Genomic DNA, 288,358 nt, shown 5'->3' on the forward strand with positions numbered 1-288,358 from the left:
TGTCTTTAAAGATTGATAACATTCCTACATTTTCTGACAAAGATATCCTCTATTATATTCAGACATTGTTAACCTTGTTATAATTTTGGGTAAATTTATACTAATTTATAAAATATATGGAAAATAGAATAGAAAGGCCAAAAAACTTGATTTGGATATATCTAAAGTCTTGTTCTTTAAATGTACCAAATGTATAGAGTTATGAACATATACCACTGAATGTGTACATTTCTCCAACTTTCACATTTCTCTATCAAAAACCCACAGAGCATTTTTAAACATTCCAGCACTGAAAGTTTCAATCAACATTGTCCAAACTTTATATTTCAATGTGTCATTTACCAATCTATCATCAAACTAGAATGAAGTCAATCATGGTGTACTTATGGAAGAAAATATATATAATTATTGTTTTCTCCAAGAAAACTGTTTTTTTTTTTAATTGTAAACACCTCATTTTGAAAAAGGGAAGTTACCGTGGACTCGCAGAATTATTCTCACACGAGACCGCTGCAAGTTCAGACAGCCTGAGTGTCTCAGGATCCTCTGTGTTCATTTAGTGATCATTAGAGGAGTTTTAACTTTAAAACAACGAAGATTCACTTTTAAAATTGTTCTCCAATGTTGTTTAGTCTTTAATTTAATAAAATATGGTAAGAAAAACACGTGCACACATACCTTAATGCACCAAATGGCGTCACTGACAATTTAACTTTCGTTTTTCAGCCCTTCAAAATAAAAGCATTAAAAGTAGAACCATCCAATAGTATCTGTCTGCAGTCTGAGAAATCATGAAGAAAACATGCTCAACTCCTTTTCAACGTCAAACTACATTTTTATTTTAATTGCCACAAGGACGTTTCGAGCAGATGCTCTTCTTCAGCGTGTAAACAGGCAATGTTGTCAAATATACACAGGTGGGACGAATTTATACTTGTCTACATTAGAACATGTTTATTTATGAAACAAAAGCGTAAAGAAAGAGTCCTGCAGCCAGTCTCTGCAGACGGGTGGATGGAGCTGAGAGTAAATTAAAAAAAAAAAAGATATTTATTTTGATACACAAAATTTCATCAAAAATACAAAAATTACTCAATCTTAGAGTGTAATAAACCCAAATAACTTCAGTAAGATGACATAATTCTCTATAAAGCGTCTGCTAAGTGAATTGTAGTTAGTGGTGGTAGTAACATGGGTAGTAACCAATAATGTAAATTAAGAACTAACAACACCTGGGGGCAGTGTTGCCAGATCTCGCAAGAGAAACAAGCAACCAGCTCTATGGAAACAAGCCCAAAACAAGCGACCTGGCTCCTCAAATAAATAAAATGAAGCCCAACAGGTGACCTAACTTACCACATAGTGTAAAAGAGAGGTCACTTGATAGCAGTATATATATATACATATATATTTATTTGTTTGTTTGTCTTGTCTCATTTTGATTTGAAACGGTGAAATCGATGTCAGTAAGCCTCATGGATTTTTTTTGCTTTTCAGTGCCAGCATCATCAGCATGCTGTATTATGGTCGGATCCAGTCTCTTTCTCTCTCTTTATTATATTTTTTTCCATTTAGCCAAAACATTTAGGCTAATGACTTACCGTATTTTCCGCACTATAAGGCGCACTTAAAAGCCTTTAATTTTCTCAAAAAACGACAGTGCGCCTTATAATCCGGAGCGCCTTATATATGGATCAATTGGTTAATTGGTTGATCCATACTGGTTGTACACGGCGCTCAGCGACACTGACTCGGATAATGACGAGAGGGAGCCGGGCATGTTGGATGCCGTACTCGCCCAACTGTTCAATTCGGACACTGAAGAAGAAGAATTCGAGGGATTCGTGGATGGGGAATGAACTGAAAAAGTGAGCTTTACGTGTTATACGTAACTGAACAATGTTGAGTTATGCACTAACGCAGGGGTGCCCAACCTTTTTTGAACCAAGATCTACTTTTAAAGTTACCAGTCTGCCGAGATCTACCAGTCCACATAGTGAGCCATAGCCTTTACCAACAGCCTACAAACGCATTTAATACTCACACAACAAACAGAAAATAATAAATGAGAGTTCTGTAAAAAATAATGCAGACTACAGACTACAGCAGGCTGCTGTGAGATGATTTTGCTTTTGTTAAATTAGCTGCAGACACGGTGAGAGTGAACGGAGTAAAGTCCAACCGACTGTTTGACCGGGTCACGTGTGTTCCCACCTCGGTCGTACGGATCACGGATCAACTGTGTGCTGTAGCACTAAAAGTAAAAAGTAAAAAGGTTCGCGTGGTGGCTGGCGCTCCAGTGCAAGTGTGTGTGTGTGTGTGTGTGTGTGTGTGTGTGTGTGTGTGTGTGTGCGTGTGCGTTTGCGCTGTTTGTTGGTGTGTCTCGTCCCCCGCGATGCTCACAGTCATGACAGCAGAGAGGAGCAGAGAAAAGTAGCTGCAGCTTCATCAAATGCGCTTAATACTCGTAGCATAGTTTCTATATATGACTTTTTGGTAAAACATTTACCCCCCCCCCCCCCCCCCCCGGTTTTACCTGCACGTCATTGCGCATGCCTGCACTCTCTCTCTTGCGCGCTCTCTCTCTCTCTCTATCTCCGCCGCTCGCTCTCTCATGCACGCAGCAATTTCATGAATAAATGAAAAATTAAATACACACAGGTCGAAGTATACTTGGGCTCCCAACACAGGTATCGTGTGTGGGAAACAGTGCAATGAGATGAAATTGAATATTGAACATCTCGCGATGGACTGAGAATCAGTCAGCGATCTACCTGTCGATCACGATCGACTGTTTGGGCACCCCTGCACTAACGTTTGAATTAGCGGTATCAGACTGTGTTTCTTTTACGTGTTTACAACTGAACAAGGCTGGGAGATATTGTGAATATGCACATTAACGTTTGAACAACGTTGAGTTATTGTAATGCACTACGTATAAAACTACGTTTTGAGAGTTAAGAGAAACGTCAAAGAAATAATTTATTATTTGGGGAAATCGTCTTATGTACTTTTGTTTTTGTAGTTTTATACGTTACGTTTTATACGTATTTATATTTATATATTCACAATATCTCCCAGCCTTGTTCAGTTGTAAACACGTTCTATTCTATGCGCCTTATAATCCAGTGCGCCCTATATATGCAAACAGTTCTAAAATAGGCCATTCATTGAAGGTGCGCCTTATAATCCGGTGCGCCTTATAGTGCGGAAAATACGGTAAATTGGATTTGTTGGTGTAGCCGGTCTGGCTTGACACTGTGTGTGCTACGAAAGGTTCTCTGTTGTGCTGTGTGGATGAGATGAAGACCAAGGACTCTGTTACCAGCTGGAGCAGGTTTATTTTCACACCTGTGTAAAATAAAATACATTCAGTACACACCTCTCCTCAGCGGGGTCTTGGGCCGTCTGACACAATGCATGGGTGTGCTGTGGCATCCATTTTTAAATAAGAACAAAAACAAAATAAAAAGCTTCTGACGCTTCAGCGTGGCCACAGAGCCCGGGCATCCACGACTACTGATTTGCCTATTTTCTCTGGTCATCTGCTAAATGCAACATGTGCTACAAAGAAATCTCTGTCATTCATGGGAACAGGAAAAGACACATCTGTCATAGACAACAAAATCTTAACAACTTGTCTCTGCTTAAGAAAGCCTCTTCTACCACCCTTCATTTACTTTTGGCCTCTGGAACTGTCAATCTGCTGTGAATAAAACTGAATTCATCCAAGCACTTGCAAAAATGTCAGACATTCAGGCACTTGCCCCTTGTCCAGGCACTGAAACCTGGATCCGCCCAGAAAATACAATCACACCAGCTGCTCTTTCTGTTGACACAGTGTTCTCACACACACCCCGCTCTGTTGGATGTGGAGGTGGTACAGGTATCCTCATTTCTAATACCTGGAAATTCAATGAACTCTTCCCACTGAGCAACAACTCCTCATTTGAATATCACACAATCCTGGTTACTGCTCCTATTAAAATGTACATTGCTATCATTTACCGCCCACCAGGGTGTAATCTGAATGATTTTGTTGTAGAACTGGACATGCTACTCTCAGAAATCCCTGATATGGAACACCACTGATTGTAATGGGAGACATAAATATACACACTGATAAAGCCCAGGCAACAGACTTCCTTGCTCTCCTATCCTCACGCAGGTTCCAACTCCTCCTACCCACAAAGCTGGCAACACTCTTGATTTAATTCTGAATCGGAACTGCTCGACAGCAAACCTGACTGTCACCCCTCTGCATCTATTAGACCACTTCTTTATTCAATTCACAAACTCCTTGCCGGAACTCCCTCAGGCACACCCACAAATGGTGTCATACCACCAAAACATGCGATCGCTCAGGCCAGCTCAGCTGTCTAACGAGGTAATGGCTGCCATGCCTGCCTAAAAGGTCTTTACCGCACTCTCTACAGACGAGGCTACAGACATACTCTGCTCCACACTAGCCTCATCTCTGAACAAGCTCTGCCCTCTGGTGTCCAAACCCACTGGCAAAACCCACCCTAGCCCATGGCTCACGGAAGTCATCAAGTCAGCAAAGAGCACGGCTGAGGTCAGCAGAGAGAAAATGGCAAAAATCCAAACAGTCCGCTGACCTCAATGACTATAAGCAAAGACTTGTCTCATTTTCCTCCAGCCTGAAAATGGCCAAGACAACATATTATCAGAACAAGATATGCAATGCCACAGATACAAGAAAAATGTTTTCTGCTTTTAACTCACTGCTTCAACCACCTCCTCCTCCACCCTCCGATCTGTTCACACCAGACATGTTTGCCTCGAATTTTGCTGAAAAGGTTGCAACCATCAGTAACCAGTTTTCTGAGCCTGACCAACTTAGCCCAAAGGCACCAACCAAAAGTTCCTCACTCGACTCATTCTCCTCTCTGACTGAGGATGAAGTCTCTAAGCTTGTGCTAGACTCTCGACCCACCACCTGTCCTCTGAACCCAATACCATCAAGCCTCCTGCAGACCATCTCCGCTTAATGCTGCACTTAAGCATATCATCAACTCCTCTCTGTCAACGGGTGTGTTCCCCACCGCATTCAAGCAAGCTCGGGTCACCCCTCTGCTCAAAAAACCCACACTTAAACCCAGCCCAGGTTGAAAACTACAGATCGTTTTCTCTTCTGCCCTTTCTGTCAAAAATACTTGAGCGCACAGTCTTTAAGCAAGTCTCTGAGTTCCTGTCCAGAAATGATCTGTTTGACCCAAATCAGGCTTTAAGCGGGGCCACTCTACTGAAACTGCACTACTGTCAGTAACAGAATCGTTACAAGCTGCCAGAGCTGCGGGTCAGTCCTCAGTTCTATTACTGCTAGACCTGTCTGCTGCCTTTGACACAGTCAACCATCAAATTCTCCTATCCACGCTCTCTGAACTTGGCATCTCAGGATCTGCCCTCTGCTGGTTCCTGTCCTACCTCTCTGGGCGATCCTTTAGAGTGTCGTGGGAGGGAGAAGTGTCCAAAGCGCACAGCTTATCCACAGGGGTACCTCAAGGGTCAGTGCTTGGTCCCCTTCTCTTCTCCATATATACAAGCTCACTTGGTTCAATAATCTGCTCTCATGGCTTCTCATACCACTGCTATGCTGATGATACCCAGCTCTTCCTATCATTCCCACCAGATGATGATACAGTCTCTGCAAGAATCTCATCATGCCTTGCTGATATCTCTAAATGGATGAATGAACGGCACCTTCAACTCAATCTTTCAAAGACTGAGCTCCTTGTCATCCCAGCCAGTCCCTCTATGCAACCACAGATCAATATCCAGCTTGGAACAACCAAACTCATGCCCGCAAAGTCTGCCCGGAACCTGGGTGTCATGATTGATGACCAGCTAACTTTAAGGTTCAAGTAACCTCGATTGCCCGGTCACGTCGATTTGCCCTGTACAACATCAGGAAGATCAGACCTTACCGGTCAGAACACGCTACACAGTTCCTGGTACAGGCTCTTGTGATATCACGCATCGACTATTGCAACTCTCTACTGGCAGGTCTTCCTACATGCACTATCAAACCTCTGCAAATGATACAAAATGCAGCAGCACGACTGGTCTTCAACCTTCCTAAAAGAGCACGTCACTCCGCTGTTCATCGCTTTACACTGGCTCCCAGTTACTGCTCGCATCAAATTTAAAACTCTGCTGCTCGCTTACAAAACAGTGACAAAAACGGCTCCTCCTTACTTTAACTCTCTCATCCAGGTCTACACTCCCTCCCGCCCACTACGCTTTGCCAATGTCTGATCCAACCTTCACAACAGGGTCCTAAGTCTCTGACTAGACTCTTCTCCTCTGTTGCCCCCTGGTGGTAGAATGAACTTCCAAACTCCATTCGATCTGCAGAGTCCCTCTGCACCTTTAAGAAAAAGCTAAAGACCCAGCTCTTTCATAAATACCTACTAACTTAATGATGATGGTCTCGATATCATTGATGATAATTATGTTTGTGACGATTGTTTTTGTTTGATAACGATGACTTATAAGATGGTTTCTATACTGATTAGAGCTCTCAAGAACGGCCATCAATGTTGTGCTTTGCCTCTGTGCAATGCCTGTCAGCACCTGTGTGTCCAATCGGACTCAAAGCTGATCGTTTGCTCTGACTGACATTGTTCCCTTTTTTTCTAGATCCTTGCTTGTGTTGTACTTACTCTCTGATGTACGTCGCTTTGGATAAAAGCATCTGCTAAGTGAATTGTAGAATTGTAGAATTGTAGATCAGTGGAGAGGGGTCGACCGTTGTCCCACATATTCTTGAAAAGGTCTCAAAAAGAGAGCAGCAGAAACCAAAAAGTTTTGGGCCTGTCTAGAACATATGTAACAAAGTGGCAGGAGCCTGTTTACAACAATCACATGTTGGGTCAAGATCTGTTTTAAACTTAGCTAGTTTATCTTTAGACCAATGCAAACGATGTACAACTTTAAACTGAATTACAGCGTGCCGAAGACATATCGAGGAGGAATAAATCCTTTGTATGACTTGATGCCAAACTGCCCCTGCAATTACCTCACCCAGGTCCGCCTCCCACTTATTCTTAAGGCTCTCCAGACCAGTAACATTGTGTGAGTTGAGCAATGTATAAATCTTGCTTATAATATGTTTGGTGTCCAATTTAGCAGGGAAACCGGCGGGCATTGAGGGAAGTAATAAGAGTTAGATGACACAAAATTCCTGAGTTGCAAATAGCTGTAAAAATGTGACTTGTGAATCTTAAACTTATTTGATAACTGATCAAAAGATGCAAACGTGTTATAAATATAGAGGTCATCTAATGTGCTCATTCCCAGATTTGACCATGTATCAAAAGCCTCATCCATTACAGATGGAGCAAACATATGATCTTTAGATAATGGAGCAGCACGTGACATATCATGAAGGTTAAAGGAACGTCTAAATTGGTTCCAAATTTTAACTGAATGAATAACATTAGGATTTGACGTAAAGACTGGCATTGGTTGCTTAAATGGGAGTTTAGAACAGAGTGAAGCCATCAAAGAGGAAGATCCAATGGATGATGCCTCCAAAACCGTCCAGCTGGGGTTAGTGACCTCACTCCTCGTCCAAGAGATAGATAGATAGATACTGTATTGATCCCGAGGGAAATTCAAAGCATCCAGTAGCAGGTTACAGACGTACATGACATGAAACATTTGTTACAAATTAAACCGCAAAACCGAACCCCACCCCCATACATATATATTAATTCAAAAAAAGATTTAAAGAATACCTCTAGATGAAACAAACTTAAACTGTGCAATTAAAAACAGATTCATACAAGAAATGTACATAACCTGTGCAGGGATAAAATATATATGTGCAATTTAAACAAGAACCTATAAACAGTTGAGGGAAAAATCTGTAATTAGACCTGAATATAAAATAATAAAAAGTGTTGACCTTCTGAAGTTGTGTTGTTTATATATGTACAGCAATGTTTAAAAAAGCAGATAGTGCCAAGTTATCAAAAACAGACATTAAATAACGGGCAGTGCAAACATTAAATTAAAGGTGCTATTTAAGTAATTGAGGTGATCATTAAAGTGTCCAACTAGAGGCTGACTCTTGGGACAGCTGTGCAGATGGGAAATGGAAAAAGGAAGATTTTAGTCCAAGTGTGTGCTTTCCCCTGTCCATAACCGTGAGGTGTTGTACAGACGTATGGCCAGGGGGACAAAAGAGTTCTTAAGACTGTCTGTGGAACAGGATTGTGACAGCAGTCTGCCACTGAACTCACTCCTCTGCCTGCTGAAGGTGCTGTGCAGAGGGTGGTGGCTCTGACAAATCTCTGATATTGGCTGACCAGTAATAGTGCATGAAATTAGGAAGTGCCATTCCACCTTGAGTGCCTCTGCAATATATTCTTATTTATCCTAGGCTATTTTTTGCATTTCTGAAGTCTAATGTCTGACCTGGCTTCACTTGAAAAGTGTTTTTTTTATCACAAAAGTTTAGAACTAGTGTTTTAATTAAACCTCTGATTGAGCTTCAACTTTGTGAGTGCATTAAAAAAAGACCTTAGCTTCAGTCAACATGGACATAAATAATCTTCAACAGTGCAGCTGCTGCAGCCAGAGCTTGCTCCCTGATGACGTCATGTTAGTAGTAAAACCTCAAAGTCTTTATGAATGAAGACACCTCTCGCCGGGTGCGGTGGCGCGCGCCTGTAAACCAAGTTACCGGGAGGCTGAGGCTGGAGGATCGTTTGAGCTCAGGAGCTCTGAGCTGCAGCGGACTATGTCGATCGGTTGTCCACACTAAGTTCGGTATCGATATGGTGCTCCTGGGGGAGCCCGGGACCACCAGGTCGTCCAAAGAGGGGTGCACCGGCCCAGGTCGGAAACGGAGCAGGTCAAAGCCCCCGTGCCGCTCAGTAGTGGGATCGCGCCTGTGAATAGACGTTGGAGTGCAGCCTGAGTAATACAGCGAGACCCAGTCTTTTGACACTCTGCATACTGACAAACAAACACACGATCAACAACAACAGTGTCTACATGTTACAACAGCGTCAGCAGCACTGCTTCTGCTGCTTCTTGTTTCCATCTAAACCTGCACAAAGCTGCTGTGTTTGTTTGTCCTACAGCGCCTCCACCTGGTGGAGAGGAGCAATGACCATCAGTCAATCACACAGAACACATCCTCTAAAATAACAGAGTTTTTCATTTGATGAAAGAAGTTCATGGAGAGGTTAAAATCCACCATGAATGACCATCACACACAAGAACTGTATACTTCTAAAGTAGAAGGAAACTCTTGCCCTTCATCCACTCCACAAATGGAGGTCGGTGCTCTGAGAATGACTTGAGAAATACAAAAAATAATTCAGTGGATACCTTCTTCAAGACAGGAAACAAGTTGTCTACTTCTGTTTTTTTTATCTGGAGGTTTGAAAAAAATAAGACATTATGAGTAAACAAACTGAGAATTATTCTTGACTTGTCAGAAAAAAGTTGTGGACCATCCAAAGCAAATGATATCTATATCACATTCACATCCAAAAACCTTTGGTTTGGTGAACTGGTGGTCTGATTCTTAGAACTAGAGGCAGCTCTGTCACATTTTGCCAAAGTTAGAGACCACAAAACATAACTGAGTCCTCTCCCACCCTGAAACATTGTTCATGAGGCTGACAGCAGAGGGGAAGAAACTGTTCTTGTGGTGTGAGGTTTTGGTCTTGATGGACTGCAGCCTCTGCAGGGGAAAATGCAAGCGATGTGATGTAGTTCACTTTCATGTGTTGAAAGTAGCTCTCAGATGAAGAAAGGTTGGTATAACGTCAGAGTCAGATCGTTGCGGTTTCAAAGTGACTTTCTTTGTGACTTTATATGTGCGGGTAGGCTCTGTGAAGATAAACCGAGTTAACCAGATGTTTTAAGAGCAACCAAACCAAAATGTGACCAGGATGCTAACATCATGTAGGAATACGTAAAGGATTTGTTAAAGTACACCGTTCAGGTGGCGCATGCTCTAAGGCAGGACATGTTTGTTTAGTGAGATCGAATCCAGCTCGGCACGATCATGCATAAATTTTATTTTATTTTATTTTCTCGCAAGTGGTATAGTGCCCATTATACAATCATAAGTGGCCGTGGACATTTACATCTGAAAAGCAAGGCAATAGAAATGTTCAGGTAGCTTTTCTAAGATCAACCCAGCAGTCTCCTGTCATGTGAATCAACCAGTGACTCAATGTTTGTTTTGAAATAGATCGTCACTGTTTCAAAGTATTTATTTGTCAAAATGGGTAGTGGTGTAGAGGTCTGTTATGTTGTGGTCAGTAAGACCATAGCCTTGAGAAAAAACCTTTATAGGCCTATGTGCGGGTATTTGAAGATTAACCGAGGTAACCAGTTGATGTAGAAGCAGCCAAACTAAAATGTGACCAGGAGTCTGACATCATAAACGAATATGTAATGGATTTGGTAAAGTGTCACTGTTCAGGTGGCGCATGCTGTAAGGCAGGACACAGGGTGTTCATTTTGTTTTAGTGAGGTCGAATCCAGCCCGATGCGATCGTGAACGTGGATTATATTTTCTTTATTTTGTATTTTTCTTAGGTGACTGGGATGTAGTGCTCACTCATACAATCATATTTACCGCAGTAGATATGAGTTGCGACTTGGAATCAATTAAATTATAACCTTAATCATTCTGGCATTCAGAGGGTCTAACCTGGATATGAGGAAGGACTTCAGGTCCCACCAGGGCCACACAGAATGACATGTGAGCCCACATGGAGTCCTGGGTGATGTGGGTTCACTCCGAGCGCTTCAGTTTCCTAAAACAGAAACAAGTCATTTGAAAAATAATCACAATAAAAAATGACAATACATTTGAAGAAAGAACCATCTCTGTTTTAATACATTTCTTCAGATTATTTCTAATATGTATTTGTGTCTCACATTTTATTTCTGTTCTGACTCTGTCCATGGTTCTGGTGTCTGCTCTCTATCACTTGCATTGTTTCTGTTTTTTATCATCACTTTATAAAGTAAACGCTGGGAAATGTCATGATATTTTATGGTCCAAACCACAAATGAATTAAAGATAATAACAAAACAGGAATGTTCATGAATTTCATTGAAGGGGACAAACAAACAAACAAAAAGGCAAACAGACATGAAGACAACACCTCACACTTTGTCCATCGTGGCTTGTTGATCAGTGTACATAAAAACAAACAATTCAGGTGGAAGCCTTTAAAAAAAGTAAGTATTGCACTATGGTAATAAGTAGATGGAAATTTGGTATTTAATCTGAACTGAACTGTATTTTAGTCCTTTGGTGGACTTTTCTAGTCCCAGTAACCCTTTAACCTTAATCACATGCTTTTCATGAACTTTTGAATCCAAGTGTCAGATTCTTAAATGTCAGTTTTATGGCTGTGTACTGCTGCTGACCTCTAGTGGTCAAAGACAGAACTGTCTGAGAGTCTCAACTTCTTTCTTCTTGTTTCTTCGGGGTCCTCCTCAGGTGTGGGAGGATTTCGGGGAGGCTATAGAGAAGGACTTTCAGATCACCTCAAGGAAGTTCTGGCAAACTGTTCTCCGGCTCAGGGAGGGAAAGCAGGGCTTGCCTTGGGCTGTTATCAACAGGGATAGAGAACTGCTGACCCGGACTTGGGACATCGTGGGGTGGTGGAAGGAATACTTTGAGGAACTCCTGAACCCAACCAACACATCCTCTGAAGGGGAGGCAGAGTCTGAAGATCTGGGGTGAACCTTACCACTAACCTTAGCAGAGGTCACTGAGAAAGCTCCTCAGTGGCACCAGATGTGGATGAGAGTCGCCCTAAGATGCTAAAGGTTCTGGACATTGTTAGGCTGTCTTGGCTGATGCGTCTCTTCAATGTCACGTTGAGGTCTGGGACAATGCCTGTGGGGTGGCAGATCCCATTTATAGAAAGGGGGACCGAGGTTGTGCTCTATTTATCGGGGAATCGCACTTCTCAGCCTCCTGGGGAAAGCCTTGAAGCAGACTTATGACCGTGTTGCTCGGGGGGTCGTGTGGGACTGGATCACAAGTTGTAGCCGGGGGGAGGACGGTTCTCAACATATCCTCTCTTCTTTTTGCAGACGATGTGGTTGTGTTTGCTTTTTCATGCTGGGACCTCCAGAAGGCATTGGGCTGGGACTTCCAGAAGGCATTGGTGCAGTTTGAAGCGGCTGGGATGAGGTTCAGCACCTCAGGGTCTAAGGATGTGGTTCTCTGTTGGAAAAAGTGGATCGCTTCCTCCAGGTGGGGAGTGATTATTTGCCCCCAAGTGAAGGAGTTTAAGTGTGTCAGTGTTGTTCAAGAGTGAGGGTAAGATGGACCGTGAGATTGACAGACGGATTGACTCAGCGTATATGGGGGCGTTGTACCGAACTGATGTAGTGAAGAGGGAACTGAGACTCAAGGGAGAGCTCTCGATTTACCGATCTTCATTCCAACCCTCTGTGGTCACGCCATAGACTGTAAAAAGATGCATTATGGGTAGTCACTGAAAAAGTGGCTGCTACTCCTTCACATCTAAAGGAGACAGTTGAGGTGGTTCGGGCGTCTGATTGGGTCTCCTGGACGCCTCCCTGTGGAGGTTTTTACGGGCATGCCCGACCGGGAGAACCCCCTGGGGTAGACCCAGAGTTCACTGGAAGGATATCCTTTCAGTTCTGGGAACGCCTCAGTCCTGGGAACAGCTGGAAAATGTTGAAGGGGAGAAGGAAGTCTGGGTTTTTTTATTTTATTTTAGTTGTTTTTTTAATTTGGTAATATTTTAGCATTATTTAGGTGGAGGCTTCAAATAAGCTCATTGAGTTTTCTGCCTCTTCCTGCACTAAATGTTGTCTATTCTGTTATTTGTTTTTTTCCCTTACTGTGCAAATAAATAAAATAATAAATAATAAAAATGTACTTCGCCTGTTGCCACAGCGACCCGACCTTGATAAGGAATAAAATGTAGATAGATGGATTGGTGATTTTTTTTATATGTGTGCTGATATAAAAACAAAACATTTGACAAAATATTTAATGGAGAAACCGCCATTAGGATCATTTAGATATGGTGTCATCATGAAGGCTGTCCAGCAGAGGGCGCTCCTGATCCACAGTGAACAATACTGTACTTTCTTTTTTTTCCTCCCTCTATAACCCTTATTAATCTGTGTTGCTCAATTCAATTTAAGTCTTACTTTTTTATATATTTAATCTCTAAAGTGTTTTCTGTTTTTATGTAGGACACAAAGGAGAGAAAGGTTTGATGAAAGATGAGATTGATGATTTGATAGAGTTCAGTATTCAGAGTTCTTCCTCCAGGTGATATATTCAAGTATGAAACACAGAGCTTTACTTCAGAAACAGAACTGAGCCTTTGACCTTTGACCTCAGAGTTCTTACTGTCCTTTAACTTACAAATATTTGAACTCTTAGGTCAGAGTGTTGAAGTTAAAATAACACACTCAAACAGTTCTGTTTTTGGCCACCAGAGGACAGCAGAGCACAGATATTCAATAGTTTGATGTTATTGTTCAAGAATCAGACACTGATTAAGTCAAATCTTTTTATTTATTCCTTTTTACAATAGTAACAAGAAATGCAAGAGAAACTTGATGGTGAGAGAGCCGATGGAACGCTGTTGAAAGTGTTTGTGTCCAATCATCGTCTCAGAAAAACAAAACGAGACTAGATAAGAAAATAGATATAAATATCAATATAAACACATATATACATATAAACAGATATTAACAAAGTGTGTCAGGATCCAGCAGCTGGACCAGAACAGGATCCTGAACCGTCTCATCCTGAGGAGAAAAGAGATTTAGTTTAAATCAAACATTTAGTAAATCTGTAAAAACAGGACAGAGTTGATCAGTCAGTCAGAGAACATTTGATCAAAGCTCTGCTGGCTCACCTTCGACTCTTTGGAGTCATCTGACATCAGACTCTGCTGAGATGACTGTCCTGAATTCATACCCTCCTGTACAGAAAACATTAATAAGAGAGACTTTAATAAATCATTGAACATAAAACAGATTGAAAGTAAAGAGAGTTTAAAACATACCTGGTAGTAGAGTACTGCTGCTATGACTTCTGGAATAAGACATTAGAAATAAAAATCAAATAAATGATGAGACAGACCATAATATCTTTAAAATAAACATGATCATGTTTCATTGTCACAGTGGAGACCTTACCTGAGATTAGAAGTCTTATTATCCACCATGCGAGATAACAAACTAAAAGTACAGAGAATAAAGACAACACAACAACAACAACGAAGTTAATCAGTACAGTCCTGTGTAACAGTAGTCCTCCACACTGAGCGTCCTCTGTCTCAGTTCCTGCTCTCAGCAGCTCTCGACCCTTTGATTCACATCTGTAATGATAGAGGGACAGTTATTACAGGAACATCTGGAGAGTCCATGTGTGATGTGAAGCTTCACTCACTGTGTGTGATTCTGACAAGATGGAAACGTCCCGTTTGAAAATGTTCCATCAGAGCAGATCGAGCAGACGGTGTCTGTGGAGGAAGTTCCTGCAGGAAATACAGAACACATGAGACTATTTCACAGAGGTTGTTTTAGACATGAACACAGTCCCTCTATCACCGTCCACCATACGTGTTAATGACGGGGTAAGAATGGCGTCCCAGTCTGTGAGTTCACATTGAACTCAAACTGTCTGTGTGAGATGAAGTGAAATGTGTTTAACTAACCGTGTTCTGTGATGTATTCTCCTGGTTCACAGCGTCTGTGTTTCCTTGCTTCCACACAGTCGTCCTTTCTAGAGTCTGAGCAGTAAAATCCTTCCAGAGGTTCACAAACTGTGTCTGATACTATCGTACACGACGTCTTCATCTTCAGACCAGAACCTGTCGACACAAACACAGAGGTTATTTATGAACTACTGTACTTCTGCTCTACTGAAGAACAGTTTGGTGTAAGGAAATAACAAGTACTCAGATGATCATCTCTGTGTTTGAGGCTCAAACTCAAACTAACTGAAGGTTAGAAAGCTGGTTTTAGAGTGAAGACTGTTTAGTAACATGTTCTGATCTTTATTTAGTTTGATAATAATGTCAGAGATCTACCTTCATCACAGCTTTTACAGTTGTAGCAGACTGGACGAGAAGTCGGATGGTCCATAAAGGTTCCTTCAGGGCAGGGCTTACAGTCAGTACTTCTGGACTCTGTGCAGTCTGCATAAACTCGACCTCCTGTTTGAAACAACAACAAGACATGGAGTGGGCGAAAAAAGGAGGAACAGGAAGACGGTAAGTGGAACAGAGGACGATAATATATAATGAATATGTTTAAAGGTAATTGTAAAGGTAAATGTTCTTTAAATGTATATGTTGAAAACAATACAAATATTAAACAGCTTTTGCATGTTTTTAGTTAGTCACAGGTTATTTATTTAAAATAGGGACATTGAAACTAACCTGATAAACTTTAATTAAAGATTCTTTAACATTCATGAGGATCTTACCAGCTGGACACATAGGACAGCATCTATCATTTATCTGATACTGTTTTTGAGGACATGTCAGAGTTTGACCTGTGGAGACGTTCATCAGGAGACTCTGTGAAGAGAAAGAGAAATGTTCTCACTGAAGACAAAGTGTACATGAATACAGAGAGAAATCTAAAATCATCATCCAGTCCATGAAGAGAGAAGGGGGAAAGAGTTCAAATCTTCACATCTGAAGTTTGTCTGTTTGTGTGAAGAAGAATCATTCACAACAAATATTTACACAGATAGAAATGCTGAAGAGGAGAACTATAAAACCTGAATCAGTGCTCAGATAATTCAATAAGATCATTTACCAGAAACACTGCAGCTGATCCAGGTCTCATTCTCTCTGTAACAGAAGACCAGCACAGATTCCTCATCTGTTTGAACCAACGCAGATTTAAGACCAAGAGAAATGTAACTCCAAACCAGGACAGGTAACACACTCCCAGAGAAAAGTGTTTTCAGCTTCCTGCAGTCAGAGAGAGATCACCATCTTCATCATCATCATCATCATCATCTTCATGACAGATGCAGATTGTTCACCAGGTGTAAATAGTCTCAGACATAAATGGAAATTATGAACTGGATCTTACCATGTGGACACACAGCACAGCATCCACCAGGTGTCTCATACTCGTATGGACCACATGTCAGAGTTTGACCTGTGGAGACGTTCAGCAGGAGAATCTGTGATGAGAAATAGAAATGTTCTCACTGAAGACAAAGTGTACATGAATACTACCTGATGATGATAAATCTGTTTAATATTTCACAGAGTAAAAACAGTGTGAAGTCCAAACCATGAATACGATACTATCAGGATACTGGAGTCAAGATACGATATTATCAGGATGCTGGAGTCAAGATACGATATTATCAGGATACTGGAGTCAAGTGTAACAAGTGTATTAAAAAGCAACTGATTTTGCAAAAGGACCCTCTCCTTAATCAAAAAGGTCGAACTACAAAGTTATTTATCCCCATTGAATAAATGGGAATGGTTTAAATATGATGTTAGAAAAATTGGCATTCAATGAATACAGAGGGATACCTATTTACCTTTGAAGAATTTACAACAAATGGTCTAAAGTAACATGTCATATTCTCTGTGTGTACCTTTCTTGCCTTGTTTAAAAGTTGGTGAAGTTGATCTGTTTGATAGACGGTGAAACAGTCTTTAAACAGAAAAACAAGAGACCTTGAGAAAATTGTGTTTTTCTTTTTAATCTGTCATGTCCAGTTACTCCTACGCTCAAAGAAACACATTTTAAAGTTGCATGTACAATCGACCCAGTTTGTGATTTTTTTACACAAAAGGCTCCATTTTGAAGTAGATCCCTGTGCTTTTTGCTCCTCAGAGGTAGGAACCTTGGAACATTTACTTGTTGACTGCTCATACAGTAAAACATTTTGGGCTGATATCCACAGCTGGTTGTCTTTAAAGATTGATAACATTCCTACATTTTCTGACAAAGATATCCTCTATTATATTCAGACATTGTTAACCTTGTTATAATTTTGGGTAAATTTATACTAATTTATAAAATATATGGAAAATAGAATAGAAAGGCCAAAAAACTTGATTTGGATATATCTAAAGTCTTGCTCTTTAAATGTTTCTTGCCTTGCCTGAGCTATTTCTATGTTCACCTGATTTGTTTTCTTTTATCGATGTATGGAATTTATTTTCCGTTAATTAGTTAATGTAGATTTGGTAGTGAAATTTGAAAGTTCAATTTCAAAATAAAACACAATATACGGACTCGCGATCGTATTTATCGTCACTTTATCAACATTACGTCAAAACAGACACCGAATTAACAACAATACGTCCTCAGAAAGACAAAGCAGCATGTTGTTTACATGTTTTTCTCTTTAAATTTAGGGTCGGCTCACTTCACCATGTAAACTTGAGGAGCGGCTGGCTTGACCGCAGTGTTTCCTGGAAGATTACAAGACTCGTCAACAACAGTCAGGAAGTCACAAAGACTTCATGTTTAGAAATAACTTCAACATTTTCTCCCTATGAGTCTCCTTGTTGTAGTCCTTATATCTGCCCTGAAGTTTGAGGTTATTTTCATGTATTTCGATAAAGTCTAAAGTGTCAGACAGCCTGAGTGTCTCAGGATCCTCTGTGTTCATTTAGTGATCATTAGAGGATTTATAACATTTCACACAGAAGAGTTTTAACTTTAAAACAACGAAGATTCACTTTTACACTGTTCTCCAATGTTGTTTAGTCTTTAATTTAATAAAATATGGTAAGAAAAACACGGGCACACATACCTTAATGCACCAAATGGCGTCGCTGACAATTTCACTTTCGTTTTTCAGCCCTTCAAATTAAAAGCATTAAAAGTAGAACCATCCAATAGTATCTGTCTGCAGTCTGAGAAATCATGAAGAAAACATGCTCAACTCCTTTTCAACGTCAAACTACATTTTTATTTTAATTGCCACAAGGACGTTTCGAGCAGATGCTCTTCTTCAGCGTGTAAACAGGCAATGTTGTCAAATATACACAGGTGGGACGAATTTATACTTGTCTACATTAGAACATGTTTATTTATGAAACACATGACTCCAGCCATATCAAAGCTGTCGTATCCTCCAAAGCGTAAAGAAAGAGTCCTGCAGCCAGTCTCTGCAGACGGGTGGATGGAGCTGAGAGTAAATTAAAAAAAAAAAAGATATTTATTTTGATACACAAAATTTCATCAAAAATACAAAAATTACTAAATCTTAGAGTGTAATAAACCCAAATAACTTCAGTAAGATGACATAATTCTCTATAAAGCGCCAGATCTCGCAAGAGAAACAAGCAACCAGCTCTATGGAAACAAGCCCAAAACAAGCGACCTGGCTCCTCAAATAAATAAAATGAAGCCCAACAGGTGACCTAACTTACCACATAGTGTAAAAGAGAGGTCACTTGATAGCAGTATATATATATATATATATATACATATATATTTATTTGTTTGTCTTGTCTCATTTTGATTTGAAACGGTGAAATCGATGTCCGTAAGCCTCATGGATTTTGGTGAAGTTTTTTTTGCTTTTCAGTGCCAGCATCATCAGCATGCTGTATTATGGTCGGATCCAGTCTCTTTCTCTCTCTTTATTATATTTTTTTCCATTTAGCCAAAACATTTAGGCTAATGAGTTAAGTTGGATTTGTTGGTGTAGCCGGTCTGGCTTGACACTGTGTGTGCTACGAAAGGTTCTCTGTTGTGCTGTGTGGATGAGATGAAGACCAAGGACTCTGTTACCAGCTGGAGCAGGTTTATTTTCACACCTGTGTAAAATAAAATACATTCAGTACACACCTCTCCTCAGCGGGGTCTTGGGCCGTCTGACACAATGCATGGGTGTGCTGTGGCATCCATTTTTAAATAAGAACAAAAACAAAATAAAAAGCTTCTGACGCTTCAGCGTGGCCACAGAGCCCGGGCATCCACGACTACAGATTTGCCTATTTTCTCTGGTCATCTGCTAAACGCAACATGTGCTACAAAGAAATCTCTGTCATTCATGGGAACAGGAAAAGACACATCTGTCATAGACAACGAAATCTTAACAACTTGTCTCTGCTTAAGAAAGCCTCTTCTACCACCCTTCATTTACTTTTGGCCTCTGGAACTGTCAGTCTGCTGTGAATAAAACTGAATTCATCCAAGCACTTGCAAAAATGTCAGACATTCAGGCACTTGCCTTTACTGAAACCTGGATCCGCCCAGAAAATACAATCACACCAGCTGCTCTTTCTGTTGACACAGTGTTCTCACACACACCCCGCTCTGTTGGACGTGGAGGTGGAACAGGTATCCTCATTTCTAATACTTGGAAATTCAATAAACTCTTCCCACTGAGCAACAACTCCTCATTTGAATATCACACAATCCTGGTTACTGCTCCTATTAAAATGCACATTGCTATCATTTACCGCCCACCAGGGTGTAATCTGAATGATTTTGTTGTAGAACTGGACATGCTACTCTCAGAAATCCCTGATATGGAACACCACTGATTATAATGGGAGACATAAATATACACACTGATAAAGCCCAGGCAACAGACTTCCTTGCTCTCCTATCCTCACGCAGGTTCCAACTCCTCCTACCCACAAAGCTGGCAACACTCTTGATTTAATTCTGAATCGGAACTGCTCGACAGCAAACCTGACTGTCACCCCTCTGCATCTATTAGACCACTTCTTTATTCAATTCACAATCTCCTTGCCGGAACTCCCTCAGGCACACCCACAAATGGTGTCATACCACCAAAACATGCGATCGCTCAGGCCAGCTCAGCTGTCTAACGAGGTAATGGCTGCCATGCCTGCCTAAAAGGTCTTTACCGCACTCTCTACAGACGAGGCTACAGACATACTCTGCTCCACACTAGCCTCATCTCTGAACAAGCTCTGCCCTCTGGTGTCCAAACCCACTGGCAAAACCCACCCTAGCCCATGGCTCACGGAAGTCATCAAGTCAGCAAAGAGCACGGCTGAGGTCAGCAGAGAGAAAATGGCAAAAATCCAAACAGTCCGCTGACCTCAATGACTATAAGCAAAGACTTGTATCATTTTCCTCCAGCCTGAAAATGGCCAAGACAACATATTATCAGAACAAGATATGCAATGCCACAGATACAAGAAAAATGTTTTCTGCTTTTAACTCACTGCTTCAACCACCTCCTCCTCCACCCTCCGATCTGTTCACACCAGACATGTTTGCCTCGAATTTTGCTGAAAAGGTTGCAACCATCAGTAACCAGTTTTCTGAGCCTGACCAACTTAGCCCAAAGGCACCAACCAAAAGTTCCTCACTCGACTCATTCTCCTCTCTGACTGAGGATGAAGTCTCTAAGCTTGTGCTAGACTCTCGACCCACCACCTGTCCTCTGAACCCAATACCATCAAGCCTCCTGCAGACCATCTCCGCTTAATGCTGCACTTAAGCATATCATCAACTCCTCTCTGTCAACGGGTGTGTTCCCCACCGCATTCAAGCAAGCTCGGGTCACCCCTCTGCTCAAAAAACCCACACTTAAACCCAGCCCAGGTTGAAAACTACAGATCGTTTTCTCTTCTGCCCTTTCTGTCAAAAATACTTGAGCGCACAGTCTTTAAGCAAGTCTCTGAGTTCCTGTCCAGAAATGATCTGTTTGACCCAAATCAGTCAGGCTTTAAGCGGGGCCACTCTACTGAAACTGCACTACTGTCAGTAACAGAATCGTTACAAGCTGCCAGAGCTGCGGGTCAGTCCTCAGTTCTATTACTGCTAGACCTGTCTGCTGCCTTTGACACAGTCAACCATCAAATTCTCCTATCCACGCTCTCTGAACTTGGCATCTCAGGATCTGCCCTCTGCTGGTTCCTGTCCTACCTCTCTGGGCGATCCTTTAGAGTGTCGTGGGAGGGAGAAGTGTCCAAAGCGCACAGCTTATCCACAGGGGTACCTCAAGGGTCAGTGCTTGGTCCCCTTCTCTTCTCCATATATACAAGCTCACTTGGTTCAATAATCTGCTCTCATGGCTTCTCATACCACTGCTATGCTGATGATACCCAGCTCTTCCTGTCATTCCCACCAGATGATGATACAGTCTCTGCAAGAATCTCATCATGCCTTGCTGATATCTCTAAATGGATGAATGAACGGCACCTTCAACTCAATCTTTCAAAGACTGAGCTCCTTGTCATCCCAGCCAGTCCCTCTATGCAACCACAGATCAATATCCAGCTTGGAACAACCAAACTCATGCCCGCAAAGTCTGCCCGGAACCTGGGTGTCATGATTGATGACCAGCTAACTTTAAGGTTCAAGTAACCTCGATTGCCCGGTCACGTCGATTTGCCCTGTACAACATCAGGAAGATCAGACCTTACCGGTCAGAACACGCTACACAGTTCCTGGTACAGGCTCTTGTGATATCACGCATCGACTATTGCAACTCTCTACTGGCAGGTCTTCCTACATGCACTATCAAACCTCTGCAAATGATACAAAATGCAGCAGCACGACTGGTCTTCAACCTTCCTAAAAGAGCACGTCACTCCGCTGTTCATCGCTTTACACTGGCTCCCAGTTACTGCTCGCATCAAATTTAAAACTCTGCTGCTCGCTTACAAAACAGTGACAAAAACGGCTCCTCCTTACTTTAACTCTCTCATCCAGGTCTACACTCCCTCCCGCCCACTACGCTTTGCCAATGTCTGATCCAACCTTCACAACAGGGTCCTAAGTCTCTGACTAGACTCTTCTCCTCTGTTGCCCCCTGGTGGTAGAATGAACTTCCAAACTCCATTCGATCTGCAGAGTCCCTCTGCACCTTTAAGAAAAAGCTAAAGACCCAGCTCTTTCATAAATACCTACTAACTTAATGATGATGGTCTCGATATCATTGATGATAATTATGTTTGTGACGATTGTTTTTGTTTGATAACGATGACTTATAAGATGGTTTCTATACTGATTAGAGCTCTCAAGAACGGCCATCAATGTTGTGCTTTGCCTCTGTGCAATGCCTGTCAGCACCTGTGTGTCCAATCGGACTCAAAGCTGATCGTTTGCTCTGACTGACATTGTTCCCTTTTTTTCTAGATCCTTGCTTGTGTTGTACTTACTCTCTGATGTACGTCGCTTTGGATAAAAGCATCTGCTAAGTGAATTGTAGAATTGTAGAATTGTAGATCAGTGGAGAGGGGTCGACCGTTGTCCCACATATTCTTGAAAAGGTCTCAAAAAGAGAGCAGCAGAAACCAAAAAGTTTTGGGCCTGTCTAGAACATATGTAACAAAGTGGCAGGAGCCTGTTTACAACAATCACATGTTGGGTCAAGATCTGTTTTAAACTTAGCTAGTTTATCTTTAGACCAATGCAAACGATGTACAACTTTAAACTGAATTACAGCGTGCCGAAGACATATCGAGGAGGAATAAATCCTTTGTATGACTTGATGCCAAACTGCCTCTGCAATTACCTCACCCAGGTCCGCCTCCCACTTATTCTTAAGGCTCTCCAGACCAGTAACATTGTGTGAGTTGAGCAATGTATAAATCTTGCTTATAATATGTTTGGTGTCCAATTTAGCAGGGAAACCGGCGGGCATTGAGGGAAGTAATAAGAGTTAGATGACACAAAATTCCTGAGTTGCAAATAGCTGTAAAAATGTGACTTGTGAATCTTAAACTTATTTGATAACTGATCAAAAGATGCAAACGTGTTATAAATATAGAGGTCATCTAATGTGCTCATTCCCAGATTTGACCATGTATCAAAAGCCTCATCCATTACAGATGGAGCAAACATATGATCTTTAGATAATGGAGCAGCACGTGACATATCATGAAGGTTAAAGGAACGTCTAAATTGGTTCCAAATTTTAACTGAATGAATAACATTAGGATTTGACGTAAAGACTGGCATTGGTTGCTTAAATGGGAGTTTAGAACAGAGTGAAGCCATCAAAGAGGAAGATCCAATGGATGATGCCTCCAAAACCGTCCAGCTGGGGTTAGTGACCTCACTCCTCGTCCAAGAGATAGATAGATAGATACTGTATTGATCCCGAGGGAAATTCAAAGCATCCAGTAGCAGGTTACAGACGTACATGACATGAAACATTTGTTACAAATTAAACCGCAAAACCGAACCCCACCCCCATACATATATATTAATTCAAAAAAAGATTTAAAGAATACCCCTAGATGAAACAAACTTAAACTGTGCAATTAAAAACAGATTCATACAAGAAATGTACATAACCTGTGCAGGGATAAAATATATATGTGCAATTTAAACAAGAACCTATAAACAGTTGAGGGAAAAATCTGTAATTAGACCTGAATATAAAATAATAAAAAGTGTTGACCTTCTGAAGTTGTGTTGTTTATATATGTACAGCAATGTTTAAAAAAGCAGATAGTGCCAAGTTATCAAAAACAGACATTAAATAACGGGCAGTGCAAACATTAAATTAAAGGTGCTATTTAAGTAATTGAGGTGATCATTAAAGTGTCCAACTAGAGGCTGACTCTTGGGACAGCTGTGCAGATGGGAAATGGAAAAAGGAAGATTTTAGTCCAAGTGTGTGCTTTCCCCTGTCCATAACCGTGAGGTGTTGTACAGACGTATGGCCAGGGGGACAAAAGAGTTCTTAAGACTGTCTGTGGAACAGGATTGTGACAGCAGTCTGCCACTGAACTCACTCCTCTGCCTGCTGAAGGTGCTGTGCAGAGGGTGGTGGCTCTGACAAATCTCTGATATTGGCTGACCAGTAATAGTGCATGAAATTAGGAAGTGCCATTCCACCTTGAGTGCCTCTGCAATATATTCTTATTTATCCTAGGCTATTTTTTGCATTTCTGAAGTCTAATGTCTGACCTGGCTTCACTTGAAAAGTGTTTTTTTTATCACAAAAGTTTAGAACTAGTGTTTTAATTAAACCTCTGATTGAGCTTCAACTTTGTGAGTGCATTAAAAAAAGACCTTAGCTTCAGTCAACATGGACATAAATAATCTTCAACAGTGCAGCTGCTGCAGCCAGAGCTTGCTCCCTGATGACGTCATGTTAGTAGTAAAACCTCAAAGTCTTTATGAATGAAGACACCTCTCGCCGGGTGCGGTGGCGCGCGCCTGTAAACCAAGTTACCGGGAGGCTGAGGCTGGAGGATCGTTTGAGCTCAGGAGCTCTGAGCTGCAGCGGACTATGTCGATCGGTTGTCCACACTAAGTTCGGTATCGATATGGTGCTCCTGGGGGAGCCCGGGACCACCAGGTCGTCCAAAGAGGGGTGCACCGGCCCAGGTCGGAAACGGAGCAGGTCAAAGCCCCCGTGCCGCTCAGTAGTGGGATCGCGCCTGTGAATAGACGTTGGAGTGCAGCCTGAGTAATACAGCGAGACCCAGTCTTTTGACACTCTGCATACTGACAAACAAACACACGATCAACAACAACAGTGTCTACATGTTACAACAGCGTCAGCAGCACTGCTTCTGCTGCTTCTTGTTTCCATCTAAACCTGCACAAAGCTGCTGTGTTTGTTTGTCCTACAGCGCCTCCACCTGGTGGAGAGGAGCAATGACCATCAGTCAATCACACAGAACACATCCTCTAAAATAACAGAGTTTTTCATTTGATGAAAGAAGTTCATGGAGAGGTTAAAATCCACCATGAATGACCATCACACACAAGAACTGTATACTTCTAAAGTAGAAGGAAACTCTTGCCCTTCATCCACTCCACAAATGGAGGTCGGTGCTCTGAGAATGACTTGAGAAATACAAAAAATAATTCAGTGGATACCTTCTTCAAGACAGGAAACAAGTTGTCTACTTCTGTTTTTTTTATCTGGAGGTTTGAAAAAAATAAGACATTATGAGTAAACAAACTGAGAATTATTCTTGACTTGTCAGAAAAAAGTTGTGGACCATCCAAAGCAAATGATATCTATATCACATTCACATCCAAAAACCTTTGGTTTGGTGAACTGGTGGTCTGATTCTTAGAACTAGAGGCAGCTCTGTCACATTTTGCCAAAGTTAGAGACCACAAAACATAACTGAGTCCTCTCCCACCCTGAAACATTGTTCATGAGGCTGACAGCAGAGGGGAAGAAACTGTTCTTGTGGTGTGAGGTTTTGGTCTTGATGGACTGCAGCCTCTGCAGGGGAAAATGCAAGCGATGTGATGTAGTTCACTTTCATGTGTTGAAAGTAGCTCTCAGATGAAGAAAGGTTGGTATAACGTCAGAGTCAGATCGTTGCGGTTTCAAAGTGACTTTCTTTGTGACTTTATATGTGCGGGTAGGCTCTGTGAAGATAAACCGAGTTAACCAGATGTTTTAAGAGCAACCAAACCAAAATGTGACCAGGATGCTAACATCATGTAGGAATACGTAAAGGATTTGTTAAAGTACACCGTTCAGGTGGCGCATGCTCTAAGGCAGGACATGTTTGTTTAGTGAGATCGAATCCAGCTCGGCACGATCATGCATAAATTTTATTTTATTTTATTTTCTCGCAAGTGGTATAGTGCCCATTATACAATCATAAGTGGCCGTGGACATTTACATCTGAAAAGCAAGGCAATAGAAATGTTCAGGTAGCTTTTCTAAGATCAACCCAGCAGTCTCCTGTCATGTGAATCAACCAGTGACTCAATGTTTGTTTTGAAATAGATCGTCACTGTTTCAAAGTATTTATTTGTCAAAATGGGTAGTGGTGTAGAGGTCTGTTATGTTGTGGTCAGTAAGACCATAGCCTTGAGAAAAAACCTTTATAGGCCTATGTGCGGGTATTTGAAGATTAACCGAGGTAACCAGTTGATGTAGAAGCAGCCAAACTAAAATGTGACCAGGAGTCTGACATCATAAACGAATATGTAATGGATTTGGTAAAGTGTCACTGTTCAGGTGGCGCATGCTGTAAGGCAGGACACAGGGTGTTCATTTTGTTTTAGTGAGGTCGAATCCAGCCCGATGCGATCGTGAACGTGGATTATATTTTCTTTATTTTGTATTTTTCTTAGGTGGCTGGGATGTAGTGCTCACTCATACAATCATATTTACCGCAGTAGATATGAGTTGCGACTTGGAATCAATTAAATTATAACCTTAATCATTCTGGCATTCAGAGGGTCTAACCTGGATATGAGGAAGGACTTCAGGTCCCACCAGGGCCACACAGAATGACATGTGAGCCCACATGGAGTCCTGGGTGATGTGGGTTCACTCCGAGCGCTTCAGTTTCCTAAAACAGAAACAAGTCATTTGAAAAATAATCACAATAAAAAATGACAATACATTTGAAGAAAGAACCATCTCTGTTTTAATACATTTCTTCAGATTATTTCTAATATGTATTTGTGTCTCACATTTTATTTCTGTTCTGACTCTGTCCATGGTTCTGGTGTCTGCTCTCTATCACTTGCATTGTTTCTGTTTTTTATCATCACTTTATAAAGTAAACGCTGGGAAATGTCATGATATTTTATGGTCCAAACCACAAATGAATTAAAGATAATAATAAAACAGGAATGTTCATGAATTTCATTGAAGGGGACAAACAAACAAACAAAAAGGCAAACAGACATGAAGACAACACCTCACACTTTGTCCATCATGACTTATTGATCAGTGTACATAAAAACAAACAATTCAGGTGGAAGCCTTTAAAAAAAGTAAGTATTGCACTATGGTAATAAGTAGATGGAAATTTGGTATTTAATCTGAACTGAACTGCATTTTAGTCCTTTGGTGGACTTTTCTAGTCCCAGTAACCCTTTAACCTTAATCACATGCTTTTCATGAACTTTTGAATCCAAGTGTCAGATTCTTAAATGTCAGTTTTATGGCTGTGTACTGCTGCTGACCTCTAGTGGTCAAAGACAGAACTGTCTGAGAGTCTCAACTTCTTTCTTCTTGTTTCTTCGGGGTCCTCCTCAGGTGTGGGAGGATTTCGGGGAGGCTATAGAGAAGGACTTTCAGATCACCTCAAGGAAGTTCTGGCAAACTGTTCTCCGGCTCAGGGAGGGAAAGCAGGGCTTGCCTTGGGCTGTTATCAACAGGGATAGAGAACTGCTGACCCGGACTTGGGACATCGTGGGGTGGTGGAAGGAATACTTTGAGGAACTCCTGAACCCAACCAACACATCCTCTGAAGGGGAGGCAGAGTCTGAAGATCTGGGGTGAACCTTACCACTAACCTTTGCAGAGGTCACTGAGAAAGCTCCTCAGTGGCACCAGATGTGGATGAGAGTCGCCCTAAGATGCTAAAGGTTCTGGACATTGTTAGGCTGTCTTGGCTGATGCGCCTCTTCAATGTCACGTTGAGGTCTGGGACAATGCCTGTGGGGTGGCAGATCCCATTTATAGAAAGGGGGACCGAGGTTGTGCTCTATTTATCGGGGAATCGCACTTCTCAGCCTCCTGGGGAAAGCCTTGAAGCAGACTTATGACCGTGTTGCTCGGGGGGTCGTGTAGGACTGGATCACAAGTTGTAGCCGGGGGGAGGACGGTTCTCAACATATCCTCTCTTCTTTTTGCAGACGATGTGGTTGTGTTTGCTTTTTCATGCTGGGACCTCCAGAAGGCATTGGGGCAGTTTGAAGCGGCTGGGATGAGGTTCAGCACATCAGGGTCTAAGGATGTGGTTCTCTGTTGGAAAAAGTGGATCGCTTCCTCCAGGTGGGGAGTGATTATTTGCCCCCAAGTGAAGGAGTTTAAGTGTGTCAGTGTTGTTCAAGAGTGAGGGTAAGATGGACCGTGAGATTGACAGACGGATTGACTCAGCGTATATGGGGGCGTTGTACCGAACTGTTGTAGTGAAGAGGGAACTGAGACTCAAGGGAGAGCTCTCGATTTACCGATCTTCATTCCAACCCTCTGTGGTCACGCCATAGACTGTAAAAAGATGCATTATGGGTAGTCACTGAAAAAGTGGCTGCTACTCCTTCACATCTAAAGGAGACAGTTGAGGTGGTTCGGGCGTCTGATTGGGTCTCCTGGACGCCTCCCTGTGGAGGTTTTTACGGGCATGCCCGACCGGGAGAACCCCCTGGGGTAGACCCAGAGTTCACTGGAGGGATATCCTTTCAGTCCTGGGAACGCCTCAGTCCTGGGAACAGCTGGAAAATGTTGAAGGGGAGAAGGAAGTCTGGGTTTTTTTATTTTATTTTAGTTGTTTTTTTAATTTGGTAATATTTTAGCATTATTTAGGTGGAGGCTTCAAATAAGCTCATTGAGTTTTCTGCCTCTTCCTGCACTAAATGTTGTCTATTCTGTTATTTGTTTTTTTCCCTTACTGTGCAAATAAATAAAATAATAAATAATAAAAATGTACTTCGCCTGTTGCCACAGCGACCCGACCTTGATAAGGAAGAAAATGTAGATAGATGGATTGGTGATTTTTTTTATATGTGTGCTGATATAAAAACAAAACATTTGACAAAATATTTAATGGAGAAACCGCCATTAGGATCATTTAGATATGGTGTCATCATGAAGGCTGTCCAGCAGAGGGCGCTCCTGATCCACAGTGAACAATACTGTACTTTCTTTTTTTTCCTCCCTCTATAACCCTTATTAATCTGTGTTGCTCAATTTAATTTAAGTCTTACTTTTTTATATATTTAATCTCTAAAGTGTTTTCTGTTTTTATGTAGGACACAAAGGAGAGAAAGGTTTGATGAAAGATGAGATTGATGATTTGACAGAGTTCAGTATTCAGAGTTCTTCCTCCAGGTGATATATTCAAGTATGAAACACAGAGCTTTACTTCAGAAACAGAACTGAGCCTTTGACCTTTGACCTCAGAGTTCTTACTGTCCTTTAACTTACAAATATTTGAACTCTTAGGTCAGAGTGTTGAAGTTAAAATAACAGACACTCAAACAGTTCTGTTTTTGGCCACCAGAGGACAGCAGAGCACAGATATTCAATAGTTTGATGTTATTGTTCAAGAATCAGACACTGATTAAGTCAAATCTTTTTATTTATTCCTTTTTACAATAGTAACAAGAAATGCAAGAGAAACTTGATGGTGAGAGAGCCGATGGAACGCTGTTGAAAGTGTTTGTGTCCAATCATCGTCTCAGAAAAACCAAACGAGACCAGATAAAAAAATAGATATAAATATCAATATAAACACATATATACATATAAACAGATATTAACAAAGTTTGTCAGGATCCAGCAGCTGGACCAGAACAGGATCCTGAACCGTCTCATCCTGAGGAGAAAAGAGATTTAGTTTAAATCAAACATTTAGTAAATCTGTAAAAACAGGACAGAGTTGATCAGTCAGTCAGAGAACATTTGATCAAAGCTCTGCTGGCTCACCTTCGACTCTTTGGAGTCATCTGACATCAGACTCTGCTGAGATGATTGTCCTGAATTCATACCCTCCTGTACAGAAAACATTAATAAGAGAGACTTTAATAAATCATTGAACATAAAACAGATTGAAAGTAAAGAGAGTTTAAAACATACCTGGTAGTAGAGTACTGCTGCTATGACTTCTGGAATAAGACATTAGAAATAAAAATCAAATAAATGATGAGACAGACCATAATATCTTTAAAATAAACATGATCATGTTTCATTGTCACAGTGGAGACCTTACCTGAGATTAGAAGTCTTATTATCCACCATGCGAGATAACAAACTAAAAGTACAGAGAATAAAGACAACACAACAACAACAACGAAGTTAATCAGTACAGTCCTGTGTAACAGTAGTCCTCCACACTGAGCGTCCTCTGTCTCAGTTCCTGCTCTCAGCAGCTCTCGACCCTTTGATTCACATCTGTAATGATAGAGGGACAGTTATTACAGGAACATCTGGAGAGTCCATGTGTGATGTGAAGCTTCACTCACTGTGTGTGATTCTGACAAGATGGAAACGTCCCGTTTGAAAATGTTCCATCAGAGCAGATCGAGCAGACGGTGTCTGTGGAGGAAGTTCCTGCAGGAAATACAGAACACATGAGACTATTTCACAGAGGTTGTTTTAGACATGAACACAGTCCCTCTACCACCGTCCACCATACGTGTTAATGACGGGGTAAGAATGGCGTCCCAGTCTGTGAGTTCACATTGAACTCAAACTGTCTGTGTGTGATGAAGTGAAATGTGTTTAACTAACCGTGTTCTCTGATGTATTCTCCTGGTTCACAGCGTCTGTGTTTCCTTGCTTCCACACAGTCGTCCTTTCTAGAGTCTGAGCAGTAAAATCCTTCCAGAGGTTCACAAACTGTGTCTGATACTATCGTACACGACGTCTTCATCTTCAGACCAGAACCTGTCGACACAAACACAGAGGTTATTTATGAACTACTGTACTTCTGCTCTACTGAAGAACAGTTTGGTGTAAGGAAATAACAAGTACTCAGATGATCATCTCTGTGTTTGAGGCTCAAACTCAAACTAACTGAAGGTTAGAAAGCTGGTTTTAGAGTGAAGACTGTTTAGTAACATGTTCTGATCTTTATTTAGTTTGATAATAATGTCAGAGATCTACCTTCATCACAGCTTTTACAGTTGTAGCAGACTGGACGAGAAGTCGGATGGTCCATAAAGGTTCCTTCAGGGCAGGGCTTACAGTCAGTACTTCTGGACTCTGTGCAGTCTGCATAAACTCGACCTCCTGTTTGAAACAACAACAAGACATGGAGTGGGCGAAAAAAGGAGGAACAGGAAGACGGTAAGTGGAACAGAGGACGATAATATATAATGAATATGTTTAAAGGTAATTGTAAAGGTAAATGTTCTTTAAATGTATATGTTGAAAACAATACAAATATTAAACAGCTTTTGCATGTTTTTAGTTAGTCACAGGTTATTTATTTAAAATAGGGACATTGAAACTAACCTGATAAACTTTAATTAAAGATTCTTTAACATTCATGAGGATCTTACCAGCTGGACACATAGGACAGCATCTATCATTTATCTGATACTGTTTTTGAGGACATGTCAGAGTATGACCTGTGGAGACGTTCATCAGGAGACTCTGTGAAGAGAAAGAGAAATGTTCTCACTGAAGACAAAGTGTACATGAATACAGAGAGAAATCTAAAATCATCATCCAGTCCATGAAGAGAGAAGGGGGAAAGAGTTCAAATCTTCACATCTGAAGTTTGTCTGTTTGTGTGAAGAAGAATCATTCACAACAAATATTTACACAGATAGAAATGCTGAAGAGGAGAACTATAAAACCTGAATCAGTGCTCAGATAATTCAATAAGATCATTTACCAGAAACACTGCAGCTGATCCAGGTCTCATTCTCTCTGTAACAGAAGACCAGCACAGATTCCTCATCTGTTTGAACCAACGCAGATTTAAGACCAAGAGAAATGTAACTCCAAACCAGGACAGGTAACACACTCCCAGAGAAAAGTGTTTTCAGCTTCCTGCAGTCAGAGAGAGATCACCATCTTCATCATCATCATCATCATCATCTTCATGACAGATGCAGATTGTTCACCAGGTGTAAATAGTCTCAGACATAAATGGAAATTATGAACTGGATCTTACCATGTGGACACACAGCACAGCATCCACCAGGTGTCTCATACTCGTATGGACCACATGTCAGAGTTTGACCTGTGGAGACGTTCATCAGGAGAATCTGTGAAGAGAAAGAGAAATGTTCTCACTGAAGACAAAGTGTACATGAATACTACCTGATGATGATAAATCTGTTTAATATTTCACAGAGTAAAAACAGTGTGAAGTCCAAACCATGAATACGATATTATCAGGATGCTGGAGTCAAGATACGATATTATCAGGATGCTGGAGTCAAGATACGATATTATCAGGATACTGGAGTCAAGTGTAACAAGTGTATTAAAAAGCAACTGATTTTGCAAAAGGACCCTCTCCTTAATCAAAAAGGTCGAACTACAAAGTTATTTATCCCCATTGAATAAATGGGAATGGTTTAAATATGATGTTAGAAAAATTGGCATTCAATGAATACAGAGGGATACCTATTTACCTTTGAAGAATTTACAACAAATGATCTAAAGTAACATGTCATATTCTCTGTGTGTACCTTTCTTGCCTTGTTTAAAAGTTGGTGAAGTTGATCTGTTTGATAGACGGTGAAACAGTCTTTAAACAGAAAAACAAGAGACCTTGAGAAAATTGTGTTTTTCTTTTTAATCTGTCATGTCCAGTTACTCCTACGCTCAAAGAAACACATTTTAAAGTTGCATGTAGAATCGACCCAGTTTGTGATTTTTTACACAAAAGGCTCCATTTTGAAGTAGATCCCTGTGCTTTTTGCTCCTCAGAGGTAGGAACCTTGGAACATTTACTTGTTGACTGCTCATACAGTAAAACATTTTGGGCTGATATCCACAGCTGGTTGTCTTTAAAGATTGATAACATTCCTACATTTTCTGACAAAGATATCCTCTATTATATTCAGACATTGTTAACCTTGTTATAATTTTGGGTAAATTTATACTAATTTATAAAATATATGGAAAATAGAATAGAAAGGCCAAAAAACTTGATTTGGATATATCTAAAGTCTTGCTCTTTAAATGTTTCTTGCCTTGCCTGAGCTATTTCTATGTTCACCTGATTTGTTTTCTTTTATCGATGTATGGAATTTATTTTCCGTTAATTAGTTAATGTAGATTTGGTAGTGAAATTTGAAAGTTCAATTTCAAAATAAAACACAATATACGGACTCGCGATCGTATTTATCGTCACTTTATCAACATTACGTCAAAACAGACACCGAATTAACAACAATACATCCTCAGAAAGACAAAGCAGCATGTTGTTTACATGTTTTTCTCTTTAAATTTAGGGTCGGCTCACTTCACCATGTAAACTTGAGGAGCGGCTGGCTTGACCGCAGTGTTTCCTGGAAGATTACAAGACTCGTCAACAACAGTCAGGAAGTCACAAAGACTTCATGTTTAGAAATAACTTCAACATTTTCTCCCTATGAGTCTCCTTGTTGTAGTCCTTATATCTGCCCTGAAGTTTGAGGTTATTTTCATGTATTAAGTCTAAAGTGTCAGACAGCCTGAGTGTCTCAGGATCCTCTGTGTTCATTTAGTGATCATTAGAGGATTTATAACATTTCACACAGAAGAGTTTTAACTTTAAAACAACGAAGATTCACTTTTACACTGTTCTCCAATGTTGTTTAGTCTTTAATTTAATAAAATATGGCAAGAAAAACACGGGCACACATACCTTAATGCACCAAATGGCGTCGCTGACAATTTCACTTTCGTTTTTCAGCCCTTCAAAATAAAAGCATTAAAAGTAGAACCATCCAATAGTATCTGTCTGCAGTCTGAGAAATCATGAAGAAAACATGCTCAACTCCTTTTCAACGTCAAACTACATTTTTATTTTAATTGCCACAAGGACGTTTCGAGCAGATGCTCTTCTTCAGCGTGTAAACAGGCAATGTTGTCAAATATACACAGGTGGGACGAATTTATACTTGTCTACATTAGAACATGTTTATTTATGAAACACATGACTCCAGCCATATCAAAGCTGTCGTATCCTCCAAAGCGTAAAGAAAGAGTCCTGCAGCCAGTCTCTGCAGACGGGTGGATGGAGCTGAGAGTAAATTAAAAAAAAAAAAGATATTTATTTTGATACACAAAATTTCATCAAAAATACAAAAATTACTAAATCTTAGAGTGTAATAAACCCAAATAACTTCAGTAAGATGACATAATTCTCTATAAAGCGCCAGATCTCGCAAGAGAAACAAGCAACCAGCTCTATGGAAACAAGCCCAAAACAAGCGACCTGGCTCCTCAAATAAATAAAATGAAGCCCAACAGGTGACCTAACTTACCACATAGTGTAAAAGAGAGGTCACTTGATAGCAGTATATATATATATATATATACATATATATTTATTTGTTTGTCTTGTCTCATTTTGATTTGAAACGGTGAAATCGATGTCCGTAAGCCTCATGGATTTTGGTGAAGTTTTTTTTGCTTTTCAGTGCCAGCATCATCAGCATGCTGTATTATGGTCGGATCCAGTCTCTTTCTCTCTCTTTATTATACTTTTTTCCATTCAGCCAAAACATTTAGGCTAATGAGTTAAGTTGGATTTGTTGGTGTAGCCGGTCTGGCTTGACACTGTGTGTGCTACGAAAGGTTCTCTGTTGTGCTGTGTGGATGAGATGAAGACCAAGGACTCTGTTACCAGCTGGAGCAGGTTTATTTTCACACCTGTGTAAAATAAAATACATTCAGTACACACCTCTCCTCAGCGGGGTCTTGGGCCGTCTGACACAATGCATGGGTGTGCTGTGGCATCCATTTTTAAATAACAACAAAAACAAAATAAAAAGCTCCTGACGCTTCAGCGTGGCCACAGAGCCCGGGCATCCACGACTACAGATTTGCCTATTTTCTCTGGTCATCTGCTAAACGCAACATGTGCTACAAAGAAATCTCTGTCATTCATGGGAACAGGAAAAGACACATCTGTCATAGACAACGAAATCTTAACAACTTGTCTCTGCTTAAGAAAGCCTCTTCTACCACCCTTCATTTACTTTTGGCCTCTGGAACTGTCAATCTGCTGTGAATAAAACTGAATTCATCCAAGCACTTGCAAAAATGTCAGACATTCAGGCACTTGCCCTTACTGAAACCTGGATCCGCCCAGAAAATACAGTCACACCAGCTGCTCTTTCTGTTGACACAGTGTTCTCACACACACCCCGCTCTGTTGGACGTGGAGGTGGTACAGGTATCCTCATTTCTAATACCTGGAAATTCCGATCTGTTCACACCAGACATGTTTGCCTCGAATTTTGCTGAAAAGGTTGCAACCATCAGTAACCAGTTTTCTGAGCCTGACCAACTCAGCCCAAAGGCACCAACCAAAAGTGCCTCACTCGACTCATTCTCCTCTTTGACTGAGGATGAAGTCTCTAAGCTTGTGCTAGACTCTCGACCCACCACCTGTCCTCTGAACCCAATACCATCAAGCCTCCTGCAGACCATCTCCGCTTAATGTTGCACTTAAGCATATCATCAACTCCTCTCTGTCAACGGGTGTGTTCCCCACCGCATTCAAGCAAGCTCGGGTCACCCCTCTGCTCAAAAAACCCACACTAAACCCAGCCCAGGTTGAAAACTACAGATTGTTTTCTCTTCTGCCCTTTCTGTCAAAAATACTTGAGCGCACAGTCTTTAAGCAAGTCTCTGAGTTCCTGTCCAGAAATGATCTGTTTGACCCAAATCAGTCAAGCTTTAAGCAGGGCCACTCTACTGAAACTGCACTACTGTCAGTCACAGAATCGAGCTGCGGGTCAGTCCTCAGTTCTATTACTGCTAGACCTGTCTGCTGCCTTTGACACAGTCAACCATCAAATTCTCCTATCCACGCTCTCTGAACTTGGCATCTCAGGATCTGCCCTCTGCTGGTTCCTGTCCTACCTCTCTGGGCGATCCTTTAGAGTGTCGTGGGAGGGAGAAGTGTCCAAAGCGCACAGCTTATCCACAGGGGTACCTCAAGGGTCAGTGCTTGGTCCCCTTCTCTTCTCCATATATACAAGCTCACTTGGTTCAATAATCTGCTCTCGTGGCTTCTCATACCACTGCTATGCTGATGATACCCAGCTCTTCCTGTCATTCCCACCAGATGATGATACAGTCTTTGCAAGAATCTCATCATGCCTTGCTGATATCTCTAAATGGATGAATGAACGGCACCTTCAACTCAATCTTTCAAAGACTGAGCTCCTTGTCATCCCAGCCAGTCCCTCTATGCAACCACAGATCAATATCCAGCTTGGAACAACCAAACTCATGCCGGCAAAGTCTGCCCGGAACCTGGGTGTCATGATTGATGACCAGCTAACTTTTAAGGTTCAAGTAACCTCGATTGCCCGGTCATGTCGATTTGCCCTGTACAACATCAGGAAGATCAGACCTTACCGGTCAGAACACGCTACACAGTTCCTGGTACAGGCTCTTGTGATATCACGCATCGACTATTGCAACTCTCTACTGGCAGGTCTTCCTACATGCACTATCAAACCTCTGCAAATGATACAAAATGCAGCAGCACGACTGGTCTTCAACCTTCCTAAAAGAGCACGTCACTCCGCTGTTCATCGCCTTACACTGGCTCCCAGTTACTGCTCGCATCAAATTTAAAACTCTGCTGCTCACTTACAAAACAGTGACAAAAACGGCTCCTCCTTACTTTAACTCTCTCATCCAGGTCTATACTCCCTCCCGCCCACTACGCTTTGCCAATGTCTGATCCAACCTTCACAACAGGGTCCTAAGTCTCTGACTAGACTCTTCTCCTCTGTTGCCCCCTGGTGGTAGAATGAACTTCCAAACTCCATTCGATCTGCAGAGTCCCTCTGCACTTTTCAGAAAAAGCTAAAGACCCAGCTCTTTCATAAATACCTACTAACTTAATGATGATGGTCTCGATATCATTGATGATAATTATGTTTGTGATGATTGTTTTTGTTTGATAACGATGACTTATAAGATGGTTTCTATACTGATTAGAGCTCTCAAGAACGGCCATCAATGTTGTGCTTTGCCTCTGTGCAATGCCTGTCAGCACCTGTGTGTCCAATCGGACTCAAAGCTGATCGTTTGCTCTGACTGACATTGTTCCCTTTTTTTCTAGATCCTTGCTTGTGTTGTACTTACTCTCTGATGTACGTCGCTTTGGATAAAAGCGTCTGCTAAGTGAATTGCAGAACTGTAGAATTGTAGATCAGTGGAGAGGGGTCGACCGTTGTCCCACATATTCTTGAAAAGGTCTCAAAAAGAGAGCAGCAGAAACCAAAAAGTTTTGGGCCTGTCTAGAACATATGTAACAAAGTGGCAGGAGCCTGTTTACAACAATCACATGTTGGGTCAAGATCTGTTTTAAACTTAGCTAGTTTACCTTTAGACCAATGCAAACGATGTACAACTTTAAACTGAATTACAGCGTGCCGAAGACATATCGAGGAGGAATAAATCCTTTGTATGACTTGATGCCAAACTGCCTCTGCAATTACCTCACCCAGGTCCGCCTCCCACTTATTCTTAAGGCTCTCCAAACCAGTAACATTGTGTGAGTTGAGCAATGTATAAATCTTGCTTATAATATGTTTGGTGTCCATTTTACATTTCAAAATTGAATTTAGCAGGGAAACCGGCGGGCATTGAGGGAAGTAATAAGAGTTAGATGACACAAAATTCCTGAGTTGCAAATAGCTGTAAAAATGTGACTTGTGAATCTTAAACTTATTTGATAACTGATCAAAAGATGCAAACGTGTTATAAATATAGAGGTCATCTAATGTGCTTATTCCCAGATTTGACCGTGTATCAAAAGCCTCATCCATTAGAGATGGAGCAAACATATGATCTTTAGATAATGGAGCAGCATGTGACATATCATGAAGGTTAAAGGAACGTCTAAATTGGTTCCAAATTTTAACTGAATGAATAACATTAGGATTTGACGTAAAGACTGGCATTGGTTGCTTAAATTGGAGTTTAGAACAGAGTGAAGCCATCAAAGAGGAAGATCCAATGGATGATGCCTCCAAAACCGTCCAGCTGGGGTTAGTGACCTCACTCCTCGTCCAAGAGATAGATAGATAGATACTGTATTGATCCCGAGGGAAATTCAAAGCATCCAGTAGCAGGTTACAGACGTACATGACATGAAACATTTGTTACAAATTAAACCGCAAAACCGAACCCCCCCCCATACATATATATTAATCCAAAAAAAGATTTAAAGAATACCTCTAGATGAAACAAACTTAAACTGTGCAATTAAAAACAGATTCATACAAGAAATGTACATAACCTGTGCAGGGATAAAATATATATGTGCAATTTAAACAAGAACCTATAAACAGTTGAGGGAAAAAAATCTGTATTTAGACCTGAATATAAAATAATAAAAAGTGTTGACCTTCTGAAGTTGTGTTGTTTATATATGTACAGCAATGTTTAAAAAAGCAGATAGTGCCAAGTTATCAAAAACAGATATTAAATAACGGGCAGTGCAAACATTAAATTAAAGGTGCTATTTAAGTAATTGAGGTGATCATTAAAGTGTCCAACTAGAGGCTGACTCTTGGGACAGCTGTGCAGATGGGAAATGGAAAAAGGAAGATTTTAGTCCAAGTGTGTGCTTTCCCCTGTCCATAACCGTGAGGTGTTGTACAGACGTATGGCCAGGGGGACAAAAGAGTTCTTAAGACTGTCTGTGGAACAGGATTGTGACAGCAGTCTGCCACTGAACTCATTCCTCTGCCTGCTGAAGGTGCTGTGCAGAGGGTGGTGGCTCTGACAAATCTCTGATATTGGCTGACCAGTAATAGTGCATGAAATTAGGAAGTGCCATTCCACCTTGAGTGCCTCTGCAATATATTCTTATTTATCCTAGGCTATTTTTTGCATTTCTGAAGTCTAACGTCTGACCTGGCTTCACTTGAAAAGTGTTTTTTTTATCAGAAAAGTTTAGAACTAGTGTTTTAATTAAACCTCTGATTGAGCTTCAACTTTGTGAGTGCATTAAAAAAAGACCTTAGGTTCAGTCAACATGGACATAAACAACCTTCAACAGTGCAGCTGCTGCAGCCAGAGCTTGCTCCCTGATGACGTCATGTTAATAGTAAAACCTCAAAGTCTTTATGAATGAACACACCTCTCGCCGGGTGCGGTGGCGCGCGCCTGTAAACCAAGTTACCGGGAGGCTGAGGCTGGAGGATCGTTTGAGCTCAGGAGCTCTGAGCTGCAGCGGACTATGTCGATCGGGTGTCCACACTAAGTTCGGTATCAATATGGTGTTCCTGGGGGAGCCCGGGACCACCAGGTCGTCTAAAGAGGGGTGCACCGGCCCAGGTCGGAAACGGAGCAGGTCAAAGCCCCCGTGCCGCTCAGTAGTGGGATCGCGCCTGTGAATAGACGTTGGAGTGCAGCCTGAGTAATACAGCGAGACCCAGTCTTTTGACACTCTGCATACTGACAAACAAACACACGATCAACAACAACAGTGTCTACATGTTACAACAGCGTCAGCAGCACTGCTTCTGCTGCTTCTTGTTTCCATCTAAACCTGAACAAAGCTGCTGTGTTTGTTTGTCCTACAGCGCCTCCACCTGGTGGAGAGGAGCAATGACCATCAGTCAATCACACAGAACACATCCTCGAAAATAACAGAGTTTTTCATTTGATGAAAGAAGTTCATGGAGAGGTTAAAATCCACCATGAATGACCATCACACACAAGAACTGTATACTTTTAAAGTAGAAGGAAACTCTTGCCCTTCAGCCACTCCACAAATGGAGGTCGATGCTTTCAGAGAAGAACTTGAGACATACAAAAAATAATTCAGTGGATACCTTCTTCAAGACAGGAACCAAGTTGTCTGCTTCTGTTTTAGTTCTCTGGAGGTGTGGACACAAAATAAGACATTATGAATAAATCAATAAACTAGAACCATTCTTGACTTGTCAAGAAAAAAGTTGTGGACCATCCAAAGCAAATGATACCTATATCACATTCACATCCAAAAACCTTTGGTTTGGTGAACTGGTCACTCTTAGAACTAGAGGCAGCTCTGTCACATTTTGCCAAAGTTAGAGACCACAAAACATAACTGAGTCTTCTCCCACCCTGAAAGCTCAGGTGTACAAGTTGCACTTATTCATATCAGTTCCCTACAGAATTCACATTGCTGTCTTTCTCAATCATTTCATGCATTATAATCTGTTGATTGTTCATCCTTCAGACGTTCCTGCTCTGTGCATGTTGAGATCTCACAGTGAAGACATCTGTTCTGTGATCATGTCTTTGAGATGAGCCCTGAATGTAGGATGGTGCTCTGTTGAACTCATCCTCTGGATCTCTGCGTCTTTTAGTTGCAGCTTCTCCAGCATGCAGCATGGTTTGTCCAGGAGCGTCTCTCTGTGGTCACTGTGGAGTACTGCAGGACAGCAACACAGGCAAAGGAAGGTAATGATATGTAGTAGTACAAAATGTTATTAAAGAGTTTAAAAATGAGGCATTTCTAAAGTCTAATGTCTGACCTGGCTAGATTTAAAACTGAAGTGTCTTTTTTATCACAAAAGTTTAGAACTAGTATTTTAATTAAACCTCTGATTGAGCTTCAACTTTGTGAGTGCATTAAAAAAAGACCTTAGGTTCAGTCAACATGGACATAAACAACCTTCAACAGTGCAGCTGCTGCAGCCAGAGCAAGACTGTATGGCTGCATCCTGGCGCTCTCTCGTCTGTGTGCTCTCGCCTGGGTGCCTGAAGCCAAGTCGACTCGACGAGGCAGCAGGTCGCCCAGAAACAGGAGGAGTCGAAGTCCTCCTCGCGGTGCTGATGTCAAAGTAAAACGGGTGCGTCAAAATAAAATGGCTGTGGTTCCGTTCTAAATTATTTCATAGATACATACACGTTATCAAGACTAAGCAGTTTCAGCTACTAGCTACTACAAGACCGGTTATTGTGTTTGTAAAAAGAAAAGGATAACTTCTCATCAAATACAGTTTTAGGCATCCAACAACAAAGGAGTCCAATAAGCTGTGCTTTCATTGTGCTTACAAAATGTGGTTATAGTTTAAACAGAAAACACAGTTACCAAAGGGTTTACATCTGCTGCTTTCTTGAGATATGTTTTTATAATGTATAATAATAATGATAGTAACAATTAAATGTACTATTTTTTTTGTATATTTTGTATTTTTGTATATTTATTTGTATACTTGGTTGGAAACATGCAGTTAAACTGCACTTGTACATACAGCTATTGAACCAGAGAGCACTGAGTATCACTTTATGTTCAATAAACAGACAAAAAGTAAACTTGAATGAGTCTCATTGAGTGACACACATGCTATGCTTGGGTTGTAATATAGCGGGATCCCCCAACCATCACCAATATTTATAATGCTTTCGGTCTTAAGTTTGGTCCTCATTCTCTTATCAACAGTGATCTCAAGTGAGTCTGGGGTAATGCCAATCACAGAGTCAGCTTTTTTAATCAGTTTATTCATCCTGTTTTTATCATCCACACAGATGCTGCCAACACAGCACAGCATATAAGAGGACACTAGCCAAGATTCCCTGATAAAAAATATAAAGAAGATTCTTGCTAATTTCAAAGTATCTCAGCTTCCTTAAGATGAAAAGTATTGACTGCCTTCTTGAAAACAGCATCAGTATTCTTTTTCCAGTTTAATTTACTGTCCAGGAAAACACCAAGGTATTTATAAAACTGGACAGTCTCGATCTGCTGACCCTTAATGATCACTGGGGAGACCTCGTCCTTTTTTCTTCTGAAATCTTTCATAAGTTCCTTTATTTTTCCAACATTCAATTTGAAAAAGTTTGCATCACACCAGCTGAAAAAAGAGTCAATTATTTTGATGTTTACTCATAAGGTCTTATTTTTGTTCAGACCACCAGAGAACTAAAACAGAAGTAGACAACTTGGTTCCTGACTTGAAGAAGGTATCCACTGAATTATTTTTTATTATTTATTATTTATTTAATTATTTATGTCTTAATTTCTTCTCTGAGCACTGACCTCCATTTGTGGAGTGGCTGAAGGGCAAGAGTTTCCTTCTACTTTAGAAGTATACAGTTCTTGTGTGTGATGGTCATTCATGGTGGATTTTAACCTCTCCATGAACTTCTTTCATCAAATGAAAAACTGTTATTTTAGAGGATGTGTTCTGTGTGATTGACTGATGGTCATTGCTCCTCTCCACCAGGTGGAGGCGCTGTAGGACAAACAAACACAGCAGCTTTGTTCAGGTTTAGATGGAAACAAGAAGCAGCAGAAGCAGTGCTGCTGACGCTGTTGTAACATGTAGACACTGTTGTTGTTGATCGTGTGTTTGTTTGTCAGTATGCAGAGTGTCAAAAGACTGGGTCTCGCTGTATTACTCAGGCTGCACTCCAACGTCTATTCACAGGCGCGATCCCACTACTGAGCGGCACGGGGGCTTTGACCTGCTCCGTTTCCGACCTGGGCCGGTGTACCCCTCTTTAGACGACCTGGTGGTCCCGGGCTCCCCCAGGAGCACCATATCGATACCGAACTTAGTGTGGACACCCGATCGACATAGTCCGCTGCAGCTCAGAGCTCCTGAGCTCAAACGATCCTCCAGCCTCAGCCTCCCGGTAACTTGGATTACAGGCGCGCGCCACCGCACCCGGCGAGAGGTGTCTTCATTCATAAAGACTTTGAGGTTTTACTACTAACATGACGTCATCAGGGAGCACTCTGGCTGCAGAAGCTGCACTGTTGAAGGTTGTTTATGTCCATGTTGACTGAACCTAAGGTCTTTTTTTAATGCACTCACAAAGTTGAAGCTCAATCAGAGGTTTAATTAAAACACTAGTTCTAAACTTTTGTGATAAAAAGACACTTTAGTTTTAAATATCGCCAGGTCAGACATTAGACTTCAGAAATGCCTCATTTTTTCAATTCAATTCAATTCAAAATGTTTATTGTCGTGTGGACAGTAGGAAACATGTTTCCCTGTACAATGAAATTATGTCTTTGCTGTCCACAATGAATGTCAACAATAAAATATTAAAATTAAACATAAAATGTTTGGATGCAAATAATAATAATAATAAAAACAATAATAATATATACAAATATACAAAATATACAAAACAAAAAATAAGGTAATTTTAAGGCAGTAGAGTGTGAATAGAAAATTTAAACTGTGCAGAAAATGAGTGTAATATGTGCAAATTGAGCATGATGTAGTTTGTGATTGTTACACTCCTGTCAGTTGTTTAGGAGTCGGACGGCAGTGGGAAAGAAAGAGTTCTTGAGTCTGGAGGTCCTGCATTTAACAGTTCTGTTCCTCCGGCCTGAGGGTAGGAGTATGAACAGTCCGTGCTGGGGGTGGGTGGGGTCTTTGAGGATGGAGGCAGCTCTCCTGTGGACTCTGCGGTGGTAGATGCTCTGCAGAGAGGGCAGTGGAGTCTTAGTGATCCTCTCAGCAGTCTTCACCACTCTCTGCAGGCGTCTGTGGTCCATAGCAGTGGTGCTGCCGTACCACACGGTGATACAGCTGGTCAAGATGCTCTCAATAATGCAGCTGTAGAAGTTGACAAGGATCTTGGGGGACATACCAAACTTCCTCAGCCTCCTCAGAAAGTACAGCCACTGTCGTGCCTTCTTGACGAGCTGTGTGGTGTTGAGTGTCCAAGTGAGGTCCTCACTGATGTGGACGCCCAGGTATTTAAAGCTGCTCACCCGCTCCACCTCAAGTTCCCGGATGAACAGTGGCCGATGAGGTCTCCTCTCCTTTCTCATGTCCACTACTGTCTCCTTCGTCTTGTCCGCGTTGAGGGTGAGGTTGTTGTCATCACACCATGACACCAGGCTGGCCACCTCCCTCCTGTAGGCCGCTTCGTCCCCGCCAGTGATACATCCTATCACTGCGGTGTCATTCGTGAACTTCAGGAGGATGTTGTCTTTGTGGGAGGCGACACAGTCGTGGGTGAACAGGGTGTAGAGGATGGGGCTGAGGACGCATCCCTGTGGAGTGCCAATGTTTGTAATAATGCTGGCTGAAGTCCTATTACCAATCCTGACAGACTGGGGCCTGCCAGTCAAGAAGTCTAGGAGCCAGTCACAGAGGGCGGGGTGCAGGCCAAGTGTAGACAGTTTGTGGGTGAGTTTGTGGGGGATGACCACGTTGAAAGCGGAGCTGTAGTCAACACAGAGTATCCTGGTGTAGGAGTCTTTGATTTCCAGGTGCGAGAGAGACTAGTGGAGTGCAGCAGCGATGGCATCTGAGGTGGATCTGTTGGGCCGGTAGGCATACTGCAGGGGGTCCAGATTGTCCGGTATGCTGCTCTGGATGTGGGCTACTACCACTCTCTCGAAACACTTTGTGATGATTGGAGTGAGTGCATCTGGCCTGTAGTCATTCAGGCAGGTGGGCGGGCTCTTCTTGGGAAGATGTATCGAGGAAATTACTAAGACTTGACTTCATACAATAAGACTCAGTTGACATCAGATGGCTTACGTTGATGAAAGTTTATACAGAAGAAGAATACTCATGAGGAGACATGATTCAACATCACACTTCTGTACTCATGTCTTGCTCAATCACATCTGCAGAACTTTTTGAAAGAAATTGCATATATCCCAAAAGACATTATCATTATCAGGGTCGTGTCACGTTGACCCACCTAGACTAATCTGTGACGTCAATAACACTGGAGCAGACAACAAGTCTACCAAACATCCTTGCAGATATCAGGAAAAACAGTTGACACTCTCTAAGCTGTCCTTGGTGTTCTAATCACAGCTGAACTCTGTCAGGTCTGATTGACATTAGAGAACAGTGAATAAACCTAATGACTTCTGTACATTATAATTTAAGTAACTACAGAAATTCCACCACAAGGGGGACAATGGTTGAGGTCTTGAAGCATGAGGGAACGATGCTCTGGCTGAAGGAAAGGTTGAAGATGGAGGTGAGAACATCAGCCAGCTCGTCAGCACATGCTCTGAGGGCCTGCCCAGGGATGTTGTCTGGTCCTGCTGCCTTGCAGAGGTTTATCTTTCTCAGGGCTCTGTGTACCTTTTAAATCTTTATTAACATTTTGTACTACTACATATCATAACCTCCCTTTGCCTGTGTGTTGCTGTCCTGCAGTACTCCACAGTGACCACAGAGAGACGCTCCTGGACAAACCATGCTGCATGCTGGAGAAGCTGCAACTAAAAGACGCAGAGATCCAGAGGATGAGTTCAACAGAGCACCATCCTACATTCAGGGCTCATCTCAAAGTCATGATCACAGAACAGATGTCTTCACTGTGAGATCTCAACATGCACAGAGCAGGAACGTCTGAAGGATGAACAATCAACAGATTATAATACATGAAATGATTGAGAAAGACAGCAATGTGAATTCTGTTGGGAACAGATATGAATAAGTGCAACTTGTTTTAGTACATATTTTCATGAATTCATTCATCTTTTTAATTTTGTGGCTATATCTCTAAATTGTGTCAACCATCTAAGAGTAATTCTTCTTTTAGGTTTGTGAAGCTGTAATACATATGTGTAAGAGACCTCATAGCAGCAGAGTTATATTTGGTTTGGAGCCAAGTGTCTGTTGTGAGCTGAAAAGGAAATGTGACTCTGAGACTGAAGAAATGTAAATGTCTGATATTTATGAGTCAAGATGATGTCTTCTTCTAGCCTTTTAGAGATGAACTGAAGCAGCCAGGAATTTGTGGGCTGTACCTTCTAGCAGAATATAAGCAACACTGTGAAGATGAAGACATTGCCACTCTGCCCATGATGGCCACTTTACTAATGTTTGTCAATGATTGTGAGATCTTGGTCAGCATGGGTCAGCAATGGTCTGCACTTTGTCAGCCATGTGCGTTGTGTTTCTGTGTTGTCTGGCTGAACCATGGCTGAATAAATCTAAGATGATCCACAGTCTGTTTCACGATTTCATCATTGTCCATTTAATACAGAAACAACCCCCACCTAACAACAAGTCAAGAATGATTCTCATTTTGTTTATTTACTGTCTTGTTTTTTTTGTTCAGACCTCCAGAGAACTAAAACAGAAGTAAACAACTTGGTTCCTGTCTTGAAGAAGGTATCCACTGAATTTTATTTGTTGTAGATGTGAAGTCCTTCTTTTGGATCACCGACCTCCATTTGTGGAGTGGCTGAAGGGCAAGAGTTTCTTTCTACTTTAGAAGTATACAGTTCTTGTGTGTGATGGTCATTCATGGTGGATTTTAACCTCTCCATGAACTTCTTTCATTATATGAAAGACTCTGTTATTTTAGAGGATGTGTTCTGTGTGATTGACTGATGGTCATTGCTCCTCTCCACCAGGTGGAGGCGCTGTAGGACAAACAAACACAGCAGCTTTGTGCAGGTTTAGATGGAAACAAGGAGCAGCAGAAGCAGTGCTGCTGACGCTGTTGTAACATGTAGACACTGTTGTTGTTGATCGTGTGTTTGTTTGTCAGTATGCAGAGTGTCAAAAGACTGGGTCTCGCTGTATTACTCAGGCTGCACTCCAACGTCTATTCACAGGCGCGATCCCACTACTGAGCGGCACGGGGACTTTGACCTGCTCCGTTTCCGACCTGGGCCGGTGTACCCCTCTTTAGACGACCTGGTGGTCCCGGGCTCCCCCAGGAGCACCATATCGATACCGAACTTAGTGTGGACACCCGATCGACATAGTCCGCTGCAGCTCAGAGCTCCTGAGCTCAAGCGATCCTCCAGCCTCAGCCTCCCGGTAACTTGGATTACAGGCGCGCGCCACCGCACCCGGCGAGAGGTGTTTTCATTCATAAAGACTTTGAGGTTTTACTACTAACATGACGTCATCAGGGAGCACGCTCTGGCTGCAGCAGCTGCACTGTTGAAGGTTGTTTATGTCCATGTTGACTGAACCTAAGGTCTTTTTTTAATGCACTCACAAAGTTGAAGCTCAATCAGAGGTTTAATTAAAACACTAGTTCTAAACTTTTGTGTTAAAAAAGACGCTTTAGTTTAAAATGTAGCCAGGTCAGACATTAGACTTCAGAAATGCCATTTTTAAAAAATCTGTCATAACATTTTGTACTACTGCATATCATTACCTCCCTTTGCCTGCAGCCGCCCCCAGCCCCATCACCATTGATGAATCCACCGTGTCTACTGTGGAGTCTTTCCGCTTCCTGGGGACCATCATCACTCAGGACGTCAAGTGGGAGCTGAACATCACCTCCCTCATTAAGAAAGGAAAGCAGAGAATGTACTTCCTGCGGCAGCTGAAGAAGTTCAACCTGCCAAAGACCATGATGGTTCACTTGTACTCTGCCATCATTGAGTCCATCCTCTTCCTCCTCCATCACAGTCTGGTACGCTGCAGCCACAGCAAAGGACAAGTGCAGGCTGCAGTGCATCATCCGTTCTGCTGAGAAGGTGATTGGCTGCAACCTGCCATCTCTCCACGACCTGTACACCTCCAGGACCCTGAGGCGTGCAGGTAAGATTGTGGCCGACCCCTCTCACCCCGCACATGGACTGTTCTAGACTCTCCTCTCTGGTAAGAGGCTGCGGTCCATCAAGACCAAAACCTCACACCACAAGAATAGTTTCTTCCCCTCTGCTGTCAGCCTGATGAACAATGTCCATGCCCCCCCCCCCCTCCTCCCACATAACCCAGACTCTCATCACCCCCACAGTCAGTAAAACTTCAAAGTAATGTGAATGCTGAACTGTTCTTTATGCGTTACATTAACGCCCACTCAACTTTAAAAATGTATCTTCCTTACATGCACTCTGTGAGTAGGTTGCATACACTAAGATTGTTTTCTCATAAACCACTGCACAGCTCCTACATTGTACTTATTGTACATTTTGTGTTGTAGCCGATATTAGCAGCCACATTTTACAACCTCTCTTCCTGCAGGACTCAGGACTGTGGATTAACATCTGGGTTACCTTTTACCAAGAAACAAAGGAACTGATCAATGATTTGAGTCTCCCTCTCAACCAAGCGTAAACAGAACACTCTGCTATCTACGAATTGACCCCAAAGACATGAACTATGACCGAAACCAGTCTCTGCAAAGTCGTAAAATTGACCATCTGTGGAAATGCTGCTGAAGAGCTGAATTAAACCACAGCGTTCAATTCTGCATCAAATGAACATTTATGTCTTTCTTCATCTAGATATTTGTAATTGTCACATTGAATGTATTATAATCATCTTTTTAAACTCAAAATCTGATTTGCAGAATAGGAATATATAGTTTTAATTATAAAAACCATTATAGTTATAATAGTTTTAATAGGAATTTGACGTGGAGCGCTATTGCCATCTAGTGTTAGAATGTCCATGAATACATAACCTTTATAATTATACATTTAGACGTGTTATAAAGCATACTCTTTGATATTAGCTATAGAAGGTGTTATTTAAAGACACCAATTTCTTTTCCTACTTTATTAACATGTCCTATTAAGAATGTTGACTGTATAACATGGTTTTGTTCACCTACAGGCTGGGATTAACTGAGTATGTTCCCAGATGGTGTGATTTTCAGCTCAACATGAATCTGATAGAAATGTTTGTCTAAATATATGACGTGAACCTACATCAATGTCGATCTGATAGAAATAATATCGAAATGAGTGTATGGTGACGTATATATGTTTAGATTCTTATTCTTAATCTTATTGAGTAAACTCGGTTTAGTTAAAACAATTGTCCTCCGGTCAGAATGGGAGTGACCCTTCTCCTGCAGGCCCACCTCCTTCACCCGCAGCTGATAAGAGTTCACACTGAGCTCAGATCTCCAGGTTTTTAGTTTTCAGTTTTTTAGTTTGTTGAAGTTTAGAGCTTCAGCTCTTGCTCGCTTCTCTTCGGACTTCAGTCCCAATCACTTCTTTTAAGTTTGTGCCGTAGAGACGACTCTCTGCTGAACTTTTATTTTCAACGCACATATTTTTGGAAACATCAATTCTTTCTGGCTCAAGCAAGGCTTTTGAACTTTCTTCTCCATAGTCTTTGCTCTTCAATTTTGAACGCCAATTCCTTAGTTTGGATTCTTTGAGATGGCCATCCGGTTTATCTGAATTGGAAATCGACGTATCAAAAGACTCTTTAATATTTTTCCTGTTGGATCCTCTTGGAGCTTCTGAGACGACGGCTGAACCGACGTACAGTTTCCATCCCAGCTGCACACTCCGACCCAGGTGTCAAGAGCATCTAATCTGGTTCGTGGACCTCTCTGGGCCCGAAAAGAACCGCTTGCCAGAGACTGAAACACGGGACCAGCCGGCGGAGTTCAATCGAACACAACTCAGAGTAAAACTGCTGGTTGCTGGTGTTGGAAGATTAAGTCTTAAGTTGTGTCTATTCAGAGCCCTCCTTTAAATCCAAATAGAATCCCAAAATTAATTTATCAACTTTTTCCCTTTGTTGATAATTTGGTGATTAAGTCATTCAAACAATACCGAGTCTTATCTCGTCACTAAATATATAATGTCACCATACCTTATAATTGCATTATCCCGATCATAATAATCATATTCTTTATCTGTTTCATCTATACATTATTGTTTACCCCTTTTTATATTAAATTTTACACATACAATTCAGGACTTTGTCTGTGTGTTTTCTTGTTTAACATTTCCAGAACTTGCTTCTTCCAAGATATGAAACTGACTGATTAATTAATTAACTTATACCATTAAAGTTATTTTCTTCCTTTAACAGGAAGTGGTGCCCCTTCTTAAATCCGAGGTTAAATAAAGATATAACATCTTAATAAATTAATTACGCTACAGTGTTTTTTTATCTTTATTCATTATATTTTATATTTTATGTTTTACATTTTTAAATTCTATTTTCTATATTGTAATATCTTCTTATACTGTATTATTTAAGTTGTTGCTAGTTCTGCGTTATTTCCTTGTTAATTGTTTAGCACCAATACACCAAGTCAAATTCCTTGTATGTGTAAATGCACTTGGCAATAAACCCCGATTCTGATTCCCATTCTGTGTGTTGCTGTCCTGCAGTACTCCACAGTGACCACAGAGAGACGCTCCTGGACAAATCATGCTGCATGCTGGAGAAGCTGCAACTAAAAGACGCAGAGATCCAGAGGATGAGTTCAACAGAGCACCATCCTACATTCAGGGCTCATCTCAAAGACATGATCACAGAACAGATGTCTTCACTGTGAGATCTCAACATGCACAGAGCAGGAACGTCTGAAGGATGAACAATCAACAGATTATAATGCATGAAATGATTGAGAAAGACAGCAATGTGAATTCTGTTTGGACCAGATATGAATAAGTGCAACTTGTACAGCTGAGCGTTCAGGGTGGGAGAGGACTCAGTTATGTTTTGTGGTCTCTAACATTGGCAAAATGTGACAGAGCTGCCTCTAGTTCTAAGAATCAGACCACCAGTTCAACAAACCAAAGGTTTTTGGATGTGAATGTGATATAGGTATCATTTGCTTTGGATGGTCAATAACTTTTTTCTTGACAAGTCAAGAATAATTCTCAGTTTGTTTATTTACTCATAATGTCTTATTTTTGTTCAGACCTCCAGAGAACTAAAACAGAAGTAGACAACATGGTTCCTGTCTTGAAGAAGGTATCCGCTGAATTTTATTTGTTGTAGATGTGAAGTCCTTCTTTTGGATCATCGACCTCCATTTGTGGAGTGGCTGAAGGGCAAGAGTTTCCTTCTACTTTAGAAGTATACAGTTCTTGTGTGTGATGGTCATTCATGGTGGATTTTAACCTCTCCATGAACTTCTTTCATCAAATGAAAAACTGTTATTTTAGAGGATGTGTTCTGTGTGATTGACTGATGGTCATTGCTCCTCTCCACCAGGTGGAGGCGCTGTAGGACAAACAAACACAGCAGCTTTGTGCAGGTTTAGATGGAAACAAGAAGCAGCAGAAGCAGTGCTGCTGACGCTGTTGTAACATGTAGACACTGTTGTTGTTGATCGTGTGTTTGTTTGTCAGTATGCAGAGTGTCAAAAGACTGGGTCTCGCTGTATTACTCAGGCTGCACTCCAACGTCTATTCACAGGCGCGATCCCACTACTGAGCGGCACGGGGGCTTTGACCTGCTCCGTTTCCGACCTGGGCCGGTGCACCCCTCTTTGGGCGACCTGGTGGTCCCGGGTTCCCCCAGGAGCACCATATCGATACCGAACTTAGTGTGGACACCCGATCGACATAGTCCGCTGCAGCTCAGAGCTCCTGAGCTCAAACGATCCTCCAGCCTCACCCTCCCGGTAACTTGGATTACAGGCGCGCGCCACCGCACCCGGCTAGAGGTGTTTTCATTCATAAAGACTTTGAGGTTTTACTACTAACATGACGTCATCAGGGAGCAAGCTCTGGCTGCAGCAGCTGCACTGTTGAAGGTTGTTTATGTCCATGTTGACTGAATTTAAGGTCTTTTTTTAATGCACTCACAAAGTTGAAGCTCAATCAGAGTTTTAATTAAAACACTAGTTCTAAACTTTTGTGATAAAAAAAGACACTTTAGTTTAAAATCTAGCCAGGTCAGACATTAGGTTTTTGGATGTGAATGTGATATAGGTATCATTTGCTTTGGATGGTCCACAACTTTTTTCTTGACAATTAGAATGATTCTCATTTAGGTTAGATTAGAAAACTTTATTGATCCCCAGCGGGGAAACTGATTTGTCACCAGGTCAGTTCATAAACACAACAAACAATATTGACAGTCCACAACAAGTAAATAAATAACAAACACACTGAAACCATTTGAATAATCATGTACAGCCACGAGTCAGAAACACAACTAAAAATGTTCATTAAAATATTGGACTGCTGCAGGAACAAAGGACCTTCTAAGACATTTAGTGGAACATTGTGGCATCACTAGTCGCTCACTGAAGGAGCTTCGGAGTCCGTTAAAAACACTGTGAAGGATTCCCTTCAAAGATCAAAACAGTTTTAAGTTTGGTCCTCATTCTCTTATCAACAGTGATCTCAAGTGAGTCTGGGGTAATGCCAATCACAGAGTCAGCTTTTTTAATCAGTTTATTCATCCTGTTTTTATCATCCACACAGATGCTGCCACCCCAACACAGCACAGCATACAAGAGGACACTAGCCAAGATTCCCTGATAAAAAACATGAAGAAGACTGTGCCTTCTTGAAAATAGCATCAGTATTTTTTTTCCAGTTTAATTTACTGTCCAGGAAGACACCAAGGTATTTCTAAAGATGGACAGTCTCAATCTGCTGACCCTTAATGATCACTGGGGAGACCTCGTCCTTTTTTTGAAAAGACGTTGAAATGAGTCACGCAGAGGGAGAGAGTTAGAGAACAGCTGAACCGACGCTGCTGATTGAGCTGTGTGTTTAGAACTCAAAAAGCACATATACATATCGTTTGATAGATTTAGTCTTGAATGTATAAGTACGATGGAGGACTAGGGCCACGTTACATTTTTTTTTTAAATTTCGAGATTAAAGTTGTAAATTTACGAGTTTAATCTTGAAAGTTAAAAAAATAAATATATTTTTTAACATGGCCCTCATCCTCCGTTGTACATAAGCACCTATCGTGTTTGTAATATATCACATGTACACTACATATATTTTTATTTCTGGAGCTTTATGTTGAAAATTAGAAGCTCAGGGGACTCGACTTCAGGCATCCAGACAAGAGCACACAGACGAGAGAGCACCAGGATGCAGCCATACAGTCTTGCTGATTCCAGACGGTCAAACTGAAAAGGAACGCTGGGATGCTGTTGCTATGACAACACAAAAAGTGAGCAAGAATAGCATCCTTCGAAACAGCACCGATATCCCTGTAGCTGAATCACAAACCAAAGGAGTTTCTGGTCTTATTTTGTTCAAATTATCAGATTCAAAAAGATGATTCCACCAGCCGAATCTCTCCTCAAACACGACAATCCAGTTTTGATCAGCAAAAGCACTGACAGAAAATCACCAAAGGTAAGTTTAGTAACGCCAGCCGAGTTTAACCAACGTTTTGTGGTAAAAGTTAGGCATGATGGCGAAAATTGTTTTGACCGTACAGATATTCTCGCTATAATGGCTGCTGTTTCTATGTTTTTTACCAACATCTTTCAATCCCCAAAGCTTTTTAAAGTTATTATCATGTATTTCAGATAGGCAAAGAAAGCTGATTCATTGTGTAACATGAAATACTTTTCACAACAGGGGCGCCCTTTAAAAGTGAGTCCACAGCAGGTGGGGGAACAGTCTACCCCTGTTCCACCACCTCCAAAATCAAAACCCACCTCTACTGACACCACCAAGCAGGAAGATGAGGAGATCCTAAACGCCATCGTTCCACCCAGGTACAGTTGCATCCATCTACAGTGTGTGTCATTCATTAAGTTCAATCCACTCAGTTTACCTAAACTTCTGTTATTGCAGGGAATGGACTGACGGAACCCAGCTGTGGGTGCAGCAAGTGTCCAGTGCACCTTGTACAAGAACAGATGTTATTCACCTAGAGGAGCTGCTGGACTCAAAGCTGCAACAAAGGCAAGCCAGACAGACAGGAATCTGCCCTGTCCGCAGGGAGCTCTACTCTCAGTACTTTGGTGAGAAGGAGGCTCTGATATTTGTGATCACTGAGGCTATTGTGTTGACAAGGATTGAGGATCAAAGAACAAGAATTTGAACCAGTTTTTTGTGCACACATGGCTTAAATTTAATTGCCATGAAGCATTTTGTATACCACTGAAAGCACATTTATCTCCGCAAATATGTTACTGTTGCATTTACTCATTTTCTGTTTCTTTAAGATGAGCTCATCAGACAGGTGACCATCGACTGTGCTGAGAGGGGCCGGCTGCTCTCGCGGGTAAGAGATGAAATTCAAATGACTATTGCTGCCTACCGGACTCTGAATGAAAACAGTGTGGCCTTTGGTATGAGGAAAGCCCTTCAGTCAGAGTCAAAGGTTGACATGGAGAAAAAAGTAAGGACATTCACTTTTTTGTTGTGTTTAGCAACAATAGATAACATACACATGTGGAATGTTTGCCAATATTGGCATCCATCGATAGTATCGAGAATATACAGTGTTTGCCACAGAAGCTGAAGGAACAACTATCGCATGCTATTTGGTTTAGTATCCAGCAGAGGGCAGCATTCCTCTAAAATAATGTTTGGGCTTAACGTCACTTATCCTGCATTTTAATAAACTTCAAACACCTAGATTACTGATCTTGACGATGAGAAACTGGAGCTAAAGAAGCAACTGAACAAACTCAAGTCTTCAATTCAGCCATTGAAAAACGAGAAACTGAAAGGCCACAGATTGAAGAAAAGAAGCACGTGGAAGAGATCCAGTTCTTCAAGAGAACCAACCTGCAGCTCAAGGTGACGTTTCAAGGCTTCATACCACATAAATATATCTTCCCCCTGCACTTGTTCCTGTAGTGGATGTGTTTATGATGTTAATACTCTTATTTTGTTTTCCTCTTTAGACCCAACTGGAATTGATCCTCACACCAAAGAAGTAACACCACCATCAATAACAGAGTGGCCATTTGACTGCACACAATGTGACATTTGTCTTGTTTCTAAATATCTATCAAAGTAAATTCCACACAGTGTAATCAGAAAGAGTTTAATTTATTCCAACAGCATGACATGACAAATACAGCTCAAGTACTATACACATCTCTTGAACATCAAGAGAGCATCACACGTGTTCATGATGAATGAAAAGTCATTCAAACACAGTTCTTGGTTGAAGGGGAGAATAAGTTGAGAAGGCAGTTTTTGTTCCGAGAGGGACACGCTCAGGATGAGGCATCAAGTGGCTACTTGATAAAACCTTTTATACACACCTGTTATAAATCCACCGTCTTTCAACTCCTTGATTCCATTAATATGTCCTTTTTTTGGGCTAATTTAAATAAAAGAATCATTCCATGTTGCCTTTACAGACTTCTCTCTAGTGCTTCGATCTTTTAGCCTTGTTGCCCTCTGTGGATGAAGCCGGGGCCTTTCTGTTCTTGTTTTTCACGTTGTGCGTTTCGTAATAGTTGTGCCTTTCTTTTCACGGTCCATCGCTCTTCTCTGTGAAGACAGATAAAGCAGAAACAGAAAAATGATTCCGGGATTCCTCTCCAGATTAGCTCGCTTCTGATGAAAGGCGCTAGTCCAAAACGAGTTATATAGGCCGTCTTGTCCTTTCCAGAAGTAAACGTGCTCGCGATTTGTGAGTCAGGGAACATCAAACGGAAGAGATCTCCTATCCCCTCATTGGAGTTGTAAGACTGGTGCCTTGACCACTGTGTTTGAAATCCACAAAACCTCCGATTTCAGTGTTGGTGTCGCACCAAATGCTGCTCTCAGGTCAGTGCTAGTAGCAGCACATACTAATCATTTATTTCTTTATATAAAACAAATGTTAGATAAAAGTCCAGTCTTGACACAAATTCTGAATTTGTTTTTTTTATTTCACATAACAAGCACTGTACTTATTCATTCTAGTGCTATTGTTGCCATTTACCAAAAGAGAGAATTCTCATTTAAGAGTCTGGCAGGGCATCATTCATGAAGTAAAGAACATCTTATATTTCATAACTGATGCAACATGAGTTACTTTTTTTAAATAATAATTTATCAGAATTGACTAAAACATGATTGTGTTACTGTGAAACAGAATAATTAGTATATTATGGCTTTGTTTATACACAGACAAAGAGATGTCTTACTCACCATTGTTTATGAAAATGTCTGATCAACACAGAGGTTCAGATCACAACACAGGCATTGTGTGTTGTGAAGTAAGGAATGGTTTGCATGGTCCAAATAAGACAGTACATGCTTTTTTTTTTTTTAAAGTAAAGCTCTACTGATAATTTAATGGATTCACAATCAAACATTTAAAGGTCACATTACGTAAAATACACTTTTCCATTTTATCTACAAACCCCCCCAATTACAGGAAAAGTTCTTCCTCTCTATCTTTTGCCTGCTCCGCTTTTCAGAAAATGTATGCTCAAACAGGCAGTTTGGACATTTTCCATTTGTGTCATCACAAAGGGAAGCAACCCCTCCCCCAGGTGGGTGACACTCCCACAGCTAGGTGTTTGTTCTGCCCTCTGAGTCTGCCTTCTCACCGCAAACAATTGGGCAGGAAAGCCCGAGCCACATCTCCTTTCTCTAGAGAGAGACGTGGTCAAACACAGCTCATTTACATATTTAAAGATACAGACACAGAAACAGTCTGTTCTGAGCAGGGCTGAAATAGAGGGGTTTATAGACATGATCAAAAACAGAATCAGAGTTGATTTATAACAAGACACTTCCCAGACATGTTATGGGAGCTCAGAGACTTATTTAAACTGGATAAAGATGAGAATAATATGTGTCCTTTAAACTAACGTGTCCTCCTGAGACATTATATGGAATACTGGTTACAACAATAGTGGAAGTGTTGAAGGTTGTTGCTTATAAAGTTGAACACCTGCACTACTATTTTTCTCTTTGCAGAAGTGCTGAGCTGAACTCATTTTCATTTTTTGTTTAGTGTATAAAAACCCAGCACAGTATTTTCATTCATGTATTCCTAGTTTGAGGTTTTCTAGATAAAAATATAAAATATTGTCATCAACATCCTTTCAACCTCATCATGGCAGGATTTTATCACAGTGTGCAGTTCCACTTGTTAAACAGAGATGTTGATGACCATCAATGACTTCAGTCCCTTCCTGTTAATGATTTGAAATGTGCTGGTATTGTGTATAGTGTGTTATTGACGTGACTTAATGGTGTCTCTAAAATCAATCAAATCATGATAATGGGTTCACATGTGCAGCTCCTACTATGGAAAGACTGAATACTTTCTGTAAAACCATGAGAAGCAACATTTTTCATTGGCTTAATACATACTATCCCAGTTATGGAGAAATAATATTTAAGATTTGAAGATGATGATGGTTTCTGTAGGGACTTGGAATGGGAACTGGAGGGTTCCCTCGCAGCATTAATAAAGTATATCTTCTTCTTCTATATCGCTTTTAAGAAGTTTCTGAAATAGTCTTAATCCTTCCTTACACATAGTTAGATTAGAAGTTTTCATCAACTCTATTCAGATTTTTCTCAACAGTAAGAATAACAGTAAAGGATGTCACTTGAGAATTACATAAAAATTTGGCTCCACAAAGCTAATAGGGCCAATAGCTATTAAATGGGTTACTGTATTGTAACTGCAGCCTCTGAATCCAGACTGGACGTAGAATAACGACCAATGTTGGGATGACAGGTTTGTCTGTTGTTTAGTCTGCTGTATCTCTTGACAGAGAGGGGGATACTTGACCCAACCGTAAGTAGTATCTGGTAGGTAGAGTTTTATTCATGCTTGCTGTGATGAATCCTCTCCGCATAGATCTGTTCAGTGAATGGTCTGTAAATGAAGCAGAACGAAACATATAGTTTTACAAATACATCAGAGACTAGAACACTTTACCACTCTGTGCCAGGTTCGTTTGTGTAGTTTTAAGAGAAGCCTTGTGTTTCAAAATGTGTTTTTTTAGGAGTTTTTCAGGAGATTGCAAATGTGAAAGCCCTATTTGACAAGTGTCCACAGTATTGAGAAATACATACCCCTCAAATGTTATTGCAACACTGTAGACCACGGCTACAAAAGCAGTCAGGACAAGACCAACAGGACTGGCACCACTGAAAAACAGACAGGGCGAGAAAAGAGTTAGGGTCAAGTTATTGTTGTGTGGGCAACTTCATTTTCATCGGATAAGTCAAACATTTACAATGAGGTACTAAAACAGAGTGTCTTAATCTTAATAAAAATGATTACATTGAAATAGTTAATAAAGTAATCACAATATCAGAAATATTTTAAGGAAAATAAATACAGTATGTCAGGAAAATAAATACTATTCTTGGAAGGGAGAATTGTTCATGCAGACCCACATAAACTAATTCTTCTCCTAAAAACGAGAGGTAAATTCAGAGGCCCTCCTCCATTTATTAAACAATGGTTTACCCCGCAGTTAATCACACAGAAAACTGGTTCACCTTTATCACCTTTGTGCCAAAAATGTAGCAGAGGAAGCAAAACAGTAACAGTGCACATCATGTCATCAAACTGGCATCTAAAGGGTTAAAATCCTGTAATTAATTAATTAAATAAATGGTATTGATCAGGACTGAAGTTGATTAAAACATTCAAACCAAAATAGTGGAGGGAAGATATTGCTATATAATATTTTCATGAATGTTTTTGACCACGAGTGTCTCAAAAGGGCCGTTAAAAAGAACGACACCGGAAGGGTTAGAATCTGAGAGCTGATCTTCTTATAAGAGATTAATTTTAAAAATATAAGAGAAGGAGAAGGGAAGGAGAGAGATGATGGTGACATACAGAGAGAAGAGGGGGTAGTGAAATGTTCTGACTCTATCCACTTTCCTATCCCTGTCCTATACATAAAGGCACAAAAAGCCCAAAAATAAATCTTTAAAAATAAGTAAACATACATATACACACACACTTACATGAGTGCTAGGCCCAGGTAGTTAGCCGTGCTACCCCAGTACATCGGGTTATCCGTGATGTTGAAGGGAAAGCCCGTCACCTTGTCATCCATTAGGATTCCAAAGTAATCACCTGCAAAACACAAACACGCACGCACACACACACACACAATCTGTTAAAGCTTTGAGGATATCTATATATCTGTCTCCCATCTGAGGGTCATTCTTCTTTCAGGTCTGTGTAGCTGTAATACAGATGTGTATTACACTATGTACTAATTGTTGTTGAATAAAACAAGGGTCTGGTGCCTACTAGTATTTTGATTTATTTCTTGTTGAAGTTATTATTCTTAAGAATAACGTCTTTCATTGAAATACCCTTTTTTGTTACTTGATGACTTATTATGTACGTAAGAAAATATTAAAATTGATACCTACCAAGGAATGTTCCAGTGAATCCCAGCGCCAGGAAGCTGCTCACCACCAGCACAGTGCCCAGCACTATGAGAGCTGCACCAGCGTAGAAAACTTCAGTCCTCTCCAACACGTCCCACCTGGCCTGGGATTTCATCACCACTGTCATACTGCAAAACAAACAAACACATTTAATCATAGAAACTACATGTCACTTTTCACAGTACATGCACCAGTGATTAAAAAAGTGTCACAGGGAATCTGTTGTTTTGCTATGGATGAAGTACAAAAGACTTAAAACAAAGCAATAGTCACTCTGATAGACAAACTGATCCCAACTTAAACACTCACAAACTACACCCCAAACTGGGAAGTTGTGACTTTGGCCAGTTGATGTAACTGGTTTGTCGGAAAAGATGACGAGATTTACTTTGAACATTGTACTCACATTTAACTCTACTTCTCTTTGCGTCTTTCTTGTCCTGCATTACATATGAACCAAACAGATCACCATAAATGAACACAGTATGTATCCTGGGCTTTTTAGACTTGTTGTTAACTGTTTTACACGCTCCGACTAGATGCTATTTTAAAAGTACGTCGACCTTCACATTTAGTTGAAATCACAAAACTTGTGAATACTGAACAAAAGTTCAGGTGTGCTCTTTCATAGTGATGCTGAAAAAAAAAAGGTCTTACAAGGGTCTGCTTTTAAATCAAGCAAACGTGCAATATTACAAAAAAAAATCTACACAATGAATGTGTCTATCTATCTCTACAGATCAAACATAGATCTAAATAAGATTTCGGCTAATAAATCTGTATCTGAATTTTTTTCTTCCTAATATCAATATCGGCCCCAGAAATCACATATCGGTCAGGCGCTAATTTCAAAATAACCATAACCCTAACCCTTATGGATATTCCATTTATGTTTTTTGTTAGCTATGCCCCAATTTCTTTTAAAGTTACTGGGCATAGTTTTTATGTTCAGGGTGCCTTTTCACCATTTTAATCCAAATTGGTAGATGTGATTGCATGTACTTCCACTAGGTATTATGGTAACAAAATACTTCAGTGAGAAGTCAGCCAAGAGGAATTAAGAGGAACCCCACCTATTATCCATGCAGGTCTCTTAAGTCCATTAAATGGATGTCATATTTTCTGTAGGTTAATTATTATTCTTCATTTTTTGTTAACATGCTACGGCAATGTCATTTTGTTTGCAGACATGGCAATAGAGTAAAGTAGCATGTCTTAGAGCACGACCGATTAATCAGCCAGCCGATAATATCGGCCGATATTAGCATATCAAGTGACAGTCAGTATAGCCTCATTTTAATTGCAGATATTTGCGATATTCCTATATTAATCACCAGTTTCATTTAAGTATCATTGTATTACACTATCAGTTCTCCTTCACCAGCATAGTGTGCTTTATGGATTACAACAGGCATTTTCTGTGTAAGTGTTTGATAACTGCATTTGAGGGTCCAATACAATAAATGTATCTATATTTATATATCCTTGCAGATTGAAGATAGTTTTAATAAAAATATCGGCAACCTTTTTTATTTTCTCTTCCTAATATCAATATTGGTGTTCACCCCAAAAATCCCATATCTGAGTCAGGCCCTACTTACTATTCGATGCTAAGTTGCTTTTACTGGTATCTGACAGTGCAAAGACTTTCTGGTAAATTCATAAACATGATAAAAGTAAGTGTTCAGGTTTAACACACACAGGCTTAATAATTCTTAAAATTCACACTATAAATAAGAGATGTTAAACAACATTGCATCCATTCTGCCACACCTGTTTTCCTCTTTAATGTTATCCAAAAGAATCCAAAACTGATTTGAGTGACCATTCAATTATCTTAGATTTTAATTTTTGGGCTTTTTGTGCCTTTAACTGAGAGCTAGGACAGTGGATAGAGTCGGAAATCAGGGAGAGAGAGTGGGGAATGACATGCGGGAAAAGGAGCCACAGGCCAGACTCGAACCCGGGCCGCCCGCTTGAGACTACAGCCTCCATACATGGGGCGCGCGCCCTAACCACTGCACCACCAGCGCCCCGTGACCATTCAATGATGTTTTGAGGGTTAAAACTGACTCTTATCCAGAAGTGAATAATCAATCAAATTGCTTGGAATGAGCTTAGTGGGGTTAGTATGCGTTTCACCTGTGGCTGCGATACACGTTGAGCAATATGATGACGAAACCCAGACAGTAACAAGCCAGGTAGGCGCTACCAAAGAGCCTGGAGAGTCTCCGTGTACGATGTTCCCATCTCGCCACCTGAATAATGACAAGAGAAAGAAAGCAGCAGACATGAGATCATGATGGTTCTCTTAAATATCCTACTGACTGTGTGTGTGTGTGTGTGTGTGTGTGTGTGTGTGTGTGTGTGTCAATCTACTGTAGATTAAGGTACTATTTCTCCTGTGTGATTCAAAATGCTTCTTACCACATTCCAGAAGAGAGGGTTGAAAAAGATGGCAAGCACAGCTATACAAAAGTTGGAATCACGAAGGTTTATACATTTCATGAGCTCTTGCATGAGCGTCAGGTCCATCTAAAACAAACAAAAAAAATACAGTTAGAGGAAAAAAAAACAACTCATGATAAATTAAAAACATAGTTACATGAATCTGATCTGAAATACAATATAAAAATGTGTTTATTAAAGCCAGGTGTCTAAATTTCCAATGTAGCTCTGTGGATTTTAGTTTGATGTTCAGTACATTTTTAATAATCTTAAAGTAACACACTTTTGTTTCATGTGTACAGTCTATGGTAAAATCCTTTAATGTAAAGTATTGAGATTATACATAATAGGCGTCACAAGTTAAAGAAAACAATTATTATGTGTAGGTAATGCTCTCTGATTTACACGAAGGAGACAAAAGATAATTTATGGGGGAGATGTCAAGGTATAGATTGACAGGCCAACCAATCAGAGAGCTAGAACAGGCAGCTCGGCTGTGACATGCTGAATGTGTACTATGAACAAGTTTGATTAAATACTTTTCGGATAATGTACTTATGTATTTCTACTGAAGCTGGTTCTGAAAAATACACGGTATCGACCTGCAGTCTTATTCGACACCCGGATGTGGGATGACTCTCATCAATGACGACATCATGGGTGTAGTATGGACGAAACCAAGTGCTGTGACAAACCGGGAGATTCACGAGCCGCTCTATTGATTCACACTGAACTTTTGAACCGAGAGGACTTCCGTATTCAACATGTTTCTACTTACCTTTGAGTAGTCGAGGTTGTTGAGTCCTCCGCAGCAGTCCAGTAGTACTGAGTGCTCTTCAGGGTTTTTGTTTCCTACAGCAGCGATGTCGCGGTCGTTCATTAACTCTCAGTTGAGTGTGTGTGTTGGGGATAACGACTATTGCACAATTTGAAGATAAAGTTCAATGTTTTCACTGATAGACGGGTGTTTTTGCTGTGTGCAAATACATGCTAAATCAACCTTTGACCTTCCGCAATGCATGCTGGGAAATGTAGTTGACAGTTGACGTGAACTGAAGGAAGAAGCGTTTCTAAGACCTCACAGTCCGCACAGTCCCTATTATTTATTAGAAATTAAATAAAACATTATTTTTTTTTCACCATATTTCAACATATTAATCGATAGGCTTTTTAATTGCATTTCTTGATTTTTTTTTGTTGTTGTGATGAACAATTTTTATTATTATTATTTTTTTTTTCAAAACATGACATGACAAAATAGGCATACAATGCCCACCAAACTTAAAACAAGCAGACAAGAAAATCCCAAAACAATCAAGAAACAAAACAAACAAAAAAAACAAAACAAACTGTCATCACCCTGCACCCGTCTGTCCTTGGGTGTTAATGTACAATAACAGTCCTTGATCTTTAGCGGACATAGCCTTAATAACTGCAGCCATAACATCAGTACCAGTGACAATAATAATAAGCCAACCACATTACTTATAAGTCAGCATTAGTAAAAAATAAAAGGATAGATAAAATAATTTATATCTTTATATTATATAAAAAAAACATAAAAAAGTACAATAAAAAAGGAGAGAATATAGAAATAGATAAATAAAACTTAAATTAAATACTTCTGCCCATATACATGACAGATGTACCCATTGCATGAACAGCTTAAGATATACATTAGAAAATATGCATAACCATACAAAAGTAGAATCTGCAGGCAAACCTTTCAGAGAGAAAAAAATAAAATAAAAAAAATAAACTGTACTGGTACTGGACGCAATTGTCCACAAACACTCCGAATTTGCATCTCTCCACTCACTGTATCACCCATTTCAGGGGCCTTCTAAGAAGGATTTGTATTTGCCCCACTTCCTAGAATACAGATCTAATTTACCAAGTCGTTTATAAGACATTTTTTCAAATGCTGCTACATTTCTTGATATTTCTTTTCGATTTTAGCAGCCTATATTAAATTAATTTACTTGTTGTGCTTTGTTCTGGGGTATCTTGAAAACTAAGGCATTTTTGGGGGGTTTGATCCTTTACTCCCTAACCATGATATATCTATATATAGGCTATCCAAAATAATAGGCCTGTATAACTAATGCATTAAATATTTAGGATTTGTTTTGCCACTCCATCTCCTTTAACTCGTTAATGTCTTGTGTCTTTTTTGGTCAAAACGTCTTAATAAATCCATCAGACAGCTCTATTAACACAAACACACACTTTCCCTATGGACACCGTATGAGCATTCATCAAATATGATAATTGTTCAAGCCTAGCTGGAGATAGTTTTGAGCTGAACAAGTAGAGGCCTATAGCTCTGTGTTAATTACATATGTGCATATCATTATGCATCTGAACAGTAATCAGGGGTATTTATAAGAATAAGTTCTTAATGCTTGTATATGGTAACTCTGCAGCCATTGTATACATCATTTGGTCACAGCCTGACAGAGATAAAAGGTTGCCATTGGTAACCAATTTTTTTTCAAATGTGAACCGTATGACCATTATTAAGCCATTTCTGATAACCTAGCAATACATTTGTGTATATTGGTATACGGAATATATATATATATATATATCTGTTTGACCTATAATAACCTCTAACAAAGACTTATATGGGCCTCATTACTTCATGCTTTACCTTCAAATAATGCATTAGCGTATGTTCTCAAAGGCTGCTGCTGGATTAAATTATTTTTTGTGTTTTAGTTTTTGAAGACTACATAGTAAATCACAGAAACATAGAACAAAGACTACTGCATTCAAAAAAAGTAAATGAAGTGTTGTTGACAGGCCCTGTGATAACTATTGGATCAAAGCTTTTTAGTTTAATATTACCCAAAGCTCTTGGTGAGAGAATTTAAGGGCCACAGAGGTTTGAGATCTCAATCTTTGATGGAGGTGGAAATGTAACCAGGTCAGCACAACCTGGAGGTTTAATGCTTATCTCTGTGTGTGTAGACTATTGGAGAAAAAAAAACAACTGTTTTCTTAATACAATATTTAAAAGCTGGGACTTTTTAGTTTAGTTTAGTGTAGATTCATGAAAATGTTTGATGCAATCACATTCTAGAAAAAGTGAATGAAAAAGTGAGGTTGAGAGGGAGAACAAGAGGAGATAAAATGAGCAGAAAAGGGGAACAGGTCAAGATGACACTGTTCAGCATACCCGACCTGATACAGGCAAGCAGGCGGAAAAACATCACGACCCACTGTAGGAAGGGAACAAAATTTACAAATATTTTTCTGTGTACTCCATACTGTAATGTTAATTTGGCGTTTTGGACGGAGAAGTAATTTATTTAAGATTAAACGTGTATTCCTTTTTAGTTTCACGGTAACAGCGTCATTCTAAATTATTTTCTCATGATTTTGTAGACAAGCTGGAGACACATATTAGTGTTATAAAAACATGATAAAGTGTATTTTACATAATATGGATTGCTGTCTTTGTCTGCCTATCCACCATTTTGGATTGTGATGAAACATCTCAACAATTCTTTGACATTTCACCCTGAAAATAAATTTAAAGCACAGAATAACCCAAGGATAAATTATAACAACTTTGCTGATCCAGTTGCACCAGCAGTCCATACATTTAATATCTCCTGTAAAACATCAACCTAAAGGATACAACCCTTTAATGAGACACTTATCACACCCACACAATATAATACTGACTTTTACTGAACTTTTTAAAATAAAATATATCAGAATGGGGACTTCAAAACTTTCACACAATGGGTCTCTTTGTTTAATTTTAACAGTATTCTTCTTTGTAGTTGTAAAACCTACAAGATTTATTGAATTATGTCAGAGTACTTGTAAATATAGATATGTGTATTATTTTCTTCGGAGCACTTTATCAGTTTTGGTGTACTATTGTTATAGTATGTCATTGTTATAGACTTCTGATGTGTTCAAGGGTTGAAATCTGGAAGTAAAAATTAATAATGGTATGGCATCATATCATTTTCTATTATTGCGTATGTCTATCATGGACTTTAGGATATGTGTACAGAGTTCAAAAATGGTCTAAGCCAACACCAGGAGTGATTTAAGGCAGACAGCCAGGACACCAGCTTGGAGCATATTTGCACTATGTAAAATAAATTAATAATTGTTGTGAATAAATTATAATCAGAGCTATAATGTCTCATCACATTATTTTTTATCTACAATACTCTAAGATCATGAAAAACAATAATTGGGCAGAAGTCCAACATCACTCTCTTTTAGCACTAGAGGGCGCTGCAGTATCAGGAACACATTTCTATGATTTTGGGGGCTTTTGCAGTGTGGTGTGCCCTGTTGCTTGTCCAAACTGCCCGTGCACTTTTTATCTTACGAGTATATACTGTTTTTTGTCTGAGACTCACCTGCTCAGTGCAGCTCAACCTTAAGTAGCCAGCAAGCCTTCAGCCAGGCTCTTTTGGTTTTTTACTTTTTGCCTTGTAGTGGTTTCTCTTTTTGCCTGCAATTTTCATTAAACACCATAACTTGTTTTTTAGTGCCTGTCAGCTGCTCCAGTGGTCCAAACTCTGTACCTTGCCATAACATCCTCTCTCTCTTTGAATTCAACTTGCTTACAGTCATGCAATAGGACATTAAGTGAAATTAGGCAAACAATTCCCATAGTCGAATCCTATAATAATTCTACTAACAAGTTTCCCCGTCTTAATAATATCCCTTTGTTTTGTTGCAGTACACCAGCCATAGTCAATGTTGTAGTTACTTAACTCTGCCTGATGTTGGCAGTGTAGATCCAGATGTGGACATAACAACTGGTCATCAACAGGTCAAATACAGAATGCACTCAATCACATGGAAGAACACACACTGATGGTTAATTTTTTATTTTGAACACTGGACATTATACAATATAAATCAGTAAAGGTTGACTTTACAGTTAACAAGTTTAAATAACATCAAAACCCTCAAAGAAATTATGTATAACATCAAAACCCTCAAAGAAATTATGTTGTATTGAAATAGAAAAAACATGAATTCGAGAACATAGAATCTAATCTTTTACATTTACTTTTAGCACAAGGAGACAGCACCTCTTAAAGGTCACATATTATAGTTTAAGTAATTCTCCAAGCTCCTAACCCCCACTTTCCACATAGTCCGTGCGCCTAATCCTTCAGCGCCATGGATTTTCCTCCATCGGATGACGCGTGCAACTGGATCAATTTCTGGAACGTGAGCGCAGCCATGAGCAGCTGTGCGTTTTCAGTAAAGTGCAGTTTGCTTGTCTACGGAAGGCCAAAACACACAGAAAAAGTGTGGACTAGGCCTCCAACACAAGTCGTCTGTGTTCGACCACGCCCCTCTAGAAGGGCTTGGAATGCTTTGGCTTTCTTGCACCATGCCCGATTGTTTGCGATGAAAAAGCAGATTAGGAGGGCAGAACAAACCCTTAACCTCGGAAGTGTCAGCTATCTGGGGGAGGGGTTACTGCCCCTTGTGATGTCATGAAGGGGAAATCTCCAGACGGCCTGATTGAGCACACATTTTCTGAAAAGTGGAGAAGGCAAAAGACGATGAGGATGGACTTTTCCCATGATTAGGTTTTTTTTAGACAGACTAGGGACACATATTAGTGTATTAGTGTAAACATGGTGTATTTTGCTTAATATGTGACCTTTAAGCCTCTCTTTCCCCCAAAACTGGGATGGAAAGATTAGTTTCAGAAATGGCCAATGTGTGGGAGAAGCGTGTTTTTCAATAACAGTGTAAACCAGAATTTCACCTCAGAGATGAATAAAGTATGAATAAAAAACATTTCTCAAGGGTTTAGTATTCTGAATTTTTGACGATTTTAAAAAGTAGAGCTGTACTTTACGTTTTATACAAATCAATTTAAGTTGTTGCAGTTTTAGTTTACATGTACAAATATTGTTAACCATTGAAATAAGCCTCTCAAAGTGAAGACAAATAATCTTGTTTGGTGTGGCAACATTTAAACATAGGCTATATACACATAAAAATAAGAGTATCAGGTGACCCCTATCTCAAACAGCCTTATTAAAAAAAAACAAAAAAAACTCCTAGTCCACTCATGTTGAACATGAGAACATTACACTCCCAGAATGTAGGCCTGTTCGTGGTACCTACAGTCTCTAAATGTACTATGGGAGGTAGAGAATTCAGCTAGCAGGCCCCTCTCCTCTACCAGTCAGGCTCCGGGAGGCTAACACCCTCTTTACTTTTAAGAATAGGCTTTATATTTTCATTTTTGATACAGCTTATAGTTAGGGCTGGGACAGGTATAGACCAGCTCCCAGTTAGTTGCTATAGGCTTAGACTACCGGGGGAACAAGTCATCTTCAGCCCAACACAACACAGAAGGCTGTTTATCACAAGCCTGCTTTGCTCCAGATTCCTGCCTTTGAAGTTTTTGTTTGCCGCTGTAACTTTGCTAAATGTCGCCTTTACTTGATTTTTGTGAAGTGAGATAAGCATTTGTTATGAATCGGCGCCACACAAATAAAGATTGATTGATTGAGTGGACTAGGAGACAAAACTGCAAACACGAACTTTCAGAATTTTCAATACTTTATAAAGAACTTTTAAATTAAATCTGAACACTGGATAAGATCTTAAATGTTATTCCATAGACTCGTTGCAGCAAAAAGTTATCTCTCTGTGTATATAAATCAACACACATTTCCATTATACTGCTTATATTTAATAGTTATATTATTATGAAGTTAGCGTAATAGTCAGTTATTATCTGTATCAATGTGTTCACAAGATGTCTATGCTTCAAAAATATTGCTCTTATATTCTGTGAAGTGAACATGGCATGTTCTTTATTGTCCATATGTGTACATGTGTGTGGGTGTGGAAGTATGTACATTATAAATAAAGTCATAGCAACAGAGGAAAGTTGGTTTAGAACATTAGTTACATCAAAAAAATGTTAGAAACACTGAAAATGTGGGATAAGATAATACCCAGACAAATCTACTCAGATTGATTTATAAAGAATGCAACTCGCTCTCTCTCTTTCACACGCACACATCAAGAGGCAACCTCCGGTCTTGAAAAATGAAGGTAATGTGGAAGTGAAAAATCCTGCAGTTTGTTAAGTGTCTGCTTGAGGCTGGCTCCAGGAACACCGGAAGTCACATACACACCACAGCCAAAAAACAGTTTTTACAGCATAAATAAACAACAGCCTGGTACAAATCACAAAATAGGTCTGATTAGTTATTGTCATCACTGGCACACACTGTACGGGGGTGAATTTTTTGTAAACGGCTCTATTTTGAAAACGATACGTGGTTATACTGACATGATTGACAAGTGGGTGTGATGTAACGGTTCGTCAAGAGGCTTAAAACCCGCCTCAGCTCCAGCTCTCAGCCTGTCGTTAGGTTGACTGAAAGTTAGGGTGAGACAGGATTTCCAGCATGGCGGCTGCTGCTGATGAGCCTTCAGAGCCCCCTGCCGCAGCAGATGGATGACGTCACTCAGGCTTCGTCCATTAATATTTACAGTCTATGGTACACATGCATAATTATACCCCCTCTCCCCAGCGCGCACACACACACACGCACAAGTCTACGAGTGGCAGCAGCCAGCAGTCCTCATTTCTTTGTCAACGTACTCCTGCAGTTGGAAATTTGGCTCATCAGGTTCCTTCATGGTTCTGTGCTTCAGTTCTCTGAGAAAGAAACAGAGACTCGGTAAAGTACGGTGGCTGGGAAGTGCAAAACAAACATATAAAGTGTGAAACAATTTTACAAAGCTTGAGACAAATCTACATTAGGATTTTTTTTTTTACTTGAATAATCTCGATTTATCTAATGGGACGGGGATTCTTACTGTGCTTATACTCACTTGGCCACTGCAGTGAAGGCCAGCTCCACATTCAGTCCAGACCGAGCACTAGTCTCCATGAATGGCACGCCAAACTCCTGCACAGCGAGACATTGAAAATCTGTTTTTAAGTGCATGTGTTTGTGATAGTTCAGTGAACATGAAAATCTGGTTTGCATTAAACAAAATGCTAAAAACAGCATGATCTTAATGAGTAATAGACCCTATATAATACTGAAGTCAACCCATGAAATTTTGTCACTCAAGGACCAAGTTACTTAAGGGGAAGAAACACATGTTGTAGTTTTGTGTTGTGGAATATATAAATTACATTCCCTGCTGCATAACAAGGTGATTAGTACATTTTGTGTTAGCTAACCAGCTAGCTAGCCTGCGAGGGAAACTGTCTGTTTCGCATAAGGCGCCAAGAGTAGGGAGACACCGTCATGGTAACAGCGAGCTCCACCAATCAGAGCTATCTCTGTAAAACTTCTTGGGTAGTGTAGTTCTTTTCTCCAATATCGAGAATAAACTTTGTTTTTTCTTAAAATGATGTGGATATCATACGAATATGTCTCCTACAGGAACACAAACCATCATGTCACACTCTGGTAGCTCGTGGTAAGTCTACCTTGGATGGTTATGACATTATGGCTAATAATCAAATCCATATGGAGATAAATTAATAGTTTGTTTTTTTTTAATTCTGGAACCACACTGTTGAGCCCTATAACTCTTACACTCTTCTCAGAGATATTCTAAACAAAACGGCCTGAAAATCAAGTTGGCCTCCGTCCTTATGCCATGAATATTTTATACACAAATCCTGTCCAACAAATAGTAGCTAAATTTGTGGATTTTAAGGATGGCTGCATGGTAAGATTAAAAATAGAAAAGTCCTTCGCACATCTATTTCACAGGACATGTACGTAGGAGAGTATCAAAAACGCAAAGGTAGTCTCCCGCTTACTGTCGAACTTTAAAGCAAACATTTATTGGCAACGTTTCGGTACTAGACCTTAATGATGTTTGTAAGACAGTATGCGGGGGATTTGCTGTACGGATGGTAAGTTTAACCACAAAATCATTGTTAGCTTGTGTGCCAAAATTCTTGTGCAAATGATTAAACTCACTTTTGCCAGTTTCTCTCCCTCCTCTCGCTTCACCACCCTATCATGTGTTGAGTCAGCCTAGAAAACATCAGACACAAAATATCAAGTCAGAAGCTGTGGCCTGTCCACACAGTACCTGTAGAGTGAGTATTCACTGAACTTTGTGGTCCATATTTGAAATCACTACTATACATTTACAGAATACATTTCGATATCTGCCATGTATTTTGTCTGATTACTGTCTGCTTTGACATTCTTTGTTATTTTTTGGTTTCTATGTTCATAACCAACTCTTGTACAAACTAAATATTAAATGATAGATGAATCAGAATTGTGTACAAATATTGAAAAGGGTTTGAAAAAGATGCCTTATTGACTGCTTTTTTGTTTAACTGGAGGCATGAAAAATTCATAATAACTAGAGCCTGTGTTTCTTGTTATATGTGCTGATATTTTGAGATTTATTCACCAGTCAAATAGCATTTTATTCGAGTTTCATTGTATCAAACTAGCAGTTCTCTTTCACCAGCAGAGTGTGCTGTTTGGATTACAACAAGCATTATTACTCTCCAGAGTGTCAAGCGGTATCATATGTGTCTATCTATATCTTTCTCTACAGATCAAACACAGATCAAAGAAAGATATCGGTCAATACATCAGTATGAGATTTGTTTTTCTCCCCGATATCGCTATCGGCCCCAAAGACCGCTATCGGCCCCAAAGATCCCATATCGGTCAGGCTCTAATAATAAGTGTCAAACAAAACACATACCATTTAATCTCCTTAAACACTTGCTAGAAGAGACTTGCCTTTTTAGCAACACGTGTTAAATTTAGAGCACTTCAATCTTGTTACTTTAAGCAATCATGCTTAAAATCTCATCTGATAAAATAATAAGTTACTACTCAGTAGACAATGTGTGTCACATGTAGCCTACACTAAGTATATTTCTCCTCTGGCTCCCACCACACCACCCTCCATGACTTTCATTCTCTCCCTCTGAGTCCATCTGTCCATCAGTCTCCTAGTGTTGGCAATAAGCTCTCACCTTGTTGCCCAGCAGCATGACGACAACATCCTGCTGAGTAAACTCGTGGATCTCTGTCAGCCATGCCTGGAGATGCCAATAAAACAGAAAGAAGGAGAGGTGAAGAAATATACAACCTTGGGAGGGAAAACAGAAAAGAAAGTACAGAGGAGATAGACATGATGAAGGGTTGACAGAGGAGATGGATAGTTCCACAGAGAACAAAAAAAAAGAGATTTAGACAAAAGATTAATTCAATGTTTACTGGCTTCAGTTCATGTTGTCCTCTCATCCTTTTATCCTCCTCTTGCATCTCTCCACCAATCTTTTCCCATTACAGCTCGGATGTCAGATTGCTTTTTGTTACCTGACCCAGTTATAAAGTACTCCGTGTCTCTGGGGTCTTTGATACTATGATACTCTATGCACTTGTTATTATTTGGACATCTTGTTGTCTGGTCTCTGTAGACAAACATGAAAACAGAAGCCGGTGTTTCAAACGGTCTTTACGAAAAATTTGTAGCAATGGTCAATGTAAGGCAATGTTACTAAGCAACTTTGAAATTGGCAAACACAAGATGATTAATGTAGTTTAAAAACATAAAGATATGGAGAGATGGGGTCCTACCAGTTCTTACAAGTATATCACAGGATGTTCTTTGATGTCAAATCATATCTTCTAATTTCTTCCTAAATTCTTAAAATGATTGCCAAACGTTGTGGCAACCTCAAAGCAACTCTTTAACTATACACATCTGAGCCAGTGAGGATGACCGACTAACAGAATGACACTGCAGTCCACTGGTTTAAGGTGCAGCTGCAGCGAAATCTGTGAAGCAGAAAGTGATCAATTATGACATGCTTGAAAACAAATGTTTATGGGTAGATGGCACACTTTATTTGTGCACAATGGGAACAATACAATATTCACCCTATTCAAAAATCAAACCCATTTACAATATTCTGCAAAGCCCATAGAAATTAATTGGAAATTCCTGTGTAGGGCAAAAAAAAGAACACTGAACTTAATAATGAAAATATTCAGCTCTCCTAATGGACATTTTTACTCATGAATATTCATTTTCTATCTCAGAGCATAATGGGAGAGTTGGGTGTGTTCTTTTATGACTTAAATAATTTAAAGGTCACATATTATCCTCTTTTTCAACCTGTTAAATAAGTCTCAGAGCTCTCAAAAACATGTCTGTGAAGATTCTTGCCAAAAATCCACTCTGATTCTGTATTTGATCATGCCTATAAACTCCTCTATTTCAGCCCTGCTCAGAACAGACTGTTTCTGTGTCTGTAGCTTTAAATGCAAATAAGCTGTGTCTGACCACGCCCCTCTAGAAGGGCTTGGGTGGCTCAGGCTTTCTTGTTCCATGCCCAATCATTTAAGGTGAGAAGGCAGACTCAAAGGGTGGAACAAACACCTAGCTGTGGGAGTGTCACCCACCTGGGGGATGGGGTTACTGCCCTTTGTGATGTCATGAAGGGAAAATCTCCGAACGGCCTGTTTGAGCACACATTTTCTGAAAAGTGGAGCAGACTAAAGATGGAGAGGATGGACTTTTCTCATAATTTGAGGGATTGTAGACATATTAGTGCTAGAAAAACATGGTAAAGTGTATTTTTCATATTTTGTGACCTTTAAAGTTAGGGCTGCACGGATGCATCGGTTCAACATCGGTATCTGCCGATATCGGCCCTGTTGACAGACATTGGCCCATAAGCAAATAATGTGGCATGAGCCGATGTCAGTAGCCGACGTTTATTTGTTGTGCCAAATCAATTTAATGCTGGTATATAGTGCACCTAACTACTTATTCAGAGATTACTTTTTCGATTGAGTAGATGACGTCACCTGTTGGAAAAACATTAGAAGAAGTCATGAAACATACATCCGTGTTGGTATCAGCCCTGATTTTTCCAATCATTGCATCTCTAATTTAAAGTAATATGTGAAATCTCTAAGTTGTTGATATTAAAAAGGTTTCTCAATTGATATGTGTTTGAGCAGTCTAAACATGTGTTATATGAACAAATACAGTCTTTCTTAATACTGGTCTTACTCCAAGGGGTTGTGAAAACAGTTGTTAATCAAGCCGGGTGACTTTGTGTCCACTAAAGGCTAGGCGAAGGTTAAGATGATGGCTCTTTTTTGTTATTGGTATTGGTTTGAGGAAGTTGTGGTTAAATGGGTGGGTTGCCGGGTGGGGACACACACAGAGTGTGAACTTAAGAAAGACAGTGAGAGGAAGAGATTAGTCCACACTTGTTGGGAGTGAGAGATCAACGCAATACAGCAGGTAAACAATGTTTTATATTTTACATCTTGGACAGAAAAGTATTCACTGTAAACATGTTTTTGGTTAAAAGGATCAACATTTTCTTACGTTTTTCATTATTTAATTTAAGGTTTGGAATGTGTCAATTATTTATTGGATCCTGTTATTAGAAAGTTTAACAGTTTGCATGTTTTATTATCTGTTCATTCAAACCAACAAGCTGATTTATATAATCAGAGCTAGAATACCACATTTTCCAGAAGATCAAATGACACAATCCTACAAATGAAAAGCTATTTTCAACTTTTAGTATAGTGCAATTTAATGTGCTTAGTGGTTTTACTTCTAAAGCCTTGCTAACTTTGTAAATGCTGTGACTGTGTACATGTGACTGTAAAAATTGGAAAGCAAACTATGCTAACTTCTGTTTGGCGTTTATTTGTCTTTGAATTAACGTCTTCTCTGCCATGAAAATGAAAAAAAAAACAGATGTAGGGTTAGGGTTTAAATCTATATTGAAACCCTTTAAAAATGTCACATGGTTGATGGGTGTAACTGTTGCAGCATGTAATCTCAGTAGGATGAAGACACTGTTTGTGAAACATGTACTATATTGAAGAAGTTCCGTTGGGCGTCTTCTGTTCCTCTTTCAAAACGTACGTTTCCTAACCCTCTTTGAACCCACCCTCTAACTGTCTACATTTCTTCTAACTTCTCCTTTTTATGTTCAACAGACCCGACCAATACTGAGGACTCTCCTATTCTCAGGCAAAATGAAAAAAGGTGCCACTGTTTGCCAAACACACGCCAATTCTGGCTCTGACAACCGTTTCCTGATAAGATCAAAAGAGATTTGTGCTAAGACTGCGAGTCTCACAAAACAGAACTACAAGAACAAGCAAAAAGCTGGTTATCTCATGACACACAGCCAGGAGCACAAAGAGCACACTTTCTTAAAAGTGCCCCCCTCCGGTTCAACCGTGCGTTCTGATCAGAGGAGGAGCTCAGCAGACTTCAGCAAGAGTTCTCAGATTGTTGATGTGGAGAAGAAAAAGAAGGAACCCCAGCCCCCTCAGCGAGGAGTGTCTCTCCTCAGACCTCATACAGCATCTCATTCTTCATCCAAACGTTACTCTTGCCCTGCCATTGGGGGCTTAAGCTCACCGACTCGTCCTTCCTCGTCCTCCTCCTCCTTGTCCTCCTCCTCCTCCTCCTCCTCCTCCTCCTCATCCTCCTCATCCTCTTCCTCCTCCACTACTCCTGTCCAGACTTCTGTCATCACCGGCCGTGATCCTCTAGGCTGGAAGTTGCGCCCAAAGTCCAGTTCCTCCTCTCCTAGGGCTCACACTAATAGACTGTCTCTGCAGATTCCACTCCCTGTCATCTATCCTTCCCCCGGATCAAATCCTACATCTTACACTCAGTCAGACAAGTCTTTGAATCCAGCTCCCTCTCCTAAGACCCAATCTCCACTCAGACCCAAACCATTCCATCACCACCACCACCACCACTCTGAATCCTCAGCCTTTCTGACCCCGGGTCCTGTGGTGACAATTGAGGACCTCAGGGCCCTTCATCTCCACGCGGTCTCCAATTCTTATGAATCTGATGATGTTTTCAGTGAAGGCCACGACGAACAAGAACTGAAGATGACCCCTCAGTCGTGTAAAATACCACCACCTGTTCCGGACAAAACTTCCATGGCAAGACAAGTCGCACAGCTGATTGCTCATTCGCGCCAACGGTCCAGGATTTGTTCAGTTTAAGACAATTTGGGCAAGGTGTTAAAGACAAAGCCTCAATATCCTCAGCAGACTGAGGACAAAAATATTGGAAGAAAAAGATCTGAACAATGACTGGTTGCAAATACTGCAGGAGAAGCCGAGATCAAACACAACATTGTCATGCAAGTTTGAAGATGAGATAGTTGCAGATTCCTCGGTGCCTTTTACCCTGATTAGCTTTTTATTGATCTCAGCCACTGTGCGCTGTGAGGAGAGGAGTGGCTTAACAGTGACAGTCAATGGTAACAACATTTTCTCTGCGTCAGCAAGGCGCTGTGTGGATTCCACCTGCAGCAAGGAGACGTCAAATGCAAGCTTCCCTGGCTGATGAGAGAGGAGAATCGATTCTTCTTCTACCTAAAACACCATTAACCAACAGGAATGATTTGACTGGTTACATCGTGTAACATTATGTCCTCAGTATGAAATTTGAAAGTGTATTTGCTTATTAAATAACTAAAATGTTCAGTTTAAAGATTGTATATGCTGTGACTTGTATGAGGAAATAGATAGTTTGGGGGTTCGATTCAAGTTTGATACCCTGCTAAAATATAAATAAAAATTCACTAAAATATTATTGGAAGTTAAAGCATCACAAGCTGGAAAGTCCTGGATTCATCTAGACTATTTGTTTTACCAGTGATATCCGCTAATTTCACTAAAGAGTTCTGTCATTAAAAAAACATTTGACTGCATATAAATATATATATATATATATATATGTACATATATGTACATATATGTGTGTGTGTGTGTGTGTGTGTGTGTGTGTGTGTGTGTGTGTGTGTGTGGCAGGCAGATTATTTGTTTACTAATTGTATATTCCTGCAAGAAACCAGCACCTGAGTACGTATGTACCCTGTTGGTCGTTCTCTCTCTCTCATATATATTTCCATATATACAGTACATGTAAAATATATCTATAAGGGCTGTCAAATGCTTACAATTTTTAATCCTGATTAATCGCTACATTTCAATAGTTAATCATGAATAATCACATTTATGTCATTTATGTTTTGCATGTTTGAAATTATGTTATTTTGTATTTTAGAGTAAAAATTGTTAGGCTTTTATTTTGAATCTATGTACTGTCTTAAGCTGAGAGTGTGTTACTCGCTGTTTGAATTTAACATTGCTTTTATTTTGAAATAAAGTAAGGACCTTCAGGTAAATAGAAGGTTATGAGATTGAAACTAAATAAAAACAGCTAAAAGTCAAAAAGCTAAATGTTTGATGTCTGAAGGAAGATATTACTTTGGACTTGTCAGCTGAGCTGTCTGAGACTTTTATTTTAAGTGAAATGAGACATTCAGAGATTCAGCAGTGTCGGTCTTTTCCATCACCGTGACTACAGGGAGACACAGAGGAGGCTTATCAACAGTGCGCCTTAAAGGACAAAATTAATGTATTAATTTAAAAATGTCAAACCCTTATTAATCTTGATTAACTTTATATATATATATATATATATATATATATGGAACTTGAATATATGCAATAGTAACTGAATATATTAAATGAATGTCTGAATAAGGTTTATGGAATTAATGTCGGATAATTTTACACCTCAAAAATACAAGATGGCGCCAGTGAAATGAGGACATCAGTTTTTATCTTATATTCAGACCTGCCTTGATTCCCATAATGCCTTGTGCTGGACCGATTGGTACATCTGTTTATGTTGTTGTTCATAGTTAACACAGAAGTGCATGCTACTTATTTTTTGTATTGTCATTATCAGTAATTCATAGGATGTTTTTTACGCAGATAAATGTCAGTTTGTGTAAATCTGTAGTTTCACATCGTAACTGAGGGGAACATTATGTTTCAAGCCGACAGTTGTCCTTTGCACACAAAGTTTATTCTTCTGGTTTTGGATTAAGTCAGGATTAAATCATCATTTTAGTGATTTTCTATTTTTGCTTCTTGGTGGAGGTACTCTTACGAGCCACCTGCAGTACCCATGGGTTCACACTTTGGGAAGCACTTTTCTACAGCAAAGGAAATGTGTAAGTGTAGGCAAAATAATGAGCAAAATGTGGAGTCAACAGAGAAACTTGGTTAGAGTCAGTTTTCAAATCTGGGTTTGGTCCGCTGAGATGAGCGTAGAGAGATCTGCAGTGTTGGCCTGAAGCACCGCTGCAGGCTGGTGAATTCAGTTACTTCAGAGATTTCATCATACAGAGACCCCACACCCATGTACCTATTCCCATCTTAGGCTGTTACGTCACGCATTTCACTGAAATACAGTAAATGGAGGTAAAGTTCTGATTACATCTGTGGTGATTTTATTTCTGACTTGTATTTCTATATGTTAACCAACCGCTCACAATCCAGGGTCAGCTTGTAGAGCAAGTTCAGTTTTTTTAAATATCTGGGAACAGAGCTTGACACCTGTCTCTCCGTTTCACAACATGCAGATTCTGTGTATTAAAAAATAAAGCACAACAGCGCCCCCGTCTGATTAGGAAACTACAGACTTGGCATGTCAACAAACCCATTTTAACTGTGGTTTCCTCATCAGTTTTTGAGTCAGTCCTTACTTTTAATATCTCATCCTGGTACAACTCCCTCACTACCAAACTTAAAATCAAACCCCCCTGTATTGTCAATCAGGCCAGCAAAATAATCGTTTCATCCCAACCTATACCCTCTTTGAACTGTATAACCGCTGCATTTTTTTAATATTGCGGACTGTTGGCTAGAAGCTCCACACCACTGCACAAAGATTATCAAATTAAATTTGACAAGGGCCTGTTCACTCTGCCTTTCAGGGGCCCAGCTATTTCTGTGTGCGAGCCTGTGTGTACAGGTTAGTGATTAAAATACATTCCCTAACCTTTGGGCTTAGAAGTTCAATTTTGTTGCCATGGTTATTGAAACAGGTATTGATCAAATGTGTTCTTCTAATATTATCAAAGTCAAAATGATGGTACCGGGGTAACCTTAAAGGGCACACACTTTCTGGAGCAGATAACATCACACAATGTGTGCAGCGACATATTGTCGACCACATCAAAAAAAGAGACAGCGAATAAAACCATGAGTGACAAATGTACAAGGGGGAAATTGTTTTACAACTTGACCATTTAAATTCAATTTTACCCTTGGAGTTCAGAATAATTATTCAATCATTGGAATAATAACAATAAACTAAAAAGACAGGTGGGTGCATGCTACCTGTCCGCCAGACATAAACACAGTTAATATTAGCCATCAAGTCTTGGCCAATTTTGTGTTGTTGGTTGTCGGTAGGGCTCAGAATATTTTGTTAATTAGGTTTCTCATTTATTTTATTTGGTTCAAACGTACAGTAGCTCCAAAGACACGTCCCTATACCTAACCTCAAGGATCAAAGACTTCTGGATTAATAGCATACATGAATGGACCAGAGATGGAAGTTGAACAGGAACGTGAAGAGTAAAAAAAGAACAGAGGTCTCAGGAGGCTTAATCAGATGGTTGGATGCTGTCTGCCTCTGAGGAGGAAAGACAAGAGAAAGATGAAAAGACATGAAATGAGGAGATCTATAGATCCCTCATGGGTGAGGAGAGCAGAGGAAGCACAACAGATGGTAACTGTCATATTTTAAAGTTTGACAACATTTTCTTTTAGAGTCTTATGATGCTGCTGATGTGGAGGGCTCTGTATTCTTCCATGGTCCTCCTCCTTTAAAATGAACATGCCCAGCAACAAATACATGTCCCCAATTTGAATATGAACCGGGGGAAAGCCTTGGGTGCAGTCTTTAAAAGTCTGAATGTGTAAATTGTTAATTGGTTGGATTGTTGGGCTAGAGAGACATGGGAGAGGAGATAACAAGGTGGTGGAGGAATAAGGGAAAAAAAACTGAAGTATTGGCAGAAACAGGAAGTCAGAGAGCAGGAGGTGAAGGTGAAGGAATAGAGAGGCACATACAAAGTATTAAGGGTCATGGCCACAGGTATGGAGCTTGGAAGAGAAGCGAATAGCAAAATAAAAAGCCTTGTAGAGAAAATAAGGGAGTGGGGGATGTGCTTGACATGTCTTTATAATTCACATGCTCTCCAGCCTTCACCCTAAGGCTCTGCAGCTACTGGATTCTCACCAGGAGGAAATGTGTTTGTGGTGATACAATAGCCTTGACTGCACATGCATTCGCTGAGATCATATGTACCACACACAGTCATCTGGCTTTGAGCTCAAATGCCTAATCTCAAACCTTTCTGATTTGGCTAAATGTCTTTGCTTCATTCTATCACATGAGAAGCTAAAACATGCCCGTATTCAAACCGTGATTAACATTTAAATTCTGATTGCGACATACTGTGTGTGCATCTTGATCTGTGGAAGTCTTAAAGACGACACAACACAAAAGTTTCACAAATCCACCAGTGAGAGAATTTGGATCTTAGAACAGGTAATAATCCACTAAAACAAAAAAAATCCCAGAAAACGGCATTAAAATCTTTACTTTATTCAACATCGATAGATTGTTCAGAGAGTTCCTTTTTAGCAGCTAGTTTGAACTTCTTACAAATTATCTAGAAAACTGCAGAAAAAAAGGCAACTGTAATTGAATACTAAAATTATTTTCAAACGTTACTGTACAAGTCAAATGGTACACTAAGGATACCAAAAGGACTTGGAACAGTGCAGACCGCCAAATTGTTTGTAAAGGAAATAGTTATTACTTAAGCTTCAGAGGTGGACAAAGGCAGTCAGATGTATGTGAACAGTGATGCTACATGGCAAAAGGACTTGGACATGATTCTCTTCTGAATAATCAAGGAACTTTCACACTACACATCTCATTTAAGCATTTACAACAAATTCCCGCCCTAATAGCAGACATTACCGCCGCCGGCAGCAGCCTGGGGTTCAGTGTCTTGCCCAAGGACTCTTACTGTAGACGCGTGACGGCAGAAGCTGCAGGGATCAAATCCCCAACCTTTGGTTCAGTGACGGCCGACTCTAACCACTGAGGCGGATGTTCCTCAATGTATCCCCAACATTCATGCATCCCCTTGTTTTATTTTGAAATATCAGTTGGAAGCAGCTTCATCATACATAATTGTGACGGCCCTCTCGCCAGTAGGGTCTGCTATTGTGTTTTTGCCCTTCAGTCTCCCAGGTGTAGGCTATTTAAGATCGGGCAGTCATACTCGCGCTCTCTCTCATCCCCCCTCAGCGTCGCACCGTCACCACAGCTGTTAAATTTTACACCATACAACATGCCGCTCCCACCACAGACGACACACTGATGAACGGACAAACACACCTCATCCTCTTTGTATATGGATATTATTTTTGGTATTTTGTAATAAACTTTACACTGTTTAGTTTAAACCGTGCGTTTCCTTGTCGTGACAAATTGGGGGCTCGTCAGAGGTCAAATATATTAAAACAATCTTCTCAAACACATCTAAAAACACACCACTGCAGCTTTGGAAAGAACACATTTACTAGTGTACAGCTCCACCTTTGAAAATGTTACACAATGACATTATTTTTTCAAAAAGTGTGAGGGGGCCGACATACTAACGAGCACAAATTGTCTTTGTAGGTGTGTGTTTTGGTGTTGCAGCAGGTTGTAGCTAAGCACTTTGCTGAACAGGTGTGCTCTCTCTCTCTCTCTCTCTCTCTCTCTCTCTCTCTCTCTCTCTCTCTCTCTCTCTCTCTCTCTCTCTCTCTCTCACACTAAAAAAACTACAGCCCATACTGATTACTCATCACACTTACACATGCACATAGAAACACTATCAGACCAGCCCCCCCACTGAGTCTGCATCTGCTCAGGAGCATGAGCGCTATTTTCTGCACATGCAAAAAGGCGTACTTCCTGTTGCATGTCTTGTTTACATACTGTGCAAAAGATAAGGTTAGTTACTCGTTGACAGCTAATTTAGCTCACTTTTTAGCTCGTTAGTTTTCTTGCCCAGTTCTATGCAAACAAGAATGATGGCAACCAGCTGTTTAGAAAAAAAAATCTAATGTAATGTAATGTAATGTAATTCTTTTGTTTGATGACACATTTTCCTAATGGCTACACTCAGCTCTTAAATCTTCCCTGCGCTGATCAAAGGTGAGTAATGCAAACTACAGAGTGGCACCTAATAAAAGAAGAGATGGTTGAAAATCACAGTTAAGGTTGAGAGACACGCTGGGACTACAAAGAGATGGGCCCATTTGGGGGAAAATAGCTGTAATCTACCCTCCTATGCTCTTCACACTTCCCTTCATGTGTTACCACTGGCATACTCCTTGCTTATTTAATAAGGCAGTTTTTTCTTACCACTGTTAACTTTTGCTGCTTTGTTAAAGTGCTCATGATGGATAGGCCGGATCTTTGTCATAAAGTAATAAGTAAGGTCTTTTACCTGCTTTATGTAACATAACAATGAGTAAGGTCTTTTACCTGCTCTTTTGTAATGTTAACAGACAAAGAGTAAGGTATTTTACCTGCTTTTTGTAAAGTGTCTCGAGATAACACTTGTTATGAGTTGACGCTATACAAATAACAATTGATTAATTGATTGATCAGAAAAACTGCTTTTTTCAATAAATGATTTTTTTACATACTGTATTAACCCCTGAGGGGAAATTCTGGTTCACACTCTGTAATTAAGAGACATGCTTCCTACACACACAGGCCTGAAATACACACATGCACAAACAGAACCTGTGGACATGTATTAGTGGAGAGATGTCAGAGTGGAGCTGCTTCACAGGGAGCGTTCCTGAGCTGTTGGGAGGTTTGGTGCCTTGCTCAAGTACTCGGGATGTGCAGATACTTTGAGAACTTTTACCTGCACATGTTCAGTAGAATAGAGGCTTTCCATTACACCTTCATTACTTTCACTAAGATCACTATGACTATGATTACAAATGATACCCATCATGCAAAAAGGTCATACCTGCGATCTCCTCATTGTCAATATACAACAAAGCGATTCCATTCAATTTTCAGCCCGGGCCATGGTGACAGCAGGCTATGCAAGGTATACTAGACTTCCCTCTCCCAAGGAACATCTTTCCACTTCTCTCAGGGACCAGGAGATGTTCCTTAATCAATTAAAACATACAATACCTCTGGAATGTTCAGGGTCTCTTACTGTACCATTTAGATGTGACTGCAAAACCTCCACATCCAAAGGCCCTGCAGCTATCACAATCACACATGACAAACCATCATTTGACAGTATACTAGGGAGAATCAATTTAATCTCCCTGCATGTCATGTCTTCTTATCAATTTTGCAAGGGAGAGGCAAGCCAGCCATCAGCAGAAATTCACTTCCGCCTCTTTAGTCCACAATTTGATTGATTTGGTGAGGCTTATGACTAGTGAAGGTTAAAAAGGTAAATCAACCTTAAATGTGAGTTATGCATTCAGGCTCTGCACCCTCTCAATGGTTCTGTTCTTTGCCCACATGACTGTGGACAATGTGCCAATTTGGCCTTTTGACCAAATGCTCCAATTCATTCTCACTCATGCACAAATGACACCTTGATAACGGCACTCATTCACTTGGGACTGCAGCTCACTCATAACCTGAAGGCGTGAAATAAATACGTCAATTTGCCAGAAAACTTTTTTAATTGGCTCAAGAAATAAAAAAGTTTAGTGCAGGAAGGAAGCATCGGCAAACAGATCAGTGTGGTTGTTCTTACCCGGATGTTGTCGAAGGATGCTTTGTTAGTGACATCATAGAGAAGAAGGAGAGCTGACGAGACAGAAAGAAAACAAAATTAAAATGCATGACATTGAAATTGTGAGGGCACTCTCTCTTACCTGAGGTTGGAGTCGACTCAGTGCAGAGTCCGGTGTGTTTGTGACTGATTGACCTTGATTAAGCCCAGGTCTGGGGAGCTTATATATACTCTGGGGGTACATCTCAGTTCCCTTAATTGCATCCAAGTGTCCTCCACTTGCCTCCTCCACTTGCATCTTAGTCCCTCCCACCAGAGATTCATGGAGAGATGCAAGGAAACAAAGCAGAGGAGAGAGGAAATGAGGAGATATGTTTTAAGAGACATGAGACGTCCTTTCCTCTTGTTGATAAGTTTCATTGAAGTCCAATCCGCTGCAGCGTCCAATCAATGAGCGATATTCGATAAGGGGGCGTGCCTGTCAGTAAAAAGACTTCCGCAAAGTCAGCTCTCATGTATCCTCGGTCATCCCTCCTCGGACCTCCCTCCTCTCTCCTCGATCCTCTCTCCTCCGTTCAGTTACAAGAGCTTTGGGACGTTCCTTAACATGGCGGGTCTAAAACTACTTCCGGTTCGGCAGAGGAGTGAGGAGCGAGGAGACAGCGTTTAAGAGAACTGAGATGCAGGGTGGCTCTCCAGTGCTCTGTGCTGACTCATTATCTCACCTCCACAGGTAATAGGAGCTTCTCCCTGTGTTTCTGCCTTAGTCTGTGTTTGCATAAACACAAACAAAGAACTTTCTATGTTTTCCATTGCCAGTCAGTGTATAACTAGGGGTGCTGGGTAGTTTAGGCTGTGAAGGCATCCCTGGCAGCCTTCAGGGCTCCTGGACAATTTAGCTTTGAGTCAGCTGGTGGTTTGGCAGCGGTGGTTTGGTTCATCATTTCCGGTGCATTATTTAGTTTAGAAGGTTGTTTGGCTCTATATCATTTCTTTGTGTTTTCACCCTCTATCAATCTATCGCTTGCAATTTTTTTGTGGTCTGTTATTGCTTTTTTTTTCAAGCCCAGCTCAAAGCAAAAGGACAAATTAACTTGGGATGGACACAAGGCAATATTTATTATCATAAAGCTTAACTTTTAAATCTGCTCTACATGTACATATAGTAACTGAAGTAATACAATACAGTGATTGGGAGGTTGGCCATCATTTCATACAATATCAAATAAAAGATACCAAAACAGTTTCTTGCTTATAAATGGGACACTCTGTAGTTTGAATCCTTATTACTTCCACCTGCACACAGCTGCAGTAGGATAATAATGACCTTAGATGTGATTTGGCACAACTTGAGGGTGTGCTGTATAAAGTTCTGTGTGACTGAAAAAGTCATTACACCTACGAAGGCAATTGGAGCTCATTATTTCTGCTGGATCAAACTTCACATGGAAGAATGAGCCGAAAGGTAATTATCTCCACATAGCACCTCTCCTCCTCCTACTGCATGTAATCCCAGCAGCCACCTTCACCTTACTTACATCTCATGCCTCATGCATTATCCTTCACTTCATCTGACTGCTGTGTACACCACCTTTTCCCCCTCCTCTCCAAGGCCAATCAATCCTTCAGCCATGCCCGCGTTCTCAAACAATCTCCACCCTCTATTTGTTTATTCCAGCCAGGCGAGTCCGTGAAGGATTTTGAATGTTTTGTAATCATTGTTAGCAAGGCCTGACTCTCTCAAACTTCAAAAACAGAGAAGGTTGAGAGGACAATGGGAGTAGTTAAGAAAAAGGGAGAGACGTACGATGTGTCTTTCAAGGTAATTTCCTCTCCCGTGGCGCCTGTGTGTATCAGCCAACAGAAGGCAGAGTAAAAAACAGGGAGATGCTTTCCTTCACCCTCACCTAATCCAATTATCCAGAAGACAGAGGAGCCAGAAAACGTTCTCACAGCAGTAGAGACGCAGAGTTAAGAGAACACAGAGTTTTATCACATGGTGGTTGCAAAGTCCAATAAATAAAAAACATAACAAAAAAAAGGAGAGCTGAAGGGAGGAGTAAGACACAGAATCCCAAACAGGGATGTGTTCGATATTGCCAAGTTATCCATTAAGAGCGCGACACATCCATCATCTCTCTGCATCAATAATTATTGGCTGACCTTGGCTGCTCTCCTTACTTTGACTTTAAGTCACTTTAGGAATGCCCAGCAAATGCATCGTCCAGCAAAGCCCCGTTGGGGACTTATTATTGTTCACTGTTAAATGTCGATTTTTGCAAAACTGTGATCCTCAAATCAGACAGTCCATAAGTAATTCACTAACACACACACAGCATCGAACAGTTGAAATGTTTTTTTGATGGGCTGAGAGAACAGAGAGTCAGGACAGACTGAAAGGGAACATCCACTAAACACCAACAGCATATGAATTATTACATTACACCTGCAGATCAATGGGACTCAGGAAGCACAGTACACTTGTTTGTATTTGCTGGAACATAATACCAACTACAACCAATATATATTTACCTTCATATAAAAAAAAAAAACATGATTTAGCCTATACTCCACACTACAGTCAATAGCATGTTAACAAAATGTGCTGCTCTGACAACCCCACTACACACAACTGTAAACAACATGTATCATCTACTGTAGGTTTTATTCCTCCACACATTGCTGGTCATGACCTCGCAGACCAAATGTTGTCAAGTCCTACTGGCTTTGACCTGAAATGAAAGTCTAGCCAGCAGTAAGGTGTGTGGGAATGATTTCCTGTTAGATCATTGCATTCATCATTGGTATGTGTTTTTCTGTCATAGGCAATATGTCCATCAATACAACACAATGGACACATAGGAGAAGCTATAAGTGGCCACATCTATACACTGTCATTACCATTACACACTATAAATGCTGCAATAATATTTCCACCCTTCTATGACTACAACATACAGCATCTGATTAAAAGCCACAGTGTGTTTCTGTTATGTGAGTAGGGATGTGTGTAATATGTTACTGATAAGTATGTTTTAAGGCATGCTGCTGCCCTGCAAATGTTGGAAAAAACGAGAGTGGGCTTTGTGAGTCCCCTTCTTTCCATTTTCTTCATTTTCATGGAATGAAGAAAATGAAGAAAAAAAACATTTTCATTTCCAGAGGCAATTTTCATTTCTACCTCTTCTTTCTTTAAGCATCACCATGGGACCCCATTCCATGGTTTCCATATTTGAAATTGTTGGATAAATATAAGTGATAACTTGTAAAGAAATGGTATTAGTACCCTCCCCGTGCCTGCGTGGGTTCTCTCCGCATACTTTGGCTTCCTGCCACAGTCCAAAGACATGCTCGTTAGGTTAATTGCTGTCTCTAAAATTGCACGTAGGTGTGAATGTGACTGTGATTTACAGCTGGGATCAGTTCTTGCCCCCCGCAGCCCTGAAAAGGAAAAAGCAGTATAGATAATGAATGGATGGCATCTCTATACCTTTATTCTTTGTGGCCAATTTTGCAACTTTTAAGTGAATATTTAGGGGAAAATCAAATGAGTCGAGTTCATTATGTATGGACAGTAAGTTCAATAAAGACTTCATGCACGCAGATGCCCAAGTAAAGCCTCAAAGATTCCTTTCACAGCAACCTCGCTAACCCGTTTTAGATGCAGAAGCTAGCAAAGTTTGTGATGTGTGTGTGTGTGTGTTAGAAAAGACACACAAAGGTCTTGATGATGGATCGCACTGCTACAGGGTGGAGCAATACCCTAAATGCCATGTTTTTCACTTGATGTTTCCTAAGCTTTTCTATGTCCATGTATTTGTATTCTAATGCTGTATGTGCTGCTGTGATGAAAACATCAATTCTGAATTAGTAAACTTTTTTGCTGAGCATATGTGTTCAGCAGAATATGTTAATGTGTGTGTGTGTGTGTGTGTGTGTGTGTGTGTGTGTGTGTGTGTGTCTGTTTTCCACAACACCTGTTCATTTAGGATGGCCCGAGGCAGCTGTCTACTCGGTGTGCTGGCTCGAGATATAACTGCGTCACATGGACACACTCACTTATGAACACACACTCAAGATTAGCTCATAGCTGTACCATTTCCTTAAGGCGGGCTAATTCTCTTTCTCACACACGTGCACAAGCACACAGACACACATGTACACCCACATATCTAAAAAGCACCTGCCAATTTAGAGATTATTCTAAACAAACCAATATAGAAAAAAAACAAGAAACCAGAAGTTGACAGGCCGCCATTTAAACGCAACAGCCAACACCCAACAGCTTCAACAGCTGTGGGTTTTGTATTGATATGCACCACACACACCGAATAGCGCAGTCAGAACCACTCTATTGACACTTCCCAGAGTAACATAGCAACCAGCCAACAGGATGCACACACTGCCTCCAGTGGCAACACTGTACACAACAGTACTTACCGTTACAGGTTTGAATGTGAACTGTCCTGAAAAGTGAACATTTGTCTACTTTTAACATGATTTTCTACGTTACTTTACCTTTTACAACAATGTAAAGGAGTTCAGGAAGAACCTGTGGAGTTCTCTGAAGCTCTAACAGTTGGGACAAAATTTAACTTTGGGGAAAAACGGGGAATGTACGCAACCCATCGAGTGAGAGCGGACACTTTACATACACTCACTGTGCAGAGGACTGAGATATTCTTTAGAGGTGGATCGAGAAACAAATAAGAAAGTTAAAAGTAATTTCTGTCCTCTCTGAGTGATCTGTAGATGGTAATTTAGTCGTCCATCATCAGGCGATTAATGAAATGATCTCTTATAAAGTTCCTCTATTAGCGAGCATAATAAGAGCTGTATGTAATCATTACAGACCAGCTGCATAAGCAAAAATAAAAATAAAATGTGCTGAATGAATATCTATAGAAATGTATTTTACATTGAGATGCTACCACAGTAATGGTGCCACCACAAGATGGCAGCGCCCACAAACCGGCCATAGGAATTAGGCTAGTCTTTAGAGACTGCATACATTTCTTCATTTATAATAAAGAAAATCTGCAAAAAAATTGTGCGATTTGCAATGTAAATCAGTAAGTCAAACACTTTTGTAATATCTGGAGGAAATGAAAGTAAGAGTTAAGTAATTCATAATGAAACGAGCTCAAACAGACAAACAGGTGAATCTTACCGTTAGCATCACGATAGTAAGCGTGTGTGACGCTCCGGAAACGTTCCTGTCCAGCAGTGTCCCAAATCTACAAAGACAGAAACAAGAGAATATCTTCAACATCATCTATACTGAAAATAATCACAACGTTGAACATCTGTGAGGATTTCTGCATCTCAGAAAAGAAAGCACAAAGGAGTGTTTATTGATTTAGTAGTTTGTGCTGAGAATAAAAAAATATATCAGTGAAGTGGCTTAACATACATTTGTTCTATAACTGTTCACACTTCACAATGAACAGATTGCCATTAAATGGATTATTTTTCTGTTTGGTAAAAAAAAGACTAGTAAAATGATGAATAAAGCCCGGCTCAGACAGCAGGATAATCAGGCCAATTCTTCCTTCCCGACAATCACGGGGTCGCTCCCGACTCAAGGCTGCTCAGAACCGATTATCTGCCCAGATCTTCTTGTGAGCAGCACAAAGATCCAATCTAACGTCCCTGATCTGCTCGGCAATCGTCAGGGGTGCCCTGATTTATTTCAAACATGTTTGAATATTAAATCTTGATGATTACGTCGTGACAGAGTCTGGCAGAAGTCGTGTGTGACTATCACAGAGAGAGACGAGGCAGGACAGTAATAAGTGAACTGTAGTGGCGACCGGCTGCAGGAGGCAACCCGCACAGGTGCACTTGACAACTGTCATGCTCATAGTTACAATCTTACCTCCAGCTCTTACTGAAGAATACACAACCCACGCGTCTCCTCAGACATTTATTCAACCAAAACATTTTTGATGCCTCTCTACACAAAGCATTATAATCGCATATTTAACCACCGGCTCCATTGTTTACGTGAGGTGGTGCGTTCCTCTTTCAGGTACGATCATCTTAAGGAAATCCTGTAATATGCTATGTGATGTGCCAAGGTTTTTTAATGTCTTGTAGTGTGAAGATTTTTGAGATCGTGGAGAAGAATATCTGTAAGGATTCTCCTAAGGCGTGAGACGCTGCCCGACTTCAAAATCGGGAAGGATTTTAAAACTCCTGCAGTGTGAAGCCAGGCTGAAGACGTTAAAGCCACAGTGGGACCCATTATATTATACATTTCTAATCTTACAATTCTGTGTCAAAGTTTAAAAGTGCATACATGCCTGGCACTTTCAAAAACCATCCAGAAATATTCATCCACAGGATTAAAAATAACGCTGTGTAATTGAGTTTGAAAACTCATCAGACAGTATCTCTGCTGATTTTGACCAACGAGAATTCATCAGCGCTGCCGTCTGTCTCTTGCTGATAACTTCCAGGTTTGCTAATCTGATGTAAAGTCTGTTATCCCCTCTAGTGCCTTCCGTCAGGCAGAGCAGCAGACTAATTGACTGATAGAGATTAACAAAGGCCTCATTAAGTCATCGCTTGGGCTCCTTTGCTGTTCCATGACAGACAATTAAAAGTAATGGGAGTTATTTACAACATGGGAAACTATTGCAGTGTTTGTTTTTTTCATTTAAAGGAACATACACATCGGCAAATAACTTAGACTCCCAACCATTCAACTGTGCAAACGTTTGAAAACAAGGAAAGTGTGCATTGTTGATCTTACCTGCAGTTTGACCTTCACCGCATCAATGCCCATTACTTTATTCTGAAAGACAAAAGAAAAGAAAGACAAGACATGAACAACACACCTTTTCGAAAACAAGTAGAATAAATAATGGTACACAGGGCTGCAGAGCAGGGATGTCCGTTTCTAAAAGGAATAGGTAAAGGGAGATGTGGTCTTTAATTAGCCTATATATTTATTTTGTGACCAGTATGTTCCATAAAGGTTTGGCATAAGACAAAAGGTCTTGTTTTATCACTATGATATCAGGACCCTCAACGATCTATGGCTCCACACCTGTGAGGTTTTGACAGCAATGGCATTTATCATTTATTTATCATTCATGGCAGCCCTGTTATTGACTGGCGACCTGTCCAGGATGGACCCCACCTCTCCCCTAATGACAGCCAGGATCCGCTCAAGCCCTTATGCGACTAGGATATAAAGGAATGAAAGGGAGACTGAGAGTTCAAGTGTGCCATGCTGGGTGCCCTGAGGGATCATAGATGAAGATAGAACAAACTGTATCTATGTGAAAGAACTCAAATAATGGATTAGACATGATTTATTTTCAATTTGATTGACCACATCTATTTCATGTCAATCACATCACCTTCTTGCTGTGATGTCACAGGGCAACCTTATCCAGCACGCCCACAAAGTGCACAACCACTTAGAGTCAAGGAAAAAACATCTTATAGTTATCAGCACCTTGTGTAGGCTTGTATTTTTTATAGTATTTTCATAGCCTAATAAAAGACAGAAAGCTTATGATATGCTACAAATGAACAAGAACTGTATTTTGTAGCATGCATTATCTCTATTATACAATTTGTTTTATTAAAAAAATGCTTTTTCTTTGTGGTTGGCCAAAACAAAAATAAACAGAAGCTTTAATAAGGACCTGTAGAAAACAATGCTTAAAGGTCTTGTGTCACTATTTCTCTGTTGTTAGCTGACAAGCTTGGCAGCAGTATAATTAAATATTTTAGAACAGGCACTGACAGGCAATTTTCTCTGTGTGCTGTGCAGTCTAGATACCTGCTCTTTACCATATGTACACACATACACGCACACACACAAACACACACGCATGCACGCACACACAAATGCACATACACAAACACACGCGCATGCACGCACACACAACCTCAGAAAAGCTCCACATTCTTTTGAGAACACAGAGAAAAAACATACAACACAGATATGCAGAGGTTTTTGATTTAAATGTACATGACACCAAAAACAAAACAAAAAATAGATTGAAGGAACTACTTCCTGATACTGTCTCTGTTTTTCTGTAAAGAGCATTTCATTTTCAGTTGACCCCTTATAGCAACAGCAGACTTTGTTAGTGTGAAGCATCTGTTAAGAGATGGAAAAATTATGTTGCTATAGCCACAGAACTGTGGAGAGTTCTGTGTTGTATTGGCCTTGAAATAGCTACAAGCAGAACAAACTCATATCCATCAGTATGTTATTGGGTTTGTCTAAGCTTTAAGCTCCACTTCTCTTTGTTCCAAACAAATACCTTGAGCTCTTTTTCTCTTGTCCCTGAGTTCCAGTCATCCATAGCAACTACAAATGTACTTGGTTTGAAAGGTTAAGGTCACAGTAAGAATCTTATTTAAAAGGCCTCTGTGGTGCTGTTACATCGACTTACATTCAAGGTTAAACTGCTGTTGCATCATTTTGCAGACCGTATTCACAGAATATGGATGCTCAAAAGACATAAATTGAAAGAAAGTGAAAGCTTTTGACACATTTTTAAATGGTTTAAAGTTTTAAATTGTTGTCTGGGACAAGGGTGTTTTCTGACATAGGGCAGGTTTAGACATAAAAAAAGAAAAGAAATCAGAGCAAAAATTTGGAATTTCAAATTAGTTTCATATATAAAAATCTTTAAAAACAAGATTTTCATTTGAAAAAACAGGAGTAAGTGTTTTTGTAAGTGGTATTTTTAAGCTTGTTTGCCTGGGACATGATTTTTCCCAAATGACTTATCATTCAAAAAATCTGATGTGGAAGCAGCGAACAAAGTAAATTATATATCAATGCTACGTGTAGTTAAACAGAATGAAACCATCAACAAAAGAGCGGAGAACAACATCCTGATGAACAAAAAACTTAATGCAGCCGTTTTATTTTGCGCATGGAGATTGTAGCGGTCGCGTGCAAACACTCTATGCCCCGTGCAGCAGTCACATGATATTTTGTCACTCCCTCCTCTCATTGGCTCGAGGTGAATTCTCCGGATAATATCCCGCTGCTTTCTCACATCAGCTCACTTGGACTTGCTGCAGAAAAAAAATACTAGGGGGCTTGCAGGAGAAACTACAGGTGAAGTCCCAGTGAAAAATTCAGCTGTTCACACATACAGCTCCTCCTGGAAATATAAGGAGTTTTTCAGGAGTTTTCTGCAAGTGTAAAAGCCCTATTTGTCTTTGTCAGAGAATTTTGGTGTAGAAAAACAGATAAGTGCTTCTTTTCTCAAACAGACCTCACAACCCAAAAAATCAGCCTTTTCTTTCCGGCTCTCGTTAATTGCCCCCACCCCTAGGTTCAAAATCACTACCAGGAGGTTTAACCAAATTGGCAGTTTATTCTATTAGAAAAGCTTTAACTATAAACAAACACCCACATGTGTTCCCTGTGCATGGCTGGAAAAAAATCTTTCTGATTTAATGAGATTAAATCATTTCAGTTTGCTTGCGCATCAAGTTTTTAGGACCAAAATAAAAGGTTAAGACGGAGCCAAACCCAGAGAGGTGCTACCAGAAACTACTGTAGGCACTCGTTTGACAATGATGAATGTGGTGGAATCAGTCAGTAATAAAAAGGAAGGACAAGAAAGTTATTTCCTTTCACTGGCCTTGAGTTCAAATAAAGCACGGAGCACATACATTCAGTGTGCTCCTTTATCACAGAAAGCCGCCCTGTCAGAGACTGCAGTGACAGAAATACAGATGAGGAAGGAAAGCAAAAGATATTCACCCCACGTCTGTCACATGAAATAATCAGCACAAAGCTGTTATCTCTATTTCATGCAAACATTATGGCTAACCATTTCTTTGACAAAAAAACTTAATTGTATAGACAACAAATAATTGTTTCTATCCACCTAATGAAGTCCACATTCACCCCCAATCTGTTTGTTTTTGTCTCCACTAGCTGTGGGGGGAGGTACTGTACATGTGACTCCGAGTCTGCAAAATGCTGTAATGCATTTAGCCGGCATCTTTCTAACATTGAGGTCTTTATTTTTCTCAAAGCAGCTGCCTGCTGCAATTGGAAACAAGATTGATGGCAGCCATTGACTGTTAAAAAAGGGAGGAAGCCTGATTGTCTTAACCTGTGTCATTAGTCTCACCTGTGTCTGATTACTCATGTGTCTATTTAGTCTCTGTGTTTCTTCCCTTCAGTGTCACAATAACAACACCCACCAGAACAAAGAAACACACGGATTAGAAATAACAAAATAAAACAGGAAACACTAAAGACCAAACTAGGAAACATAAACCCGAGGAAAGATAACTATCAAAATAAGGAATAAACCAACTAACAAGAGTAAACCATGACAATAGGACAATCACAAATCCAATAGAAGACCAAGCTCATCCTCACTGGACTTTCCAGGCATCATAACATGCTCACTGGCTCAGTCTGAACTTTAAAGTAGACTTAACAGAACCCTTTTTAAAACAGGCAGAATGTAATGCTCCTATATAAACCATTCAAACTGTGCCCAGACATAATCCAAACAAGAGGCTGGAAATCCTATTGAAGCGTATCACAGTCTTTGAATTAATCCTACTTGTTTCAAACTTTGGCTTAAATCCTTGTTATCTGTAAGTATTTAAAGGAGAACATTGTGCAAACTCTTGTAGTATAAGCAGAGCTGTGTGAGATTGCTGTATTTTGTTAAGCCTAGAAGGGCAGACTGCTACATCAATAGTTGTGTATCTGTTATTGCAGGGGGGCTCTGGAGGCTCATCAATTCAAAAAACTTTATTTGTCCCCGGGGGGCAATTCAAAGGCACACAGAGTCAGCAGACCCCATGCTACAATTCCTTTCTCAGCCTATGGGTGAATTCGAATTGTAATTTTTTCTCAGGAAGGTTTCTAATTGAGTGAAATGACTCAGAAGCATTTAAGTGGCGGCCATGATAAGAGCCGTTTGAATTCTCTTTATGCAAAGGAAAGGTGCATTGCTGCTTCCTTTATCAAACATGTTTCATTCTTGTGTATAAAACAAAGACACTTCTGAAAAGTATTTACGTGTATTTCCTCTGCCCCGCAAAAACAACACCGACAAACCGGCCATAATAATGAGGTTTGTAAACCGTAAACACAAAATTGCACTACTGAAACAAGGCAGGCAGCTGAAGGGGACAGACGTCTACATCAATGAACACTTAACAAAACGAAACGCAGATATAACCAGGCAAGCACGATTCCATCAAGAAACAAAATAAAATACAATCCACGTGGACCACCAACTGAAAAATCTTCATAAAGCTGAACGGAGGAGGCCAAAGTGATGGTGATCAGAGACATTGGGGAGCTGGACAAGTTCCAATGAGGCCGAACTGGAAACACAAGTGAGTAAAAAACCTACACAATCATGACACACTCTAAAGGAAATAATTCATCTACATCTGGAGACATTATACCTATAACCCAAACGATTGCTGATAATGAGAATCTGGAACTGAAAACATTTGAATACACGGAGCGCAATTTACAAGACATGGAATATAATATCGACCCGGAAAATAACTTCTTCTTAAACATCAATGACGACTGCGGCTATTACACAGATGAACAGTACAATGAGACCATTAAGGCAGATCAGAAACTATCAATCATTCATTTTAACAGTAGAAGTCTGTATGCAAATTTCCACAACCTTAAGGAATATTTATGTTAATTTGCACAACCATTTAACATAATTGCAATATCAGAAACTTGGATCAACCCTGAAAAGGGTGTGGACTTTGAATTAGATGGCTATGAACTGAACTACAAGAACAGAGAGAACAAGACTGGAGGAGGTGTGGCTGTATGTGGACAAAAACCTTAATTGCAAGGTGGTAGATGGAATGACAACTGCAATCGGAAATTTATTAGAATGTTTAACTGTTGAAATCTGCATGGAAAAAAAGAAGAACGTAATTGTTAGCTGTATTTATAGAGCACCGGATTCCAATATTGATATATTCAAAGAATGGGTGGAAGAAATGTTCACAATATCTAATCAAAAGGTCATGTTCATCTGTGGGGATTTTAATATAGATCTGCTTAATCAAATAACCACAAACCAATTGAAGACTTTATCAATACCATGTACAGTCTAAGCCTCTATCCAAAAATCACCAGACCCAGCAGGATTACATCTCACTGTGCCACATTGATTGACAACATATTTACAAACATTATAGACAATAATACAATAAGTGGATTAATGATCAATGACATCAGTGACCATCTGCCAGTGTTTATAGTTTTCAATAACGACTACAAGAGGGAAAAACAGGAGAGTACAGTCAAGTACAGAAGAGTATGGACAGAAGAGTCAATGAACGCTTTAAAAAATGAATTAATAAATCAAAATTGGGAAATATTACATAAAGAAGAAAACATTGACAGAGCTTATGAAAAATTCTTAGGGGTATTTAAGTTGTTGTATGATAAACATTGTCCAATAAAAGAAATCAAAAGGAAGTTTAAATGTTCAGATAGTCCACGGATAACTAAGGGATTACAAAATGCCTGCAAAAAGAAAAATACACTATATAAAGAATTCATAAAACTTAGAACCAAAGATGTAGAAAAGAAATAAAAGAAATATAGAAATAAGCTAACTAATATTATGAGAAATAGTAGGAAAGAATATTACAGCAAATTATTAGATAAAAATAAAAACAATAGTAAAGGTTTATGGAATATATTAAATAGTGTTATTGGAAATGGTTCTAGACTATATATCCACATGACTTTATTGATAATGATATGACTATTGATAATATGGATGATGCAGTTAATGGCTTCAATAATTATTTTGTAAATGTTGGACCAATACTGGCTGAAAAAAATCCCTGTTTCTGTGAGATCTGACGACAAGAATTATGATTTCATAGACATTAATCTAAAATCAATGTTTCTAACAGCAGTGGAAGAGAGTGAAATTATAGAGATTGTTCATAAATGTAAAAACAAAACTTCAACTGACTATAATGACATTAACATGAGAATAGTTAAACAGGTCATTCAGGCAATTGCAAAACCACTAACGCACATCTGTAACTTATCATTTAAAACTGGTAAATTCCCAAGAAAAATTAAAATTGCAAAAGTCATACTGCTGTACAAAACTGGAGACAAACACCACTTCACAAACTACAGGCCTGTTTCACTGCTTCCTCAATTTTCAAAAATCTAAGAAAAACTCTTTGCTGACAGACTAAACAAATTTATCAATAAACACAACTTACTAACTGACAGCCAATATGGATTCAGACCCAACAGATCCACTTCATTAGCAGTCATTGAGCTAATTAAACAAAATCACAAATTCCCTGGACCAAAATTATTATGCAGCTGGTGTTTTTATTGATCTCAAAAAAGCATTTGATAAAATAGTCGAACGGTATGGTATCAGGGGGGTTGTATTAAACTGGCTGAGGAGCTATCTACATAAAAGGCAACAGTTTGTGAAGTTGGGTGAATACCATAGGTGAATACACGTCATTTTGTTTGCTTGTGGTGTCCAACAGGGGTCAGTGTTGGGCCCAATTCTTTTTATTCGCTATATAAATGATATATGTAAAACCTCAAATATTCTACAATTTGTGTTATTTGCAGATGACACAAATACTTTTTGTACGGGAGAGGATTTGCAGCAGCTTCTGGAGTTAATTACATCTGAAATGAACAAATTAAAAAGGTGGTTTGACAATAATAAATTATCATTGAATTTAAGCAAAACAAATTTGAAAAATTGGAAATTTGAATTTAAATAATGACGTAAATGTTAAGATAGATGGTGTTAATATTGAAAGAGTGTATGTAAATAAATTCCTAGGTGTGACAATAGACCACAAGCTCTGCTAGAAACCTCACATAAAACATGTTAAATCTAAAATGTCACGTAGCATCTCAGTCCTATGTAAAGCAAAGCATATATTGTATCACAAATCATTGCATATTCTCTACTGTTCAATGATCTTACCTTATTTAAATTACTGTGTGGAGGTCTGGGGGACCACTTACAAAAGCTCACTGCTACCACTAGTCACACTTCAAAAACGAGCCACAAGAACAATCAATAAAGCACGATTATGATCACACCAACCTCCTGTTTTTACATTACCGTACTATAAAGTTCATTGACCTGGTTGACTATCAAGTGGCACAAATCATGTTCAAAACAAGAAACAAACTGCTACCAGGTAATATTCAAAAACTTTTTTTTGACAGAGAGGGGGGTTATAATTTGAGGGAAAAGTTACATTTTAAGATGCTAGCTGTTCACACGACTTTAAAAAGTCAATGCATTTCAATTGGTGGTGTGAAACTGTGGAATGGTATGAGCATGGAGCTAAAGCATTGTCCAAACATGATCCAGTTTAAACCAGTTTAATATACACAAAGCAATGATTCTCAAAAGGTACAGGCATGAGGGAGAGATTTAAGAAGGGAAAAAATATATATAAATAATAATAATAATAGTAATAATCATATAGCAAATTGTATATAGATAGCTTATAAGGAACACAGGAATTTAATTTAGTAAATATTAATTATTGAGCTGTGGAAAAGGGGTAGGATTAAATAAGTTTTATACTTCTTCCTACTCCTTTTCAGGCATATCAATTGAATATATGTAATTTTCTTTTTTTGTGAAATAATTTGAACATTGTTTTTTGTTTATTGTATTTTCGTGCTTTTCATTTTGTTTTGTATTTTTGATATATTTGATTTTATTTGATATGTCTGAAATAAATGTAATCAATCAATCACCTCCTTTAGCATAGGATACACTGGACCATCCTTTACCAAAGGAGATAAGATATGCCGCCCCACAATTCCTTGCGGCTGCAAAATTTAAAGCGACTCGCACATCCGACCGTTTCAGGTAAAGTAATGATGACCAAAAAGGCACGCAGATCATGTAAATTACAAGAATATGCCTTGAACAACTTTCAACAATCTTAAACCCATAGACGAACTATGAATGTTATGCTGATGTTGTAAAAACGATCAAAGTGAAGTTAACCTTTAGTGCAGCCTACGCTCACTTTGCATTCGTTATTTATCCACTTTGAGTGTTGTGGCAGCCGTAAGCAATATCATAAATAACATTACACTTTCCTTCAGTCACAGATACTAAACTGGACGCACTCTTCAGTGGGAAGAGGAATGCGGCAAAGTTAGCCTGGGATTAAGTATATTTGTTGGGAAAAACGTTTTTATTATAAAAGGGTATTAAGCTCATTCTGACCTATAGGCAGGTGGTGAAGGAGATGGGACAAGAGGGGCAGGTGACTGCCATACAGTCCTCTATAAAATGGGATAATTTTTAAATCAAATACAAGGTAGGCCAAAGCAAATCATATGGCTGGGCACTGTGGTGGGCTATAGTGTTTGTGGCTATTCCCATGTACATTTAAAACAGTCTTACGTTGGCTACCCCAGTCTTATGGAAATGACTTATCTAACATTACACATTTGATTAATTTTCAACATTTCAGGCAAAAGCAATTATGAGTAGACACAATGTTTATAATAATACTTTTATTTATGAAGTGTTTCAAATCAAAGTGCTGTTCAAAGCTCATAGGAAATACAGGGACATGTTGAATGGCTTGTCAGTATTCCATTAGGCCTTTTGGTCACTGTGGCCCTTTCAGTAATATTCTTTCATCCATGTGTTAATAGGAGTTGAAGAATCCCCCCCCAGCAAAACGGGCACGGACAGTGGTGAGGCAACAGCAGCGACTTGGCCGTGGTTTGATGCCACGCATGAGGCTCTGGGGGGAAAGGCCTTCCATTCAGCCTCCCACTCCCATTGCCTCATGTCTGGTGCCAAACCACGACCAGACTTCTACCGAGGTTTCATCCTCCTCCTCATCCCTCCAGCCTGCCACATGATGAGGAGTCAGTGCCCTCCACCCGCTCTAAGCCTCCCACCAAAAAGGCAGAAGAGGAGCTGGGGGCATGTTGGCCCATCTTCAAAAAAAGATGACGCCGCCAATGCTGCTCTCCTTGAGCAGAATGAACGATTCCTGAGCGAACTTGGGAAAAATACAAAAATAGAACAAATTTACAAACTAAATTAGTCCTGTTGTTTTCATTGAATGACGTCAAATGTAAAGTTCTGCAGCCATCCATCAGGAGGGTATAACCTGACACCAATACATACTCACCTAAAACTCTTAATTAGACTGCCCAAACAAAGGCAAGACAGGCAGCTCAAGCCATTATGTCAAACTGAAAGAAAAGGAAAATGGGGGAAATAACATTAGTGCAAATCAATTTCATAATTGATAGAAAATATAACCAGAAACCCATGCATTACCCTAAAAAAAATAAAAATAGTTATGATCCTGCAGTGCGGGGGGGGGGGGGGGCACACACTGCCACAACATTCGGAGCAAAGGTGTGATCCACTTCCAGGGCTTTGAAGAAGATCCCTCACCCTGTGCCTTCATCATGCCAAAGGCCCTCTCTATGATGCATCGCCCTCTGGCATGGTGAGCATTATAGCGCACCTCCACTCTTTCCCTCACTGGTTCACGGTATGGGGTAATGAGGGTGTACTGAGACACAGATTTCGCCCATCCCCAACGATGAAATAACCAGCTGGTGGGTAACAGCCCCTGACAAACACTGGACTATTTCGCAGCACCCTCGTGTCGTGGACTGAACCGAGGGTAGCCCCCAAAAATGTCCAGGAATTTGCCAGGGCTGTCACAAATCGCCTGCAGCTGGACTGAGTGGAACAGTTTCCTGTTCAGGTAATCTGCTGCATGAGGACCATGGGGAGCCTTGATTCGGATGTGGCATCCATCAATGGCTCCCACACAGCGGCTGAAGGCTGGGCTGTTGGCTAGGTGTTGGAAGCCATTGCTTACTTCAGCACACTGAGCGAGAGTTGGAAAGTGGACAACTTCTTCTAGGTGTCACACATCCGATGCACAACGTCAAAGACGGTTGACTTTGGGAGACAGTGTAAGACAACCTATGTGCCAGCCAGTAGACCACCAGGAGGACCTCCATGTACTACCCCCAGCCATGGATCTTCTCCCTCCTGAGTAGAGCCATCAGTCGACTCAGGTGGTAGTCAAAGTTCAGATCTCATCTTTGATCAAAAAAGATCTGAACGAGGGGGCCAGGGGGGTTGGGGGTGGCATAAATGTTTCTCCTCTCCTGCAAAGGACAAAAATAAACTGTCAATACATACAAGTGTGTTTTTTCCTGTCTTCTTTTCATTTTGAAACCTAATGATGCATTATAAAAAACATAATTCCTATATTGTACATAGGAACACATTAGATATGCGGGATTAGTTTAAATTATGCTTTGATTGTATGTTCAATTGAAGCATGCTCTGATCTTTGGTCTAAACCCATATCAGCATCCTCTTACCATTTGTGCACACAAAGCCATGAGCCTCCGCAGTCGCACTCTCCTCCTTCTGATCATTCGTTGGTTTTTGCTGCATGGTGGATCATACAGCAGCAACATCAACTCCTTCATTTTCCTTTTTTGATTTGTAACTAAACTCCCCAGCTGCCCTTTTATAGGCCAGTAATTGATAATTGGCTCATCTGGATACATACCAGTCAGCTGGGTAGATGGTTATTGACCATTCATTGAGTGTGGTAGTGTTGGGCCCTTTATTATCTGATATTTTTCTTTCGGGGAATCAACTATTTTGTCTCATTACACATGCACAGCCTGCATCAGTCATAGCAATATTATGCAGAACCATATAATCCGATTATAATAACCAAAAACACATTTAATTCACTTCAGAATGTTTTGTGCAGTTGTACATTTGTATGCCTAAAACATTATGTATATCTTGCAAAAATGTAACAATTCATTTCATACAATCATACTTACTTTAGATTCATGTTGATTTGTGAGTGGACAGGAAGGTGAGCGTGAGCAATCATTCTCAATGTGACATTCTTTCAGTTTCACTTTTGTTACTGGTAGCTTCTTTTCCTTTCATTTAAATTCAAACCTTTCACCGGTAAGAGGCACAGGGGAAAGTTTTTTAGATGCGCTTTTAGTAGTCCATTTTCGGAATATTGTAGTTTCACCACGGCAGACCCACGTCATTAAAATCCGCCGTTGCATAATTACATCGTCTAGTGGAAATGCAGTCGGATTGTCAAAACAAGGTGGTCGCCTTTCCTTAAGTCCTTTATGAATTCTTCTAACATCTTTTCTTTACCTCATGACGTTTTCCCCGGGGTTCAGGTAAAGAGGATAGTGAAAGGGGTTAAGGGTTGGGATTGGGATGCACCCTTCCTTTCAGTCAACCTAAGGACAGGCTGAGTGTGGAGCTGAGGCGGGTTTTAAGCTTTTCTACAGACCGTTACATCACGCCCACCTGTCAATCATATCAGCTACATTCCTAACTATGAATAACACGTAGTGTTCGTAAAATCTATATGAAGCTGTTTTTAAAAAACTCCCGTACAGTGTGTGCTCACGATGACAATAACTAATCAAACCTATTTCATTTTTTGTACTGTAAACATTTTAATTTATGTTGTAAAAAGGGATTTTTTGGCTGTGGTGTGTATGTGACTTCCAGTGCATCTGCAGACAGCCTCAAGCGGACACTGGACAAACTGCAGAATTTGACACTTCCACATTGGCTTCATTTTCCAGGAAGCTGCTGATTGGGTTTGAGATAGAAATTGACTTTCAAGGCTGCTGTTTTCTTAATATAGGATCGCAGAGAGAGAGTAAATGAGTTTCATATCTTGGTAGCTGTTACTTTTTCTCATCATCCCGCCTCTATTTATTTAGAAAATGGAGTTTGGATTATTGTGATAACTGAGCAGGCTTGACATTTGTTGTACTTACTGAAAATGGAATATTAAGGGTGTGAAGTGGGAGGGAAGTAAAAGATAAAGATTAAAAACCAGAAGATATGAGTGGACGTGTCGATGTGGAGCATGTGAACTTTAAAAATCCAGAAAATGAAAACGGTGTCTTGGGCATCACAAAATCTTTCTGTATGTGCATCCATGCAATTCATTGCTTTCCTGTTTACTCGTGTGCATATACAGCGTGTGTGTGTGTGTGTCATTGCCTCCACTACACTCGGCACACGACAGTTCATCCCCACTCCGTGTTGACAGACGGTGTTGCACTGAGATAAGGCCGTAGCCAAACAGCATTACTCAGTCAGTCAACACACATGAACATACACACTTTGCATCATACAGCTTCTTCTGTGTCTGTGTGCTCGCTGGAATTTGGTGAAGTATTTTTCTTTTAAACAAACCAGGAGTAGATGTAACATTTTTGAATTGAGCTTTAAAGTTTCTAGGACAGTCATCAGGGTTTTTGAATTCTTTAAAATGAGTTCTCTTTTCATTGTTTCAGTCAAACGTAACCGTGTAATGTTTATTTCAGAGTTTCCTTTGTCCTTGGCCATTAATCAGGGATGGTTTTACTGCCTGTGTGTCACTTAATGTCTGTCTTTCCTGGCCCTAAGAGCTGGGAATCAAACCAGTTGAGAGATGATTGACTCTAACACTCTCTTTGAATTTCCCTCGGGATCAATAAAGTATCTATCTATCTATCTATCTATCTATCTATCACTGAGCAACAACCGACATGTCAATGTATGATGTCATTGTCAAGAAGCCCTATTATATTATACTATATATTGGGGCGGCAGTAGCTCAGTCTGTAGGGACCTGGAGGGTCGCTGGTTCAAGTCCCAGCACGGACCAAGTCTAGAAATTGGCCTCGTAGCTGCAGAGGTGCCCTTGAGCAAGGCACCGAACCCCAAAACTGCTCTGGAGCGCTCGCTGTGGGCAGCCCCCTCACTCTGAGACCTCTCCATTAGTGCATGTCCATAGGATCCTGTTTGTGCATGTGTTTGTATTTCAGCATGTGTCTGCATGTAGCATGTTCATTAAACAGAGTGTAAAACTGAATTTCCCCTCGCAGGATTAATAAATAAGAAATTATTATTAAGCATGTGTAAGTGCTGATGTGATTGCACTAGTATGCAGAAAGTGCATTAGAGTATTAACATGCAAAGAAAAATACCTACATCATGTGATAACCAAGGTTAAAGGTGAATGGTGTGACTTAAAAAAACACAATAAATAACATAACCTGATATTGTGCTCATACTGTCACCTCATGTAAAATTTAAGACTGCACCATGGTAGAGCAATAATACTAAACTTTTTTTTTCTTTAGTCCAAAACACATTTCTGCTGACCCTGAATCATCACAACACTGGCTTACTTTCCATTTACTGTTGCAGGAAAGCAGCTTTCATTGCAACATTGCTGCTGACTGAACTTTTTCCACTACTGCTAGCAGAAATGTTACCTCAGAGACTGTATTCTCAGGAGTGGAATCAGGCGAAAGCGCAACCAAAGACTTCTGATTCCAGGGTATAAAAAACATTGCAATTACATGCACTGTGTTTTGGTGTTAACAAAACACACAATGGTGCCCCCTATTTGCGCTGGGTTGTCAATTACTAGACATCCTGAGACATCCTTGTGAACTGCAGTATTGAGTTTTGTAATCGTAGAATGTAACCTCCTTCATTAAAGATACACCTTCACACACAGCAGAAACACGTATGACTTAGAAAAAGTCAAATGAGCATTTGAGATGCAGGTTAAAGGAAAAAGCCATGTACAGTGAAGTCTTTCTCCTCTGTGTGGGATTTTCTGCACAGTGTTTCATGTCATTTAACGTTCACAGGTGTCATACTGTCACTACAAATATGTGCTTGTGAGGAATGTGGGTATAATATTCTTTTCTACCTTTGTTACTGTTGCCACAGTGTGTCTCAGATTTGTATTAGATTTCAGTTGTCAGGGAGCAAAGCTTGAAGAGGCGGACATTACAGAAGGATATGATGTATCAACAAGGTTAACTTGAGAGAGCAAGGCATTCATTCGATCTAGTTTTTATCAGAAGAGGAAAAAGCCACACTTTTTAGACTAAAAGATTAAAGAGGCTCAGTCAACACGGCATCTTTAATTATAAGACTATAATCCTATTGGTCAGTGTCTACAAGCTATATCTAATCCATCCAGAGGTTCCAGTGTGGCTTTAATAGTTCTAACAGCAGAATCCTTAACTCTTTTAAAAATGTGGTCCCTCCTTTTTGAAAAGAGGAAGCCCGGCACATAGCATTTAGGTATGTAGAATTGTCAAGCTTGTCAATTGAGCAAAAAGAAAAAAAGAGATTGAAAGTGACACAACCCGTAAAGTGACTTGAGGTCATGTTTTTTTCTCCTTTAGTTCATTTATGTTCATATTTTGTCATTTCCTGTTTTACTTTACATAACCTTGTCTCTGTATTTCAGATCCTGCAGAATTATAATATGACCTTCATGTAAACAGCTGTACATGTTTTTTTACTAATTATATTCCTATAGATCGGGATATATTTTTCCGCTAGTGTTTGTCAAGTATTTAAATGTATTGATCATTTTTGTTCTCTGCCTATGGATTCTACAGTGAATATTTTCTATTCAGAATTAACTTCATGCAATTATGACAATGTAAAACATTTTTTTTAGTGCCTGATTGGTAAATAATGAATTTCAGCTGTGTTGGGTCACGTGTGTGTCTATAATGTATTTTAGAAGGCGACTCACAAATTACACCTTCAGTCAGAGGAAGAGCATGTTTGCTTGAATCGCAACTTAATAAATCCTTCCAACTGGAGCTTCTTGGTGTGCAGATCTTGATTTGCTTTCCTTACCTTTCAAATCCTGCTCCTCGTGTTTTCCCACCTTGTACTCCATCGCCTTGACTGTGCTCACCTGTGTCTCATTATCCCCTGATTCTCTGTGTATTTAATCCCAGTGTGCCATCCCTCATATAGCCAGTTCGTAATGTGTTCCTGTGTGTGTCCATCATTCAAGGCTTTTTTTTTTTCCAGTGAGCCTTCTTGTGTTTTTATTTTTTACCTTGCCTGCCTTCTCGTTTTTGACTTTTGCCTTCTGATTTTGGATTTGTTAGTACCTCTGATTGCTGTGTATCTACCTGGACTGTTTATTAAACTCTGCTTTACTGAACTCTACCTCGTGTGAGTCTGCATTTCTACCTGGTTCTGTTAGAAAGAACTTGGGAAGGGTTAAACTGTAGCTTAAAGTGAGTGCTCTTTGTTTAAGTTTTTAGAATTGATTGATGAATTGATCCAATTGTCTGAAACGTGACAAAATCAGCCAAAAACTTGTACTGTATGCATAAGCTAGCAAGATCGAAAAAATATTTTAGCACACATTTTCATTGCAGCTAGCAGAGGCAAATAGTGTCCAGCCGAAAATTATAAACTTGCTTTCGTGAACCTCTTTCTGTATTTAAGTACTCACTATGATTATAATTATTTTTTATTCTGCCATACTATTCAAATACCATTAAAATATATAGAACCCGACCGATTAATTAGCCAGCTGATATTAGCATATCCCACCAGCATTATCACCCTCCAGAGTGTCAAGCAGTGATACATATATACTGTATCTTTTCCTCTGGTTTCTGTGTATCTACAGATGGAAGACCTAAGAAAGATATCGGGCAATATTTTGGTATCCGATTTTTTTTTCAGTATCGCCCCCAAAAATCTCATCAGTCAGGCCCTAGAGCAGTGGAAGAACTTAAGGCTTGGTGATTGGTCAATACTGGGTGTGAGAACTACATTTCTCAAACATGTTGGGCCCAAAAGGATATTTTGACTACATTCACCCTTCCTTGAGTGTATGCGTGCTTACCCTGAAGTCGATGCCGACCGTGGAGATAAAGCTCCCTGCTAGAAAGGCTCCATCTTTGAAGCGAACCAGCAGACAGGTCTTCCCAACGCCTGAATCTCCCACCAGCATCACCTGAGACCCACACAGACAGAAGGAGAATGAGCTAGGCTATATGATGCAATTAAAAAGCTTTTTGTTTCTGTCTGGGAGGGTACTTCGAGTTTGGGGAACGAAAGAACTCAGGTGAAAATGTATTTAACAGTACACAGAAGTTAAGGTGATGCAACACAGCACACAAACATAAAAACACTGCACAAATATACATACCTGTACACAGTGTAGTTTCTTAGAGCAAACAGTGTTACACTCCATTTGGGAAAACTGATTGTGCAGAACAATGGGACAGAGAGATGCTTCCCACCAGACAACACAAACCTCAATTAAAACTTATAGGATTTAAGAGGATATTGATCTGTGAAGATGAACTATTACAACAAGGGTCTGTCATAGAGACGTGTTAATCTGGGAACAAAGTACCACCTGTCACACACACGATAATAATTCAAATGTGCCTCGTTGAAGATCTTGAAGACATTTCACCTCTCCTTCAAAAGGCTTTCTCACTTCTAATCAGAGCGCGAGTGGACAGAGCTAGAAATATGAGCCTCTGTGGATCATTAGCATGCTGATGATCAAGGACGGTCACATGGGAGCAGTTAGTGGAGTCGTTGACCTAGTTCCGCCTGGAGTCGTTAAAACCCCCAGGGTGCGTTCGAATTGTCCCTCCTATCTCCTTTCACTATCCACTTTACCTTAACCCCGGGGAAAAGGTCATGAGGTTAAGGAAAGATGTTAGGAGAATTTATAAAGGACTTAAGGAAAGGCGATCTCATTGCTCTGACAATCCGACCACATTTCCACTAGGAGACGTCATTCAATGAGACGGGCCGGCGGAGGTTAATGACGTGGGTCTGCCGTGTTGAAACTACAATGTTCCGAAAATGGACAACTAAAAGCGCATCTAAAAAACGTTCCCCTGTGCCTCTTACCGGTGAAATAATCCTAATTACCACAATGTTGGGATTGAAATAAAAGAAATATAGAATACCAGGCTACAAGTAACAAAAGTGAAACCTTCAGCTTCCTGTCCACTCAGAAATCAACATCAAAGTAAATATGATTGTATGAAATTAATTGTTACATTTATGCAAGATATACATAATGTTTTAAACATACAAATGTACAACTGCACAAAACATTCTAAAGTGAATGAAATATGTTGAATAAAACATCATCTGGATAAAACTGTCTCTTATCTTTTATCTCTTACATGATCTTTGTCACTTTACGATCATCGTTGATTTCCGTGAACGGTCGGATGTGCGACTCGCTTTAAATGTTGCGGCCGCAAGGAATTGTGGGGCGACATATCTCATCTCCTTTGGTAAAGGATGGTCCAGTGTATCCTATGCTAAAGGAGGTTATAAAGGAAGCGTTGACCCACCTTTCCTTAGCTTTTAGAGAATTCGAATGGCTCTTATCATGGCCGACACTTAAATGCTTCCCGGGTCATTTCACTCAGTTAGGAACCTTCCTGAGCAAAAATGACAATTCGAACGCACCCCCAGTCTTTCGTATGTGCATGTTCTCAAGGTGTTTGATGAACAGAAAGCATAATGCAGCCGTTTATTACACTGGATAGCATGAAACAACGTTGCTGTCTTATGCCTGGGAATTTTGTTGTGTGTCTGTCTTGGATCTGAGTTTTGTTTTTCTTTTCTTTCTCATTGATGCTGCACTACTTGGAAGCCTTGACGAAGTGGCCCAGCTCAGGTAACCAAGCCACCCTGAGACTAAATACACGCAGAGGTAATCAGACACAGGTGAGACTAACGACACAGGTGAAGACAATCAGGGCAATCAAAAGTGGAGGGAAATCAGACAAAGGGAGGAAGTAAGACAAGACAAGCAAGACTGGGGACAAGAACTACAAAATAAAACAGGAAACACTAAAGACACAACGAGAACTCAAGACTTTAACAGTAACAATACACACTAGCCGTGCGTTCGAATTGTCATTTTTGCTCAAGACGGTTCCTAACTGAGTGAAATGACCTGGAAGCATTCAAGTGGCAGCCATGGCAAGAGCCGTTTGAATTCTCTAAGCTAAGGAAAGGTGGGTCAGTGCTTCCTTTAACTGGACCATCCTTTACGAAAGGAGATGAGATATGTCGCCCCACAATTCCTTTCGGCTGCAACATTTAAAGCGACTCGCGCATCCGACCATTCACAGAAATGAACGATGATCGTGAAGTGACAAAGATCATGTAGGCTAAGAGATAAAAAGATAAGTGACATTTTTATCAGATGATGTTTTATTCAACATATTTCATTCACTTCAGAATGTTTTGTGCAGTTGTACATTTGTATGTTTAAAACATTATGTATATCTTGCATAAATGTAACAATTAATTTCATACAATCATATTTATGTTGATGTTTATTTCTGAGTGGACAGAAAGGTGATTGTTTCACTTTTGTTACTTGTAGCCTGGTATTCTATATTCCTTTTCTTTCAATCCCAACCTTGTGGTAATTAGGATTATCTCACCGGTAAGAAGGCACAGGGGAACGTTTTTTAGATGCATTTTTTGTAGTCCATTTTCGGAACATTGTAGTTTCAACACGGCAGACCCACGTCATTAACCTCCGCCGGCCTGTCGCATTGAATGACGTCTCCTAGTGGAAATGTGGTCCGATTCTAAGAGCAACGAGATCGCCTTTCCCTAAGTCCTTTATAAATTCTCCTAACATCTTTCCTTTACCTCATGATGTTTTCCCCGGGGTTAAGGTAAAGTGGATAGTGAAAGGAGATAGGAGGGACAATTCTAACGCAGGCTAGGACACAGAGTGGATTCGGATTGTCCCTCCTATCTCCTTTCACTATCCACTTTACCTTAACCCCGGGGAAAACATCATGAGGTTAAGGAAAGATGTTAGGAGAATTTATAAAGGACTTAGGGAAAGGCGATCGCGTTGCTCTTAGAATCCGACCACATTTCCACTAGGCCACGTCATTATGCGACGGCGGAGGTTAATGACGTGGGTCTGCCAAGGTGAAACTACAATTTTTTCGAAAATGTACGACAAAAAGCGCATCAAAAAATATTTCCCCTGTGCCTACTTACCAGTGAAATAATCCTAATAACCAAAAGGTTGGGATTGAAAGAAAAGGAATAAACGCCAGGCTACGAGTAACAAAAGTGAAACCATCAGCTTCCTGTCCACTCAGAAATCAACATCAAAGTAAATATGATTGTATGAAATTAATTGTTACATTTATGCAAGATATACACAATGTTTTAAACATACAAATGTACAACTGTACAAAACATTCTAAAGTGAATGAAATATGTTGAATAAAACATCATCTGGATAAAACTGTCTCTTATCTTTTATCTCTTACATGATCTTTGTCACTTTACGATCATCGTTGATTTCCGTGAACAGTCGGATGCACGACTCGCTTTAAATGTTGCGGCCGCAAGGAATTGTGGGACGGCATATCTCATCTCCTTTGGTAAAGGATGGTCCAATGTATCCTATGCTAAAGGAGGTTATAAAGGAAGCGTTGACCCACCTTTCCTTAGCTTTTAGAGAATTCGAATAGCTCTTATCATGGCCGACACTTAAATGCTTCCGGGTCATTTCACTCAGTTAGGAACCTTCCTGAGCAAAAATGACAATTCAAATTCACCCATAGAGAAACACGAGGATAAGAATATTATAAAATAAAACAGGAAATGGTAAAGGCTAAACTCTGAAATAAAGCAATAAAAATGGAAACAAGCAACATGAAGGAAGACAGACAACATAAAACAGGAAATGTATTCTAAACACTGAAATAAACAAAATACAAAACTTAAGAACAACTCATGACAATTTCATAAATAATAGAAACTTCCCCCCACAATTATTCAATGTTATTACACAGACCTACAATGTTCTTGTTTTCCAATATACTGTAGTCTTCAACTTTATATTTGCATGGACTAGAGCAGAGACACATTTGATAGAAACATAAAAACTGAGGACGAATTTACACAAATTTAAAATAAAGTCTTAATGGTAGTGCTACTGTGCCTTTTGGAGGAAAAGTGTTTAAATGAAATGTTGTTTAAAGCTTGCTCAAAGGTTCTCGTTACTCACAGTTAATCCACATTATATCTTACTCCTTTCAATCAGATGACAATATAGAAGCCATTTTTGCTAATGCAAGAAAAACATGATAATGAAAAGATGTGCACTGTGAAACAGAAAATAGACCAGTCAAATTGCAAACAGTGATTAGACAATAAACGAAATCATGACTGTGGAAAAAATGTGTCGAATTTCAATAAATGAAGCAAAAAAGGACTCAAACACTTCCAACTGAACTAACTTCCAAAATGAAAACTACAAGATACGAAGTTAAATGTTGACCTGAAAAGACAAATATCAGACTGACAACTGATAACACAACAACTCCTGGAAAATGTTAAAGAAAAAGAGCAAATATTGACTTTCAACTTCGAAAACCCAAACAAGAATCACACACTGATGTTATTATTTAAGGGTTTTAAATTGGCTGCTCTGTCACAGAGGAATGGTCCAGCCTGAAATCTCAGCTCACCTTGAACGCGATGTCATAAAACTCTCCGCTGTTGCCGAGGGACGGTCTGCAGGGATAAACCAGTCCGGAGGTCGGGGCTGCAGCGGCGGCCAACCCCTTCGCCATCCTCCCGCTGTCTCTGCTGCTGCTGCTGCTGCTCGGCGACGCCTTTGGGCTCTTGGAACTCCCTTTGCCTTTCCCTGTCTTCTTCCTGGACATGGTTCTTACAACCTGTTCAGCTCGGCCAATAATGTTAAAGAAGCGAGGAGTGGTACGAAATAAGAGTCTTTTAGTTGACTTTTGGGGTTGTGCTCGATGCAAATCAAGTTCACCTGTGCGTCAAATGAATTCTGTGCGTAAAGCGCAAACTGACACGAGATGTCTTTAATTTCAAACAGCTGTTTTCTCGGTGATGCAGCTTGATGACTATTATCTGAGGTCTGGCTCACGGTGTAAACAGCTCTCTCTCTCTCTCTCTATCTCCTCCCTCTCTCGTATGGTGATGTGTCGAGCGCAGGGAAGCATGCTGATTTCCTTGCGCTGATACAGAATACCATCCTAGAAATTGTACATTCTGTTGGACTTTGTCAATACCAAAATCAGCAATACATACATACATGCTTTTCCCTTTCAAAATGTACCCATCATGGTCTGTCATCATTACAAATCTCTTCTGTAAATAACTGTCTCTGTGTGTAATGTAAAATAGGAGTTGTAGTAATTGAAATGTTGAATCGGTGTTAAGGTGGATTTTTCTTTTAAAGTTTTAGATTTGCACCTTTGCAGACTTTGCATCTGTTATGGGAGGCTTGACTTCTGACAGCCTCAAATCTAAGTACCCATCATCCTCTAATATTCAGAAGAGCTTCCTCTGGGTATTGTGCACGAGAACTGTAAAGCTGTTAAACAAGAGGCTTTGTTCGGTCTACTACGTGTGCTGCTTTCATAGTGTGGCTGGCAGGTGCATGATTCACGTAAAGCATTTGGGATTCAATGTGGCTCAAAAACCTGAAGAAAATCGAACAGGTTAGACCTCAGTGGCTGCAGATTATGTGACTGTTGCCCAGCAATAAAATCATGTTCTCTGTGTGAACGAGAGCCTGACCGATAAGTCAGCCAGCCGATACTGTTGGCCGATATTTGCATTTCCAGGGACTTTTGGTATTGGCTTATTTTATCACAGATGTGTGCTGTTATTACTGGATTTATTCACCAGTTAAAAATCATTTCATTGTATTAAACGAGCAGTTCTCTTTCACCAGCAGAGTGTGCTATATGGATTATAATGATCATTATCACTCTCCAGAGTGTCAAGCGGTGTTGCATATATATGTTTTCTACAAGTGTTTGATTACTGCATTTGAGGGATCAATGAAATAAATGTGTACGTGTGTATCTATCTCTACAAATCGAACATAGATCTAAGAAAGATATCAGTCGATAAGTCAGATCAGATTTTTTTTTCTCTCTAATATCGGTATCGGCCCCAAATATCGCATATCGGTCAGGCCCAGTGTGAACCTTCTGTACTATGAAAAGAGTTATAAAATAGAGTATATCCCACACTCCTAATGGACTGAGACAGAGAGGGAGACTGGAAGGAAAATTATACTCATTTCGTTTATAATATACTCAAAATTCTGGACTATAATACTTCATAGAAAGTGTCCACATCTGAACTCTCTGTTAAAACGTTTTGTCTGCTCTCATTCATCTTGAGCCCATTAATCCTCACGCTAAGGGGTCACTCCAGGACGACAATAACCTGATCTGTACGGCACAACAAAAAGGTTTGATGGGTATAGTAAATGATAAATGGGCTGCACTTAAATAGTCTTCCCACAATTCAAAGCACTCTCACCAATGCAGTAATAACCCCATCACACACATACAGTAGCTATCAGGGTCTCAGATCCATACGTCTCCATGAGGCTTTTCAGGACAAAATCTTTTTGCATTCAACATGTAGAGACACATCTTTAAAATCACTATCAACCCCACGGGACACCTATAGGAGACTTTATAAGACAATTACCTCCATCACCACCACAGTCTGCTAGCCCTTATCTAAGACACTTCAACCTGCATCGTCAGCATTTTAGTAAACCTCTCCACTCTATACAGCCTATGTTTTTATTATGACAAGAGCAGGCAGCTGTCTTAGCAAACAAAGTACACAACCTTCATAGTACCAACAAAAGAATAGATAGGCTACAGAACAGCTGATGGACACGGTGGAGCTCAAAAGAGAGAATATTAGGTTTTACAAAATTCAAACCTATTACAGATGCTTTAGCTGCATCTAAAGGGCCCAAAAAAGCTTTTTTTTCATTGGTTTGGAGAAAAAAATATAAAGACTTTCTTTCAGGGGAAATATTTTTGACTTCACATTTAAAGAAGGGTGACATGACATCTACTGGATCAAGATGTCACCAGCATGAAACCAAAACAAACTGCTTTTTGGCACCTCTGCCACAGGCCACTAAAGCCTCCGCTCTCTTCCAGTGACACACCTCCAACTCCCCCTTCGTTCACGGTTGCACAAGAGAGTTTAGTGCAAGCGCCGGACAAAATTTTCCTTCGCACGAGCTGCAATTGCTTGTGGCCTACATTGTTGTGTTAGCAGGCTAATGTTAGCGCTCTTTAGTTAGCTTGTGCTTATGTGACATCCAAATAAGCAGTGACCATGTTATTCTTCTTTCCTCCGGTCCTTGACTAAAACAGCTTTTATACGTAAGGGGAGGAGCCGGCCGTCCCGTCCATGTAAACCTGATGTAAACACGGCTCAGACTAACAACACAACAGCCAGCGAAACTCGCGCTTCTCACTCATTGTAGACAGTCCTGAGTCAGAGAGACATTAAAAGAGGATGTACTTGATTTCTGTTGTATTTATGTGTAAAATGTTTCACATTCTTCCATTAACACCTCATTCAATACATTGATTGTGGGAAAATATCAGGACATTTGATATCAATTACATAAAAGCACTTTTATCACAAAACATGATGTCATCCTTGGTCGTTATTACAACTTTCCATAAGGGACTTGATCTGAAATGACCGTGTCCACTCTCAACATGTGAGGTCTTCTGATCTCCTCCTGGTACTACAGAATAGTCTGACTTTGGGGCTTTAGTTCTTGTTGGGTGGTATGTGTGGATGGGGCCAGTTCCTGGACTGAAAGTATCCTCTGAGTCCTTCCAGGTCAACGGGAGGGAAGTAGGCCCCTATGCGTTTTCTTAACCACCACTTCCCTTGCGCCGCGCTGGAACTGCCCGGCTGGCTGAACTTGTATCTGAAATGTTCCCCTCGAACCCACCTGAGCAGGACACAAGAAGGAGTGAAGTAAAAACACAAAACAAAAGACATTTTAATACAAGTTTCTTGTGTCCAAAAGCCTCAATCAGGCAGAAATGATGCTCTTCTCTCCTCTCTGTTATAGTTTTGGAACAGTGTAAATGTACTGACTATTTTAAAACAAACCTAATATTGTCCAGAGCAGTCACCTCTGAGGGGGTGAGATGTGGAACTCAATTATTTCCAGACGTGTGCTTGTGGCGTTGCAACAAACAAATGTCTGATACTCTTTCCACTAGAATCTTCAATCTGTTTGTTTTAGTTCATGTTCAGGATTCAATGATGTGCATCCATTTCTCATTACATCACATACACAATGAAACTTAAACAGTAACATTCAAATCAACTACCCGACACAGTGAAAAAACTGTATTCCTCCAGATACACTCCTGGATCCAATTACCTGGAGCCTCAGCTTTATGCACAGCAACAAGCTGAGACTCCACCAAGTGTTCAGTGTTGGTATTACACTCAAATAAAAATTCACAGTGTGCATGAAACATTTTATTTATTTTTTAAGATGTATTTTTTTGGCTTTTTGTGCCTTTTATTGGGGAGATAGGACAGTGGATAGAGTCGGAAATAGGGAGAGAGAGAGCAGGGAATGACATCCGTACATGTGAGATGAGATGAGATGAGATTCAACATTATTGTCATTACACATATACAAGTATAGAGTAACGAAATGAGGTTTGGCATCTCACCAGAAGTGCAAATAAGCAGAAAGTGCAAGAATCTGTGCTATGTACAGTAATTACAAAATTTACAGATGTAGACTAAAAAAAGTGAATTATTAGGTATATATGGATGTGGCGCGCGCACTAACCACTACAAAGCCAGTGCTCAAATTGTCTCTCCAACAGTTCCACTAACACCTGGACACTGAATTCTCTTTGCCTGATTTTAAACTATCAAGCCTTCTCAAGAAACGGTACGGTAAGCATCCAGGTAAACAAATCCCCGGACCATGTTCACCTGTATGAGCTTTTTATAGCAGGGCTGCATAATATGGTTAAAAAAAATTAAATGTCCTGTTTTTTTTCCTCCCACCTTTTATCTTTCCGTTGTAACTGATTTGTAATGTGCTCGTGTTTCCTGTTGCTTTGTAAGTCTTTTCTGGCTGCAGGCGCTACAAGATGTGCAACAAACTTCTCCCACTTGGCTCAGACACTCAGTCAGTGTTGAATATGTTGAAATAAGTAGTTGTGCTGGTGCTTCTATTTCTTTGTAACAGACAAACTGCTCTGTCAGTGCATGCTGCTACTAGAAACCATGAGCGCTCAGGGAAGCGGTGGTGGATCTGTAGTGAGTCAGGACGTTACCAGACTTAAAGTTAAAATGACACTGATACTGTGAAGTGCCCATCAGTATAAACTAATCACATTCATAAGCATTCATATGCTGGCTTTGCCACGTGGGAGCTATTAGTGTATCAGTGACTTTCAAAAAAACATTTACATATGTGGACTACAGGAGCTGAGATCGTTACGACAACCTTTGAAAGACGACCGAACTCAAAAAAATAGAAGATACATTTCTCCTCCCAAAGGTTAATCATTGCGAGGAGAAAAATATTGATATTTCACAAAACAGAGGCTGAAAAGAAAAGGTAGACTTCAGGGTGGGAGGATTTCGATGAGGTCAGTGTTGATAAAGGGTTTCTTTTTTGCTAAATAATGTACTTGTGTGTGACTGATAGCTCAGCAGTCCAGAATTTCCCCTCGGGGATTAATAAAAAAATTCAAAAAAAAGAAAGAAGTTATTTCACGACCCACATGTACAGAGGCTGTAGTCCTTGAAGCTGGCTGCACAGGTTCATCTCTCTCCTTTTTGCACTTTACCGCATATCATTCCTGACCCTCTCATCCTTGTTTCCTACTCTATCCACTCTCCTCTTCTATACAAAAAGGTAGAAAAGCCACCTCAAATATTTTTTAAACAAAATTAAAAAGACCTTGTATCGTTACTGTGATGACTGTTCAGCTCTGTTTTACCTTGGAGTTTCTGTGCCTTGGAAGGGGTTGTGGTCAAGCAAAGAAAGGACCATGCTGTCATTGGACAGCAGACGTCCTGCTATGTGGATTACCCACTCACTCTGCTCGTAGGTCTGTGTGAAAACAAAGAGGCAGGGTGTTAAGAACAACACAAGGTGATTAAAAGACACAGTGAAGAGGAGGATTTAGAGGCAGAAAGAGACCATAAAGGATACAGATTTAGAAGTCAAATGAATTAAGTACATGGCAACACTGCCCCCTAGTGGGCAGACACAATAAGTGAATACTTTCAGTCCTTAAAGGTCACATATTATCCTCCTTTTCAACCAGTTTAAATAAGTCTCAGAGCTCACCAATACATGTTAAGTTACTTGTTATACATCTCAGATCCTGTATTTGATCATGTCTATAAACCTCTCTATTTCAAGCCCTGCTCACAACAGGCTGTTTCTGTGTCTGTACCTTTAAATGCAAATGAGCTGTGTCTGACCACGCCCCACTGAAAGGGCTTTGGTGGCCTGGGCTTTACTGCCCTTTGTGATGTCACAAAGAGAAATCTCCAAACGGCCTGTTTGAGCACACATTTTCGGAAAAGTGGAGCAGGCAAAAGACGGAGAGGATGGACTTTTCTCATCATTGAGGGGGTTTGTAGACAGACTAGAGACACATATTAGAGTTAGAAAAACATGGTAAAGTGTATTTTACATAATATGTGACCTTTAATAACGCACTACTATTTTTGAAGCCACCAGGGCACAGTTGGGAATTCTAAACAAGAAGTTTGACCATAAACGCCGTCCCATTTGGTGCCGGGTACAAAAAGAGTAATGCAAAAAGATGTCAACTACTCTATTTTGAGGAAAAAGAGGAACAATTTAAACTTCCCTTGTCATGATTTGATTCCCCTTTTGTGTCTTTATTAAAAAACAGTCAGTGTGTATGTGCCCCCAATCTGTTGTATTTGGCGATATAAATACAGGTGTCGTTCAATTCACCTGGAAAGCAGCAAACCACATGAGCCAGTCTAGTCGGTAGTGGTATGGTGATATGAGGCATGGTCGCCGGTAAACGTCCCCTGGCTTACACAGAAACTGGTACTCCTCCCACACTGCCTCTGGGTCCTTGGGATCAAGGCTTTGAGTGCCCTGGAAAATCACCTCAGTACGCTCCTTGGTAATGCTGGACAGAGGTGGGAAGAGTTAAGGTACAGTTGGTCTAATGATTTGTTAAACAAGATTAAAACGCCTCAAAGCTGATGAGTAGATGTTGGAAGGGACTGGAGTTGACGTCGACATCAAGGCTGCAGGCATGTAGATGACATTACTAGATGTTAAGGTACTGAGGCTTTAACAGGAACATCATTATAACCCTCCTTTTCTGCATTTTCTTTGACAGCCCCTGTATCTAAAATCATTTAAAAACATATTTATGCAGAAATGTAGGCATCATGTTCTGATGGGAACTTTGGCCTCGTATCCACCTAGCGTCTTTTTTCTGAGCACCAGCGTCTTAATCAGGAGAGAGCGTCTGCAGCAGCAGGCGGCCTCCTGGAGAAAAAGCACAGCGCCCAGCGTCTTTATTTCAGAGCGCTCTGCCTGTTTTGTGCGGCCGCTCCGAGAGCTTTGAGTTGAAAATCTTTCAACTTTTTTTTAGAAAGGCACAGTTGTTGACGTCACCGGCGCTCTTTTTCAAATGTATGATATCCCCTGTAGTTTTGCCTCCTACAGATCTTATCTTGTACTCACATCCTCTTTGCTCCATGTCTGCTGCAGTAAAAACGATCTCTAATAAAAGAACATGCAGTAAAAAAGCAACGGAGCAGTGTCGGTCATACAGCGACCGTTGTATGCTGACTGTTGTCATAGAGACAGGACGGACGTGCAGAGCTTTTCTTCTCAGCGCACAAACACTTCTTGTCAGACCTCCCGAGTGCACAGCCAGCGCTTTTCTGCCCAGAAAAAAAACGCTAGGTGGACACTGGGCCGTATGCGTATCTCCATCTCTCTCCTTTTTGTCCGTGGCTCTATTTTAGGGTTTAGATTCAATTGTTTAAAAAACTTTTCATGTCTTACTGGCTCCATCTTCAGCCCCTTAGTTCAAATCTGAAAGGAGCCCCTGTCCCTGTAGGTCCCTGAGTTTTTGGCTCACAGGGATAACTTTAAACACATATTTACCTCAAAGAGCTTCTACTTATTAATTTAAACTTTACATCTTGCGTTGAAACAACATCAGAAAAAGAAGGGCGTCACAGATTCTTTTTTAAGTTTACTCTCCTTATCCAGACTTTTGACAACACCGTGCCTTACCTTCCAAAGGCGCCGTACGTGTTTACGATGCGCAGTGGGTCAAAAGAGGTGTTCATCAGCTGTCTGGAACTCAACAGGTTCATCACTACAGGAATGCTCAGGAGTCCAATCAGAATGCCCAAAGAGATGTTCACGACCCGACGCACCGTCATACCTGTAATACAGTAAACACAAACGGTATGCGCAAAATCAAAGAGTGAAATGTCATAAAATACAGCACAGCAAAAGACAACTACTACACAATGTTGTTCTTTTCCTCTTGGACTCAGAAAACAGACAGCTCATAACCACTAGGAGCAGTGTAGAGTTGTAGGGTGATGAGACTGGAAATGACAACATCAGTGACACCAGAGAGTTGCTACAACAATGGTGGAAAGCTTTGAAGAAATTGTAATAGATCAAGTCCTCAACAATGATGTGTCATTGCTGCTGCATAGCAACAAACATGCATGCCAAAATAGCTAGCGACAGATCATCTCTACTTCAGTGATTTAGGCAGTCTGATCTATGTGGTGCTCCCTCTGGAGGAATCCTCCAGTAACACTCTTTGTTCAAAGGCAAGTGTGTGAACATTTACTTCACGCAGCAGCAGGTTGTCTACGCGTAAAATAACGTTTAATTCAGCCCTTAGGGTGTTTTGTAGTCATGTAGAAATACCTTTGGTGGGTTTTGGGTTTTTTCCAGCTTTATTGTCATTCTGAATCTCGAGGACTGACTTTCTAGCTCCACCTCCAGAGTGAAACAAGAAGCCCAGCGACGAGTCGTCAAAACATGCCAGGCTAGGGACAATGGTTAGCCAGTTAAGGAAACTGAGGTTCCCACTCACTATCAGAACCACCTGAAGCACAATCACAAGAAAGACACAAAAGTGTTATAGACCCTTTATCATTAATCTATTTCTGGGCAGACTGTATTCAGTCACATAAGTATAAGAAGATATTACAGGATTTAAACTGACATGTAGATGTATAGTAAGTCCTCACTTATTTCAAACCAGGCTTAATTGACACACATGAGCTTTAACACTCAATGCTAATTATGCCCAAATGCATATGCTGATATTTACATCAGCATGTGAACAGCCTTATATCAGTGATCAGTATCATGATGATGATTCAAGTCTGGATATGTAGAAATACAAGCCTTCCTCTCAGGATCCATCACTTTTCCTTATCATCAAGGTCTTGGCAGTTGGTGAACAGTGTGACTCACCTGGAACAGAATCTGGATTGCACCATTGACCGTACACATTCTCCTCCCCAAAAAGGTGAAGAACGGAAAGACGAGCTCGATGAGGTGGTTGGACAATGTCTCGAAACGATGAAACCACCAAGGGGAGCGATGCATGTAGTACGACAAGGGGTTAGGAACTGGTTGGGTCTGAGAAGAAGGAGGAACAAAGTAGAGTAGTTTATATATGTTTCTAAATACAGTCTACTGTTTACAATGAATGTTTTTACTGCTGTACTTTGTCTCTAAAATTGTGTCTGCTTCCTGGAAGAAAACTCATTTATGCTGCAACATCTTGGGGGTAATGTTACCTTATCTAAATAAAGATGGAACTTAAAAACTTTAAACTTTAAATGAAGGCAACACCACCTACACACACAAAACACTGAGAAGACTCGTACAGAAATGTCCAGTGTGTGTTTTATGTACGAGTCTGTGTTTGGTCAAAAGAACAGAACGTGCAAACAATATAAAGCAAAGTGAAGATTATATAAATACTAGAGCCCGACCGATTAATCGGCCAGCCGATAATATCATATCCAGTGATGATCAGTATCCGCTAATTTTATCACACGTGATAAAAAGTGATGCACGTACATGCACAGTTACTTTCCAGTTGAGTGACCATCTGGTCTTAATTATAGTGTGCAAGTGTCGGATCCGCATCAAAGCAATACATGTGTATATCTATCTCTATATATTAAAAATAAATATAAGAAAGATATTGGTTGATATATCGGTGTCAGATTTTTTTCCCCTCCCCAATATCGATATCAGTGTCAGCCCAAAAAAATCCCATATCAAACACATTACATGACACATACACACAGTAACAATCTGTTCACACACCTCGTAGTGGTAGTCCATGCATGTCAGGTCTCTCCAGCATTTGTCCCCTCTGATTTTAATGAGACCCTGAAAAAGACAGAAAACATAAAAACAATACTTTAGTACGTATATTTGCTGTAGGTAGAGCTTCCCAGAGCTGCAGGTGTGGCTGTACATTAAGTACTCTGTATAAACAAAGGTACTACAAGTGTTGCTGGAGCTTTTTAACTTTCTAACTCTCTGAAATTTGTATAAGCATAAATATGTGAATATACTGTACAATGAGTTTAGGTATTAAAAGGAGTGCTCTTAGTAAATAAGAAGTATGATGACACACACAAATGGAGTTATTGACCTTGAAAAATGTATTCAACTATCAAGCAAGCTTCTCACAGAAAGGTCCAACTGTTTAACAGATAAATGCCACTTAAAATGATTTAAAGTGTCTGAGAGAGAACTTCCAATTATAGATTCAGCTTAAAACACCAAAGTCTGCTCCAAGCCTGTTCTTCACCAAATAAGTTGAGTAAATAGAGAGCTCTCCAGGACACACTCCTGTCAATATTGACACATTAACCCAGAAGGTGGTGGGCACAGATTGTGGAATAAGTCAGTCCCTAAACAGATTTAGAAAACCAGGGCACATCATTTAAATCATGAGCTTGGCTGTTGGCTTCAGCTGCTTCCTGTTCTTTGAAATGTACCATCCTGCAGTAACTTGCAGTCCAATGCACGATTACTTTATCCAGCAGGTAATAGACTGAAAACTTGAGGAACCAATGTATGAAGGCAACACCTTCTCAGACAAAAAGGTAAACAAAAAGAGTGGCTGGTACTGGTGACACCCAGCGTATGAACAAAAGTGTATGATTGTTTGCATTAGAATTATTATTATTATTTTTTTAAATAGTATTTGACATGTGTCGCCAGAAAAAAAGGGGAACACTTCAACACTAGGAAATCTGTTTAAAAAAATAAGTTATATGCACAGTGACGCTCGCTTCAGTGTATTATTGCTTATTATTGTTCGAGCATTTGTGTCCTCTACTTTCAGTAACCTGAACGATATGCAGCAAATGTTTCACTCACAGCTCCCAGCATGATGCGAACAATGAGCCACCTGAAGGTCCAGATGCAGATAAGGGAAGGAGGACAGCGGCGGGGAACCTGGGACAGAGTCCACACTGGACATAGGAAGATGGCCAGAAAGCCGGTCTCCAACAGCTGACTCTCCCAACCTGGAGGTATCATCAGAAACAGACTGGTTAACAAGAGGATCGATGGACCAGGATGTGCAAGGAGAAGGCTAAGGATCCCAACATGGAATGCCTTTGGATGAAACAGTTGATTGTTCACAAAGTTTAATTAAAAATATAGAAAATCAGTAGTTGAAGCTTCATTCTCTGACGCCCTTCGTTTGAGCATTGAGGTGTTTTACCTTTTTGCTTTTCAAAATAAACTGAAATGATATCCAAACCTGAGTGTGTCAATGTCTTAAAAGTTTTGCTTTATGTGATGTGGAAGGGGAAAACGCAGCAGTCCTGGACATGAAGGGGGGGAAGGTTGAAAACTGAGACGACTGATGTGGACCCACTGTGTTCACTTACCAAAGGAGTACCTAGAAGAGAAAAAAAAAAAAAAAAATCATCAATACCACACTAGAAAACAACTTATATATTTTTAGTGTGCGGGGGGGGAGGAGTCAGTCAAACATCAGTTCGCAGAGAATGTGAGGGATGTTACTTTGGGTAGGGAGCTCAAAAAGGTGTTGAGACTTGACCCTGACCTAAGTTTAAAGACGTTATGTGGGGAGGCTGATGATGAGGAACTCCAAATCCTTAAACCAAAATAAACAAATCCAGATTCTGCCTGTTTGTCTCAAAGACTATCAGAATCTAGGTTTTTTAACTTATGGTTTAGGGGTATTATAATTTGCTAATAAAATTATTTATTTATTTCAATTCTATTTGTGCTTTGTCATTATTGATATGTCATGAAAGTATTTTTTGCCTTGATAAAACCTCGACTATCAGGTAAACCCTTGTGTCCCTGGTATTGATTTTTGGTCTCTTACATGCAGCTTTGAGAAATCTCTTCCACACGTCTTAAAGCTTCACATTGACCGGCACATAAAAGTAGTGGGTTTTATTGTGCATGTATTACCCACACTCACCACAGCTGTCCCACGTTGACCAGGGAGTGGTAGAGCACCCACAGCGTAACCATGATCACCATGTTGGCCATTCCCGTCACCAGGACAAACGCCGACAGTGCCATCCCCAACAGAGCGAGGCCGTCCAGGTTGGCGTCCATGTCGCTCCAGTCAAGCAACCAGAGGATGGACGGCGTGTACGTGAAGGCCGCCAAGCCTATCTTACCCCCTACATAGCGCTTCACGCTGTTGAGGTAGCTCTTGCAGGGCAGCAGACCACGTTCCCCTATCAGCTGCTTGTTCTGGTTGTAAGCCACGCTGAACGCCACCACTACCGAGAAGACAGGAGACAAGATTAAAAATGATGCACGATCAGAAATATCATTCAATGCTCATTTTCTGTCCATATTGTTCCAGACGCTGTGTGTGTGTAAGTCTGGCTTCTGTTTACTTTCCCCTGACTCCATCAAGCCTTTTTGTGTAAGCAGCTGACGGGGTTATCGATTAACAACACAGAGCTACATGCCTTTTCCTCTTTTTAACATGTTCGATGCGGTCAGAGAACTCCCACAAGGTGTGCGTGATCATTCCCTGGTTGGTGATATTTTGGTCAGGCTATCAAGGCAAAGCTGAAGCCTGTCAGATATTGAGAAATGCAACTGCTTTATGCAGATAGTGCTGTCTTTGTGGCTTAACTGGAGCATAATGTCGGATTATGAACTTTCTATTTGCTGCTTAGAGACAGGTACTTAGACATGAAAACAGGATAGGTTAGATTGAGTCATAGTGAACTTCCCTGTTTGTTTTATCTGCAGGTGAAGGTGAGACTCCTTCATGTATCTTCTAGTTGTGTTCTGCATCATTGAAAGGTGAGAGTAGACCTCAGAATAAACAGAGGACACTGATAGGATTCATCCTTACAGCCAACACACACAAATATCAACAGAATGGTTTAAAGGTTTAAGTCAATGTTTTTAATATGAAGGAACAAGTATTTTTTCACTACAGCACTAAACAATGTAAGCTATTTATTTATTTTTATATTTAACTTTCATTTATCCAGGAAAGTCCCATTGAGATTAAAAACCTCCTTTTTCAAGGGAGTCCTGTCTAATGCTATTCTTCAAGACGTAAATACGGCTAGACTTCATCCCAGTAATGACTCCTTACTCGTTTCTAACAGAGTGAAAACCTCAACATGTCAACATGTCAACATGCTTACAGTAAATAAAGGAGACTGAGCGCAGCAACACGATGCGTGTGAGCCAGTAAGTCCCTTTCTGCAGCGGCTGCAGCCTCTTTTCTCTCTCTTTGTCTTCTCCATCTTCTTCACTGCAGTCCGCAGACTTTGTCTCTGTCTTATTGTTGCCAACATGTCTTTTCCTCACAGAGCTGCTTGAACTGTCACCTGTAGAGGCCGCCATGTTTACGAACAAGGGTCACGTTACCAAACACTTCTTCTTCTTCTTCTTGTTTAAAGGCGGTTTGCATTCATCATGTTGGTGCTTTACCGCCATCTTGTGTTGCGGAGTTTTGGCCCTGAATCTGGACTTCCCTACTAATCACAATAATAATAATAATAATAATGAAAAAACATTTAAGAAAACCCTACATTATATCAACAACCTTCACCTTCCACTTTCACTACACGCCTATACTATTTAAAATGTCCTATACCACCCCTACACCCGACTCCTACTTATACATACCCTGTGAATTGTTTTTTATTGGTAGCACAATATGTGTATTATCTTCGTAACCCAGGATATGTTAAGTTTAATGTTAATTTATTATAATTTATTTCCGTGAACTTTCACAGATTTGCGAAAAGGTCTTTGTTCACACAAAAAAAGAATACACCAGACATTTTTTTTTGTTTATTTAACTAATGAATGATTTGATATTCCTGCATGAAGGTTATTTGATACTGTGATTTAAATCTCTACATTGAAGTTCAAGGATGACATTTTCCCAGTTAGTTGATAAATTCATTTAGTTACAGAAGCACTCCATCTAGTGGATAAACTGGTGTTACTGCACTTTTCCTAAAGCACTGCATTTACACAAGTTTGAGATTTTAAGGGGATATAATAGATCTGCTTTATTTCAACTTGCGTGTTTTATCTTTTACCAAACTGAATGTCAAGGAATAACTTCACTACAAATCAACGCATGAAAAACAAGACTGTCTATGTGCATCCCTTGTGACTATAAATGCTGTGGAATGGACACTTAATTGCTGTTTAAAATGAATACAATATTAAATAAAACACATTACCTATTATTAGTGATGAGAAGAAGGACATGCATGAAAAATAAGTTTGTAGTAAACCAGACTGATCATTTCATTTGATCATTTTGGGGCAGCTGTGGATCAGTGGTAGAGTCGGTCATCTCTCAACCGGAGGGTTGGAGGTTCGATCAAACCTCTGCCATCAGTGTGTGAATGTGTAGGTGTGACCTGAGGTGTAAAAGCACTTTGAGTAGTCAAAGCTCACAAGCTCAAGTCCATTTAGCATTTGATCATATATGGTCCTGCATGTAAATACTGCAGGTTTGATCAAATGTATTGAACACTAAGCAGAAAGCAAACAATGACACAGGTTTTCAAGTTCATCTGTATTCATGTTAAGTCATGACAAGTTTTTATAATGAAACATCACTGCAGTATAAGGGTCAACACAACGATGTGCCTTTGAAACCAGATGCAAAACAAAAAAAAAGAAAATCAGCTGTAGAAGTGTTTCACAACTTACAATCCTGTCACATTACAATCCTTTAAAGCAGCGATAACTGTCCACAACGACTCAGTATGTTCAACAGTACAAATAAATAAGAGAACAGCTGTTCCGACGGAGGTTTTAAAAAGACCCTGTCTGGATGCAGATCAGCCTCCTCCGGCTACATTAACAGCGACGGTGATCACTGAGAGTGGATCTGTTTTTTATGCATATTTGTTGTTAACAGCACTTTGTAAGGTTCAGGTTTAACAGGGTTTCAGTGCCAGAGGGTCAGCGTCCTGAACACAAAAAATGTCACTACTCCACACACTCTGAAAGCCACTGTCATCCAAACTGTACATTCAATAAATTAACATTGCATTGTCTTGTTCAGCAACCAGTGAAATGACTCTAAATTACATACTTACATTAGATTACAGGTAGCAGTTTCAGGTAGGTACAGGGGGGGGGAGGGGTTGCGAGGAAAGACATGACAATACGGTAGAGGAGAAAAGGAAGGATGGTTAATGTATAGCACAAGGTTGTTTAGGCGCAGTAGTGATGACATCATCGGTCCTTTTGGCCTCTAATCTTTGTTTTGTCCCATGACTGACCAACAGTCCCATTAGACTTCAAGTTTTGAACACACAGATAGACGTGAGTCCAGATGTGTTTTTTTATCTTCTTTTTTCTTCTTTATCTTTACTCCTCCTCGCTCCTCCTGTACACTAACCCCACCGCCTCCCGCATTGGTCCGTGGTCACACATTAGGATCAGCTCTGATCTGATGAGACTGGGCCGGGACCAGCTGAGTTGTGGCCTCCTGAAGGCTTCAAGGCTTGTGTTTAAAATGGGCCTCCACTGCAGGGACAAGCATAAAGTTTGAGTTTGACAAAGAACAGGAAAATAGTTATTTTAAATGTAGTTTCATATGTGTTGCTTTAAGAGCACAACAGCTTTATTGTTGAAGTTGCTCAGAACAAATCATCTGTACTAACAAAGTGGTTTTACGGTATGAAAAGTAAATATGCATGAATATAAACTGTTTCTGATTACTTTCCCCTAAAGTAGTTTGACAAACATTACATGTTTAGAACTCATACATTTATTTGTCAGACCTTTACGACAAAGGATTAGGGCCATGTTAAAGACATTTTTTTTTTTTTCCAAGATTAAAGTCGTAAATTCACAAGAGTTAGGTCTTTGACCTGCTCCTTTGTAAAAAGTCACAAGATACCACTTGAATTGAATTGATGTTATACAAATAATGATTGATTGATTGGAAATCATAAATATACAAGATTAAATAAACATTTTTTACCAGCTTAAAGTTGTACATTAACAATAATAAAGTTGTTTATTTAAGATATGAAATTCATAAGTCAATTTAAATGAGGCTATGGTTCAAATGATTATTCTGAAAGGTCGTATCTTAAGAGCAGCGAAAATGCTTAAAGTGGAACAAAGCCATTTGTCTGCCACAACAGAGACAATTTCCTCTAAGTCAGTGTGTCTGTGGTTCTATCTCCATAAAAGCCCCACTTTCTTGCAGCATCTTTTCAGGGTTCTGAAGCTCAGCAACACAACTAATGTGATATGAGAACTTGTCAGACTGTTGTTTTAAAGCAGCTCATTCCACAGAGAGTTCACACTCAGTCAGTTTAAGTTACACAGGAAGTATCGCCAAAATCTGTGAAACCTATATTAAAGTGTAACTTCACAAGATGCTCCATGTTCCTCTTTTTTTCATACAGAGGTCTGCTGCTCTTCTGATAAAACTATACACTACATAACGACTTTAATCTCGTAAATGTACGACTTAAATATAAAAATGTATGGATTTATTCTCGTAAAAAAAAGACTTTAATGTTGAATCTCAGATTTTTCGCCCCCTTAATGCGGCCCTAATGCTCCTTCGTACATGTTTGTTCAAGCACATTCCAATAAAGTCATTTTATGACTAAATCCAAGGTACCATGTAAAGATTAGAAATGAATATTTTCTGCCATTGTTTCTTAGCAGAAATAATCTAATTATTCATGTATCCTTCATTCAAAAGAAAGTTATGATATTGATATTTTTCTTCCCAAATGATCAGTTAAGTATTTCAGTGTTTCCTTTTCTTCATACCTGCATATTCCTGTGGCCTCATTGGGCGATTTATGACTCGCTGAAAGGCTGCAATCCAATCCCGTTGCTCAGCCTCTGTCTCGCAGGCAAACAGGAACTTCCTGTCCGGCGTGACGATGGTGATGCCGTGGTTCCAGTGGCAGCCCTGTGTAGACGGGGGCAAGCCGGACTGGACGGTGTAGCTGTTCTCCTTACTGCCGATGAACACCTCGCCACGGGCATAGGCGTCCTGGATACAGAGAGAGCATGAGGGAGGTGTGTACAAACCAAAGTGATCAGTGTGAACTAAAAGAAAGGATCTGAGGGGGGAAGTCCTCTTCTTACCAGAGGGTCTTTAAAGTACATGAGCCTCCTGTCATCCATAGTGAACCACCTCTTCTTGAAGCCCTCCGTGTGCTGTGAAAGGGCAAAAGGAATGAAAATGGTCACAACAGGTCCACAGGTTGTCTGCTTGGATCAACAAACTGAGACCTTCCCCTTTTCAAGAATTTAATATAACATTCAGAAAATGTGTGCTCAAACAGGTTGTTTGGAGATTTTCCCTTCATGACATCACAAAGGGCAGTAACCCCTCCCACAGGTGGGTGACACGCCCACAGCTAGGTGTGTGTTCTGCCCTCTGAGTCTGCCTTCTCAACGTAAACAATTGGGCATGGTGCAAGAACGCCCAAGCCCTTCCAGAGAGGGGCGTGGTCAGACACAACTCATTTACATTTAAAGCTACAGACACAGAAACAGCCTGTTCTGATCAGGGCTGAAATAGAGGGGTTTATATATATTATATATTGGCAAGAAACTTCACAGATATGTTTTGGGGAGCTTTGAGACTTATTTAAACTTGTTAAAAAGTAGGATAATATATGACCTTTAATGCTTGACCTCCATAAAGTATTTTCTTTTTTTTTAAAAGGAGTGAATGATATAAATACAGCACAAACCTTTGGACCTGTTTTCTCCATGAAGCCTTCCCTCATGAAGTTCCGGGTCAGTTTGGGCACCAGCTAGAGAAGAAAGGACAAAAGAGAATCACATGAATTAATAGTATTACACAACAGACATACTGATGACCTAGAAACAATATTTACAAGTCCTGTAAGTGTGTGATAAGGTCAGTCCTCCTTACCTCCTCATCACTCGCTCCAGGGAAGGCTACCTGTAGGTAGTGGAACCTGGCTGCTCTGATAGAATTGAACCAGTCCACCATTTCCTGAAAACAAACAAAAAAATACTCTCAGACATCTACCACGGAAATTCACACAGCATCTCTTCATACTTAAGAAGTTCTGGCACTTTTTGATTCTCTGATAATGTAGGCATCTCTTCTCAAAGGGAAGATAAAGTGAAAAGCATCTGTGCCGTATGAGTGCTGCAGTGATGTCGATAACTCTACAACAGAACAAAAATGAAGGGGGCACTGAATGAACCTGATGAACTCTTTCTGTCGCACACTTCAGTAACACAACTCAGCCAGCAGAGGGAGCAGGGATTTTTCTATCTCAAGGCTCCAGTCACTCCCCTGAAACACTCCTTGTTGTTGTTTTTGAAAGAAATCTGTTATCTCTTATTTTTACTTATATATATATCTATATATATATCTATATCTATATATAGATATATATGTATAGATATATACTTTAAAATATGCTTGCACATCCCTGACAGCTGCCAAGCACAATGGGAAGACGTTGATGTTGGAGGGGAAATGTCATTTCTCCCATTAACCTATGATGCAAATATTTTAGCCTTGTGATTTTATTTTAATGTTTATTGTTTAATCACCCGAGATTTTACATTCTGAGGGCCAGATGGGAAGCTTTGGGGGGCCGGATGTGGCCCACTGGCTGCCAGTTGATGATCACTCCTGTTACCGTTTGGTAAATGGACAGTACATATATAGACTTTTTCTCGTCTTCCAACACACAAAGGCAGAGGATACTATGCACAGTGCCCATCAGTATTAACTGATCTCATTCACACACAATGCTGGCTATAACACTCAATTTAGGGTTTACTGTCTCGCACGAGGACAGTTCAACTTGTGGACTGAAGGAGCTGGGGTCGGACTACAAACCTTCAGATTATGAGTCAACCAACTCTACCAGTGAGACAAAGCTGCTCCCAGCACCTCTGAGGGGCTTACTCTGACATGTTAGGACCCAACAGATTAAATGTTACTCATCATTTACTAATCATTTTGGGGCTCTTTGGGCTGTTCACACCAAACACTAAATAAAGTAGAACTCTCTGCTTTAGATAAAAGGATAAAACCAAGACATACATTTTTTAAATCTGCATTTCTGTCAGCCAGGTCATGTTTAGTTGAATTACATGGGAATTTAAAATTCCTTTGAATTAAAGGAACAAAATTGCTGTTTTCACATATGCACTCCTGAACATGTCCAGATAATTTCACTGCTCCGGATATTCTCCTGACCTGGGTGTTCACATATGCTCCTCACAGCAGGAAACTATCCCCGTCAGACAGGAGGGGGGGGTCTTTCATTTTAGATTGTTTTTTAATCTAAAATTAAAGACCTGGAAGCAGATTGTAAAGGATGTCAATGCTTTTAGGTTAACTGCCCGATCTACTGACTTCCAGATTTGATTGATAGATGGTACTTTTTGAAATTATTTTAAAATGTATTTTTGGGCTTTTGATGCCTTTATTGTAGAGAAAGGATAGTGGATGGAGTCAGAAATCAGGGAGAGAGAGTGAGGAATGACGTGCGGGAAAGGAACCACAGGGGGGATTTGAACCTGGGCCGTCCCGCTTGAAGGACTATGGCCTATATACTTGGGTCGCCACTACGCTACCGGCGTCCCACAGACATTTCTACTTTAATGCAAATTTGAATGTTTTGTAAATTGAGTTTCTCTCCCTTTGTGTCTCTGTCTGTAGCTTTTTGTTTTTGCTGCTTATAGTCTTGCATAGGTCTACCTTGGAAAAGAGGTTCTTAATCTCAGCATGTCACTGCTCTGAAGATAACACTTGACACAAGAATTGTTTTAAGGGTACAGCATTGTGTACAAGCAGTTTGTATGACTGTTAGAAAATGTTTGACATCAAACCTTAGCATCGCTGTGGTAGACGAAGATGTTCCTTGTGCTGTTATCTTTCAGGTAGGTGATTTGCAGACCACAGGGGTTGCCGATCTTGGCTGGTTGGAAAGTGGCATTGAGGGTCTCAATTTTCATCACTGCTTTAGGATCCCTTGCCTTTATGGAAGAGAACAAGAAAGCCATTAAGATCCAGTAAAATGATATAAAAGTCTCTCATGCCTGAGTAAGGATCTCTAACATGAAGTGAAATGTCTCTGCTCTACACACCCTTGAAAACCTGTAAAAAAGCTGTAGCGTCTCACTTACATCCTGCTTGTTGAAGTATTTTAGTGCTCCCTCTCTCTCAGACAAGATGAACTTTCTGCTGAGAAACTGACCGTTGTCTCTTCCTCGTTTCCATAGAAACCCCTCTCTGTACCCTGCACAGTGAAAAAAAAAAAAAGGAAAGAAAGTGTGATTAGAGAGAGCTGGCATCAAACACCGGTCGAGCAGATGAGAGATTATAAACAGTTGGTTTTTCATAATGGTAATGATGAGCTGTTGTAACACGTTGGTGTAAAATTATATTTCAGTTATTAGAAAAAGCAGTCACTTGATATCGCATTTACAAAAGGAAGGGAGAGAGAGACACACACACACACTACACCATATCAAAAACAAGAGAGGGCAGGAGTAAGCAGGAACTGCAGCATGAGACAGCACTAGGATTTTTTTTTAAAGTTGTTTATGCACCAAAAACCCTTTCCTATTTTTTATAGGTATTCTACTTTAACGCCTGTAATGCTTTCTTCTTCCTCACTCTCTTTTGGTTAAACTATCTGCCTACACTGCTGCCTTACTCTCTTTTGAATTCTATTTCCATCACAAGGGGCGGCCACGGCCCAGTTAATAGAGTTGGTCGTCTCTCAGGGGTTCGATCCCCAGCTCCTGCATCCACATGTCCGATGTGTCCCTGAGCAAGACACTTATATCCTCCTTTTCAACCAGTTCAACAAAGTCTCAGAGCTCCCCAAAACATGTATGTGGAGTTTCTTGTTATAAATCTACTCTGATGCTGTTTTTGATCATGTCTATAAACCCCTCTATTTCAGCCCTGCTCAGAACAGGCTGTTTCTGTGCCTGTACCTTTAAATGTAAATGAGCTGTGTTTGACCACGCCCCTCTCTGGGAGGGCTTGGGTGGCTCGGGCTTTCAAACTACATGCCCAATTATTGTCAGTAGCAGACTCAGAGGACAGAGCAAACACTTGTAAGATCAGGTCCATTAACCATTTACAAAATTACATTTCTTTCAAATCTGGATCTGTTTCTGCAGATTAATGGTCAGAAGATGTCAGAGGGAAGTAAGGTGGGACTGAAATCTGAAAAAGGAAGAAATGGTTTCAAGGCTGTGTCAAATTACTGTTGAAAATAATCCAGGCTCCTTTGGGGTATCAGAACATGCTATCAAATTACAAAATGATATGTTATAACCTTATTCTGGAAGTGAGCATGATAACAAACTGCCCCTCATTTCCACTTCCAGCAGACAGGAACAACAAATGCATTCAATTTCAAGACGTATCTTTAACCACCCGTCTGTCCCAGTCCAAAATTCTGACTCATTTTCCGCTCTGTTTTGGTCTCCTCCAACTTCCAAAGGAAATATATATTTTTTTAAAGCTGTTAAGTATGAACCTCTGTTCTCTAGCTAGCTGCTGACTTTGTCCCTCTTTTGTTTGGTGCCTTAGTTTTTTTTTTGTTTTTTTTTTGCATGACCTGCTGCAATTCAAAAATAAATCTAAAAAGAGGGAAGTGGAAAACTATCATACCGAAACGAAAAGCAATAAAACAATGTACTGTAAAGTTCTGGGAAACTTCTGAGTTAAAAATAACTTTATATCATGAATATGTTTTTTTTTGTATTCATGCACACTTATATCTACTTCTCCTTTTTTGGTGTTCATTTCAATCTTCCGCTGCCATCGATTCGCTCTATTCTGTATTTGTTTCCTTTTGTATGTGTGTTTGCTTGTTTTTGTGGTTTTGACTTTCTGACATGAAACATTCCCCTACACAGGCATTACATCATCGATCAATAACCCTCCTTATCCTCCCCCCCCCCCGTCCTTCTTGCCTGACACTCGTTTTCTTCCTCCTATTCTTTGCATACTGGATCAATATTGACATTGGCTGCTGTGGAGGCCATTCGTTACTGCCAGTCGTCAATCTCAGCTTCCCAATGACACACACACACACACACACACACACACACACACACACACACACACACACACACACACACACACACACACACTCTCTCACATACACTACGCTGATGGGATGCACTTGCTTACAAAAGAAGGATAGAGACCACACATAAAAATATATTCAAGTGACTCCTATTATTACACTGCATGTGTGTGAGTGCGTGTGTGTGAGGTTCTACCCTGTGACAATAAATGGATGAGGTCACTGCAAGCCTATGAGGAAGCTCCATTTCAGCAAAACGTGAAATGTATACTAGTAGAGACACAGACACACAAAGCAGGAGTAAGAAGCAGAGATGATTCACTCGTCGTTATTCTTATTTAGACTAAGTTTAACTTTAATGTCACAGAGGTGTTGTAAGGCTTCCTCAGAATGTTGACATGACGTTTTAAAATATTTCCTGGCAAGTTGTGTTTGACATGTTTCAAAATGGGTTATACGCTTATCTGACAAATTTAAAGAAAAAAAAAATCAGATTACCCCAATTTATTACCCCAATGTATGGATTGCAAAATTCAACAGGCCGGCGATTTCTCTTTTTCCAGTACTCTTGCTCAGCTGAATAACTGTCACTTGGCTAGATCACACAGACTAGTGTTGAAGTCAAGACCACACTTACAGAGACCGAGACATACGCCAGACCAGAGTGGTCCGAGACCAGACCAAGACATTTAGGGATCGAGACCATAAGTATCACTGAAAAATCCTCATTCTGTGTTCAGGGGGCGTCTCTCATTTAGAGTTGTGGTAACCTGGCCTACAAATGACTTAAATAAAAAAAAATGTCCTTCCTTCCTTCTAATCACAGTGATGACGTGGAAATCTAGCCTATGAGTGGTGGTCTTGATGTAAAACCCAGAGTCCACCCAGTCTGAGACCGAGACAAGACCAAAAAATAAAATGCGTTCGATTCCAAGACAAGACTGAGACCTTCAAAAAGTGGTCTATCTCTCAGCATAAAAGAAAATTGCCCATGATAAGGGTCTCTGTAAGAATAGTAGTTCAGTAGTTTCAGCGGGCACATACCTGAAGAGTAAGGCTCCTGTTTCTCGATAAACTCAAACTCATTTCTCTCGTACTTGGCTCTGATCCACTGCTCTCTCAGCAGCCTGGAGGCAGAGAAAAACAAATACAGTCACATCACTCAGACACTCAGATACTGGCCTGATCTGCACACATATTACTAAGTCTTGATCCAGAACAGAAAAAGAAGGAGGGAATGCAATACAATTCCCTTTGTACTCTTGGCTGTGACACTACAAGTATGAACTTAATCTATAAGCAAAGCAATTGGCTGGTTTACAAATGATAGAAGCATGGCCAAAACGAGGTGTTTTTATAGCTTCGACTGATAGAATGAGTACTTACTTGCAGTCTGTGTGTGTTGGTCTGTAGTAGAAAGCGGGGACTTTCTGCTCATATTTGGCCTTGGCTGCTGTGTTTCCGAGAGCAGCCACCAGCTGAAAGAGAGACAGGACAACGCCACCTGGTCACAGTCACATCTAATCTTATGTCATCTAACAGGTGAGATATTGTAGTGCAAGCAGGGGCGTGTCCAGATGGGTGGACAGGGGTGGCATGGGCCCCCACCTAGAAATCTTATTGGCCACCCGACAATCCTAAAATGTGATTGACTATTTGCCCTGTTGTGTTAAAACCAACTTTTTTTTTTTGGAAAGGCTGCTAGTAATTTTCTTTACATATTAATGCCAAAAGCCACCCCTGCATAAATCAAGGCCCCAGTTAGGCCACCCCAGTCAAAAGAGTCCGGACACGCCCCTGAGTGAAAGTACATTTTAGATTTTAGAACAAATCAACCATGTGTGATTCTGTCTACACCATGCTGCTAGTAAATACATTGAAGTTGTAAAGATATATGTTTTCAAAGTAAGAGATTTTAGAATATGTTTTGACCTCACTTGGATTTCAAAATAAAACCACAGCAAGTAAAAGTAAAAACATCTTATCCTTTGAAACCTGACACTTAATGCTATCCACAAACAATATCAGGAAATGCACATGACAGCAGTCAAGGAATTTGAACAAAATAAGATCGTCAGAATGAAAATTAAATAACATGTTATTATAATCATAAATGACGGCAACAGATGATATGCTAAATCTGAACTGTGATAGAAGTGGACAAAAAGGCCCCATCAATGCTATGGGATTTATGGGTAACTGGTAACACTGCAGTGGGAGTTGTCTGGCTTCTGCTCTTGTTCCCTCCATTGTGTGTTACATTAAAGAATAATCCCTGACTCCAATCCAGCAGGCTGAATCCCTCAACACATCTCCACTGTCCTCTGCCTGCTTTGGGAAAAGACGTAGTGTTATTATTTTAATTTTAAAGGTAAAATAGCGGCAACAAATTATTTTTACGTTTGTACCATCTATTTATAACTGTACTCCAGATTGATTTTTGACTGATTGATATATTGATTAAACGTTTAAGATGTTTGATAATACCTTTTCAAGAGATTAGGAAATTCATTAGATCATTTTTTATGACTTTTTTCAAATCTCTTACACCTCTGATTGAAGGTTCTTTACCCAGTTTGAATATTGAATGCTTCACAAGCTGAGCATTTTTTAGCAGTAGTTCAGATTATTTAATATCAGAGCCCGACCGATTAATCGGCCAGCTGATAACATCAACCGATATTAGCCTATCCAGTGACTATTCTATAGGCTAATTTCAGATATGCAGATATGCGTCGATACTACTTGATTTATTCACCAGTCAAATTGTATTTCATTTGAGTATCATAGTAACCCAGCTTTCACCAGCAGAGTGAGCTGTATGTATTACAGCAAGCATTATTACTCTACAGAGTGTCGAGCGGTGACGCACGTATGCACAGTTACTTTCCAGTTCAGTGACCATCTTGTCTTCATTATACTGTATATCTTTCTCTTCAGATCAAACATAGATCTAAGAAAGATATCGGTCGATATATCGGTATCAGATCGGTATCGGCCCCAAGAATTCCATATCGGTCGGGCCTATTTTAATATAACTTTTATGTAGCCATAATCAAACAAACTTTATTTGTATAGCACTTTTCATACAGCGCTGTATCACAAAGTGCTTTACATAAAAACAAATCAAATAGCAACAACATGACTCCCTCCCCCACCCTTACCCCACAATCCAAGAACTAAGGTAAGAAATGACTAGATAAAAAACAGGTACTGACGGACTGAGGAAACATTATCATTAATTCTTAAAAAAATAAGCGAGATAAAACTAGATTCAGTTAAAAGCCAGACCATAAAGGTTGGTCTTGAGTTTGCTTTTAAAGTTATTTACATTGTGTTCTGCCCTCAGGTCTCCAGGTTAACTGTTCCACAGACGTGGTAATAAAAGATGTCCGTAGGTTTTAGTTTGGACACTTGGAACAACTAAAAGACCACTTCCAGAAGACCTAAGGGCTCTGGTGGGCTCATAAGTTAAAAGCAAATGTGATAAATAGGTGGGAGCAAGACCATTAAGAGCTTTAAAAACCAATACAATAATTGTAAAATCAATTCTAAAACATAACAGCCTACACATTAGTTAGGTCCATGTAGAACACTATAGGCATCTTGATAAACTGAACTGTTGTAGCTTTAAGACAAATGTTGATCCTCTGACTATTGGAGTTAATTGGAGTGGGGCCACAGCAGCTCCTGAAGTCTCAAGAATAAACTCTGGCATCCAAGGATCAACCCTTAACTCTTCCAATAAAACCATTACGTAAGGGGAGATTAAAAACAGACTCACTGCCAGTTTTACCCAGAGCAGAAAAAAATCCATTCATCCCCATTTACCACCTTCCTACCCGCCCGTTAAGTTCAAATCCCCATTGCACCCCAATTAGTGCCCTCCCACATCTCCTACTTTGTCTAATGACTCATCTCAGCTTCACCTCCCACATAGTCCTGTTTGTCACCCAGCGATGGTGTTAGGTACTGACTGGATTCATCCGAGGGGCAACTTGAAAGTAGAAAAACACATTTTCGCCCTACAAATGGCAATCGCACAAAATGTACTCATATTTCTTGCTGACATATTTCTGCTAGGGACATGTTAGAAAGGTAACACCAGTTTGTATCTTTGAACACATATTAGGAAAGTCCAAGTCCAACAAATGAAATGAAATGTTATTGATCACTACATGAGGTCAGACGTCAGGTCAGCAAAACTGACTTTTCAAGAACAGATAAGAACTCATTTTCCAGCAAAAGTATAACAAATAACAGCTAAGCATAAAAAACAAAATCAAATAATGTTCAACTATTTGATAGAAGCCATAGATTACCGCTGACATTTCATTTCTGTTCTAGTCCTTTGTTTCCCAGTTTCCAATCACAGCGACCTCCCATGTGTACACGCTGAACATGAGCCAGCAGTCGGGTGGGTGAGAAATGCACCTACAGCATGTCAGCAAACAAAGCTGCTTCCAGTTTCAACAATCCATCACATCGCCTTAAAATCAGCATGTTTCCCAGCACTGCTTTGTTTTCAGTTACATTATCGAGAAAATGTCTCCTGGCTGGCTTGTTACTATAGAAACAAAAACACAACGGGCCAAATCAAGTCTCGGTATTACCATGAGCTCCTTATTTAATATTTATTGTCCATATTTTATGCCAATTCATACACTTCACACATAACTAAATATGCACAATTACTAACTGCTGCACCCAATGAGCATGTAAACTGACTTTGGAGACATTTCAGGTAATTATATTTATAGAATCATTTGTGCAAATTGAAGTGTTCTCATCTGAACAGTTTTAACAAAATAAAAAAGTGAAAATATCTAGTTAATTTCAGGAGGACTGCTGTGGATATTCTCCTGACCTGGCTGTTCATATATGCTCCTCACAGCAGGAGACTATCCCTGCCAGACAGGAGAGGGGGGGGGGGGGGGGGGGGGGCTCCAGGGGTCTCCTTAGGTAAGACGCAATGTAAAAAAACGGTTCGAATCCGACCTCAGCCTTTTGCTGCATGTCATCCCTCTCTCTCACCTCCGAACATTTCCTGTCTCTCTTCACCTGTCTTATACAATAAAGGCAAATATGGCTCAAAAATAAATAAATAAACCGGGGTAAACATGGTAAACATGTTAATTTTTCTACAGTTAAGTGGTGTGTTTGTGACTTCCTGTCTCTTGGAGCCAGCCTCAAGCAGACCCTCGACGAACTGCAGGATTTTACAGCTTTGATTTTCAAGACTGGAGGTTGCTGCTTGATCTTACATCAGATAGTTCCCTCTTCATTCCCCTTACAGTACAGAGCTGCTCTGATGATTCACCGCCAGCAGGATGACTCTAAATACTTTTACACTTTTTTTTTTCATCTCTTGACTTCGCTTTTTTTTACTACAGCACTTGCAGTCCAGTGGTGTGAAATTCTACTTTTCACGCTCTGCTAATTTTGGAACCAAAAAGGGGAACATAAGAGACTACTGTTTTATGTTGATGACAAAACCACAAACTATCAACCCCTACCCCAATGATGTTGAAACAGCTTGTGCAGTAAAAATAGAGACTGTTCATTTTGGATTATTGCTGCAGTATAAATGTGTTAAGTATGCTTCCTCCTACCTCCACATCACTTGCGTCCCATGTTTCCTGGATGGACTTGACCCGGCTGATGTGGGGAATGCTCCGATGCAGGAGTGAGCAGGCCTGGCAAACAAACACACCTAAAGTCAGCGACGCCCAGTCCGGCTCTGCGGAGGGAAAAGGAGGAGACAAAAGAGAATGTGGAACAGGAGGCGTAAAAGGGCGGGAAAGTTAGTTTGGGAGGAAACACAAAAGGAGAGGGAAAGAAATCGAGCAAAGCAGCGCATCAGAAGGAGATAGAGGCTTGACAGAGCAGCAACAATAGGAGCATCAGCGCAGGGTTCAGGCTATAATAACTAAAAGTGCTGATGGTGGCGCTGTCAGGAGGTAATAGGAGCAAAGTAAATAAAACAAATATTTCAAGGGAGTTTCTGCTCTCATGAACGTGGGGGAACAAGACAGCAAAAATGTGATTTAGGGGAAAAGCTGCAAAGCCAGGAAACAGACATCCTGGGATCTGATCACAACTAACAACATACACACACACACACACACACACACACACACACACACACACACACACACTCACACACGCACACACTCAGAGCTGGAGAAATTAACAGCTTTGCCCAGAAAGAACATGAAAAAAAGGAAGACCAGAGAGGCTTTCTCTATCAAATGTGACACGGCAGAACCATCCGTGGGTGTTCAGCAAGGATACATTGAGTCACTCAGTCACACATACACTTTGAGTCTGTTCATGCTAATAACGTTAGAGTGTGCCAGAGACAGTTCAAGGTTGTATTGAGAAGTAGGCTAAGTGTTTCAGGTGTGTGTTTAGGGGAGGGTGTGAATGAAGTATGGCCGTTTTGCACCTAAAGTTAGAGATAATCTGAAAGAAGAAATGAAAACTCATCAGGCATAGAATGGAGTCGTTGTCAGAGCACAAAGATTTAAGTGATGCTGACATACAGACAGAATATCAGTGGACTAGGAACAATAAGTTTATGCCTTGGCAGTGTGAATTTGATCATATCAAAAAGAAAGTAAGCATCTCCTCTTTAAGCTACTCAACGGTTGATTGTGATACTTCTCCGAGTGTATCAGTAGGCGTATAGTGTTAGATATTCTATCCACAGTCTCTTTAGATAACCAGGAAGAGATCTGCCTCATTGTTGAGACCACAACCAAACCGAGTGCTACCGTTCTTCCTTCATCCACACATCTTGCTCTGCCAGAAAGTGTCGGTAACAGTTCAGGACCAAGGACAGCGCAGGCTAAAACACCACAGTTTACTTTATTATAAAAAAAAAAACCCAAACATCTGGAGCCTTTATTTCTTACATTAAGATTGAAGGACTGCCAGATCTAACACTTAAATTGATCTTTTCTTGTCACACTTGAAAAATGAACAAAATTCGAGGCAAAAGTATATGCAACATATTTGTCTGTCCAAGCGTTGTGTGATTCTCTCCTGGCAGAAGTCCAGGATGATAAATTATTGAGTTGACTTCAAACGACTTGCTGAATACAAGTTAATGCCCAGTTTCAGATCCCTCCTGCTGGTTTTACTTTAATACTGATACTACTGCATCCATGAAAAACTGGGACATGTTGCTGCAGGAGCCCGGGATCGAACCCTCGATCTTCCAGTTAAGAGTCCTAGTATTATACCTCTGCTTGTTAACGTATTGAAATAAGCATTTAACTCAAGGCCCTTCCTTTGCCTCTGTGCTTAGTCACTGTCACTAAAGACAGCTTTGTAGCTAAATTAAGTGATGACATCATATAAGCCATCGTTCTGTGTTTTATTAGATTTACTTGGAACAAATATAAAATTTGAAATGGTTATTTGAGTTGACACATCAAACAAACATATCATACATTTTCAACCAAAACGTGGACTGACTTGTGCAGGGGTGGCCGAAGGTTTGTGGGCACACACATGAATACAGAGCATTTATTTACACCTGTCTACAATAATCACATCAAATGGGAAAGTATGAGCTGCGACGTAAAAGTGCTTTATTTATTTATTTATGTATTTTTTTAGGATCCCCAGTTGTACCCGAGAGCTAAGCTATTCTTCCTGGGGTTCTAGTTTTCTGGCTTTAAACAGTCAGACAACCAGAAAAGCACGATACAAGCTAATAATAGCAACATATACATGAAAAAAGATATGTCTAAAGTCTAAAGTATTTTAAAAATGTGTTTAAATTGCAAACAAACATCTTCACACTGAAAACTATGAGCTGCATTTTACAACACTGCCTGCATAGTGGATTTCAACATAAGCCTCTAATATCATCCCCACCACGTTTTCTCTCCCTCTCACCCTCTATTGAAGCTGCCATTTTCACACAAGGAGGCCCTCAGTGTGGTGCACCATGTGAACACACACATGCTCACCCAGTGTGCCATGCTTAAGGGTATCATGGGAGAACCAGTGGAGTTAGAGAAAGGGAGGGAAAGGGTGAAAGAAAAAATGTTCTTGAATTTCTCTGTCCTTTTACGGCTGGAGAAAGCGTAGATGGAGATGCCACGGAGCAGCAGAGGACGGGTTCAGAGATGAGGAGGTGATGGAGGAGAGGAAAGGAGGGAAGGCAGTGAGGGTTTTTGCTCTTTCTCAGGCAGAGGGATGATATTAACTCACAAGATACCCGGAGGGTATTACTGAAATCCATTATAATCTCTTTTTCGATTCACCACTTCAAACCCATGACAAGTGGGCGATATTTGTATAAATGTCAACTCATCGTTTAATCTTTATGAATCGTGATGGACCACAAAGCACTTGAGATAGATGCTTGTAGTAATGTGCAGAAATCCAACCTCTCCCTTTTTTTTTTTCTGTTACATGTCCTTTTTCCCTGTAGCATGAACACACACACACACACACACACACACACACACACACACACACACACACACACACACACACACACACACACACACACACACACCTACACACAACTCTGCTGACACAAAAACACACACAACCAGCCATCCAGCAATGATGTCATTGCTGTCTGAGCCAGGCCTTACAGAAAAGCAGACAGCAATCAACCAACCACATACTTACAGACGCATGAACACACACACATGCACAGGGCTTCCCCCTCTAAATGTACATTGAAGGCGTTTCTCTGCAGAATTGCTGCAGACAATATGTGAACAGGAGGTTTTAAAAAATATCCTGGTTGTCTCCTCGAGGTGCTGCACATCATCTCCCACTCCTAAAGATGCACGTTTTGCAAGATTTACGGGCCTTGTTTTATGGATACACGACAATATTGTGTGTTTTTTTTTTATCACCACAAAAGCTTGAAGAAAGAAGCGCCTGTGGGGTTGCTGCAGGCCAGATGCAGGAGAATGAAGGAGAGGAACATTTATACAATGACAGCCTCTGTGCCTGTGAGAATTTGCAGACACTTTTCTGCAGATCATTTGTACATCTGGGCAGTCTATCAGAGCCTTGTGCCGTTGTGGGGTCAGTCAGATATCAGAAGCTGTCTCCCTCTCATGTATCGCCTTGACATCTTAGGCACCAGCACAGACTTTAGTCGGAGAACATTTGACATATTATTTTGAATCAGTTGTAGTGTGTCTGTATTTGCTTTACGTACTATGAATCAGTCAATCAATCTTTATTTATATAGCGTCAATTCACAACAAATGTTATCTCAAGACACTTCACAAGCAGAGCCGGTCCAGAACGTACTCTTTGTTTCACTTTTTACAGACTCATCATTAATCCATCATTAGCATAGCATTTAGCAACAATTTGCAATTATGGAGGGGAAGAAAAAACTGCCCTTTAAGAGGAGGAAAACGTTGAGTACAAACAGACTCATGTCGAACTGGCATCTACAGAAAGTGTGGAAAGATGGAGACGAATAGAGACAGAAAAAGTCAGCAAACTAAACGAACATAACTTATTTAGGTGCTGAGTGGTAAAAAAAAAAAATCACTATTAGGGCTTTCACACTTGCAGAAAACTCCTGAAAAACTCCTGGTAGTTGCAGGGGCAGCTGTATGTGTGAGCGTATGATGCACAAAGACTCGCATCACTATGGCTCCCAAACGTAGGCCTACTTATTTATTTACTGTATTATGCATTAAAGAACAAAACGTTTCAAGCACGATTGGGCTCTTCCATCAGGTGCTGTACAAAATACAGGTTCAGGTGTTATCTATGAAAATCATGTCCTTTGAGTATTTTTCCATAAATGTTTTCCTTTTAAACTGAAAGGCTGTTAGAAGCCAGGACGGACTCTTCAGTGCGTCTGAATCTTTCTCATTTGAGCCGTATCATTCATACAATCTCAAAGATTTCAGCACGCTCAAATTGGACCGTCGGGCTGCCTCATTCATGCTTATCCTCTCGCGGCTGCGAGGCTACGAGCCGGCGAAGAAGAAAAAAAGATTAATTATATTCACAGAGTTGTACAACTTAGACATTATAAACCGACTCTCATCCTCCCACCTCTCTGTGGAAGAAGGTCGTGCATGATCACAAGATTCCAATTAAAGTAAGGCGCACCACTATCAGGCACATACATCTGTAAAGAACAGAACATTTCACCTGACGTGTGGAGCGGTGTTCATGCACAATACAGAATTAACAATCGCAATGTTGGACTATTTAACGTAACAAAAGCACCCCCAACATCTACCCCCATACAGAACGCCTTTTTTTTTCCTTTGCTAATCTTCTCCTGTACATGTGTAGGTGGTGTTTTCTACAGTAAGCCTGCTTTCTTTCTGCGGTCAGATTTCAGCAGTCATTGTAGATAATGTGTTGTGGAATTATAAAAACAAAAAAGAGGCTGAATCCTCAGTAACTCTTTTTATCTGACACCTATCCCCTGGCAGCTGTTACAGGCATTAAAAACGTCAATGAAGAAATAGTCAATCTTCTCACCAACGGTCCGGTTTGCTTTTGCAGGTCATAAAAAGGAATCGCTTTAAATTGCAGTCTGTTTTATAAAACTGCTCACAGGGGCATTAAAAATCATTGAAGAACAGTCTGGAAGGCAGTGAGGGGGCTGCCATGCCGTACCCCCCCCCCCCCCCTCCCTTCCCTACGCCTCCTCCATGTCATTATCGTTTCTGCTATTCAACAAACACCGTCCCTCGTATCTTCAGAGGACTGCTGAGACTTCTCTCAGGAGGGGATGACTGGTGTGCGCGTCCTTAGCGAAGGGCAGAACCTCAGTGCTGCTGAGCTAAAGAGAACGGCCTGCTGTATAAGCTCCCAGCTCAGCCTCTTGGAGGTCTCATCTGAGCACACCAGCAGGAGAGAAAAATAGGAGAAAAAAAAAAAAGAAAGGCAAAGGTAAGGAAGGGCAGAGTAAGAATGACTAAGCGTAAAAATCCATGAGCAGAGTTGCCTATTTGTGCGGTTTCAGACCAATTAGAGCAGGCTTTCTCTCGGCTTAGGGGATGTTGTATCTGTGATGGAAGATAAGACGGGAGTGAGGGAGGACAGCTAGGTCACCGCTGGTGATGTGATGTCTGTCTTAAGTATGTCAGACAAGATTTTCACACACCAATCCGGTGGCCATGTTGGATGTCCTCAGCTCTCAGCTATCATAACATGGTATATGTATACACCTTTTTTAACTTGGAACTAGATGTTTTATTATTGACACATCTGGCTGACTTCATTCATATTGTCACAGTTTTAATATCTTGAAAACAACTAGCGAGGACTAACAAGCATGTCAACTTGGTCTGTCGTGCTTGTGTCTTTCTGTAACCTCGTATCACACGGGTAATTACACTCTGCGTCATTACACAGCCTGCTTCTCTCAGGGTCGAGGGGTGAGGCAAGGACGTAACCTCAGTCCAATTCTTTACAATTTATATATGAATGAATTCGCAAACCAACGATCCACATCACCTGTCCTCTCCCTGAATTTAATTAATTTTGAATACCAAATCAATTTGTGTGGCAGTAAGATCTGGGGACCAAAATGAAAAGACTTGCTCTGTAAGAACCTCTTAACATTTTCAAAGAAAGACCCACAAAACAAAAGCATGTAGAGCAGAACTTGGCTAATACCGCCCTCGTTCAAAGTACAAAACGGGAGCTTGAAATTGTATAAATACCTAAAAACCACTGACCCCCAGACCCAGACTACCCTGAGCTGTGTAAGGATCTGAGAGCCAGAGAACACCACGTAATCCTCTGGTCCAGAGGCTCCGCCCAGATAACAATTCTCATTACAAGTTGGGCGGCTGTGGCTCAGTTGGTAGAGTCAGACATCTTTTAACTGGAAGGTTGGGGGTTCAATCCCCAGCTTCAGCAACAACATGTACGATGGGTCCTCGGGCAGGACACTGCTCCTGCTGCTTCGTCAGCGGTGTATGAATGTGTGTGAGTGGGATTAGTTAATTCTGATGGACACTTTCCATAGCAGCCTTGACCATCAGTGTGTGAATGTGTAGGTGTGACCTGCGGTATAAAAGAGCTTTGAGTAGTCAGAAGACTAGAAAAGTGCTATAAAAGTCCATTTACCATTATACATGTTTATATAAAACAAATATTCATAAATATTATATATCGGTGTTATCTTTAATTTGTGTTGTTTCTGTCTATCTGACTCTCTCTCTCTCTCTCTCTCTCTCTCTCTCTCTCTGACGTAGCCAGTCAAAGCTAATTGCAGACCACCCATAGAGTCCTGTTGAGGTTTTTATACGAGAAAGTTTTTGTTTGCTGTGGTCAACAATTGCATTATAATGGTGGGATTGTCGTGTATTTAATGTGTAATATGACAACGTTTGTTGTGACCTGATGCTACATAAAGAAATCTGCTTAACCTGATGTGACTTTATTACCTGTTATATCTTAGTAGCTATCCTCCTCACCGCCCTCTCACTAACTTTAGCTTACACCTACTCCTGTTCAGTGCTTGTGTGTTTACTTTGTTGTGGGGTGTTTTTAGCTGTAATGGAACAGTGATGCTTTTCCGACAAAGCCACTGAAATAAGATCCCGGCCGTTTCCATCTGGGAAGGAGCCATGGATTCTGCATTAATAATTCACATCTTTACTTTTGAAAGTTGTGAATTATGAGCCTGTGAATGCCTGATCTGTTGGAATGGTCGAGAGAAAGTTGCCGTTGTGATTGATGGATAGTTACCCTTACACTTCTCATGGGTTCAACCTGCTCTCCTGACATTTCTTGGAATAAGCACGATGCTGAAAGGGGGGATGAATGTGCATGAAAGGAATTGATGGATTTATATTTGGCCACTAAGCAGCTTCACTTGCTGTTGTGTTTAAAATGCCTTGCTCAAGCTTATCTCAGCAGACACTGAGGAAAGGAGCGCATATAAGGCTTACTGTACCAGCTGATGAATCAATCACCCAGCATTTACCAGCCTCTGAGAGCATTTTCCCACTTAATCGGGGTTAAATTTGACTATGTAATGATTGCAAAGGTGTAATAGGTATCTGCCAGCAAAACTGGCAAACTATCTCAGCAGGGAAACATTTAGAGCTAATGTTTTCCATCGACACTGTGGGTTAAGAGCAGCTGTATTTAAAGGGGAAAATGCTGTGTGGGTGACAATTAGCCATGTCAGAATAATGTAGCTCTATACTTTGACACAGTTGTGGATACATATTGCTTAATACAAACCACAGCTGAGGCTGATGGGACTGGCAGTATTATTGTTTTTTTTAATCAACAAAAGTATGCAGCAATTTTATATTTTGACTGGAAGATTACAGAGATCCCTAATTTGCCAAAATTCTTCCAATTCATGATGTTGTTACGACTGTAAAAAACAAATTGCCCTGGGATAAAAAAGGTATCCAAACTGGACTCAACTGATGTGGGTAACCCCTAAAAGTCAACAATGACTATCACCACCAAGAAGGCTCCAAGTGTGATCACATTTTCTCACATCGATCTCTGGTCATTCTTTTTACACTAACTGTGAACTGAGCGACATGACTCAAATGATGAACCCTCAAGTTAGCATTGCAAACTAACATTACACCATAAAATGGATTAATCTGCGTCTACAAACAAATTGACCCAATAATTGTAGTTGTTAAAAAAAAAAAAAAAAAAGGTAAATAGTTTATGGATGAGCTTGTATATCGCTTTTCTAGTCTCCTGACTACTTAAAGCGCTTTTACACCGCAGGTCACACCTACACATTCACACCCTGATGGTAGAGTAAATGTAAAGTGACCATCAGAAGTAACTAATCCCATTCTGGACATTCATACATCTCAGCTGAAGCAGCAGGAGCAACTTGGGGTCTTGCCCAATGACACATCAGACATGTGCCTGCAGGAGCTGGGGATCAAACCCCCAACCTTCTGGTTGAGAGATGACCGACTCCACCACTGAGCCACGGTGGCAGTTTCAAATCAGGAATCAGCGTTCTTTAGCTCTTTTGTAAACACAAGCCATCAGGAGGGACATTAAGCCAAAGCTACTGCTAGCTCAGGTGCTGCTGAACTTGTTTTAAATTGAAGTTAACCTCAGTGTCCACGGTTCACGTGGTTCTTACCTGAAATACATCTGTTGAGGTCTACTCCTTTCAAAACAAAAGTGATTATGAATGTTTAAAAAAAAAGGAATTAGTCTGACGACTAAAATTGTTAATTGATAAAATGTCAAAGTGAATAAAAAAGGGGAGATGTTGGTTGGTAATGTGTCATGCTGGCTCTTACAGAATATTCAGATTACAGTGCCTCTTACAAGAGAAGTATAAACCTAAGACACATACTGTATTATGCTAACAAAAGAATCGTGAGACGCCCAAAGATTCCCAGCCCTCAAATTTGATATTTCAAGTATTTGAACCTGAAGGTGTTGTTGGAGAATAGTAAGGTAGGAAGATAGCGTAATTCAACCACTGGGGCCCATGATTGCTTTACTGTGTTTAATGACAATCCATCGAGTCGTTGTTGATCTTTACCTCTCTAATATTTGTGGCCATGAGAAGTAAAGGGACAGATACTGTGCAACTATCAGCACCACAACATTTTTTTTTCAATTTTTGATTGCACTCTTTTGGTCAAAAAATGAAATCCTTCCTCAAGTGACTGTGTGCTCGGACAAAGCTATCTTATTTTGCGAGAGCTCCTCTGGCTCCAATCACTGCTCCCGCTACAGCCAGTCCTCAAAGGAACTGTAACCAGGGCCAAAAAAGAAGAGGCCTCCTGGGCAGACTGGGCTCCAATCACTGGGCGTACATCCCGTACTGGAGCCTTTGTGGCCACTTACTGGTTTATTGCCATTCCAGTGAGAAGAAAGGAGGGAGGGGGGGGGGGGCATGAAGAGAGATGATTAAAGGGGGGGGGGGAAGCATAGAGAGAGAGGGGACAGAAAGGGAGGATGGAGAAATGCTTTCAGGGATTTTAAAGGAGAATAACCCTGCAAAACAAAACATGCGACTTCAAAAAAAAGACACAAACATAATGCAAAGTCACCAAGCTGTGATGAGGCTGCTGATAGGGAGGAACATGGTGACACTTTGCAGACAACACAGGCTTTTTCAGCAATAATAGCTGTGAAGGTGTGAGTTGACGTGGCTTTTTGTACCCTCACACCATGGCAGTGTTTTATGTGTTTATTGCGCATAGCGGTCAACAGTCCAGTCTATAGTGCTGTTACATAGGCTACCTGCAAAAAAAGGGTGTTTTCAGGTGGTAGCCTATGTGTCCTGTCTGGCCTCTTTACATCAAAATCTGGACCAGACTCTTGGGTCATGAAGCACCAGTTGGCTCGCTAAACTAAACCTTGTGCGTAATGTTTCAGTGCAGGAGCATGCACCAGCATCGGATGCGCTCAGCTCGGCTCTGATCAGCCGGGGTCTGCTTACCTGGATTGCCGCAGTCCGCGCACGTTTCGTTGCCCGGTCTCGTCAGCACGTCCTGCAAGAGCCGGTTGTTCCCCTCCGGTTCCTGCGCCATGGTGAGTGTTATCAGTCCAGCCTCACCGCGGTGGGAGTGAAAGCCTTGCCCCAGAACATCCGCTGCTTTGAGCCCGACCAGACCTACACACAGCCAGACAGACAAGCCGAATCACCTGTCACATCCGAAACCTGAAGAGGAGAGACAGAGGAGGAGTGAACACGCTGTACGAGAATGAACGAACTGTGCCGAGGTTACAGAAACCCCCCTCCTCTCTCTCTCTCTCTCTCTCTCTCTCTCTCTCTCTGATTGCTCTATTACCGAGTTCCCTGACTGCACAGTAATCAAGACTATATGTAACCATCGTCTCCTCCTCTTTCCTCCGCCTGTCTTCTCTGTCTCTCCTCCATTCGATCACGTCTTATGTGAGAGAGACATCCAGTGGTAAACCAGCAGAACACATTTAGGCTATTCAAAAGGAGCAACATTTCATTTTTCTTTTGCATCGGCCTATATATATATATATATATATATATATATATAGTCATTCCATTCCTTTTCTTTTCTTTTTTTATTTATAACTCAAAATTTCCGAGTATGCTCAGTATTGAGCCTTTTTGTGATTTTAGCCAATCTGTTGCAGTTACAAATACTGTGACTGACAGTCTATGATAAAACAGAAGGCTATAGGAAATGTAAAAACCTGAGACTAGCCTGCACCTGTATGTTCTTCAAAATCAATAATAGGCTGCTGAATAAAAATCGGACAGTGAAATAGGCTATACATATATATATATATATATATATATATATATATAATTATTTTAGGTTAATCGTATGGCTGTATAGTCTTGCCTTACAGTGTTTTTACACAATTTTAATGTGTTATGTTGCAATTGTGCATTAATATTGCTGCAGGCTTTATAGGCTACAATGTTGTGTTTGGTAGCCTATAATAGAAGGCTATGTTTTAAATATTGGATGAATATTTACAGCAGGCGATGATATTTTTCGTATCTGTTTAGTTATTTCTCAACAGTGTTCTCAGTTTGCCAGTTTAAAATCATCAGTTTCAGATTGAGAATGATTAGTCTAGAGAAAAAATACTTAGTAGTCCAATAGTAGACCTACAATAGACTAGAGGCGTTTATTTATATTTAACCTATTTACATAAAAAAATAAACACTTTTTAACTAGTTTGATTATTTTGAGGATAATTTTTAGTCCTTAATTCAAAACTGATCAGACTTTTTTTTGTGCCTCTAATTGAGAGACAGGACAGTGGATAGAGTCGGAAACCAGGGAGAGAGAGGGAGAGTGGGGAATGACATGCGGGGGAGGGGCCACAGGTGGGGCTCGTACCCGGGCCGCCCGCTTGAGACTACAGCCTCCATGCATGGGGCGCGTGCCCTAGCCACTGCCCACCAGCGCCCCTAAAACTCATCGGACTTTTAAATCGAATCCTCCATCGATGCGACTTCAAGCCACTACTAATGTCTGGCCGACGTAAACAAGACGTCATACTTACGCGACCAGCACTGCTACTGTTGCCGCAGAAAAACACGGGAAGCTTCTTCTCAGGGACTTTTGACTCTTCAAACGATGTCGACTGCTATGAATTTCGGATCGAAGAGTTTTAAACCTCGGGCTCCTGACAAAGGCTCGTTCCCTCTGGATCATTTCGGTAAGTTTGACACGAAGAATCTCCTTTTCACATGAACACAACAGAGTCGCCTCAACGCCACAGAGGATCAGAGAACAACGCATGTTCATGGAGAAATACACAACATCATCATATTACATCTCTTCCAAGGCTAAAGAACTACAATTAAATAACGAATAGATGTTATTCAGCTGCAGATTTATGCCCAGAAGAATGTGAGTTTAGGTTTGACCTTGTTGTTTCTGTACAGATACAATTCACCATTATGACCCATTGTGATGGATTGTGTCGATAGAAATGTGTGAAATGTCACAATGATGATACACTTTTATTAAAGATCTCTTCATGTCAGTATCATCATTATGGGCCAATACAACAGCCATGAGTAAAGTAAATAATAAACTCTAACTCACCCTGTTGTACTGAGTCACAGTGGCTCATTTGTCCTAGGTGGAATGTTTTTTTTTGTTTTTGTCCATTTTCCATTTCCATTAATTGTTTCTAACCTGTGGCTCATGTGTGTGATGTTGCTGCTCTGCTCTCATACATATAATGGATTATCTCTACTGTGGCAAGCCGTTTAGGAAATTAATATATTGAACGAAACTTTGAATATATGGAATTAAACTTTGAATATATTGAATTAAACTTTGAATATATTGAACAAAGTCTGAATATATTGAACAAAGTCTGAATATATTGAACAAAATCTGAATATATTGAACAAAATCTGAATATATGGAATTGAAGCTGATTTCAATTCTCCAAATCCACCAGTTTCATTGTTGTCATCAAAAAGACACCCTGCTGAATATGCTGGTTTTGCAAAATGACATGAGCTGAAATATACTAATAGTTTGTTGACTGTGAAAACTTTTTTGAAACAGCTCTTCGTACTCAAAATTATCTGAATCATTTTGAATGTAGAATGCGTCACCTTGAAGATAATCAATTATTGGAACACTTTTACTGCTTATGAGTAGTAATGTTCTACAAAACATTGCTGAGCGCACTTTGTGCATCCAGCTTTAGGGGATTTTTTACTTACAGATTCTCTTTCTGAGATGGAAGCTGAAATAACACTACAGACTTCCATTCCATATATTCAAAGTTTCATTCAATATATTAATTTCCTGAACGGCTTGTCGTACTCTTCCTCCATCTTCACTTATCTATGTGTCTGTTATTATTGCCAATCAATACAATCCAAATGGAAAGCTTAACAAGGGCAATGAAAAAAGCCATTGCTATAAAATTAAATAAACAGTTTAAAACATTGAAATGAAAAACTCATGAAATCCAGTCAGAAGATGTTAGAACTGGAGATGCACCGATTGGATACCGATGTTGAACCGATGCATCCTTAGTTAGAACACAAATCTCCTTTTGCTCCAAGAGTTTATATGAAAACGTGAAATACATTCAGAACAGCTGAAAGCAGACGTGCATCCCTCTGGTGTAACGTATAAAAGCAACATATATTAGGCATTAAATGGGCTGTTGCCTGCTACTGCTTCATGGTTTATAACAAGAAACAATCTGCAAATGTAGATCACGACTCTCAGAGAGCAAACACTGCTCCATTTTTATATGTTTGATAACCCACATTCTTTTAATTCAGCTCAACATCTTCCCTCTTCAGGTACACTGGCATAAAACAGTCTCGGGTTTGTAGCATTGAGGAAACTGTCTCAGTCGTTTGTGGTTACATTCAAACCTGACTCAAGTCAACATCTACTATACTTACTAACAAACAAGTTTTGTACACATCAAGCAATTATCAATTGAAACACAGTTTATATATCACTTTGGGCTTTTCGACCACATGGCAAGATGTAATCTTGTCTTAACTTTATGACAAACTTCAACATATCAGAGCATGAACCTGTAAGATTGAGCTTCATATTGTCTTGTTGTTATTTCAGGGGAGTGTAAAACCTTCAAGGAGACGTTTATGAAATGCCTGAGAGACAACAGTTTTGACAACTCAATGTGCAGACTGCAGTCCAAAGACTACCTCGAGTGCCGCATGAATAAGTAAGACACTTCCTCAATAATGGCACCCAACACATCTTATCATCCTCGTGTCTTCTTATTCTAGTTAAACATATTTAACTTTACTTGTCCTCTTGTGTGTCCAGTCAGCTGATGGCCAAGGAGCCTCTGGAGAAACTAGGATTCAAGGATCTGATGGACCAACCTCCCAGCCAAGCAGACAAAGACACTAAACCCTGAACAACACAAAGTCCTCACAACCCAACGAGAGGCCAAGGCTGCTGTGAGACTGAGGTGGAACAGTCTGGCTTCAAGGAGTTTCAAAATGTGGGCCTGCAAAAACCAAGGAGAGCTTCATGGTCACAATGTGAGCCCTGTGTGGGGGTACAGAGTACTCTTTGATTTTCATCAATCCTTTTATGTATATAAGAAACAGATGTAATATATATGAAGATGCTGCTTTGACGTGTCAATAAATATTTTGTTTTTAAACTAAACCGTCTCTCAATATGTTTCTCTCAGCTGCTGATGTTGGTTTTTTAAAATGTATTTGTTTCTGTTACAATAGTGACATCTGCTGGCCAATTATTGATACTACATGAATTTCTTTGAAAGGATTGGCGCCACATGTGAAACATCCACTTTATTTTTTAAACGTAAGTCATAATTGTGTTAAAATAATCTTCATTCTCTAATCTTAGAGTTCAGACTACCTTCTCTTATTATTTTGCTGGTGCTTTGTCTTTTCACCTAAATCTAAAATAGATTCAAATAAGGCCCTTGCTCTGATTGGACCGTTTTCAAATGACCTCTGATGTGCCATACTTGATCTACTTCTAAATCCACAATAGAATGTTGCTGCCTATTTTTTTTTTTTTTTTTACAATATTCATCATTGATTGTTTCATATACTGCTTTTTTTGTCTTCTTGTCTTGTGTTTTAAAGAAAAAATTCAGCTTCTATTGAGAACGTCATACTGAACTTCTTTGTATACTACTACAATGACAATAATCTTACTCATAGAAAAAAATAGATATTTTCTAAGGTTCCACAGAGAAATAACTTGAATGTGTAACATTTTTTAATCAATGACAGAAACTGTCTTCTGTTCAAATAATAACATTTATTACGATCATACTTTGGTTGAGCACAAGCTGAACCATCCACAGCTGGAAATACAAAACATGATCTGTGTGGAGGGAAACACACACAGAGACACCAAGTCAAGCCAGTAGCATCAGTACAGCTTTATACAACACTATTACAACTAAAACCAGTGTGACACGTACAAATCAAGAAGAAAAAGGAAATTGCTGATGGAACTATAAGTCTTTGTTAACTAAAAAAAAAAAAAATCTAACGAATGAAACGTTCAAACACAAACCTCAGACTTTCTCCCCTCTGAATGTTCGAACTTTGAATAAAAAATGACAACCCTGCTTTGTACATATCACCTTTATAGATGACTTCCTGTTTGGATGTTCTGAAATGGACGGTTAGAAAAAAAGAAATACATGAGCAAATTTAAACCTAAATTATGAACAAATCTGTTATTCATCAATAATATTTAAAAACACTTGACAATAAAATTGATTTGAGAAAGATTGTACTTCAGTATTTTTGTAAGATCGCTTAAAGTAATGTGTGAACTTGCTGATCAGCGCAGAGAACACGAGACACTTAAATCAAATCATGTTTCCCAGAAGGTGATTTGCTCCATGCTGACGATATTTGAATAAAAGAGTATAATATGCAGAGAAGCATTTCCTTTCATGTTACCTTCCTAAAGAAATACTCTTTAAAGGCATTCACAAAACTCATCGTCTAAAACTTTACAAATGAACTGGTTAAGAACGAGTCGTCAGAGTTAAATCTGAGACTTCTGCTGGAATACAATTGTCAGGGTTAAATGAGCTGGATGAAGCAACAGAGTCCGCTACACGATGCCGTAATGAGAATATTTCCCTTTAAATCAAAGTAGTTCAACAGAATCACACTATCAACAAAAGAGCGGAGAAGAACTTCACAGTAGTCACAGTATATAAACATCACTCTCCCTCCCATTGGCTCGAATTGAATTCTCCAGAGAATATCCTGCTGTGTTCTCACTTCAGCTCACTCTGACCTGCTGCAGAAAAAGATAGTAGGGGTCTGGCAGGAGAAACTCAGCGGGAAGTGTGAAACGAAAAATGTGGCCTTTGCGTTCACTCATACAGCTCCTGGAAATATCAGGAGTTTTCTTTTAGTGTGAAAGCCCTATAGGATAAAGATGAACAGATCCATCCTAAACAAATGAGTGGACCAATAGCAGTGCAAAAGCAAACCTGGGGACGTAATAGAGCATGATTCATTAGAAGAGCTACCTAAAGTGGTGCAGTGACCTATGAACGCCTGCATTCCTTCCTATTTTTTTTTTGCATCTAAAATCAGTAGAAAGCAGTGACAGATGATTTAGTTTTGTTTCTGGAAGTCACGGGATTAATTCTTTTTGAGGATCTCCCCCCACTTTAAGTGGAACAGTAGTCTGAAGTGTAAGAAATGCTTTAGGAAAGAAGCAGTCAGTAGTGAATCTTCATATAAATTGTTTGGCACAAGCGTTCACCTCTGTGGAATCAGACACATTTTGCTGTAGCTTTACACAAACAGTCAATTAAAAAAAACTTTTTAAATCAGCTGCCTCCTTCAGAAAACTACTAAAATCACCATGTTTGTAAAAGCTGCTTTAAACGCACAGTATGTAACGGAGCCCGACCGATTAACCGACCAGCCGATAATAAGGGCCGATAACGGCATTTACAGTGACTATCAATATCGGCTAATTTAATCCCAGATAAGTGCCGATATTACTAGATTTATTCACCAGTCAAATATCATTCCATTTGACTTTTGTTGTATTAAACTAGCAGTTCTCTTTCACCAGCAGAGGGTGCTGTATGGATTACAACAAGCATGATAACTGCATTCGAGGGATCAATGCAATACATGTGTTTATCTATATCTACAAATCGAAGAGAGATATCGGCCAATTTATCGGTATAAATTTTTTTCCCCCACCTTTTTCCCTCCCCTGATATCGGTATTGGCTTGAAAGAACATTTATCTGTCGAGCCCCAGTATGTAAATTCTGCCTAGGGAGTCTCTCAATCCAAACAATAACAAAAGTTCATGCTGAGGCTTGCGGGGAATCATGGGAGTGATTCTCTCTTCTACTCCCTCCCCCCACCCCAAATGAAAACCAACTCTGCGTAGTCAAGGCGAACGGGCGAAACAGACCTGAGGAAGAGAATATCTTTACTGACCATATATGAAAGTGTGATTTACATGACGTTTTTATCACAGCAGCACATACAGCAGCAGTACGGCAGCTTTCAGTAGCAGTTCCCGCAGTTTTTGACGTAACATCCGGGGTAAAAAAAACAACCCAAAAAAACATCCTGTGTTTCCATGGCAACGATAAACATGTTGTGTCAGTGATGCCGCAACGAAAGACACGTCCTGTTACAACTATAAGATTTCAGATAACTGTCTGAAATATTAAAGGGGATGTAAATACTCAACAAAAGTTTTTAATAATTTTAGTTAATTTTTACATAATTTAGATATTTTAGTGTAAACATTCTTTATATTTCACCTTACAGCTAATTATCTCAGCTCTATTATACGGTTGTCTCTTAGCGTTAAACAGTGTTTGTTTCATTTATGGAAAGTAACACTGGCTTCAATAATTCACTCGGGTACAGTTATCATTCCGGGCTATTTGTTTTCATCATTCAAGTTTCGGATTGTTTTCAATTAAAAAAAAAAAAGAGGACGTTTGTCTTTCATATTTCATTGTTTACAGATATAAATAACAGCAACGGATCAGTCAGAGAGGAAGAGGAGGAGGGGTTTCCTTTTTCACTAGCGAGAGGAGTTAGAACTGGATCGAGACCGATGCCGACGACGGCCAGGCGATCTAGACCTGCGACGCACTGGAGAGCGTCGCCGTGGAGACCGAGACCTAGAGGAGAAAGAAATGTTGTCAGAAAAGGACTTGAGAGTTAAGAGAGAAAATCAACGTCATTGAAAGTTAAAATCAAGTTTTGTGTGTTTTAAGATGTTTGAATCTCATATCGACCACGGATAAAATATACAATTATATTAATCCACGTTATTTATTTCAAAAATCAAAGACTGCTTTATCTTTTACACTTCCAGTATTCGTCACATGCATGCATACCGTCTCCTCATGCGGGGTGGGGTGCGTCGCCACATTGGTGGGGGCGGAGGCATCCTGCGGGGAGGGGAAAACCTGCGAGGGGGAGGGCGCACCGTGGGAGCGAGCACAGCTGTGACTGTAATCTCCTGTCCGTCAATCTGACCTGAGGAAAATATCCAGGAAATCACATACTGAAGGTTTCTTATCTAAACATGGTTTAAAAAAAGTGTATTTTAATTTCAGCATTCAGGATGAGCGCCACAAACAAACACGATCATCACTACACAGTCTTTGAGCCTAACGTCTCGTCTACACAGCTTCACTCACTCATTCATACAGTTCACAGACACAACTTTCGACATCCACGCTCCACCGTACCTCCGTCCATGTGTTTCAGGGCTTTCTCCGCCTCCTCAGGAGTCTCAAACTCCACATAGGCGTAGCCTTTGGACAGGTGCGGGTGGATGCGGTTCATAGGCATGTCAATCATCTTGATCTTGCCGTAGGTGGAGAAGATCTCCTGGATGTGATCCTTTGAAAGGTTGAGAAATGTAACATTAAATTCAGACATTTCATGAAAAGATATGGTATAGAATAGATTCCATATCCTTAAATAAAAGAGAATTATGTGCTTAAGGTTGTTAAAAAACAAACTGTAAAACTAAGTCATTCAAAGTGTTCCTTTTGATAAAAAGTCTTTAGTAACAAGTCCAATGTTTATTCAGGAAAGGTTGAGTAAGGCCCCGTGTTCATCTAGTGGTTATTTTCTCAGAAAGGCGCTGTTCACATCACAGGCGCTCTGTTCCAAAAGTAGGATATGCCCGTCGTTTTGAATGCTGGGAAGAAGATGTTACATTTTCCAAAGGATATTATCCCTAAAATAAGTTTAAAAATGTCTGAGGGAAAATGTTGCTTCCTTAGTCTAAAATTTTATGGTAAATCAATTTGAGTATTTTCAGTCTTCTGACTACTCAAAGCACTTTTACACCGCAGGTCACAGCTACACATTCACACAATGATGGCAGAGGCTGCTTTGTAAAGTGTCCATCAGAGTTAAACTAATCCTATTCATACACATTCATCTGCTACTGACGAAGCAGACAAAGCATAAGGAGCTCTGGTGGAATTTCTGTAGTTATTTAGATTATAATGTACAGACGTCATAATGTTTATTCACTGTTCTCTGATGTCAATCAGACCTGACAGAGTTCAGCTGTGATTAGAACACCAAGGACAGCTTAGAGAGTGTCAACTCTTTTTCCTGATATCTGCAAGGATGTTTGGTAGACTTATTGTCTGCTCCAGTGTTATTGAGGTCACAGATTAGTCTAGGTGGGTCAACGTGACACGACCCTGATAATGATAATGTCTTTTGGGATATATGCAATGCGCTGCAGATGTGATTGAGCACTACACGAGTACAAGTGTGATGTTGATCCATGTCTCCTCATGAGTATTCTTCTTCTGTATAAACTTTCATCAACATAAGCCATCTGATGTCAACTGAGTCTTATTGTATGAAGTCAAGTCTTAGTAATTTCCTCAACAGGAGCAAACTGTGGTTAAGTGTCTTGCCCAAGGACACAGCAGACATGTTGCTGCAGGAGCTGGGGATCAATACCCCGACCTTCCGGCTGAGAGACGACTGACTAACACTGATCCACAGCCTTTTCTGTGTGTCACCTTCCGCTCTGATGCTCTATGCCTGTGTAGAATATGAGTTAAGTACTTTTCTGATCCCTCAGACAACGTTCAGCAGACCAGGCAGTGTAAACCACTATTGCTGTGCTTGTGATCAGCAGTGTGATTTGAACTTTCACCTTGATAACATTTCTGGTGAGTCTTCCCAGGTAGACCTTGGTGGGTTTTGGTGTGGGGCTCCTGCGTCGTCTCTCCCTGTCATCCTTCTTTGCTGATTTTGACCTGGAATGACATTTCAATATCAGTTAGTATTTAAATCATCCATGAGATCCATCATTCCTTTTTGCTGACATAAAGACTTTTACCAGACTACAGTGGGAGGATATTAAAAATGTCCTCAGTTAACAATTTAAGATGCAGTTTGAAGGAACTTTTTGGCTTGTTAGCAATCAAATCAAACAAAAAAGGCACAAATGCCCCCAAAAATAATCACAAGAAGCACTAATACATTTCTAGCACAATTAGTAAATGAATTCATACTTTGAACGAGACCGCCGCCTGTTGTTGTGGCGCTGACGGCTCGGGCTTGGTGAGGAGGATGAGGAGGACGAGGAAGACGAGCGGGAGCTGGAGGAGCCTGAATGACTGGAGGCAGAGCTGGAGCCACTGGAGGAGGAGGAGCCTGAGCTACTTGAACTGGAACTGAGAGAGATGGGAAGATGTGATTAAAACTGGTTTCTAAACGGTTTATCTCCACTGTATCTACAAAAAGCCTCTGTGGAATTAGACTGGTTTCAGACAGATTTTCTTATAGATATAGAAACACATAGAACAGAACAAAGCTAAGAGAAAAACCTGACAGCATGAAGTCATATTACATCATATATAGTATCGCCTCTGACCTGCTGCTCCCACTTGAAGCATTGCGCCGTGTGCGGTTCTTCTCTCGACCTCTGCCTTTTTCAGCACCTTCTTTTGTGCCGCCTGACTTCTCCTTACCGCGCTGTTTGCTTTTGTCATCCTCCTTCCTCTTCGTTGGGGAAGGCGCCCTGTGGTTAGAGATGTAAGTAAACAAAAATTCTACAATTTTTTATCCAAAGTGACGTACATCAGAGAGTAAGAACAACACAAGCAAGGATCTAGAAAGAAGGGAACAATGTCAGTAAGAGCAAATGATCAGCTTTGAGTCCGATTGGACCAACAGGTGCTGACAGGAAGTGACCAGAGGCAAAGCACAACATTGACGGCAGTTCTTGAGAGCTCTAATCAGTATAGAAACCATCTTATAAGTCATTGTTATCAAACAAAAACAATCGTCACAAACATCATCATCATCAATGATATCGAGACCATGATCATTAAGTTAGTAGGTATTCATGAAAGAGCTGGGTCTTTAGCTTTTTCTTAAAGGTGCAGAGGGACTCTGCAGATCGAATGGAGTTTGGATGAGCTTTTCAGGCATTGGACAACACTTTAAAGAAATGTAACTTTATACCATTAAAACATGCAAAACTAGATGTTTAGGTATTTGTTGTACATGCTGTTTGTAAACAACACTATAAGCATGCTAACCATTTACCACAGACTACACTGACAAGTTGCTATCTAAGACATAGATGGGTGGGTATGAGTGTATGAAAGATATATACTGTGATATAATATGTGTACTTTTCAAAAAGATGTCTGGTTGTTTAGATTTGATAAACATCACAGGTGTAGCTCGATAAATCATGCCTAATTATACTAAATAATTGGACCAATTAATCTAAAAGATTAGAGAATTGGTATTAAATTACGGATATTTTTTTGGGTGTCTACTTAAGATGAAAAAGAACAACAATCCACAATTAATGTCTGATAGTTTTGTGTCTTAACCTACAAAGTAAGTTTGCTGTAATATTCATAATGATATAATACTGTTTTATTATTACTGCTCACTTTGTCCTTTTCGAAAATAAAACAAAAACAGAGCGAGAAAATAGAAGTACATCACTGAAATAAATCGGTGAAATAATCAAATTAAACTTCACAGTTATAAATTAACTTCCTCTCTAACAACCTCTCAGTCTGAGTAGATAAATAGACTCTCGCGTCAGTGAGCTTGTTAGCACTAGCCAGCTAATACTTATTTATAACATGTTAAACCTAAATTAGCATCGTAAAAACAAAAGGCTGCTCTCACTGCGACACCAACGTTATCTCGTTATCATTTACTGTCAATGCAAACAATACATATTCCCAATAAAATAGAATATCAACTTGTACAATTACTCGCTTTTACTCACATCTTTCCAACTCCGTCACAAAAAGATGACGTCACATGTCGGCTTGAAGTCCACCAATCAAAAGGCTAGACGTGCACAAGAGCCGTTGAAGGAAATGAGAAAATTATTTCCCCTCAGTAAGGACTGCTAGGGCATTTCCTCACCTCTTTGCTCGTTTTATAAAGCTTATTGTCTCAGCTCATAAGATTATTAGTTGAATACAAACTTTGACTTGTCGTTCGACGACAATGTCATGTGGTTTTCACGGTTATTTTACTAAGGACAATGCAGCACAGCACTGTTGATTTGCCTTAGAGTCCATGTTGCGGCGGCCCACATAACGGCGCATGGATGTTACCGGCAGATGACAAGACGTTTCCTCGGGTGAGACGATTGTAGACACTTTCAATGTCCCATGTTCATCTTTAACATTTATCTTTAACAGAGTTGTTCATTAACTTAAGCTGTTAACACATTACTGTTATCTTTTTTAGTAGCCTATATTACTGCTGTGTGGAGCACAGAGGACACCTCTCCTCTGTGATAGCAACACTCCTGATGTCCTCTACAAGCGACCCAGAGCAAGATGAAACCAGCAAACCATCAGGTGGTGGCAGGACTCTTGCTTTGACTGTTTGCTCTGCTGCCATTGGAGGCACCTTCCAGTATGGATACAACATCTCAATTATCAATTCACCTACCAGCTACATCCAGGTTTTCATCAATGATACCTACGTGAAGCGCTGGGGCACTGGCCTGGAGACTCCCCAGGTGACACTGGTGTGGACTCTGATAGTGTCAGCTTTCTCACTGGGGGGTTTGCTTGGTGCCCTGTTAGCAGGACCTCTGGCGGTCCGCTTTGGAAGGAAGAACTCACTGCTTCTAAACAATTCCTTCTTGTTTGCCGGTGCTGTGCTTGTGCTGACATGCAGGATGGCTGAATCGTTTGAGATGCTCATCTGTGCTCGTTTTCTGGTGGGGATGAACTCAGGAGTCAGTATGAATGTTCAACCCATGTATTTTGGGGAAAGTGCCCCAAAACACCTCAGAGGAGCTACCGCTTTTTCATCTGCTGTCTTTACTGCGTTCGGGATCTTCTTGGGTCAAGTTGTGGGACTCACCGAAGTTCTGGGTGCAGAGCCTCTTTGGCCCTACTTGCTGGCTAGTAATGCTTTGCCAGGGTTGATCCAGCTTCTTACCCTACCCTGGTTCCCTGAAAGCCCCAGGTACCTTCTCATTGACCGGGGAGACAGGGAAGCATGTGTCAAGGCGCTTCAAAGACTCCGGGGTGGGGAGGTCCCCGTCTCGGAGATGGACGAGTTGCTTCAAGAGCAGCAGCTGCAAAAATCGGCAGCCTTAAATTCTGGATCTGCAGCTTCCACAAGGACGCCCTGGTCCCTGTTTAAGAGTCGTGACCTGCGATGCCAGCTCAGAACAGTCATGGCAGCCAGTAGTGCCATGATGCTCTGTGGCAATGACTCCATCTATTTCTATGCCTCTTACATCTTTCTCGAAGCAGGGATCCCTCCAGAAAAAGTCCAGTACATCACTATTGGAACGGGGGCGTCAGAGTTTACAGCCTCCATACTGAGTAACCTGCTGATTGAACGTGTTGGCCGCCGGTACCTTCTTATTGGAGGATACTGCCTTATGTCTTGCTGGTCTTTAGTCTTCACTATAGCTCTTACCTTACAGAGCCACGGGGTGGCTGGGATGCCCTACCTCAGCATGGCATGTGTTTTTGCCTACATCCTCAGCTTTGGCTTGGGCCCTGCAGGAGTGACCGGGATCTTGCCAGCGGAAATATTTGACCAGGCATCTCGACCGGCAGCGTACATGGTTGCCGGCTCGTTTATGTGGATCAGCCTGTTCTTGGTGGGAATGCTGTTTCCCTTTATAGTCGGCAGCCTGGGAAACATCTGCTTTCTGCCATTTATGGCCGTGTGTGTGTTGTCTTCGGTGTTTTTAGGACTTACCTTACCAGAGACTAAGGGTAAGACGCTTTCTGAGATTACTGCAGAGTTCGATAAAAAGAATGGAGTGAAAAGGGAGAATCAAGACATGCAGCTAGATGACACCATTGGGGATCAGTACAAGTTGGGCAAAGCCGTCTCCTTTACTTCCCTTACACAAGATCCAGACCACGACCCCGACCAAAAGAATCAGGTATGAAATTTGAGGCCAACCAGTTACAGATCTAATTGAACACGTAGTGCCTTTGTAACATCTTTATGCACTGTCAGTGCTGAATAGATTACTTCACATCGAATACACATGGAGTAATCTATCCAGTTGTCCTATTTATGAAAGATGGTCAATGGATCATTTCTTTAAGTTTTTTTTATTTTTTTATTGTAGTTTGGTCACACATCGTTAACGACCCTGTGTTTAAGATTAAATATAGTCTTGACTAGGGCTGGGAAATATGGACCAAAACTCATATCGATACTGTTTAGCTGAATGGCGATACTCGATATGTGTTGATGTGCCTTTTATTAACAGTGAAAACACATGGAAAAATAAACTACCTGTTTGTGAATTTAAAAAGTAATATTAAAAAATAAAAATGTTCCTTAAATACAATAAAAGAGAGAGAGAGGAGGAGCAGGGAAAAGAAGGACAGACAGTCAGTCATCATCAGTGAGATGAGAAAAAGGTGACCTGACACCTCTGTGACGTTATTTTAATGCAACATAAACTATATCGATATTAACGATATTGTCTTACCCTATATCTTGTTTGAAAATATATCGATATATTTCCCAGCCCTAGTCTTGACCATTCTATTATACATCTACACTTCCATTCATTTACATTTTCAAATAAAATAAGAACCCATCATTTCCATTGAGTTCAAAGATTAAAACTTCTCTGTAAATTAAAAAAAAAAATTATCCTGGGTTATCCTGTGCCTAAAGTTTAAAGATAAATGGACACATAATATAAACTAATGACAGAATGGTCATTTATCACTTACAGTTAACAATCCTACATGGTAAAAAAAATAATAACCTTCACCTTATAAAACCCTGATTCAATTTTTTTCTAGGGATTTTTTTGGTTTGTAATTGTACTTTTCCCAAAGTTCTTATTTTAAGTTTTGAATTTTTTGTACCTTTTTTGAGTCGGAGGAAAGACTGAATTGTGGCCAGAGAGGAGATGAATGAAGTACAGCCGTGCAATATACAGTATGAAGAGGTGGAGATGGATGGACTGTTAAAGTCAAAGTATTCTCTTCTTTCCTGACTTAAGCCTTCTTCATCAAACCTATACTATAGGTAAAAGATGTAGCCTATGTAAGTGGTCCTTGCCTTCATGAGCTGGTATTCCTCTATTCCTGTATTATATACTTCAAACAATGGGGCCTGAAACTTGGCAGGAAAAGAAATGTTGAAGCAAAGACTGCCAATCCAAAGTCAAGTTTAAGCGTCGACAGGCTGGAGCGGTGAGCCTCAAACTGGTGGCTCACCTCCATAGTTTGAATGGGATGCTCCCAAAACTAACCGATGTATTAATACATTTCTTTGAAGGTGCGTGGCAGCCACGGTAGAGCGAGGAAGAATAAATCATGCTTTGCCGTTGAATGTGACCCCTGCACTGCTAGAATAATGGACCTGTAATGTACAATAGACAATACGAGGAGTAATTACCTCAAATGTAGCTGCATAACTCCTCGTCATACCTACCAAAACTCTGTGAAGGTACTGCCATTAGGAAAAATGTTTGCCAGTGGGTTAGTATTTAAAATGCATGTATCAAAGGATTGCCCACTCTAAACCAAATGTTGCACAGGCTAGATTACAGCTGGCCCTGTTTTCTAATCGATGTTCTGTGTATCCAGTCTATTGATCCATGTTGTGTACATCTCCTTTTTCAGTCAAATCAAAGAAGGAACGATAACTCTCTAAACTATGGCAGGTTTTTTTTTATGTGTGTAATGTTCTGCCAAGTTAATTTCACCAGCCACTGTTAATTTTACGTAATTCTTTATTTTATAAATGGATAAATTACTGAAGAAGTTGTACTTCTGCTCAAGGCATCTATTACCAGCCGCTTAACCAACTGTAAAAACGTCTTCTGCGTGCACTAGATTTTTTCGAAAATGCAGCTCTGAAAAACAGCCACCAGGTGTCACTGTTGTCATTGTCACTGTAGGCTCCCTTTTCCTGTATGACAGTATGATTATTTTCTATTACCACTGTATCATTATAGAGTATATATCTAGAAAAGATCTATCTATATAATATAAAAATGTAATCACATCCATGATGACACATTTAACCCTTGTACACCTTACCTGCATTTTTTTTATGTATCTTTTTGTTTCCTTTATTTAACGTTGGACGTTTTTGCTGAAGAATGTTTTGTAAATTATTAATCCATTGACCCTCTATTTTCCTAAAAATGTCTAAACTTCTTGCTGGATTTCATGCCAAAAAGGCTGTGCACTATGTGGAATATATAATTAATTGTCATTGTATGAAGCTGCCATTCAAAAAGCATGTGTAGACAATTCTTGTATCTCGCTGTATGATCCTCAGGCTTTATTTTTCTGGAATGAATTTATATTTTGCAACACAGTTATTTATTCTATTCTATTTTTAGAATCAGATGCACGTATACAGAAATAAAGCTGACCTACGCCATCGTGTCTCTGGTAGTCTGGTTTGTTGGATCGATTCTGCCTTTCTGGTAACTGCTCTCTGTTTTAATTACATTAAGTCACATTACTTTGGCTCACTCGCCTCTGGCACTTCAATCCAGCCATTCCTACCCACTCCTATTAAATTTGTCAGTGTAATACTGTTTATTTATGGGAACCAGAGCGGTCTCAGTCAACATCTCACTGTGAAGGAGGTGAAAGTGTGTAACTCATTTACATCTCCATCACACAATGGAGAAAGTTTCTATTTCTACTGCAACTAAAGGACAAGCAATACACAAAGTGTGTACATGCTACAAGAAGGTTTTCAGTGGATATGACTGAAATGTTAAAAGTCAAGTTTATTTATATAGCACATTTCAGCAACAAGGAGATTCAAAGGGCTTCACACAGGACATCAAGAGCGTCAAGACAAAGAGAAAAAGAAACATTAAAATACAAGATTTCAAAAATCACTCAACAAACCCTTAACACTCAGAAAATATTATAAGATCAAATTAAAATAGAAAAATCCAAAAGAAAGACAGAAATATGGCATCAAGCGGGAAAAAAATACATTTAGATTTAAAATGTAAAAATAACCTTAGATATGTAATGGTGATGTAATCTGCTCTGCTCGCCTTTCAATGTTATAATGCTCTGTCCAGGGGCGATTCTAGAGTCTGTTGGGGCTCTAGGCAAACATCAGCTGGCAACTGCTTGGGGCCCCAGACCAGTAGGGGGGGCTACTGAGGGCTCACAAACTTAAACCAAAGCAGTGGCCAAAAATGTGCAAATTTTGAAAGTAGAAAACCTCCCTAAGGGGGCCCTATTAGATAGCACTCACTCTTGTTGGGGTCAATCAATTGCCTGCCTTGCCTGTTGACAAGCTGCACCTCTGCTGAATTTCCCCGACTTCAGAGTCTTATCTTCCACGAGGAACACAGATTCACCGGCTGGTCTTGCCTGATTGAGATCAACTCAGGCTCACAGTTTGCTCCCTTTGTGTTTTCAAGCTTGGCCCTAAGTTTCCCTGGAAACTCCACCCAGGGGTGCTGTGGTGTTGAAATCCACCCACAGTCGTTACAGTTTAACATTGCACCAATTTGTTTTCAAGAAATATGTTGGGTCTGTCAATAAAAGTGAACAATTACTTCAAGTAATCATCTTGCAGGAACATACAGTACCATTTCATTTGCCGCATCAATAAATGTTCTTTGGAGCGGGATGAGACATCTTTTTTTTCTATCTTTCCAGGATATGAGAAACAGTAAAACATCATTTGGAATACCCACAAAATAGTCTTTTCTGTCAGTTTTGGGCCAGCTATGGTGAAATTAATTTTTAATGCTCTCCATCTCCCAATGACTTCCAAGTGTATCATTTCGTCAGTCTAAGCAGATATCATCGGCCCATGAAACACCCACCAGCATTGTCTGGGCTTTTATCCTGGCAACACTAAGTCACTGTAGAGCCTGAGTACCACAGACTGTCTCACAGGATATGATTACCACATATCTGTTAGCCTATCATTTATTATGGTCTATAACTCATTTACTGAGCTCACCGGATTGGTTTGGTTTGGCATGATTTGCTTTCTTGAAGAAGGTAACAGAAGATAAAACTGCCAAAGCTCTCTGTTAAATATGAAGCTACAGCTTAGACATGTTTGACTTTTAACAGACTTAAAAACAGGGAAGCTGCTCACATGTCACGGTCCAAAGTAGCAAACAAAAACATCCATGAGGCATTTTTATAGCAGACACAAACAATGTGCCAAGTGGACTAAAGGAACACACATTATTATTTTAACCAGCCTGATTTTATCCAAATGCTATTTTACTAGTTTGCTGCCACACAAATAAACAAATGAACTATACCACATGTAAATGGACTTTTTAAGCAGGCTCCAGCATGTACATTTTTCTAGTCTTCTGGCTACTCAAAGTGCTTTTTACACGACATGTCACATTTTCCCTGCACACTGATGGCAGAGGCTGCTATGTAAAGTGTCCATCAGTATTTACTAATCCACACACCACTGACATACTGTAGCATGCCAACAATTTGGAATTCGTCTTGCCTAAGGACACTTTGACATGTGAGTGCAGGAACTGGGGATTGAACCCCTGACCTCCCAGTTGAGAGACGAACTGTAGAATCAGAGTGAGTGTAGAGACTTAGTCTTTTTATTATTACCAGCTCAAATGTTAACACTCTGCTGTCAATTTACTCAATTTACTGGCTGACAGCCAACCCCCCCCCCCCCCCCAATTAATTTTTAAGATATGACTTTTGAGGATTAAGGTTTCCACATTTAGGCAGGACATTGGGTGTCTGTGGGTGAGTGGTAGAGTCGGTTGACAGCGAGAGAAAGCTTGTTTCAGCCTGCTATTTGTTTGCGTCTTTCTCCTCAACTGAAGAGTGCAGGTTTCCTAAGGCAACCAAAAGCAGGGAGTTAAGAGTATCACCTTGAATTAAACTTCCTGTTTGTTTCTATGAAGAGAGGTGAACATGTTTCTGTGCACTTGAAGAACATTAGACAAGGGAATTGAGTTGTAAAATAATTTCATGGGCTGAAAAAAGATATCAGATCTCGAGCACACGGGCAAGAGAAACTGAAGCTGTCTGCGAGATGTAACTTGTGAACGATCCTGTGCAACAAAAACAGGCTGATGAAACTATTAAGAAGCAGACAGGCGGTCCCAGTGGACCTGCCGGAGCGCTTTATCACGACTGTCTTTGAAGCAGGTTGGTCTGAACCTATGATACGAGTAGATAGCATGAAATAGAGTTTTTATTACTGTTTGTCTTTTTCTTCTTGGGCCGGGCACACACTGAGGGGTTCACTAGGGGCGAAAGTCTTCCTCATCCTCTTCTTCAGAGAGAATTCATTTCCTAGTAAATAAAGGCCATCAGGATTTATAATGAGGCACCTGCACTAACAGAAGACCCAGGATGTCATCAGCTCAACATAATGAAAAGTCCATCACCCTAATTGTGAATCAACTGCACTTAAATAGTGACTTACTAGTCTCCCCAGCAATAATAGTGTTTTACACTTCATGTCAGCACAGAATTAATGCAACCACACACACTTATGGCTCTGCCTTTTAGGACTAATTTGGGGTTCAGTATCTCGCCCCAGGACACACAGGATGGTTTGTTAAGTGCACATCTCCCACGAGCAATTTGTGTCTTGCTTTATGACACTTCCACATGTGGACTACTGGAGCTGGGATTTAACTGCCATTTTATTTCTCTAGTGGCAGAGGAACCACTCTATCACTTAACTCACAGATGTCGAAGCTGCAGTTGATAAGACATAATGATAGTTGTCATTTCAGCCTGAAAATGAAATGATGCTGGCGAGAAATGAGAACCTCTCGTTGTTGTCCTGGTATACTGGAAGGAGGAGGCAGACATCTGCTGTACTTTTAAGAGTAGGTTTAAAACGTTCCTTTTTGATACAGCTGATAGTCGGAAACTGGATGGAGCAGCTCCTATGCTTCTATAGGGGTTAGACTGCCAGGGGGCCTGGCACTTTGAGTTCCTCTCTCTCTCTCTCTCTCTCTCTCTCTCTCTCTCTCTCTCTCTCTCTCTTTATCATATAACTGCACAGCACTGTCTTTAAATCTTCATGTACCTCGCATGTTACCAACCATATTTGTTCCTGGGAGCTCCAGAGCTCCCTTGCCTCATTGCTATGGCTTGTATTTAGGGATAGCTTGCTGCTATGGACCCCCCCCCCCCCCCCCCCAATACCAACTGCTACAGCTATTAATATCAGCCTTACATCTTATATTATAATTATAATAAATATGATTATTATAAATATTAAAGTGAATTTAGAAGCTGATCAACTTCAACCTCTATAATTTACATAATCAGTTGTTCCTGTTTAATCACCTTTACAGTTGATAAGGTCGATATTAGACTGTTCAGTCTATAATCACACTTTACTGTTACACATACTTCTTACCATTATTACTGACATTGTAGCTTTAAATCTATCTTATTCATTGTTGTTGTTATTGCTCTGTTTATCTCTATTCGTTTCCACCTTTCTGCATCTCTCCAACACAGTTTCAGCAGATGGTTCATCATGAGTCTGGTTCTGTTGAGGTTTCTGCCTCTTAAAGGACGTTTTTCTTGTCACTGTAACTTTGCTAAATGTTGCTTAGTGCTCATGATGGATTAATGTTGGTTCTTTGATAATACAACAAAGAGTAAACTCTTTCACCTGCTCGTTTTAAAGTGTCTTGGGATAACATTGGTTATGAATTGGCGCTATACAAATAAAACTTTATTGCTTGTTTGATTGAGCGATAATCTGAGCTTGTATGTTCAAGGTCAAGTTTCAGTTTCCCTGCAGGGGTGTGGAGGAAACAAGTTAAGGAGTCACATAAACACCACAGCCAAACAAGCTGTTTTTACAGTATAAGTTAGCATGTTTACAGCCTGGTTCAAAAAACAAATATGTCTGATTAGTAATTGTCATCACGGGCACACACTGTACGGGCGGGCTTGCTGCCGATGAGCCTCCAGAGCCCGCTGCAGGAACAGATGGGTGACGTCACTCAGGCTTCATCCATTAATATTTACAGTCAATGATTATGTCCCCAGGATTTACCCCCCCCCCCCCCCCCTTTTTAAACCTCTTTTTTGTGGCTTGAAGAAGAAACATAGGAAAATTGAGTCATTATCATTTAGATAACAATCATTCCTCACTGTCATCATTTCCCAGATAATATGATGAGGAATACATTGGATGGATTTTTAATACCACACAGAAGCTCTGCAGCGTCACCAGTTGAACAGGAGGACTATCAATCTATTTTATCCATCTGCTCAACTAAATGAGGAACATAGGAGCTACTATTCAGTATGAGAAACAGATCTGTAAATGACAGGTCTAGTAGGACTACAGCTACACATGTAATAAAGACGACCATTTCATTGCACTAGGCTATGTAATGGAAGGCCGTGCACCTTCACAGGTATTTTGTGATTATTGTGACACACTGAAATGTTTTGTCACATTTGTGTTTGGTTATTTTCTATGACTATTATACAAACATATCAGTATTTTAGTGAAAGAAGTGATTTTGAAGTTGTTCCTGACTTTGCCACAAGGGGGCAGCACCTCCACCTCTTTGCTGCGCTCTGCTTCAGTCTGGCAGAAGCGTGTTTCAGTGTGCTTTCTTTGTCTTTTACAGGATAGTAATCCAAGTTTGAGACACAGAACGTTCACAGTATGATTCAGATGTAATTCCAGTAAATGTTTTATTGGTTTTTACATCATTTTGTTCGTCTTTATGTTTGTAAATAGTGTAAAAACGTTTTGAGTGCTAGCATGCTATTGCTAAGTAAAGTGCCTCGTGCATCACTGGTAACTTTCACTTTCACTCACTTCTGAATTTTAGTCGGTTAAAAACACTCCTGATAGCCTTCTGTGTAAAATAAATAATACATTTATTAATTTTCTTTATGTAGAAAATTAAGCATTTCGTATCAGTTAAAATTTCCTTCTCTGTCAGTTAACATTGAAAATATAGCTTAGTAGCAAAATGCTAATTTAGGTAATTTTACCACAATGAGTTTGTTTTTACATTGATGTTTGTTTGAACAGTAACATAAGATTGTGTATTTAGTGTATATATTTGAGTGTCTGAAATGCACTTAAAGAAACAACATATTTAGTATTTTTTGCAAATGAAAGTCTGGCAGAAGCGAGAGAAAAGTGAACAACTACAGCCGACTCTGTGTGCTTTCTTTGTCTTTTACAGATGTTCTTTAAGCTGTTGGCAGGTTCCCGTACCTGTGACATTATGAAAACTATACCAATGATGAGAACTGTACATTACTGTGGTAGTGGGGTTGTTGTAGGCTCATCTGTAAGGGAGAGATGTGTAGGTGGCTTGGGGGAGCAGTGCCAGAGTTAATTAGCACAGGTGAGATCTCTCAAGTGATTGCTCTCCTTCTTCTCGCTCAGCAGCAGGCTGGAGCTGGACGCACGCACGCACGCACGCACGCACGCACGCACGCACGCACGCACGCACGCACGCACGCACGCACGCACGCACGCACATATTTGCTCATTTGATGCTGGATGTATAATTAAGTAATTTATTCATAACATGTCTGTCAAATTAACTTTTCATATCAGAAGAAAAGTATTTTTTTGTCTTTATGAAACTGAATGAGTTAACAGAATATAGGTTTGACTTCAAACACATTTACGTTTACCCATTTCTTTTTCATTTTTTAATGATGATTTCTAGCAAGTGTTCTATAGTTAACTAAACCATAACCACCCCAAGCCGCCTTCAAAAGACCCTCTTAATCAATTGAATCTAAATTAAGTCTGGGGCATGACATAATTGGATCAGTGGGTGTTAAGTGGGATCTGGAGAAGAATAGCAACACTCAGCATAGCAAATTACCAAAATAATAATTGCTGACCAGCCAATGAAGGCTTACAGTTTATTGAGATTGATTATGTCCTCAAGTGAAATCTGTTTTTCATACTGTGCAGGAATTAACTGGTGATTAGCTTCTGATTAGCTGAGAAAACCAGAAAAAGTGCTGGTTTCTACTCAAATGAGGATTTAAACAATGTGAAGAAAAAGACAAGCAAGATATTTAGTTTACAAAGGCTAAGTTATTTCTTTCACCCCATTGTCCCACATCAATCTCCCTCTATCCCACTTTTGGTTCTGCTCGAGGTTTCTTCCTCTTAAGGAGAGGTTTTTACCTTCCACTGTAACTTTGCTAAATGTTGCTTGACTGCACTACATCCTGCATCACCTCCACTCCCGGGGGACCTACGCTAGGATCCTGTTTGTTGACTACAGCTTGGCGTTCAACAACATAATCCCAGATATCTTCCACCACAAACTGACCTAGAGTTTGCTGGAGGGATTGTACATCCAGTGTGGCCTGGGAACGCCCCAGAATCTCCCAGGAGGAGCTGGAAAACGTTGCTGAGGAGAGGGAAGTCTGGGGTGATTTAATGCACTTGCTGCCACCACGACCCGACCTCAGATAAGCGGGAAAAAATTGATGGATAGATGGATGGACAAACTGCCTCAGCTCACAGTGCCTGCCTCTACCTGCCAGTGGATTATAAACTTCCTGACTGACAGGAGGCAGCAGATGAGGCTGGGGAGCATCACATCACCAGCCTCATCTGCTGCCTCCTCCAGAGTTATAAATTGAATTTTCCCTCACAGGATTAATAAAGTATATGTTCTTCTTCTTCTACTTTTGTACATGGAGAGCACAGGTTACCAAGGTTGTGATCAATCACCTGATTCTCTCTTAGTGCTGTGCTCACGGTAGATTACATAATAACACAGAGTACAACCTAGACCTGCTATTTTTGGAAAGTGTCTCGAGATATCTTTTGTCACAAATTGTCACAATACAAACAAAGAACAATTAAGATTGATTGATTGATTAACATATCCAAGAATAGGAGTTACTGAATCCAGAGACTTTAGACTCAGTGCTCCCAGAATGATTTCACTCACTCCTCACATTGTAATTGAGGATGGCCTGGAAAAACAACACATCACAGCTAACCACTAATCATCCATCCTTTAAGCACAGCATGATACCAAACTACAGAGGACTCTGTTAGGGATGATGAGGACTATACATAGCTGTGTTATTGTGACAAAGTGACGGCTACAGGCTGGTTTCTTTACCCGTGTACACGTTTTAAGACACACATCTGGAAATGTTAGATACACACACTCCACATTCACAGGTTAGACTGTATATGCATACATAATTAAATACAACTTCAAGAAAGTTATGTCATCCTCATACAGTTCAGTATCAGGTCTAATTTCTAAAGCCTAATGAATAGGAAATGGTGTCAATGTAGAAACCTGTATGTGTGTGTTATGGGCTGTGGTGTGTTGGTGATGTTGTCCTATCGTCTCTCCCCTCCCTCTCTTTTCCTTGTTTTGCTTAAAGATTGATGCTCCGCCCAGAGGATGTAAATTGGGCTCACCTGGCTGTAGTTGGCAATCAGGTCCTTAAGCTGATCTATAGGCTATATAGCATATGCCGTATCCTCTGTAGTAATATAGTATAGTAAAGTATAGAATCAGCTGTATGGAAACTCAAGACAGATCCTAGGGAAATTTACGGAGACGGAAGAGCAGGGCGAAGAGAAATGCGGATTACATTGAGTGCTATTTCAGCACCATGGACAGTGACATGGATTTATCATTAAAAAAGTGACCAGCTGATATTTAAGCAACACAAGTGCTGATATGTCTGTTCTCATATTTGACCAATTATTCTCTATTTAACACGTCTAACACGTAAGGCAGACTTAATTAGCCGGGCGGGAAACCAAAGATAGAAGGCAACTGATTACATTACAGTTTGATGCCCATACAGCCACACAGCCAAATAGGGTATACAATAAAACCACACATAATCAACCCGCACACGACAACAAACTGTGTCAAAAGTGTGCAAGCACTGGCCTGCCAATTCATCACTAACCAAGCAGGCACGGCGGTCTACAGCACATGCAGCCACAAACAAAAGGCCAGCATCTATGACAAGCATCATCACAAATAATGATGAAACAATTTACCACTGATGTTTTCATCCAGCATCTGTCAATTTCAATCCAATCAAGCAAAAAGTGTAAAAACATGTAATCCGCCGCAGCCTTAATGTCCAATATGCCCCAAAAAGTTAGCAGGATCCTGGATTCTGTTGGCTGTGTGGAGAAGTTTTTTGGGGGGTTGAGAATGGAAAAAAGTTTGGCCATGTGGCAAAAATCTGTAAAGCGTTTCTCAATTTGTTGCACAAGGATGTCCAAAATATGGAAATAAAATTCCACTGAAACGCGTTTTGGGATCCTGGAAAACGTCGTCTTCAGCCATCTCATCATGGAAACGTTTTCCTTTCCTTCCTGTCCACCTCTGTGAATTCAGTGGAAGATGTGCACCTCCTAGCCACGTCTTGTCCTGTTTTGATCATTTCTTCAAATGATAAATCTGTGCGCATTTCCTTGAGCTGTGCCATACATCAAGCTGTACTGACATCTAGCGATTCTTCATGGAGGTAGTTGGATTATATGTATGTCTTCTGGAGTATGACATTCCAAAGGCACAGCATGAATTTCAAATCAAATGTGATTAGCTTGTGAAGTAGACCATCTGCTTCAGAGGCTGTCTTCAGTGACATGAGGTTGTCTTCTTTTATCCTCTTCAAGGCAGCAGGTATAGCAGGTAGACTATGCATCACCTCTTCAGTGGCCTGCTACCTGGACGCCCACCTAGTATCCCACAGATTTTTTAATCTTAGTATAGTTCCTTCCAGCTGCATGTTGGCCTGTCCCTCCAGTATCTTAAATAGTAATGGCTGAATGTAAGGAAACAATAGAGAGATTCCAGTGTACCAAAAAATAGCTTTGCACTACACAATGAACATGCTGCATCCAGGAGGACTTGCCTGTAGCCCTGATAATTGGCCAGACATTGTTCTTTCCCCATCTTATGCCTGTCCCTAGATAAGTTTTATATCCAGACCTAATGCATTGAGTGCATTTACAAGCACATCATAAAATGTCTCTGCATTGCTGCTTGGAAAATCTTCAAACTGAATAAAGGGCTCAACCCTGTTGCCAGTTTCAGTGACATACCTGAGGGACAGAGAGAACTGATGGCAGGGTGAACAATTACAGAGACAAACTTCGCTGCTTTAACTTCTGTTATGATGAAATGAACTCATCCAGAATCTGTTGGGTTCTGCTCTTCAGTATTAAGTTTGAAAGAAGATAATGTTGGTGTGTGCCCACCTGTGGTACTAGTGCCAGTGCCACCTAAGACCGAGGCACAAACAAATCCCTTAGCTCAGCAGCACCATTTTCTATTGGCCTACCATCACCATCATCGTCATCGTCGTGGTAATCAATCAACATTATCACCGTTTCCACTTCCATTACCAGCTGTGTCTCCAGTGATCTCAACCCCACCATCGTCATCAGCACTGTTGCTTTCCTGCACGGAGCTAGCTGGGTGCTCCTCGCTAACATGTTTATTTGCTTGGCTAGCAACGATAACGCTAGTGGAGCTAGCAGTGGGAGGAGACCTGCCAGGTTGAGCAAGAGGCCACAAGATTCTTCCTTTGCTCTTGCTCCTTACGCTTTAGTGCGCCCGACTTACAGATGTTACAATTCACTTAGCAGACGCTTTTATCCAAAGCGACGTACATACACCGTCCACCGAAGCATCGGGAGCAATGTCGCGTCAAGTGTCTTGCCCAAGGACACATCGGACATGTTGCTCAGATGGGGATTGAACTCTCGACCTTCCGTTTGAGAGGTGACGACTCTACCGACTGAGCTGCCGGCTTGTAAGTGTTCCCGATTACAGCCAACACAGACGGAATACAGCTAACTAGTTTATAGCTACACTACACAAAAGAGACAACAGCATGCACCTGCACAACACAGTTCTGTCACATACACACACATGCACAGAGAGAGAAAGGTCGACAGACAGAAAAACAGACAGAGACAGGGAGAGATTTTCATCGGTGTTGAAGATTTTTAAACTGATTTGAGAAATTCTCTGATCTGGACTGTTTTTGAAAGTCCAGACAGGGGGGCCAGCAAAGGGGGGTCCTTAGTGGTGGAATCACTCAGCCTGTTTGGAGACAGTGTATTTTGCACAATATGTGGCTGTTAATGGAAGAAGCATTATTGGTATAATGAGCTATTGAGCAAAATTTGACAACAATTGAATATCACAGGCGTCTGTCTCACATGGTAGTGATGCCTTTGATTATGTAGAAGAGCCCCCTCAGGCATCCACAGGGACACTTTATTAGATTCAACCTGATACCTCCTGTGCTGCTCTGTTCATAATACAACCCTCACTGTGCATTCAGCATCCATTTTTAGCCAATATGCTTATGATAATAACAAGCTGATAAAACGATGATGTTTTTCAAAGGGTTTTTTTCTTTCCCTTTTATAGCAATCCTTATCGTGCCAGATAGTTTTCAGAGCTTGAAAGAGGAGTGGGCGGCCTGTTGGAAACTATCTCATTATGGTCCATTATGATTTTCTAATTCGATCTACCATATGTGCTATGTATTACAGTAATGGCTTGGATGAATAAAGCTTGATGCAAATAGCGCTTTTCATTCAATCTTTTATAGACTGCTTGCTTGAAGCGAGTGTTACTCATCAACTGACCCACAGCCGCTCACCCTTTCTTTCCTTCATCAGATAATTATCAGTAATGATGATCTGTCGCCATTCTTGTTTCAGCTGCCCTGAAGCGGTTCCATTTGAATTAATGGACCACTCTCATCTTCTTGCAGCTCAGGTGGAACAAATCAAAATCAGCTCAAATGACAGAGCGTAAGAGTACAAATGTCAAAGCTACAATTCACCCTGAACTTTTTTAACATCAGCCAGCAGAAAAAAACAATTTCTATTCTTACATATTTTATGTCCCTCTGTTTTTATCTTAACAAATCTGAACACCATTTAAGAACAATAATCCTGAATAAAGACATTCACTGAGTGTAGACCCACTTCCAATATTACATGCATTGTAACCAGTAGCGGAGCGAGTGTGGGGGCAGAAGGTGCGGCCGCCCCGGGCCCACTGTTGTCTCAAGGGGCCCACTTTGAGCCAAATTTAACATGCATTTTGTTATTTAGTTGAATTTTCCAATAAAGTTAGCTTGACTAGGTCTGAGTCTCTCTTTTCTTTTACCGCAATCAAGACACACAATGTATTTTGTAGAGCAGAGAGGGGCCCCCCTCCACTGCCAAGGGGGTTCTCAACTTCGGCAGCAAACAGCATCAGCGGAGTGCTGTGGCCTGTTTGTAATGTCATTGATTCCACCTCTTAGCACCCCCTTTGCTGGGCCCCCGCTGCTGTCTGGAGTTTTAAAAACCTAGTCGTCTGTCTGCTTTATTTCTGTTTACCTCGCAGTTTTTCGTAACATTAAAAGTGTAAAAAACTAAATAAATTTGTTTTTCTCATTGACAACTCAACCCTCAACAACTCAACCTGGCAAGTCTCCTGCCGTTGCTAGCTCCACTAATGTAAACGCTACTAACCAAGCAAATAAACATGTTAGGAGGAGCACCCAGCTAGCTGCAGGAAAGCAACAGTGCTGATGAAAACTTAATTGGTAAATTGTTTCATCACTATTTGAGATTACGCTTAGATGCTGGTCTTTTGTTTGTGGGTGCATGTGTTGTAGACCACCGTGTCTGCTTTGTTATCGTACTGTATGAACGGCAGGCCATTGCTGTCGTGCGTGGGTTGATAATATATGGTTTTATTGTATTGTCTGTGTGGCTGGATGAACGTCCAACTTCACTGAATGTCAAACTGTAGTTGCCTTCTATCTTTGGTTTCCCGTCCGGCTAATGAAGTCTGCTTTACTTGTTTAATCGGTGGAATATGCGCACAGACATATCAGCACTTGTGCTGCTTAAATATCAGCAGGTCACTCACTGATAAGTCCCTGTCACTGTAATAGCACCCTTTGTAATCTGCAGCGGCTTTTCTCTTCGTCTCGCCCCGTCTTGTATCTCCATACAGCCGATACTAAACCATAAATGCTATACTATATTACTATATAGGCTACAGCATATGCTATATAGCCTATAGACAGTTTAAGGGCCCACTGTTGGTCCCCCTCTGCAATGAGCCATAGGCTCCGCGCCTGAACATATGCGATGAGAGATGAGATTCAACTTTATGTCATTACACATATACAAGTATAGAGTAACGAAATGAGGTTTGGCATCTCACCAGAAGTGCAATAAGCAGAAAGTGCAAGAGTCTGTGCTATGTACAGTAATTACAGAATTTACAGATGTAGACAAAAAATTTGAATTATTGGATATATATGGATGGGTGGATTAATGGGATGCTATGAATATAAATAAATGCTATAAATATAAACATAAGTATATTCTTCAGATTACAATATACAGATTAAGGTGCAGTGAACATGCTAGACTAGATTACAGATAATATACAGAATATAGACATATTGTACAGGTCGATAACTTATTGAGGTGATATGAACATACTATCACAATACACATACAATAATACAGGTGGATGAGAGATGTTTGTGTATGACCAGGAGGAGTGGTGGGGGGATGATGGGTGTGAGGTGATGTGCAGGGGAAGGGGGGTCAGCGGGGGGCAGAGTTCGGGAATGTATGATTAAATAAATAACTGGCTTGGCATTAAAGGAAGCTCATACTTCACATTGTGAGTGTGTGTGTGTGTGTGTGTGTGTGTGTGTGTGTGTTTGTGTTTTTGGTTTTGAGCGGCACTTAGAGAGTCAATGGTAAATGGACTGAACCTTTTTGGCGCTTTTCTAGTGTTCTGCCAGTTCAAGCACTTCTACACTAAATGTCACTATCACCCATTTACACTATGATCGCAAAGGATGCTTTGAAAAATGCCCGGCAGTATTGACTACCCACTCAAATGCATTCACACGCTTCTGGTAATTTGTGGTTCAGTGTTTTGCCAAAAGACTCTTCGACATTTGGATAGTAGGAGCTAGGCTTAAAACCATCAACCTTCCAATTTCCAATTTACAGACTTACTATGAGCCACAGCGTTCTCACAGCTATCATCATCATGAAAGTCATCCCCTCTCTCCTGGCTTTCCCATATGTAAAAAACACGTTATATATAGGATTCCACCCACATAGAGTGTGATTGATTGTGTTACACACCACTAATGAATACTATCAGCATTTGGCAGGTGAGCAGTGCTAATGTAAAGCCCTGAAATGATGCTGTGTCAGGAAAGTTTCCCTGTACGTAGGTGACTTTATGCAGAGATGCACTGGCAGTTGTACCAAAATGGCTCCTGATCCAGCACGCCCTCACACACAGCTCCTATCATTTCAGAGCTGATGGGTGGCATTGGGATTTTTTTCCTCCTAGTTCTTGCCAACTGGAACAACTAGTGCTCGATGTTGCAACAGTGAAAAAGATTCCCATTGGAAAAAAAAAAAAAAACATACAGCAAATTCAGAAAAAATTATCAAAATTAAAAAGCACAAAGTCCCCCCAAAAAAATGCTAAACTGAAATGTCCTGCAGCAGGAAGCCAAATCCAAAGAATTCCCAGTAAAATGCACTATACATAAAAAAATCACATAACTAGAAGAAATGCAAAAGACCCAAGCAAAACCCAGCAAATCCAGTCATCGCCATAGGAGACTAACACTCATGTTCACAGAGTCCAGAAAGTGGCTATATTTAGAGATGTATGTGTGTGTGTGTGTGTGTGGGTGTGGGTGTGGGTGTGGGTGTGGGTGTGTGTGTGTGGGTGTGTGTGTGGGTGTGTGTGTGTGTGTGTGTGTGTATGTATGTGGGGGCACAATGATTTATTTTAAACTCAACACCCAAGTAGCACAGTAATTTGTTTTCACAGTGGCAACTCCTAACTCCTTAAAATTAGGAGGACCGAAAAGGCATATGTGTGGACTTGGCCATTCATGGCCAATACACTACATGAGGTTTTTGTGACTCAGATAATGATACTTTACCAGCCACTACACCGTGTGTGTGTGTGTGTGTGCGTGTGTGTGTGCGTGCGTGTGTGAGTGCCTAAAATAGAGCCTAAAATAGAAATCCTGCCAATTAGTCCACAACACAAGCAGCAGCATCCAGGCACCACTGTCCTCGTATCACTTTACTCGCAGGCTGTCTGAACCCTGTGTGTGGTGAGGGACACGCTCCATCCATCTTTGTCTCTGTGTGTGTGTGTGTGTGTGTGTGTGTGTGTGTGTGTGTGTGTGTGTGTGTGTGTGTGTGTGTGTGTGTGCCTGCTGCAGACACACTTGGTCTCAGGCACCCACATCCTCTCCTTATCGGAGTCGTGACCACTTGTGTGCTCACAAATTTAAACTAATACATGAGTCATAGTGAGCTTGTGTGTGAGTTTCAAAGTGTGTGAGTGTGGGGAGAGAGACAGACGCATTGATTTGGGATTTTATAAGGACACTCTTTGGGAGTTTTTGTGTCTGTTTTTTTGTGTGTGTGTGTGTGTGTGTGTTTGATATGTGTGTTTTATTTATTTAGCTTGAGCCCTATCTACATTCACTGAATCTCATTTCCAAGTCCACAAGATAATGCAATGCAACAATAAGTAAGCCTTTCATGTAATCAAGGCTGCACAGTAAATTCATCATTTCCTTGTGACTCTGACATCCAATACTTGATGATACATTTGCGGAATTATTATCATCCCTACAAACAGCCCTGTGGAAAGAAGACTGACCTTTTAAACAAAGAGAGGGGTAATATTTGCTCAGCAGGGGTCTCTGAAAAGCCTTTAGATTATCATATTCATAAATGTCATCATTGAACCCCGTGTAGCAGAAGACACAGATTTCTTTTGTCTATATTTTTTAAATTAAACTGAAATCAGTCTAAAATGTCTTCTGTGTATCTCACATCTCCAGTCTACTATGTGAATCAGTTGTGTGAGACAAGGCCGGCACCTTTTGTCTTTTTCTCAAGCAAACAGCTTTCAGCCTCACAACATAGAGGTTTGTCGGGAAATAATTATTTCTAAGATAGAATCATTTCATTTTTATTCAAGATGATTTCCCTCTTCAGAGTCATGCACTGATAGTAGTCCTTTTTTAGTACATGCACCATGCCACCAACTTGTTATTGCCAATCCTTGTATCATTTTGTTTGAAGTCGATGTTTTAGTAACGCCTTGAAGCCCCAGAAGGAGGAATCATTCTCTTTTTCCTGAAGTGGGGTACACACTACAAGATAATTGGACTGATTTCGGGCCTGATTCACCCCCTTCCGACCAAAGTCAGCAAAAGGTTGATTATCTGGTGGTTCCAAAGATTATCATGTCAGATTCTCCTGTGGTGTGAGGTGTGTTAAGAGTGATTTTAACCTCCTTGATCTGGTCAGAAGACGATCGGGGCCGCCCTGATTTGAAATCCTATTTTTAAACAAATTCATTATCAGCGTTTATACAACGTGTCCTGTAAAAAACTAACACAATCCAACAGACAAGGAAAGGAGTTGGATCAAAATGTCAACCGTAATGGCTGTACCAGCTAACAGCTAGCCACATTTAGCTTGACTCTCCTGTATTCTTCTATCACCACCACCACCACCAGTGTCTACAGTAGACTCCATAGGGGGGTATCCTATCCTTCTGTCGGCCCTGATACCCCCCTGAGTGCATGAACCATCATGACGGAGTCTATTTGCCAAAAACATTGCACATTTATCTTTTCCGAAAATGTTAAATAAATAACTGTAAACTCTTTATTAAGCCTCTCCTCATTGAAATGACAAGGTGCCATATTCCATCAAGAAATAGCACACTTATTGGGTTCTGTCGAGTTACTTCAGGGAACATCATAGACTAACCGACAAAGATCCCCCATGGCCACTGACTGCTACTGCTAAGTTTTCTTTATCTCAGTACCTGAGCTCTTCATCCAAGTGAGACGTGGGACATTTCTGTGGTGATTAAGTATATTGAAAAGAGAATGAAAAACTGAGGAGAGAGGACTCACTGCAGGGAACCTGAGCTGCTCAAACAAAGTTTCCAGCTGTGTCTTTTTTTTTGGAAGAAAATGCTTTAACAGCAAGTTTGCAATTTCCATTTGTGTGCTACCTCCGTGCAGAGTACAAAGACATGAATCCATGTCATTTTTGAAGAGCTTTTACAGTTTAAAAAGTCAGCCTCCAGTTTAAAACAAATGAGGGGGGTGGGGGTTGAAAGCTGCCAGAACTTTTCTGTCATCAAACTGTTCCGTCAAATGAAGCCAAGAGTCACAAACGGGTACTATCAATTACTACCCGTTGCCAGGCAAGGTGTCAAAATGTGATTATTGGTGGTAACCTTGGTAACCTTGGTAAGCTGGAGAGAGATCGGGGGAGAAGCTGCTGACACTTTTCACGGACAACTTCCTCAATCGACTGGGATCAAACGACTTTTACATTCATGAAAACTACCAACAGCTGCAAATGCTCCCTTTGACATAACAGTACATCCTGCTCTGAAAACCTGAGAGCCTTTAGGTTTGAGAGTTTAGACAAAATCAAGCATAAAGGTTCAATCAATAGTTTCATGTCTATTTAGTTTTTAAAGTAAGGTAAAGGCTGCTGACTTTTATAATTGTAGTAACAAAAACAGAGTTAATGAAACAACTGATGAATTATTCTCAAATATAATGAACATGTTAGTCATATCTGAAAAGCGTTGAATGAGATGAGACATTTGTTGATAGAGTGTGTGCTTAAAGGGAATAGTTTATTTATGATGATAATGTCGAGGTAAGTCTGCATATGTTTTTTTATGTTGGAGATCATGTTCCAGAAAAAGAACGAAAGAGTATAATGTGCTATGTAATTGAAGGTCTCATTTAATGTATTTTAGTTTGATGCTGTTAATTCCACAATCTTTAGTTAATCTTGAAAAGCGATGAGGAGAGGATGAGTATTGAATTGAACTGAATTGAATATGACATTGTTGTTCTTTGTGCTCAGGGACTGAGATACTAACCCCTTTAAACATGTTACCATTACCATGGTAACCATATTGGAAATAAATTAAACCAAATTTGACAGAACCACTCAGCACTTCGAACAAGAATGTATAAATAAATAAACACACACATGTCGGACAGAATTCAATCCAACCACTCATGCAATATTATCAAATATTGCCCATATTATGACATTATAAGTATCAGAGGATACTTATGTGCAATAATCTACTGAACTGTGTGCAAGATAGATTTTCCATATATCTGTCCCCCCCCCCACAACCCTGAACTGGAAAAGCCTAATAGACAATGGATGGATGGATGGATGTTATTCAGGGCATATTTACATGAGTTTGGTAAAAATAGCTGCAAGACAAAAGTATATTCTGTAAAGCTATGCCATGGAGAGCATCAGTATTGAGCAGAGCCCTACAATGATAAAGATAACAACAATCACCTGTTCGGAAACTGACGGCGGGCCATCGTTGAAAAGTAGGTCGAGATTTATGCCTCACAAAGGACAAAGAACAAAGAAAAAATCAGTGGATGCGAAAACTGATTGACTAAACCTTTTAAATGGAGGTATTGTGTTAATATTTAATCAAATGAAAAGTAACAATTGTTCATCATGACGTAAAGGAAACACGGGGGTAATGGAAACATTATGTGAGGAGACTGCTCAGTTTTGGTATTACTTTTACTTGATGCTGTATCTTCAGGAGCAAGGCCAATAAAAGAAAAAAATAAGCCACAGACAGAAGATTATACATTTTTACCATGAAACAATTGGGGGAGCGGCTGTGGCACAGATGGTAGAGTGGGTCGTCTCTCAAACGGAAAGGTCAGGTTTCGATCCCCAGCTCCTGCAGCCACATGTCCCTCGTGTCCTTGGGCAAGACACTAAACCCCAAGTTACCCCCGCAGCATATGTGTATGAATGGCATTAGTTATTTCTGACGATCACTTTAAATAGCAGCATGTGCGCTTTGAGTAGTCAGAAGACTAGAAAAGTGCAACAAGCTTAAGTCCATTTACCATTAGCTTAAGTTTCTTAAACAATGGAAAATTACATATCAAAGTACACGGTCACAACTAACCCCCATCCTAGGAACGCAACACCCAAATCCGGTTGTCAAATTTATCTGTTTACGCCTGGCAGATTTAATGACAACTGAACTTATTCTTATAAACAGCAGCATTTCTGTCAATATCCTTCCCTGCAGTGGGATTTTATAACGTCATTTCTTCTTCATTAAGCCTTTGTGTGATCGTTATCGCTCTCTTTTGAACACTTTCACAACGCCTGCTCCTTTAATGTCTAATTGTCTGTTTATGAGCTTTTTTTTTTCACAAGCCTCACAGGGTTACTTTGCCTCCTCCTCACTCTCTGAATTTCTGATCTCCCTTTCCTAACTTTGAGAAACTTTAAATTAAATTGTAATGCTTCACAGCTAGTTTTATTGGTTTGTATAGTGTGGAGGTGGAGTGAATCCAAACCCTTAAAAATAGAATGACACTGACTTCAGAGAAGAGTTGTTCAAGTGTAGAAGGGTTAGGCGACATAAGGAGGTGGGTTCAGACAAAATTCTGAGAGGTACTTCACAGACTCTTTTCTCTCCATCATGCTCAGTGCCACTGTATCTCTCCTCCTCACACTTGTTCCACAGTGGGGGTGTGCTGTGATGCTATCATCCTTTGATTAATGGGTAAAAGAGGCTGTGTAGGTGGTGATGATTTCTTCTGATAATGTAAATGCAGAATTATTTCAATGTATTCTGCTGTCCACTTTCAGTGTAAAATCTGAGTAACCTTCCTTTATCAATTTCTATAATATTTCATTTAAATTCTCATTTGTATATACAGTATGTAAAGTCACTTCTGTTTTGTTCTTTTACTCATAAAAATATAAACAACACCTTGCATTTCTATGCAGAACAGTACTTTTATCACCCATACACATCATGACGGAAAACGTTTGGTCATTACCCATCAGGTCTTTAAGTAAGAATGTTAATGTCCAATTCTGATAACCTTGGACTTTATCTTGTGAGCTCCTATAACTAAGTCCATTTAAAGTCCAGGTGAGCTGATGTGTAATGCAAGTCTTTCTGCAAAGCATTGGTGTGTAGTTTATAAGCTTACATCAGCTGCCCATTTACTGTTTTCCACTTGTGTGTGTGTACACATTACATACTGTATTACATGCATCCTCCTGTATGCTCTACCCAGGTACCACCCTCATGTTCACAGCTCCAGGAGTTGAAAATGCATCTCACACATATTATCATCTTTTTTTATTTTATTTATCATTTTATTTTTTAACCTTTATTTTACCAGGCAGAATTGCTTGAGATCAAATGACCTCTTTTTCAAGCAAGGCCTGGCCAAAATGGCAGCAGCAAAAAAGAAACATAAGACAAACCCAAAAAGAAAGCACAGACATGAGAAAAAGAGACAAATACAGTCCAGAAGGTGAAGAAGGAGGAGGAGGAGAAGGAGGACAAGATCATGTTAAACAAAAACAAAGCACAACACCACAATACATACTAAAAAAACAATTATGTGATGATGATAAAATACTATGCAGTGAAACATTAACACACTCCAAAATTAGCCTTTAAAAAACTTGTGAGCCGAGTTTTATAATCATTAATAGTGATGAGTTCCTGCAATTTGAATGTTTTTTGAAGACTGTTCCATGCGGAGGGAGCAGAGTACATGAAGGCCCTCGTCCCAAACTCAGTACGAGTTCTGGGGACTGACGTAGATAGAAAGTCCAGAGAGCGCAAACTGTATGATGGATTTGATTTAAAAGTGAGGTAGGTGCAGAGGTATTAAGGGAGTAGTCCAGTAATAGCTTTATAAATGAAGGTGTACCAGTGAAGAAGCCTACAAGCTGACAGGGACAGCCAGCCTACTTTAGAGCACAGGGTGCAATGATGGGTGAGTGATTTACAGCTGGTAATGAATCTTAACGCACAATGATAAGTAGCATCCAGCATGTGCAGTGAGGTAGAGCAGGCAGTCATGTACAGTACATCACCATAATCTAATAATGGAATAAAAATAGCAGCAATAAGCCCCTTTTTAGAAACAAAAGAAAAACAAGATTTATGTCTGAAATAAAAGCCCAATCTCACCTTTAGTTTCTTTGCCAGGTTCTCAATATGGGGTTTAAAAGACAAATTGTCATCAAGGATGATACCAAGGTATTTAAAAGTGGAAACGGTCTCAATAAGAGTACCTTGAAATGTAAATAGAGTGGGCCGACAGTTAGTTTTGTCACTGGATTTAGTGAAAATCATCATTTTAGTTTTATCTGTGTTAAGTACCAGTCTTAAAGACAGGAGTTGGGCTTCTATTTCTTTAAAAGCAGCTTGCAAGCGATCAACAGCCTTTAACACAGTCTCTCCAAAACAATAAATAATAGTATCGTCAGCATAAAAATGGGCATTTGCATTTTGGACATATTTCCCCAGATCATTAATATAAATAGTAAACAACAAGGGACCTAATATAGAGCCTTGTGGCACCCCCTTATGGACAGCCAACGTATCAGAGTGCCGCTGCTTGGAATTTTAACACATTGAGTCCTTTCTGAAAGATAGTTAGAAAACCAACCAACAGCAGAATTAGACAATCCTATATTAGCCAGCCTATGCAATAATACATCATGGTCCACCGCGTCGAAGGCCTTGGCAAAATCAATAAAAAGACAAGCACAGTGTTGTTTGCTATCCAGGGCCATAAAAACATGATTTACTATTTTAGTAGCTGCTGTGACTGTACTGTGTGATTTTCTAAAAGCGGAGGAGATAGATTTGAAATAGGCCTGTAGTTATTGAGGCTCGACGGTTCACCACCTTTTAAGAGGGGAAGAACGTGAGCTGTTTTCCATATTTTAGGGATTTTCTTACTAGTTAGAGTGAAATTAAAAATGTAGGTCAGTGACTGCAATAAAATCTGTGGCAAGTTTTAAAAAATAAACACCTATATTATCTGGCCCTGGTGGTTTTTTTTAAATCTAATTTCTTACGATCTTTATGTATTCAGCAACAGTGAAGGGTCTAAAGTTAAATTCATTATCCAAAAGGGGCTCAGCAATAGCAAGTGGAGCCAGCGCAGTAGAGGGCGTATTTACTTTATCAAAAAGAAAACCAGAAGAAACAAAATACTTATTAAAACAATTGAGCATCTCAGCTCTGTCATGGAGAGTGGCAGACTCTGATACAATGCAGGAGGAGTTATTTGGAGATAGAGATTTGATTGTCTGCCAGAATTTCCATGGGTTATTTAAATTTTCAGTTGTAAGGGCAAGATAATAGCTAGATTTGGCTTTCTTGACTAAGGTAGTACATTTATTCCTCAAGCATCTAAAAGTAGCCCAGAGAGCATCAGTGTTCAACTTTCTTGCTTTTGCCCAATAATAATTTATTTCTCTGAATAAATTAGACAATTCTTCAGAGAACCAGGGATTTTCCCTGCCCTTAACTCTATACCTTTTATAAGGGGCATGTTTATCAATGATTGACATAAGCATTTCCGCAAAATAAAACCAGGCTAGTTCAACATCAGGTATTAAGGAGACCCTGCTCCAATCCTCGAAATTAAGATCAAATCTGTAGAACTGTTCACTAAAGTGTTTTGTATCACGTTTTGTGATGTAACGAGGTTTAACTTTTGGAATTCTTGTATCCCTGACACCTTCAATAACACAGTGGTCACTCACGTCATATGGAAATACATTTACAGAGGTATACTTATGAGGATTATTAGTAATAAACAAATCAATTAAAGTAGATTTTTCTGGGCATTTATGGTTTGGACGAGTGGGAGAATCAATTAACTGTGTAAAATTCATTGAGTTACAGTATGTTTTAAATTCATTTGAGGCTGGTGACTGCCAGTCCCAGTTTAGATCACCACAGAGGGCTATCTCGTTGTCAGATAATTTAGAAAGAATATCAAATAAGTAGGACAAGGTTTCCTTAGCTGCAGAAGGAGGTCTGTAGCAACCAACAACAGTAATATGACAGCCCTTGGACAACTCAACCTGTAAAGCTAGAATTTCAAACTGATTAGGTATTGACTTCTTGACCAATACTTTAGTGTGGAATTTACATTTAGAATACACAATTATTCCACCACCATGTTTAACATGATCAGCACAACTTATATTGTAACCATTAATAGAAACAACACTATCATTAATAGATTTGTTCAACCAACACTCAGAAATTACAATTATATCAGCATTAGTTGTCTGTGCCCAAACTCTAACAAAGTCTATTTTAGGTAGAATACTACGGACATTTAAATGAATAATACCCAGACCAGATCTTAAGCTAAAATCAGCAGCAGTTTGAATAATTAAAATCAGGGCCAGGGTTAGACTGAACATTGCCAGATAACAACAACAGCAACACAATCAAGCACCGTGATTTAAAAATTTTGGTTGAGTTACACTTCGCATCTGTGCAATGAATCGACAATAAAAGAGCATTCGAGGGAACAATGAAACATGTTTTAAGCACATAGCAACACATCAAACCGATAGACAGTTTAACAGGTAAAATAGTAGCAGTTCGACTCTGTGATTGTATCGAGTTGATACGGGAAGTACATGTTTGGAAGTTGGGTTTGGAAGCTGAGTAGAACCAGAGAGGAGAGCAGTCTCCCCAGCTCACTCGCACAGGGGTTCCCAGCGTAGCCCCAGCGTGGTCCGATAAAGAAACGTACGAAGAGGAGGATCGGTACGCGCAAAGTCACTGGTGTTTAGTGTGTAGCGTGGTGCGTGTGTGTGTGAGCTGGCAGGGACAAGGACCAAGAGAGCAGAGTCGGGAGAGAGGTACCTGACCCAGGCTAGGAGTGATAGCAGGTAGACAGGCAGGTAGGCAGGCAGGTAGGAGCAGGTGAGCGCAGGCTGCAGGTGGAGAACGCCAGCAAGGCAAAGCGGAATGATTACCATTAACCTCTCGCAGGGATCTGCGTGCTCTGACCCAGGCTAGGAGTGATAGCAGGTAGGAGCAGGTGAGCGCAGGCTGCAAGTGGAGAACGCCAGCAAGGCAAAGCGGAGTAATAATCCAAGCAAATTTCCAAAATTAATCCATGCAGTAAGGCAATGAGAGCGAAGTGAAGCAGGTTTAAAAGAAATGGTCCCAAAGGTATAAAAACCAAGTAAAACTACATTAAATCTGATGTTTGGCACAAGCATGAAAGGGCAAATCTGGGCAGTCAGGACCTGATTGTCCAGAGTCATATGTGTCATATGTCAGATGGGTTGTTAGATTTTCTTCTAATACTAATTCTGGTTAGCTTAATTACTTTATCACAGATAACCTGTCTCCCTTAACCATGTGGGATCTTTTCATGCAGGGATCAAACCATGCAGATTGTGGAAAGAACAAGAAATGGAAGAGAGGTTACATCAAGTGTTTATGAAGGTGTGAGTGGGCGGGCAGCATATGAGATGCTCGCTGGGGAGGATTTGGCACCTGTTGCGGCCAGATGGGCTTGACGGCATGAACCTCGAAGCAGGCAACATGCCAAGGCTCGTCTTAGTAGAACAGGCACCGTAACAACGTCCTGTTCATTTGTTTGCTTGATTTTTTGATTTTCCTACCAGTGACTTACCAGCAAGTACTCTGCGTAGGGTCCCAATATTGTACCTACAAGGCTTTAACACATTATGAAAAACAACACAATATGCCTATTTTGCCAAAAGAGCATTTCAAAGGTCTTGCTCTGAGGGTCAATCAATGTAGGGCCAATATACAACAATCTTGAGGTGCTTTACAAAAGAACAGGGAAAGACCTTACTCATTGTTATGTGACGAAATAAAATGGGATGGGGGAGATGGGATAAACTGCAGAAAGAATTTCTTCTTTGTATTTCTCGTGTTCCTGTTGTCCACACTTCCTTGCCGCGGAGGTGGAGGTCGGAGCAGGCCGTGCATAAATAAGGCTGGCGGTGGTTGTGGGGACGACACAGTCTGATGGTGGTGGCTGGGCGTCAGGTGGTAATAGTGCCAGATAATCTCGCTGAAGGTTGGGGGAGCTCCGTCTGCTCGAGAGCCTGGCTTCTGCTGCCGGGCCAAGGCCCCTGGGCTTTATGGCCACCATTGGAGTTCCTCCTTGCCAAACTAACAAACTAAACCTTTATGAACTCTGCTTTGTGAGCATGAACACAGTCATCCTTGAACAGGAAAGGGCATTTCTCTTACAGTTGCCAGAAAGTTGTAACCCCAGATGCCTAAAAGCATTCTTATTAAATTACAGTGCATCGCTCAAAACCTGGAAATAATGGCCCCCGGTGATTATCCCTCTTCAAGCATCCACACAGAGAGAAAAAGGTGACCTATCACTTCAAGGAACATGTTTAACTGCCCCCCCCCCCAGTCCAGCTGGTCGTGCTATACACAGCCCCAGCCGACACTGGCATTATGCATGTTAATGTCAGGGCTTTGGTGCCGCTGCTTGGAAACTTAAAAAGGGCAAATCTAGTAGGCCAGAAAATGCACAATAAAAAACTTCAAATATGGGATCCTATGACACATGCTGCATGTTGTTCACCACCAACAATGATTGCAACCTTTTGGACTTTTGCAGGTGCAAGGGATTGTTTGGGAGGCTCTTTTGTGAATGATCTTTTAGAAATGTACATCTGCCACATGAATCTGCCACACTTGCTGTACACTGACTGTTCGTGATGGAAACTTAAATGTCACAGACTACTTTCACAATCAATTGAGGGTGGATAGAGGACAGGTGGATTAAATATATAAAACCGTCTTTTTCCATCAACAAATGTTAAACCTGCAGACAGGAACTCGGCGTAGTAATCATCTGTGACCTTTGAAAAGTGTATTCCAAATAACATTCAGTCAGGTTTTGATCGTCTAAGGAGCATTTAAAAAAAAAAAAAATGATGTACCTCCTCTGTCGAAAAGGTCACACTTTTTTAATACATTTTGGTTGTTATGTTCGTTATTCATTGCTCATTGTGTCTTCAGTACAAAATGTGGACCAAGCCCTGTTAAGCCTCTCTTCATTGGTTAATGTAAATTCACAAGAAATGCTACTTCAACGATTCAAAATGTTTCCAGTAAAATAAAGATTCTCTGGGGCATTTAGCTGTATGCTTAATTATTCTCTCTTTTCTTAATTATAAGAAAAGGGTATTCTCTGTCTGTCGTATCCATGGTTACCTGATTTACAGACTACCCTTGCTTTCTTATCTTCCTTGTTTACATATTAAACTTTTCATCAAAACAAATCAGTGTTTAGTTTTCAGTAGTGTTGTTGTCAAGACCCAAAAGACTAAGACATCCCGAGAAAAGAGTGCTCCCAGACTGAGACAAGACCAACACCAAGGCAGGACTAGTCAAAACCAAGACCAAGACCGTAGATATCACAGAAAAATCATCATCTAGTGTGCAGGGGGCATGTCACTCACTTTGAACTGTAACACCGGGGAGGTTGCGCCCGTAACCATTCTTGATTTAAAATCTGTAGTCCACCCAGTCTGAGACCATGACAAGAAAGAGTAAAAATGCTTTCAAGTCCGAGATGAGGACTGAGACCTCCAAATAGTGGTCTCCAGACCGGTTTCGAGTACGACAACACTATCGTTCAGGGATAAATAGGGTTGGACTTTTACAGCAATTTCAATACTCGATATCCATATGAACGTGAAGCTACTGGAGTACTCACTAATTCATTAATATTTTATCACTGTAAATAAATACATCAAAAAATTGACCGGCCGGTGGCCCGTTATGTTTTCTACGGTGTCCAGCTCAATATCAATATTTCAAATCCCAATTCTGAATAAAATGACAAGTGATGGTAGATGTATACTATATTAGTGGTATAACTAGATATAAAAAAAAACATAAACATGGAGCTCTGTCGTATCATCCAGAAGGTCCAAACTTTATTCGGACACCACCGTAAACTCATCCAACAGTACTAAAGCCCAGCACTTCTCTTTCTACCCTTCAAAAAACGTGTTCTGGATACTGTTAACAAGAGATAAACTGAAATTCACGGAGCTTTCTGCTAACTCACGGAGTCTTTTAACCTAGTACAGCATGTATCTGGGCCAACTCACAACAGGAGCCACACATTAGATTTCGTTTTTACACTGGGTTTGAGCATTATTTCGATGGCCTTGGAAAACCTTTTTTTATCTCAGATCATTTGTGTGTCTACTTCAGCACTGTTTTTGACACTGCCCCAAAATACCCCAGCTGTAATATACGTTCACATATCTTTAATGAACATAGTGCTTCTAAATGTTTTAATTCTTCTTCCCTTGGCCTACTAAAACAAACTCCATCTGTACTATCTCAACCCAGTGACTTAGTTAATAGCTTTAAAAATCTCTGCCAATCCACCTTAGATGCTATTGCTCCAATTAAACACAGATAAGTAAGTACAGAAAGCCATTTCCAAAAACCTGACCTCGGATAAATAACAGCATACAAAGTTTAAAAAGATCTTGTAGAAGAAGAGAAAGGAAATGGAAGAAGACCAAATAACATGTTCACTATCTGTGTATGAAAGACCTTCTGACTTCATTTAACAATGAAGTAAAAAACGCAAGAGTCAACTATTTCTCTAACCTGATCACCAATAACAACCCAAATCCACGATTTCTATTTAATCGACTTATTAACACTGCCACAGGGCTCAATTCTTGGTTCAGTCTTGTTTTCCCTTTATATGCTCCCACTAGGATATATTATGAATCACTTTGAGGGGGTCCCCTATCACTGTTATGCTGATGATACGCGAATATATCTGTCATTCAAGTCAGACAATATCAGCCGCTTAAACAATTTAGTGGATTGCATAGCCACCATTGAGAAATGGATGAGCTCTAATTTTCTGCAGCTTCATACAGGGACGACAGAGGTCATTTTCTTTGGCCCAGATCATATAGCAAGCAAATTCAAGCCGCTCAATTGGTCCTCTTGAACCCAATATAAAAACAACAGGTAGAAATCTAGGTATTACATGTGATTCACAGCTTAACTTCATTCCGTACATCAATAATCTCATTAAATCTTGTTACTACCACCTCAGAGACATTAGTAAACTGAAATCAGCTCTGTCTTTCCCTGATCTAAAGAAGCTTATTCATGCCTGTGTCTTTTCACGTTTGGACTACTGCAACTCACTTTTCACTTGCCTTAGTCAGTCCTCAATGGCCAGACTCCATCAAGTGCAGAATGATGCTGCTCTGATTTTAACAAATACAAACCACAGGCCCCACATTAGCCCAATCGTTTCCTCCCTCCATTGGCTGCCCGTTACTTACAGGGTTGATTTTAAAATTATTTTAACAACTTTTAACCCCCCCCCCCATTACTCACTAATGTTTTATCCTATGTATTCTGTAAAGCACTTTGTAACCTTGTTTAGATAAGTGCTATATAAATTAAGGTATTATTATTATTATTATTAGTATTATTATTACACTAGGACAAAATAAGTTACAGTAACACTTGACCCACTGGAGACATCTGTCTACGAGTCTGTAGTAGCAACAACTTCATCAAATCAGCCTCTAATTCTGCTTCTACTTATTCATCTTTTCCACTCGTTAGCTGCAATGCTGTCTTTGTTTGACGAATGCCATTTGATGTAAGCCTTCTCCTTCCACAAAACCTAATGGAAGCATATCTCTATTCAGCAGTTTTGTTAGCAGGCTAATGTTAGTAGGCTTCCCTACTATGGTACCAACTAGTGGTTGGGCGATATGACCTGAGAATAATATCACAATATTGTGCTACCAATAACTGCATTATATCATAGTATAACAGTTTTTAAATGGATTGAAATGGACCACAGACCAGAGAAAGATGCTTTTACAAATCACTCTGTGTTCAGTCCTCAGTGTGTTGTAGTTTGTATGCCATCTGTTTGGCTTTCTCCAGAGTTTTGTTAACTGTTGCTGAACACACTGCATCTCTTAATATGGCTCCGTGGCAGAGTATCACTGTTGTGTGTTACAGTATTTACAGCCACTTGTAAAATGGATCTCACACAGAGGATCAGCCATACAGCCTGCTTCTTTATATCATCTTGGACTTGAGACAAGCGAGTCATCAGTTGATACACACATATCTGTTGTAATGGAGATGCAAAACCATTTCATTCCATCACATAGCCTAAGCTAAAGCGCCAGGCAGGCAGTAATAGATGCCCAGTGAGCGAGCAAACCCACTTAATGTTGCTGTTATTTGCTGAAACTTGGAAAGAATGTTGTGCCACAATTCACTTATAGTAAACGCTGAAACCTGCTCTGACACAGGGAGGAGGTGGTGCTCTTTGATCAGTGAGCATGTGAAAGCGCTGCTCCGAGAGTAAGGGCAAAACATGCAGAAGGCTAGGGGACTCAATCTGAGCTGTTACAAATCACAATTTGGCACTATTTTTACTTACTGCCACTGTGGCTGCAAGGTTGTCCAATCGGTGTTGACCTGTCTGTGCACCAAAACCAATCGTGTCTATTTAAAGCAGTAATGATGGTGTAGCATAACAATGTGTCGTTTACCACCCACCCCTAGTACCCTCACAACGACCTGTGCTAACTGGTGCTAACAGGGCTAGCAAAGATGTGATGCAAGACCTCCTGTTGTTCCGGACATCCCTGCTCATGGCTGACATGGTTCGTGTGTAACAGACTGTGGCTGGAGACGTTTACTGTTTATTATTTTCTTACCAAGAAAAATCCGTTAGGTGAACCCAAACATTTTTTTACACATGTAAGGCTGACTGAGTTTCACTGTATCCTAATCTATACTCCAAAACTGTTATTCTAACCCAATTTCATGCGACAATTGCTGTTTTGTTGTGCCACCCGACACATTCTGTCCCTCCAACAAGACTCCCTCTGGAGGGCCCTGAGCCCCACAGGAGACTGAATATCAGAACAAATGATCTGGTTGTTTGGATGGACTTTGTGCTGGCTTTCTCCCAAAAGAGCAGGGGAATAGACAAGGCATGAAGCTGCTGGTCGGGGTGTGACAAAATAAAAAAAAAATAAGCTTCCATTCGCACACATACACACAGTGTGCAAAGAAAAAACAGTAATGCTTCATACTCCCCATAATCTTCAGATGATTAAACACCCCGTTGGGAAGGTGTTTAATAAAATAATAGTGGTAACGTAGCTGAGAACAACATCATTCCATCAATTAAAACCTTCAAATCATAGTCTTATAATCAGATGGCCCCAGTTTGCTATGGACTTAAGTAGTGGCATTTTATCAAAATAATTGAGTTAAAGGTACATCAATGTATTCAGAAATACTCAAGCTATCGTAATTGTCAAAACATTTTCTCTGTAATGAAATCATATGCACATGAAGCTGATTTTGTTTTATTATTGGTTTATTTGAATCAGGGACAGTCTACAAAAAAGAAACATTAGTCTCAAAAGAGGAAAGATGATTTGTACCAGATTTAGCTAACTAGCTCATTTCCATCTGTTGTCCCTGGGCAGATTTGAGGTGATGAATTTTGGTGACAAGCACATAGCACAGGTAAATTTCAACCGGTAAAACCAGCAGCTGAACTGAAGATAATACGATTTCATCTCAACAAAGAACAAGCCAAGAAAGATATGGATTTAAAATACTTTATTGTTGCTTTTTTTCTTTCACTTACAAGTCTTTGTTTTTTCAATTATCTTTTGATCTCACGTTCCTGCAAAAGAAAAATACATTTAAGTTTAATTGTTTCCCATGCCTGGTAATAAGTTAAGGTGCTGAATCACCTTCTTTTCGTATTCCAGTTTCTCCACCTCTAGTTTCACCTTTTTTGAGAATTTGTTTTACTTCAATTCCAAGTAGTTTAGATATTATATCCAGCTCCAAGGTCCTCTTGTACAGAGCTCTCACCTTGTCTGCTCCAACCTGAAACAAACAATACACATATCATTTAATCATATTATAGTTGCTTTAACATTTAAGCATCGACCCTTTGCAAGGCTCAATTTGTCATGATTTGGTCTTATTTAGTTTTGTATTGCAGAGGTGGTTTCCATGTTTTAATTTCTACTGTCTATCCTAGTGTTGCTTGTTTCCCTTGTGTGTTATCTTAATGGTTCCTAGTTTAATCTTTAGTGTTCAGTGTTTTCTTTTATAATCTGTTATCCTAGTGTTTCTCTTCGTTAGAGTGTGTCTTGATGTTAAATTCTCTGTGTCTTAAGTGTTTCATGTTTTTATATTGTAGTTATCTTTATTCCTGCCTCTGTGTGTTTCCCTCCAGTCTTGATTGCCCTGATTGTCTTCACCTGTGTCATTAGTCTCACCTGTGTCTGATTACCCCATGTCTATTTAGTCTCAGTGTTTCTTCCCTACTGTGTTAGATCATTGCTGTATGTCAGCGGCAGCCTGTCAGAATTCCTATTTGTTCTTTGTGGATACCTCTGTTCTTTACCGTTTGTGTGTTTTTTTTTCAGTTGGACATTTTGGATTTGATTTTAAAATAGTCTATGTTTGCCATTGTGTTTAAAAATAAAATTGTTTTCCATATCCTGCACTTGGGTCCTCCTATACGTTGATTTTCAGCAAACATTGACACATTGAAGAAGGTGCAAATATTACATTAAAACCCTTTAAATTAATGGTTCATGCTTTACCATTTGTGATCCTCTTGGTCTATAGAGGTCGAGGCCACAGACTCAGGGGGAGGAAGGTTTCCCTGTTCTTGCTAAATTTACGTCATAGCAATGAGAGCAATTGATTATTTTAGGCTAGAAAGCACTGGAAGCCCTTATTTTCCCAGACCACCATCATTATAAAGTAATTAAAGATAAACCGCCAAGTGTCCACACTCACACCATCTGTGTTAAAATAGTCAAATTAGGAACAAAGCATTAAAGTGAACTGCCAAAGCACTCAACGAGCAAACAGACACCATCGCATCATCTTGGGCCTCCGTCTGAGAAAACAAGACATGTAAATGGTCCATTAAATCAATGATAAGTAACTATTAGATGACTGATGCCAGTGTATACGAAAGGTTGTTTCAGTACCATACCTCTGCATGAGTGTGTAAGTGGGTGTTGGCAGCAACAGAAGTGTCTCTCCATCAGCTGTAGAGAAAGTAAATCCATGTTACATCTTCCCAAAATCATAAGTATTTCACAGAATTGTGTTTTATAAGCAACACAGTTTAACATGGACACATAACCTGAACAAATAGTTCTTGCCTGGCGATGAAGGCTGTCTGTGGCATCGGCAGACGTCGCCTCTTGTCTTGGCAAAAAAGATGCACTGGAGCACCATGCAAAGACTACAGCCGAAGGCCAACCACTACGTACGTTCTGATCATGCATGAGAGGAAATAACTCTCCATGCCAGCAGGCAGCTAGTCCGTTGTTATGATACGAGAAGACCATTTTCACACTGCTGTCGGTCACCACTCGTATTATAGGTACTTCTAATCGAGAATAATGTCTGATAAAAGTTGAAAATGGTGCTGGCGTTGTCAGCCCTTGGTCTTTTAGTGGAAAAAGAAAAGAAGAGGAGGAGGAGACAAATAAGGAGAAACCACACTAATGGGTGAAAACATGGATACTACAGTGGCATGCTCAAGGGGCTTTCCTGAACCTGTGTCGAGAGCAGGAGATAAATAAAACCTCTCAACAGCCAATCGGAGAGATTCCTTTCACCGACCGCCAACGCCGATTCAACATGTCAAATCAGCCAAAAAAAGTCAGACTGGTAGCGACGGAGCCGGAAACACGCCACAAAGCAATATAAAAAACATTTAATTGTGCTTTTGTATACCGATATCGTCCTGCAACAGAAACTGATTAAACCATAATGATATGAAAGTAACCCACTCACCACTTCGAATTATGTTCTTATATTTATTTATTTTATGTGCTTTTTGTACCGCTGGGGTTGCATCTGAAAGAATGAGGCTAAAATGTTCATACACACAATAAGAATACATCAAATGTAATTAAAGTCAGATCTACTTCTGCCTTGATGATGGGGCATTGATATTATAAACATATTAACTTCCGCATTCAAGCAAGCGTGGCTAGCCGAGGGTGAAAAATATAATTTGTTTTGCAGTGTGACAGCTAAGAGCTTACTGTGAGTGCTGACAACAAAAAAGTACTTCCAATTTCCTCCCAAAACTTTTTCACAATCAACCCATAGACTGCCTGAAAACCTTTAAGACAATGTCTTTCTTTCCCTTTGTTTTAACTCTTTAAAATCTATATTATGTATTCATCTTCTAAAAAACCCATGCTTGTACAGTATATGCACTTACGCTACATTGTAAGCCCAACAGCTCGCTGCACTACAATAAACTCCCTGTTGTTCAACTCACCTTCTCATAAACAGTCACCTGCTCCTCTGACCTGCAACACGTCTGTGTGTATATAGATGTGTGTAGAGTGTGTGGTTTTATGTGTGTGAGTGTGTGGGCAAGTGTTTTGTTCATGCCTATCTCCAGCACAAAGCTAGCCATTGTTTTCATGCTTGAATGGGTGACGGCAGCACAGCGGCTAGTAGCGTGTAAGATCTTTCTATAGCTCCTCCATTCCTCCCCCGCTGCTGCTTCCTCCTCCTCCTCCTCCTCCTTCTACCCTCTGTAGTTTTTTTTCCCCCACCATGAGTAAAAACAGTCATACTATCAATTCTTGTACGCACTGTAGGAATGACCTTCTTCCTCTAATGGAAAAACATACACAACAACCAGCGCAGCTAATACAAACCTTTACGCTAAACGCTTAGGTAATAACACAATATAACTTAACCACTTAAAGGATGCTGTATGTCAATGACACAAAAGTCATCACATCACAGCACCTGAGTGCCTTCAGTATAGAAGTCAGGGTATCACAATTCTTCTCTGAAAAAGGGTGCTGTGAATTGTAGGCCATTTACCTCAGTGTTACCAGTAGTAAAATCTCCTAAAGCTAATCAAGGCTTGTAAGAAACATGGTCAGCATTTCTTCCTGCTGATTGGTTTCCTTATCTGTTCCCTCAACACCTGGAGAATTTAACGGAGGCTGCTTACCTCAGCTTGAGGCAGGGTAAGACAGTTGATTACAAAAAACTTCAACATAGTTTTTGAAGCCATGGAAGAACTCGTCACTGATAAACACATGTTAATCCATGTTAGCTTTAAATAGGAATCTTAAACATAATTAATTTTGTTTATCAGTAGATGTACCAGCAACCCTTGTCAGAGAACCATGCAGTCTTTAAAAAAACAGTGCTCCATAACAGAAAAAAGCCATTATAAAAGCTGTTGGTCAAAATGTCCTCTGAGGAGAAATGTTTTCTACCAGATACATGTTTGCCTGTTTGGAGCTTTGTTGAATACTACCATTAAGCAGAGAAATGGGCAGGGATATGAAACCTTCAAATGGGGTTCTGAGTACTGTGTTTACGAGTCCATTTTACCAGTGGTTCCCAAAGTGGGGGTCAGGACCCCTAGGGTGGTCATGAGATGCCTTCAAATGAATGATTTAAAAACTGCATTATTTAGACATACATGTCAACATGTAGGCTATACAACAAGTACATTCATTTTAAACAAACTATAGTCATGAAGTGAGATTTATGCTTAAATGAAATTAAAAGTGTAGAAGATCCTCAAAATGTGAGTTTGCACATGACAGCAACAATGTAGGAGTCTGCTGCTTTTTACACACAGAAATGAACACACCTGTGTGTCCACTCAGTGCTAAGGTCTACACATGGAAGCTTCCAGCCTTGTGTTGTTCTTTTGAGTCACCAGCGTTTGAATAGGCCTAGTAGTGCGTGTTGTGCAAAGTTATATGATTTAACCCTCTCCGGGGAGAGTGGGGCTCCCCGGTCTCTGGCATCTTTATTTTTGGGGGTCACAAGCAGAAAAGTTTTGGAATCCCTGCATTACACAATGAAACCCCTGACCTATGGCTTCATGAGTGTTTACGAGTAGTGATGCAATTGCTGACATTTTCAGAAAAAAAGTGGGGCAGAAGATGTTACATATTTCATTGGACAGCAAGTTGATTTAAGCTCTATAGTATTTTTTATAAAACGCGAAAAGAAAATGTTAATTTCCTTAACGGCAGTGCCTCTTTCTCTTTAATTAAATCTTTGCATTTTGTGTATAGATACCTAACGCCAAGGTAGCTAAATTGCCCATGGCAGTAATCCCTACTGCATTTGGCTCAGGGTCAGCATTTTTACTTCTCAACTACCAAAGCATATCTTCTACATATTTTCCTGTTTATAGTTATACAATCTTTTACAGCTTAAAGGTCACATGTTATCCTCCTTTTCAACTAGTTTAAATAAGTCTTAGAGCTCCCCAAAACATTTCTGTGAAGTTTCTCGTTAAAAATCTACTCTGATCCTGTATTTGATCATGCCTACAAACCCCTCAATTTCAGCCCTGCTCAGAACAAGCTGTTTCTGTGTCTCTAGCTTTAAATGTAAATGAGTTGTGTTTGACCACGCCCCCTCTCTGGAAGGGATATGGTGACTTGGGCTTTCTTGCGCCATGCCTTATGGTTTACAGTTGAAAGGCAGACTCATCTGGTGGAAAAAAAAACACCTAGCTTTGGGAGTGTCACCCACCTGGGGGAGGGGTTGCCACCCTTTGTGATGTCACAAAGGGAAAATCTCCAAACAGCCTGTTAGAGCACACATTTTATAAAAGGGGAGCAGGCAAAATACTAATAATATAAAAAACAAAAATAGAGGATGGACTTTTCTCATATTTGTGAAGTTAATAGACAGGCAGGGACACGGTAAAGTACATTTTGCATAATATGTGACCTTTATCTTTGATTATCCACTGTTTTTAAAAAGGCTTTATCACTGCTGATGGAAGACAGATGTGATGTGAAGAAGCCTCTATCCTTCAAAGGAAAAGCATTTTATTTGTGAAACGGCAGCCCTCATTCAGAGCCAGTACACAAACCTCATTTGTACCTGTTTACTGAGTACAGCAAATGGTAGGCATAATACAGAGCCTTTGTGGTGTTTTTTTTTCAAAAGACTTAAATAATAAGCTGAGTGAGCACTGAGTGCACTGCATGTACCAGGTCAACATAAAGAAGCAATCTTTTCATCACCATGGCTAGCCATCTTATTTGAAAGTGTATTTATGTAGAAGCCACCACAAACAAATCAATGTATGATAAACACTGAACAAGCTAAGAGGTCAGATAAGGTGATCACAAACGGCAATGCCTGTTAATGAATGCTAACATGAATTTTACAACACTACATTTTCACCATCAAAAAAAAAAAAATGCAGACTTCTTGAACAGCCTTTTAGTTATTTCTCACAACTACCAAATAATTTAGTTTAAATAAATGCTGCAGTCAAATATATTATTCTTTAGTTTTTCCCTTTCTTAATAGCCATCAACAACACATACAGGGCCAAAGGGGTTAGGTACATTGATTGGAGCAAGCTGCGCTAACATCTAGCTAACAGCTAGCGGCATCCACCTTACCCCTAGTGGTTAGCGCTCAATCATTCACAACTGTAAGCATTTAAAAAAAAAATCAAACAAGTACGTTGTAAACAGATTAATCCACCAGTAGTTAAATGAAGAGAGAAATGGGTTATAGAGATGAAAAGGGTTCTCAGAAGGCTGTGGAAATGTTAAGTAATGCTTCAAAGTTTAGTATTTCAACATGGGACATCACTGGCATGGACTCTTTTTGACTGAGCCATGGTGAAAGTGTGTCTATATTAGTAACAGCTAAGTGTGATAATGGACTGATCTGTCTAGTATTTACATTAGCAACCATAAAGATGATGAAAGAGGGAGGACTGATGATGTAAATTATAGATGTTGAAGTTGAGCAGCTCTAAGATTCACTTAAATATTAATATACATGATAATAGATGTAAGGCTTATATTAATGATTGTATTTCATGGATTCACTGGATTGGATTCAGTTGGATTTAGGGGGGGGGGGGGAGATGAAGAGGAAACTTCACTATTACACTTGTGCCCTGTGCCAGAAGATAGACGACTACTGTCAAGGTTTGAGTTTGCTTTATAATGTCTTCATTCATGTGTTCAGTTTTGTTTGTTTGTATCATTTTCTAACGCTCCTGAAATTCCAGACCCAGCCACTCCCATCTGCCTGCCTCTCTGCCAATAAAGTCTCCTCGCCTTCAACCGTTTGCCTGCCTGGATTTGATCCTTGTATGTTCATGTTGTAAGTAAAGACTGCTGTTTTTTTGTGCTACTGGGTTTATTTCGCCTTGGAACTCTGACAACAACAAAGGTAGACTCTACAGTACTGTTTGTACTGCTAGTTCAGGGTCACTTGGAGTAACAAACCCCACCTCATCATCCGTGCACTCAAATATTTGTGTGTTACTGTAGCTTGTTTTAGTATGTTTATCCTGTACTGCTGTGTGCACATACGTGTGTGGTTCATCACAAAGTCACACCGTTAACAACAGGCCTGCCATGTGTTCTATATTTTTTTGCTGAGCCGTGTCCATGGCGGTTGTTATTAAAAAACGTTGGCATCTGAAAGCAGATTTTTTTTTTTTTAAACAAAAATGAAGAATGTTTTCAGAGGATTGTTCTCATGTACAGATTGACAGTCTGACATTTCTGCCACAATGATTGTGTCAAGATGAAAAGACAAATCCAACTGCTTTTCTAAATAAAATTGCATAAATGCTTTATTAAAAGAAATATGATTTATGTCCTTATCCGATGGTTAGAGATAATATTTTTGCCTGTGACATATAAAGTTCTTTCTAGGATATAGAAGGTCGTTCCTCTGTAGCTCCATTATTTGAGGATTAAACTCATCCTATGTTATTGCTACGACTGCCTCCAGAGCAGCTCTGCCTGTGAGATCTGGACCAGAATAGGATATTGAATAATTATAACAGAACTCGTCTTTTGTATGGACCAAAAAAAATTGGCAGAAGGTAACCAAGGAGTGTTGGATTTCTGCACGAGACATGCACGTGCACACACAAACAATTATTGCGCCGTGTGCTCCATATTTGGTGATACGAGCCATCACCCAGGGACGCATGCTGCTGGCTCATGTGTCTCAATGTCATTGTCAGAGAAGAGAAACAGGAGCGCCAAGAACAAATGGAGACATATATGGGGGGGAAATGAGAAGAGGATAGCGGTCATGCCTTCTGAAGGGGAACACGGATGGCGCACATGATGAAGGGCAATGGAAAGGAAAAGAGAGGAGTGGGAGAGGCGTGTTTTGAATTGCTGTGAAGTGAAACGTCTCGTTTAAATGCTGGATTTCATGTCACTGTCTTGACTTTGATATTGTCGTTGCTAGGTAAACACCCCTTCATTACTATTGGTTGCTTTATTTAACTTAAACCTTGCCATGCTTCCCTTTTAAACTACATGAAAACATGACATTCCTCAGGCTCCAGTAATGCAGAATGTGCTGCATATTATACTCCAAAACCATGCCAAGCAGACAGTCAATGCTATAACAATTAAATGACAAAAACTGGAATGACGATAAGAGCGATGCTTTTGAAAGGCACAGTAATATTTTGATTCTGTATAGCCTACAGCAGACTCAGAACAAGGCACTACTTCAGGGGAACTCTCGAATTTCTCATCACACTTAATAATGAATCAGTATTACTGAATGAGTCGTCTGAACAGTTAACTCCATGCCCACCCCTCCTCCTTTGGAATCATTCTGCTGAGGGAGCCAATCAGAGCCTTGCATTCGGTCTACCCGCTTCAAGTAAGCCCCTCCTCCTCCACTCTGTGATTATATGGCCAATGGACATCGGCATCACATCACACACACACACACTTCTGCTGCTGCTTCCGCCGTGAGCAGCACGGGAGTCAAGCCTGCTTAGAAAAATGTCCCCGATTGTTTTAAACTGACAACACTGGGTGAGTGCATCCTCTGCAGTTTTTTGTATGTGTGTTCAGGTGTCTGTGTGAGAGAAACATGTATTAGAAACACATTTTTTGTGTTGTCTGTTCTCCCTTTGTTACTGTTTCTCGATAAATGTAAACATAAAGAATGATACATGTGTTAAATCTCTGTCTAAGCTAGAATGCTGTTGTGTTTCTGTCCTTTTATTGCTGGAGTCTATTGTGTGCTTTTTTTCCCTTCCCATCTCCCTCTCTCTATTTTCAGCTTTTCTCTCTCCATCTCTCCAAATGCAGGCACATGCTGGCAAGTATTAACACCAACAATACCAGCAGCCTCACTTGCATTGACAGCACTAGAAGCAGCTTTTTTTTGAAGGGGGGGGGGTCCCCTGTGTAGCGATCACCGGCTGCAACGCTGAGAGAGGTCCACTGCCAACTAGAAGCCTTTCATATACTGCTTCCCAAGGACAGCGGCTCCGAGATGGGCTGCTCCTCAGGCCGCCAGCCCCCTGCCCCGGTCTTTCACCCAGACTTAGGCTGCGGCAACGGTAGCGAGGCCAACACCTTACCACAGGACTCTGAAAACCAGAACCAGGAATTGAATGGCTGCGCAGAAAGAGAGGAACAGGAAGGCAGCGTTGACAGAGACAAAGTGAAACCTCCAGAATCCCTCCCGACGCTCGAGAGACTCGCCCAGGCTACAGGTGGAACGGAAAAGTCCTGGTACCGCTGCGTGTTCCCGTTTGGTGTGATTTCATTAGTGATCGGCATGGCTGGCACCGGGGTCACTTTCACCTTCAACACGCTGCTCCAGACCAAAGTTGTGTCCGTGGCACTGCTGTGCGCGGGTGTTGTGATGCTCCTTGTTGCAGCTGTTTGCTGGAGGGCCCACAGACTGAGAAGGAGGAAAAAGAAGGAAGGGGGATTCTTCAGTACTGATCAGGGTATTTTGTGATGGAGCGAAACCTCACTACCAGATAATAGTAAGTTGGGAGCCATTGAAGTTCAACTGAATACAAAACATATGTAGGAACATCCACACTTTTCTTCTATGCATCATGACAAGGTGATAAGGCAGGTAGAAGAGCTGAGTAATATACATGAGATTAAGGCAGGTAAAAACTTTTGACACTGTTGACTAAACAAGTAGAGGAAAGTAAAAAATGCAAATGTAGCATTGGTCCATTATTACCCTGAGCGTGCCTCGCTCAGAACTTCCTTTTTTCTCTCATTTTCTTTCCCATTATGGATTTCTTGGGGCTCGAGTGGAGCACAGAGCCTGGAGCATACTTCATATAATTTATTTCAGACTGGCCTCTGGTGTCACATAAGAGTGACAGAGTGATAGGTGCCTGAGGAATATTATTTAACACCTCCCCTGCAGTTTGACAGGGCACGGTCTCCCTCAAGAGGTGTGCCTGACAGAAGGTGATGTCTATAAACAGATGCCTGTGAGGAACATCTGAATAAACTTGGAAAATGAGGAACTGTCTGGAAGGAATTGTAAGTCTTTCATGTTTGCTAGTCCAAACTTTGCAATTGGTTGACAGAACAGTTTTCCCACCAATGTCAGGACCTCACGCCCCTGCCTGATTTAAAATCTGACAAGGCTAAAATAAATAAATGAAACATTATCTTCCCTCCTTTAGACTTGAACCTCCTAGTCTTTGACTGCTCCAGAGCGTCATTAGAGGAAAGTGCCTCACGCAGTCGGGGGTTGTGTATGAAAGGAAAGCAGGGACCCAAACAAAATCATGTGAATGGAGCGAGCGTGTAAAGCACATTTTCCCCAGGGTGAAAAACTCTTCACATGCACTTGCCTGCAATTTTGTGGAATAAAGGTCAACTAATTTCCTTCCTGCCACCAAGCTTTACGGTGGGAAAAAACGTAATCCAGCTGTGCCGGATCAATAGAAAAACCAGCACTCCGTGAAGTATTTAGCTTTGAAGGTAATTCCACTACGTTTTCAGTCTCCACGGATGAAATAGCTTTCCTCAGCCCTCTTGGCCTGTCCATGAGGAGTTTTGTATTGACAAGGAAATCCCATTATAGAACAACAGCCGAGAAAAGCACACAGCTCATCCTTGTCCTTGCCTCTACCTGATTCCTCTTATACGGCCTTATGCTGAACCAAACAGAGGCGACCCAATTGGTGTGAGCATTGTAGAAGAATCAAATTTCCCTCCTTTTTTTGCCTTTCATTTCCCCTGCTTTGTAAGGAAGGGTTTACTATTTTGTTTATATGTGTTGAAAATTGATATCAGCCCAACACCTTCCCATGGGCACAAGACTTAACCGACAATTTCCAGTGGAGCAGGTTAGCTTTATAACAGAATGGTAGCTATTGTAAAACCCGTCTCAATGCATTTGTCCTGGATATTGTACTTTCTTGAGCACTGTACACTAGGATCACATGAATAAAAGTCAGATACTTTAACTAACTAGCTGTCAAACAACAACCACAGAAAGATCAAATCTTTCTTGTGGGGCCAAGATGTAGCATTTCTCAACTACAACAGTTAGTGTATGGTCTAAAGCAGCAGCTCATATGGTTTCAAGGATGACCCAGCAGATACTCATCAGCTGTAGCAATGTTGTTGTATTTGAGCATTGAGATTCGATCCCATCTATTTGATGAAACAAAAAGAAGGAAAACTTTACGGGGCCTCAGGCGCGGTCAAATCTTTTGCATGCAATTGCGACTGTTATCCTGTGGAGCAGCAGCTGTTGTAAAGTGTAATTTATGCGGGCGTGCGCACCAAACTTCCACTTAATTCAGTTTCTCTTGGTTTTCCTCCTACATATCGATAATCCTGTTTCATGGGGAGCTTTCACAGTCTGCTCATAAAACCTGAGATGACTCCCTGGCAGTGTTGATGTGTTCATTCTTGTGCACATGTTTGTTTGTCCTGAAATACTGTGTATTCTTATGAAGACATATCTGAAGTGCTGTAGATACTGAGTCGAGGTAAAAGTGTAGCCACAGTTCTGAATGTACAGCCAACAGTGAGTGTCTTATGAACATCAATGTACAGCCTGTAAAGACTATATGTATATTTATATATCTTCTATTTTTGAGTAGACAGAGCAAATTTAGATCCATTGTGCAGTATTCATCTATTCAAGACATTTGCCCAAACTGCTGTTTTAATTTCTATTTCAGGGCTCTCTGGCTATGATTATATCAAGTGAGATTCTGTGTGTTAATTGTAATCATTCTAAAATTAAAAAAGGAAACTATCTGATGAAATGAAAGCCAAAAGTCCCACTGATGTGAAGTACGTATGAGTTATAATTATAGCCAGTTTTATCACACTCTGTTAGTACACATGGGTTTTGACTTGACGTTTGGTCACTTGACTTTGACTTCAAAGGCATGGCCCAGCTTTCCTCTGAGTGACCTTTACCTGCCACATCAATATGTCTCTGTTAGGTGCAGTAAATGTACTACTGGTACCGTGATAGAGTAGCCCAAGAGAGGCAAACGTGTTTTTTCGACCGAGTTTGTGAGTGTTTTGATGGGCATGAATATTGTAGGTGACAATTTGATACCGTTCCTTTTGTAAATGATCAGAAATACCAAATCTATTTATCCAGAAGTTTATTTTTTGTTCTTTAATGTGTGTAAGATTTACATTTGTTTACCGTGAACTGCTAAAGCACTGGATTAAATGCAAAATTCACTTTTGGAAGCAAGTTTTACAGTGGTCTCTTTTTTTATTTTAACGATGCTGGGTGATTGGGGGTGGTGGTGGGGGGTTGCATGGTGGTGCGAATGATTAGCCACGGGTGCATCACAGCGAGGAGGTTCCATGGTTCCAATTCCCATCAGACTGGAGCCTCTCTGTGTGGAGTTAGCATGTTCTCCCCGTGCATGCTTGAGTTCACTCTGGGTACTCCGGCTTCCTCCCACAGTCCAAATACATGCTCGTTAGGTTAATTGGTGACTCCAAATTGCCCATAGATGTGAATTTGAGAGTGGCTGGCTTTCTCTACATGTCAGCCCTGTGATTGACTGGCCAACAGTCCAGGGTGTACCCCGCCTCTCACCCAATGAGCTGGGTTGGCTCCATTACCCTCAAGACCCTGAACAGAAAAAGCAGTAAAGATAATGGATAGATAGACAGGTGAGGGCTACCATGTAGAGCGGTTGGACAAGGTTAGCAACAGGTCCAAGCAATGGATCCACCATTTCCCCACAACGATCTATTCAAGCACTCTGTCGTAACCATCCGGGGTGATTCAAACCACATTGGGTGTTCTTAAACAGCCCAATTACCTCAACCAAACATTTGATTGGATAGATACTGTACAGTTTCTGAAGTGATTTATTGGTTCAGTATTCCACATCAGTAACAGGGACACGATAAACTATTATGTCTGAATCTCTCCATTCAACAAACGGAAAGTTTCCAACTTTGACCCGACAAACAGGGTGACAGTTAGAGGATCACAAGGTCAGATCTTTCAAAAAAAAGAAATGGCACATGGTGGTCATTTTAAACCAAAAGATCCACTGGGTACAATACACTAATACAATACTATCCCATCCATAGGTCAATGGAAATGTCTGGATCAAAGTGGTGGATGGAACAACAAAATATTCACAAAGTAACAGAATGAACTATAAATGTAATCATAATTATGTCAGACCTCTTGTGTCAAGCTCACAGAGGACCAGAGATAATACTCACAAAGGCTCAGGATTTGCCAGAATCTATGGAGACGGGGAAACTACAGAACTGGCTTGTCCCATGTAACATCTAATTAGCATGCTCCAATTATTAGCCCAGGCTTTTCAACCAAAACACTCAGCAGCAGAGGCCTCTATTGATTTTCACCAATGCATGCATGCTTATCTTCATCTCAGTACCTTTGTGAACGCAGCTGTTTCTATGAATATTCAAATGAGCACCCACGCTTTCTCCTCTTCCTTCTACTCCTCCTCCTCCTCTCATCCCCCCATTTATAAAGGATTGTGTCATTCTTTCTCCCTCTCTCTCTCTCTCCCTCGCCCGCTCCCCCTGGACTGAGCTAAAAATAACCCAGGCGGACATCGAAAGCAAGGCAAAAGGCAGAGAAAGAGGTGGGTGTCTGGTTGAGATAAGGATGTGTCAAAATGGGAGCGGGAACAGCTCAATTGCACCTAGCACTTTTCCTGTTACATAATTAAGCATAAATGGAGATAAAACATATTAAATGCAACTGATTGCTGTTACAGAGAAATGGCAAACAACTCATGAAAATGCATGGTGTATAATTATACATGGTTCAAGAGTACGCGACTCGTTATTAAAACCGTTATACATATTGTTTAGACTTGAAGCTGTTTAAATGTTCAATAGACAATATTTATACTGCACAAACTCAGCATTCTAATCTCTAAAAGTGTTTAGGATGAAAATCTACAGATGCCCATAGGAATTTAATGTACTTCATTCAGATATGGCACAGGATGTAGTAAGATCATTGTGTACAGTTTCTTGATCAAGGACATCTCAAGTAGCTAGGGATTGAACAACAATGTGGATGACAAGCTCTACTACCTGAGCCTATGAAGCCTGATCTCAAGGATACTGACTTTCAGGCCTACATTGATCTAGATTAGGGTTAGGGTTAGATACCTCTGAAACAGAAGGTACAAAGCTTAATCAATTGCAGCACCTCACAAGTGCCTTTTCAGAAAATGCTGACAACAATTCACTGACTGAGTGGGAACTGTAAATAATTACTTTTTCACAAATAAACCATAAAGGTCACATATTATTCTTATTTTCAACCAGTTTGAATCAGCCTCAGAGCTCCCCAAAACATGTCTGAGAAGTTTCATGTTACAAATTCACTTTGATCCTGTATTTGATCATGTCTATAAACCCCTCTATTTCACCCTGCTCAGAACAGGCTGTTTCTGTGCCTGTAGCTTTAAATGTAAATCAGCTGTGTCTGACCACGCCCCTCTCTGGAAGGGCATGTGGCTCTGGGTTTCTCGGCCCTGCACTATTGTTTACGATAAGAAGGCAGACTCAGAGGGCAGAACAAACACCTAGCTGTGGGAGTGTCGCCCACCTGGGTTTACTGCCCTTACTGCCCTTTGTGATGTCACAAAGAGAAATCTCCAAACGGCCTGTTTGAGCACACATTTTCTGAAAAGTGGAGCAGGCAAAAGACGGAGAGGATGGACTTTTCTCATAATTGAGGGGGTTTGTAGACAGGCTAAGGACACATATTAGTGTTAGAAAAACATGGTGAAGTGTATTTTGCATAATATGTGACCTTTAATAAAACAGTGGATGGGGCAGCCAGAATAAAATAAATTGGCATGGCGACCTGAGCTATTAAATTACTTAATTTATAAAGGTAATCTAGAAAACAGCGTGTGTTATTATTTCACTGCTATGTCCTACTCAGTTATAGTAACGTAACTTGCGGCTATTGTGGCAGAAAGCTAGCCAGCTAAAATGTTTGACCTTAAGCTAGTTTACGTGACGGTAAAGTCAATAATAACACTAAGATGGAAGATGTGATTGGTCAATTATACTGTCGTTTGAATAATTGTGTCATTCATAAACCCTCTATATTTTCGAGGCCTTACCACCAATCACAGAACTGGAAAGAAGGCATTTTCTGCCTGTTAACAGCAGAGACGGAATATTCTGATAACATTCTGGTAACAATTTGGCCTCTTTCATAAATTAAGATTAGAACTGAAGTCTTTTCAAATATTTAAAAAAAAATACTTAGACCCTCTATTAGAGCCTAAATAACAGTGACGGTCCTGTTCAGTTTTTTTATTTTTTATTTTTTTTTACAAAGCAAGCTAGAGCTTTTACTTATTTGTTCCGTCACATTTGAGTAAATGATTCACCTACAAGTGTTTCCATCTGCTTTCACGCAGATCACCAGGGGGAAGCATCAGTAAATTAGCCCTAATCACCTTTAAATATCACCCTCCATAGATACTGATTGCCCCGCTCGTCTCCTTCCTCATCCTTCCCTTAGCTCTGCTCTATTACTTCTGTGGTTACAGTCAGCTTCATGGACAAATCATCTCATTAGCATGTTCGGTTAATTAGCCTGCCATGGATTCCTTCTGTGATGTCGCTACTCATTCGTGGCAGGTCGAGTGTCAAAGGCTACTAATTATCACATGTTCTGATCTGTCGGAAGAAACTCTTCTATACTTCTATGCTGTCTGCTGCATCTACTCCTTTCATCTAAGCTGTCCATCCACTTTATTTAAAACATTGCTTTAAAGTAATGGAGTCATTAACACTACAAAGGTGTGAAAAGCACTGCCTCTCATTTGTTGAAGCAAGTAGAGACATGCTATCAACACACACAAAAGACCACTAATTGGCAAAAGCATCTCAAAGGACACAGTTTTTTGTGCATGCAAGGGTTTCCTTTTTTTTTACTCTGTGAATATCTGCATCATGATGTGTGCTAAATTTGGTTATGGTTGATTTTTCATGGGACAATAAAAGGCATGTAAGTACCAGTACCCCAAGAGATATCCAAGATTGCTACTACACAAACCTCTACATTGGCTCCCTACCTGGGCTCCAGACACACCTGGGTCCCAGGAAAGACCGCCAAAGATTTGGCTGGGGTGCTGGTTGGTTGTGCAGTGGTTAGTGCGCACTCCCCATGTATGGAGGCTGTGGTCCTTCAGGCGGGCGGCCCCGGGTTCGAATCCAACCCGTGGCTCCTTTCCCGCACGTCATTCCCCACTCTTTCCCTGATTTCTGTCTCTATCCACTGTCTTTATCTCTACAATAAAGGCACGAAAAGCCAAAAAAGAAATCTTTAAAAAAAAAGGTCTCAGGTGCCCAAGGCTTTTGTCTGCTCTGAGGTTGACAACATTAGATTTGCAAATATTATCTGGAGTCATGGTAACAAACTTACTGGAGAGCTAATACAAAGGTCTCTTGGTAAGAACATTGGCATGTAATCATATAGTTTTTCTAATTCTATCAATAAAAACAATAAGATTTGATGTGTATTTCTAACAGCAGCTCTTTCTAGTGTGTGTCATGAGGGGGACTCAGCTTTTCTTGGATACAAGTTGAGGGGGCTCCAAGGAAAAAAGGTTGGGAAACACAACCTTAAAGGACAAATGAGTCATGAAACACTCAAGGGCATCAGTTTTTATAACATGTTAACAGCTTCCTGAAATGATTGACATGTCCATATTACGTTCAACAAAATATCTCATTAAACTTGCATTTCTGGTTTGTAGAGGGGACTACCACAAAAGGTGGTAGAGTAGATCATTTCTCAACTAAAAGGTTGGGGTTAAACCCAAGTTCCTGCATGCATGGAGCCCTAAATTGCTCCCGCTCCTGAGCATCCTGTGCATAAGGTGCAATTTTGTAAATGTTTTAATTTGTCAGGATGAAACATTAAGGTGTCCCTAACTGAAGTCATACTCAGTACATCAATTAACACCGAGAGGACATGTATAACATGTAAAAGGATGTCCCACTTTGACGATAGAGGAAGAAAATAGGATTATCCATGCAAGATGTAAATGCATGCAGACAGAACCTGTCAGTAGTCAGGTGTACATGAAATCTATACTATTCTTTTGTTGATAATTAGTTTGTAACTCTAAAACCTGCTAAATGAAAGTCTGACATTTTTTAAGCAGTATCAAGGTCTCTCTATTTTTCTCCTGAAAAAAACTAATAATAATTTGATGACTCATATTTAACGAGGGGATAGTTACATAAACTCATCAAATCAAATGGACTGGCAATGACTGTTAGCTTGTGTCGGTTGCCAGGAGGACAATTAAAGTGAGAGATACATTTGGATTTCAGCGTGGAAAACAAACTAGGATAGGATAGGATAGGATAGTACTTTATTGATCCCCAGAGGGGAAATTTGGGCGTTACAGCAGCACAGACAAAAAAGCTCAAAAATACACGTTAAACAGAATAGATAAGATAAATAAAAACAAAAACAAAAACAGGGGGTATATACAATACAAAATGAATGATGAAGTTAACTGGGGGGAATTGAGAATTGAGACAGTATTTGCAGAGAATGACAAGATAAAGTGACAAGTGATTAAAGATTGGAATTTGAGGTTTGATAAAGTTGTGTGTTATTCTTTTTATCTTCATTCTTCTGATCATACAAGACAGGTGATGGAGGAGTGAGGATGCTCACAATCCTTGGTAGTTTCATATCTCTCCAACTCCAAATCTTTTTAATAGCCCCCCCCCGCCCCACACATACACACATACACACACACTTTTGTGAAATCAAAATGTATCTTAAGTAGAATTTAATTCAACCTCCTGTCTCAAAGGCAGATTGTTCACAATGTAGGGATGTTGGAACGCCGATGAGCATTATACCTATTTTTATTTACTAAATATTCCTTTTTGTATTCCCTTGCCTTCATGTAGTTTTCAAAACAACAGTACTGCTTTATATTGTTTGATCATTTGAATTCAGCTTACTTTTTGACATTTTTGAAAGTGTAAAGGCCCGTCATGTAAAGTTCGGAAGTGAGACACAATACATCAACCACATATGGAAATTAACGACACGCTAAATCTGGTGCAACCATCTTTTCATTTATCTTTGCGTAAATGATCAATGTCATTGCACACTGTCCCTTGATCAATAAAATGACTGAAAATGAATAATTGATTATATCTATGAGGACCATATGTTTAATGTAATGATCAAAGGGGGAAACACTATACTTGTATTAATACCACATCAATATTGCATCACAGCCTGTCCTAACAGCATGCGATGCACGCGAGCATTAGCAACAACATTAGCTGCATTATATTGTGGCCCGCGAGTGACCCATGCCGCTTAAATTTCCCCCATTTGTCGCTCTCGTAGCTGGATGAGGAACGGTACTCGCTTTTCTACCTTAACAGAGCTTCTTCGCTTGTTTTACAAAGTGGAGGTATTATGCATTCATATTATCCACATCTGTGTTTGAAATGTTGAACTTTGACCCAAAAAAACATATTGTTTTCTTTGGCTCACTGCGAGTCGTCCAATGACGAGCCACTGAGTGTTGTGATTTGAGTCAACAGCGTGTCAATATGAAGCACCAAAGTGTTTATCCACAACTGAAACAAAAACACTAGATGTCATATTGTAAGCAAGGGAGGAAATTGAAATTCACCTAGAAGAGAATGAAATATCTAATGGATGCAATGTGTACAGCCAGCATGCAATCATGCTCGATGCGACAAGATATCTAACGCTTGCGTGCTGTTAGTTGCTAAATGTAAACGCCTAGACGCATACGAAATAACAAATAAAGAGAAAGCATAGCAAAAACTGAAAAAAAGAAGCTGCTTGTGTCATTCCCAAGGCAACAGGAAGTATTTCTAATGTCAGACCTTCTACCTCACATACAGCACTTAATATCTGTTTATTTGACCTCCACTGAGTCCATGAGTGCCTGGTGCACCAATGAATGTCACTTCTATTATCTTTCTGTTTCCATGTGTCCTGATTTAAAGGTCCCATATTATGCTTTTTCTGGTTTTATATGCCCTTTAGTGTGTTTTCCAAGTGTCCTGTGCATGTTTAGGCACATCTATTTGCAAAAATTCAAAGTCTGCGGAAACGCGGCTTCTCCTACGTCCTCCTGTTAGCTGTAGCATTAGCTGCATGTAATGCTCGGTTCTCGCCCCCCTCGATAAAAATTTGTCAGTCTGACGTCATTGTCAGTGTGAGATCACTGATCTAAGCCCATTGGCTCGTTGTGGCAAGCACTGCAGCTCATGTTGCACGCCCGTTAACTTCTGTAGCACGCCCACTATATGCCGTAGCCTGCGGTAGCACAGTAGTGCTAAGGTGCTAATGTTTATGCTCCCCTCGGACGGAGCCAGTGGCTGCATTCCCAATACGGTAAAAGAGCCAGGACATTTCCGAGACGCGTGCTGAGCATAGACTGTAAATATTACTGGACGAACCCTGACCCGTCTGCTACATAGGCAGAAAATGAGTCCAATCGACGGCCGCATCCATATTGGATTTGGGGACTTAACTCCGCCCATTCAGCTCGACGTTAGCAGTCCACTTCACAGCATAGCTAACAGCTAGGCTGCTATCATCCCCTACTGCTGCTCATCCTGAGAAAACTCTACAAACAGTAAGTTAACATTTAACTTTTCTACAACACAGTTAAAACTAATTATATTCAACCCAAATATTTAATTAAAGTCTTAAAACTACACTTTTTTAAATATACAATCATGGTTATTAGTTATTTGTCAGAGCAGTTAGACTTTGTAAGTGTTAGCAGAGAAATACATTAACAAAGTTTTATCCATAGACTGTAAATAAATATGAGACATCCAGAATAAATCAATATTACAAAGCATACAGTTCATGTTACTGTTCTGACAAAAAGAGGAATGTCTGTGTCTTATATTTACTGATGTCAACAGCGATGAGGTGAACATGACAATTGAAAAATAATTATTTACCGTAAGGCGCTACAGCGGGTGGTAAAAACCGCCCAGCGCATCACAAGGTGTCCACTTCCTGCCATTGAGGATGTCCAAAGAAAACGCTGTCTGCGGCGAGCTCATGGCATCCTTAAAGACTCCTCCCACCCTGCCCACAGACTGTTTACCCGCTTCAGATGCCTCCGGACCAGAACCAGCAGACTGAGGAACAGCTTTTTCCCCAGAGCTGTTTCTCTACTGAACTCTACCCCCCGAACTCTGAACTCTGTCTCTCTCTCTCTCTCTCTCCGCCCCCTGCTGACCCCCCCCCCCCCCCCCCTTTCCCCTGCATATCACCTCACACCCATCATCCCCCCACCACTCCTCCTGGTCACACACACACATCTCTCATCCATCTGTATTATTGTATTATAGTATGTTCATATTATGTCCATATTCTTTATATTATATGTAAACTAGTATAGCATGCTCACTGCACCTTAATCTGTATATTAGAATCCCAAGAATACACTTATTTTGTAGCATTACTTATTTATAGCATTTATTTATATTTATAGCATCCCATTAATCCAGCCATCCAGATATACCTAATAATTCATTTTTTTTAGTCTACATCTGTAAATTTTGTAATTACTGTACATAGCACAGACTCTTGCACTTTCTGCTTATTTGCACTTCTGGTGAGATGCCAAACCTCATTTCGTTACTCTATACTTGTATATGTGTAATGACAATAAAGTTGAATCTCATCTCATCTCATCTCATGAGTCATCAAAACATTCACCCCCATACAGTGTGTGTCCACGGAGACATGAGCTAATTACACCTATTTGTTTGTTTTGTACCAAGCTGATGTTCATCTCTGCTGTAAAAACAGACTTTTTTTTAATGTTGTTTTTCAGATTAAATAAATATTTCTATATAAATGCACTCCTTTATGTCTACTTATGAGTATACATTTCAGATTTGAAATGACAAGACTAAAATGTGCATTAATGCTCAACTCAATAGCTTAGGGAAGGAAGTCTACTTTTACACAACTTTTTATTCTTTTGATAAATACTAATGCAGTTCATTTCTTAAAATGGGATGGAACAGAATCATTGCAAAATGATGACCTTAAACACAGCCCCATTCTTAAATCAAGATACATCGAGAGTAAATAAGATCAATAACTTGTGAATAAAAACACAGTTAAAAATGATTTAGAAATGTAGTCTTCCCAGATCAATATCACATAATATCAACTTCTCCCATCTAAACTGGACAAAGGGTTTTAAAATGGGAAGAAAATAGTTTGATTGCAAGTTGTTTGGAGGAGATCTAGTTTTATTTGAACAGCATGAATACAGTCTTCCAAGGTGCAAACCCTCCTCCTCCTCCTGAAGCCTGTGGAGCTCCTTCATGTACTGCCGTCTTATCTGCTGGCCATCTTCTTTCAGCAGAACTTCAACTGTTGAAAAGTCATTCAGAAGAAGCTCGAGCATGTGACATGGATCCAGGAGAACATGGACTTTTAGTGAGGGGTCTTCAGGATGGCAAAGAAAGAGAGAAAATATCAGTTATTCATTAAATCATTTTTTTGTTCTCATCTATTTTTCTGTATTCATCTGTGTGTAAGAGCACATTTATAAATTCAACAGTGTACTACCCAGACAACAAAGGTACAGTATTCAGGTAATCAACATCTATTCAAAGTTAAGAAGATAAACCTTATTGTAATCGTGCTATTTTCAGCTCTCTCACTCACACAATGATATTCCACATCAAATTGTCTCAGATTTTGGGTGAGGAAAAATTAAGCTGTTTATTGTGGATAGTACTTCATCTTAACATGAAACAAATATAATCTGAATTATTTAAATCATTAACAGGTCCCAACTCTCTGTGCTTTAGTACAGAACATACAGTAACTCATTTATTATTAACATGAGCTCAGTACATGGCTGTATTCTTCAAACTATTTCTTAAACTTTATATCTATGTGCTTTAAATCTTATTTTCATACATATTTCATATGTTATTTATATTTCTTCTGCTATATTCTGTGTATGAGTTCAGTGAAAATTAATATGGTTATTAATATAGTTCTTAATGGTTACAGATGCTCTTACAAAGTGCATTTTTTTTATTTGTTAACAGTTTGCTTAAATCTTAAGACACTACATCAACCATGTAACATTAATGTCATCCTCTATAACCTACACAGCACATTAGGTTCAGTTCAGTTTATGTTACTGACGGATAATTACTACACAAAGTTTGTTTTTTAATGTCCACATTTACGTGGAGTATAACATTCATCATAACGTCAGATAACCATATTTACAGTCTGTGGTTAACCACCGAGATGAACCTTTAGCTTCTAACATCACACAAACTCATTATTTTCAACAACAACATCTTAACAACAAACATTTCTAAACCATTGACCGTAAATAATGAGCTACACAGTTAGCCGACTGGTTTACAAGCTAACGCTAAACAAGCTAGGTCTGTAAATATAAATACCGACACATGAGTAAGCAGTAAATATAACACTACTACATCACTTACCGAAAACAACTGAAGCATCAACTTGTTGGATGGTCTGTTAACCGCACAGCAAGCCATGTATGTTGTCAGATATGTGTTAAACAAACTCTCCAAACGAAGTAAGAAAGAGGAGAAATCAGACGGATCAAGCTGTTAGCCTCCTGACCTGCTGACCTGACAGACAGATGCAGCGCGCAGAGCTGTCAATCAAATCTGCCACATCCCTAATATGGGCATAGCCGTTTTCCTTAATAGAATAAAATCCGATGAGTTATAAAAAAATCCCCCCCCCCCCCCCCCCACAGTGTGAGGAGAAGGGGCCGTCAACTTCTCAGATATATCTCGTTTTTTGAACCAGGCTGTAAACATGTTGATTCCTGTGATAAAAACTGGCTTTTTTGGCTGTGGGCTTATGGCACTTCCGGCGCTTCTGCAGCCAGCCTCAAGCGGACACTTGACGAACTGCAGTTTTTTGTACTTCCGCATAGGCTTCATTTTTCGAGACCGGAGGTTGCTCCTTGGTGCTGAGCAACTGACCAACAACGACAGAGCGGATCGGCAGACCAATCAGAGCAGACTTGGCCCACGTGGGGTCTGACAGTGTGGGCTCAACAGAGTGCAGCTGACAGACTCAGAGCTTAGAGGGAACAAGGAGGAGCAGTACATGAATACAGACACTTTTTTCGGACTTTAGCTATTGTGAACGTACAAAAGTAGATACATAGATTAAATATACGAACCCCAAAAAGGGCATAATATGGGCTCTTTAAGGTGCAATTTTGCTAATATATTTTTGGTCAAGAAGAAACATTAAAGCGTCAAACTAGAGGCTTTCTCTGAAAGACAGATGTGTAGTTGAAAAAAAAAGTTAAGACTTAACCTTTAACATTTTTAAAGGCTGACAACCATTTCTTCCTTTTAAAGAAAACCATGTGGGCCTATATTAAAACCTGTTTTACAATTTGAGAAGCCAAACAACAAAAGCAAATCATTCAATCTGAAAAAAGATGTATCCTGTTTGCCTCTGACAGGACAGGTGGCCAGTAAATTGGTTCAGCAACAGCTTTTGAAGATGACAGATGAAATATTAGTGGCTTCTGTTGACAGCTGTGGTTCCCGTTGGTTATGACCTCTGCAGCTGCACTTGTGTCGGGAGAGGAAGATGTCCCTGAGGTCTCTGACTATGTTCCCCATAATCATGTCAGATGTATTCCTCTTTGGGCTACAGTGTCTGCTAAAAGAAACTGGAACATTGCAGTGGGGGTCGTTCCAAAATATTCTTCCTTAGATCATGATTATTGTTAAAACACAAGATGGAAACATAACATAGTTCTGTAATTTGTTACATGCAGGCCTATTTTATTCCCCACACAGCAGATTCATTCTTACTCTTAATCCAAATATTCAAATGTGTCCAATCTGTTGGAAAAAGTTTGCAGATGGAGATTGATTAATTGCTGTACTTTACTGTGAACTCAACAAGTCAGAGCTGCTTGCTTGAGGCAAAATAATGAGAGTGTGGCACTAAGGGTTGGTGTATAATTTATAATAAACTACAATAATCTAACTGATCATTCAAAGCAAAGGAAGGAAAAACACTGAATAGAACCACTGCTACCACTACAAGAGTGTATGCTACCCACAATGCCACAACTTTAACAGTGTTATGAGTCTGGTAGGGTAGGGTGGCTGGGCTCAACCTTAGAGATAGGGCCTTTTTCAAACCAACCCCTACACCCTCCATGACGGAGTGCACTCCGTTAGAAGTCACACTCACAGCTAAATGAAGTCCCCTTCATCAAGGGGTAGGGTAGAAATCATAGACTGTAAATATTACAATAAAGAAAAGAAGAAGGTAGAAATACAGCGGCAGGCTTTGGGAAAAACTTCCCTCTCTCAGGTGGAAACAGGAACCGTGTGTTACCATGGTTTCTCAGCGGCATCTTGCGGGAGCAGCTTTTATTTTCTTGTACCAAAAACACATTCTGAAAAAATCTTAATGTAGATCATTCTTTTTCTTCTTTAGTAAGTTACATTAGTGTAGACTTATAACAAGACTCTGAGTAGACTCGCTACTCCTTTGCATTGTAAGGAGCCAGTTGAGGTGGTGTCCAACTTGGAGTTAAACCTCGGGATAGACCCAGAGTTCGCTGGAGGGATTATATATCTTCTGGCCTGGGAATGCCTTGGAATCCCCCAGGAGGAGCTGGAAAACATTGCTGCGGAGAGGGAAGTCTGCATTGACTTGATGTGCTTGCTGCCACTGCAAATAGATGGATGGATGGATGGAGCTTCTGCCTTCATTGACTTCATTGACTGCTTAAATTGCACGTCAAAATATAGTACAGTGACATAAGCAGTGGCTCCAATAAGTCATTATTATGACCCAGCATGCACACATAATTACCAGTTTACAAAGTGGCTTAATTTAGCCTTGTTTTGCCCCTTTTAAGATTCACACCTCTGCCTCTCCAACTGTGAAAAAGCCTACAATAGCAATTAAACTGTAACTCTTTCACCCCCCCCTTAGAATTTTCCTCTCTTCAGAAGCACTTTATATTCTTAGACGTCAGTATTGTTCAGATCATTTTCAATTTGTAAGACTTGCCAAGGTGGTGGCTAATAGTGACCTGATTTAGCTCATAATTATTCTTAGCTTGCTCGTTTTTCCTTAAAGAAGTTGATTCATGTTCAGATCCAGGCCACCAGCACACTGGGAGATATCATTCAACAATTCATTGAATCAATCTAACAGATAGGCATGGCTGCTGACAGACAGCACAGTGTAGATAAATGTTACAGTCTGTTGCATCAAATGAGCCTTCAAACTCTTTGCTGTTTTATGTTTTCTCCTTTTAACTGTGTGTATTCACAAGTAAGCCAAGAGCCCTCGTTCCCATCTCCGATGAATCAGCGATGACTGACAGGAGAGAAAATAAGATCGCTTATCTGGCTTGCTATCACTAACTGTGCCGCTGTTTTTAAATTTTTTTATATGTGGGTATGTGCGTGCGTGCGTGTGAGTGAGTGTGCGACTGCATGCATGTTGATGCGTAGGAAAGCTAATAAAAGGTTTGCCTTTCCATGTGGCTAACTCTGACTCAATAATCAATAAACCTCCCTGCAGACGACTATGGACACTTCAATTTAAAACACACACACACACACAAGCATTAACACATTTGTACACACCGATACAGTTACACAGGCACACACATGCATTTAGTCACAGGCTGGACAGTTCAATTACAGGGTGGCTCTAGCTTATCACTGCCTACAATTGAGGCTATTTCTTCCTTGGCTTGGACACACCACACAGATGGCCACACAGTCGTAGTCTATAGTGCTGTCATGGATGGAAACAGTCACGTTAAGCAATGTAGTGCCGCCTTGTTAGATAACCTTAAGTGGTAAAAAAATAAAAGGGGCTTAATATTGTCTTGCACAGCTCTGCGTTCAGTTTGTGTATACTTTTGCACTTTGCACCTTTTTGTCCCACCTGGTCAATAAATCCATTTTTGTTTGCAGTTTCTTCCACTTTCAGTGAAAGAAATCTGGTTACCTCTTATATATAACGTGGTAACACAACACATGCATGGCTTACGTAAATTATGAAGCGTGCTTAGTTCTCAAGACTTCTGGGATTTGTAGGGTGCTTGTCCTTGTGCATGTAATGTACCGTGCCGATGCACATCTCTTCCAAGGGTAGCAATGCAGGGCCAAGGAAGTGTAACGTGCTTGAGCACTGATAGGAGCACTCGAACTAGTCAAAAGAACAGGGCTTTGGGGTAGAGGCGTGCTTAAGCGAGGTACACACTACAAGATAATCCGGCCGATTTTGGGCCTGATTACCCCCTTCTGACCAAAGTCAGCTATGGCCCGATTGTCTTGCCAGATTCTCCCGTTGTGTGAGGTGTGTTAAGCGTGATTTTAACCTCCCCGATCTGCTCGGAAGACGTTTGGGCCGCCCTGATTTGAAATTGTAAATGTTAAACGTGTGTGTTCAATATTTAGGATCAGAAATCTTGTGGTGTGGGGAGAACACAGAGGATAGCCGAGCACAGACAATAGCCAATAGGGAAGCAAGCTGACTGAAAAAGGAAGCATGACAAACATACGCCACATTTAACTTGACCATCACGTTTGTTTGCTCTTAAATCACGTTTGACCGCACAAGATTCAATGTTTTAATAGTCGAGACTCTAGGTTGCTGAATGAATCTGTTAGGCCCCGTGTCCACCTGGCGTTTTTTCCTCAGCGCCAGCGTCCTTATTTTCAGTTGTTTTCAATGGGTAGAGAGCGTTTGTAGCAGAAAGCGGCCGCCTGGATGAAAAGCGCAGCGCCCAGCGTCTATTTAACAAGCGACCTGCTGTTTTTGTGCGACCGCTCCGAGCGCTCAAGTTGAAAATCTTTCAACTTTTCGGAAAGGTGCTGTTGACGTAACCGGCGCTCTTTTTTACAAATGTAAGATATTCCCTGTATTTAAGCCTCCTACAGATCATGTCTTGTACCCACATCCTCTTTGCTCCGTGTCCGATCGGGTAAAAAACCATCTCAAATATAAAACATGCTGTAAAAAGTAACGGAGCTGTGTCGGTCATACAGCGGCCGTTGTCAACAAACTGTTGTCATAGAGACAGGACGGACGTGCAGCTGTTTTCTTCTCAGAGCACAAACGCTTCATGCAAACACTCCCGAGCTCACAGACAGCGCTTTTCTGCCTAGAAAAAACGTCAGGTGAGGTGGACACGGGGCCTTAGGCTGCTGCATTGTAGTCAGAGAAATCAGCACTTCAACTTCAGCATGTTTCCATATTAACCCTTTTTATAGGTATCATGTTATAGCGCCAATTCCCAACAAACGCTATCCCAAGGCACTTTACAAAAAGAGACACACAGCAACTTGGCAACATTTTGCAAATGAAGGCCATTTTCATATTAGGCACGATTGTTTGGTACAGTGCCCGAGCACGATTGCTCCCCTCTTTCCCTCTCCCTCTTACTCATGTGTTCACACTGTTCAAATGAATCGGACTTTGGGGTCAGGTGTACTCAGATCCGGGGCCAGGTCCCTAATGTGAAACCAATCTAACAGTGGAAAGAGAAAAACTTGAACAGTCAGAAACCTTTAGGGGAACATTGGGCTAATTTGGAGCAGTGAGCTGTTAACACAACACTGACAATATTCTGATTCATGAAATAGTTTATTCGTGCAATGACTCCCCTGAGCTCACGGAGGAGCAACATGTACACAGGTGCTGTCTGCAGCAATCAGCCACAGGTGAATCCACTCACCTCAATCTCTCTTAAGGAGTCTGAGGGCATATTGCTCAGTTTTCTTTTCCAACAACAAGATCTGTGCTCACCTTTCTATATTGAGCGCTTCAAAACGCGAGTTATTCTTCTTCTACTTCTGATATTCTGGCAGGCTGTTCACTGTAGAGTGTAACGTTGGCCTCCACAGTCTAGGAGTATGTACTTAATTCATACCTTATGATACAGGCCAATAGCGCGCAAGTATCTAAGAACTGTGCCCCTAACGGATTGACAGTTTGTATCCAAAGAAAATGTTAACCTAAAGGAGAAAGACGAGAATCCCATATATCAGATAACTCCCTGAATAACTATTGCATTTCATATATTTACAACACAAAAACAACATGTTGGACTGTTTCCTCATTTCCACACTGACCAAGACCATAAAGGTGTGTACAAATGACTTTTAAATAACTGGCCAGACCACAAAGTCCTAACCTCAGCCTAGCCTTACTCACCTTTATTTTGTTATTAAATAAAAGCAATTAACTAATTATGTGATAGATCTGCTTTTTCTGTTTGTCTTGGTAAATACAGAAACACCACTTGACAAAGTTAAAGGTGCCATCTTCAGAACAAAATATCCTTTAAGTGGAATCTTTGTCTCACTGCCCTTAAAGGTCAGTTATTAATCTAATTTCAACAAGTTTAAATAAGTCTTCCCCAAAACAAAGTTTCAACCCTGTTCAGAACAGGCTGTTTCTGTGTCTGTAGCTTTAAATGCAAATGAGCTGTGTCTGACCACGCCCCTCTCTTGATGGTCTTGGATGGCCCAGGCTTTCTCGCTCCAGGCCCTATTGTTTACGGTGAGAAGGCAGACTCAGAGGGCAGAAAAAACACCTAGCTGTGGGAGTGTCACCCACCAGGGAGAGGGGTTACTGCCCTTTGTGATGTCATAAAGGGAAATTCTCCAAATGTGTTTGAGCACACATTTTCTGAAAAGTGGAGCAGGCAGAAGACGGAGAGGATGGACTTTCCTAATGATTGGGGGGTTTGTAGACAGGCAGGTGACACAAATTAGTGTTAGAAAAACATGGGAAAGTGTGTTTTACATGATATGTGACCTTGAATTGAATTACCATGCCGTGTGTGAATTATTGATGTCAATGATCTCCAGCCCTCATCACTTAGGTTACACCTAAAACAAATATTTTATCAGACCTTTTACTTTTTAAACATCTAGCAGAGTAATGTAAGCATTTATTTGGAGTTGTGTTTCCTGCTTTCTCAAGAATTTAAGCCCAGTATGTCCTCAGCCTTTAATTCTTATGTTACCAGTGCAGTATATGACCAAACTCTGGCTGATAAATTTCACACAGAACTTTTTGTGGAGCCCCTGTTTGGGTTGCAGTAAAACAAAACAGTGAAGTTGTAAACTCTGAGCTGAAATACGCAGTAAACATCTGAACAGCTGCAGGTAGCTGCACACATACTGTGAGTTTCTTACTTTAAAAGGCCACTTTTAATTTGAAAACTTATATTGGAAGTTTAAGGAGTTCAGTAGGCTGCTTTGAAGTACATGTTGATGGAACCTTTTTTTTTTTTTTACTGATTTCTTAGGAAAAACTTATGCTGGAAAGTAGATGTTTGATACAATGTTAAATTAAATATGACATGACTTCATAAATCACATGTCAAAATATATATTTGTTCTTCTTGGGGTTTTTTCCTCAATAAATACATAAAGAGAGCTCTGATCTCAATGGGGCTAACCTGGCCAAAAAAAGGGTACATAAATAACACGCCAAGTTTTCACTGGGGAAATGGAAAACATTTTTTTTGCTTCGAAGATAATATCCCTATGCAAGTTCCACCATGAACCTTAAAGGTCACATATTATGCATAATACACTTTACCATGCTTTTCTAACATGTGTCCCTAGTCCGTCTACAAACCCCACAATTAGGAGAAAAATCCATCCTCTCCGTCTTTTGCCTGCTCCACTTTTCAGAAAAGGTCACATATTATACTCCTTCTCAACCAGTTTAAATAAGTCTCAGAGGTTCCCATAACATGTCTGTAAAGTTTCTTGGTCAAAATCCACTCTGATTCTGTATTTGATCATGTCTATAAACCCCTCTATTTCAGCCCTGCTCACAACAGGCTGTTTCTGTGTCTGTAGCTTTAAATGTAAATAAGCTGTGTTTGACCACATTCTTCTATGGATGGGCTTGGGTGGCTTGTTTACGGTGAGAAGGCAGACTCAGAGGGCAAAATAAATCTGTGGGAGTGTCACCCATGGGGGGAGGGATTACTGCCCTTTGTGATGTCATGATTTAGGGGTTTGTAGACAGGCTAGAGACACATATTATTGTTAGAAAACTGTGTTTTATATGCGACCTATAAGACAATTGTTCTGATAGCTGTCCCTTATCAGGATATCACACCAACCCCTTTTGTACACCAACAAATCCTAAAACTGAATATGGAGCTGAATCCCAGATCAAAGCACAATGAAGGCCTTTGAATATTACTGTGATGTTTGAATGTTGTCAAATGTTTTCATCTTGTCTTTAATTTATGTTGTAAATGGAGCTGCTGCGCGAGACCAATTTCTGACTTTGACAAATATAGTCTTATTAATCAATCAATTATGTAATCACATAGAGTAATCACAATATGCACATTTCTTGTCACATACATTACAGTAATTGTGCTCAAAGAAATGGTAGAGGCCATGAAAGCTCAGCTGTTATTACAGATCTTTGAATTGAAAGGGACAGTGAAAACCCAGCAACATCTCCTGTTAATACAGATCTTTCCTCTCCTGGTTTGGCAGGCATCTATTAGATCTGTCACTGATGTGGAGAGAAAAAAGCTGTATTATTTTTCTGTTTGTTAGTTTACATTAAAGTGTACAATGACCAAAACTGGTGTTTCTGTAAATGTCTTCCACACTCGTTGGGTTGTCTGTGGGTAATCCAATCATGAGAAGATTTTGGGCAAACTGTTTCTTTTATAACATATTAACAATTCCTTGAAAATGTTCTTTTTCCCCCACTGTACTTTCCTCTCACTCCTGGGTCACTCAGATAAATTACAGCCCCTGATGTCCTCGTCAGATCAGCAGTGCAGTAGAGAATCTGTATTCACAGGGCTCTAAGCCCTGTTAATGAGGCTTTAATAAAAAGGGGTTGAGTAATGTTTTTTAACCAATAATGCAATATGGTACAGTATACACTCACAAAGAGCTTGCTTGCATCAAATTAGACATCAAAACTTTTTGTCTATTGGGCGTGTACAGACTTTTTTTGACTGGGGTGACCCAATTTATGCAGGGGTGGCCTGAAGTGTGCACAAAAATACACACTAATATAAATGATTTACCTGTTCTAACCTCACCAATAATATCGGCTTATAAGACAAGAGATTTGCTAAATTAGCTTACTTTTTTAATGAAACAAAAAGAAAAAAAATTATAATGAAGAAGCAAAAATACATTAATTGGCAACATATTTGAGATGAGATGAGATGAGATTCAACTTTATTGTCATTTACACATATACAAGTATAGAGTAACGAAATGAGGTTTGGCATCTCACCAGAAGTGCAAATAAGCAGAAAGTGCAAGAGTCTGTGCTATGTACAGTAATTACAAAATTTACAGATGTAGACTAAAAAAAGTGAATTATTAGGTATATCTGGATGGCTGGATTAATGGGATGCTATAAATATAAATAAATGCTATAAATAAGTAATGCTACAAAATAAGTGTATTCTTAGGATTATAATATACAGATTAAGGTGCAGTGAGCATGCTATACTAGTTTACAGATAATATAAAGAATATGGACATAATATGAACATACTATAATACAATAATACAGATGGATGAGAGATGTGTGTGTGTGACCAGGAGGAGTGGTGGGGGGATGATGGGTGTGAGGTGATATGCAGGGGAAAGGGGGGGGGGGGGGGGGGGTCAGCAGGGGGCGGAGAGAGAGAGGGAGAGAGACAGAGTTCAGAGTTCGGGGGGTAGAGTTCAGTAGAGAAACAGCTCTGGGGAAAAAGCTGTTCCTCAGTCTGCTGGTTCTGGTCCGGAGGCATCTGAAGCGCCTGCCGGAGGGCAGGAGGGTAAACAGTCTGTGGGCAGGGTGGGAGGAGTCTTTAAGGATGCCATGAGCTCGCCGCAGACAGCGTGTTCTTTGGACATCCTCAATGGCAGGAAGTGGATACCTTGTGATGCGCTGGGCGGTTTTTACCACCCGCTGTAGCGCCTTACGGTCTGCGACAGAGCAGTTTCCGTACCAGACTGAGACACTGCTGGTCAGGATGCTCTCGATCACACAGCGGTAGAAGTTCATCAGTACAGCTGAAGACAGGTGGTGTCTCTTCGGTGTCCTCAGGAAAAAGAGGCGTTGATGAGCCTTCTTAACCAGACTGGAGGTGTTAGTGGACCAGGAGAGGTCCTCTGTGATGTGGGTCCCCAGGAACTTGAAGCTGGAGACACGTTCAACAGCCATCCCGTTGATGTGAATGGGGTTGTGCGTGCTTCCTCTTTCTCTCCTGAAGTCCACGATGATCTCCTTCGTCTTGCTGGTGTTGAGGAGCAGGTTGTTGTCAGCACACCAGGCGGCCAGATGCTGTACCTCCTCCCTGTAGGCTGTGTCATCGTTGTTGCTGATGAGGCCAATCACCGCTGTATCGTCCGCAAACTTGATGATGGTGTTGGATCCATGTACAGGTCTGCAGTCGTGGGTGAAGAGGGAGTAGAGGAATGGGCTCAGCACACAGCCCTGTGGTACGCCTGTGTTGAGTGTGATGGTGGTGGAGCAGGTGTGTCCTGACCTAACATACTGGGGTCTGTTGGTCAGAAAGTCCATTATCCAGTGACGGAGGGAGGTGTTGAAGCCTAGGTCTCCGAGTTTAGTGTTTAACTTGGAGGGGATGACAGAGTTGAATGCTGAGCTAAAATCAACAAACAGCATTCGTGCGTATGTGTTGTTATTGTCCAGATGTGTGAGCACAGAGTGCAGCGCAGTGGAGACTGCATCCTCTGTACTCCTATTGCTGCGGTAGGCAAACTGGAATGGGTCCAGTGTGGGTGGGAGGCAGTTTTTCAGGTGTGCTAGGACCAGTCGCTCAAAGCACTTCATTATGATGGGTGTGAGTGCTACAGGGCGGTAGTCGTTCAGGCCTGTCGGGCTGGAGTGTTTCGGCACTGGGACAATGGAGGTGGCTTTGAAGCATGCTGGCACAGCTGCTTGGGCGAGGGACAGGTTGAAGATGTCCGTAAAAACCCCAGTGAGCTGCTCCGCACATGCTCTAAGCACGCGCCCGGGGGTGCCGTCTGGACCAGCAGCCTTTCGAGCGTTGATCCGGCTCAGTGCAGCGTGGACGTCTGTGGAGGTGAATGAGAGGGGCTGGTTGTCTGCAGGAGGTCTGGTCGTGGTCTGCGTCTCTCTGTTGTCTCTATCGAAACGAGCATAAAAGTGATTTAGCTCGTTCAGGAAGGAGACATCTGTGGTTATCGGGGTGGAGTTTCTGGGTTTATAGTCACTGATGGCCTGGATGCCCTGCCACATGCGTCTGGGGTCGGAGTTGGAGAAGTGTTCCTCAACCTTCAGCTTGTAGCAGTGCTTGGCCTTGATGATGGCCCTCCTCAGGTTTGCCCTGGATACGCTGTAGGCCATTGCATCATCTGAACTGAAGGCGGTGTTGCGGGCCTTCAGCAGGAGACGCACCTCCTTGTTCATCCATGGCTTCTGATTTGGGTACGTGGTGATCTGCTTCCATGTTGTAACACTGTCGATGGTGGTGTTGATATAATCCAGCACAGAAGAAGTGTAGGTGTCAATGTCTGTGTGAGAGCCCAAGGTAGCCTGAGAAGCAAACATACTCCAGTCTGTGTGATGGAACTTGTCCTGAAGTACAGAGTCTGTCCCTGCTGGCCACACTTTAATCGTTGTTACTGATGGCTTCACACGTTGGATGAGTGGGGAGTACTTGGGGATGAGGAACAAAGAAAGATGGTCTGACTGTCCCAGGTGGGGGAGGGGGGTCGTGGTGTAGGCTCCTGCGATGTTTGTGTAAACATGGTCCAGAGTTTTGTTTCCTCTTGTATTGCAGGAAACATGCTGGTGAAATTTAGGGAGCACTGTCTTTAAGTTTGAGTGATTAAAATCACCTGCAACTATAAATGCAGCCTCCAGGTGAGCAGTCTGTTGTTTACTGATAGCGGTGTAAAGTTCCTTCATAGCAGCTTTTGCATCGGCATCAGGGGGGATGTAGGCTGCAGTTACAATAGTGGAGCTGAGCTCCCTTGGCTGATAGAAAGGTCTACATTTAACCATGAGAAACTCAATGTTAGCTGAGCAGTGTCTCCCAACAATGACAGAGTCTGTACACCAAGCTTTGTTAATATAAATGCACAGCCCTCCTCCTCTGGTCTTACCGGAGTCCTCTGCTGTTCTGTCTGCTTGGTGTGTGTGGCGACCGGCTAGCTTGATAGCATCGTCCGGTACTCCGTTGTTTAGCCATATTTGTACCGGGTATGCCAGTAGGTTCATTGCAAGTAAGAGTGGATTACTTTCATATGCACCTTTCTAAATAAATAGATGTGCAAAGTTTTTTTATATATACTTATATATATATATAAGTACAAAAAAACTATGCTTCATTTCTATATGAAAAATACTTGCAGCATTTGCGAAAAAAGACCAAATAGTTGGTATTATCATAAGTTCACCCCATCCCTCTGGACCCGCCCCTGTTCATAGAGTATCATGCACGTATTGTACTGGATAAATGCTCACCTACACATAACTAGCCCTGCAACTACAGTACTAACCTTTGGTGAACATTGTATGCATGATCATGACTTCTCCATATACAATGATTCAGTTCATTACTTTCCTTACAATTATTTGTGGATATGAACATCCGTTCTAAGTGTCAAAGGATGGATTGCTACAATTCATACCCTATGCAATAATAGTTTTCTCAGTAGGTAGCGGTGCACAGAATTGTTTTTCATAAAACTCCCAAGCGGTTGAGTGTAAGGAAAGCCACAAGCCTCCTTTTCAACAAAGAGGACGGTGATGACGTAGTTCTAAACATGTCCTGAAATGTAACTGCCTGGGTGTGACAAACATTTGTCCTAAGAGGACCATCTGCTCTCGTTCTGTTTTAAAGAGCTGTTGAATAAGCTGAAGTGGGAAGGTTGCCATGGATCCTTCGACGGCTGAAGATAGTGTCTGTCTATATCCAGACTTCTCTCCCCCACTTGTACTCCCTGTATATCTTTCTCTAAATCACAAAACCACATTTTTTCCTGCATGGCTTTTTTTCTCTCTCCATTTTTGGTTACTTCCTGTTCCCTTTTCTTCCAGCAATAATAATACACTCCTCTCTGCTACTCTGCTTTGTCCTTCCTCTGACATTCAGTTTCAACTTCGGCTCCGGACATGGCAGCTTACCCAGTATGAGGGCACAGGGGTTAGCACCCGGTACCATAACATCTGCGTGATGTGCCACACACAAACACACGACACACACACCTTGGCATATGGGCAGACTTTGGCTTTGACAGTGCATTGTCTTTCAGGACGGCTTACACAGTGCACAATAAACACACCAGATGGCTTCACATGACTTTGTATTTGAAGCTGAGGTAACAGTGCTTGTTGCTCAAAGTTTTGACAGTCAAAACAGTAACCATGACAGAGACAATTATTACCCCTCTTTGTTATTTGGATAAATGAGACACAAAAAAGATCATAATGGTGCTCCCTATGTTGATGTTTTGTAAGGGACATCTTTAATACTCAAACAGTTGAAACCATGGAAAGATTAATGGACGAAGCCTAAGTGACTTCACCCATCTGTTATGACAGGGGGCTCTGGAGGCTCATCGGCAGCAGCCGCCATGCTGGAAATTCTGTCTCAGCCTAACTATTGGACATCCTTACTACAGGCTAAGAGCTGTAGCTGAGACGGGTTTTCAAGCCTCCTGACAGACCGCTACATGGCACACACCTGTCAATGAGGTAAGCTATACGCGCCCTAAAAATCGTTAAAAAAATCGAAACAGATGCGTCATAATTTTTTTTATTTTGCACTTCCGCTTTAGCTTTATTTTTCAACACCATAGGTTGTCGCTTGGTTGATGCAAAGAAAAAAAACGTCTTGTTTCCAATTTAAATGTAGAGTGTGTGGGGAATAACTTAAATTGGCACTGCATATCCTAGCAACATGCACTCTCAGGTGTCACTCATCCACTGCCATTGAAAACACCAGACAAGAAGTCAAGCATAGCCACTCCATATCCATAAATATCCTCGTTTGAAAATGTTACTGGTTGCTGATTGTTACCGACAGTTTTCCCAGCACAAAGTGAATGGAAAATAAGTCTCTAAGTTTTATCCTTAAAAGCTGAAAGATTTTGTTCAATCAAACTTTCTTTAACTAACGGATTCTTTTCTGCCTATGTAAGCTTTTGAGCATCAACTGTTGGTCGACACTTTCTATAGTTTTTGGATGGATAAAAAGATGAGTGAAATCAAAAGAAAAAATATAATGTTGTTCAAATTTCTTGTTCAGCTGGCGTCTTATTGGATAGCACTTCTTCATTATCAAACAGATGCTCATTGTCGTTCTAATTACAAGGAGGTGTGTTTAGAATCAGCATAAGAGGGTTTGTAATATCTCATCCAGTTAAAATGAGCCCAACTCTTTTGACAATTTTAGGCAAAACAGGCATTTCAATTCTCTGAAACTGTCACTCTAAATAACTTTAATTGCCGAGCTGTAGATCCCTTTACACACTCAAGCTTTTGTGTGGGTTGGTTGGATGTGAATTCCTAGATGATCTGAAGAAATGTCACAGGAGACAGAAAGAGAAATGAAGAGGAGGGAATGGGGCTGGGGCTGAAATTGATATTCTTTTTATACCGATGCATAGTGCATGACTCATTCATTTGCAATAGAGCATGTGAGAGAGTGGGTGTGCACACAGTCTGCATGTCCTGAGGTGTGTGGCATTGTATGTTTCTTTGTGCATCTATTTAGTGAGTGTTTAACCTGATTTGTAGCACCGTATGTTTCCAATTTGTTTTGCATAATGGTTTTTATCATCTTCAGTGTCCCCTTGAGAGCTGTATATGTGCTCAATCTTCTGCGGAAATTGGCAAACCCACAACTCTTTCACCTTAAGTCTTGGGGTTTGGGGGAGGTGCAAGCCTTCTGGGTACTAAAAGTACTGTTTGCAATTACTGAAGAAGACAACAGTCTCCACAAAAAGAAGAAGGTGGTGGCTGTGGCTCAGTTGGTAGTCGGTCACCTCTCAGCCAGAAGGCTGGGGGTTCGATCCCTGGCCCCTGCAGCCACATTTCCGACAAGACACAGCAAGACACTGAACCACAAGTTGCTATGAATGTGTATGAATGGGATTAGTTTCTTCTGATGGCCACTTTACATAGCAACCACTGCATTTGATAATTGAGTTGAGTAATAACTCAATAGGACAAATCTCCCCCTTTGTTTGCGTTGAAGTACCATTCTCCTTTTTAACCTACAATTTCAGACTGCAGAGTGTATGGCTCTACTCATGATCCTACAGCCCTTGACCTGCTTCTTCAGTGGGCCACCCACGGCCACTGAGAGAAAGGTGTGAATGAAAATCGATGGTTATTTACACCTCTACCCGACTCTGCCTGGACAACACGTGTCAGTTGGTTCCTCCATGAACAAGTGTCAACATGTGGCTGGTGTCATTTGTGTGTGGAAATGAAAGGTTAAAGTTTTATGGTTTAAACTGTTTAAAAAAATAAATACTTTAGATAACTAGTCATCAACACAAAATCTAAAGATTCTGAGCAAAGGGGAGAAGACTAAAGATTCCATTATTTTCAGGGGCAGTCCTGTAAATCAGGCTGAATCGTAAATACAAGAATACACAAAGCATTTAAAAATCTTATGTCAGTAGTTTACTTTATGTTTTTTAGGCCCATTTGGTCATATGACTGCACACACTCACACAATGAAAGCAGAGCCACAACCCACACTACTTCAGGTTTTTTTTTTCCCTGATAGCACCTACCAAAATATTCAGATAGCGTCTGAATGCACTATGGCAAAAATAGTAATGCTTGTTTGATGTGTCTTCCCACCTCTAGCTGCAGACCTCCAGCTGCCAAGTGAATATTTGTTATGATTAAGCTTGCAAGCTAGCTTGTGTTTGTTGGCGATGCTAAGATTGTGAGAGTGAGAGCATTTTAGACAATGTTCTAGTTAGACCTTTGCATATGTGACAGCTAAAATATACATAGATCTGACCACGCCTTTCTGCTGAAGTTTTTAAAGGAAATTTATAATGATAATTGTCAATTCGCTGTCCCGATTTAGCAACGAAGTATGCGCACTCAGGTCATATTTGACACTCAACCCTTGCAGTGTGAGAACAAAAATCGTGAGCTCTGGTCATGAACAATTGACTCATACACTTTGAGACGATATTCCAACCCAAGTTTTATTGAAATAAATGTTTTTTTATCTTTAAAGGGATAATATCATGTATATACAAGTGTTGTAGTACACAAAGTCGGTCTTAGTCTCAAACTACTTTTTGAATAGCTCTGTCTTGTTGCGTAATTGAAAGCACTTTTACTCGGTCTTGTCTCGGTGTCAGATTGGTAGGACTCTGGGTTTTAAATCAAGACCGGTCACGACCATCACAGGCAGGCTAGTTTTACAAGTCATTATTGTGAATAAAAGGAAAAATTACTTTTTCTAAAAGAACGAATAACTTAAATTCATTTGTAGTTTGATTTTTATCCCCCTGTTACTCTGCTGCAACCTTCCCGGTATTGCGGTCTAAGTGAGTGACACATCGGCTGCACACAAGATGATGATTTTTTAGGGATATTTATGGTCTTGGTCTTAACTCAGTCTCGATCCCTTAATGTCTTGGTCTTGGTCCTGGAGAACTCTGGTCTCGGTTAGTGTCTTGACTACAATAGTATATATTGATATATATATATATAGAATATATATTTATATATATATATATATATGTGTGTGTGTGTGTATGTATACATTTATATACATACATACACAACTTTACAATAATTTCAGTTTGGGAACCAAGTCTTTAAATCATCTCCCATGGCATTTTCCCATCCATTCTAAGTAACTCAATAAGTTCTTAATGTAATCTTTTTTAAATATCAGATGTATGTGCATTCAAGCCAATGAGAAATGTCTTTCTTTCTGCCTTTACAGAAAGTGAACAATATGTAAAGATGTAGCACAAGAATTGGTATGTAATGTTCCGGACCTCTAGTCCAATGTCAGCTGGGACTGGTGACACACCCCTTAAAACACTCTCTGGATAAGTTATGGATAATGGATATTTGAATTGATCAATGTACTGTATGCACCAAAGAACATGCTGGGGCACAACATTTTTTTTATGAATTAGATAACTTGAATTCTGTTACTTTGCAATGGATTCCCAAATGTACCATCAGTGGCGATCCTAGACTCTATTTTGGCCCTAGGCAGAAATTGGCCTTGCCTGTTGACAAGCAGCACCTCTGTGTACCATTAGTCTGCTACTCTGTTAACACATTGAGCTGTTAGTTGGGAATCAAGTAACAAGGATTCTGCCTCGAGGACTGGACTACAAAATAAAGAAATACATAGCATCATAACATCAACACATAAAGAGGAGGAGGGACGGGATGCAGTGAAATGCCGCTGCAAGCCGTGTTGACAGGAATGTGTTTGCATTTTGTCAACAACAACATCACACCAGTATCAAAATGACTTGAATGACTGTCAGCTTGGCTATCAAGTGCTGTGTGACTGAGAGTGGAGCATTAATTGAATAACTCATACCAATTAGTAATGCCTCTGTTTTCCTATAATCCCCTCTTCAATTTTAATTAGTTTGACAAAAATAACCATTTCCAATATTTTTTTGAAATTTCAATGTATAAGGGCGAGAAAAAAAAAGGTGGCCAGGCCCCCATGCCAGGGGGGAAAAGAAAGTAGGGGTCCTTCTTTATTATATCCCCTGTCAGTAATATGTATTTATGTGGAGGTGATGCTTAGCAACTCTTAAAGCAGCTTCTCTCTCCAGCATCTTGGCCACCTGCTGTCTGACAACACAGCCTCTGTCGAGCCTCTTTCCACCTGCCTCTCGTGTCATTTATGAGTAAGATCCACTTTTCACTCACCAGGCCACCAGGCACTCACACAGGAGGAGATACATATGGGTTTGAATTACTGGACTTGTTTTCTCTCTGGCACTCTGTGTTTTCTCAGTTTTGTCACTCCATGGCAACTATCAGAAAACATTGACTTTATCAAATAAATAAGAGGTCAGTCAAAAATAAAAAGACAATAAATGTATACAGTTTAAGCCATCTCCAGCTAGTTGAAATGTGTAATACAATATGAAATTGTCAATTTTTTTTTTTACTGAGAGGAATGTCGGGACCCAAGGAAGGGCATTGTTTGGTGGGGTAGTTTAGGTAGAACCTCATTTACAAGGGCAGCAATAATAACACTATAACTGGGCACAACTTAAAGAGATACTTCACCCGTTGAAACATGAATCTGTATTGAAATTGGGTCATATATGTAGTAGAAATGTGAAATCAATGTTGAAGTTGGTGCCTTCTTGACCGAGAAAAGGCAGAAAGTGTCTTTTTTTTCCATTTGGAAAGAAAACAACTCCCAGAATGCACAGCAGCCGCCTCCTGTTCCTCCACCAGCCCCAACGGCTTGTCACTATATTGCGGCCTTCAAAATCCCCCTCATCCATATCAGTTTGAAGTTGAAACATACTTTCCGCCATTGTCGGTTCTTACCAGCTTTCTCCATACAGCCTGTTAGCATAGCTTCCAAGCAAGATGGCGGACATTGCATTTAGATGCTGGGAGTGATGTAGTTTCATCCCCTCTAACCAAAGCAGCCGCAGATGAAGCAAAATGACGATTTTTGTGTTGCTGAATATATAAATGTCATTCAAGGTTATTAGTATGATTCCAGTTAGCTAGCTAATTTGCTAGCCTGCTAGCAAAACTATCTATCTGGATTCGGCACCAAGGGGCGGGAAACATTGCCGTGGTAACAGCGAGCTCCACAAATACGAGACGTCGCTGTGACACTCTATGATCATGGGTACTGTAGTTCTTTTCCCTGATATTGCGCATAAACCATGTTTTTCTTAAAACGAGGTTGATCTCATACAAACTTGAGTCTTCTATAGGAGCATAAACCATCATGTCACACTCAGGTAGCTTGTACGAAGTCTATCTTGGATGGTTATAACATTATTATAGTAAATAATCAAATGCGCTATGGAGAAAATGAATGGGATTTTTTTACTTCTGGAACCACACTGCTGAGCCCTGATCCTCATGTTTGACTCAGACCCTTGGACCAGGCATTGCTTTGAAAATTTCTGGAAAATCATCTTCTGTACTTGTAAGGATTTTCTGTCAATACAAAAAACCCCCACAAGAGCACACAAGAGAATCCACTGGTCATCATGGCCACAGCTTCTCTCTATTATTGTCGTCCTCGTTTTGTCTGGGGCAAGAATCCGCTTCAAGAAAAGAGCCTCGGACAAAGAGACAGACCAAATAGGAGAGAAATACACGATCAGCAGGATGTTTTCTGGGTGTTTACTGGTTTAGACGGTGAAAGATAAGAGTGTCTGCAATCTGCTCTGACTGATGACTCATACAGAGGACAAGGCAGATGGACAACTGGGCTACGAGGGGCATTTTTCTTTCTTTCTTCCACAGAAATATTTTTCTTGCGTGAGTTTTTCCAGGTATCATAAATAATTCATGTTAACAGCTTTGGCATATTTCTTTGTGAAAAAAGTTACAATTGCTGCTTCTCAAAGTCAAATGTTATGAAAGTGTTAAATCAGCCAGAGGAGATGTCAGTTCTATGCTAAGTACATGTGAGTGTTTGTGTGCACAAAGGTTTCAATTGGGATCGTCCATCATCCATTTGTTTTAAACTCTTCCCTGGCTGTTACTGTGCATTTTGATGTATTGACTATAAAGAAAACCTTTTGTTGGCTCCATTCTTTTTGAGCTCTCGACCTGAGTGTGTTGTTTTATCCTGAGAAAGTCAGTCAAACTTGTTTTAAGATGTTTCACAGATAACTTTCCTTTATTTTACAGGCTGTTTGATTCAAACCATGAACAGTAAAATGTGCAATCTGTAAAGGATATACTTTGTTAGCAATATGTCAAAAGCCTTTCATAACTAGTACTCAAAAACATGGTACTTTACTGAAGAAAAAGTTAAATCAGAAGTGCATGAGCTTCAAAATTTATGAAACAGCAACCTTTTTAGTCAAAGGCTTCCAATGACGATAGGCCTGAAATGTAATATGTGCGTTTTTTTTTTTATCTGTCCCTAAGATGACATTGGTTTTAAGTCTTGGATTATGTCAAATTCACAGAGCAACAGTTGGTTCATTACACTGTCTTTCTTTCAAAATGAAAAACATGAATTTAGCAAACGCTTTTCCCCAAAGGGACATACGTCAGAGAGTAAGTAAAACACAGTGCTTCAACACAAATGCTGGCACAAAATACACAAAGAAACCTGGTTAGGCATTAGAACAGGCAACCATGAGTGTGGTTATATCAATCACTGTGATAACATGACAAATACCAACTTTTGTACCGATGTAACATCAGGTCGTAAATTAAACATCTTTCATGAATTGCAATACTTCATATGTGAGCTATAGACTGGAGTGTCCTTGTGGTTGTTTTTACATCGGCAAGATTGGCTTAACACAAACATGCCATAAGAACTGGAAATCCACAATATCCAATGGCTTTTCATTTTGAAGAGGCTCATCATGGCAGCTGTAAGTCTTTAAAAATGTCATGTATTGATCATATACCAAGCTCAATCAGAGGTGGAAACAGATCAAAAAAAGCTCCTACAAAGAGAGTCCTTTTGAATGCATACACTGAAAGCTATGCAATATCCAGGTCTTACTGGGGAACTGGACTTTTCTCCTTTCCTCTAGGTGTCTTGATTTTGTTTTTCAGCAATTGTGATAGTAATTTGATTGTATATTTAGCCATTTTTTTAAAACATATATATACATATATATATATATGTATGTGTGTATATGTGTTGTATTCTCATATTGTGGTCTCATCTGCCTTGGTATCATGGTTACATTTTGATGTTTGACTTTCTTTGTTCAAATCATGTGTAACCTTTTTACAAAACCAAGTGACTACTACTGATCATGTGACTGGCTGTAAACCTTTAAAGGAAGTAATTGGCGACCATTTTCTACCTGCCCTGATGAAGGCCTATATGGCTGAAACATGCTGGCATGTTTTTATGAATCTGTAGCCCCGATGTATTAAAGGTGTTGAATGCATAACCCTCTTGAGTACCTCAGACTTCTTCAAGAGCTTCTAATTTGACTGAAGATCACCAGAGGAACTAAACGTTTTCCAACATCCATGCAGCGCTCCATGCATCTGCTTTTTGACAAATGCTGGCTGTATTTGGCGTAACCCCCAATTTTAATATACTTTGTGCGCACCTTGGTCTGTCAGCGCCACGCATTACGCTGTTGTGTGCTGCGACTCTAGTAATTGATTGTGTTTCCACAGCGGGCGCCGCTACGCTCTGCTACTTTTCAAATACGCTGCGATTCTATTTTCGACGGAGTACGCTTCAGGCACACGTCAAGCTGGACAGAATAGAACAACACTGACAGGAAGTCAGACAAGGAAACGCACAGAGCATCTGGTCAAGTTCAAAATAAAACACAATATTTGGATTGCACGGCCGTTTTTTCCATCACGTTATCAACATAACGTCAAAACAGGCACCAAACAAACCGCAAAGCAACCTCAGAAAGACAAAAGCAACATGTTGTTTGCACGTTTTTCCCTTAATTTCCAGTGTGAAATCGGGGGTAAGGAAACATACATACTGCCCCAGACTTACTTATTAAAGCATACAGTAAGTTAATATAAGCTATTCAAATATGTTCACAAATGTTACTGCACATCCTGCACATGTAAGTCAATTGGAGGAAGGTTCCCTGACAATTAGGGATGTAATGGTTCACCGAAGTCATGGTCTATATGTTGTTTTTGGGGTCACAGTTTAGTGTCTAGTGTTGTTCAGAGCTACCTGATACAGTTGCTACAGCATAAAGAAGAGAGGACAAAGAAGTAGTCATTCCTGGTGATGAAATTCTAATAAAAGTCTTATAATCATGACCTGTCTGGGAATTTCCCCTTAAAGTTGAGTCTAGATCCTGTGTGATTCTAGACCCCCCCCCCCCCCCCCCCACTCAAGGCAGCAGGTACAGCACGGCATAGGTATTTGGCAACAGGGAAAATACATCAGTGCAGCAGTGATGACCTCGGGCTGTCACAACCGTCCATCAGCTGTGTGATCACACAAACAATCACACAGCGTTGTCACAGCCTCTTATTGTGACACATTTTATTTCCTTTCCATTGGATGTCCACACCCTGCAGGCTCACAAATGGGTATTCATGTGTGTAGCGGGCTGCCCCAAGGTTTGTGGGTGTGATTGATGGGATGCACATCCGCAGTATAGCACCATCAGAAAATGAAGATGTGTTCTTTCATAGAAAAAGGAATCACAGCATCAATGCGGACTACGAGATCTTGGACATTGTTGCAAAATGGCCAGGGTCAACTCATGATGCAAGGATACTGTCTGAGAGTGGAAGTAGACAGCTGTTTGAACGACATTATGTGCCAGCTGGTTGCTACCTGTTAGAGGACAGTGGCTACCCATGGCAAACCATGGCTCCTTAGACCAAAAAACTCAGAGCTTATATGAATCCACCACCGAAATATTTGTGAATATATCAACAAATTAAGAAAACACAATAACACTGGACTATATCGTGTAGTAACAAAAAGTTAAAGAGCACATTGGCTTATCCTAGTTGTACAGATATTTCCCTTAAATACTGTCATGTAGCCTGAGGGAAACTATTTAAATTATTTTCAGTTGTTTTGAGGGCCCATAAGAAATGGGAAATGGACTTGAGCTTGTATAGTTCTTTTCTAGTCTTCTGACTACTCAAAGCATTTTTTACTCCGCATGTCACACCTACACATTCACACACTGATGGCAGAAGTTGCTATGTAGTGAGACCATCTAATCCATTCATACGCATCCATACGGGGGTCCATAAGTGTCTTGCTTGCCCAAGGATGCATCGGACATGTTGTTGCAGGAGCTGGGGATCGAACCCCCAACTTTCCATCAGAGGGACGACCGACTCTACGAACTGATCAACAGCCGCCCTGGGCTGAAGATATGAACAGTAGTGGAGCGTAGTATTGAACAGTTGAAGAGGCACTTTCATGTGCTTCACGCTGAGGTGAGTCGTATCGCGGGCACACTGAAGCTTCAGTTTTTAATCAGCTCTGCATCAGTCTTGAACCCTTTCAGTGTTCTAACCTCTTTCGTTTAAGCATCTCCAATATTCATCCTAGTTTTACCAAGTGTCTAGTTGTGGAGATTATTAGAAAAATGCAGAGGCTTTTTAGGTCGAGTAGAAACAGTTATATGTACCAGTGAACCATGTGATGGTTCACAGGTATGTGAACCTGAACCAGTTCACATGCCTGCTTTCATCGCTGCAACACCTGTTGGTTTTTCTTTTTTCAGGCAAACCTAGTGGCATAGGGGTGAAACGTTGGTGTGGGGGTGCCGTAAATCTGCCTGCTTCTCTGGTCAAAACAAAATCAAACTATCAAGGGTCAAGGGGACATACTGGTTGCTGTGTTGTTGACAGAGATCCAGCACTTCAACATAGCATGTGTCCTTAATATCTGATGGCATAGTAAGGTCACTTTATGATTTAATTCAGTAGATATTTTACATATTGGACCTTTAAAAAAAAAATTCTGAACAAAGGTTTAACATCAGTTGTGTGACCAGATGCAAATGGGTTTCTCCTGTTTGGTGTCTGACAAGGTCTCCAACAGCTAAGCTGACACTTAGTGCAATCCTAAAACTAACCTTGCATTTGCGTTCTGCTTTTCCGTTTTTGCGATTCATTTATTGAAATATTAAAGAAAGTCTGTAAAATGCTGACGTTCAGTACAGCATGAGACTCTGGCTGGTTAGTGAAGTGGACTGCAGGCACATCAGAGCCGCCGGTATCATCTGATCCAGAAACCTCCTCCAAGTACTCTTTTATATCAAGTCCAACTAGCTCCCCAGGATTGTGGGCATGGACTCAAAGTTCACGCACTCTCCTGAGAAACTTTTCTTCAGAGGTTTTTCCCGTCTGACTTTCAGACCTGTTGAGTCTTTATCTGCAGAAGCTTTTCCTTTTTTAAATCCAAAGTAAAAACTTCAAAAAATCCCGTATTTTTTGTAAAAAGTGAATAGACCAGATGACTAGTAATGTGTCATTCATGAGGGAAGCCATTATAATTGTATCCTTCAGTTATTTTTTCTATTTAACTTCAAATTAGCATTTGTTGTTTTCCTCAACATACGATTAGCTCGCTTAGCATAATCATTGTGCCACTAAGATTCTTTGAAAGCTCCATCAAACGAGAAAGAAAAAAGACAGCGGAACCTTTTCTGCCTGACCTAACTGCTCTAATTGGTCCATTTCTTGATGCAGGTGTCCCTAATTATCCAACAAAAGCTGACATTAATTGGTGATTCAGCCTTATTTCCCCGAAACTCTGTAATAGTGTTTACCCTTGTAATGAAGTTATTCAAAATTAAAGTCCTCCAAAATGTGATTAGATTTTTTTATTGTCTTGCTTAATTATTTTTGTTTTGCAGCAGCACATTAATGGAACACTGCTGTTTTAAGTGTGTCTGAGGTTAAGAAGAAGATAAACTTTGTTGATCCTGCGAGGGGAAATTCATATTTACACTGTTGTTGGGACATGCTACACACACATTAGGCTGAAATACACAAACATGCACAATCAGGATCGAGCGCTCCTGATCTGGTGGTGGTGGTGGTAGGGGGTTCTGTGCCTTGCTCAAGGGCACCTTGGTAGTGCTCAGGAAGTGAACTGGCACCTCTCCAGCTACCTGACCAATTTCCAGACGTGCTCAGCACTGGGACTTGAACCGGCGATCCTCCAGTTCCAAACCCAAGACCCTATGGGCTGAGCTCCTGCAGCGGTCCTCATTCAAACATTAAGAGTTTTCTCCTCTCCATTGTAATAAAATCACATTACCAACTGCCTTAACAGGGCAGCTAAATGATGACACTGTGGATAAAAGATAGACCACTTTTCTGGTGACTCATCCCAGGACCCCATGGAGTATTGTTTTATCCCCCAGCTGTTTCATCCGCTCGTTGTTTATTTAATTGATGGCCAACAGAAGAGGCTAATTTTGAATCCCAAGTCTCTCTGAGTCATTGCAGTTCTCCCTCTAGTCTCTTCTTTGCTGTACTTCACCTGTCTCATCTCTCCTGTCTTCTAAATTACCCCTCACACGTCCTCCTCTGCTCTGTCAAGCCTGTGTGCTTTTCCTCGCCATCGCTTGTGGTCTGTCTACTTAAAATACATACTTCAGTGCTGCAATATGAGTCAGCCTCAGTTTCCTCTGCAGGCCACTACTCTTACTGAATACCTGGTCCTGGAGCCAGATGGCTGGTGTCTGAGCTGGTAGGATCACATAAGGACGACAGAAAAAAGGAGTGAAAAAATGCCTTTTCTGGCTTAAGATAAAGCAGATATTATATTAATACAACGGGCAGGCTCCTGAATTTGAGAAGGCTGAACTGAAAATTGATATGATTGGAATATGGGCAAGACAAACAATGTTGATATAATGGTCTTGCTATGAAATGGTTAGGAAAATCTATTCCAGATAGTAATATTAAAATAATGGATGGGTATAACACTGACACACATACACTGACTGCTGGGACTAACACTGGGGGCTGTCTGGCTCCTCCTCATGTTCAGTGCTTCTGCGACTTGTAGCACACGAGATGCAAATTATGGAATCACCAACAAGGCCAGACCTTAATCAGATTAAAAAGTCAATACTCCTTGTTTTAATTGTATTAATGCCTTTTACAAATATAGCCACCACTGTAATCGCAAATGTCGTCAGTAATCACCAAGTTACAAAGATACTTTCAGAAGTTGTTACATTTAAGTTTTTTCACTCTAAGATAAACTAGGTTTTATTTTCCATTCAGGGACGGCGGCAGGATTTTTTTCTCTCCCAGTGTTGAGGGGGAGCTTGACTTATATGTTGGGGTGCTATGAATAATCGATTTTCACATCGACATCGGAAAAAGGAGTTTTCGAGTTGTAAAATGCACATGAACACCTGCTCAGGTTGTAACAACAACTTGGAAAACTCTGAAAATAAGTAGGTGCCCGACTTACCGACTTGACTTCAGAATCCTCATCACATGGGGGGAAAAAATATATTGTCTCGATGTTAACATACTTTTTATAAATTCAAGTATTGCACATCGACTTTTTGCTCAAATATAACTTTTTACAGTTGACATTCACTGATCTTCTTCTTCGTAGCATCAATGCTGTTTTTTTGCTGTTGTTACAGCATTCCGACTTTCCAAGCTGAAATTACTTGCACACACTGAAGTCGGAAGAACGACTTCCCAATTCGGAAACTTGGACCACCCGAGCAGCACATGAATGCATCATTAAGCCAACCAGAGTCTGACAATGCTACAAACCGGCTGACTGTGCTTGTTACCATTCCAAGTGGCTGACAAAAAAAAAAACTGAGGATGAAATTGGGATACTTCTTTCAAAATGAATGCTGTCTCTAGGAAAATCACCTTACCTCTCTTTGATCAGTGATTGTCTGTAGTGATGTCCTTTATATACATGCTACCTCAACTGACTTCTAAAGTTTTCAAAAGCTGTTACCTTTGATCACATGGACACATCGTGTATGTCATTTCACAAACTCGCTCTGTCTTTGGTTAAGTGCATTTCATGTTTTTGCTCACTTATTTTGAGCTACAGGCCCTCTTAAACTAGAGCAATTCATACGCTTGGACAATTTCAAAAGCAGAGTTTTCAGGACATTTGGATCAGTGAGTCATGTCTTGTTGATCTAATTTTAGCTTGTTATAATTTTCTGTTTGTTCTTTTCAAATATCCCCCTTCTGGCCCTGACTCCCCTCGAATAAAAGATTGATTAAAAGCCCCATGTAGGTAATACTGGTAGTGAGGAATTATCTGTTGTATCATATTAAAATATCAATTTTGGTACATTGGTGAAGGACGAAAAGATTGGGTTCTTGATAGCACGTGTTTGCACATTGTTTGATTTATTGTACCAGAGCTTCTTTAAAAAAAAAAAAAGAATGTGACTAATGATGTCCTTCAAATGTCAACCGTATTTCTCATTTTGACAGTTAATAGATTTTCAGCCAAACTTCACACATTATTCATTAATGTGTCATTGGAGCTTTTAACTGGCTTATTTCTCCTGGTTGATAGGCCACTACAGTAGCACTTTTCATAGGTAGCCATTGACCTAACACATACCTCTTGTTGTCTATTTTACTTTCAACCTAACCATTGAGAACATAGTTTAGATTGGAAATTGTTTACTAAGACTAAAACTCTAAGATATAGCGTTATTGTCTCCTGGTTTGAATCCCCTGTCAGGTCGGGGCATTTTTCTGTGCATGTACTCCCTGTGGATGCGTGGGGTTTCTCCAGGTACTCAGGCTTCCTCCCACAGTCCAAAGATATGCCCATTAGGTCAGTTGGAGACACTAGATGGCTAATCCGTGAGTGTGAATGTTTGTTTGTCTGTATTTGTCAGCTCTGTGATTGACTGGTGACCAGTCCAGGGTGTATTCGGCCTCTCGCCCAATGACAGCTCTGATCTCCTACAGCCCCCAGCAACCCTGTACTGGATAAGTGGTATAGATAATGGATTGATTGATGGATGGATGGATGGAGTTGCCACCTGCAGGCCATTTATAACAATGCAGGTTTAATGTTTTCCGTTGCACTTTTGGAGGGATTATGTTCAACAAATGAGACAGAAAACATTTATTGCAGTTGATCAGGAAGACACAGCATGTTGATGGTGAGTACTGTAATAGAAGAAAGAAAATATATAATATAAAAAGGAAATGTAAAATGTTATTTTTATAGTGGCAGATAGACGTGTGATGTATAATGTCAAAGAAATTGCAAAAATGGTGTTGTCATGAGAACAAAACAAACATACTTCACACTCATTTCAGCCCAGTACTCCCCGCGGTTCTTCCAGAGGTTTTTTTTGGACAAAAGTCCTGAAAGGACAAAAAAACTTTATTTGTCCCCGGGGGGCAATTCAAAGGCACACAGAGCTTCACAAAAATGAACCTGTATTCCTTTTCTAAGGTCTTCCTTTTACACACTTTGGCTTAAAAAAAAAACCCAAAAAAACTATCTTCTCACATTTGATATAATGCTGTGCATTGAAGTCTTTTTTTGTCACAAAGATAAAGGGAAGATGAGCTATAAGGGATCACAGCCAGAGGAGAGGTGGTTTCAAGACACTCCATAATTCAGAAACTTGTCCCACTTGTGTCTACAAATTACGCATTCAGCCACTTCAGTCAGGACCACTTTGTCAAGAAAAATTACTTTATTGCAATTATTTATATTTGGCAGTATGGCTCTGTTCCGGGACCTCCCTGCCCTTCCACGTGTTGACTTTGAAAGCATTAGGCAGGAACAACACACATTCTCATGCATACAAGGAAAGCCTAAGGCAGGGAGAGAAGCAGCAAACACAAATAGAGCAGTGACATTGATTAAGACAGAACAGCATAAAAGGAGGAGCTGGGGTGGAGAAGGGTTGCAAATGCGGCTTGCAGAGGGAGCAGAACAAGTAGGCAGGCAAGAGCAGTTTAATAAGGCGGCATTAGTACTAATTGTCCAATAGGATGCTTTGAAGCAAATCAGCTGGCCATCAGCTGATGCGGCTTGCATGAGATCAGCTGTTACACCGTGTCCTAACAGCATGCGAGCGTTATATGTTGCGTTCTGTCACACAGCAACGTACGCTCGCTGTCCACACTGCACGCGTTAAATATTGAATTCTATGCTCTGTAAATTTCAGTATCCCCCTTGCAAAGAGAATAACATCTAGTGCTTTTGTACTGAAGGTGGACAAATGGATGTGTGGTGCTTTGTATTAATGAGCAGCTGACTCAAATATCAACACAGAGGCTCGTCGGTACACGGCTCATGGTGAGCCAAAGAAAAAGTACATTTTCCGGTGTTGACACAAGTCAAAGCTCGACATTTCAATCACGGATGTGGATATTATCAATGCACTGTTATCTCCCCTTTGTATGATGAGCTATCATGCTCTGTAGAGTGAGAAAAGCGAGATCCCCCTTCTTCCTTGTTCCCTGTCCGTTGACACGAGTGACAGAGAGGATAATAGAAACAGGGCGTCGGGGTAAAAACGGCAGGCAACTGGCAGGATGTTACAGATGCCATGTTTTCTGCTTTTTACTCACTCCTCCACCCACCACTGCATCCATCCTCCACTTTGCAAACACCAGACATGTTTGCCTCGTATTTTACATAAAAGAATTAAATTTCATGAACACACATCCCCTTCTTCTTTGCAGCTTGTCTCCTCTTCCTCAGCAGAGGAAAGGTCTGGGCTCTCTTCTTAATAGTGGACAGATACATTGTGCTGTTGCGGAATTTCCCGAGCTGTTTCTTGACCATCGTTTTGTTTTGGTCACCTAGCAACTTGCGTGCTCTGCGCTCTACCCCATGGCGAGCGTAGCGCACTCCGCATCCCATCTGAAAGGCCCTTAAGTCTCGACTCAGACTTTTCACCTCCCGGTGGTGGAACGTACCACCAAACTCCATTTGATCTGCGGAGTCCCTTTGCACCTTTAAGAAAAAGCTAAAGACCCAGCTCTTTTATGAACGCCTAAGACCTTAATGATTTTGATGACGATTTTGTTGATCAGGATAAGTTAACAATGACAATATTTAATCTTAATATTTAATCTGATTGGAAATTTAAAGGGCAGCTGTCGATGTTGTTGTTTTAAGACGATATATTAACTTTAATTTACAAAAAAAACAACAACTTGGCTTTCCCTCTGTGCACTGCCTGTCAGCTCTTGTGTGTCCGAACAGACTTAAAGCTGATCGTTTGCACTTACTGACGTTGTTTCCTCCTCTTTAGATCCCTATTGTGTTGTCCTTACTCTCTGATGTACAGACAAAAGTGTGTTCTATAGAAATGGTACAATTGTCGAAAGAGCCTTTAACAGCAGTTGGTTTTGTGCAGTTTAAATGACTAGAGTGCCATGAAGGTTGTCATTTCCTAACCCAGAATATTCACAACAATAAATACGGCTTTATGGCCCATGGTTTCATTTTTGAAAGAGGTTTCAAATGCTGCTGGGAGCTCTTAATGTCAACGAGGGGATGTAATACATGAGCTTAAACCAGGAAGTACTTTAGAGGTATTAGCAAGTTTTTTCATGAACCACATTTGTCTCAATGCACAATGAAAGAATAAAACAGGATTATAACCAGTATTTCTTAAGAAAGTATCATCAAATACATTATTTAAAAAATGTCCTTTATCATGTTATATGAAGCATTTTGTAAGGTTTTTTTTATGCTAGATGGCATTGTGATAGAGTTTTCTGATGGGCCTTCATGCACATCATTTCAGCTGCAATAGGGGAAATGCTGCAGTCACACATCTTCAGCAATCTTTTCAGAATTCTATTACGGTGCATCTGTCATGAGTGGAGCAGTGGGAGGTATTCAAGACTGTTTCAGAAAGCTATATGAAGCAGTGTATGTGTAGCCATGCAGGCTAGCTGAACCTCATCATATACCACAGTCTTTGACGTGTTAGACATGGTCTAGCAACTCCATTATTAAACAGGTTGGTATAAATCAAGAATGTACTTTGGTTTGTATTTGGAGGAGCGGAGAGAGAGAGGGAGAGAGAGAGAGAGAGGGGGGGGGAGATAGAGAGAGAGCACACAACACCTTTACTCTACTCTTTACTCTGTTTTACACTGTACACTTTTATTCATAATATGCCTTTTATTTGTGATCAAGAAGCTCTGTTTTTTTCCAGAAACGTTTTTCAAGTATCCGTTTCTTGGGCAAAAACTCAGGGGAGTATGATCCATCATGATATATGGAGAGGTGGAATTGATTTTACTTGGCATAGCTTAGCATCAGAGAGACGAAGCCCAGGGAATTCATACATGTGGAGAGGATTATTGTTGTTTATCTAGCTTGTGTATGGTAGTCTAGTTTGTGTAAAGATCAAGCGGCAACCAAAATCCTGCAGTTTGTCGAGTGTCCACACAATATGAGTTATCCATAGTTAGGCGCGTAGCGGACATGATTGACAGGTGGGCGTGAAGTAGCGGTATGTCAAGAGGCTTAAAACCCGCCTCAGCTCCAACTCTCACAGCTCTCACATGTTCTCCATATATTTCTATTATATATGTTATGTTTTATGTATGTAACTTTCAGGGGCAGACATTGGAAATCAGCATAAGCTATAAATTCTGTGGTGCAGTGCATTTGAAAATTGTTGTTCAGTTCTCCATGTTAGTGCACCTGTCCCTGCCAATTAAACCAGAGGGGAAAAAAACAAAAACAAACATCATCATTCAGTCTATAAGAACACCAGCAGACATGCAAATAGCTAATGATGCTACATCTGGGAGGGATTATTGGAACATTACTGAGGAACTATAGGAGCAAAGTGTAAACATGTGAGATAAAACGTAGATTGGGGCAAGATGAGCCAATGAGCAACTGGCTCCCCATGCTGGCTCAAGGAGGCAACTGCACTATTTTGGCATTTGACAAATGTGACGGCACCTTTAATGTAGTAAATCTTAATGTCTTGTTGTGTACCTATAGTATGGCCCACTATGGAATGCAAATAGTTATTCCAACACTATCTATAACCTGTTCACTAAAATGCAGAAAATTCAAAGTAGTTGTGGTCTCGCATAAAAAAAAAATCATTTTTTTTGTCAAGGGTAGCAAAATTGGTGCATTACAGAAATACAATTTAACACAGCAATTAAAAATTACTTTGGATTTTGCTCAACAAGAGAGACAGATGGGGAGTTTGGGGGGGGGGGGGGGGGGGCGGGGGGGTGTAGACAACAATATTATATATGCATGCCGAAATTAGGAGTTTGTAAGGTTCCTCACATAAGAAAAATCAAGACAACTTACTTAAATACCTTTTTTCCCATTCCTCATTAAATGTCACTTTTATGGTGCTTCTTCTTCTTCTTCTTCTTCTTCTTCTTCTCATCACTGATGGTTGCTTATTTTGTTGTAAAATACCAAGAACATTGTCTTATGGATGAAACTAAACACAAAACCTGTAGACCTTTTCACATAACCATTGAAAACTGAAAACTGAGTTTTAAGTTTGCAATATGACCGTGACTGCTGCACTATCATAGGCTTTTATATTAAAAAATAATATTAATCATAGCTATGCAAAACATAAAAAAAAAAAAAAGAAGTACAGTATGTCACTGAAAGCAATAAAGCTAATTAGTGCTTATTGAGGGGGGCAGCCAATTATACATTTCCTAAGGCATCTGGTTGATTTGAATTCTGAGTGTCGTACAGAGAGAGAAATAACTGTAATTAGTTTAGCTCCGCTGTCTCACATTTCAGCTCCTCTTAATTTTCATTAATTGAAATCTGCAGAGAGGAGGGTTAGTGGCTTGTTAGAAGTTAGAGATGCTGACAAACTTTATATAACTCAATATATTCTGCAACTGCAGGAGATTACACTGGTGCATGGGAAAGCTGTATTGAACACATTACATGGGTGTACAGTGTTATGTTATGAAATATGGTTTGCACTTGTCTGGCTGTCTGTGGATAAGGGAACTAGCCAAGCATGCATAGTAGATACCTGGACCACAGAACCCTGGATATAGCTCAGGTTTACACTCTGTGATGTAAGATATGTCCATCTGTGTTTTATGTCTGTTCCTTGTTTATTGGCACTCTTTTCAATGAGATTCTTAATATATCAATGAGGTTCTCTGAGGTTGTGTGTGAGATACAGACTGAGCCTTGACAGTCCCTCTTTTAAACCACAGATCAATATCGAGCTTTGTACAACGGAACTCATGCCCACAAAGTCTGCCCGGAACTTGGACGTCATGATTGATGACCAGCTGACATTTAAGGTTCAAGTGGCTTCGATTGCCCGGTCATGTCGATTTGTTGTGAACAACATCAAGAAGATCAGACCTTACCTGTCAGAGCATGCTACACTGGTACTCCTGGTAAAGGCTCTTGTGATATTACACATTGACTATTGAAACTCCTATTTTTTACTTTTTTTTTTATTGCTGTGTCTGATTACAATGGCTTAAAATAAGCTGTAAAGTCAGTAAATTAGCTGTCATGCTCTCTGTGTTTTTCTCTGATGTGCAGACGCGGACTCGACTTTGCGTCTCTTTTCCTCTCTCTCTCTCTCTCTCTCTCTCTCTCTCTCGTCCGCCTGTTTGTAAACTGAGCACGCTTCATAATAACATAAAGCGTGCATGTGTTGTATTACGACGTTATGCACAAGAGGTAATCGTGCTTAGGCACGGGTAGTCCTGTGTAGTGTGACCGCGGGCCGTGCCGGCCAGCGTGGGAATGGCGCAGCGGGGGGGCAATCATGCTTGGGTACAGCACGGTACAGATGACCAGTGTGACCGCTGTTTTGGATGAAAGGGTCTGCTAAAAAATTTGTTGAAATAAAACTGCATCAGTAACAATATTCCAACTGCTTCCTATGCTACAACATGGCTCTCACAGACACAAAGAGAAACGAGGGCCATCACATTTAACTCCACAGATACAGTTTAATTAAATCTGTTGCAGAGTTGAGGCAAGAGATGGAACTATTGTCCATTGAGGTTTTAAGTCAGTTTACTGTTGATGATCACAGTACAGGTACTTGTTCACGTCTATAGTGTTATTTTTTTTCAATTAATTCACTAGCTTTACCTGGTCAAAACATGACTTCTGACAGATTAACACGATTCTCCTTTAATGCTGTTGCTTTCAGTATTAATAGTTTTATAAAAGTGGAAAGACCCAACAGTAATCAGTCTGACATTTTCACAAAGGTTACTTATGCCAGGGGTGTTTTGCTATGATTACAGTTTTTCACTGAGGTAAAGTTTTAGCTTTTCCTGAAATTTTGCCAGATCATTTTATTGTGTTTCACATAAAAAAGAAAAATAAATGATCAAATGAGTCTATTTAATGTGAAGTGGTACGCTTTTAGTGAAGTACACAAGTCAAATTATCTTCCAGCTTTGTACTATAGAGTGTTTTAAAGATTTCTTTGGGGCTTTTTGTGCCTTTAATGTAGAGTGATAAGAAAAACATATGTCTGTCAGTAAAAATGAAAACGTAACAAAACATTGGCTGTTGGGTTCAAAGTGCTCTCTATCAGCTCTTTAGAGGCATAACAAATATATGTATTTGCATAAGATGCTCATTCCTTATAGGATAATTCAGTAGCTCTTGCTCTCTCTCCCTCCTTTGCTGCATCTATATGCATTTCTTATTCACAACACAAGGTGGCAGCAGTGCTCCACCATATGGAAACAGATTTCATCACAACTGTTGGCCTCATCTAGACCAAAATCAAAGCTCTCTACTGAAAAAATACAAGCTGAGCTGTAGATCTGTAGAGAAGGCCGGAGGCAGAGCCATAACAGCTCTTATACCTTAAATACTTTTTTATGGAAATACCTGACTTGTTGAACAGAAAGTACAGTTCTTCAAAAGGCTTGATGCGGTCATTAATAAAAGCTTGACCTCTTTTGCTCTTTTACGATCATATATGACGTTCATATTTTTTTTAAGTAAGTGGTTACAGATTTAACAAAAAAAAAAAAACGTATTTAAAGTCTGTTTTTCATCATTCAACATGACCGATAATTATTTTCGTTTGATTCCAAACATGTGGCCACACGCTGGAAGAAGAAATGGTCTGACCTGAGAGATGAGACGCAATGCTGTTTATGTGTCTGTTGTTTCTTTCTTTCTTTAGCAAAACCAAACGGCTGCAGTGACTTTCCCCCTCGGCGTCCTGACTATGTCGCACTCACACATTCCCCTATAGCTGTAAACATTACTGCAACTTCCACCGCAGTGTCACTACAGTATCGAGCTGCAGCCCTTCTTTCTACCACCTGTGCATCTCAAATGAGGCAGCTGGAGGTTACAAGAGGGCGACACAGCAGATATTTGAAGACACTGAATTGCAATGACTCTTTTCCTGTTGATACATTTGTAACCTAAATGTCAAATATTGACTGTTACCTGAAAAACAACAAATGAAAATATGTTGCCATGGTAACTTTACCAGCTTGATATTTATCTGCACAAACCAAAATCCCCTCCATCCAATCATAGCACTATTCTCTATCTCTCTACGACTTACGTTTAGGTGAACCTAAAATCAATCAATTTTCTTTTTTTCTTTCTTTGGTTTATTTGGCAGGGACAGCTGCAGTATACATGTAGAACTGAACAATCATTTTACAATGCACTGCACCACAACATTCTGAGACAATGCTAATTTCCAATGCCTGTCCCTGAAAAGGCCTTCAATGTAAAATACATGATAACAAATATATGGAGAACATGCTTACAGAAAAAGCTGATCTACCCACTGACATACATATACAGTAAATACATCTATACACATCCCTTCCATCATCTGAATAACGGCAAATCATAACAAGTGTTGTCTTGAGGGGCTTACAAAAGAGCAGGTAAAAGACCATAAGAAAAATGGGATGGGGGAGATGTGAAAAGATGCAGGAAGCATTTCTTCTTTGTATTCCTCATGTTCCTGTTGTCCACACTTCCTTGTCGCTGAGGTGGAGGTCGGAGCAGGCCGTGCATGAAAGAGGACGGTGGTGGTTGTGGGGACGACGACACAATCCGATGGTGGTGGCTGGGCTTTGGGTGGGAGTAGTGCCAGATCACCTCACTTAAGGTTTGGGGAGCTCCTTCTTACTCGAGAGCCTGGCCTCTTCCAGTATAAAGCCTCCTGGGCTTTAAACATATCGACTGTGTAGCTGAAAAACAACAAATGAAAGGATGCTGCCATGGTAACTTTACCTGGATGATATTTCTCTGCACAGACCAACGTGCCCTCCCTCCAATCATAGTGCTTTTTTCTATCTCTCTGCAGCTGTGTTGAACCTAAAACCTTATACTGTAACCATCTGTTACTTCTCTGTTTCACCCCCCCAAAAAAGGCTTTAAGATAAGCAGCTTTTTTGAAGTATTTTGACCTTTTAGGAAAGTTAAATTTGCCAAAGGACGGTGTCCCAAAATTAGATTTTTCTTTTGGATTGGGCTTTTTTAATGGCCATACATATTCTTGTCCCTACTCGTCCTGTTACTTGCATGCTCATGTTGCCTCTTCCCCCCCTCTAATTCTCTCTTTAATCTCCCATCTTTTCCCCTCTCCTCTTCTCCTCTTCTTCTCTCCTGGGGGTATCTCGTCCTCTTTGTATCCATCCGGAACGTTCCCTGGCCTTTGCCCAGTACCCTGCAGCTGGTCCCCATTGAGCCTTCCTGGGGATTTTAACCCCCTCATCTGCTCTTCATCCCTCTTTTTTTTGTTTCTCCTTCTCTTTCCCACCATGGCTCGCACTCTAAAAATTAAAATACAAGTATGGGAACCATTTGGCAACAAATGTCCCCCTAAATTCTACAAAGAACATTTTCTACAAGAGGTTCAAGAGCCTTGAGGAAAAGTGTATGAACTAATACGGCACTTTTTATCCAACCTTTAAAAAACAAATTCCTGATTCAATTGTCCAAACATTGACCCGTTTTTACCTTAGCAAATCCAAATATGTCAGAAGGAAATCCCTAAACATTTGTTTTATAGTAACCTACATATAACGCTGCTTTCACATGAGTGCAATCTGAGCTGAACCCCGTGTTTTAAGAATGTAGAACGAAAAGAGTCCGAGAGGGGGGAGGGGTGGAAAGATGTTTCCGATTGAAGAATGCAAGTAATTAACCTTCCTTCCTCTCAAAACAAAAACACTCTCCTGCTGCATGTGTGGAGGTGATTGATCTCGGGGCGGTGTGTGAGTGTGTATGTGTGTAAGGACAAACGCATACGATGCATTCATGAATGTATATGTCTTTAAAAGAAGGCTGTTGTCCTGATTTGTATCCAGTTGTTTGGCATTCTTAAAGTGAGAGTTTAAAAGTGTTACACCCGCTCTCTCTCTCTGAGCCACCACATCACAACAGACTGCAACACCTTCTAATTGGGATGGATGGGTTTCATTATGAAGCATCATGAGAGAGAGTGAGAGCAGTGTTGGAGGGAGGGGGAGGCGGGAAAACACACAATGTGCTACGATAACAAACAGTGTGCGGCAGCCCGCAGCACCCAGCTCACTCAACACACTCTGAGAAATCACTCAAGTTGGACGATGACGTACGTCTGTTTACTACTCGGCCTTTAGCTGCTGAACACTGCCTCCGCCTCACCTTTTTTTTAATTTTTTTTTATCTCACTTCAAATGCGCTGCGGGCCCTGAGGGGGTCGACCAGTGACTAATAGAGTCCCAACTCTCTTTTTCCTCCTTAAACTTGTCTCCCGATGTCACCTCGCTGATGGCGCCTCCTCCCGCTCACCACAAATCCTCACAGCTGATGTTGCCCTTACGCTAATCACACCAAGAAGAAGCTGTGAGAAGGATAATCAAAGGCACCAAGGACGATCTGCTGACGTGTCGCCATTTGGTCACCATTAAAGTGTTTATGTCGATTATTTTTCTTCTTAATACATCATCTGTGAAAAGCAAACATCAAGACATTTGTCTCAATGGAATATCCAACGCCAAACCACAAGCACAGAAAGGAAAATCATAGACAACATCTACAACAATGTCATTTGTGTCCTTGTTTTTGGGGCAAACGATTCATGTTTGGACTCTGGTGTGAAGTCCATTAAAGCATGTTATGACTGTTTAATTCCTTCTGTGAATTCCTCTTGTGTTTTAATTGACATCAACAGGGCCAAAGCTAAAGGGGTAACTAAGAGTATCATAAAAAATAAATAGACTTTTTTAAGTTTACTCTCGCTTTAATCGGTATGTATGACTTTTACACAGCATATGGGAAGCCTTCTTTGCGGTGCCATGAAATACACGCAGAGGAAGAAAGACTGAAGCCTTAATAGTCTGCCATGAAATGTTTATATTGAACATGATTAATAAACGAGAAAGTTTAAAAAAATACTGGACTCATTGTTTTTGATATTCAGACATTGATAACTTGTTTAACTTCACTTACTCTTTGGTTTGGGGAAAACAGACAGTACATCTGTTTTTCTTGCTGGATATATGTTGAGAGGTATGACTCGTTGATGAGTAAATGGTGAATGGACTCGAGCTTGTATAGTTTTTTCTAGTCTTCTGACGACTCAAACCGCAGGTCACACCTACCCAACTTTGGGTTAAGTGTCTTGCTCAAGGACACATCGAACACATTGCTGCATGAGCAGGGGATCAAACCCCCTGACCTTGCTATTCAGATACAACCGACTCTACCACTGAGCCACAGAAAGAAAAAGTCTAAAAAGTTTCCAGTTGCTACAAGCTTTAATTTGTGCATTCACACAGTCAGGGATTTTTTTTCCCATCCGTTGTTCTTCGTTAATTTGTCACTTCAGCTGTGTTGATTTGTCACTTATGTGTTTAAATGCTTTATATTTTTCTAGAATAATACTTCAAGATGATCTGCTGATGGCAGACTTGTCCATGTTCATCGTAGTCGAGGTATATTGAACTCCGTCCGCAGTAGGAGGCCCCCCGGTCTCGCCCCGTCCTCTCCTATTACAAAATCCGAGCTGGCCATGTCTCATTGCAAAAAATCTGATATGTATCCGATTTAGGACCACAAATGAAAGAGGGCATAATATGATTTGAAAAGATCAGGCTCAGATTTTGACTTGTGCTGTTCAAACTGTTGTTAAAAAATCTGGGTCTGAGTCACATATGAGCCAAAAGTGTTCTCTTTGTTTCATGATTTTTTTTTCAGGAGGGCTCAACAATGTGTGATGGGGCGCCGATTGCCTAGCAGATATATAGCGTGCCCCATGTAAGAAAGCTCCAGTCCTCATTGCAGCGACTGTGGAAATCTGGACTCTGCCCTTTGCCGCATGTCGCACCCCACTCTCTCCTCCAAACATTTCCTGTCTCTCTTCAGCTGTCATATCCAATAAAGGCAAACAGGGCACAAAAATAACTTGAAACTTTGTGTCATGATTAATAGTTTGATTTGATAATCATTCTAAGTCAGTATATCTTAAGCGTCTTTGAGTATTTAGAAAAGCACTATATAAATCTAATTTATTATTATTATAACTCCTTCTGTTTGGCTAAACTCTCAAACAGTGACAGCATGTTACAGTAAGTACCAATTACAATTGTTCATACAAACCATGGATGTCACAAGTGGACAATTATTTTAAAAAAACCTGTTGTTGTGTTTTTGTGGTTAAAAGAAGGTTGCAGGCAATGTAATCGACAACGTATCAGCTACACACTCTACATATGATTTAGAGTATGTGAGAATGTTTCACCCGTTTGCAACATTATATTTAGACTTCCTTCTTGTGGTTTAGTCATTTGGCCTAATTACCCAGCCAACAACATTTCTTGTATAGTTCAAGCTGAAGTGAAAGGTTAAAATGAAACCTGAAACTAGGGGAATACCCCAGAAATACAAATGATCCTTCACTGATAGGCGATCCAGCAGTTCCTCATGCTTGGCAAGCTTTGTGTAACAAAATGAACATGGGACAAACCATTTCCTTCTGCAGAAACTGTGACATTAAATACGGCAATGACTCATCATTAATTTAGAAATAATTTATTATTCTGAAAAAAAATCAAATCCATAACCTCGTGTGTTTTTGTGTCATGTGTATTGAACTGGCTACTGCTGGTGTCAACGATGCTCAATAGAGACAATGATGGTTAACAGGCTGCTGTCGGCCACCTTGGGCGGCAGTAGCTCAGTCTGTAGGGACAGAGGGTTACCAGTTCAAGTCCCAGTGCAGACCAAATTATGGAAGTTGGAGCTGGAGGTCATGTCGGCACTGTTGATGTGCCTTTGAGCAAGGCACCGAACCCCTGAACAGCCCCTGGCAAACTCACATCTCTTAATGTATGTCCACACACACACACACACACACACACACACACACACTCTCATATAAACCATAAGTTCAATATGAACAGTTATTGAACTTGTGGTTTATATTGAAGTATTTGAAAAGCATTACTGGAAAACAATTGTTGAATGTCTTGATGCTTTTATAAGCTTCGAGGGAAACCATCTGCTACAGTGGCATCTTAATTTTAACAAGAGGGAACATGAGTCAGTGAGGAGGTTCAGGTCATATCCCACCATGGAGGATTCTTTCTCTTTCTTCTGACCTGAGGCTCGTCTCCCTCTGATCTCTGTATGCCTTGGCAGGATCCTCAAAGCCTTTCCCTGGCACAAAGCTGCTATCTCCTTTTATTCCTGGGATGAAAAGGAAAAACCTCTCACCCAGCGAGCATCCTGCAAAGCTCGGGAAATGCTCCTCCTCTTGTTTCTTGTCTTTGAAGTGTTCACTTCCTGTCGACAGCGTACAGCAGGTGGAAGAGGCGCAGATATGAAATGAGACAATGTCAAACAGCTGGTCAATGGGCTCTTTCATTCAGTGTATTAGAATAGTAACATACAGCAGACGTTTTATATCTAAAAAAAACCCACCTATTTTGACCTTATTAACTCATCATTTCCAACAGATACATGCGCATTGGGTGTCTGCTCCGCTCTGTTACGGCTCCGTGAGACAAAGGAGTTCCCGCCATTATTATAGATTACACACACGACAGCACAAGATAATACGATGTATGTGGATATAAAACCGTATGAAAACCCAAACACACATACGGTCATAGTTCTAAACCTTGGAAAATAAACAGGATGTTATAATGTATTTTTCAGTGTCTAACTTCCTGTCCCGCTCGATCTCGATAGAAGTTTTCTCCTGTCTTGTAGTCTTGAATTTGGGGTTCTGCTTTCATGATTGCACCTATGTGTTAAAGGGACCTAATCAAGCCAGGTTAAAAATAATCTAATGTGGGAAAATATCACGTCTCCAGTTACCATTGTTCTTTGTAAACTGAGCCATGGGGTAGAAAAAATATGAACCTCCCATTTCTGATTCTTTATTGCAATGCTCGTTTACAGTTTTCATACACTACAGTTAGCCCAGAATGCATTGCAACATTTAAAAAAAAAAAGAGAATGAACTCAACCAGAAATACAAAACAACAACAAACCATTTCTGATTCAAACTATTTTGGCTTTTCTCTTTTTCCCTGAAAACATTAAATGGTGTCAGAGGTCTCTGATTTATCAACACTGCACAAATGTACAATGATTTTATCGCTTTTTTCCAATTGCAAAATCAATACAAGTACAAAGGATGCATGTCACATTCTGATGGCAGAGGCTGCTTTGTAAAGTGTCCATCAGTATTAACCAATCCCATTCATTCATAGCCATACACCAACTGATGAAGCTGCAAGAGGAAGTTGGGTTTTATTGTCTTGCCCAATACAGTATAAGACACTTCATGTGACTGCTGGAGCTGTGGATCGAACCCTTTACCTTCAGGTCGAGAGACAACCAACTCTACAACTGAGACAAAACCTACAAATTGACTCAACACAATATTTTTGGGCACTTAGTTTGGATAAATGGAAGACTACATACTATGACACTTCATATGCATGACTGCAATAAACAAAGGCTTACTACAGTATTTTACATGTTGTCACTTATTTGGGTGACAAGTAACATGACTCAGCTTTTTTTTTTACTTTATAAAGATTACATCCTGTTCCATATAAGATTTATAACACTGTTACATTGGTTATTTGATAACATCCTGATCTCATGACGTTTTGACACATGCAGAAACGTGTGTGTGTGAACATTTCCTCAGATATTTGGTTTGACCTACGTGCAAACGGACACATTTTTCACCCCGACTTTCCTGTGAATTTTCCTGCCAGCCCATTAGTTACATTTCTACATTGAAGCTGGGTTATGCGGATGTGTGAACATTCAGGAAAAACCCCCCACTGTGAACGAGATGGCAGGGTTGATGAGGTATATGATGCCCCACAATGCGATTGTGCTGAGTCATGCTCTTTGCTGCTTGCCAGTTTGTTCCTTTCCACTCATTGGATCGTACCACGATTGTATCCAGTTACAAATAGCATTGAGCCGTCGATCCAGCTGAAGATTTCTGCCTTTTAATAAGGCAGTTTTTAAGTGCTTATGATGGATAGGCCGGATCTTTGTAACATAGCAATAAGTAAGGTCTTTTACCTGCTTTTTGTAAAGTGTCTCGAGATAACACTTGTTATGAGTTGACGCTATACAAATAAAAATTGATTGATTGAGAAAAACGCATCATTACAGTGTCAGACTGCAGAAATCCAAGAAGGCAGGTTGGACAACAGTCTTTTAAACTTCTCTCTTCTAAACAGTTTAGGGACATACGTATGTGAATAAGCAACCCAGGAAGATCCCAGGGGCAGGCTGTCCAGAAATCTTCCAGAAATTTCCACAAGTGCATGTGTGAAAACAGTTTCAACTTCAACTGAAACATTTCTCAGCCTTAAAAGTATAGGGCTGACTTGAACACAAAGGTACAGACAGAAAATACAATCTATGAGAATCCTTTGGAGGTTAAACTAAAAAATAAAAAAATAAATAAAGGAGTGTATGTTTTATTGTGTAACAGACAGACGGCTTCCAAGGCAGTGCAAAAATAGAAGCTTAATATGATCCACCGGTGTTACACAACCAGTTATGGGTTGGGGACTCTTGACGTGTGTTATTAAGTTTTGTAAGGGTGCCACATCCAGGCCGTGTGTTTCTGCTGCTGTTCAGAAGTTTGACGTCAGACGGAGAAGGAGGGAGAAGAGGGGGGAGAGAAAAAAAGGACACCTCATATTTCACTGAGATCCAGCTTCACCAGAGAAACTAATAACAGCATGAAACAAGACACTGACTCACATATCTCTCCTTTGCCGACTGTTAATATAAATACAATGAGTGTGTGTGAATGCTTTGATGTTGAGTTGTTCTCCTCTTTATGAATCATACATTCAGCAGCTTACCTGTAGATCTACAACACAGTGTTTTACAATCTTTGTTTTGGTTTACCACTTGTTTTGTTCACCACCACCGCTCGCATCAACCCCATCTCCAGCAGCAGCAGGCAACGGTTTATTAGGGAAAAAGCTATGAGGACTGACGCCTGTGCTAGCTGCCAAGCATCCAACATATGAGATGTAAATTTAGAAACTTAAGTCCAGGTAACTTCTCCAAGTATATTTGATTTAAACTTTTCAAACAGTAACATCCGTAAGCAGTTATCAGTCAAAGGAAAATTCTCACACACACAAATTCAGTTCGGTGTATGAGGAGTGCCCTCCCACAGATAGTTGTCAAGGACAGTAGCTGAGGCTCGACAGCTATCCTCCTGACTGTGCACACTAATATCTAACCTGATACAAAAGACTGTATCGTAACAAAGACACCAGCCATGTGCAAGCGCTGTGGGTCCATGTTTAATGATAAAGAACTGAGGATAAACCAAAATAAAAAAAAGAAGCTCCTGCTGCAGGCATCCTGCTCAGCTGTCTCATCCTCGGTGTGTGAGTCCAGACAGGACTTGTTGCAGTAACTTTTAATGTAACCCCCATTCTTCAAACTTACTTACCTATCTGAACAAAACATTCAGTGGCTGGTCTGCCTCACTCTTTCCCGACAGAAATAAACTTTTCCAGTGATTGCTCTTACAGTCCCGGGGTGCTTCTGGGTCGGGGACGGCCTGCCGCTCTCCGCATCGACTTACTATGAGCAGGACAAAGAGCTGCAGGAAAGCAAAGGTCTCTCCAAGAAAGACTGTATTTGCAGCGTTTGTCTCTTTGCAGTTGCTTTCTGAATGCTGGTCTTTTTGTGTATTTAATGTGTGTCATTTGATTTAAATACAGTTTGCAGTTTCTTTCATATGCATAGCCTTCCAGTTGTTGAATTTGCTTTGGTTTGGACTCTTGAATTAATATCATTTATTAATTGGCTATAAGTCGTTTTGAAAGTGCAGGTCAGTTGCCATTGTCCATCAATGTTACATACAGATACAGATACAGACAGAAAAAATTGGAAGTCCATTCATCCATTATCTGTACCGCTTTTTCCCATTAGGGGTCGCTGGGGGGCTGGAGCCGATCCTAGCTGTCATTGGGCGAGAGGCGGGGTACACCAAGGACTGTTTGCCACTCAATCACATAGCTGACAAATAAGAAGCCACACTCACATTCACCCTTACTGTACGGGCAATAGAGTCACCAATTGACCTAACGAGCATGTCCTTGGACTGTGGGAGGAAGCAGGAGTACCCGGAGAGAACATGCAAACTCCAAACAGAGAGGATCCTGTCCGACGGGGATTCAAATCAGATCTGAGGTTTTCATTTACTTACATTGTCTTTCCTTCAGATTCTCTTCACTCTTCTCTCATTCTGCCCAAAGCCATTTCGTTTAGATGACATGTGCTTCTTACACAACCCACACCCTAACCTCTGTCACCCCCACCCTTCAACCAGACATTATTGTCTGTCATAAAATGTGGAATTAATAACCCATCACATGTAGCATCCCAAAAGCTGTATATTTATCTTAGCTTTTGCCTAGCGTGCAAACAAAACAAACATGTCACTGCGGTCGATCGGGCGGTGCGAGAGAATGGGGAATGCGGCCTCAGGAATGTTCGATATACCATGAGCGATTCGCTTTTGGTTGCAGAATTGTAGTGGTGAACTGAAGCGCTGCCATAGTGAGTGATGGATTCCTTACCAGCATGGTAAGCTGGCTTTTTCAGTTCAAACTTAATTGGATATGTTCCCCAGATAACATTACTATTAGCAGAGGTTGACTCATTCTCAGCTTCAGAAAGAATATGCGACTTTTCGATCCAGTAGATGTTGCCCTCGAGCATCAGCAAGAAACCAAAACAACTCGAGCTGCATTGTTGTGTTAGCATGCTAATGTTAGTGCTCTTTAGTTTGCTCGTAGCTTCACACTGCATGTAAATTTACACGAAATAACTGTGATCTCAAAACGCTTACAATTCAAATAATAAGAAAACTGCGGAATACCAGCAACATTTTGTCCAGGTAATGAGGCTCAACAGTGTGGAGCCGGAATTAAAAATCCCATTCATTTTCACAATATCGGGGAAAATAACTACAGTACCCACAATCATAGTGTTACAGTGACATCTATAATTAGTGAAACTCGCAGTTACCATGGCAATTTTTCCTGTCCCTTGGCGCCATGTGCGAGCAGAAGCTTTCACAAGGACTGCCATTAGCTCCGTGGTTTCAAAGCATGCAGAACACTTGAAAGAAGCATACCACATATTCTCTTTTGTATGAACAGAATCTATAACCTGCACCTCATTTTCTCCCTGAAATAATAAAGGTTTTTGATAATAAATCTTGTTAGAAACTACTGAAGCACCAAGCGGACATACAGCCACACATTTTATTTTGAAGTTCAGAAAAGAAAGTAAAAAAAAATACATTATTTTGTGCACACAAGAAACATTTTATTTTTTCTCAGAATCTCATGAATTTTTCGTCATTGTGATGGATTTCTGGTTTAGTTTTGTTGTTTTGTTCACTTCAGAGTTTAGATTTTCTTTCTTGTTTTAGTTTTTGTCATTCTTCCCTGGTGTTGCTTTTTACCTTGTGGTTTTCTGTATTTTAGTGTTTCCTGTTTTATTTTGAAGTTATTGTCTCCTTCTCTTATCTTATTTCCTCCCTTTGTCTGATTTCCCTCCACTTCTGATTTCCCTGATTGTCTTCCCCTGTGTCATTAGTCTCACCTGTGTCTGATTACCTCTGTGTCTATTTAGTCTCGGTGTTCGTAGTTTGTCATATGTCTACCTTCCTTGTGTCTGTATTGTGGATTCCTGCGAATGTCTGTGTTTTTCCTCTGTGTTAAGATATTGATGGACTTTGTTTGAACCTCTAAAAGAAGTAAGCTTTGTTTTTGACTTTTTGCTTTAAACTATTTTTTGTTCTGTCATTGGGACCCACTCCTTGTTTTTCCACGAACGTGACAGTTTTAGTGTTGTTATTCAGCGATAACAAGATAAATAAGTTTAAACTTTGAGGAAGCAACTGAAATAATAATTTTTAAAAAAATTTATGAATGTATGTCCACTTAGGGCTTCGAGGGAAACTTTTCAAGTTTCAAGAAAAACTGACATTAGCACTTTGCAACAGTCAGGGCGTCATGAAAGCCAAAAATCTAGGAGGGCTAAGTTGGAGGGGGGTCTTAGGGGTCCTTTGTGGAAAAAAACTGTGAAGAATTATGCATTTTGAAACACTTATAATCAAAGGTATAATGTGGATTTTTTCTCTGTCAGTTTGAGGAAACCTCAGGTAAATTATGCTAAATTCCCTCTTGTTTTTGGGAGCTTTTTTTTAATCAGATCTCTTCCAAACTTTAATCATTACTACATATTATATAAAATAATGTTTTTAATACTAAGATATGAGAACACTCCTGTAGGTTTTAAAAACATCTGAGAGGGCTCCAGCCCCCCCAGTTTGATTGGGCATGACGCCCCTGGCAACAGTTTAACACACTCTTTTTTTTTTTTGAAGGTTTGAGGTTTGAATAGAATGTTGAAGAAATCTAAGATTGTTATGTGCTCCCTAAGTGATGCAACTTGATGATTACGATCATTATAAATTAGAGCAGCCTTTTTCCTTTGACTAGTGATAAAAAGAGTCATCTGTTTTGTAACTTCAATATGCATTGTCTGATCTGTTTCAGTGGGAGTCTTTAGTGATAGTGCAGGCATCCATTCCCTCGGTCACAGTTTCCTCGCTGTACCGGGATTCAAACTGGCAACGTTCTGCTCTCAAATGTCTTTATCCATGTCTCCAAGATGCCATTGCCTCATATTTTCGTTTGGTGGGTGATAGTCCACCGACGCAGTGGTGCAAGGAGGTTGGAATACTAACGTATCATTACTGGTCCATTGGGAGAGAGACTTGAGAAGATTAATGATCATTTCAGTCTGTTGAGGAGTTATGGCTGCTGGCGTTGTCGTGGTAACATGCTACAGTTGAGCGTAGGTGGATAAACAGTGTGGTTAATGTTCTGGATACGTGCAACAAGGATCCCACGGTGTGTGTGTGTGTGTACATGTGGATGTGTTAGGAGTGACTTTGTATGTGTTAAGTGCACACATAAGTAAGATAACTTTATGTATTTGTGATGGTGTTTGTCAAGACCCAACAATTATGTGTGTGCAAGCAGGGAAAGTTGTGACTGTATCTGTGTGTCTTTGCTGCCTGTTTTTTATTTTTTTTTTTTTTTTTAAAATCACCCCAGACCCTCCAATTCTGGTCTGATAACACTTTTCCCACAACTTTCCCTGACAACGCCTGAAATACACTCAGACATATTACTGTATAAATATTGACCTCTGGAGCCTTTATTTTTTCAATGAGATGCAACATTTCTGAATTTTATTTTCTAAGATATAGTGTTGAAATTGTTTAAAACATTTTATTTTGAAAGTGATTATTAATTCTAATATTTTGCTGTTATATATGTATAGTATATATTGTGCTTTCTACAAAATTTGCCGGCAAATAAAGCATGAGCATGAGATGCTGAGAAGGAGAAGGAGAGTGTGAGAGGAAGGATTGCCAGTCTTCCTATTAGCTTTATGACTTAATGCCAGATAAACATGACCACATGTTATCTTTGTGTGGTAAGTTTCAAGCAGGGACTATTTGGTACGTGTTTATATCTCTGACATTTGACATTCAAGCAAGCTGTTAAAGCCATATGATTCACTTCTCAACATACATCCATCCATTATCTATACTGCTTATCCGGTTTTGGGTTGCAGAGGACCAGGGCCGATCCCAGCTGTCATTGGGTGGGAAGCGGGGTACACCCTGCGCAGACAGGGCTGACTTATAGAGACAGACAACCAGCCACATTCACACCTACAGACAATTTAGATTCACCAGTTATCCTAACGAGCATGTCTTTGGACTGTGGGAGGAAGCCGGAGTACCCTGAATGGAACCCACGCACACACGAGGAGGACATGCAAACTCCACACAGAGAGACTCCTGTACGATGGGGATTCGAACCAGGGACCTTCTCATTGTGTGAGGCAAAAGCACTAACCACTGCACCACCTTGCAGCCATCTCAACATATATTGTTTCCTATATTTATTGGCATTTGTGTTTTATTTATCCTTCAGCACATGAATGCCGTGCTTGTAAGACGCCAGCATGTCCTTGAATGCACCAAAAAGAAACCCACAGCTTGTTTTTGTGTTGAATGAAACTTTGACTAATGCGAAAAGTTGCAATGTTTCACTGAGATGGATTATGAAGCAACTTTAAACACATTATGTAAAACTTGTTTTTTTTTAACTTTTGTTTAATAAATGTAAATCTGTGCCCAAAACCTAATACACACTTTTCAGTGGAATATGGGGGGGATGTATTTCTACTTGAGACATTGTACACAGAGGAAGTAAAGAGTCATTTAGCAGTTTGACAAGTAATGAATCAACTATAGCACAGATGAGAGCTATGCTGACAATCCTCTGACAAATATTTATGAACTTAGCAAATGAATTGTTGTCTTTTTCTATTTTTTCAAATGTGTTTTACCCATGTCTTCTCCCTCACTGTGCTAACACTCTTTTTAAAAATCCAAGATTAAGCTCCTTAAAGGAAGACAGTGCAACATTTTGCATCGTGTTTACATGGACAGGTCTCCTCTCCTTTCATATAAAAGCAGTTTGAGTCAATGTGAAGCTATGAGCTAAGTTATAAAGATGCCGTATGCTATTAACATTTTGAAACCTGATGCAACATCTTCCGCCTCTCTCTCTTTGCAGCCTTGTGTCAGTTGGCAAAGATCTTCCACCAATCAAAGGAAACACCAATCATGGAAAGGAGCTGCTGGGCTTCAAGTGAAATGTCAAGATGAACAACTAAATCAATCTTTATCCAAACCAATCAATCAATCAGTTTATAAATGTGTTTATAAAGCTCTGAATCATAGAAATTGTTATCAAATGACAATTTACATAAAGGGCAGGTTTAGATCACTTTTATGTTTTATCATTGAGAGGCACCCAACATAAATCCACCATGAGCAAGCTCTGTATACTGTGGCAGGGAAAGACTTCCCTTTCAACAGGCAGGAACCGGCGATCCTTTAGAGTGTCGTGGAAGGGAGAAGTGTCCAAAGCGCACAGCTTATCCACAGGGGTACCTCAAGGGTCAGTGCTTGGTGCCCAGCTCTTCCTGTCAGTCCCGCCAGATGATGTTACAGTCTCTGCAAGAATCTTATCATGCCTTGCTGATATCTCTAAATGGATGAATGAACGGCACCTTCAACTCAATCTTTCAAAGACTGAGCTCCTTGTCATCCCAGCCCGTCCCTCTATGCAACCACAGATCAATATCCAGCTTGGAACAACCAAACTCATGCCCACAAAGTCTGCCCGGAACCTGGGTGTCATGATTAATGACCAGCTAACTTTTAAGGTTCAAGTAGCCTCGATTGCCCAGTCATGTCGATTTGCCCTGTACAACATCAGGAAGATCAGACCTTACCTGTCAGAACATGCCACACAGCTCCTGGTACAGGCTCTTGTGATATCACGCATCTACTATTGCAACTCTCTACTGGCAGGTCTTCCTACATGCACTATCAAACCTCTGCAAATGATACAAAATGCAGCAGCACGACTGGTCTTCAACCTTCCTAAAAGAGCACATGTCACTCCGCTGTTCATCGCCTTACACTGGCTCCCAGTTACTGCTCGCATCAAATTTAAAACTCTGCTGCTCGCTTACAAAATAGCGACAAAAATGACTCCTCCTTACTTTAACTCTGTCATCCAGGTCTACACTCCCTCCTGCCCACTACGCTCTACCAATGAAAGGCGTCTGATCCAACCTTCACAACAGGGTCCTAAGACGCTGACTAGACTCTTTTCCTCTGTTGCCCCCCGGTGGTGGAATGAACTTTCAAACTCCATTTGATCTGCAGAGTCCCTCTGCACCTTTAAGAAAAAGCTAAAGACCCAGCTCTTTCATGAATACCTACTAACTTAATGATCATGGTCTCGATATCATTGATGATGATGATGGTTGTGACGATTGTTTTTGTTTAATAACTTTGACTTATAAGATGGTTTCTATACTGATTAGAGCTCTCAAGAACTGCCGTCAATGTTGTGCTTTGCCTCTGTGCAATGCCTGTCAGCACCTGTGTGTCCAATGGACTCAAAGCTGATTGTTTGCTCTTACTGACATTGTTCCCTTTTTTCTAGATCCTTGCTTGTGTTGTACTTACTCTCTGATGTATGTCGCTTTGGATTAAAGCGTCTTCTAAGTGAATTGTAGAATTGTAGGAACCTTGAGACAAATAATACTCATGGTAAACAGAAATCTGGTTCCACTGGTTGGTCTGATCCAGTGACGGTGCACAAGGACTATAGCTCCCAAAAGAGAGCCTTAGTGTGCATCATATCTAGTGATTTTTGATGACTCAGCACCTAATTAAGTGAAGTGCAAGTGTTTGCTGACTTTTCGGGTCTGATCATATGACATGGAGAGAGAGGGAAAAATAGAGACCAACAACAAAAAACAACACTGACATAGTAAAGAGAACACTTAAACATTACGGTGATAATGCTAGGGGGTAGTAACAATGCATACAAAAAAAAGATTAATAATTTCAAACTACGTATGAATTGAAGTTATTCTAGTTTTAGAAAGGGGTGTTTTCCTTCGAATCAAAGAAATGATGTGGAAAAGTTGGAAAATCAGTGGTGGTGTTGACCAGTCTTGATTTAAAATCTGGAGTCTCCCCCCAGTCCCAAACCGAGACAAGACCGATTTCGAGTACTTCAACACTACAAACTTGTACATGATTCGAAAGGAGAGGGGCCTGATAATTAAAAGTTCGACCTCCAATGAGTTTTAGATACCACAAGCAGGCCTACAGACTGGAAGCGCAATGTTCTGGAGCGGTAATGGTGCACTATTTATGATGATGATCGTTAGCCAATGACCATTAAGATCTTTTTAGGTGAGAAGGATGTTTAAAAACTGTATTGTTGAATTTATAGGCAGACAGTCAGTATCAGATGCCTGAGTATTATAAAAATGCAACCTTGGTGCCACAATCACAGACTACTTTTTCTGCATTTTTTATCCTGTAATTTCCTGAGTTTTGCAATCCTACATGGGTGTACTGGTTGGACTTACATTAGTTTTATGTGAGAGTTAAGCTACATGTCCTGGTTAAATGGAACGACCTGAATTACACAGCTCAGCTATTTAAAGGACACTTTTTAAGAAAGGATGTAATTACTAATGCTTTTAATGATTATGGCACATACTGTAGCCTGTTTCAAAGGGACAACTGTCATAACTAAAGAGTAAACTATTGCCTTTTCTACAAACCTAGTTAGTTTAGAGATGTTGGGTCCCTCCAAGCCTTGTAGAGAGAGGGCAAAACCAAGACATAACCCAGTTGACCTTTGTACTTATGATGAAATAATATTGCCTCCTGCAGATATGAAGCCCACCTGCTGCAGTCATAAACAACCATGGCGATGCCAAATCCTCCGGAACAAAGGTAAACCATGTTCATTTGTTTTTCCTTGGAGGATTGGAAGGCGTCTTTAAAAGGACACTGTCGGCCAACAGTAAAACAAAAAATGAGACCAAGTCGAATGGAGGTTGAGCCCTTCATTTGTCTTCGGAAATTAAGTAATACGTTTTGATTGCACTCTTAAAACCCCAAAAATGGCAGAGGAAATGGAAAATACAGTTGTTGATCGATGATGCAGTCATTTCTTTTTTTCTAATAATTTGGATGTATTTGGAATTTGGATGAAATTCACTTCAAGCTTTCATAGAAATGGTTCTGTTTGCACTTTCACCACTTTCACCTTCAACATTTTGCACAGACAAAAGATGAGAAAAAGGATAGGATAGAAAAGAAGTGACAGATTGACACAGTCAGGAACGTTAAAAGTTGTGGATGGATCCTTTGAAGAAAAGGAATCACAGTTAGGAGAAAGGAGATATAAGATAGAACTGTGTTTATCTTGCAAGGAATTCTAGTTCTATCTTATCTTATCGTACGTGTAATCCCTTTCAAAGTAATAATACCAAAGTTAAAAAAAAAAAGACCTAGAAGACAGTCAGAAGAGACCAATACTTTAGTTGGCACTGCCTCTCTATCTGTCAGTATCTTTCTCCCCCTTTCCCCCCTGTTTCCCTCCCTTGCTCCGTTCGCCGCCATCATAAACAACACTAATGCTAATAGAGTAGCCCTAAAGCTTGCCTGCAGGGTCTGTCCCTATGGCAACAGGGCCAAACACCAAGGCCTGACAAAACCGCTAATATATAGCAGAACGGGGCTTTCTGCTGCTGCGCTGTAGTGAACACACATACATGTACACACACTCACACACTCAGCCTGTTAAACAGACAATTAAGAGACGAAGAAAAAAGGCAAGGGGTCACATTCAAAGATGACTTGTATATAAAGAATTTTGTGTATGACACTTCAAAATGGAGAGGGAGAGTGAGTGAGAAGAAGCATTTTAACCACATGTAAAGTACTTGTATTGTGTGTATCGAACACTCTGAAAAAGGAAAGGATTTTGTTGCTTGTGTACGATGTGTGTCCATGTGCATCTGTTTGTGTGTGTGTGTGTGTGTGTGTGTGTGTGTGTGTGTGTCCATGTGGTTCCATTTAACCCTTCCTCTCAGTGTGACACCATTTAACCTGTGGGCGGCTGCAGTTAACACCACATTTCCTGTTCGCTCAGCTGCATCTGGACGCATATGGAAACACAAAATCCACCCCCCACCCCCCCACCCCCCCACATCACACATGCAGACACACAGACACTAACATTGATCAGTGTTATTGCCTGCATCTGCAGATGCAAATGTAAACATGATCCATACACCAACGATGCACTCACTTACACACAAACACAAACACACACACACACACACACACACACACACACACTGATCTGAAAACGATCAGTGACTACCATTACTTTGCCCCTGTAGTTTGTTTTATTAGAACATGAATATATCAATCATCGAGCAGGGATGATAAATGGCTGCTTTATTTTGAAAGCTGTTTTTAAATGAGACCACAACATGTTAAATCTGCACATGGCAAGAGACTCAATGGAAAAATAAACCCCGTCTATGGAAACGCATCCAAATGAGTGTTTCAGCTCTGCCAGTCACTGTAAGAAACACTCAAACATGAAGCTGTGAATTATTGCTTTAATTTTGCAGAGGCTGATTCCAGCAGGCCCATTAAAACTTTGTTTTATCTGTTCAGGTGGTTGTACATTGTTAAAATAGGAGACGTTTGACACCTTACCAGCAATTTCCACATTCTCTGTGCACGCCGCGGTCCGTCGGCTGATACATCGCTGCTTGCTGCCACTCTAGTCAATGATTGTGTTTCCACAGCGAGCGCCACTGCGCTCTTCTCCATTTCAAATGCACTGTGAGTCTATTTTCGACGGAGCACGCTGCAGGCATGTGTCAAGCTGAACAATAAAGAACAACCCAGACAGGAAGTTAGAAAACTCACTGAGCATCTGGCCAATTTCAGAATAAAACACTGTGCGGACTCTTTATCATCATAACGTTAAAACAGGCACCATAAAAAGACAACCACAGAAAGACAAAGCAACATGTTGTTTGCATGTTTATCCCTTTATTCTAGCTTGATCTTTCTCCTGTCATGTGTGTACAGCTGCTAATAGCTGCCCTCATGTTCCAGAAATGGATCCAATGGGGCAGGGCACACGCCAACGACGGAGGCAAACCATGGCGCTGACGGACTGTGGCGAGCTATAGTATGTGGAAATTAGGGGTTAGAGGCAGCAGGTGAAATCTGACACACGTAAAAAAAAAAATAATAATTCAATCTCTGAAATGTCATTTGTATCTTATTTGTATGCTACTGACAGTAGGGAGGGAGGCCTGGTGTTTCAGCTGTCAGTGTGAGGCCTATCTGTCACCACAATGAAAGCTTGTCATGAATTCTTGTCATATTCTCACTCGAGCCGTTCTTCCCTTAAATACTCCTCAAACACCTCCTCCTTCCCCTCCCTTCTCATCTTTATCACTCCTTTGCCCCTCCCTGAGGGATGCCAACAGCACCGAGTTTTCAATCAGTGGCTCTTAGCTGACTTCTGTCACCATGTTTGTTGTTGCATCACTGCAGTCACATGGTGGCTGCCGACAGTTTCCTTGGTCAACTTTGAAGAGTCACATTCAGCTTGAAGTGAACCAAGATTTAGGAGATTTCTCAACACAAAGAATCACAAAATGATTTGAATTGGAAACTTTTAGGAAAAACTAGAAATTTCTTTGGGTTCATTTAAAGTGGGGCTCTTAATTCCAAGTGGGGGACTATTTGTTGTACTACAGAAACGTTGTGGATGAGTAAACTAGAGCAGCACGTCTTTAGAGATGTCTTTTACTATAGGCTGCCTTTAAAAGGGGAAAAAAAATTATATTTGGAAGTGAGTGTTTTTTTTCCCCCCAAGTTAAAAGTCAACAGCTCGGCTGAGTCCCTAGCTGTTCCAACACAAAGTGTTTGTTTAGTGGCCTTTGCAGCGTCACTCGCAACAACTCATTGATCACAGCAGATCAACAGTCTCAGAGACGGAGACAGCAGTATCACACCTCATAAAACTGTTTGAATCTGTTTGGCTCGAAAGTAATAACCACAAAGAATACATGATGCTTGACTTGGAATATTAATTGGAACAATGCAGTCGGAGAGTTAAGGGATGAGGGATGAATGGATTCATGGTTGAAGGGGAGGACCAAAGACAAGAAATGTTGGATAACTGGGGCATTAGAGGAGGAAAATTCACAAGATTAGGGGGTCTATAGACCTGCTGGAGCCCCATTGAGGCTGTGCGTTAGGGAGACATGTCTCCTTGCCTTTGTTTATGTGACACAGATTTAATCCATTGTCGAATTATCCAAAACCAATCAATGCCGAGCATTATTTTTATGAGATAGAGAGAGCGGTGGGATAACATTCAGCAAAGAGCCGATGTCAGATTCAAACCCAAGACGGCTGTGAAGAGGACTAAAGCCTCTGTACATGGGGCAAGCAAAATAACCACTATAGGCTATCCGGCACCCCCATGGGCTTCATGATTAATGTAAACACATTTAAAATCTAAGGTCATCTTCCACCCTGCGTGTTTATGAAAATTGACTTGGTTTAATATGCAGTTTCTGTGCCGTGTTGTCTGATATCAGCTTCTGTCTCAGCAGTTGATTAAGCTTGTATCCACACCAGAGCAGAACAGAGAACCATATGATAGACTCTTAAGCTGGTCCAGAACTGGTAAGACTGGTAAGAACAGAGTTACTCCTGGATTGGCTTCTCTGCACTTGCTCCCTATCAAATCTAGAGACAGGCAACATGCTTAAGTTACAGTCAGCAGTTTTTTCCTACAAAATAAAATATATACCTAGACAAACGTAATTCCACTTAGTCATCACTTATGGGCCTCCTTACATATGTGCTGGTGACAGAGACTGTCCTCTGCCTGGATTTTCATATTTTTGTTGGTTTTGGTTGACTCAGGACATTTCTTGATGGGGAGCTGGTGTATTTCCCTCAGCCAATGATGGTGTGCAGGTGAGTTAAGGTGAAACGCCAAGTGGATAAAGCTCATCCCAAACAAGGGTTAATCTTGTGTTGGCTTTCAGACGCAGAGTTGTTCTGCTTTCTGTTGGACAGGCAAGTGCCAAACACCTGTGGTTAGCTTGGTCTAGCGTGCGGCAGCTTGCAGTGTGGGTACAAGCAGTAAACGCTCACACCAACACTGCAGTGAGTGTGCGCTTTTGGTGGGGATAAAGCCCGGGAGGGGAGGGGCCCAGTTTGAATGTAGTGTCTATAAGCTGCAATGAAAAATGCTACTGACTTTAAAGAGCTAATGGTTCTGTATTACCCTAGAATGCAGGCCTGCCCTGGTACCTCTCTAAATGTACAGGCCCCTCTCCCTTGGAACCATCAACCATTCAGGGTTTGATAAAGCTTATAGGGCTGGTATGGACCAGCTCCTAGTTATGCTGCTGTGGCTTAGACTTCTGGGGGATCTGGCACATTGAGCTCCTGTCTCTCCCTCCTTCTCTCTCTATCTGTGTATTCACATTTTATAACTGCATGTCACTACCATTTAAGTTACTAACCATATTCCAAATGTTAAGTCAAGACACTTTCAGTGGGTAAAAGACTTTACTCTATTTTATCTACAAAGACCCAACATCCCACAAATCTACAAAGACCCAACAGCAAAGTTACAGTGGCAATAAGAAAAACATCCTTCATCAAGCAGAACCCTCGAACAGAACCGGACACTCATCTGCTGAAACTGTGTTGAAGTTGAAAGTGGGATAGAGGGAGATACAGGAAGGATAGAGACAAACAGAGCATCAACAACAATGAATAAGATGGAGTTTTAGCCACAATGCCATTCATAATAATAAGCTTTTGCAGTAGATGCACATAATGTCTTGGTTATTTCTCCTCAATGTTTCTTTAGCTTTGAGGGTCGCAACGCTAAAGGCCAAACCATTAGAGTAGTTTTCTTGGTCAACTAAAACCTCAGCACTCAGGATTAACCCGAAAAGTGCATGGTGATTTGTTCAAGTTTAAGAATGAAGACATGGGGCTGTAAAACTCAGTTTGGAAAATGTAATGGATTTGCTCGGAAATAACTACCAACACCGCTTTATTTCCAACTTGTTTTATGTCCTTCATTAACATCTAGTTTGAAATCTACCAAACGGAAACTACATTTTAAGAATCAAATCTTTCAACACCCCAAATAAGTCAAAACCAACTTCACTTCAATTATTGTTGACGTCAGCTGAAACTCTGTTATTGCAGCAATGACGTATTTTTGGCAGATCATTTCTTTAAGAAAACAACTGAGAGCCATTTAGACGTTTTCAAAGGCAGAAGAAGTGAGTTTTTGTCTAATCCCAAAAAAAGTCGCTAAACTCAAGCTGCAAAACGATGCCCCTGATGACTCTCTTTTTCTCTCGCTTGAGCATTCATCCATCCATTATCTATACCGCATCCTTCCGTTAGGGGTGGCATGGGGGCTGGAGCCGATTCCAGCTGTTATTTGGCGAGCGCTTTGGTACAACCTGGACTGTTTGCCAGCCAATCACAGGGCTCCGTTTGAGCATATTCCTCCAAATGACTTCTTCATTCAACCTATCTTTACTGCATGGAGTGGACTAAACAAGGGCATTACAAATCACATGTTTCTGGACAAACTGAGACCTTCACAAAATATCTATTGAAGCCAAAAATGAGTCTTTTCAATGACAGGTGACAAATCTTCTTTCGACAGGCACACAGCAGGAAAAATGTATTCCTAAGATGTAATAAAGAATGTTAGGTATTGTATTGAGTGATCTTGAAATGTGCTTCTTTTAAACAATCTAACACTATATAAATCAGAAGTCAAACAACAGGCTTTGCTTCTTTGTGTTGATTACCATGACTCCTTAACTTTCAGATCAGAAATCAAACTACTGTAGTTAAATTGATTAGTTGGGGCTTTCAGACTTGCAGAAAACTCCTGATAATTCCAGGAGGAGCTGTAATGTATGTGTGAATGCAAACAGACACATTATTCCTTTGAACTTCACCCAGAGTTTCTCCTGCCAGACCCCCGAGTATTTTTTCTGCAGCATGTCTGAGGGAGCTGACGTGAGAACGCAGCAGGATATTATCAGGAGAATTTACCTTGAGCCAATGGGAGGATGGAGTGATTGAATATACTGCGACTGGTGTATAGAGTGAGTGCATGCGACCGCTATGATCTCTCATTAAACGGCTGCATTACATTTTCTGTTCTTCAGAATGTTCTTCTCTGTTCTTTTGTGGATGTTGTCCTTCCATTGAACTACACATAGAAATAATATAAAGGACAATATTCTCATTATAGCGTTGGACTCTGTTCCTTCGTCCGCTACTTTCACTTCTTTTTTTTGTTACATAACATCTTATCTCAGGAGAGCCCCTCCTCCCGTTTGACAGGGATAGTCTCTGAGGTGCATATGTGAGCGACCAGGTCAGGAGAATATCCCGAGCAGTCCTCCAGAAATGATATTAGATATTTTCAAGGGTGCGTATGTGAAAACAGCTAGTGTGACTCTTCCTTCACTTTTTCTCACCTTTATACAAGAGCTATAACAAATGTAAGTATTATTTTGTAACTGGTGGGATTTGTGTTTATGCTATATATTTCAGAGGCTTTTCCATCTTGCCAAGAAAGTCAGAAGTAAGAAAAAACGTTGGTGTGATATTTGTTCAAATGTTGAATACCTGCAGAAATACTCATTGTTAACTTTAATTCAGTAGTTAGAAAGTAATTTGCTGCTCTTCAATTCTTTGAAACCTAACTGATGGAAGACAGATTTGATCAGGGGGACTACATTATAGCTGCTGGACAATATGTTACATTTACAGCCTGTGTGTGACCTGTGCTGTCCTAACAGTGGGCAAATCATTAGTAACATATTGACTTTATGTTACCGAGAGCCTTAATTGTTTCAGGACCACGCATGGGTTCAACTGAAATTTCAATGGCAGAATAATGACAGGGGAAACCAGCATGACTCATAGACCTCTCTGCATCACACAGTAATCAATCTCTTGAACTTCTGAAGGATCTCACGGGCCCTTTAATGCACCCTGCACAGACCGCAAATGAAGTTTGTAGCTCAGGCTTTAAGTGGTTTAATTAATATTTCATTGATGATGCAAGATCTGACAATGTGAGACAATGTGATAATGTTGAAGTATCTCAGGAATAAATGGCAAGCTGCAAAAACCTTCTGCGTTAAACTACATTAAAGAGGACATATTATACTCCTTTTCCACCTTTTCAAACAGTCTCCCTGTGGTCTAAATGAAACATCTGTGCTGTGCTTTGGTGAAAATATAACATGAATCAAGCACCAGAGGAGGTTTGTGACCCTGTATAAACCAGCTCTCTCAGAACGCTCCATTTTGGTGTGTGTGTCTCTTTAAATTAAATGACCCCCCCTGAGTTCTCTGTAACGAGATTAACAACGGCAGACCTACAAAAAAGTTTTGTTCTAGGCTGGGGTTGGAGTCCATAGGTGGAGATATCAGAGGAGGGGAGGGGGAGGGGAATCCCACTGTGATGTCACAAGGAGAGAAAACTTGCTGTAAATTGTAAGACTTATGCAGACAACAAACAAAGGACTGGATGGGTTTATTTCACACTTTGTGGGTCGATAGACACTCAGGCAACTCAAATATGTTCAAAAACATTGTCAAAGTGGATTTTTCACAATATATCCCCTTTAATTATATACTTCTGCATTGTTGCTTTTTTCTGTAGTAACCTGTAGCAGAAGCTTTCCTGGCTCTCTGTGCCATACAGCTTATGCTCTCACGGTTCTACCTGTCCCTTCATCATCGTTTTTCCACACCAAGTGCCTCTTTGTTAGGTGGAAAACTTATGTTTGTTTATAGTGTCTTTCATGGTAAATTGAGCCTGGTATTACATCACTGCATCAGTCTTCTTGTCTCATTGTCAAATCAGTAGGGTCCAAAATCAAAGACTCGTTTGTATTAACAGAGTATGCCTACACACACACACACACACACACACACACACACACACACACACACACAGAAGGGCGTGGCAGAGCTGTACAGTATGGTGCCACTGAATCATGTCTCCTGCTCTGATGATCTGCTTGTGCAGATTTGGTGTTGATTACTTAATGTACCAGATTGATGGTGTACAGTGTGTGAGCGTCTACTGCCTGCTTTCTCCAGGACCAAACCAGCACCCTGTTGCTTTATATGTGTGTGTGTGTGATGCCCTCTACTACGCACATCAAGACCAAATGTTCTCATAACTTGTATGGTTTTAATACATTGGATTTATATAGGAACCTTTCTCCAGAGGCAGGAATTAAGTCATTGCTTGAGTCAATACTCGGTGGACTGAGCCACATGAACCACAGGGTTTTGATGTGGAATTTAACAAGCGAATTGCATCGAGTAATGGGAAGGGAGAACTCAGAATATACAACCATCCAGGGACGTACACAAGGCATTTTGAGTGCCAGATTCTAAAATGATTATTTGAGTATAAAAAAACAAAAACACTTTAAGGATCTTCTGCTGATTAACTGATTGATTTCATGATCTTTGCATTTCTAAATGACATTTGACCATTTAATGGCAACTGTGGCTCAGTTGGTAGAGTTGGTCGTCTCTCAACCAGAAAGTCGGGGGTGCGATCCCCAGCTCCTGGGGTCACGTGCCCGATGTGTCCATGGCCAACACCCTCAACCCTAAATTGCTCCCGAGTTTTAGTGGCATGAATGGGTTTAGTTACTTCTGATGGTCACTTTACATAGCAGCCTTGTGACCTGCAGTTTCAACCCGCTTTGAGTAGTCAAGAGACTATAAAAGCTCAAGTCCTTTTACCATTTATCTGGAATTTTTGAACTTCTATAGCTGCCATGCTAATTTAGAATGCCATAGCAGAAGAGATGACTGCCAAGCATGGCATAAGGTTTAATAGCCAGAACTTGATTGTGGCTTAAGTTTAGGCCAATAATGAGTTTTTAATCTGTCGGGCATAGTTAGTAGTGGTTTCTTAAAACACCTTTCAAATGTTCTACCTTCTCCCTGGCAATCAAACACCAGCACCTTCCTCTTGGATCCATGCTCACATCTACCTAATATTATGCAAGTACTAATTGCCTAGTGGGTATGCTCGCACTGTCCAAAGGTTGATGCCCAGAAATGTTCAAAACACTGCAAAATACAGAAAGCATGAAGGCATGGACTCATACCCTACAGATACCACTTGGGGCGAGTAGGTTTTTACAGTTTGAACAGTTCTATGCAGAAAAATTATTACTTTTTCATGGTTGCAGTTTTATACAACCATTGTGCTTCCATATTTGTTTCAAGGATTGGTTCACATAAGTAGTCAGCTGGTCCTTGACCTGCTGGCAAACTGTCATCCAAACACAGCCTTGTCTGGATATGACACTGTTAGAAGCAGCAAGAGGCCTGAAGCTACAGCATGAGTTTCACTTTAAAATAGTCCTATAGCAAATATGTATACACAAGTTAAGATAGCACAGTGCAGCAGGCTCTGGTTGTGAATGCTGGCCGGCACTCAGTACATCAGAGAACCTTGCTGACCTGTGGCTGTTACATTAATGCAAGTTTTTTTTTAAGAATACACTCTGAATTACTTACCATCTTTTTTGATTTACTGTTACATTTTTGTTCATTTTTATCTCTGCTTTGTAAGGTGACCTTGAGGGTTTGAAAGGCGCCTTTTAAATAAAATGTATTATTATTTATATTATTAAAACCACTGCTAGCAATATGCGAATTACCTGTAATTCAGATTTTTTGCCTGGTTAGGGCAAAAAGGGTAGTGACAGGGGGCTCTGATGGCCTAGCTCTTAGCTAAAGCCCCATGCACGGATGCTAAAGTCCTCCAGGCAGGCGGCCGATGACCTGCAGCTCCTTTCTCACATGTCATTCCCCATTCTCTCTCCTGATGTCCTACTCTATCCACTGTCAGATCTAAATATAGGCAACAGCCAGAAAAATAAAACTAGATCCAGAGAGTCTCTCTGAACAAATGAATAAATTAAGTTCACGGCATTGGAACACTTCATACAAACTTTCAAGCCAAATCCCCGAACACATGGAAAAGAGAAACATTGCTCCTAAAAAGTGGACTCATCTGTGTTAGATACATTAAAATGTATGTGCACCCCTTCAGCATTTGTGTTCGCTTTATGGGGCCCATGTGAGTCAATGCACACACATTGTGCTTAATGCATTGTTATGTTAATGGTTTTTTTTCAGTGTATTTGAACAGTATGAGAAACACGTGTTTTCAATGTGAGTGTGTTTGTGTAGACAGAAGTCACACCAGACCCAGTCACCTGTCACTTCTGTGTATTCGCAGTATGTGGGAACGCGCCAGTGGAAAAAGCCCTCACTTTTTTAATGCTGCTTATTTCCCAGCACCTCAACTGGTCTTTTCCTCTCTCTACTTTGGCATGAGACTGAGGAAAACCCTCTGTGTGTGTGTGTGTGTGTGTGTGTGTGTGTGTGTGTGTGTGTGTGTGTGTGTGTGTGTGTGTGTGTGTGTGTACGCCCTCGCACCTCGTCACCTCTGATGCTGCAGTGGGAAGCCTGCATTGCCAGGAGAACCCCAGACTGGCAGGCATACCAAACGCCTACACACACTCACACACATGCACATGCCTGTTCACTCTAACACATGCTTTAACACACACGTGAGCTTCACATGGTACAAAAAGACGCACGTATATAAAGATATATATATATATATATATATATATATATATGTATATATATATATATGCCTCTCTTTTCCCACACTTGTTTTATACTTTTTTCCATTATTTTACTGCTTCTTCTATAACAGTGGCAGTGACGCCCACACAGCCCTGTCCGCACTCCAATGTAAACAGTAGAACATAAATGTGACACCCAATTCTGGGTCTGGAGTCTTGTAGCAATCAGTGAATCACACTCCAGCGGACAATATCCCTAAAAATATCCAGATTCTACTTTCCAACAGTAGAGGTTGTCTTTTCTGCTCAACTTGTAAAATATTCCTAATTTTTAACATTGGAATCTATTCATCAGTATTTCCCACTGTGGACAACATCGGAAAAAAGCTTAGATGCCAGACCCACATCACGCGACCAAAATTTCAGCAATGAAAAAATTCATGCCTGTTTGATTTTCCTTTAACCTTTATTTATCTGGGGAATTTCGACGGTGTTCAATATTTGCTAGGCAAGCCCTGCTGTTCAGACTCAGGCACGTGGATTCACTACTGGTCAGTAGCTGACACGAATAATCTGGCTGTTCCTTCATTTTTCTGAAAAATATTTTTCTATGTATCAGTTGGTGAAAGTTTTGCAGCTTTGACATCTTTAAAGTGAGTTTCATAATTGTTTAACTCAGGATCCCTTCACATTGTTGGGATAGAGACAAACAAAGCAACAACAACAAAAACAAGAATGAATAGGATGGATTTACTGTACATCTGCAATGTCAGCAAAAATGGTGCATTATATGTGCATTAGCAGTAACACCTAAGTGTGATAATAGACTGATCAGTAACTTAAAAAAATTAATGATGATGAAAAACGGTCATGATGATGAAAAGGGGAGGACTGATCAAAACTTCTCACTCCTGCATCACACCTGAGCACAGCACCCAGGGGCGTGTCCAGACTTTTCTGACTAGGGTGGCTCAATTGGGGCACTGACCTTTTGCAGGGGTGGCTTGAAGTGTGATGTGCCCACAAACACACACAAATAAACATCGTTAATTTACAATTTGGAAAATTTTAAGCTACATATTCCCAAGAAATCAAATTTTTAAATACTTGAAGTTTGCCTTCACCAAGTATCATTGCACCTGTTGAAGTAGAGAAATACGGGCTTTCCCAAAGAGCTTTTAAAGAGGGGCACAGATGGCAAAAAGGTCCTCTATGTCCTGGGTCACCAACCATCGTGCCTATAGGATCGGTACCGGGCCTTTGGTCATTTAAAACTGATCTGTGAACATCCAGCTGGAAGCATCACTGTGGATGCAATTGCCATTTTACTGATAAGTTCAAATATGGGTTAAAGCTGTGCATGCAGTCACTTTCAGTTAGTAAGCTAGTGAGGAGAAAACCTGTAGAAACATGCAACATTAACAGGTTGTTTTAATGTGGCTAATGTAAAAGGCCCATGAAACATGAGGATAGTGGAGCTACTCTACACTCATTCAGCTCCGCAGCAGAGTGGATGTTAACACCTTGTGTCTGGAAAACAGGCTCAGGGCTCAGAAGTGTTTTCTACATATTTGTGGGTTGCGTTATGTTTTTACTGTACTTCCTTTACTGTATCATAACATCAGGATTGAAATAGGTATGTCATAACCCCCACCACCACCCAGTGACGATTCTGGACTCCATTGAGACCCCAGACAATAATTGATTGGGGGCCCCTCAAACCAGCATTCATCATCACTATGTCTGCCAGTGTCTTAATGCTTACTCCTTGTCCTCTTTTTTTTTTTAAACCCAGACTCATTGACAAACTTTTTACAGAAATAGAGCATGTGACACATAGCAGTGCAGTGAGAGTGAGTGCTGTCAGATTGGGCCCCCCCTTAAGGAGGTTTCCTACTGTCATTGCAAAGTTTGCACATTTTGAGCCACAGCTTTGTTTTGAAGTTTGTCAGCCATCAGGGGCCCCCTACTGATCTGGGGTCCCAAGCAGTTGCCTGCCTTGCCTATTGACCAGCAGTGTCTCTGCCACCATCACTGGTTTGTCAGAAGTATGACAGCTGTAGTCTGGTCCATGTAGTCAAAAAGGTTGGGGCCCCACAAGTACATGATGCATTTATGAAGGAGTATGACAATACAATTTCAAATGTCAACCAGTTGGTAAACCGTTGGTAAATCCAGGCCCTACTTAAATGATAAAGACAAGTATATTGGAGCCTCTATCCCAAATGTTACTTATCTGGTGTTCTTCGTCCCAAACAAGCTTTAACCAGTTTAAATGTTTGGATTTTATTTTCCTTTGTCTAAACCTTTAGAAACACACACACACTTATACCACACATGTATCATTTAGGTACATAAGTGCATGCACTGCACACTGATGTTCTATTCTGTTCCGTCTACTGTATATGAGGATGAGATAAATAACTTTCCACCGTTCTTTTTTTTTTCTTGGAAACTGTTGTTTGATGCCAAATGTGGTTCTGTCAGCTCACAGACTTACAGAGCAGTTTGCATGAAGTTTTGGCTATGGTTTGTAGATTGTTAGTGGTGCAGTATGGCGCAGTATGATTAATGAGAGATGCAAGGATATTTTAGATTTACTTTTAAGGCATTAATGGCCTTTATTACCTACAACTGCCATGGTATCTGGTTTACTTTTGGGATGCACTTTGTAACTTGGATGTAATCTGTAACCTAAAGTTAATTTAAGATGGTATTTGGGGTGCTTATGTCTTTATCAGAGAGGACAAGGTTTACAGTAGGAAATTTGGGTTAGAAAGTGAAGAATGACAAAGGAGTTGGACTTGAACCTGCCCCCCCCCCCCACTTGGAGGACTACAGATTTTAGACTTACTTTTGTCATGGGGACAATCATACCCTACAAAATGAAAAGGGATGTTGCTCCATCACTGTGGACTATGCATATTCAACTGGCTGCAAAGTTTAGCTTATCATTTTAAAGGTCATTACATCCATGTCAGGGTAGTATTCACAATGTGTCGCTGTAGTTAAATGGGAAGTAACTTTTCTATTAGACTGCTATGGTTAGGTTTATCGTTTATCCTTCATAATCTATCTGATATAACTCACTGAGTAATCACAATTACTGGCAAATGCAGAGCTGTATCTACTCTTATTGTTATTTTGTATAAATCCAGAAAAAGCTGTTTTATAAGTATAGTTCTAGGTGTCTAGGTGTAATTACTTGTCACTTCTTTTATAAGGTGTTCTGTAATTTAAAGGTGGAGTCATTAGCATTGTCTGTTGTAGCTTTTAATTCAACATGGGCCCCTCCTCCTGAGCTCCTAAAAGGCATCTCTTATTGATTGTACCCACACTGCATGCTACCGCACATTAGCTCAGGCTAACCATCTGTGTTTGGCACCCGCCTGTCTAACAGAAAGCAGGCCAGGTCTGCTCATTTCAGAACAAGCTCTATCCGCTTGGTGTGTTCCTCATTATGATGTTTTCTCTTCTCTGCTGCTAGGTCCACGTCTGTCATATTAGCCGGTTTCAATCTGACTAACCACTTTATTGGAGCTACTCCTTAACTCACCTGCACGCTGTCATTGGCTGGGGGAAATACACCGACCCCGATTCTACCCAGAAATGTCCCTGCATCAACCAAAATGAACTAAAACATCAAAATACATGCAGAGGACAGGGTTTCTGCAGACACAGTCACCACACATTTACGGCGGCCCAAAAGTGATGATTGAGTTGCATTACTTCTGTACAAGTATATATTTTATCTTTTAGGAAAAAGCTACTTACTTTTTTTTTTTTATTCAGAAAATGTGTTTTTATCACCACTATTTCTGATACTGGAACCGTTTCCCAACATTCGTTACATGGTATGCATATGTTTTGTACCACTGTATCAATCTAACCCACAAAATGTTGGGAACATACATCACATATATGATGGGGAAAATATTGGTGGTCTGAGGGTATGACTTGGATTAGAGTCAGCTGTGGCTATGTTTTTTCCAGTTGTGTACATGTGTATGTGGATGCTTTACTCGGAGACATGCATGTACACAGTTGCCAGCGCTGCAATAAGGTATAGCTGGCAGGGAAAAGTGGGCTTAAGTTTCTCCAGTGAAATGTCAGCTGAATTATGTTACAGCCAGAGGATCAGAGAGCAGTCGGGCACCAGTGAACCGTTTCCGGATGGAAATCACTTTTGCTGCAGCCCGTCCTCTCTGTTTCCATGCCACTTCTGTAGACTCCTCACTGCCTGATGAGGTTCCCCAGTGCATGTGTGTGTGTGTGAGAGTGAGAGGCTCAATCGAGGCTGAAAAATAATACATTCCAAAATGAGATAGTGGATCATCGGTGATGGTGATCTATGATCTATACATTTCTTTTCCAAGGACTGTGATGAATAAAAGGTCTAAATAATGACAATTCTTCTAGCTGTTGAAGTATAGGGCCACATGCAGAAAACTGAGGAGCTGTATGTGTGAATGCAAACAGCCAAAAATGTAACCAAGAGTTTCTCCTTCCAGCGCCCCCTAGTATTTTTTCTGCAGGAAGTTCGATTGAGCTGATGTGAGAACACATCACGCAGGATATTATCCAGAGAATTCACCTGGAGAGGATGGGAGAGGGGAGTGATGTGACGTTTATACTGTGACTGATGTACTGTGCCTAGAGTGTATGTCCGCGACTGCTACGATCTCCATGCACGTGATTAAACCGCTGCATTAAGTTTCTTTGTTCTTCAGTATGTTGTTCTCTGCTTTTTTGTTGATAATGTGATTCAGCTGAACTACACGTAGCATTGATATAAAGGCAAAGAGACAGGGATAGTCTCCCGCTGTGAGGTGCATATGGGAACAGCCAGGTCAGGAGAATATCAGGAGCAGTCCTCCTGAAATTGTATAGATATTTTCAGGAGTGCATGATGTGAAAACATGAAATGACTCATGAAACGTGAACATCATTATAGCCTTCCGCAGACAAAAACAGATCACATTCTGAGTAAAGCTTCTACTGTTTTAAAAATTGTTATTCACTGACACTTCCAGTTTCTTAGGAAAGCAATGTCATAGTAAAGCTTACATTAAATGTCATGCTATGCTGATGTTTCACGTGTTTGTGCTTGTGTAACTGTTAAAGCAGGTGTTTGTTGTAAGGAGCTTTTGTTACATATGAGATGATGATGTTTGGTAATGCGTACAATGATTTGCTATGCAAATTCCAGCATCATGAACCAAGTGTTGTTGTGTATGAGAAAGCGAAAGCTCACCAGGTGGTGCCTGGTCTTGTGTTTCTCTCATGGTGGTCCCTTGAGGAGGGCTGAAATTAATCATCATTACATTAATTAGGCAATCACGCACACATGAGCAAAGAGCAAACTAAATCACATGTGTATCCAGGTAGGGTGCACATTCCCTGGTGCAACTCGAAATATATCTCACATAATTTACACATGATCCACATTTAAGCTTATTTCAATAATAATGTCAATTAAATGAATAGTGGGGTTGTATGAGGTACTAAGCAATTTGAACTATATTGACCACAGGTGATATCAGTCAGGTGACACTCCATTCAGATCCATTTTTATGGTTATTTCCTGTTTTATTTTGTAACTTTCCCTTGTCTTTGGCTGTTTTTGAAACTGCCTATACTAGGTGTTCTTACTAATTTGGACAAAATGCAGTATGCGAACAAATGCTTGAGCCGCAGCATGCCAAAATATTGGATTTCCTTCTAATTCCTAATAAATGTACAGTATGCATCAGACTCGTGTACTGTTTCCCACAATTCAAAGCGCCAGGCCAGAGATTGAAATGACGGACAGCAATGAGTCTAAGGGCGAAGACAGAGGACAGATATCCCTGGTCACCTGGTACAGGTTTGTTAACTGTGAGGCCATGCCTGTAGAGCATTGTTAATGGTGCAGTATTGTTTAGTTGTGACAGCTCTCACAAGTGGGACTTGGTTGAAACCTTTCTGAATCAGAGGATACCAGCAGCTCACATATGCCAGCAGTCTGCATCACTCACTATCCAGAGTTCCTCTCTAGGTGTTTGAGCTGCCCTCTGAGTCTGCCTTCTCACTGTAAACAATTGGGCATGGTGCAAAAAATCCAAAGCCACATCCCCCTCTAGAGGGGCGTGGTCAAACACAGCTCATTTGCATTTAAAGCTACAGACACAGAAACAGTCTGTTCTGAGCAGGGCTGGAATAGAGGGGTTTATTGGCATGATCAAACACAGGGTAGTGGATTTTAAGCAGAAAAACCTCACAGACATGTTTTGAGGAGCTCTGAGACTTATTTAAACTGGTTAAAAAGGAGTAAAATATGTGACCTTTAAATGGAAACCCTGATCTTCAGTTAAATCAAACAATATAAGCCATTGCCAAGACCGTTGACTACACAGTAATTGGTGAATCAATTTAGCACTACATTTTCAGGATGCAGGGTTTCAATCTTTTGTTGGTCCTATTTTCACTCTAGATCTACAGTTTATTATAAACCACCTTTTCCAATTAGTGTTATGTAACTGATCAGTGGCATATACCTCAAAAGGCTCTCTTAGGTAACTAACTCATGTTATTTTATGACAGTGGGAGACCACGGGATTATAACAAGCAGCTCCAGGCCTCAAGTCAAAGTTGGAATAAAACGAATAAACTAGTGAGGGTATAATTCACTGTGGTTTAAATCAGGGCTAGTTGGTTTTATAGACCGGACAAACTATCATAAAGTCCCCTAATGTGAAAATATGAATCAGAACAATATAGTGTTTGCTGTATTGAAACCGATGACTTCAAAAATAATTAAATAAAGCATCAGCAACAAATTAGGGAAATCAAATCTGCCCGCTCTTTATTCCTGCGTGCTGGCACTTTGCTGTCTTGTGAGCGTTAAGATCAGTCTAAAAGAAGCATACAAATTGTGCACACTACATGGTGTCGTACATTGCTCATTGGAAACTTTTTAGAACAAATGTGAGAAAAATAAACAGCCCTAGGCCAAAAAAAGAGAATACCAATAATCTGCTGAAGTGTCAAAAAACAGAGACTTGCAGAAAGCGACGTCATGTGGCTGGATTCTGAGGAGAGATGCTGGATGTGCTGTTAATGAGGCGTATAGGAGGAATATACAGTACCCATGAGTCTTAATAATTGTCAGAAATGCCAGAGATTCATGGTTTTGCTTCTTAGTTATTTAGTTACAAGAGCAGGACTTTTTTTTTTTAATGAGAGTTAGTGACTAAATGACTCAGCAGGAGTTGTTTTTCTGAAGTGTGTGTTTCACAATTTTGCACTCTTGTTATTTTGATTGACAGGATCGCTTGTAGAATCCTTGTTGTCCAATGGAAATGTCATGTTACATGCGCTGTACCTTTTCACCCTTTGTGCATTTCCTCTGCGTGTATTTGACTGTTGAAGCATTTGCCAGCGACGGGGCACTAATTGTGTCCGTGTGCGTATGGATTTAAGTAAGTGTGTATACTTGTGTGTGTGTGTGTGTATGTGTGTGTATGTGTGTATACATATTTCCAGCGGCTCTCTCTCCAGGAATGCAGCATGGCTCTTCAGAAGGGGATATTAGTGCTGACCGCAGGGCCTCTTTCCTCTCTCCGCTTCCATCTGGTGTCGCATTAAATATTAAACTTTTTAATTTGATTCAATTCCCGACGACAAACACCCTTGATTTAATCCAGATGCCTGCGACCAGTGGGCCCACCCCAGGCCTTTTTTCGGAGCTTAGGACTCGGATACTCTGGAACTTGGTGAAGGAGCTGAAATCAAGTCCCAGATTAGGGTTTAACTTGGAGTTGAAATGGGAACAATGCTCCAGGTTGGGTTTCTGAGTAAAAAAAGGTAATCTTGGTAAAAGGATGGCTGGAACCAATACTGGTGTGTTACATTGAGCTGGCAATTGGGATAAAACTGGTAGAAGTAAAAGTGAAACTTGAAACTTACACCATCTTCAGAGAAGGCATAAGGACAGGGATAGACACTTGAATAGAATGGTTCACAATCAAGCTCAACTCTATCACCCTGCCTTAAAGCCTCAGTTTAGCAGGAGTCTTATCTTTGAACTTTACTAATAAATTAACTTGTTAAACTTTAAGTACAGTATGGTTGCTCAGGGTACGCCTTTTTAAGTTGGTGTTGTTGGATGTGGCTCTTGTCTGCAGCAGAGGCATTTGAATATAATTGTTAAAATCTGGTTGCATTTGCATGCACTTCAGGAATTAAGCATTTCTGGTGTAAAAGAGCTTTGAGTAGTCAGAAGACTAGAAAGGCTCAAGTCCTTTTACCATTCCTCTGAATGCATGCTTGTGTTTTTTAACATGTAGATGACTTTGTATCACTGAGAATTTTACTTGGCCATGGGCATGAATATATTTTTTGTAGACAATAACTTGGAACTTGGTCATGGTTATGTTACTTGAAAGAAGACCCATGGGTTTAATGGGCGTTTGCCAAAATGTCTTGCCGAACGCAGGCAGGTTAGTTGAACTTAAAACTCCAAGTAAAGAGGGGTTAATGCCAATATGATCAGACTTAGAACAGACTTCCAACTTGATATTCTCTATAAATGAATCATAGAGATTTTCATAATATGAAGTGAGTCAGTCAGACTTGCTGCAATTGTGACCCGACCTCAGATAAGAGGAAGAAAATGGATGGATGGATGGATTGGTGGATTGGTGGATTGATGGATGAATGGACATAATATGAAGAGAAGCGGTTAAGGGTTCATCAGTTCATTCTCAGCTGTATTACTTTAGTTTCACTGAGAAGAAACTACAACACAATGTGACTGAAGCTGATAGAAAGATATGAAGTTGAGACATGCATCAGTGTAAAGTGACATTTGAATTTCTACACATTTGTCTAACATCTTGCACCCCTGCTGGATGGCATAAACCAGTCTCCTTGTATCTTATATCCTGAAGCTGCAGTGTTTCATTCCTTTTTTATGTTGTTTCTATTCTCATCTCCCCAGTCCTTTCCTTCGCCTTTTTTATATAAATGGTATTTCAGAAGATGCTTTCGGCCAAGGACATGCTGAGGTCTGGGGAATGAGGTTTGGATGTCTTCACACTCCATCTGCTCAGGTTTCTAAGTTGTTGAAAATGTCAGTGCTTGTACAGTGTTAAATAAACATCAAGGTCACAGTCTTCCCATCTTATTTTTTCTTCAAAACAACAAAAAACAAATGTTTGTTTTTTTTTTTAAAGTGAAACAAACTAGACATGGGGTGCGATAATATAATTTCTTGCCAATGTAAGTTAGTTTGTTTCAAGAATGTCCTTGAATTTTTGCCATGTCCTTGAGTCTCTTTGGAGCCCAAACTCTTTGTTTTAACATGATCGAAATCTTGAATTCAGAAATGTGCTTTGAAAACATTCCATTAAACAATTTCATTGACAATAACATTTTATTTGTTATCAAGAACATTTGCTTGGACCTAAGAAAGTTGACTTTATAATCCACAGTGTCATACCAATTTTATTCCATATAAGGGCATCTGAGGCAATCAAGCATCCCTAGTACTTTTCTGACTTTTGCTATTATATCTGTGACACCCAACTCACTCCCCTCCCTATTTGTCTCCCCTGGTCTATCTTGAATGGTAAATGGCAACATTTAAACTCTAAAATGAGTGTATTATCTAACACACTGGAGCTAATACAGCTCAGATGGGACCAGAGCAGTCTGGAGGACCCGGGGCTTAATGTGACTACCCTTGCCTGCGTGAGGACCTGACAGCAGGCTTTGGTCCAGGGGTCTGTGTCTCCACCCGTCATCCCATCTGCCGCCTTTATCCAGATGTTTCGGCAGGAATGAATCATAACAAGGCCCTTCTCAGCTTGTTACTATTAGATTTTATGTTTGTGTTTACCCCAACCTATTATCAGAAATAGAAAACAAAGTGGCAGGGAGTAAAACCAGCATTAAAACGGGGATCCCCTGGATAGTCGCGACTGTGACTGACATTTT

At 40.5% G+C, this 288,358-nt stretch overlaps 11 protein-coding genes, 2 long non-coding RNA genes and 1 pseudogene across 17 annotated transcripts in view; 5 read left to right on the forward strand and 9 right to left on the reverse strand.

Annotated features, from left to right (window-relative positions):
- Positions 1–705, reverse strand: part of LOC136177288 (tumor necrosis factor receptor superfamily member 5-like) — a 4,234-nt gene extending 3,529 nt beyond the window's left edge. The window contains exon 1 of one of the 2 annotated variants that reach the window (XM_065949823.1): positions 679–705. The gene's annotated coding sequence lies outside the window, so the exon portion shown is untranslated. Of the gene's footprint in view, positions 1–476; positions 592–678 lie in introns of those variants that run through there. The other variant, XM_065949824.1, reaches the window with a different exon arrangement.
- A 12,852-nt stretch (positions 706–13,557) lies between these two features.
- On the reverse strand, positions 13,558–17,890 carry LOC110004603 (tumor necrosis factor receptor superfamily member 5). The gene is made up of 10 exons (XM_065949819.1): positions 17,813–17,890; positions 16,120–16,213; positions 15,838–15,995; positions 15,500–15,593; positions 15,102–15,227; positions 14,727–14,882; positions 14,459–14,546; positions 14,206–14,387; positions 13,923–14,101; positions 13,558–13,812 (listed from the first exon to the last, which is right to left on the reverse strand). Exons 3-10 carry the CDS (start codon positions 15,901–15,903, stop codon positions 13,753–13,755), a joined length of 951 nt encoding a protein of 316 aa, XP_065805891.1. The 5' UTR covers positions 15,904–15,995; positions 16,120–16,213; positions 17,813–17,890; the 3' UTR covers positions 13,558–13,752.
- Positions 17,891–29,003: 11,113 nt separating this feature from the next.
- LOC109994830 (tumor necrosis factor receptor superfamily member 5-like) lies at positions 29,004–33,286 on the reverse strand. 2 transcript variants are annotated; one of them, XM_065949821.1, is made up of 11 exons: positions 33,252–33,281; positions 31,566–31,659; positions 31,284–31,441; positions 30,946–31,039; positions 30,548–30,673; positions 30,173–30,328; positions 29,905–29,992; positions 29,652–29,833; positions 29,519–29,547; positions 29,369–29,434; positions 29,004–29,258 (listed from the first exon to the last, which is right to left on the reverse strand). In XM_065949821.1, the coding sequence occupies exons 3-11, from the start codon at positions 31,347–31,349 to the stop codon at positions 29,199–29,201; spliced, it is 867 nt and encodes a 288-aa protein (XP_065805893.1). In that variant the 5' UTR covers positions 31,350–31,441; positions 31,566–31,659; positions 33,252–33,281; the 3' UTR covers positions 29,004–29,198. The 2 variants fall into 2 exon arrangements, with proteins under 2 accessions (XP_065805893.1, XP_065805892.1); XM_065949820.1 differs by having other exon boundaries at positions 29,369–29,547; positions 33,252–33,286.
- An 18,396-nt stretch (positions 33,287–51,682) lies between these two features.
- Positions 51,683–54,128, forward strand: LOC136177299 (axonemal dynein light intermediate polypeptide 1-like; annotated as a pseudogene).
- A 77-nt stretch (positions 54,129–54,205) lies between these two features.
- pemt (phosphatidylethanolamine N-methyltransferase) lies at positions 54,206–62,020 on the reverse strand. Its single transcript, XM_020648316.3, has 7 exons — positions 61,780–62,020; positions 60,981–61,088; positions 60,696–60,811; positions 58,536–58,681; positions 58,119–58,230; positions 57,210–57,284; positions 54,206–57,009 (listed from the first exon to the last, which is right to left on the reverse strand). Exons 1-7 carry the CDS (start codon positions 61,879–61,881, stop codon positions 56,955–56,957), a joined length of 714 nt encoding a protein of 237 aa, XP_020503972.1. The 5' UTR covers positions 61,882–62,020; the 3' UTR covers positions 54,206–56,954.
- Positions 62,021–65,853: 3,833 nt separating this feature from the next.
- On the reverse strand, positions 65,854–110,567 carry LOC109994828 (ras-related protein Rab-26-like). Its single transcript, XM_065949919.1, has 9 exons — positions 110,102–110,567; positions 105,451–105,561; positions 89,444–89,485; positions 87,857–87,923; positions 82,708–82,760; positions 71,005–71,070; positions 69,977–70,033; positions 68,865–68,941; positions 65,854–68,688 (listed from the first exon to the last, which is right to left on the reverse strand). The coding sequence occupies exons 1-9, from the start codon at positions 110,297–110,299 to the stop codon at positions 68,586–68,588; spliced, it is 774 nt and encodes a 257-aa protein (XP_065805991.1). The 5' UTR covers positions 110,300–110,567; the 3' UTR covers positions 65,854–68,585.
- LOC109994827 (uncharacterized) lies at positions 73,245–75,190 on the forward strand. The gene is made up of 2 exons (XR_010664940.1): positions 73,245–73,292; positions 74,006–75,190. It is a non-coding gene; the product is annotated as an uncharacterized lncRNA (long non-coding RNA).
- Positions 98,220–102,831, reverse strand: LOC136177291 (uncharacterized). The gene is made up of 2 exons (XR_010664932.1): positions 98,872–102,831; positions 98,220–98,739 (listed from the first exon to the last, which is right to left on the reverse strand). It is a non-coding gene; the product is annotated as an uncharacterized lncRNA (long non-coding RNA).
- A 2,388-nt stretch (positions 110,568–112,955) lies between the features above and the next one.
- On the reverse strand, positions 112,956–123,407 carry lmf1 (lipase maturation factor 1). Its single transcript, XM_020648317.3, has 11 exons — positions 123,171–123,407; positions 121,970–122,279; positions 121,404–121,414; positions 120,886–121,034; positions 119,818–119,883; positions 118,951–119,118; positions 118,396–118,576; positions 117,739–117,892; positions 116,428–116,611; positions 115,433–115,545; positions 112,956–113,400 (listed from the first exon to the last, which is right to left on the reverse strand). Exons 1-11 carry the CDS (start codon positions 123,370–123,372, stop codon positions 113,214–113,216), a joined length of 1,725 nt encoding a protein of 574 aa, XP_020503973.2. The 5' UTR covers positions 123,373–123,407; the 3' UTR covers positions 112,956–113,213.
- Positions 123,408–124,552: 1,145 nt separating this feature from the next.
- Positions 124,553–147,951, reverse strand: LOC109994834 (arf-GAP with dual PH domain-containing protein 1). The gene is made up of 12 exons (XM_065949722.1): positions 147,866–147,951; positions 147,514–147,735; positions 137,702–137,829; positions 133,476–133,567; positions 133,134–133,216; positions 130,165–130,277; positions 129,868–130,014; positions 127,922–128,005; positions 127,737–127,799; positions 127,123–127,194; positions 126,799–127,027; positions 124,553–125,529 (listed from the first exon to the last, which is right to left on the reverse strand). Exons 2-12 carry the CDS (start codon positions 147,602–147,604, stop codon positions 125,501–125,503), a joined length of 1,131 nt encoding a protein of 376 aa, XP_065805794.1. The 5' UTR covers positions 147,605–147,735; positions 147,866–147,951; the 3' UTR covers positions 124,553–125,500.
- A 1,108-nt stretch (positions 147,952–149,059) lies between these two features.
- cox19 (cytochrome c oxidase assembly factor COX19) lies at positions 149,060–151,699 on the forward strand. Its single transcript, XM_020648324.3, has 3 exons — positions 149,060–149,228; positions 151,133–151,244; positions 151,349–151,699. Exons 1-3 carry the CDS (start codon positions 149,147–149,149, stop codon positions 151,440–151,442), a joined length of 288 nt encoding a protein of 95 aa, XP_020503980.1. The 5' UTR covers positions 149,060–149,146; the 3' UTR covers positions 151,443–151,699.
- Positions 151,700–152,306: 607 nt separating this feature from the next.
- LOC109994832 (RNA-binding protein with serine-rich domain 1) lies at positions 152,307–159,386 on the reverse strand. Its single transcript, XM_020648323.3, has 7 exons — positions 159,328–159,386; positions 157,945–158,091; positions 157,583–157,744; positions 157,222–157,324; positions 155,780–155,933; positions 155,423–155,564; positions 152,307–155,203 (listed from the first exon to the last, which is right to left on the reverse strand). Coding segments are annotated over exons 1-7 (810 nt in total). The 5' UTR covers positions 159,330–159,386; the 3' UTR covers positions 152,307–155,103.
- Positions 159,387–159,447: 61 nt separating this feature from the next.
- On the forward strand, positions 159,448–163,952 carry LOC109994829 (solute carrier family 2, facilitated glucose transporter member 11). 2 transcript variants are annotated; one of them, XM_029280138.2, is made up of 2 exons: positions 159,448–159,690; positions 159,804–163,952. In XM_029280138.2, exons 1-2 carry the CDS (start codon positions 159,671–159,673, stop codon positions 161,476–161,478), a joined length of 1,695 nt encoding a protein of 564 aa, XP_029135971.1. In that variant the 5' UTR covers positions 159,448–159,670; the 3' UTR covers positions 161,479–163,952. The 2 variants fall into 2 exon arrangements, with proteins under 2 accessions (XP_029135971.1, XP_020503977.1); XM_020648321.3 differs by having other exon boundaries at positions 159,449–159,690; positions 159,801–163,952.
- A 38,353-nt stretch (positions 163,953–202,305) lies between these two features.
- LOC114921021 (transmembrane protein 100-like) lies at positions 202,306–206,112 on the forward strand. 2 transcript variants are annotated; one of them, XM_065949912.1, is made up of 2 exons: positions 202,306–202,424; positions 202,704–206,112. In XM_065949912.1, exon 2 carries the CDS (start codon positions 202,891–202,893, stop codon positions 203,362–203,364), a length of 474 nt encoding a protein of 157 aa, XP_065805984.1. In that variant the 5' UTR covers positions 202,306–202,424; positions 202,704–202,890; the 3' UTR covers positions 203,365–206,112. The 2 variants fall into 2 exon arrangements, with proteins under 2 accessions (XP_065805984.1, XP_065805985.1); XM_065949913.1 differs by having other exon boundaries at positions 202,324–202,424; positions 202,675–206,112.
- The last annotated feature ends 82,246 nt before the right edge of the window (positions 206,113–288,358 follow it).

Source organism: Labrus bergylta, chromosome 21 (genome assembly GCF_963930695.1).
Source record: "Labrus bergylta chromosome 21, fLabBer1.1, whole genome shotgun sequence".
NCBI lineage: Eukaryota > Metazoa > Chordata > Actinopteri > Labriformes > Labridae > Labrus > Labrus bergylta.

Bases quoted from the DNA above. Each gene is read 5' to 3' on its own strand.
- pemt (XM_020648316.3), bottom strand. From the start codon at position 61,881: ATGAACGACCGCGACATCGCTGCTGTAGGAAACAAAAACCCTGAAGAG. The intron at 61,089-61,779 runs GTAAGTAGAAAC...TGTTTGTTTTAG, and splicing joins ACAACCTCGACTACTCAAAG to ATGGACCTGACGCTCATGCA. The intron at 60,812-60,980 runs GTAAGAAGCATT...GTCATTATTCAG, and splicing joins ACCCTCTCTTCTGGAATGTG to GTGGCGAGATGGGAACATCG.
- LOC109994829 (XM_020648321.3), top strand. From the start codon at position 159,671: ATGACAAGACGTTTCCTCGG. The intron at 159,691-159,800 runs GTGAGACGATTG...TATCTTTTTTAG, and splicing joins ATGACAAGACGTTTCCTCGG to TAGCCTATATTACTGCTGTG.
- lmf1 (XM_020648317.3), bottom strand. From the start codon at position 123,372: ATGGCGGCCTCTACAGGTGACAGTTCAAGCAGCTCTGTGAGGAAAAGA. The intron at 116,612-117,738 runs GTAAGGCACGGT...ACCTCTGTCCAG, and splicing joins ACGTACGGCGCCTTTGGAAG to CATTACCAAGGAGCGTACTG. The intron at 115,546-116,427 runs GTGAATTGAACG...GTTTTCACACAG, and splicing joins TGTGGTTTGCTGCTTTCCAG to ACCTACGAGCAGAGTGAGTG.
- LOC109994830 (XM_065949820.1), bottom strand. From the start codon at position 31,349: ATGAGGAATCTGTGCTGGTCTTCTGTTACAGAGAGAATGAGACCTGGA. The intron at 31,040-31,283 runs GTAAATGATCTT...TTCTCTTCACAG, and splicing joins GATCAGCTGCAGTGTTTCTG to AGTCTCCTGATGAACGTCTC. The intron at 29,548-29,651 runs GTAAGGTCTCCA...GTCTTATTCCAG, and splicing joins AATAAGACTTCTAATCTCAG to AAGTCATAGCAGCAGTACTC.
- LOC109994832 (XM_020648323.3), bottom strand. The intron at 157,745-157,944 runs GTCAGAGGCGAT...CATCTCTCTCAG, and splicing joins GCTTCAAGTGGGAGCAGCAG to TTCCAGTTCAAGTAGCTCAG. The intron at 155,565-155,779 runs GTACGGTGGAGC...TATTTTCCTCAG, and splicing joins CCTGAAACACATGGACGGAG to GTCAGATTGACGGACAGGAG.
- LOC110004603 (XM_065949819.1), bottom strand. From the start codon at position 15,903: ATGAGGAATCTGTGCTGGTCTTCTGTTACAGAGAGAATGAGACCTGGA. The intron at 15,594-15,837 runs GTAAATGATCTT...TTCTCTTCACAG, and splicing joins GATCAGCTGCAGTGTTTCTG to AGTCTCCTGATGAACGTCTC. The intron at 15,228-15,499 runs GTAAGATCCTCA...TGTTTCAAACAG, and splicing joins CTGTCCTATGTGTCCAGCTG to GAGGTCGAGTTTATGCAGAC.
- LOC109994828 (XM_065949919.1), bottom strand. From the start codon at position 110,299: ATGTCCAGGAAGAAGACAGGGAAAGGCAAAGGGAGTTCCAAGAGCCCA. The intron at 71,071-82,707 runs GTAAGAACAACC...TGGCATCTCCAG, and splicing joins CATCCTTCGACAACATCCGG to GCATGGCTGACAGAGATCCA. The intron at 68,689-68,864 runs GTGAGTATAAGC...TTTCTTTCTCAG, and splicing joins GCCTTCACTGCAGTGGCCAA to AGAACTGAAGCACAGAACCA.
- LOC109994834 (XM_065949722.1), bottom strand. From the start codon at position 147,604: ATGGCGCAGGAACCGGAGGGGAACAACCGGCTCTTGCAGGACGTGCTG. The intron at 130,015-130,164 runs GTAAGTGAGACG...TCTTCCATAAAG, and splicing joins AATACTTCAACAAGCAGGAT to GCAAGGGATCCTAAAGCAGT. The intron at 127,028-127,122 runs GTAAGAAGAGGA...CTCTGTATCCAG, and splicing joins TGTACTTTAAAGACCCTCTG to GACGCCTATGCCCGTGGCGA.
- LOC114921021 (XM_065949912.1), top strand. From the start codon at position 202,891: ATGGGCTGCTCCTCAGGCCGCCAGCCCCCTGCCCCGGTCTTTCACCCA.
- cox19 (XM_020648324.3), top strand. From the start codon at position 149,147: ATGTCGACTGCTATGAATTTCGGATCGAAGAGTTTTAAACCTCGGGCT. The intron at 149,229-151,132 runs GTAAGTTTGACA...TTGTTATTTCAG, and splicing joins GTTCCCTCTGGATCATTTCG to GGGAGTGTAAAACCTTCAAG. The intron at 151,245-151,348 runs GTAAGACACTTC...TTGTGTGTCCAG, and splicing joins CTCGAGTGCCGCATGAATAA to TCAGCTGATGGCCAAGGAGC.